Raw genomic sequence first — 230967 nt, forward strand, 5'->3', positions numbered from 1 at the left:
AAATAATAAAAATAATATAAAAATAATGGGCTATTCTTTACATTTTATTATATAAATGACAATATATCACTTTGTTTTGTTTTTCATACTTGTTGCTTTTTGTGTGTGGTTTTCGCTGCAATGGGTTCGAGTGTGTCCAAGTAAAACATTGACTGCACATTCATACAACTGAGATGGTGCTAAAAAAATGACCCAAACATGAAAGAACGCAGGTCAAGTAACTTGAAGACAAGTTGTAATCTAACTTAGTTACTTTTGAATTCAAGTAATCATAAAGTAACTACGTTACTTTTTGAGGGAGTAATAAGTAATCGGATTACTTTTTCAACTGTGGCAACACTGGCGATGACGTCATTTTGGACTTTTAGCGCGGCCAGTAGCAACTTTCTTGACTGAGGAACTGGCGACACTCTTTGCTCTCTCTTCAACAACTGCAGTGAAGCAAACCATGGAGCACTGGGTCTCTGACTTCAACCGGGGACCTCAGCTCCTGTTTGACACTGTAATCTGAGGACAGGTCTGAATGGTCACCATGTCTTGCACACATACACGAGTCCAGCCTCTGGCTCACAGGTGAGTGTTTACAGCGAGTCTCCGGGCGCTGGTGTCTGGGTTACGTGTCGTTGCTGCTAATTTCCCAGCTCCCTCTGAGATCCTCAGACGAGCCGCCATGTCCCTGCCTTAACTGGCCTTAAGTGGGATTTGGGAGGGTGTGAAAAGCACGGCGACGCCTCACAGTAGGCAGCTGTAACAGGAGACAAGCGCGGCCTAACGCCAGCACCCGGCACCAGGGACCATCAAAGCCGCGGCTGTGTTTTCATGCAGACCTGTTAATAGGCCGAAGACTTTACGTGGATTTAGACTTATGGTGGCAACTAGACGGAGGCAGCGCTTGGACAATACTGCGTATTGTTACGCAATGTGTGCCAGCTCATACTCACCTGTGTTCTCCTGTGTTCACTGCACTTTAGATCAAACATATCAATTCTGAGTCACTATTAGAAGAAATACATTTATGATCTGATGTATGAATCTTCTGGTTTGTTGGATTAGAACTAAGAGAAGAGCCGCAAGAAGGTCATAGGTCATTTCCAGAATTGACCTTTCTGTGTGGAGTTTGTATGTTTGATATGTGCTCTCGTGGGTTTCCCCCCAGCACTCCGATTTCCTCCCAGAGTTCAAAAAATGTGCAGCTGTGTACGTGGATTGTCTATGTGCCTTGTGACAGGCCGACGACCTGTTCAAGGTCTCCCTGAGGACTTGAGTCAGATCTGTATGTGGCAAATAGGTTTCCAAAGGGGCCACAATATATAAAGGAGAGCGGCTGTCAAGCCAAAACACAAGGCCCCAAGGACAAGAATCGTAAATATGACTTGAAATTTGTTACTTAAACATTGTAACTGGGAAAAAATATCACTAGGACCAGACGTTTTATGCTTAAAAATGGTAGATTTGATTCATTTTATGCACATTTTTTTTTCAGTTATTCAAAGGTATCTTAAGACAAACCTTCTTTTTCAGTGTATTTTATTTATTTTGGGGGACAAAAATACTGTTAAAATGAGTATCACTCATAAAAGTATGTAATTCAAAAACACTATGAGGGTGAAAGAGGGAAAAAATAGTCATATTTAGAATTCAATTGATACTGCAAATGTTTTTTGTATCAGGCGAAGAGCCGCATGTGGGCTACAGTGATGCTTAAATGCTAGTGTCGGTGAAAAAGATTCCATTCAAGCAGGGCTCAGTCGCATGTAGCTGCAGTGGTACGACGGCTTGAAGCTTCACAGGAAGAACATTTGAATCTTCTTCTTTTAATCTTTGTGCAGCACTGTCTGCCAAGCTGGAAGGAAATGGAGTGTTTTGTTTCTGCACTCTCTCCTTGTCTTCTCCCTGGCCCTCACTCTCGGGGGCCCCTCACCTCCCTCATGTGCTCTTCTCTTCTCTCCGCCATCATGTAATTACCTCTCACCTCTCTGGCAGGGAAAGGGTGACGGTGACAGCGGACGATGGAGACTGCAGTTTTGGCAGTCCATCATCTCTGCTTCTGGGGGGTTTCTCTGTGTGCTCTATGTTGTTCTCAACTCTCAGATGTATTTCTTCATCTGGCCTGAGAGTGTTTTTCGCTGGTGGCGCATCACTCCTGTCCTCCTCCTTCCTGCTGCTCCATCACTGCGGTTTCTAAAGCAGGAACAAATCCTATTTCCTCTCCGAGCAATGATATGGACGTTTAGCCTGCATGCAAAACACCACACTCCCCACTCACCATATAGAAGAGAACACAGAGATGTGTGTCTGTGTGGTAACTGGAACCAAGTCCAGCTGCAGTCTACAAAGCAAACAGTGCCATCTAGTGAAAGGAGCCTCACTGTTTTTCTCGCACGTCTCCAGCTCCAGCATCTTGTGAGTTAAAAATCCACTCTTTCAAAGACATGTTTTTAGAGTGTTTTTAAAAGATGCACATAATGGCTGGTGAGAATCTCCTCATCTATGTTTAACCTGCTGCTTTCACAACTTCCTCCACCTCTTCAAGACACTTCATTAAACCCCTTTTCTTGGGAGCTTTAGACCAAGTGGATGGACGTCTCACGCAGGAGGAGTCGACCAACAAGCACTTTAATACAGTGTGTGAAGGATTTTTTTCCCCCCCTTAGACATTAATGGGGTTAGCTTGCAAGCTTTTACAAGTTTCCTGACTTATCAACGCTCGGCGTCTTCACAGGAAAAATGTTATTTCTTCCATAAAACAGACCACCTCCTACATCCTCGTGTCTTCTGGAGCAACGCCATCTAACTCTGTCACACAATTTTTTGCCATTTGCTGGATCCAAACACAGTGTGACGTCAGTCTCTTGTCATTCTAAGAGGCAAACGTGAGCATAAAGCATGTCACCACTGGCCTCACAAGATGCACTGACTCACCATCCCATTCGTCCACCTGGATTCTGGAATTTTCCAGGTTAGATATTTACAATCTCATCTCTAGAGCAGGCGGCTGGAACTGTGGCGTCTTTGTTGGTCACTATATTAACTTGCATTGGAGGTGATCTAGTTTCAGGTGTTTCAATATAGAAATGGAATTTTGGGTCAACTAAATGGAGTTGCATAAAACTTTTTGGTGGCCTGGATTTGGTCTTCAGTTTGACACTTGATGGATGTTTTTAGCTTCTTAGCTTCTTAGCGTCTTTCACTCAAACCTGCTGGTTTGATCACCTTAAGTCTGGTTGTCTCATTCCCAACCACTTCTCTTTCATGAATGCATGACATTCCCAAATCAGAGTCGGATGTGATCTCTGTGTTTCATCCTTCCTTGTGTTCTGGACCAGCTGGACTTTTAGTGGTGCCTCCGGTTGTCTTCTTCTTAAATTCTCATCACGCTAAAGACCAACCTTTTGATCTTACTTGCGAAGTCAGGACAGTCTTACTGATGCATATCAGAATACTGAGGGTGAAGCATCTGCGTATGCAGTGCTCAGGACTCAGTATTGTTGAGGTGTGGGTGCCTCGACTGCAGCTTCACGACTGTGTGTACGTGTGTGTGTGCTGAACCTTGACTCAGTATGTCGACTGACAGGGAGAACGGAGACCTGCCTCGGGGGTAAGCTGAGCTCCAGCAGGGTGAATGGCTCCTGTGTAGGACGACTCTGTCACAATCCCGGCCCGTTGCTCTTTGAATAAAGCCGGTCAAACAATGCTGACTCCTCCACTGTGGGCCTGCCTGCGGTCAACCTGTTCTTTATTCCCCTGACAGCAGCAATGGAATTGTTTACCGCCTGGCAAACCTAACACCGACAGAGTCCGATTTGATGGCTATTTTTCACTCACTCTTTCTTCGTCCGCCCTCATGAGCTTGAAGAATTATCGGTTGATAGAAACGTCACAGAACTCAACTTGACTCTCTTACCTTTATTGTGACAGAAATGACGGAACACTTGCGTTATCCGTGAAAGAAGATTTCTAGCTGAGAATACAGCCACTACCTTGAATTAGTGTCTGCTATAGATGACGGTATTCACCCTGCAGGGTCCACCAGCGCGCAGAAATCACCGCTTAAAGAGAGCGGAAAGTGCGGACTGAAAAAACTATGTACCAGTTTTTTTGAAATTTTTAACATTTGACATTTTTATATGTAAATGACAATATATCACTTTGTTTGGTTTTTCATACGTGTTGCTTTTTGTGTGTGATCTGCAATGGGTTGGAGTGTGTCCAAGTAAAACATTGCCTGTACATTCATATAACTGAGATTGTGCTAAAAAAATGACCCCAAACATGGAAGAACACTGAAAAACCCAAGAACTCCAACCTCAAAAGCTAAAAGATGTTGTTTAGGCAATGAGAGCTGTAGTCGACTGCCAAATGTAACTTGACAAGTCACTTGTAATGTAACTTAGTTACTTTTGAATTCAAGTAATCAGTAAAGTAACTAAGGTACTTTTTGAGGGAGTAATCAGTATTCAGCAGTCGGATTACTTTTTTAAAGTTACCAAATAAAGAGACATTACGGTTTCTGTCTGCTGTGAGAGTCGGACTTTCACATAGCACCTGTTTGCCACCTATTGTGATCGACTTGCCAAGGTTTGGGACTTAGTCGAGTGACCTGCAAGCTTCAATGGTCTCATTCAATGACTATTATTTACAAAATAAAATATATAATAGGATCTGACTTGGGCTCCTATACAGCGGAAAAGCTGCTGCTTAGTCATCTGTTAGTTTTCGGCGTCGCTCTAGAAACCTAAGGTGCTCACCAGTGAGGCTGGTATTGGAGTTGGAGGGCTGGTGGGAGATCGGACCGGACCAGCCAGGCCATCACTTCCAGGTGTCAAAAAAACTAAATTGTAAACACAAATATCTGGAATTATTTAATGTTGCCTGGCCTTAAAGAATGTAGCTGTTTTTGGTTTATTTGTTTGTTTTGTGTTAAGAATGAATTTGTCCCGATACTCTGTCCCAAAAAGAGCCAGGGCCGGCAACCATAAATGCCAAAAGTCTTCGGTATTTATGATCCAAATTTCTTTGTGTGGGGACAGGTAACCGCTCCCGGCTTCAACTGTGACATGTGAAACCAGGACACATGGGGTGAAGTGTTGACACTTATTCAATGGATGGCAATAAAAACACTTTTAATTCTGAGGCATAAATCCCACCCCGACTGCACCATGTGCGACTTTTACTTTCGTAGCGGTTGTGTTCATGTCCTGTTCACATGTTGTTTTCCTCTTCTTGGTTTTACTGACAACTTTCTAACTTAACTCTGTGAGGTGGTGGAGCGGAATCTTGCTGCGTGCTGTGTTGTGCTACACCACAGACATCAGGATCATCAACCAACTTTTTCTCTTGATGTGTGAGGTCTCAGGAGAATTAGAAGATCGTGATGTAGCACGCTTTAGTTCGGATACCTCCCCATTGTGGTGTTGCTGGTTGAAATCCTGAGAAACCTGAGAGCCAGCAGGCACAGCAGCTCAGGTGAAGGGATGGCAGTGAAGAGACTCTGCACCGCGCAGAGAAAGCAAACGTGAAAAGACTTTTTATGGTTTGGTGAGAGTTGTGTTACTTGGTGGGTTCCAAGAGTGGGATGAAGGCCGGCCAGGCCATACTGGATCAGCCTGGGGCCAAAGGGGAGCAGGCTGAGGGGCCCAAGCCTGCACAGACGCCAGTCCCACCACAATGAGCCACTTTAGGTCCTTGTGGTTTGGCCTTAGGGGCCGGCCGCCAGCGACTTGGAGCTCTTCCACATCTTTTCCTTGTTCTCTCCGTTTCCCTTTTTCACCGTCATCCCACTGCTTCTTCTCTTATTTCACCGAATGTTTTGTCAGCTCGCCCCTTCCTGCTCTTTCTGCTCATCAGTCCCCTGCGTGACAGAGCCGGTCAGGAACGTTGATGCAAATGAAGTTTGAGAGGCTGATGGAGATGTGAAAGTTTGGACAGATGTTGAAACTCGTACAACATTCCCTCACATGCTCAACATAACGGCCCTCCCGGGGGGTCAGGGGGTCATGCCCCAGCTGACCTCAGTGAGAAGAGTAGCCCATTCATATCACTGCGCTGCACCTGTCGGCTGAACCATCAAACATTTGTGATGCAGATATGTTCAGTTATCAAGGACACTTTTTCAGTCTTGGACATTTCACTGCAGGTGTCTGAAAACAGTTACGCAGACAGTTGTTGTTTGGCTTTTCATCATGAGTTCTGAATCTGAAGTCACAATTGTATTGTCTTTCTAACATCTATCTATCCATCCATCCATCCATCCATCCATCTTCATATATACAAGTAACATCTGACTTACGACCGGGATTGGTTCCGGTCATAAGTCAGATCGGACGTAAGTTGAATGCCATTCAAAATAGCCGACGCTAGGGTTATAGTTGCTATTGTAGTGGTGGGATACTGTGCTGCCGTAACTGCCGTACGCGATGCGGTGCTGCGGTGCCAGACACTGGATAAAAAAAAAACCCGCTGGACATGGTCGTAAGTACGGGTGAACGTACATATATATATATATATATACACACACACACAAAAAATAACAATGTCCACATATGCAGCTGTACAGAGGAGCATATTATGCTGTAAGATAATCATTTTAACCGCGTATATCTGATTGTTGAAACAATGTGAAAGATCATTTCACATGATTTTTTTCCCATATTTTGTATTGTGTTATGCACATCAGACACATCAGGCAGTAGTACTAATCTTTCAGCAATACTCCACATAACCATGTTGCCTTAGGCTCGTGAGGTAGAACTGAAAACAGAGGAGCTAAGCTACGTAGCATACTAAGCGTTTCAAAGATAAAGGCAATGTTGGCAATGTTTTGTAAAATCAAATGAACCCAGTTAACTTAAGTGTCTTCAACATACCTGTGGAACAGAAATATCATAAACATCATATTGTCTTCAGAGTTCCCTCTTTTCAGTTAGCGCTAAATAAGTGTAAAGCTAACGCTAAGTCAATACAAATCGGAAACAAACCTTTGTGACGTCACTGGAAGTAGGTCCAGTCCAGTTCAGTATCAGAGCGGAAATGCCGAACCATTGCACGACAGCTGGATGTGCTACTGGTGCCAGTGAGCATCTTCACCAAAAAAGTGAGGGGCAAGTTTAAAGGATGAGATTGTCAACCACCTGCATCTCACTGGATTAGTTTGCCCTCAAAGTTTGCCTCAAACAAGTGTTGAAACTGAAAGCAAATGCCCACGGTTTTCAAACGTAAACAAGCGGCAAGCCATGACACCAACACTATCGAAGCAGCGGCGAGGACACATCAATACTTGTCTGCAGAAAACAGAGTTAGTCCCACTGTTTACACATCATAAGTTCTTCTTCTGACCCTCTTTCAGCAAGTTGTACATTCCATGTACTTTGCCGTTCAGTTCTGCCGTCCATCTCTGAGCCGTTGAGACACTTCATCCTCTCACAGTAGTCCAAGTCGTTCCATCGACAACGTGTCGTTTACATGAACCTGCTCTTCTTCCTCGAAAACCGGTGATGAATCCCTCATTATTTCCGGACATTGCCGCTACTTCTGCCACTTTAGCGCACAGCGCATCATAATCGCAGTGTATTTCATGGTAGTATATGTGGTACAATATTCTATTGATTTATTTTTTGGGATGAATGGATTGAAAAATCCTTGTGTTTTTTTGGGAAATAGGGGTGAATTAATGGCATTTCCATTGATAATATTTCTGTGTTGCATTGAAGCTTGCTGATGTCAACCGTAACTTTGGTGACTCCGGCGAGGAGAAGTATAAGAATACAGATAAGGGAGCTGAAAGGAGTATGGCGTGGACATGAGGGCGGTGTGAGTTCACCTCTCTGCTGACCTGCCTCTTTTGAAGTGATTACCTGCTGTCTGGAGACTTTCAGGACTGGAACAATGAGCGCCACATGCGAGGCCACATACCTTTATGCCTGTGTCACAAAGTGCCGATGCGGCACGTCTGGATCTCTACACACTCACAAAACACTGGGAATTTAGGAGGGCACCCAAGAAGCAAACACGCCGAGGAAAAGGTGCACACACACACACACACACACACACACAAGCAGCTTGTCTGGGGGGAAAAAGGGGGGTATTGTCTCCTGGTCTGCATTGTCCGTTCTCTGAAGGACAAAATCAAACGATAGCAGGGCCTTTTAAAAAAAAAAAAATCTTAGGATTTTGATTGACAGCAGCCGACTCCCAAGAGGAAGCTCAAATGCTTGAATTTCTGTGGGAAACACAATAGCCATCAGGACAAGAAAGGCCTGGCAGACGGAGGGAGACAGGTCCGGCTCCAGGTGGAGGGCCAGACAGGTAGACTGGCTACCGCGCTGTCGTTATGTAACTTAAGTTGAAATACCTTCGCTGAGGGGAAAAACTGCAGAGGGAAGAATGTGGAGTAACTTTCTCGGTGTGACACTGGGAACGCCCATGTGAAGGAAAGTGCGTTTGTGCCGTCGTAAAGTGTCTAAACACGTCGGAAGAAAAGTGTTTCACAAGCTTCTCATTTGATGTGGCTGGAGGGGATTGTGTGGTTTAGAGGTGACTCTCCCTCGGACATGAACAAGTATCAGAAAGTACTGCAGTATTGGAGCTGATGTGAGTCTGGATTGAAGGTCCAAGATGCTTCATGCCACTGGGCAGGTCTTCCTGCTGACCCTGCTTTGATCCTCCAGAGTCATACTTCTTATTATGGGCCAAAAAAAATGACAAACACAAAATGTAACATACCGTAAATTCCGGACTATAGAGCGCACCCACTAAATTTAAGAAGGAAGACTGATCATGTTCATCCATAAGCCTCATCAGTCTATAAGCCGCGGGTGCAGTGGTGCTGTCTGCCCTGTGGACAGGTCAGTGGTGCACCAGCTTAAAAACGCTTTTCAAAACTAGTTTTGCAAACGGGGTCCAGCATCGAGAGTGAGGAAATAGCAGAAACAAGCAGCGTAATACGCAGCGTCTTGATTTAGCGTAGCGGCTTATTGTCCAGATATTACGGTATATCTCTCCACAATGTTCCAACACAAACATGACGGTGATAAAAAGTCTGATCCCACATCATCTGTGTGAGACTCAGACAACACCTTGCTATCTAGATGAAGGTACATTGTGACCACTCTGGTCTAAAATAGTCAAGTTTCATAGAGTGATAGATGAGAATAATAGAATCTCTCATCCCTTCACCTACCTTTGACTTGTAACCCAGATCTGTTTGTAGCTTCCATGCTAGTTATCCGGCCTCATGATGGTCTCCTTAAGAACGTGCTTCTTGCGTGCAGGATGTGCCCGACACCACATCAGTGGATTTCATTAGTGTGCGGCGCCACTTGCGTGGTCACACACATGCGGCAGGAAGTGTGTGAGCGGTGAACCTATGTACATACATACATGCGTGTGTGTGTGTGTGTGGACGAGCGCGAGGACCACACACACCTCTTTTTTTTTCCTAATAAACTCATCATTTCCCAATGATAGGGCTCGGCCCGCAGCTACTGGGTGTGTCCCCACAAAACCCATGACGTGCAGCGTAAGCCCCCGTGCTAGCATGGACGCCGACGCACATGTGCATGCTAATTAGAGATTCAAGGACTTTTCAGTGTCGCTCAGGTTTATTGGTGAAAACAACACGTGACACCAGCAGTTGACCAAGTGTCTGGTGAAACGCCTGGCGGCACCTCGACCGTTGGACACGGCTGAAATGGCTCGTGTGAGAGGCACAGTGCCTGAAAAGGAGGATGAAAATCCTGTGTGTTCCAACACATGAAACAAATGAACTTGAATCAGTGGAACAGTGTGACCACTCCCTTTGCTCTGGAGCCACAGCAGGGTTTGCACTGCCTATTTTATTTTATTTTCCTCTTTCATTCTTCAAGGCTAAAGTTGTTATTCATCTGATTTTCAAATGCCAAGTTATGCTGACCTTGTTTGTGCACCATAAATGTGTATTTTTAACATTATTTTTTCTACAACCCACAACTCAAAAATACAGAACCTATGAGTACGTTGCTCTAATGTCATTTTACTTATCGTCTGTGCGTCTTTATGACTTTTCTCTGCTAATATTATGTATTATCAGGCTGGGGCCCTGGTCCCCCTACTGGTGCTCAAGCACCTGCCCATTTTCCCGGTGTGAGAAATGTGTCTTTTTCGCTCTGACCAATGGGTGGGAGCCCCGGGGAGAGTTCTCTTTTCTTCATGGAGGTCATGGCGCCCTGGAATGGGTTGGCCCCGAGAGAGGGACCCGCCACCCTGGAAAGCATCGTGGTTATGGCGGCGCCAAGTGAACTCTCGATGGCCCTTTAAAATCTCGTGCCTGTACATTCTTTTCTTCATACATAAATTTATTAGAGGAACAAAAGTTACAGTATTGTAAACGTGTATTGGTATGTGACAGTGTACTTATCAAAATACTCGGCCCCAAAGACTGAGTTCATGCAAGTTGACCGCAGTAGCCCCACTGAAGACAAAGCTGCCCTCGGTCGGACGTTACGAAGTCTTCACCTGCCAATATAAAAGCACCATACAGTTAAAAAAAAGTTCGCTAGCTTATGAATACTACAGGCTAGCAGTAAAATGCACTACATTTAAAAGCCAGTCACCAGTCATGAACCAGGAAACTCCTACACTTCTGGACAGTACTCTAATCTTGCATGGTTTATAAAGCGTCCTTGTTTGAAGCCACTGCTGATCATGTGCCCGGAAGTAATAGAAATGAATGGGGAAATCTTTAGTACGTCTGAAACTCCAAACAAACTGATCCAACAACAACAATAATAATAATAATCACAAACTATACTTAGGTACAGTAACAAGATATTTGTACTCTGTATCTATCCAAATCAGGAATTCAGCTCTTCTGACAGCTGGACAGAGGTGGAGCTGTTGAGGAGCAGGAGTAGATGTTTTGTTTGGAGATCAGACATGAAAGTGTAGTTTACTGTGTACACACATCACACACACAAACATGTGCACCAACTCCAGGAGATTGACAGGAGAGGCGACCTGAGACTCCCCTCCATGTCTGCTGGGTCTCCCTCCCTCCCTCATCTTGGGTTGTGATCTGTCAGGGGCTTTAAATAAACACACACATGAAGGCAGCCATACCTCAGCTGCTCTGCTGTGTATCCATCACCTCAGCGTGTTCGACCACAAACAAAATCTTTTCCACTAAAAATCTTTGGGAGCTTCAAGAGAGGGAATTCCCATCAATGTGTGTGTGGAGAGATTTACAACACACGAAGAACTTGGCTCGCGCCTCCACCGTGCGTCCGCTGCAGCAGACAGCTCCAGTCTCGGCTCATGAAAGAAGCTCTTTCACTCCAGACTCTTTCAACCCCACCACTCGGTTGAAGACGGTTCGGATATATAAGTCATGATAAGTTGGAACTCCACTTTGCGGTCTTGAAAATATTTAAGTAACAATAAATTCACCGCACGGAGTATTAAGAGTGTGATTCACTTCATTTTAGTATGCAGAGTTGGACACCCCATTATCATAAGACAAATCGCAAATCGGAACCGATCCGGGTCTTATGTCGGATGTTACTTGTATTTTAAACCCAGTCCAAGCCACCAACCGAATAAAATATCTAGATATATTGAAGTCTCGGTTTGAATTCCCACTTCAGCTTAAAGTTGTGTTTTTCATCATGCAGTTTTCTGGATGAAAAGCAGCAGCCGTCCCTATTGTCATTCACTATTTTTACAGTATGTAGCCTCCTCCTACTCCACTGAAGGTTTACTGAGACACACTGAAGATGGCGCCCGTCTCTGTGAACCACAGGTGAGACTGGTAAACAGACGAAGCGTGTCACCACCTCACAACTGTGAGCGCTCCCACCTCTTCTAAACTCAGTGTCAGTATAAACTGATGCACACTGGGTATGTGAATATATATATATATATATATATATAGTGCAACAATGTGCGGTGCGTGAAGAAGGGGAGCGGCGAGAAGAGCTGAGAGGATAAATGTCCAAAAAAAGGAGTGTAGATGGATGGATTTTTCCTCTTTCCCTCTGTGAGTCGTCGTGACAGCTCCTTTCATCCCGGCTGAGGCCCCGGTGTTAGTGCTGGCACCGCGCTCTGCCTTCCACTTTATCTCACACACGCGCACGCGCTCACTCACACACACACACACACGGAACAAGAAATCTGTTTATATCATCTGGGGGCTGTGAAAGTGTCGGTTTGGACCCCAGGCTCGGCAGCCGGAGAGGAGCAGGACAGTGTGTTTCCATCACCGTCCATTTTCTAGCCGCTACGCTGAGCGGGGTCAAGAGGGGCAGGGAGGGTGACACAGCAAGTTTTAATAGGATTTACATTTGCTCTTCGTCGTGATGAGTCAGGTGTTTACAAATTCAGGCCTTGAAGTCCTTTTTTTTTTGAGTAATGTCTTGAGACAAACAGTAGGTTAATCCGACTTAAAGTAGTATTCTTTTAGTTACTAGTTGCACGCAAGTTAAAGTTGTGTTCAGAAGAATACAAATGTATTGCTTGCTTCAGCTGTCGACGTGTATTTCAACACAGTACACTGTCTATCTATTTTGCTCGCTCTTGTTGAATGTCCCATTCGGCAAAAACACATTTCTGAGACATGATCTCACACTTTTTAAAGCTCAAAATATGTGTATTTTATCTTTGGCTCTCATTTCACGAATTTGCATTCTGGTTATAAAACACAAATACACAACTATTCAGTCCGCTAGTATTTTCTTTTCATATTAAGACTGACCAATTTTTCGAAGAACAATGTTTCATTTTTCCCTTTTATCAAATTATTAATTTTTGAAAAAAAACCTCGCAACAATCTCAGCCACTAAAATGAATTTTAGCCAAGAATTAATTTATAAATATAGCATTATTTTCCCTTGTTCTCAACAAAGTGTGTCAGTCCAGAAGAGAGATCTGGGTGGAGGGCGGTTTCAGTGGGATGCGCCTCACTAAAGCGACTGTAGCACCCGCTGAATTAGCACCTATGTTCCCCCTATTAACCCGTGTAGAAGGTCAAAACACCATTGAGCTTTACAGTAGGCTTCTATTTAATAGGCGACATAGAGAGCAGGGAGTCTGCGAAGGTGAGTTTGTTTTATTTTGGCGGGGGATTGAGGAGGGTGAATAGCTGACGTGCCTGTGTGTGCGTGTGAGGGGGGGGTTCACACTCCCCACACACCCTCACAGGACTTGTGTTCCCATGGATCACCTTGCCTTGTCATTACCTGGGACTCGCCGGAGAGCGGCCGACGCCGTCACGCCATAATCACAACCCGGTCTTCTCACACTCGTCCTGTTTTCTCCGTTGTCGTCCCACCCACCGCCACCGTGTCATTTCACAGGCATTTCTTACGCTGTGTAATGTTCATGATTGAGTCGCACATAAGTCAAATCTGGGGACTCCCAAGGATTAGTTGCCCTCTGTGTTGGCGTCTTCTTCCTCCGTGAATATTTAAAGAGAATCATGAGCCTCCAGTTTGATCATATGTTTGTGTTTCTACTATTCATTCCTCTCATCTGTTGTTGCACTTCTTTCACCCTGTCTAGTGTCCAGTAGCCTCTTGACTGAGGACCCCACCTCTGTCAGGTCAGGGTCCAGGTCAGAGAAACGCTGCCCGTCATGTGGTGCGGCGGTGCTGGCGGAGTCAGGACTGCAGACTCACCCGCTGCCCCTCCAATTCCTGCTCGCTCAAGTTCAGCCCCATTCATTCATGTGTCGCTGTGTGTGCGTTTTCAAAATACGACTCGACGATGAGTTCCACTGGTTTAGTGACTTTTATCTCCGTCTGATCCCATTGATGCGAGTCATGCGTCTTCTGAGAACCAACACGAGTGGAGTGGAGCTTAATCTCTCTCCGGTCAAACCTCTACACAGTCCGACCTCCATGGATATTTACTGTACAACTGTACTGCTGTGCTACACACGGTCAGCTTCATGGGTCAGAATACTGACATTTGCAGTTGCACTTTTACTCAGAGGTACATTTGATTTTTGAACATGATAAATTATATGAAAAAACAATGTTGTTCTGTGTACTTCAGACACTCCAGCCTGATATTTCACAACATATATAGAATTCCAACTTAAATATGATTATTCTGGAGTTAAACGTAAAAATGTCATCATTATATATATATATAAAAAAAAAAAAATTAAATCCCATTTGTAATTTAAAGCTACACAGGTGTAAATCCAGGTGCTCCAGTTTACTCGTAGGTACGTGGTGCTGGTTTTCTCATAGTAGTCAGTGGCATTCTGAGTGCTCTGTGATGGTCTGGCTTCCTCTCCAGGGTGTCCCCTGCCCCTCCCCCCACTACCCTCTGAAGGGAGCAACTTTGAAACAAAGTCATCTCCGTGACAAGAGTCTGCCGTCTAAATGCTTTAACCATGTGTTTCCTCTTGTTACCCGGGCAACAAAGGCATGGGGACGAGGTTCACCTCAGGTTTACAGTTAGCAGCTACCCCTTCTGGTTAAAGGCAAAAGCCCCAGCGACGAGTCAGAACCAGTCCTCCAGTCGACTTTACAGGAAGACGGTCGGAGAGAGACAGAGATGATCCCCGCAGGGTCTGTGTGTGTGTGAGAGATGAAGACAAACTGCTGACACACTTGATAGCATCATCTCTTCCAGGAGCTCTCTGCTGTCTTTGTTTTCAACCAGGGTGCTGAAACAGCACTTTTGTGAGTGAGAGTGCAAACAACGTCGCAGTTAAAGAGAAGGAGAGCAACAGCGTGAGTTAGAGGGAGCCGCGATCGAAGCGAGCGACAATCAAATACCGCTCAGTCGCCATAACATCATGTCTTCATGATCTTGTGGATCCCTCACTTTGAATGCAAGGCCGGCTTTTGGTGGCCGAGCCAGTGATTCTTAACCACAGGTCCGGGGCCCATGGTTGGGCCGGGAGCGCCTCCTAGAGGGCCGCTAGAACTTTTTTTTGTTTTACACCTTTGGGCCACATGTGGTGGCAGCAATGCGTCACTGAATTGACTTGACAGCAGCAAATCTGTCACAGTTAACAACTGTGGACGAGTTCTTGAAAAGAAAGTGATGTAGATGAGTAATGAGAACATTTTATGGTGATACTTTCATTTACACTGAACTTGTATCTTATTTGGAGTTCAAACATAATATGTTATTTTTATTTTATGATATTTAAACATGGTTTTATAATATTTATTTTATTCAGAATTTTATTCAGTATTTTCCAATTTTCTCAACAGTTTGCTTCAAGTGTATTTGTTTTCTTTTTTCTTTAGTGAATTTGATGAATATGACCTGCACCTGGTTCTGCTGCTGGTTGGACTTTTCGATGACACATAAATATCTTTGCAGTGATGCAGTGATGGTTTCATGCCATTTCACAAGGTTTTCGTAGATCAAATATGGTTATTGATCACAAATGAAATCAAGAGTAATGATTCAATTGAAAGGGCCCCGGGGCCCATTTGTTCTGTTTAAAAAGGTGAAGAACCCCTGGCCAAGACGACTGGCGTGAATCAAATTCAGGTGAGGAACGACCATTTAGGAATTTTCGTGGCGCATTGCATATTTATTTTTTAATATTTAAGAATTTATAGACGATAACGTCTTCTGTTCTTCTATTCTTTTTGTGCCAACAACAAGAGCCAGTCCAGTGTTACTTGTCAGAGGGAGAAACGCTGCTCTGTGCTGTGGACAACTAACAGACAAGTCAAAATAAAATAACATTTTAAATGTGTGTTAAAGTAAAGTATAATGAACAATGACTTTTTGCCTTCAGTGAACTGGAAAGTCAAGATGTTTTGACGTGAGAGGAACAAGCTGCTTTTCATCTGGAAATCACGAGGGGAACTGCTGTGTCGGCGGCGCCGGCGACTGGATGAGCACGTTAGGGGTGACACGGTGTCGCATGTCTAATTAAATTAAAGGAATTAGCCCCAAAGGAGGTCAGCAGGAGAGACGGAGTCTCAATCAACAGAGGAAATGTCAACATCTCACCTGCGGCTCCTGCCAAACGCCTTGATTTGGATCAAAACAGGACAATAAAAAGCATTAAAAATCAGAAGTCAAGGATCTCCCGAGTCAAGTCCCACTTCCTGTGTGTCTCTCAACGTCGCGCAGTTGAAACTTTAAAAACGAATGTTATATTTGCAGACTCATATCAGTTGTCAGTTGCTGAAACTCTGCCGCACCAGAGGGCGTTTCCCGGCCTATAGCGGCTTCTCTTTCATGTGCCTTGTATACAATGATGACGCCACCTGACAGCGCGCGTGTAAATCTTCTGCTTCCATAAAGCGGCTTGTAAAAGTCGGCGGAGCCTCCTCTGGTCTTGTTTACCTGCCGACCTGTCTGACTTGTGCACTCGTCTTCACGACCTGATGTTTGGAGTGTCTCCGCTCAATTGTCTGGGAGCCTTCTGTGCTACCTTGTGCAGGTCTGGGGACGTGCACGAGGAGACACACACACACACACACAGAGAGAGAGAAGCAGCAGAGTGAGAGGAGACGCGCTCCTGCCTGCCAGCCCCAGACCGGCTGGCTCCGGCCCGGCCCGCACAGAGCCGCCATTGTCAGGTCATTATCCTGATGCAGGTTGAAGGCCGACACTCTAGCGCCACCAGTTGCTGAGGCTGCTGGGTTGTTTTTTTTTTGCGTCAATAATACAATTCAATATTATAGTTATATATAGTTTTCTGACTCAGTATTTGGTTCGATGGTATTCAAATTCCAAAATATTTTATTTCTCTAGAATCATTTTTCTTTTTACCTGCAGACCATTATTTCAATCATATTTGATTGTAAATGTGATTAAAGTTATCACAGGTTCAAAAGGATCATTTCTTGAATATCTCAAACAGAAAACTGGACGAATATGGACTGATGTCAAGTGATGCTTCTTATATGCAGCTGTATATACAAGATGGACATTGGACTTCAAGTGAACAAACGATTGTTATTTACCGTTTTTGTTTTTTTTATTTTATTTTAATTCTGTATTTTCTTTTATTTTTCTACTTTTTATCCACTCTGGGTTTTTTTCTTCTAAAAAATTTATATAAATAATGTTTTTTTTTCACACAGCTGAGATCTTGATTGTGTATGTGCATTTATATGATTATTATTGTGGCTGATATAAATGAATAAAAACATGGGGGAAAAAATAAAATTATCACAGGTTTTAACAGAATTGATCCCTAATAAAAAGAAAGATTTATTGTTTTTACTGTAGAATCATCTTTTCTTTCCTTTCCCTGCTAATATTGACTTGTTCCTCACTTTATGACTTTTCTTACCAACTACTGTATTTTGGTGGAGCACCTTTTGTGTCATTTGTCACTTAGTGACGTCCTTTCACTGCTTTTTAACATAAATATAAGAAGTATTACAAGTCAAATTGACTCTTCTCCTTTGGGCGACTTCGCCCAATGATGGATCTCAGTGCCGCTCTGCTTGTTGCTGCGATAGAATGTGAAAGATTCAGCAGAAATTCCAGCAGAGAATAAGAAACAGAGGACGTTCCCAAAGAATGCTACAGCTAAGCGTTAGCGGTCAGACGCTTGCCTCTGTGTGTGTGTGTGTGTGTGAGAGCCAAGACAATTATCCCGTCACAGTTAAACGAAGGCTGTCCATGACAGCGACACCCTGTCCAGCTATTTAACCGTCTTCCGTGGCTCGGTCAGATATGTGGCAGCAGGCCAGCAGGTTTGATGTTGAACAGGAAACCTGAGACTCTTGATGACACATGCTAGTTTTAGGTGGCCCCCGTGAGACCTGGCCGTTTCTCCCGCTCAGATTGGACTTCTGTCTTGGGGACTTTTTCCACAGTTTGCTTCTCCCACACTCGCTGTGACAGATGTGAGGCTGAACTGGTGGACAGGTGTGGCGCCAAGAGTGGATTCATGACGGCTGATGGTAGAACTGGGCAAGATTGCATAAAAACAATATCACGATTAGCGGTGGGATTCGATTAAAAAAATGAATCTAGTTAATTCAAGAATTTGTGATGAATTCATCTCAATAAAACACAGTTTAATGGTATAAGAACATTTGCCACAAGAAGCCACATTTTTCAATTTGAATGAATTTGGTGTATTACTGAACCAAATGATGGACCCATACATACATTTAAACAACAAAATATTGTTTTGCATCAGTTTGACAATAGCACAATAAATCACAATGGTGGCTACATTCAAGTTTTTATATCACCTTATTTAAACTAAAGCTCTTTCACTGTCTTGAAAATATTTCAAAAGAAAATATTTCAAAGAATTTCAATTTTTTTAAGAATTTCAAGTCCATTCAGAGCAGTGGAAACCCTGGCCATTATGTAGTGAAAAACATCCCTGAACCAAAGCAAACAGATGCTTTTGTTTGCTTTTGTTCAGGGATTCCTCCATGGTTGTTGTTGTTGTTATCATCCTCGCTGCCACGTGTCTTGTGCATCAGTGGACCAGGAACTCCTGCAATGACAAAGGTTCCCTGTTGTCCGGTGAGAATTAAATTAAATATATATTTTTTGTAATTATTAATCGTAATAATGTAGTAATTAATTAATCATAATTAGTTAAAGTCCCACCACTAATCACAACATATTATTTCACATCGCTCAATATTGATTATTATTGATTTATTTTATTTATTTATTTATTTTTTTAGGAAAACTGATGAAAGTAGAGTTATTTTAACATTTTATTGACATTAAAAAAACCGACAAAGCAAGAGCAGCAGGTAGTTTTGGCATCTATTGAAGTGATGACAATAAAAATGCTATTTTTTAATCATGAATCATAAATCTCACTCCAGCCTGCAGCCATCCTGACTCGGTTTGCTCCTTTAGACGTCTGGCCACGACTGTGTTCAGAGTTGTTGTTACTTAATGTAATGGACGAAATTTACCCAACTAAATGTCTTCACACTCCTTCCACCACAGTATGCCTCACTTAGTCTTCATCGTCATCACTCAGAACTCAGGAACCTCTCTGTTGGTGGAGGGATGAACAGGCCGATAATCGGCATCAACCAGAAATTTTCCACGATAATTAACCGCCCAGCCCTAGTTGACAGTATTAGTTTTTGATATGTGAAAGCACCGCGTGTCATGTTTTATTCTCTCTCATCTAATTTGAACATAAACAGCCCTCAACTAACAGTCAGCTATCAACTTTTGAAGTTCACCCATCTGCGGCAAACTTCGCTGCTGTTCTTTAGCATTATTCAGGATGACGCCACAATTCCTGGCTTCTCTTAACGTAAATTCTCATGCGTAATCCTTAATGTACGTTCAAGTCTGTCACGCTACGATATTGGGAGCATGTTGGGCGACGGGGTCACGGCTTCAACGCACATCAAGTGACACGTTTCAGGCGACATTTGTCACATCAAACGCTTGAAAAGTCTGAACTCAAGTCGTGGCACATTCATCAGTCTTTTTGGTGAAGTTTGTAGTGAGGGGAAATTCATGACAAAGAAGTGAATTGAAAGAGAAGCTGGTTTTAGTAGTAGAGAGAATTCATGACACACAAGCTGATCTAGCATCTATGAGGACCCGAGAGTCGGCGCCTGTCCTTCCATGTTGACTCTCTACTACCTTTAGAGCCGTCCCCAGCAGACTGGCCAACTTCCGTCACGTGACTTTAGAGGCGGGGTTAAGTCGATGGTGACCAGCAACCACGCATGGCTAGTGCTACACAGTTACGCTTGCTGCGAATGTACCTTCACACGGCTTGACAAAGGCACATTCCTGGCCGTCCCCGACTGTTGTTTACTTGCTGATGTCACACACTAATCCGCAGAGTCGCTGCACCTTATGGTGCATTACAGTTCTTGACTACTTTTTTAAACAACAGACCGGCAAATCCGACACACCTGTGTCCCACTTCAGATCCAGCTGCCCCAACAAATCGGAATGTTCCACGTCATTTTCATTATGAGCTACAACTGTCGGGAGCACAAAGTTGTTCACTTGTTGCTCACAAAATGGCCAGATAAGCTGCTCTTTTATTCCACAGAAACATGTGATGCGAAGGGCATGTTCCCACATCCCATACAAAGCTCTACCTGACTTCTAAGCCATCAGTCGCATGACTGACTCAGGATGTGGCTTGTTTATTTAACGTGCTAGTTGTGAGCCCTGCAGAGTTTTTTGTTGATGTGGTGGAGATTTGCTTTTATATCTACAGCTTTAAAAAAAATACATGGCAGTGAGGATCAAAGTGTCGTGTTCCAGGAGTCTCCCTCAAATAGTCGACTGTCCACGACGTACTGCAGCCAAATGTCTGTTTAAAAATGGTTCCGCTTGTGATTTTGTTTGTGTCTTTCAAGTTCCGTGATTCCGGTTTGTGACTGAGGGTGATGAACGTCAGCGTCGAGTACTTCTGACTGTGTGTTGTGTGATTCAGGAACGAGGGAATCAATCAAGTTCGAAGTGGCACAAACAGACTGGTGTTTGTGTTCGGTGCATTTCCACTCCTGCAGTGTGTCTGCTGGGCTCCAGCACGCGGATACAAAAAGTGATATTGTCCATCAGTAAGAGGCAGATGCAAAAGTGACACACACAGCCTGGACCTCCACCTGGGCTCCGTGTCTCTGGAGGCAGCGATGGCTTCTGCTTTGGAAGCCGGAGAGAGAGCTCTGACCACAGGCTCCACGCTGGTGGCTGCTAATGACAGCGCTGCTCCCCGACTGGGGACTTGGGTTGGAAGCGGCTCAAATCCCTGCCAACTAGGGCGACAGGGAACCGTTTCCTTGCTTGACTGCTGCACACGCAGATGCATGAAGAATTCCTCGCTCCTTCTGTTCATACTTCACTCATGTTCACCCTGAAAGAATGTTAATGCTAAATTTCTGATACAGTCTGAGTAAAAAAAACCTGCACCATATGTATGTTGTATGTTGGATCCTCTAGCACTCTCTATCTGAACATGGAAATCTCATAAATCTGGCCTTGTGTGTGTGTTTTTCTCTCTCTCCCTCGCCACAATTCTGGCAGCCGCAGCCTGCTGTCTCCCAACTGCAAGTCCTTCCATGACTTCTCTCATTCCGCTTTCACTTTGACACTTTTATCTGTCCTCCTTCGCATTTATTTATCAGGGTTTTCCAGCCTCAGGCAATTGGTGTTTTAAAGTCGGCGCAGGAAATTGAATTACCCGCTCGGTTTGCTACCCATTACTTGGCCTTACAGGACTCAAGTCTGTGGACAACGCTTGGCGACCTCTGAGAACGATGCCGTAGAGTCTTGTCAAGCTCTGGCTTGGACGTGGGGGTTATCGTCTCCTCTGTCGCCGGCTTGTCTCATGACTATCTGTTGAAATATGCTTTTTCCGACCGTAGTTTCAGAGCCGAAGAATGCTGATCAGACCTTCATGCTCTTTGAACACTCCACTTTAGTCCAGTTTACTTTGTGATTACTTCTCAGAAGAATCGATTCTGTCAGCATGATATTTAAAACCAAAGAGAAATCTGGGGTCTAAAACAAATTCTGGTGTTCAGTCTGATTGTCAAAGGAACTAAACCAGATTCCTAAACGAATGATCCGGCGTTACGAGGGGTCAACTTACTATCTGTGTCAATATTCATATATATATATATATTTTTTTTTTTTTCAGTTTGAAAAAAAAGATGATAATAACCAAGTGTTGTGGTCCACATCAGTAAATTGAACAGTATATAGGTGTTTGAAAGAGAAACAAAACAAAACAAAACAAAATAAAATAAAATAAAATAAAATAAAATAAAATAAAATAAAACAAAACAAAAATAAAAAAATAATAAAATAAAATAAACGCACAAATACAGTCAATGGGCCGCATTTGACCCAGGTCTGAAGTATACAGAGACGGACAGTGACCGTTTACCGACATGGTTCTTTGCAAAATGATGATGATGATGTGTGTGCTCGCTGTGTAGCTACGTAGCTTCTCATAACTGTGGAAGAGCAGGATCTAGGAGATAATGTTTATGCGTGAGTGACACATAAACATTCATAGTTAGATAGTTGTTCTGTGAAAATGAAAGAAACAATGGTTGACCCCAGACTATACAACCCTCATTTTTGGTGAAGCAACTCGACAAGGATCATGCCTCCAAAACAGACCTGTCCGAGGTGTCTTCCTGGCTCTTGCCCTGAATAGCTGGGACATGCTCCAAGTCGAGCTGGGCTGGCTGACACTTGACTTGTTATTCCTCTATGCATGAGCTGAAGCCTCTGAATGTATCGATCCTCTCGTCCAGAGCCGAATCCAAGCACGTGGAGGGTTTTGTGCTCTTGAAACACAGGTCAAACATTTCCTGCCCTCTGCTCGGTGCAGGTGGTCAGTCTCCGCCGTCGTCTGCCTCGGCGCGACTTGATCAGACGCGCTGAATAGCTCGTTAAAACGAGAAGTGAGAGTAAATCGTCGAGAGGGCAGTTGATGGTAATAGCCAAGTCGTCGATGATTGAGCCTATTCATGCCTGAAGTGGAACGGAGTGAGGAGGGGGGGAGCAGTCACTGCCTTCAGCCCGCCAGTCAGCAGGCCACGGTGTGCAATGCTCTCATTACCCGCCATTGTCTGGAGCTTTCAGCCGGAGCTGAGGAGAGTGGGAGCCAGAGGGGAGAGGAAGAAAAGAGGGAATAATGGCGCGGCTGGGGGTATGGATTGGTTGCCGCTGAAGTGATAGGAACCAGCCCCACTGGTGTGTGGTGTTTGCATGCGGACGACTTGTAGCGGAGACGGTCAATATTCGAGATGAGGTGTTTTTAAAAGGGGAACAAAGAAGGAGACCGCGCTAATCAGATGTGGATTCAATGACTCTGCAGGTCTGAATCTGTCTATGATGGCAGAGGACAACAAATGTCCCGACGGAACAACTTTGGAGGAACCGGCTCTTGAACTCACCTCAGGAAGCCAAGCCTCTGCGGGGACCCAGTCGGAGGCAGAACGCGCGGCTGGACCTCCAACAGCTGCAGAGGCCTCAGTCAGCGCAGCACTTTTCAAACTCAAAAGGGTTGACTTTGGGTGGTTTTCTGTCCAGATCAGTGAAATTAAAATGTAAAAATGTTTCTTATTAAAATCGTATTACATTTTTTTTTGGATACAGAGGTGCTCATACTAAATTTATGGTGCGTTTCTATCACGAAACTTGGGGCCGTGAAGAAAAGTGCGCTTCAGGCAGCAGCATCTAGTCTGCTCCGTTGCGTCGTCCCTATTACTTCATAGTTTTCTTTAGACAAAATTGTCACAACACTGGCTACAGGCCTGTTTAATGTTATGTGTCTGGGGAGGAGAAAGTATGGGCCTCTTTGCTCCAGCTGCTGCCCCCGCGACTCGACCTGTTTTTCAAGGTTGGTGATGTAATGATGATCACTTGTGATGCAACTACCACCCTCTGCAGAACTGAACTAACACCAGGCAAAAGTGACATTTTGCATTCAAAATATCGTTTTGTATGATTCTGAAAACACTAGAGTTGGAGCAAGGCTTTGGGGTGAAATGAGGATCGCTGCTTCCCCATTGGTTGAACACACGATTCCATTTCATTTTTAAAATATCAAAAGAATAACAAGTTGATAATGACAATTTTCACGTCACCATGGGGGCCGCTGGGTTTTTATTCTCGCCCTAGTTTTGAGAAAACAGCAACAAAGAGCTCCAGCAGGACTGTTGCCGCTCACGTCAGCCCTGTGACTGACAGCCGTCACCTTATGAAACTCCAGCTCCATCTTATGAAAGTTCTCGGGTTGCTTCTGAAACTGAATCATGTCGGTGCAAATGTTCCTGCTCTCTTCTGTTTCATGTCTGGGTGCTTTTTCATGTTGCTGCCTGGTGAAATGAGACGCAGATCCAGCAAATATTCTCTGCGGTTTGGAGGAGAACTGCTCGCCTCTGCTGTCCATGCTGCCGTGAAATCAATGAGGGTTTTGATTTAGTTCCCCTTCGATGGAAAATTACAAACTATTCAAACAGTTTATGTCTGTGGTGAAGAGTTTAATTTAATATTAACACTCCGTTATTAAATCAGCCCCATAAACCTGCCCTGTTTGTTTTCCTTTATCCTCACCTTCCTTCACCTCCTCCTCGCGTCTCACCGCGTTCCTCTTTCTCCATCTCTCGGCGGCTCGGAGCTCGCTGCTGGAAGCCACCTGGCTTGGCGCCCAGTTGCAAGTCTCGGATCGGTCTGCCGGCGCCCCAAAAAACCGACCGCATCGGAGGCTTCAGGTTCACTGGGGCCACGTCTGGACTCCTACTCTGTTGCACAGCGGTGTTGTCATGTTTGAGGAGCGTCAGAAATGTTCCCATTTAAACGGTGGTGGAGTAACACACTCACAAGTTTGTCATGTAGTGGGTTACGTCCGCAAAACACAAACAATAAAATGGCAGTGTCCATGTCATAGTAAAAGAAGTAGTTTAGAAGTAATTTCCAAAATACAAGAATCTCGAAAACATGCTCTTCGGCCTGCTTTCCCACCTTGAAGTGATGCTCTTCAAAATGAGGTTCTGTCTGGAGATATTTTCGCGAGACACATTCGATCACTGTAGCTTTATTAGCAAAAAGCAGGTATAACACCAGGCTCCGTGTGACAGCATACGTCCTCACTCAGACGCAGGCGCTCACCCGCCATGTCGGACACATGTTAGCATGATAAACTCACAGTTATGAGTGCCATACCTTTTGATGCATGCAGGGATCACGGGGAGGTTAACACAAAGGCCGATCAGAGGAGACCCTGGATCATTGTAGTGCAAAGCATTGGTACAGTACACATCGTAATAAGGCTGGAGAACACCGTCATATATACTGCAGACTTGAAAAAGGTGGACCACGTGACGTTCAACAAGTTAGAAGCCTCTCACCCAGAAGGTGCACGTACAGAAGAGGAAATGCCAAAATACAATAAAGCACACCAGAACTGGACGACAAAGTATGAGCAGGTGAGAAGAGTGAAGAGCGAATGCTACAGTTGACACCAGTAGAAGCGCACAAGGCATTTTTAGAACCCCTTAACTTTGGTCCGGGTCTTCTATGAAGGCAGCTCCACTGGCACATCCTCCTCATTGTCGGAGCGGTTGGTCCGTATGTCTGCCAGCGTCTGGTTGAAGCGCGGCCAGTCGTCACTGTGTGCCGCTGATAGCTAGAGGAAGAGGACAAAAAAAAAAACAAAAAAACAGCTGGTCGACACTTTTGACTGGTATCAGGTGCAATGAAATGGTATTAGCCATTTTGTTTCTTAGCTAGAAAAGCACTCAGAGAGAGCGGAACTGCAGAGTTACACCTGTTACTATTGCTACAAAGATTTTATCAATATAATTAGATACGTTTTAGAATTTGAAGTATTAGTTATAACACTCAAAATTCAATACAAATGAGCAGATTTGGACTGTAGGTGGCACCAGCGTTTCGGGCCTCGGGTTGGGCAACACCGCCAAAAAACTAAGCCAAAAAATAGCAGCGCTTGTGCCGCTACTCTGTTCATGGATCCAGCTGGTAATCTGGTCACTAAACATGAGTCATCTGCTCCTTGAAACATCACAACCATTTCCTGAAAAAAAAAAATATATATATATATATATGTTCATCCATTTTTGGTTAGTTTCTGTAGAGAGAAGAGAAGCACTGATACATGCTTCCTGAATGTTTTAGAAATGTTGAAAAAGTCATGATTAAGATGCATGTATAAATGCATATATATATATATATATATATATGTATATATATATATATATATATATAATATTGATGGACCTGTAGCATTTCAAATTAAAATGACTTTCATAATGACTTTGCTTTCATTAAAAAAAAAAAAAATCATCAGGTGATATAGGCAATAGAGAGTTCTTTTTTTTCCAAATTTTACGAGCACATTTAAACTGCAGGTTGAGTGCCAGTAACTATAGGGAGTGCACTCAAACAAAGGCACACTGACTCTTATTCCCTTGGCTCCTTTTATTGACAAGTCTTTGTAGCGATCAGTCCAGCGCAGAGAGCCACCAGCTCAGCTCAACCGCACAACAAGAGAGATGCTAAAATTAGACGGGCGGCCGGGTGAGCGTTGCCCTCACATGAGGTTCCTCCAACTGCCCTCCTCCCTACGTTATAGGACACGGTGTGGTTGGCCGCCGCGCGGTGATGGCGGAGTCATGTGGAGGCCGTTCAAGTGGGAGAAAAATCAAACACATTCATCCACGACGCTGCTGACAGTTGGGTAAACATACAGGACTAAAAGACCTAAAATTGTTGGTTGCGGTGTTCGTGGAGGTTTTACAGTCAAAAAGAAAACTGCCTCATATTTCTGGTCTGTCATACTTGTCTTTCATTAAAGCTGGTGAGGCAATTAGACAGAACTGCTCTGAAACCTCTGCGAGTGGACTCCTGCAAAATCATGATTTATATACTTTGAAGTTTGTACTGACAAGAAGCAATAGAGAAGATTTGTACATGATGTTTTATTTAGTGTCATTAACCAAAAGTCCCTGCCAACTCTGCTACAGTAGCATATTATGGAGAACGTAGCTCACTGTGCTGCTTTTAAACCTGCGTTTTACAGAACGGCCAGCAACACAAAATCTGCCAGAAATATTACCGCTCCGTTAGAAATGTCACTGCCGCTGCCAAAACCACATTTAATCTTTTCCTGCGTGTAAAACTGGGGAGGAAACGTAAAATCTCATTCATTCATAGATCAATGCCTCCTTCTCTGTGGCTGCCACTGAAAGATAAGTCATTAGCTTTGACTTATTCAATTCAAGGATTGTGAAATTCCGCCTCATAAATAAATTCTTATGACAGTAAATTCAGAAAAAATAAAAATTGAAATATTCCCCAACTTGTCAGGCTATTGTTTGTGAGTTAGATGACCTCCATTCCAGCTGCCCCGGAGTTCTCTAGCAAATTTTTATGTTTCCATGTTAAGGGGACAAAGATTGAACTGGTACCTCTCCTGCATCGTAAATCCAGACCCTCCCCTCCGAGTCCCCGACGGCGACCTCTTTGGCTCCAGAGGACCAGCGTACTTTGTTCAATGCCGGGGCACCTTCAACAACCACACTGGCAGTCGGTACCTGAAAATACAAATTTAGATGCATCTCCTTCTGGAACTACAAAAAAGAGCTGGTAAACAGTCAATGAGGAAATAACTGCGGCACTGTTATATATTTTATTCTACAAAAGGCTTCAGAAGTCACTCCAAAATTGACATTGTTAACTGTAAAAACGCAGCACCTGGTACTTCCATGTCTAATGTCGTTTATCCAACATGTTTCCTGTCTCTTTCTACACGTTCTCCTGACTTTGTTTCCAAACTCTTCGACATGTCACAGATCACCTCTGACAGTCGTCTCCACCAGTTCCACCCTGCCTGCACTCTCCTCTTCACCTCCATCAAACTCAGTCCATCACACTCTGACTTATTCCAAATCTGATTTCATTGCTCAACTTCGCCAACCTCTCTCTCATTTTACACACATATTGGTTCGAATGACATATATTCCTCTTTATTCCCCTGAAGGAGGTGAGCAAAAAAATGGACAATAAGAGATGCTGCCTGGGAAAAGACAATGCAAAAAAGTGGGCAGAAATGACAATACATGTTCTTCTCCAGCACTCTCCGATCCCCTTTTCGATGATGATAAAATAATTCAATAAAATAAAGTCCACCACTCCAGCTTCTCCTGCAACTCATCTGTACTCACAATAGATCATTATACCATCAGCAAACAAATGACTTATTTACTTGCCAATGTTTTTTTTTTAAATCACCGATTCATGTGATCGACTTCTTGCTCGTGGTAATGGTGCGGCAGCCTGCCACTTTCCTTGACATTTCCACTAAGACTTCATTTAGTTTTATTCAATGACCTCACTGCACTTTACAGAGACTCTTTAACACCTTTATTAGAAAAAGGAAGCCGTATACACCTTCATTGTCCAGTCAACAGAGCAAATAAAGTCGAGGTGTTGTGCGCAGCAGTTCTCACAGGAGGCTGGATCAAGGAGCAGTACAACCTGCTTCCAATGTGGACACACAAGGATACCTACTGTATATTAAATGGGCCCGTGTTTGCTTTTGTGGGCACGCTGGAGCACTTTTTAGTAAACAGCCGTGGTTGTGTAGCACCTTTAAAAAGGCTAAAAAACATCTGCAGTGTTTCCATAAAGTGTTCCTGACATGTGGCAGGCGAGGCTGACACATGTCACCAGTGGAGACAGAGGCCTTGCCATCTTGTCGCCTCTCACAACAAACTTCTGCGTATTTAAAGCAGTGCTAACCACAGAGCGGCTGCCATTAGCCTGCTAGCTCCCAGTGCTGCGCCCGAGTGGATCCAAACAGCACACTCTCAATTGACTGTATACAGTATGTGTGTGTGTGTGTGTGTGTCGGTACGCATGCATGCCCGGTAAATGAAAACCAGGCGCTGTTAATGTTGTTATGACTGTGTGTTTTTAATATGACGGTAACAATGGCGGTCTGTTGCTGTGAGGCGACTCGTGTGGAAGAGAGTGAGAGCCAGTGCGTGTTCTCTGCACATCCGCTTGTGTGTGTGAGAGCAAATGTTTCTCATAAAGAACATTGTTACGGCCCTCAATAATGAACTCTTCCTCCGTGAGTGAAAAGGTCCCTGTTGAAGCAAGCATGGGAAACTTGTGTGTTCCTGCTGCACAGGGAAACAACATCACGAGTTTGAACAGGCTGAAGATTAAAGCAGTGACGTTGTAGCTGCAGTGACTTTGGATGCATCGTATGAAGGCAGCCAGGCTGTGACCCCCATAAGAGGGAGGCGGACGTCAAACTAGCATTGAAATTCAACTAAATTGACATTTTTAAGTAACATCCGACTCACGACCTGCTCGACTTACATCCACCCGTACTTACGACCACGGCCAGCAGATTTTCTTTTTTCATTCAATGTCTGGCACCGCAGCACGTAGCAACACAGCAACGCGTACGACAGTTACTGCAGCACAGTATCCCAGCATCTCACTCTCACACAGCCATCTACCGCTACAGTAGTACCTATAACCCTCGCCTCTGCTATTTTGAATGGCAATCCACTTAGGTCCAATCTGACTTACGACCGGCTTTTCGGAACCTGTTACTTGTACAATCCATTGTTCATCTATAGGTTTATGCAACATTCAATGGTGTGCACAAACTCAAACTCCCTGTCAATCATCCACTCCACCACGTGCACTGTCCTATTCACCTCCCACACTCTCAGTCTATGATCTGAGGTCCTGAAGCTCATCTGTTTTCACGACATGATCCGACTAATCTGTCTTTCCTGTTCTTCCTCCATCTCTCCCATTTACACATGACTCCTATATCTCTTCATCTGACTTTCACTCCACTTCTCCCCACGTCACGCTGCCTTACTCTCAAAACAAACCTATAAATGTTCAGCGAACATCACCCTAAACCTCTTAGACCTGTCTATAACCACAGAAGGAGCTGAGAGCTAAATCCTGATGTAATCCTCCTCTCACTTTGAATCCCTCTCTCACTCACACCTCTCACAAGAGATCAGTAAGGTACACCTCCAAATGAATGTTTTACAATAATGTATGCTGACAATCTTTTCGCTACAATGTTACTGTTATTTTTCTAGCAAAATTAAATGAAAGTTGAATTGAACGAAAATTCAATAGCGCAACAAATGCACAATTATTACACTCAACAAAAAGAATCCATAATTTTTGACATATCCTGACGACTTTTATAGTTTTTCTTTTGACATTTAAGGGTCACATGAGCACCATTAACCAAGGTAGTGGAAACTTTGGTTTGTTAGCGCCACTAACTGATGATTCACCCCAGGACTGTGCTTTTTTTTAATCTCTCCTAACTACATACCATCAGTTAATGTTGTAAAAGCAACACTTCGAACACATTGTTAGGCCTTAAAACTTAAGTGGGTATCTCCAAAGTTTCCATTGCCGTCGTCATTAAAAAAAAAAAACCCAACTGGTCCAAGTTTGCCAAAAACGCTAAAACATGTACGTTGATAATAAAGGCAATAGATTAATAATAGACCATTGGTGGATTTATTCTGATCCTCTGCAGACGTGGGCAGAAACAAGTCTCTGATGAAAACTATTTGATGCATATGTTTAGAACCACATTCATTCTCCTGCAAAATGTCAGTCATGTCATTATGGTGAGGAGCCCTGCACCTTTTATCTTAGAAAGCGGCAGACACAACTGTTGTGTAATGACACCGATACAGATTGAGACAGTGGGGGTTACAGGAATGTTTGGTTATCTGTGTTTAATGTGAGGTTCTGTTTGGTGCAGCACCACACGACGCATAGTCACGCCCCTTATGTCCCGGCATCACCCCTGCAGAAACACACCTCCGTGTCGTTATTGAGATTCCACAGGTCCAAGTGGCCATTTCCGTCCACTGCAGCGAAAACCGCAGGGTGCACTGGCGACCACATGACGTCATACACGTACTCGCCGTTGTCCTCGAAAGTGCACAGGGGTTTGTTGTGCTGAAAAAGAGGATGAGGTGAGTGAGTGTGCGAAACAGCTGTGAAGGAAGGCATTACAGTGGATGACACACGGAACGTCGGGGAAGAGAGAGGGAGTGTGCAGAGTTCAGACAGAGCGGCGCTGCCTCAGCCTTGGGGCCTGTCTGGATGCGGAGCCTAATTAAAAAGGCTCGCACATTCACAGAGCGCCATAAAACCGCTGGGAGAGATGAAAGAGAGGGAAACGCACAAGGTGTACTGTAACCTCAACACAACAGCTGTCACAGAGATGGATGGGAAGAGTTGGGAAGTGGGCGGGAACAGAAGAGGAAGAGGCTCTGGAAATACCTGTGAGGGAAGATGCATCGATCTCTCATGGCCACACAAATCACCGTGGAATTTGGGTCAAAAGCAAGTACAGGAAGTTGTGCGTGTGCGACCCAAATGACGTGAACAAAAAGAAAAACTCACGCCTTAAAAATTCCCAACGAATGAATCAATTTGTTCACCATCACAAAGAGAAACCTGGCACATTACCAGATTATAATTGCTTTTTCGGCATAAAAGCAGTTGGGGGGACGTCATATTCATAAAACATTATTATAAGGTAGGCCATCCTTGTTTTTTTGTAACACTGTTGGAAGTGGTTTTATCAAGGACCAGTGATGAAATTCCACACACCAGGTCATGCAACTACTTCATTCAGTAGTACTTTAGTATAGTGAAGACAGAAAAACATCATGCAGCATTTGAACTGGTACTAACTTCCTGATGTCTGTGTGGCCCAAGTAACGTCCAGTTCAAATATGCAGCTGATTTTTATAGTTACATTTCTGAACACATTCAGTTTAAATAAGAATGTTGCAGGGGTTGCAGCAGGAACCATTGTTTTCTGTGGGGTAAATATTTCTGGTGTCTCTAAGCAGCAGTTGCCTGGATTCTGAGCATCATAAATGTCAAACAGGAAGAGTGGGAGCAGTTGAGGTGAGGAGACATGTTGGCTAAGACGTGTGCACATAGGGAGAGATTTCAACACAATTTCAGCTCAGCGAATCATGTTTATGTTTTCTTAATTTGTCTAATCCCTATCTCTTCTTTTGTCAGAATTCTCTATTTTTCTCTTCATCTGCCACCCCGGATGATAGCTCAGCATAATCCCCTGCCTCTCCTCTCCTGAAATTAAAGTAACACATCATGAAAGAAGAAGACATCCTGCCTGCTGAACAGAAACTAGAATTTCACTGTTGCGTACGATCTACACACAGCGTTTGCTCTTAATGATCAGCAGCAGTGAGTCTTAAAGCTAATCTCAAAATGAAGCTTAATCCTTGTGGCGCCGCACGTGAAGTAAATGTTTGTCATTATCTTTCCTGCTTGGAGTAACAGAGGGTCTTTTAAAACAATGCCTTCTCGCTCCTGTACGAATGTGCGTTTCTTCCACACTGCTTAACACGTAAAGATCTTCATCCGATGATGAGATATTGTTAATGACAGAAAATGGGTTCTAGTTTAGGAAAAGAAAAGGAGCTAAAACAGCATGTTGTGCAGACGTGCGAGGGGTTACTTCAAGCCATCGTAGTACTTCAATTGTCCTCGGGGCACGTTCCTTTCAGATTGGTTAAATGGCAGACACTGCATCTGATTCCTTCTTCATCCAGCAGTCACCAAGACAAGCACCTTGATCTTCCTCCCACATCACACCTATCCTTGTTACACATCCGTGGACCTCGTCCTCCCTTTTCCCTAGTGTCCATTTCTAATGTTCTTTGAGTCCAAACCATGTGGCCTCCATAACTTTGTCTCCAAAGTTCTCCACTTTCCCTTTCTCCCTCCGAGCCACTTTCATTAAAGACTTGAGGATCCAAAACGCTGACTTAATTTTCCCAGCATTATCATCAGAAAACACAGGCATCTTTCCATCCACTCCGGCTAATGCCATATTTCTGCAGTAGCAAGTGATGAGGGAAACATTTTTCCAACATGCTCCTGAAGGGCCAGCAAGGCATCAGCATCCTTTTCAGTTATTCTACAGTGCATCATATATGTTACCTCCTAACTACCTCCCAAACACATAATGCCATATTTCATCAAAACAGAGCGTAAATCTCGACTCAAAAATGAATTGTAACAACAAAAATAAACAAGGCAAGTCGCACTTTGTTTTCAATCCTCCTTCAGTTGCAATCCCTCTTACTTACTGTACTTGCAAGATCACATGCAGATAAAAAAGGGTCCATCAGAGATGGCAACAAGGCTATGCATAAAGCAATGCATGTTGCAAGGAAATAGTCAAGGACAAACATCTATTAAAACACCACACTGGGAGTGAGGCTTTTGCTATTAAATTGTATTCTTTTCAGTGGATAATAATTAAATATGATACTTTGCAAGCCTTATAAATAAATGATTCACTGGGTGTTGGCTTCCCCCAGAGAGAAAATAATAATCAGTATGAAATTATGCAGGAAACAGAGAGCAAGGTCTTCTGTTATTTAATAAAGGACTGTTGCTACATGAATTAATCTTAAATTACACAGCACTTTTCAAACCGTAATGAAGCAAGATAATAGTAACAGATGAGCATATTTTCTGAATTTTATTTAATGAAAAGATTAAAAAGAAAATCAGGTTAAGAACTCACATGGTCTTAGATCCATAAACTCTTGGACAAACACAGTTATATCTCACAGAATTCAGAGGACATGGGGAAGCGCCCTCATGGGACTGTCCATGTCAACAGCCTGGTCAGGGGCCGTGGTGTGCTGGCGGAAAGTTAGTGCTGACCATTAAAGGCCGCAGATTGAGTCCCAGGTTGGGTGGTCCGGTACAGGAACCCACCAGAGATAATTGAAAAAGACAGGGGAAAGGCAGCGGAAAAAAGGGTTGAAAAACCAGTTCAAAAGAAAGTTCATGCGATGGGACATTTTGGGATTTAAAAAAGCTCTGTCATAGATCATAATGTAAACATCCTGAAATAAAATCAAAAAATAGAAAATAAATTATATACACATAGATTATATAATAGGGACATGGAAAAGATGGGTTTTTAGCTCCTGTTAATATATATTAAAACAGTTCAGCAGATATGGGCCTTAATATCTAAAAAAGGCTTCTTGTTTTTAAGCGCATCCTATAGGTGGAACAGTGCTGAAGAGATCAGCTATCAAATATGTGGTCATGAGTACAGAAGTGGAATAATCATGCTCCCCAAATCACTTAGTTCAGGCTGGTTTTGGGGTGGAGAGAGGAAAACGGTTCAAGTTATGCGCGATCATAAGTCCACTCCCGGCTGTCGTGGCTTCTTCAAGCTCGGGCTGACTTGAAATGTTTTCACTAACCACAATATTTGCACCGCTGAGTGTAAAAACATCAGTGGAGTTGGGTTTGCCGGCCCTTTTGAACCTTGAGAGGGAAACGTGTGACTGTGAAGAGAATTCAAAAGTGTGTGAAAGCTTTGATTGGTGAGTGGAAGACAAACCTCCGCTGGGAGTTTGGGTAAGCAAAGTCGGCTCAGTCAAGTTGTTCGTCAGACCGGTGTGGTGCGTCTATGTTTGCACTCGCGCTCACACACACTCAGGTATTGCTCTTGCCCTAACACAAATATGGGTTATGAGGGATGAGAGACAGACACATTCCTGCGGTGGTCCGCAAAGGACAGGGATTTCCCAAATCCTGAGGAAAAACAACACATTCTAATGATGATAATACACAGACATGAGTCGCAGTACTCCTCACACAGAACCCGTCTGCATGCAAATAGGAGTTCAAGTTCACTGCTGCAATTTCAAACCTGTCATAGTCGGACAACTGCAACTAGATCGCTCAAGGTGGTGGAAGAATTATGCAAATCGCTTAATGTTTTCCCGTCGATGTAGATGTCAGTTTGGCTCCACAAACTTTGTGAGCCATATGATTATTCCTGAGTAATATTTCAATTGATGACAATGCCGAAACAATCTCTCTGCTACGAACCATATGACTACACGTTACTTTTAATGTTTGAATATATTTGCTCAATTAATCAACTTCACTCTAAAATACACTTCTTACTGTAAACTGAAATGGTGAAAAAGAGAGGAATAAATTAGGACACAACAGCCAAAAGCTCACGTGGGGTATCCCACATTGGAATTACGTTTTTGGAGCATGTTTAGGCAGAATCATTCCAGGAAAACAGATCCAAGAAGCATGCAGGGGTAAGTGTCATGGCTGCAGATACTGTGGTTCCGCAGAGTCCAACAAAGTTCTACTGTGTTTCAGACAAATAAAATAATAATAATAATGATAATAATAATATAAAAACTCAGCTAAGTGTGGAGCATGACAATTTTGTCCATAAGGTTAACTCACAGTTAAGTATTGAATGACTTTTCACACTCCGCCTCACAAGATGCTTTCGCATTGTAGCTGAAACCAAAACAATGCAGTGTGGAAAGCGTTCAGAGAACTTCTGTTCATGAGGATAGTTTTGTACATACTTTTAATACAGGAAACTTACAGTAATTACACTACTGAGGTTCAGAGTTTGTTATGGTTTTACTGGATCCATGCAGCTGAGATAACAAGTGATGTGATCCTGTCGTTTTACAAGACCATATCAGTGATCAAAATAGTATCTAAATTTGTAAGTTCAATGTGTCATGCTGTATGAAGAGGTAAATAACAATCTTCCCATATTACACGACCTCACACTTAATATGAAAGCTCACCTTGGTGCTCCACAGTTTCACCGTCAGGTCAAAGGACGACGTGACAAAGAGGTGGGAGAAGTCCAGTGTGCCCACTGCACTGTGACAGCTGACCCCTGTCACTGGTCCGTAATGGCCTTCGAACATCTCAAAGATACCCACTTTACTGCAGAGCAGAGATAAGTGTTTTCAGTAGCTAAACACGCTTTTAAAATTTGAAACCTTCTGCGTCTAAAATAAATGTATGCGCTGGGAACTGTGTGTGACATCGCTCACCTGCCATGTCTGGAGGAGGTGTACACGATCCCTTCCTCGCTACCTACTACAAAATTATTGACGTCTCCAACAGGGAAGGCCATGCTCATCACTGCCACAGGTTTGGATTTGTTATACACGAGCTCCATACTTTCCTTCAAACACAAATATACAACACTAATCAGTTCTTTTGCACAATAAAAACCTAACAGTGTTGATGCTCGGTCTAAAACTACAGTGACTCACACACAGTATCACAGTAAATCACAGTAACTACAGTGATTTGGGAGCATTTTTCTCCCACAAAAAAACAAAACTCTTAAAGCAAAATGTTTTCTATTCTTTATGGTTAAGCGAATATATGAAAACATTACGTTTTTGAGGAACATCATAAAAGATACTCAGCTGTTCAATTGTTGTTCAATTGCTAATTGTAAAAAATAATACAATTCCCACAACCAAATTCGTACTTCCATTTGGTAAAAAAGACATAAACATAAACAGCATGTTGAAATGTAAAAAAAAGACACCCTTCCGCAGTAATACAAATTCACATCACAGGTAAAAAGATCGCCTATGACTTAGGGTTATCAGCTACCCATCACAAACCCCACGGTAGACTCAGGTACCTGAGGCTGTGAGAGCATATCGAGACTCCATGAGCACATCTTGCCATCTGAAGAAACAGTGATGAGGTTGTTTGCGTTCTGGGTGCCAACCACGTTTACACAGTAGACTGGATGCTGCGTACAAACAAAATAAAATATATTTAATTAAATACAGTTTTGGAATATACATTACAAATAACAACATGTGCGTGATGCTGAGATTATCATTCTTTTTTATTTAAAATTGTCTACATGGCTACAGTGTACCGTACAGTGGCTATGAAATTCAGAACCCAAAATGTGTTTAGGGCAGTTAAAGTAGTAGTAACACAGTACATGACATAAAATCCAATTACTAAGACGATCCTTCAAAAAAAAAACAAAAAAAAAACTAGCATTACAAACTTGCTTTTAAACCTCCTTATACAAGAACAATAGTTTTCTGACTATACAATGCAAACCAACAGGGATGTGAGGGATTCAGGGATTCATGACAGTCCTCAGTGGACGATGACTCAGAAAGGGAAGCTTTCTGTTTCTTCAGTTCATGTTTTCTTGAGCTGAGTTAACATTCTATTTATTTATTTGATTCAAAACATCACTGATGGCAGTGTTTTGGCCAGAGATACCTATGTCTACCAGTACTGAAAGTCAGTTGAAGACGAGTCCCAGTTCAGCCTTTTCAAAACACCATCAGAGAAACGGCTGTTCTCTTTTCCATCAAACATAGACAGTTTTATCATTGACAGGCTCGGAAGCATCTGCATTCCAACATGGAACGGGTCCTATCACCCGTGGGCTCATGACATCATCAAATGCTTCACACAGATGCTAACAGACGGCTCACATGCCCGTGTGCAGCCGCCGCTCCCCTGACTCCACGTACGGGACCCGAGCTGCAGTGCCAATCCGCAGGAGTGTGTGAAACCATTATGTCATTACCGAGCAGTAATTGATTTGTGTACTGGGCCACACAAAGACTCCTTTGAGTAATCAGCACCATGCTAAGTCCACTGGACTCGCTGGCGGGTGAGGACAAGAGCAGGTGGCCTTATTATTGGAAGCCGCAGTCACTTGAAACCTCCTGCTCACACTGTGGCGGCTGCATGTATCAGTGACTGGTCGCCGCTCAGGAGACATCGTCCACATATGTCGGGTCAGTCATTTGTTCTGGATCAACGGAGAGATTTAGTGAGCTGTGAGGCCTTGTTGCCTGCAGGGGCCAGACGCTTTCATTAATCGTTACGATGCTTAACGTTCATTGAATCCACATCTCTAATAAAACAGTTGTTCAATAACAGATACATACGTTTATTTTCACAACACTGCACTGCATCGCCTCAAATGGCCAATTATCTAAATCCACACTGAACTTCAAGCAGCACAAGAACCTCAGAACCACTGAGCAGAGCAGTCTGTTGGTAAAAACTTCATTTGTTGAAATGAAGATTAAGAATAAAGTAAAATAATAAATGAATGAAATGAAAATGAATAAAGTCTCAATGATAATGAATACTCTTTTGAGGTCAGTGAACTCTGTTTTGGCACCATAGCCGTTGACGGTATTTACAAAATGCTCATGAAAAGGTTGGACCTTTGAGTTGTGTTAACAACGATAGTATCTATTCAGTGTCATAAATCATTGCATCACTCCATTATTCTAAAGTCTAAAAACAATTTAAATCAATGGAAGACTGAAGACGGGGCAGCAGTGCCACTAAGTACACAAACAAGATAGTAGGGGATGATCTTGACTAGGAAAGAACAAAGGTCATTGCTACAGTTTAAAGTAATGCACAGTTATCAATAAAGCAGGCTTTTCTTCAGCACCACTGTATGCCATAAAATGACACTACAAATAGATGTCTGAAAAAAGCAGTTGGCCGTGCAGTAACAGTATGGTCGATGCATCTTTGGATGTTCCTGTACTGAGCTAAATAGTTTGATAACAAAAGGTAGAACATTCAAGGTCGAGTTATCCCATCACCATGGAGAAAGAAGAATGACAAAAAGTGAGTTTTCTCGTGCCGGGTTCAGTAGGGTGACAGCCAAAGAAAAAACCCGTAGAATAGGACGGAAATCTTGAAAGTGTTTTGATCTAAAGATTATATGTATTACTTCGATGTAACATTGCGACTTACAGAGTCTATGAACCCTATTTGTGAGTCCAGACATGAAATCAAAAGACGTGCTTTACTTTGCAATGAACATCTATTATCCTAAGTTATTTGAGTGATTTGAGTAACTTTTATTTATATATTATTTGATATATCATATTATAATAGGTCCTGCAAGTAGACATGTGGACATAATAAGGATGCCAGCCTACAGTGTGAGCAGCAGCAGACAGAGGGGTCCTCTGGACAGGGGTCCGGCGGTGACTGCGGTTGTCCCACAAGACGATCTGCCCTGAATATGTGCCCCCTACCACCAGGTTGGGATGAAACTTGGCAAAGCAGACTGAAACCAGGGAGGACTGAGGAGAGAAGGGAAGAGAAGAGGGAGCAAGGTTAGCCGTGTTTACTCTGGTGTGAGGATATTACTCATCGTATCTGATCGAGATGCATCTGAAAGAGAAGATAAAGAGAGAAGAAAGACTGGTCAGATAAAATCTGCCGATAAAACGGCCGACGGTGAGAAAAGGGCAACAACAAAGATAGATACGAGCTAAAATGGGTAACGCTAGACAGAGCATGAGTGAGAGCGAGTGATCAAGGCTTCATGTTGGGTGGCACACACAAGGAGATAGACGTTGAGCAAAATGATGAGTTTGGCAATGTTGAGGGTCTGCCAAGGAGAAGAGAGAGGGGTGACGCTGGGGCGGGGACCAGACAAAGAGGGGAATTGTAGTCTTTTTTTCCCCCCAGCCGTTTCGCATTACAGCATCAAAACCCCGGCAGCCAGCGGAGCGCTCACTGTAGCCTCCATCATGACAAGCACACTCTTGAACTCTCCAATCCCATGTTTATTGAGTTTTGGTTCCTCTTCAGTGCCCGGCTCATATGGGCTCCTGCGTGAAACAGCAAGCATTCCCAGACCACTGAGGCATCTGGTCTGAGAAACTATTCAGAATATTGTACGGGAGTCCAAGCTAGGGATTGTGCTGTTTTAGTTGATGATGTTCCTATTCCATGTCAATTTAATGAAGGTGCGCAAATATCTGCGGTCGCAACCCAAAATTCTTGATCTTGAATGGCTTTAAATCATTCTTGCCTTACAAGACAAAACTGCCTCCTCATTAGGGATGATACTCTTATCGATTGCTGTATCAATTGGGGGAAAAAAGGAAGAGAAACTGGTCAATTCGTATCAATAGGGTATCGTTTTAGATTATAGCAATTGCCCATCCCTACTTCTCATGAGTAAGTAAGAAATGACTTTAAGTATTGCACCTCAAACCAAAGCCATTGACCTAATTTAACATATCAGGACGATGAGATATGACCTCTTTACACTGAGCCGTTCAGCGAAGCGCAGTACGTTTCAGTGTGGAACCACAAGCACTGACCTCACTTCTATTTTCACTGGCTACGACAGACATAGTTGGTACGTGTGGTGAATGCTGGATGCAATAGGCAACTGTCAACAGTGTTATTTTGGCAAGTCAGAACGATAATGTTTGGTGCCAAGTTTGACAGCCAGGTAAGTGGGACAATTTTCTGTGGCATGTTTTTGTACTAGCCAAAATAAACAGGACAAGAAAGTAGCATGATATGACACTAACAAAGACTCATAAACTCATAGTAGTCGCAGTAAATATTTACTTCAGATGTGTCGCTGAACAAAAAAAAGTTTTTGGTGGGAAGATTGGCAAGCTGACAGTGGATGAGTGGATCATGTTCAAGCGACACCCACTGGGGATTATCGTTGCTGGTCAGTGTCAAGTGACATCTGCGATTTTAATCGAAAAATGTTTTACAAACAGAACAGATGTGAAATAAGGTAATAAAGTTTACATTTATAGCAGCAATAAAAAGCAAATTGATCGTGAATTGTAAAACAAGTTGGACATGTGTAACGCAAATGAAGAAAGTGCCTCTGGGCAAGTTTTATTTTTTATTTCTTTGAGCATTTCTCTCTCCTAACCATTTCTCTCTCTCCACCACAACACGACGTGCAAAACTCCAAACCCAAGTTCATTTTGAAAGGCGAGTGGAAAACAAATCGGTGGGAAAGAAAACAGCACACTCATTCACCCGATTTCTGGTTTCTTCTGAGGGGGAATGGCTCTGGAGTTGCTTTAGATGTCAGGACTCAAAATAAACTGAACTCCGGTGGTAAAAATAAAGTTTCTTGCGAGCTAAAGCGGAGGCCCACTCTCAAAAGTTTGTTTACACAGCGGCATTTAAAGGAGATGGTGGAATATTAAGAGGCAGAGCGATTTGATATATGACAGGCTATTAATACTGAGTTTCCCTAAGCATGGGATGCTAGATCAGATTAAAGGATGAAAAGCAAAACCAGGTCTGAAAAAAAACATATGTGGCTCATTGCATGGTCACTGATCCTTATGCAACACTCTCACTAAGCGCATGATGTATTAGTCCCTATAATATAGTAATACCTGACTTACTCATGAGCACCCGGAATCACTTGGCCTTCCAGAAAGGACGTGTGAATGTTAAGGATCCCTGCTCGATTAAAATAATCGGAACTTGAAATGTCCTGTGAATGACTAACCTCGATGTTCCGTGATGTATTTCAGACTTTCAAAGCAGGAAAGAATAATGCAGTGACACAACACTAGGAAACATCACTTTGTTGCTGTTACTCTTCCAGAACTTAGCTAATGCTAAATAAACATTTCCACCCCACGTAAGAAGCGACAACGACAAGATAAATGAGGTCAAGATCCTCCTCTATTCACTCCATATGTCAACTCAGCTCCTCAGCCATATCAGTGTCCAAATCTTAAGAGGGAAAATCCTGACTAAACTCTTTGAGGAACCACAGTTTATGCCATCATCCCGTCAGACTCTCTGCGAGTGCTACTGAAAATTATTCCACTTTGTCCTTATGGCACTTGGAGGCATCTCCGTCTGGAGAATAGTATTTAACATAAAAGTGGTCGCTCACAAAGCTTCAACTCAAATCTGACATAAACACATGTGTTTCGGGGGATGTTTGAGGTTTCACTGCGAAGCATTAGTTCTTGAAACTGGACCAATTTGTCCCACAATGGAAGGAAGTTTGTCATTTACACTTTCAGGAACTCAGTGGACCAACGCTCCGGAAATTAAATGACTGACTTCAGAGTGTAATTTTGCCATTGTTTGGTAACATGGAACATCAACCTCAACATCTCCCCACTCACGTCCTGCTCATCCTTCAGCAGATCCATCAAATTTCCCCTTCCGACTCAAATTCTTCCCAGTCATTCACATTATTTTAAAATGATCGTTTAAAAATGGGCCATCTGCACTTGAGACTTCACATGAAACTGTTCATGAATGCTAGGAGAATGATTTATGTACAGTGAGCACAGTAGACGACTCCAATTTTGCTGCAAAAGATCAATTTGTCATCATTTGATTATTGGACATAACACCATAGGAAGTCTTATCTGCAGTCACACTGTCGATTTGTGTGATTGAAGCTGCTGACAAGTGATTCTGATCATTCTGGTTACATTCAGCAGGATGTATTTTTTTGGGAAAATTAGCATTATTATAACTTCTTGTCTTAGTGTCGTTGAATGGATACTTATGAGTGTATGAATACATTCATTTTATCGTTATTCATATAATAAAATCAGGGCACAAGAAGCAGGGAACAGCCTGGGCCAGTAATCATCCGAGGTCTATCGCAGGACACATATAGACACAAGCCTCGCGCGAGAATGGAACATGCAGTCTTCTAGCAAAGCCACCTTCGTCTGTAATAGACCACCACACTGGCACAGTGGTGTAAGTGATGAAGCCCATCTGGATGTCTTACGGGAAATAAAGGCAACCTATCCTGCTCATTTCAGGGGCTTTTTAAAGCACAGTGTATCCCACGTTTCAGTTAATAAAATCATCCATATACTTGAATAATGCATATTATTATTGATATTTTATTGTATTAAAATACCATGCAAAATATTGAACTGAAGTCCGTCAGATTGTGGCCACAAAATGAGCAGCGGTTACCACGTACCAGTGCTCAGAAAGTTGCCACACTACTTAACAAGATACGATACCGTCTGGTGGAAGTTCTCCCACCTGGCCTACCCAGTGATATAAAAATGAAAAGAGGGATAAAGTACAAACACACTTCACTGTAAAGGATGAGGCCCCATTGAGAACGCCTCAGGACTCCTGCCTTTGGTTTACAGTTCACCCATTGTCTTTTCTCAAATCCAGAATGCGAACTTGCTAGACTAGTATTCCAAATGCTGCAATGGCCAGAAGTGATGGGGAGTGAGGGTTTCATAGGTCAAAAGAGGGAAAATAATCAGTACATTCTAACCTTAAGTCGGAGAAGTTTTGAATGTCCTTTCACAGAGTGTATTCCCTTCCTTCCCTCAGGACAGTGAGTGTGTGTGTGTGTCAAGTATCATCTAGCTTCATAAGGCTAAGTGCTTCTGGCAGCCTCTATTATACCTAGGGGAAGTGTTCTGTAAAAGATAATACACATACAGTAGAAGGCCATGATGAAAGATGGCAGTGAGGGATTAGTGAGGTTGAAGAAGTGATAGAGGGAGATAGAGACACTCTTTGTTGCCATCTCCTCTGCTTTCTTTACCAGGGCAGTCAAATGTTTCCAAATTGAAGCGTGACTTAAAGTGCTCTTCCACGGAGGGCTATCGGAGTGAGTTTACACTCTACAGCCCGCTACCCCCTTTTTTTCCTCAGTTACCGCACTCATCTGTTTTCCACTCGGCCTTATCAGGACCAGATGGAGACGACTGTCTTCTTTTGCATCTCTCCTCCTCCAAACCACCTTTCTCTTCCCTTTCTCCCCCTGGCTTCGCTCATTTATGACACCCCACAGATTTTGTCACTCTGCGGTTTCTGGCGAGGAAGGAGTAATACCAAGAAGAGTCTCCATTTCACCAGGCAAAAAATGAGGTCTTGACACAGCAAGACACAGCAGAGATGAGGCTTTGACAACGAATGAAGACTGTTTTTTTCCCCCTGATTTATGCTCCCTTAGACTCTACCTCACTGTTTTACAGACAAAACTTGTTTGTGCAAGTACCTACTGTAGCATTTAAGAGTCTGCAATGACTACAAAGACATGGCAGCCAGCTGCTGGATCAATTCATGGTTGATGAGGAAGAGGCACGTTTTATGACTCAAAACCTGGAAAGACAGATGGATCATCATTTTTTCATCATCATCATTTTGATCGTTTGTACTCAAAAGAAGATTGGAGGTTGTGATCCGTTGGTTTTAGGAGTCGACACCACCACCACGCTAGCAACTGTTAGCATTGTTGACTAGTTAGTCAGGGCTCAAGAGCGCTACTCTGTTCTTTAGTTAGATGACATATTTCATCCTTGAAATACAACGACAACAGAGTCTCCTGAATATTTTGTTTTGTTCAGAAACTAGCAAGTCCAGAAATCTTCCGACGGAAACATGTTGATGATGACAGCTCCATGACAGCGACGGCAGTCACAGTTATTGGTCATTTGTTCTTAGATTAAATATCGAGTTTATATAGGGATGGGATTATCATGTTTATTCTACCGTGCGCAGTAAGGCCGGCAGTTTGAACCAGAATTTCAACATTACCATTTTTAATAATGTGCCCAAAGAAAGGTTCTTCTACTAGTTACAGTGTTGATTCTCTGAGAAGCACTTTCATATTCAAGCAGAATTGGTGTAAATTGACTGAAATGTACCAAAATAATTTGAAATAGAATTATATTGTGAACCGAATCAGCCCACGTGAACCGATATCTGGCGTCGCCACAACATGGTGACAGAGAGTCGGACCGACGGCCTCTGGCATGTACAGTGAAGGACTTGACTTGAAACCGGGAAATGTAATCGAGCCAGCTGTCATGAAACTTTCCCTAGTTACTAGATCAGAGTCCGGACTAACAAAAAAAAATCATGCATTATAATGATGAAAATGATCGTGCAGCTGCGGAGAAACGCACCTGCCATGAAACACCCAAACCCTGGTTTCAATAAGCGTGTCCAGCACTTTGCACCTTTCTTAAATTGTGAGGACAATCTTTGTAAACCACCCCAAATCTGTGGTTCAGCCACACCAGCAAAATTCTAGACTGCATGCTCTGTTTGGTATGGGGATCTTATCAATCTTTCAGATTGACTTTTAAAAATAATAATTAAAAAATAAATACAAATAATTTAAAATGGACTAAGCAGTAGTTTAAGTGTATTACTTTTACCATACATACAAACTTTTCTCCTTTCAGTTAAAAAGAAAGCCACTTTGGATAATTGGGAACACAGCAAGGGAAATTTGGTGCAGGAGATGAAAATCTGCTCAACAGATGTCAAATTGTTATCTGTTGTGGCGAACCCTAGAGTGGTAAAGACACGGCAGTAGTTAGAAGTAGAAGAAGGAAGCTTTAGGTAAAAAGAAAAATCTGACTGTTAGCCAAGACGGAATCATTTTTTTCTAGAATCGAATTCACTTAAATCATGCAGGTTGGATCACAATTTCTTCAGCATGAATATCTCTGCGGGCATTCAGTTTCTTTGTGGAGACATCTGAGCCATGGGAAGCCTTCTGTTTAATTTCAAAATTTTAAAAAAGAGCTGTGAATAGCTGTTTTGAAAGGCTGAATTTGCTGTCAAACTGTTCTGGTTTCTCAAGTCTTTCTAACACAGTTTCTACCACAGCTGTTGCTTCCTGATCTTTGCACAAGTGACAAATTCATACAGACAGTAAAGTTGGCCAGATAGGTATTAATAAAAATATGAATGAGTTGAACGAGATATGACAGTAGCAGCAGGAGTTGTAACAGGAAGGCATTCAAGTTTGGGGGTTCAGTGCAGAGCCAATGTCAAACTGTTCTCTTTAATGTGGTTTGACTTTGCCCACTTGAGAGGCTGATGTGAGGCTACATGATTGGACCCAACTGGGACGGGGCGATGATGGGTCCCACTGCTGGGACGCACATATTGAGGCGTATCAAGGGTGAGAATCTAAGGCAGCCGCCTCTAGCTCCTTGAAAATTACACACTTTGAGGAGATATATTTTCCAGTTAAGTGACATCCTTATAATAATATAAGAGTCTCTGGCTGATGAATTATGGATATAACAAACAAAGAATGTTATATATCTAATATAATTTGATATTTTTCATCTGTTGATTCACACCATGCGACTTCTTGAAGAAGTGTTGAATTAATCAGTTAACTAAACACACTTGCCATCTTTCTGAAATAGAGTCTGAGTCCAGTTCCTGCTGAATCACCTCCCTGTTGTGCTCGCGAGAACATTCATACATTTGTAAATGACTGACTGGAGTAAACTAGCCTCCCAAAGGAATCCACTCAAGGTTGTCTCAGGGACGAGACGCGCGGACTGACACAAACAAAAATGTGAATTCCAGTTTTGTTCATACAGACACAGAAACAAACCAACCACAAATGTCACTTGCTACTTGGTGTGTTTGGGTGGTCCCACACGTGTGCATTTGCATATCATTAGCTCCATTCTACTCCATTGAAATGAAATAGGAATGCAACGCTGGGGATTATTATAAAAAAAAGTGATTTATGAGGAAGGTTTTTTATCTCTGCGTTTTGAAGAAAGTCACAAAACATACCCAAAATAGAATGTCATAATGGAGCTGGGCATCACAGTGGCGCAATGGTTGCCAACTGTTGCTACTCAGCAAGAAGGTTCAGGGTTCAAATCCAGCTCTGGACTTTTCTGGTGGAGTTTGCATGTTCTTTCTGTGTCTGCGTGGGTTTTATCCAGATAATTGGACACTCTAAAGTTGCCCCAAGCTGTGAATGGTGTGTGTCCCCTGCGATGGACAGGCGCCCTGTCCAAGGTGTCGCCTCCAGCCCAATGACCACCGGCATATGTTCTACCTCTCCCTGCAACCCTGACCGGGACTAAGCACTGGTTATCTGATGATGTATGCACAGTAGAATGCAGCCCAGTACCTGGCAGTTGAAGACGTATTCGGGTGTTGCCTTCTTGAACTTGATGTTCCAAACAAGAGCAACGCCGTCGGGTTCATGATGGGAATTTTCATTGCTGTTGTACGCAGCAACAAGCAACTCTGGATACTGTAACACAGGAACACACGAAGCAAAGGAGCTGAGAAGAGAATTAAAGAGCAAATACCAGTCATCATAAATGAATACCACGCAAACAGTAAAAAAAAGCCTTGATGTATACTGTTAAAACCCATGTATTTTCACCTGAATTAAGTGTAATATTATATTAGATTTGATGGCCTTTATTAGTCCCAATTGCAAGGAAAGGTACATTCTAATGACACTGAAAACATGAATGGACGACAAACCTGAGGGGACCAGTCCAGAGAGGTGACGACACGATGCTTTGACCAGTGTTCATCATAGAAAACTCGACTGACAGACAGACTGGATCTGTTTGTTCTAGAAAGAAGACGTGTGAGGGAGAAGAAAACTGGTCATTGACATTCTGACAAGCGGCAACAAAACAAAATAACATTCATGCATGTTTCTGGATTCACTTTTCACCGTCGATTTATTGCAGGCCCCTTTAGATACTGTGCATTGTAATGGTTTTGGTTCTATCATCATAGAAGTCATGTCACAAGTATGTCTTACAGTAACTGTAACGTGGTATCTGAACCCAGGTCATCAGATTTCAGGAGCTTGCAGCTCAGTGATGATCGCTGTGATGATCGACTGTGTTTACACTCACATTCCAACTTTTCTTCCTCACTTCCTTCCTGCTTACCCCTCCTTGTCCTCCAGGTCTCGTCCGCTGTAGTCGAAGAGGATGTCGCTGTTCTCAGCCAGAGCTCTCTCCATCACCCGGATGCTGCTGTCAAAGAAGGTCTGAAACTCTGCTGAGTGAAGTGCATGCTGCCTTTCCTCCTCAGTCAGCTCCCGCAGCACAGGCAGAGTAGCTGTGTAGGATGGTGAAGGACAGCAAATACAATCTTGAGTTCTATATGTGGGTCACTACAGGACAAATTACCCACTCACACAACAAGTGTATTGCTATGCCTGACACACATTTGGCACATATACAAACAAAACCACAGCTTATGTATTAATGTTGCATCACTTTCAATGACAATGAAGTTTTTATTCAAGACTTTTTCCAGACTTCCAGAATTTGTTGGAATTAATTCCCTGTTGACTTGCTTGCTAGCAAAAACATTCCATCAAAACTATAGTTAAGGTCTCATCTACGTACAGAAAAGTATTGGTAAATTCATAAGATATGTATGTATAACACTTCAGTTAAACGGTTCTGATTGTTTACAATCATGAGCAACAATTTATGACAAGATTTATGAACTATTATGAGCAGTGGACCTGAATTCATGTGCTGTAAACAGTGCTGATATGCCAAAATATTACTTCAGTAGTCCCTTAGTGCCCTTCCTATTTTACTTTGTGGTGAAAATCTTTAAAATGTTGCATTACTTATTCTATTTTATATTATTCTAATTATTGATTATTTTGAAAATATTCTTTTTTGTAATAACTTGAGTATTTATAAGTAGGTAATAAGTAAGTATAAATTCTGTACTGAGTTATGTAATCCATGAAACACATGGAATTATAAAGTATGATGAATATTATAATAATGCTATTATACAATACATGACTATAAACCGCCAGAACATCCATAGCTTTATACAATGCCTAATGAATGTATTATAATGTATTAAAACATATTACTAATACATTATAGATGAGACCTTAAGCTCACTTTGTTGAAACATTTGAAAAAAATCGGCCACTTATCACAGTATTTCACCCAGTTATTGGTTTTATAGAATGTTATAAACAAATGTGTTTTTGAGCAGCATCTTGTATAAATTATCTACACCATTTATAAGTAATTTACAATTTTGGCTATTTACGGAAATATTTACGTATTTGTTTCCATCAAATCGAAACTTATTTGAGTCCAAATAAAAATAATAAAGCTACAATAACATTGCACAAGTGGTTCAGTCACATTGACAACTATGAAGTTCCCACAACTGTACATCATGTGCTTCCGGTGTGTGGTCAACATTCACTTCATCTCGATCAAAACCAGAATGCAGGACCTAATAAACTACAAACAGCGTCTAATGCACGTTTTCAAATGAAACACTACAGTATGAACTTCATAAACAAAGCCCTCTGAGCAGCCCGCCTTGCTTTGAACGTAATGGCTGCACAGCGTGGCATCCACTTTTTGAAGTCACTGTCCCCGAGCGCACACGCCGTTTACACGCACAGACACACAAGTCGACCTTTAGCCTGGCTCCTGACTTTGATCCCGCTCCATCTCTTTGTGCTTCTTATGAGTTGTCAGGAAAGAGCCAGTCAATGGAGTGGCACAGATCAAAGGGCAAAGCTTCTAATAGGCCCAGATAGAGCCGCCCGATGACTGTGCTCGGGAGTGCACGTGTTTGTGTGTATCTGTTGATATATGTCTGAGTCGCATTAAATAAAGTAACTTTTTTGTGTATATCAAAACACAACCATATCTCCTCTGCTGAACATCCTTTTACAATCGTTTTATTATGCACTACACAAGCACTGTTGGCATACACACACACTCCATTACTCAGCACTTTGAAGTATGATCATGGGGTCAGAAGTCGGCTTTTTAATCAGTCTTGACCTCCACATGCCATTGAGCTGATAAGTTGGGCACGCCTTAAACCCTAACCTACCCCCACCCGTCCATCAGATACACCCGCACCCTGGAGTAAAGGGTCAAACGCAACTGAGCATATTCCGTGACAGGAACATGTGAATGAGGAGACTGGCATTCTCAGTGGTGAGCATCAAGCTGTGGTTAACGTCAATAAAAATAATAGTGTTTTGTTTCATGCAACCATGCCGTACCTTCCTTGGCTTCTTCGTTGTCATCTCCGTTCTCAAGGGCAGCCTCTGGCCTTGGCATCGTCTCCATCATGTCTTCATCAGCCTCTTCCTCCTCCACTGAGCGTTGAGAAAGAGAGAAGGAGCGCGCTCATGTTAATCGACAGCTGTTGCAATTTTCTTTGAGCCTCCTGCTGCGTGCCTCCTTCCACCTCTTACCAAAATAATCGCTGCCAGACATCCACCAGACAGTACACCTGGCTAACTCAAATAGCATGCTAATGGCTTGACTTCACCAAAACACTCTCTCAAAGCACATTCACAACAAACAACGAAAGCAGCATGAATAACAGCTCAGTAGGGTGAAGAACTTCAACACTAATTTTGTCAATCTTCATAGTGAGATATTACGTTACGAAGAATTGTTTGTGCGATTACGGCAACAGTGATAATCCCGATTATTTTGATTCATATCATAATCACGATTATTCGACGATTTAAGATTTTGCTTTGAACAATGAACTAATAATCATTTAACAGTTATAGTTAACCTTCATCATGTAGTTTACAGTGGAAAGAAGAGACACTGTTTCTAGCTGAGCAGGCACTTGGCCGGGACGCAAAGATTTTTCTGTGGTTCTGCTGCTGTGATTTCACGTTCTTTGGCATTTTTCATGAGATCATGAGAGATGAAGTCACTCTTTTGATTTAAAATGTTCTATATTTGAGCGCTCTTCCTGCGTCTCTGCAGTGGGATGAATGACAAGGAGCGCTTGGTTTTATCACCCCTGTCTCAGGTTGAGCGCGAGCGATTGTTCTTATGCATTTATCCGCTTCCAAATAATCACCGCTTTTCTCCAATAAGACAGATCGAGGAGGTAGTTAACAGTGGGTGACATTAGCGCCCCCCACGCCGTGTAAACAGAGGCTCAAGCTTTCTCGCTGACTGGCAGAGCTTCGTGCTGAGGGGCTCACTCTGTGTAGCGCGCTCACTGTGCCTTCCAGAGTTGCTTCCCACTGGGCAATTTTCATGGGTGTGAGGCGTGGTGAAGCGTTTGGGTGCATCGGGACAGAATGACAGCAGATGGGGAAATGGGAAACAATTGTTTCATGACGATTATCACGTCTTCATAATCATAATCCTGATAAAAAAAATTTAATTGACCACACCAAAGTTATGACTTAAAAAATGCACCGCTCTTGGGCTTGTCACTTTTCTCACTTCGTTGCAGTGCTACGTAATGTTACGTCTTTCAGTGATGCGCCTGGTATGATACAGCCTCTTGTACTATGGCACAGAATGAAATGATTCCACACACCATACAATGGAAATATTAATACACAACTCCTGTGTTGCTGGTTATAATCTCCAACCCCATTAATGTGAGAAGATGAACGAATGTTCATGTCTTGTTTCCAGGCTATAGATAGTCACAGCTGACGTCAAGTTTGTGGGGTGGGAGTGGGGTAGAGGCAGAACTCAGTCTGCAGCTTCTTCAACTATCAAGGTCAGTCTTAACTCAATTCAGTTTCCATAATACAATATCATAAGTAGTAGTGGGGAAACAAACTTGGATATTGCATTTAACTCTCTGCCTAATAAAAAATATAACATCACAAAAACAATAAATAAATGGACCAAATCTTACAACGAAAATATGTGTGCAATAATGCTGTGAATGTATAAGGAACTGCGGATAGCAGCTAATGCCCCTTTACAAAATCTCTAGACTTCAACCACCTTTGGCCCAAAGTTTAAGTGGGGAATGGGGGATTCCCTCTTTCCATCTCCCCAATTAGAATCCACCATTACTTGTGCTGATCGAACGATTTGTATAAACGTGTCCAGTTTGAGGGTTCAAGCATAAAAGGTTACTGTCAGTACAACCACCTGCTTGTCAGCGATTGACCCCCCAAAAAGCCCCGAAACGGCCCTCGGGGTCTGTGATGGTAACCTTCACCATCCTCCCCTCCTTTTTTTTTTTCCTCTCGCCCACTCCACTTCTTAAACAGATGCTAAGAGTCAGGGGCCCCTGGAGATAGCTTTACACGCCGACACAGCGACCGGACACCTGCAGTCTGACAGCACACGCTATACACACACATACAATCTATCTTTCACTCTGGATCTGCAAAACACACACCCCAGGCCCTCACCCACAGTGCCAGAGGTGGCAAGGGGTTAACTGGCGCTAGGTCAGGCTGACAACAGCCGCTTAGTCCAGCGGGAGGAAGTGACTACATAATACTCTCAGACTAGTCATGTCTCTCTTTCACACACAAACACACGCACACAGTCACACACACACACACAAGTGTGTTTAAGTCAGCTGGAGTTCGGCCTCTGGCGCAATTGAACCCAGATGAACTGTCCATTCATCACTTGCCTTAATAAAATGAAAAGCTGAAGGTTTCATTGTGATCAGTAACAACAATTCCCGTACACTGACTTCCTCTTCCACCATCATCTGCTTTTTGCTGTTTTCCTATTGGGTTCAAAGACATCATTTTAATATATTACTTTCATTTTCATACTGTGTACGTAATAAATGACTGAGCTAAATCAAACACACTGTGGTTTCGCTCGGGTCCAAGTCGTGGTTAGCTTCTGGCTGTAGTGATCCAAACAGCAGTGATCCAGACAGGCAGACTGCCAGACCAGCGCCGGTTCTGAGCCGCGAAAACAAAAATGCTGCAAGGAAAAATGCAAAAGACTTCACCCTGTGTGTCTCTTCAGAATCTTGCAGTTTTCTCTGGTGTCAAACCTCCAGTCCAGGTTAATCAAACCTCAAAAAAATAACCCAGTTGATGAAGGTTCTCACCGAAGGCAAGAAGAGGAAATGAAAAGAACAAGACGAGACTTATGTAATTGTATGAGCTCATGTCAAATGAAGGACTGTTTCTGTTTGGTGTACTGTTTTCCTTTTGTAATTATTGTGTTGCGGCCAAATCCCAGATGTGTATGAGCGCAAAAATAAACACATTTGTTATAAATTTGTCCACAACTTTTGGCATCTGTACACGCTTATTAATTCCAGTGTAACCTTTAATGAAAGCAAGAAGTGGAAATGACAAGACTCTGGTTTTCAGAGCCAAAATTGAAAGAAAATAATTTTGCTGCCAGTTCAAGGCGATGCAGAACATGGAAGGCGTCAATCAAATCTGTTATCATCAAGAACTCAGTGTAACATATAATAATGTTGTGATAAATGTAAAAGAATAATAAGAGATGCCTTACTAGCTTTGGTTTAACTGAACATTTAGTGTTATTTCTCAATTTTCACCTGTCACTGTTAAGACCTTAGTGATCACGCAACAGTTTTTACCAGAAAAGACTTTCACTGATACTAAAATGATGCCTTCCCTACCTAGCTATGATGCAAAACTATCTCAGCAAAGGCACGCAGAAACACAATAGGAAAACTGGGAGAGTGCCTCCAGCGTGCATGTAATAATTACAGTGATGTTGTTGTTGGTTTGAGCCAAACTTGGTTCCACTAATAATGCAGCTTGACGTCACAAACACAGCTCCCATCTGGGTCACTTATGTTGGCTGACAACATGGAGCTAAAGCCTCATTCCTTATGCACAGGAACATATCAGCAGTTGAAGTGAGAAGTAAAGGAGATGGAAGTAAATTGCAGAAAGTAAGGCGAGGCAGGAAGAGGAGACGAACTTCATGTTGGGGATAAAAGAACAGGCCTGAGTGACTCATTTGGATGATGGCGTTGCTGCCAGTGGCCGAGCAGCAGTCTAGCACTGAAAATACTTGAGCGAAGGAACATTTGCAGAAAGTCCAGGCTCATGCGTGGTGTTGATTTTAAAAGTTTGTAAAAGCGTCACGTGGCTGGCACTGATTTATCGCAAGAGACAATCTTGCACAGTTTGACGGCTACCGTCTGTTCTTGCCACTGTGCAAGAATATGCACTTTCTCATTTTCACCACATTCCAGTCAGGATGCTTTTTCCTTCCACCTGCCGTTTAATATCGCTTCTCCCGGCAGGACGGCAGGTTAAACCGTATCCTCCACTTCGAGGCAGAAGGGGGTCTACATTGATGAAACTCTGCTTTGGGGGTCCAGCTTGGCCCGGCTGCACTTGGTGTAATGATATCCTCTGTGGTCCAGAACGGCTGCATCTGGCTGCTTCAATCTTCCCCTCGCTGCTTACTCATGCTGACCAGACCCAGTCAATTCAGCAGAGCTCAGCAGGTGTGTAGACAGTGCATACACACATGCACGTGTGTGAGTAAAAAGTGGCCTCAGAGTTGCAGAAGAAACATTCTTTATACATGATAATATCTCAATATGGCAGAAAAAAGCATTTACATTTTCACAATTCACACATTTCAGAAATTGTAATTCTGAGAAGAGCTGAGCTGCTTGTTGGCCTTGAGGAGTTCTGAGATGTGAAGTAAGAGTGAGGATAGGATTGAAAAACAAATATAAAATGCCTGAATGTAAGTCTATGTCTACAGATTTTTACTTAAGTAGATGCTAGATGCTCTGCTTTCTATGTCTGAGCTTTAACCTGAGAACTGAAAGGCAGGTTGGGCATGTAAATCTGTTGTTCAACAACTCATTGAAAATACAGGCTCCGTACTAGCTCCAATATACATATATGTATATACATATATATATATGTAAACACACATATATATGCATGATGTTATGACAAGTCACCTCCTATATGTATATATATATATATATATATATATATATATATATATATATATATATAGGAGGTGACTTGTCATAACAGCATGCAACATATTTAAAAAATTGGTCACAGCAATTTGTTAACGCTAAAAAAGAAGGCTGCGCCTATTGAAAACCAAAAATGTAAGACTACAATAACAACTTTATTCAGAATGAATTATTTTTAAACACTAATGACACTACAAACTACAAACATTCCATTACAGTTTGTAAGTAATATCAAAAATACCGTGAAGCAGGAGAAATTGAAGTAATCTGGTTGACATTTTTGCCGCACAGACAAGAATACGTGAAGATAAGTCTTTGTTCTTCTAAAGTAATGAGACTTGTTACGTAGCTTGGTGCTGATTCATGCTTTTCAAAGGCTTCATGACGAATATTAAAGGCACAATTGACAGGAAAGAAACATGATTTCACAAAGATAAATTCATAAGAAACTGAAAGAAGGGTTCACCAACTACATGGACAACAACATCCCAACCTAATCTCAGAGGCAGTATAATAATTCCTAGAGTGCTGCAGTCTACACTCGTGCAGTCCAAACCTAAAATCCAATGTAAGTCAGAGAATGAGTTGGCGGTTGTCACACAGGAAGGAAGTAAAACGTGTGACATATATTGGTGTTTAAGCATGGAGGAGGGGGAATTTAGAGGGAGATCCCAAGCACTGGGAATAACCCTGGAACATTATATATGTATTCATATAGATGCACATCTTTTTGTGAGGGTCTTCAGAGGTTGACTGTTGCAGCAGACCACAACACACAGACTATGCAGCGGAGTAGGAGGCGGCCGAGGCAACTTGAAAGGCTTCTCTAATGTGGCACTGGCACGGCACACACACACATGCACACACACACGCGCGCGCGCGGTTAAAGAGAGACGCATACACATCATGTTCACCCCTGCATATGTTACAAATGACCTGAGGCATCAGGGGATTTCTCTCATTTCCAAGTCTTCCACCTCCAGAAATATAATCCTTGTAATCCAACCACCAAAAAAGTGAATATAACCACCTTTTTTTTTCCTTTTTCACACATATTTTGTTGGCTGTTTTAAATATGTATTTGTGTGTCAATGTGCTGTCAATAGTGTTAACACAAAACTACCCTTTCATGAACTTAATGAAACACAGTATATCACATAAAACTCTGTAAGACATAAGTAGGACGCAGCATGATCGGCGATCCCTTCACACGTTTTATTTCACGTTACATCATGACAAATAAACTGACCCTCTCTTTGAGCGGAGGAGCTAACACTTTTGGGCGTCTCTTAAAAAAACAAGTATCAGGGCCGTTACCAAGTTGAGCAGAAAATTGAAGGGTCGGAGGCAGTCAAGCAGCAGTTTCACATATTTTTCAGAGGTTAGGAGTCAATCCCACCTGCTAGCTGATCTCCAAGCAGACCACTTCACAGCTTAGGAAAGACATTGCTACAGAATAAAGACTTCATTCTCTGTTTTAATCTTCATATTTCAACCTTTATTCAAGCATATGTCCTTCAAAACTAAATCAGAAACTTGGTAAAATAGCAGGAGAAAGAAATGTGACTGTGGGATATTGACAATAGAATTCATAAATTGAGTTCAAACCCCCCCCCACCATACAAAAAAAAAACATAAACCCCATGTTGAAGCAAGAGGTTGAGCCCTCAACTGTATTCATGAGACAGTTTATCGTGATTAATCACATATCAGGCTGAATTACAATGAATACAAAAATTCATCACAAATCACCCTTCATTATTGTAACAGTTAAATGTCCCCACGATACAAACACTTTATTTGAACAGCACAGCTCAGTTCATTAACACTTCCCAAATAATCAGGTTTCCCGCGTTGCGGCTGTTATCTGCTCTCGCGAATGCAGATTATTTCGTATTTTAGGGGAACCGCAGGCTACGTTGTTCAGTTTTCTCTCTCAGTCCTGTCTTTTTTTTTCCAGCAGTGCCACCCAGACTTGGCCCGGGCCCAGACCCACATCTTTAAAACTGAGCCATCATGCCACGCCATGCCAAACTCTGCGCCCAACCGCAAGGCCCTGATTAAAACTCATGACTTCAAGTTTTCCAAACTGTCAAAAACCCAGTCACAGTGGGAGAAAGAGAGCAACTGAACGGTCTTACATAAAATCTCTGCTGTGGCAATTTTTAACGCATCACTGACAACAGTGTGTGTGTAAGTCAGTGTTTGCAAGTTGGATGACGATAGTGTTTCATTTTATTTAAATATTTGCAAACAGTCATTACAGTGCAGCAGCGCAGGCTTATTCCAGGGTATGTCTTTCACTGACGGCTTTATAGACTCAGGCAAACTACAGCTACACCACCGACAGTCTATTCAGCCATTTTTTTTTGTTAATTCACTTGGACGTCAACACATATTTGAGATCAATCAAACTATCCAGAATTCAATTTATTCTATGATCTATGGCTTGTAAAATCTGAAAATGACATCTGGGGCTCCTTCAGGATTCTCAATGTATCAAGAGTGCCCCCTACTGGTAATGTGAAGACAAGCTCGCGCAGGAGAAGCACAAATGAAAGCAGTACTGCTTCACTTAAGGACATCATTTCTTTCAAACCAGATTTATAAAATTATTAATTTCAGATAAAGACGATTATTTAAAATTTGTAGAACGAACAGAAAATGCAATCTATGAACCTCTGCTGCTATTCAATCAAATTATATCTGCAACTGCATCCAATGTTTATTGCTTTTATTCAGGTAACAAAAATGAATGTTTAGGACCACATGAAGAAACCAGAGCTCTCAAGGGAAAAAGGAAAAAAACAAGGGGAAAATGCACAAAACGAACCCCTAAGTGTAACATTAAGACCAGCCAATACAGTATGCTTACGCCTGCAGAAACATGAACTTAAGAACAAAATGAATTTCAATTGTTTGAAATGATGAGAAGCCATTCCGCACCATTAGTGCAGTACAGTATGTACATTAATAGACAGTGCTGAAACAAACGATAAGTCAGTTGGATGTCAACAGTCAGCGTTACACTGCAGCGAAAAAGGTGTAGCACTCATCGTCATGTCAAAAAGTAAAATAAATAAAAATAGCACACATGAGCACACATTTTAGGACAAAAGAGACACGGAAATGACAAAATAGAAAACACACTCAAGTAAATGGCTCACAGCAGTTGTCAATTCCACATAAGACAGACAGGCACAGAACAGCTTTGGCACAACCACACCATCATCGTGTGACCAAATGGACCAAAAAGTGAATGGCAGCAGCATCAAACAACGACCTGAGCCTGTTGTTGCTCAGTTTTGGGAAGAAAAACCTTCTTGAAGCAAATCAAACTTTAAACAAGACTTTTCTTTAAATCAAAATACAAGTGACTTGAAAATAAGTAAAGTGACATATTTATTGTTTGCAATATTGAATAGCTGGTCAAACCAATGTATCACCAGACAATACAGGACCTTTTTTAAATAAACATTTTTGGTTCTTCATTTCCTTTTGACCATCTGTGTAGCTTTAAGTTTTTTGCCTTACAACATTGACTGTAGTCTTTTTTCGTATTGATCTTAATGGGCTTATGGTGTCCATATTCACCGATGATTGATGTTTTTGTTGTTTTCCACTTGTGATTGTGATGAGGACATTTCTCACAGAGACTGTATCTTCTCAGCACTTATATTTAACAAACAGGACTAGTGGGAGCAGTGGCACCATTTTGTTAAGCAAAAACAAAGGATGCAATATGATGCAATATTGAATATAGCATGATCAAATAAAGCTTATATTTAAGAGTAGGAGATATTCAGGAGAGGGAGTTTAAGGAAATACTGTTGAGATTTAAAAAAATATTCAAGTTTGGTGTATGAAATGTTGTCTTACAAGTTCCAAGCAGTACAAAAAATACATTTTCTGGACTCTATTGTCAAAAAGTTTCCCTCAGAGGCGATCGGTTGGCAAATTGAGATTCACCTGATGAGCCAAATATTTACAGAAAGTAGGTGGATTTAGCAACACGTCGAATCTAAGTCCATCTCTCACTTCAAGATAACACGTAACTCAGCGTTACAGAGAAATAGATTCCTAGATAGTTTCAAAATAGTAAAATCTTTTCAGAGCGAGATACAACGGTCTATAACGTGACAAATTAAATGAATGAATAAAGAGTTAAGAAGATCAAACTGGAGAAATCAAGGCGCTGTAAGCTGCAGGCGAGTTGCGGCAGTGAACCACGAACCCTCTCAAATGAAATCCCCTGGAGAGGCAAAGAGATCTTGTAGTTAAAGGGAGACCACCCAGGCAAAGGCGTATGACCCACTGCTGTTTTACACACTAATATAAAATTCAAAAAAGGGGGAGTAGGGCGGTGCTGATATGTCAGAAACGAGTTTAACGAAACGCAACAGAAAAGAGAAAGACGAGCAAACATTAAATATATACTACTCAGAAATCAAAAAGAAAATACTATTTTGGAAGAGGGATACTTTGAAGAGAAAGGAGTTGGAAAAGAGATCAGGTATCTTAGATTCAGAGCTCACATGGAAAACTGCAATCATCTGACAATCTGAAGGAAAACCCCAATATTGTCTGAGATAAAGCAAAGACCAAAAAAATAATTTCTTTCCATCTGGGTTAAAAATAATGAACATTATGACGACATCACAGGTAAACACTTTTTTTTTTTAAAAAATGCTCTCATGAGGAAAAATGTCACTATTTAGTTTGAGCTTTTTAATACAAACTTTTAGCAAAAAGCTTTCTGTTACACTGTAATTATTGTATTGTTTTCAAACAGTTCAGTGACAGTCACACTTCCAGGTCACATTCCTACTGAAGTTTTATACTTAAGAATAAGACTTAAGAAAAGTTTTATACTTACTTAAGAATATTATTTACTTCTTTTACTTTCCATCAGTTGACCACCTACAGTGACTACGCATTTATATCTATGCATCTCTTAATAGTCTGGCTACTTGTTCTACGAATACAAACCTATTTGATTTAAAAAATGACTTGCTAATGTGATACAGAGACATTTTCATGCACTTATAGTGGAATCAATTTCAGTGTGCTCCATTCCTCTGCCTGAACATTGCCTTCATAATATGTATACTTCATAGAAGTGCACCCCCCGAACCCACACACTGGTTTGTTCAGCCTGTTGTAGCAGCCTGGCTGGAACAACAACAATGTAGGAGACAAGTACTTCCATATGTCTCTCTACAAACACACACAGACACACACATATATGCAGACACACTGAACTGCAAGTATCTCACCATGATGTCTGCACACAGACACACACACACACACACACACACACACACACACAAAATAAAACCACAATTCTCCCTGTAAGACCTTGAGATCTGCCCACAAACCCCTCGGTCATGTAGTTTCATTTAGGCCAGGAGTGTGCTGCCCAGACGAACTGGGCAGCCTCTCTGGACTGCAGAGAAAGAACAGACCATGGAGACTATGATGTGTGGAGTCAGAAGTTGGAGTGAATCAGATGAAAACAGGCTTGACTGTGTGAATAATATTTTAGCTTGGAAACAACGAACAGGGCTGCTTTTTAGTGGCACGACTTGTCTGTTCCTCTCTGTGTTTAGTGACTTGACAACAGAAAATCCTGTATGAACCAGTTGAGCTCTGAGTTGGGCTCAGTTATCTTCTATAATAGCCATCATCTATAATACATGTATATTCAATCCAATGATTAAACTCAGATTGCACCCCCCAAACAACTGCCCTTTGACCGACCACAAAAATGAGGTTCACCGCGACACGTCGATGCAGCATCCTCAAAATGTGATACTCATACGTCCCTTTGAGTTAAAGGTTACAAGCTACCAAAAGGACAGAGACATCAAATTAATTTCTAGTCTTCTCCAAGGCCTATATTATCAACTTCACCATGACCAGAAGATTCTATTCATCGGTCCTGATCTCTGCTTCTTCCATTTTTGAATTAATTCTGGCGATTTCCCCATCAATCTCTTGCATTTGTGTTATACTGTCTCGGCTGAAGTCTCTTATTACTTTCAAAATCATTGTCAGGTCCACTGGCTCATCCTATGAGCCACATTAGGTAACTCCTTGCAAGTAGCCTGTGAGCCAATCCCTCCTCATGAGGGGTTTCTCTTTCAGTTACCGGAGTAGACTTCTTGATTTTTTTTGTTCTGGCATCATTCTCGCCCCTTTGAACTTTAAATTAAGTCATTGTAATCTTCTCTGTAACCAGAAGCTCTTAGTTTCCATGTCTTATATTCACAAGCAGTATGGGGAATCGTACCAGCAACCTGAAGACCACTGATTCCCAGTGAACTACACAATGTAGAAAGCATTTACATAATATATTAAATTAATACATGAGGAGTAATGTTAATACTCCTGTAAATTATACGTCGTGATGTAACAACGACAAAACAAAACGGCAGTTCCCTGTAAAATCACACGAATTGTGATGCTGCAGACCCACCTAAGAGCAGTAACACGATGGTGGTCATTTGTCAACACTTCTTCACCACGGAAAATGACAATCGAACTGCAGTTTGCAACATACGCACCCACAAAGTCTGCCTCAGAGTGAAAACAACAAAAAGCTTCAACAACACAAATTTGTTGAGACTCATGGCCTCAAATCACCGCACCAAATTTGAATCAAGAGGCTAACCGAACGTTGCCGGAGACAGAGCTGTCAGTGGCTGAACCACAGGTACTAATTCCCCGGTCGTGTTGTCAATGAAGAGAGGACCGGTGTGTTAGGTAATAATTCCAATATTTAAGAAGTGATGACCGAAGTTTACACTGTTTGATCATTGTTCATTGAAAAAGGAATAAAGTTAGATAATTTATATTTAACACTTTTTATTATTTTATTATTATTGCTTTACAAGCTGCAATGTCTTTTTAAACAGTGTTGTCCAGTAGCTCAACAACATCCCCACTTGCAAACAAATGGAAATGCCAAACATACACAATAACTACATTGACACCAGCCTACTGTAGATCAACCATCCATCAACCACCAAAATCAAGTAGCATAGCTTGGATTTGTCCTTACTGACCTAAATCTCCGTTGAAGCACATGTTGATGTGCTCGTGTGAAAAGCTTTAACAAGCACCAAAACCCTTGTGTGGAGAAAAGGTTGACAAGAAATGAGAAATCAAAATCTTCTTTATTGGATTAAGTAGCAATCACAGATGTAGGTCACTGGCTCTCATTCTCTTTATAGGTTATCTACATTCACCACTCACCGATTTTTATGTCTATATAAAGTGTGTCTTTTGCTACGAAAAAAGGGTTTTTCACTTGTCATTAGGGGCAGTTACCTGCCCACCACGTGTCAAAAGCCTCTTATTGCAGTAAATATACTTAAGGAGCAAATTACTGGCCAAAAGCTGTTCAGACCCCGAAAACTAATGGAGCAGAAAAGGCTGAGGGCAGAGGGGTGGGGTCAGGCTCATGCGGGCCAAGCAATCATACTTTTAAATTCAGATGCATGCAGAACTGACACACGCTCATGACCCTTTGAACTTTTAAAAATAGTGGATTTTCAGCGTGTGGACCATCAATTCCAGAAAGAGTGGCTGTGATTTGTTAGTTCCAATTCATCCGCTGCTTCTCACGAATACGATTTACAGCAGCGCCCCTCTACAACCATTTCAATTTCATCTGTCTCACCTTTCCTTTGTGCATGAATAGACTACATTTATGACTAAGCATCTGTAATTTGTTCACATAAACCCAAATTGACCTGAACACGCAAGAGAAATACCTGATGTCTGCATGACCTGTGGTGAGCTAAGACTGGAATTAGCAGATTACCGATATGAAGTCTTTTCATGGGCCAGCAGGCCTGCTACCTGCAGGAAATGGTTGAGGTGGAGTAAGAATGTGGAGCAGAATCTCGGCCCAAATTCTGCTGAAATGATCTGGTATGACAGAGCCATTGAATGCGACATAAAATGTGGAGTCAAGCTTAGAAATTATTCTCAAAATAACTTCAATTACACATATCATTTACATTGATATAATGTCTTGCGTTCAGATCAAAATGTGGGAACAAACAAATACGATTCACTTCAGAAGTTCTTGGTATTTTTGTGAAGTGGTGAACACACGACGACTATCTGCTGCTGATTTTTTTCCCCCGATTTTGCCTCTTTCCAACCGAAAATAGCAAACACCTGATTATCTTTTTTTCGTCCTACAGACCATATGATATTCCAAAAGGACAGCCAGAAAACTCCTGCAACCTGCAAAATATCACTCGTTCTTAGTAACCATCACAAGTAACAATAATATTATTGATTACTGTCAATGTTAATTCTGGTTGTAAAACGTATTGCCAAAAGTTGACATCTAGTACACTAGTGGTTGTCAACTGTTTGAAAAAAGAAGATACATGCAAAGTTGGAGAGCAGTTAAAAGTTTGCAGGCCAGATTTGACATGTATGCATTTAAATCACTCACAGTTTGGACCCTGCAGCGGATGGAGATGAGTTTTAAGCATGAACAAAGCATGCTACTGTAATACTGTAATTTCCAAGAAGCACTAACCATAGAAGCAATATTCTACTCCAACATGTCATCAAACAGAGACACTAGGCATCTGATATTTGAAAAAGGGGTCATAATGTCTGTCTGATACTGATACTACATCGGGTAAATTACTCACGCAATGTAGCAAAGGGGATTTCTTTTGTCCCCCACAAGTTTGATAAACATGACCCGCTGTCCCTGCAACCTCAGATGCCAGCCACAATCCACATGACAGCCTTGAATCGAATTAAAATGTTGTAACGTTCCTCTTTGTACATCCGAACTAGACAGTAGATCGCGTAGGAATAACTCAATTCTGACATGACAGTAAGCAATCGACATAACCGTTTCTATCAGCAGGTCTCTTAGAACCACACAGCACTACAGATGTCGAATCTGCAGGAAAACCATGTGGTACACACTCTGTTTGTCACTTACTGGCTTTGGTTAGAATCACAACATCTCTTGAGACCTCAGTTTATTTCATTGCAGAGCTCTAAGGCAACAAGTAAGCCCATTCAAACACATTAAAAACCCAGTAAGAGGCTGGAGCCAACCGTGACTAGAGCTAATCAGATTGCCTCCTGCACAATGGGTCCTCTGGACAGTCAGAACACAGAGGGAGCAATGGGAACACAGACATACACATTATGAGTGTAGACAGGCAAAGTGGCGCAGGGAAATGAAAAGTCCTATTACTAAATGTGTTTAATCTGAGACATGCTACCAAAACTCATGGGAGTCCCCAAATTGGGCCTTTGTATCAATGAAATTAGGGCAGAGACTGACCACAAGATAACTGACCAAAGGTCAGAAGTTCAATGTCAGAAAGTAAGTTGTGAGACAGTCATTCACAAAGAGTCACTGCCAGTGAGACAACAATGTTTCCTTTCCATTAAACCAAACCAGCATGAACAAACTGCTGTGTTTGGACAATAACAACTACATGTCAACTTCTGTTAAGTATATTTGGAGTATTTACATCACAATGTAGCATATACCTCAGCATTTATGCAGTAATATTCCGTGGAGACAGTATCAATTAGGGACGAAACTCTACTAAACACATTTACATTTACAAAAATGTCAACATGCTTGTGGGTCAGGGGACACTGTATAGCAAAATACGTAAAACTATTTGTTTCTGAATGCAGTATCATACTTGTTTTAATGTGCTTCACTTCAGTTTCATAGGTGTAAAAAATGAAAACAAATGCAAAAAGATTGTGGCCTGAAAAAACATGTCGCCAGACTCTCAGGCAGGTGCTACCATCAACCCCTGCTTGTGTCTCTACACAGACACTTTGTAGTTGTCTGCAAAGGCAGGGTCTCGTGAGGCCAGGGTCACCTCCCTCTAGACCACAGCCGCACAGCTCTGGCTCCCAGATGTTCTCACAACCACATAGGCACAAAGAGAGCTCCAGAAGTGACTCTTGAAAGCTTTAAACAAACAAACCAAAATTGACAATCAACGTTCAGTATGTCTGCAGGCAACGAAGCTTCCACTGTACGGCGCTTCCTTCGCTCTTCAAAGCACTTCACCTCCCACTGATCTCGCTCACCAAATCAAGCTATAACTTACATCGATGGTTTCGCTGATACTGCACACAAAAAAGTTGCTTGTTCGGCAACACTGAGATTTAACGTTAAGTAGTGAAAGCAGTAGTGGTCTATGTTTGGGTCCCACCAACAAACTGACCCAAACCAATTCAACTTTGATTAAATATAGATTATAGACAAAAATACACTGTTGGAACCTCAGAAACAACAGTAAATGTTTGTTCAATAAAATAAAATCTGACATTTTGCTACGGAATCTACTACCAGTTACATTTTATACCAGCCTTCGAAACACAACAGACCACTTTTCATTAGTCCCTGCGTGAGGAGACAACCAATGACTGACACCGTACAGCCGCCTTAGATTGTCACACAACAATATCAATGATTACAAATTAGATTAACAAATCTGCTCCAGAAAAATAATCATTTCTCTAACTTGACAGCAAACCTTAGCTGTCAAGTCCAGACGTGAACCAAACTGAAACACTGAATGCATCAATATTTCAAGTTATGTGTAAATAATAAATCATAATTTTGAATTTCTACCATCTTCATTTACACTACCCACCACCTTTGGTTCCATTACTATCATGCACCCTTTTTAGACAAATATTGGCCATAAACATGTATGATTGATGAGTAATTCTACAACATAGCAAAATATTTATAGTCAGTGCTCTATTAGTTAAAGAATCAATAATTTACTTTTCAAACTATGTTCTAATTTCTAAATGAAATGGTACCTTATACCTTTATCATTTAAGACACCCCTAAGCTAAACATTTTCTCATGGAGCTTTTAGACCATAGTCACCAACTGATGGGCCCATTTTTTTTTATTGTCAGAGTAAATAAGGTAGAACTAACAAAACATCTGCCTATTGTGCAAAAATGTAGAATTCTCTCGGCTTTGTGGCGGTTTGTTCAGTCAGTGCTGGTGCACTTGTTGAATAAACAATCTATTCTGAGATCTTTCAAGGAAATAGGAGGGGCCAAGGCGGGTATCTTGGATGCTGATCGGGGCAGATGTGTGTGTACGTACGTGACGGTTGCTAGTGGTGGGGGGAGCTGGAATCTGCACCAGACCATCTATTATAATGACAGGAAGCAGGAAGTGCAGCCCTTTTAGTCACATGGCTGCCAGCTGTCTTGGCAACAAGCGGGAGAAATAGAGAAGATAACATGGAGTTTGCGTGCATATGTGTGTGGGTGTACGTACGTGCATGACATTTATCCATATACGTACCAAAATCAATATTTTTCAGCTGACATGGACTTCATCTAAAGTAAAATCTGGTCTTTAAACATATGGTTGTGTTTATCTACTGAGGCTCAGCACACACCCAAGAAGCAAAGGTGCACATTGTCATGCATATTCACACGTACGCTCGTGTTACCTCTAAGTTCTAAAGTGCTAATCACATTTACAAATTGCAAAACGCATGTTATATGATGCAATCACAGATATTTCATCATTTAGAACATGTTAACATTTGAAGGTAGTTGGACTCGACATGCATGTCCATCATGAGGGGTGACATGAAGACGCATATAAAACTACAGTGTAGTTTCATCAAACTGTGCTACATTTTAAGACGACTACAGTGTTCTTTACATTGAAACACAACACACAACTTATTAAGACAAGCATGGAAAACTGAAAAATGCTGCCTGTGTTTGCACACAAGAATTCTAAACTATTATGCCTCCTAAAGTTTACGGACGGATAGATAGATAGATAGATAGATAGATAGATACAGACAGACAGACAGACAGACAGACAGACAGACAGATAGATAGATAGATAGATAGATAGATAGATAGACAGATAGATAGACAGACAGATAGATAGATAGATACAGACAGACAGACAGACAGACAGACAGACAGACAGATAGATAGATAGATAGATAGATAGATAGATAGATAGATAGACAGATAGACAGACAGATAGATAGATAGATACAGACAGACAGACAGACAGACAGATAGATAGATAGACAGACAGACAGATAGATAGATAGATAGATAGATAGATAGATAGATAGATAGATAGATAGATAGACAGATAGATAGATAGATACAGACAGATAGATAGATAGATACAGACAGACAGACAGACAGACAGACAGACAGATAGATAGATAGATAGATAGATAGATAGATAGATAGATAGATAGATAGATAGATAGATAGACAGATGATAGATAGATAGATAGATAGATAGATAGATAGATAGATAGATAGATAGATAGATAGATAGATAGATAGATAGATAGATAGATAGATAACTCACAAACTCGTAACTCACACATGGCGTCCATGACATATCCATGTGAAGAATCATTTCTCAGATATGACAGAACCTCTTGGCTGACTTTCATCAGTCAACCTGGTTCCACTTATGCCCAGGAGTCAAAAACATTAGCTATTACAATTGAAGACAAAACAATTGACAGGCTGACACCGTCCTCCTGCCCTGCACTCTCCCCTCTCTCATTCTTCATTCGCTCCATAAATCGCTCCAGGTTTACAGTCTGTGAATTGACTAACCAAAGCAGTATCAAATTCAGCCACCCAAAGACTACATTTACTGCAATGTGAAACCTTCGGTTGCTCTGTGTGAACTTCGATGCTTCAAAATATCCAAATTGTGGGGAGATTGTTTGACTGGACGGCCGTAATTGTTTGGTATGTCAGTCGAATGGTTCTAAAGTTGCTCATACATAAAGACACACACACACACTTACCTTCAGATAAGTGGGCAGTGAGTGGCGTTTGTGTCTCCTTGCTGTATGAGACCACCTCTTTGGGGAGGAAGTCCACTTGTGTGATTTTGGAGGCCCCCAGCTTCTGCATCTTCCGTCTATGTTGGACAAATATTCATCGGAATATTGAGTTCATTGTTTGGCATTCATTCATTTCTTCAAGAATGCAAGAACTCTCGTTATATTTCATCTTATAACAGAGACATTACAGATCAATGGAAAAGAGGAAGACGTACCCCAGTTCAGAATCAGCGTGCAGCTGCAGGACTGACGGGTCTGTGTCCCACTGCAGGGTCCTGACATCACCAACAGAGGTAAAGAGGACATGCGTGTTTATAAACTGAGAAACAAACATGCATCACGGAAAAACACTGAAATATCAAACTAAAAGCCATGCAGGTAAAGCGTTCATTATTAATTTGTAAGAGTAACTTTGAAGTGTTTAATTCAAATAAAACAAGCTTCACAAAGAAACTCCAGAACTTAACTGCATTACTCAGCGTGCTGCTCTAACTGCTGAGTATGTTAAGTAAATTAACTTAAGTGAGTTGACATGAAGGACACATAGAACAGACCCAAGTATTTACCCCATGAACTGCACTCTCCTGTGCTCGGGATGCGTTTAGTTTCTCTAGTTTCCATTGTCCACCTGCACTTTGATTGGCTATAAGGCAGCTCTGTCACAATGCCTTAACAATTTCATATAAACCCAAACACACTTGATCCACTTCTCTATACTGTAAGACACTGCTGGGGGAAAAAAATTCCCAGGGGTCAAATTTTATACTGTGAGGGGCCAAAGACTGAAGGACAGAAGAAAAAGATTCTTTAAATTTTGTTAGGTGCAAATAGGGGAAAAAATGATATAAAAGAATTTATTTGATTAGACATTTTCTTTCAGTTTATATTCATTGTATTCCCAACAAAGATCCTAAAAACTTGAGGATACTTTGAAGTATCTTTGTAGCCAAACTTTGGGGTAAAACAAAAATAAAGACACATAGGAACCTTATTACGAGGTATTTCATATTATTATCCAAATTATTAGAGACAAGAAATACTGTTAATGAGTATTGTTCATTAAAATAATCTAATTAGTTTGAAATGTTAATATAACTCGAAGAACAACATAAAAATATGAGTTATTTTAGGTCTTTATTTCCAATGACCTAAACATTAAGTGCAAAAAAGTCCGATATATTTTGCCCTGTTTTCGCTTTGACCTCATGAGGGCCGCATAAATGTTTTGAGTTTTTTTTATTGTCTACAAACTCATCAACCTTACCATAATGAGGTTGACTTATCTAAATAATGTTCATGCCGTTGACAACACGTTCATCCCTGCATCAAAATTTCCGATCCTTCCTGGATCCATCATGACTCAATTTCCTCAAATGTTTTCAAATGAGATGTCCTCTATTACTGTTTGTCCAACTTAAAAACAACAGTAAATTAACTCAAAAGGCAAAAAGAAAAACCCTTCAATTTAAACACATAATTTTGCATGAAAAGATGTGCAAAGACTTAAGATGGCAGGGTTAATGCAACATAAAGCAGCCTAAAGTTTAGCGCCATGCAGAGAATGATGTTGTTGATATCTACCATCTCAGGGGGGAAAAAGACACACTTTTCCGAACACACTTTTATTTTTTGATGATACCTTTTAGTGCCTCTGAATGCACCGTTTACCACAAATTCTCAAGCAGCAGTGCACCAGGTAAGAGAAGCACACCATTTCTTTAACCTGACACGCTGGCTGTTTTACTGTAATCAAAATGACACCTGAAACATTAACCTGTCAAGTGTCTGACAACCCAAAATGTGAGTGGAAATCTGGGGAGCTGGTATTAAGGAAGACAGCAAGGCCTTGCCGTGGAAATCGGTCCAATAGGGAATGAATGGGTGAAGGAAGAGCTGCACTGAGCATATCAGCTGGACCATGGCATCATAAGAGGCAATTCTACTTGTTTACAAGTGGGAAAGTCTGGACTTCAAAGGGTGCAAAGGTCTCTAGGGTTGTCTTGAAAATACTTACCTTACGGTGTGAGGCTGTGACTTGTTTTTAGAGAAACCTGACCTATGAAGAAACACATGTACATGCACGGATGGAGGAGCTGAACATGGACTGCACTCAAGATGGATTTGGAAGGGGCAACACATTCAACTCATGAGAAAAAATGAAAGTATGTTAGCCCAAATGCCACCTTGTAATGTAGCGAAGCAACAACTTGAGCCCAACAACACGAATTGAACATTGTCCACATTCATTCTTTCACCACACACTGCTGATGGATAGCGAGTGAAGCAAAGTGCTTGATGACCATTGACCTTCCAGTTAAATGATGTTTAAAAGGTGTTAAACTAGCTGACTTTATGTTTTGTTACAATCACAATATTAGTTCATTGAACTATTAAATCAGTAACAAAGTGGTGTACAGTTAAATATAGAGGAGAGACATGCTTTAATTTAACATGTAAAATCTAAATTAAATATGCATATATTTATATATATATTTTATTCTTTTTTACTTTAAAATTAATTTTAAAAAAGCATCTATCTACACTTTCTGAGGGGGACACTAAATGAAAGTTATAAAAGTCAAGTTGGTGTCTTTGGGGTCAACTTTGTTATCAACTCAAAAGATTCAGTTTTCGTTTGTTTATTTTTAAACAAAATATACCTGCTATTTTGTGTTTCTTTTCTTCCTCTCTCACACTTTCATTACCACCTCTTCATGTTATTTGCATGACTTCGGTGCATATTATATATTCGCGATATATATTGAAAAAGTCACTCATGTGGTCATCAAAACACTGGGTGTGATGGAAATTGACAAAAACCACATTAAAAGCCAACAAGGCATAAAAAACTCAGACCACTGACACAGGTTCTTACCTAAGCCTGCCACACCAATGTCAAGAAAAGAGACAAATGAAGCAAATGAGAATCAAGTAAAGAGCCAGTGAAAGTTATTTTAGCTTCCAACAAAATGTTTTTTAAAGAATGTGATTCAGGTTTTTATGAAATATTGAAATCAAGAGAGAATGGAGTAGCATCACTGAATCACAAATGTGCATGAAATGTCACTTTTGACATTACTAATGCCGGCCCTACCTTCCTGCAGCTCCTCCATCCACCGAATCCTGACTTCCTGTCTCGCTGGGGGTGCTCACAGATTTGGATGGTGACATTGGAGTCGGAACTAAATAATAAAAAATAAAACAAAAAACGTTTTGAAAACAGAGCGTTTTGCTACTTTTGGAGATCATATTATAAACATAAATCAGTGATCGGTTGGGTATACTATTGGGTATAGCTGTCCAATGTTTAACAAAACTGGAGGACTGGTAGAGAGCTAGGTACAAATGTTTTTTCTTGCAAGGATTACTAGTTTTGGATAGGAGGCATACTTGGTGTAAAACACTACTCTGATAGTAAGCATATAATTATTTCATATTTTAAGTCAAAGATAATCATCATAAGTGTAAAAAATGCATTATTTCAATAAGATACATCTGTGTTTTTGAGATAATAATGGTCTAAATGTTAATAATAACTGAAATCAATTTCCACAAAACTTGTTTTTTTTATGTTTATCCAACAGCAGATAGTAGTCGAACACTGTTGACGTTTATGTTGTGATCAAATGATAAATCCAGTCAGACCTGCCAGCTACAGAGATAACCCAAAGTTTGTATTTACCTAATGATGGTTCAGGTGAAATGCCAATACTCTGCAGCAGAGCTTCAGTCTCTCTGCGTTTCCGGTCCAAGTCTGAATCCTCTGGAATCACCTCTGCTTTTTGGCTCTCTATCTGCACACCAGAATTTCAAAGTTCATTTGTGGAAAAACACTCGAAATACATCAATAATGAATTACATTTAAAAGTTACGGATGTCTGTTTGCATGCATGGTGTCACATTGACAAGACAACCCAAACTCTTGCAGCGTGGGATGAGCGATATGAGTGGCAGGTGGATGACTTTACTCACTTTCTTTCTTACCTCTTTCTTCTTCCTCTCCTCCTCTTTCCTCTTTTTCTCCTCTCTGATCTGAGCCAAGCGCTGCTTCTTGCGCTCCAGCTCTGCTTTTAGGTCACTTTTGTCCGACATGGTCGCTTAGAGGGCTATTTGATATGTTGCTGACAGGTAAACTGTGTGGGGATTGATAGATCAGACAGCAAATCACAAACACGATGAATCCGATCAGCTCCAACAGTTAACACCGCGGACACAGTAGTAGTGAACAACAATAGAATAGTTTCAGTGAGAACAGTGAGAAAACGTGTTATTGAAACAAAAAGAATGACAAACTCAGACAAGCATGATCTGATTTTTTTCAATACAAAGTTGTAAATGATGTGTTATTTTTGTAATGTAACTGTGATTTACTCATATCCATGACAGTCGAGCTATTGTTGACTTTCAAAGGCCTATTCCTGGACATGAATATACTCCAATAATAATGTGTTTACCTACTTAATATCCCCCTTAAATGATATTCATTCTTTCTTGTTAAGTGTTTTAGTAAAGATTTTATCTGTCTGAGTGTAATGTGCCTTTGTATTCAGTTCTTTTGATATCTATTTTTCTGCCTCACTCCCTGTGATGTTATTTTGGTCATATTTCACATCTTTCATAATTAGAAGCAGACTGGAAGCCATGAAACAATACAAACCTACATATGATCTATGCTTCATGACCAGCAGGATAAGATCACAGGTCCCATGGAGAGAGTGAGGAAGTGTGTCAAACATCAGGCAGGTAGTGTGCAGCTGCTGCTTCTCAGCATTGAGAATGGCCAGGAAATGGGGTTGGAAATCTTTACTATGCTGTTTTTACCTTCTATTGGAGGTTAGTGGGACAAAACTAAAGGGCAGACCCAGGAAAAAGTGAAGACATTAGACATCCACGCTTCTTTGGGTGGCCGTTGGTCAGACTAAGCTTGAGTAGATGCAGATGTTTGGAAACCACAAAGTGAAATGTTGTTGACCAGATCTGAGTCACAAAGCAGTACCTGGATCAATGAGCCATTCTATACACAGAGAGTTGTTAGACTGAATGATAATGCGATGACTTCGTCTTATCACTTCTCGCATATATAAATACAGCCAACACACTTGGTCTGCAGTCGTTTCATGTAGGTCATGAAAACATCTGTGCAACTTTGGGCCTCTTGTAATGTCGCCTGTTAAGATTATTAGCTGCTAGCTTAACACTTTACTGCCTTATTGCTCCATTAAAACGCGTCTGAGGCCAAAGTCGGAGCTCCAAAATTAAATTAGGGAGGCGAACTAGCAACATCGTGCTTTCAACGTCAGAAATGACCGTTTTATTGGGACGTTACCTTGAGGAAGTGTTGAGGATGATGTGTCACCGGGCGAAGATGCTGTCTCACGGCTACACGCCCGACCACAAACGCACCATCCTGCAGGCTACATGACAGCCACCATTTTCAATGAATCTCAACGTCTCTTGAGCGTTACTGGTGGAGGTCGGTATCAGAAGGCATTTTAGGGAATGATGACCCAAATGCAAATGAGGTGCACCACACGCCGACACATCCCTGTCTGGAGGAGAGATGCTGCTGAGGAGGGAAAGGAAGTCCCGCCTTCCGCTTCATCGGTTGGTCAACACTGCCATCCGCTGGACAATCATGGTACAGCCATGTGCATGGTTTACAGGCATGAAGTAAAATGTTTGGTTATATATCACGCTCATGTTGCGCACGAAATCAAGACAAAACCTAGAAAACATACTGTCTTCATTCATGGCTTTATTATCACCCCAGCTAGTGAGAACTAGGTCTTCACTAGGTCATCATCATCATTGTAGTTATTGTGATCACTATTGTTATTATTACAACTATAATATAATATAATATTATTAGATGTGGCAGTAGTAGTTGCAGTCCTTAGTAGTTAGTTACCATCATGCCATGCTGACGTAGGTTTGTTGATGTTGGTTCTGTAATTATTATGAACTAAAATATGCTTATTGAAATGAATGAATATAGACAAACCTTTAAAGAGGAATATGCATGTCCTGGGAATTATGCTTCATATAATACAGGTACTAAAGCACGTTGTTCTCAGGTCCATTGTATTTGTCCTGAAGTCAAATCTAAGTTGGTTGTTGATTGAAAATATATTCTGGAATTTAAACAAAATAGTAATAAATAAATAAATAAATATGCACGCTAGAGTTTCCTCTAAACGGTTGATTTAAAAAATCCTCACCTTTCTATAGTTCTACTCTTGGGCACTACAATAAGAGGAAGACGAATCCCATTTTAATATATAAATTCCAGTCATTTGAAGTCATAGTCATCGAGCTTTACTGTGAAATACATCATTTGATGCCAGATATGAGACACCCATGGTATCTCCATCATTGGTGAAAATGTAACAGAAATTATTAAAGTTAATTGTCCCGTCACAGACGCCGTGTTTATCGGCCACATACGCGGGTGATTTGATGTCGTGTAATCGTGTGTACGTTTAGCTGTCAAATGTGTAGTTCAACAGCTGATCGAGGAGGGGCGCTACAACATTTCTCAACGTTATGAATTGGGAGAATATGCTCCGAATATTTTTCCAGAATGTATCGTGATCTATCAGTAACACAACCCATCCACATAAAAGGCACTTTCTGAGTGTATTTCTTTTTCTTTAACACGCTCAATATATTGCTAAAAATGCATATTGAAACTGAACACTGGCGCAAAGACAACAAGGCTGTTCATTGGCCAGTAGCAGTGTCAATCACAGTGCGGTTCCGCCCAGCAGCCACACAACTAAACAAACCGCCTCACACTAGAGCGAGTCACAGTGAAGGCGCCTCAACTAGAAACGATGGTTTGTTCGTGATAAACACACCATACAAAACGGTGAACGTTCATGCGTGGCGCCGGGATTCTTCCAAAGACCAAGCGCTGGGGCGTTTTGCGGAGAAGACCCGTCGGCTGAGCAAGTTTTGAGGACGAGAGGCCAACATGAAGTTCGCCCAGTTTCTGCTGAAGAACAGCAAAGCTGCAGGAATCCCCAAACAAGTGGAGAGGTTTTCAAAGTTCTCGCCGTCTCCTCTGTCGATGAAGCAGTTCATCGACTTTGGTGAGTTTCCGATCCTACTTTCTTAGTTATGCAATAGATGTACACGTAGCAGTTGAAAAAGATGGTTTCAGTGATGAATATGGAGTTAAAAAACGCAGCTTTTAACGGTGTGCACCGTCCTAAACAAGACGAGGCTCAGCGTTGCATGCAAGCTCAGCGATGTTGTTTCCCCTCGTCTCTGACACTCGTGATTTCAGGCTCGGCGAACGCCTGTGAGAAGACCTCCTTTGTGTTCCTGCGACAGGAGCTTCCTGTGCGAATGGCCAACATCATGAAGGAAATCGATTTTCTCCCTGACAAACTCCTCGGCACCCCTTCACTGAAGCTCCTCACCAGCTGGTACGGACCTGCCCTCTCTCTCAAACAGTGCAGCATCTTTTATTAAAGGATCGCCTGGTGACACTGTCCGCATGTTCTGAAGCAACCAATACATTCATTTAAATTACCCACCCCACAAAGTCTGATCCTGTCGGTTGTTATGTCCACGTTATGGGCTGTGTTGGCATCTCAATCATGACTTCATTGCTTCCATGAGATAAGATAAATTCCAGCCCATAATTTAAAGCTCACCTGACATGACTGTGAACTGTGATCATACAACAGGCAACAACTATTGTTCTCCACCCTTAGTGTTGACACTGAGCACAAAAGCCCAGTTTATGCTTGCATGTGTGTTGACTAGCGTGAAACATTGCGTACCTTTTCTGCGACTTGAAAGGTCAAATGTACGGCCAGGGTCGAGAAAACTGTCTGGAGATACAGTTGAAGAAGTGAAAACTGTTCTATAAATCAACTGTTCTCTGTTACAGCGCTTTTCTTCTCCAAGTCACACCAGCCTCACGTATGCCATAGTCGACTATAAACCTTCTGCAGCTGCTCACATGCAAGCTCTGCATAACATAGATGGGTTAAAGGTCAAAGTTGCTGGATTAAAAAGGAAGGAATGGTTGTGTTTAGATCTTCAAGTTCAAGCTGTGGACAATGAAATAATGCGGTTCACCTTTCACCCACTTCTCTGCTGCATGTGGGAGAGTGACTTGAGTGCACACTAATTCTTTATCTGCTAGACTCAGCTTTGTGTTCAATGCGTTTTAACCAACTCATTTCACAATGGTGGCTATGATGTTCTTCAAATGTGACCACACAAATCTATTTTTCTTTATCATGCATTTTGTTTTCCGTCTCTCAGGTACTCCCAAAGTTTACTGGAGCTTGTGGAGTTCTTGGAGAAAGACCCGTATGATAAGAGTGTCCTGACAAAGTGAGTGTGCAATGATTTCTTTTTTTTCTCATTCATTGTCATATATCTTCATAAGATATTGGATTTGTTGATGCATCGTTTCTTGGTTGATTCAGGGAAGTTAGAAGTGTTGAAGTACTCGCATAATAATAAGGTGTGTTTTATTTGCTGTCACTGGCTGTGCATGACAGACCTTAGTTTTAAAACCTGGCCTGACCTTACTTCTGAACCACGTAGCCTTACTGCCAGGAGGTTTGCGTATTCTTGGAAGAAATATCTGCAGTGATATGAGTATGATTGTAATGGCATGTTTACACTATCATCTGGTACCTGAAACTATTCCTGGTGTTGCTGCACTTGGGACCAGTCTCGGCCTCAAGACGTTTTCAAGGTCATGGCCAGGAATGAACTGCTCGGATTTGTTTTTTTTCTGAAGACTAGTCAGATCAACTTTATTTACGTCATATTGACGAGGGGAAAACACGACGCTACACCTGTGAGCGTCAACCTAGCACAGACCAGGGTAAAGTGCCGGCCTTTGACTGTATTTGTGTGGCCCTCCTGGAGTCAGAGTAAAACTATAAAACTGATCACGTCGGAATGTTTCTGACATTTCTGCATTGTTTATTATGATGCAACTGAAACCTAACTTCCCTGTTTTATTCATTTACTTTTTATTTGTCTTTTCCGTTGACTATTTTAGGAGTATTTCTTGTCCCTTAAAATACATCAGAATTGAAAGTAGATTTTGAAATATATGAGACACATTGAGAGTTTTTAAATTTAATATGGTTTAGATTAAATAAAACACAACAAACCAACATTTCTGCGCATTTTTTAAAGTCTAATCACTTTTTTTTATTTTCATTTTTCACTTACCCTCCTTTCTTTGGGTTTGACAGCACCTCTCAACGATCACAGTACATAACCTGGGCCCTTAGGAAATGTAATTGCCCACCCCTGACCTAGCAGGTCTGTGTGTTCTTGAGCATTTGAGCGTTTTATTATATAGTAATAAAAACATTTTGCCGCTTCTACTCACTAAAGATTGTCCTTGAACATCTTACTTCATATCCATGACGAACAAACTCTGTTCCTTCCCTCTCCTGAGCTCCAGCTGGTGATGCTCATTGTAATGTTGAATAACTGATGTGAAAAAGGCCCTGTTTGTCCAGTCCCTCACTTTAGGTCTGCTACTCCTACTAACAGAGTATGTTGCTGACCTATGATGCACTTGGCTCCATGTCTGATCAGCAACCGCAGGTTCTTCCCTGCTAGAGAGATAATTGAATACTCAAATGGTATCCAGAAATCCGATACGATTTCCAGGTGATGAAGTCAGGCTGTAAATTTAGGTATCGGCAGCTGTCATAGGCAGCGTAGAACCATTAGCATTTATACAGCTGTCTCTGCCAGGGAGGTTATGCATGACGTCGTCAGTTTGTGAACCGACTGCCTCCAAAATGGTTGCATCTCAGTGAAAACCTCAGGGTTGGTCAGATAAGAGCTCACTAAAAAGTGACGGGAAAAAGCTTAAGTAACGTGGACGGAGTGAGCCATTAGTTATTCAGTGCAAGCAAGGATATTAAGAAGTGTAAATATGGCATGAAACCTATAAAAAAAAATGTTTTACATGCATCTTATCTGAATATAAATCATCATAAAACTATGGATAAACATCTAAGTGTTATATATTTACATATATATTTGTATAAAATGTATTTATTTCAAAATATATTTTTAATTTTCTTTCAACAAATTTTAGGAAAATACTAATTGATAAACTTAAATACGAAAAATAATTTTAGTCATGAATATGTTGTATTTACTGTTGAACCAGTACCAAAATGATGGCTTATCGTTTTTTTGTCTGACCGCAGGAGGGCCACAAAAACACAGGCAAAGGGCCGCATGTGGCCCCTGGGCCGATCTGTACTATAGCATCAATGAAATAAACCAAGTTTCGTGTTACTACGACGAAAAAATAATTTTAACAGAGTCTCTTAGGGAGCCTAAGTCCCGCCCATCTACTTCCACCCCCTAAGAAAAAACATGAACGGGAGTCAATATTTTCTGATCTAGCTTGAAATGTGCAATAGATCTCACATGTGATGATAGTTTAGCATCTGCCTTTGTGCCGTAGCCGACGGATTCTGATGTGACATCATACATGCCACGTTTGATCTGCAATGAAAATAATTGCATATTTTCACAAGCAAATAAATCTTAAATTACACGCCAAAAGTAGTCAAAACTCACATCATTGTTTATCATTTAAATTGAGGTACAGCACACGTGTGATCCCGGGCATGAGTGGACCAGAAAATAACTTTGATCTCGCCATAGACTTCCACACATTTTCTTTACCGATCTCAGGTACCATGGACCGACTGAAAGTGGCAGAGACTTGGGCTCCCTATTTGACCTGCACTGTCACTGCTCTGTATTAAAAGAGCATCGTAATGCTACTGCTGTCTTCTGTCTGATTGACAGAACATTACAATATGAGTAACACTGATAAAATCTAAGAAAATGTCGATTTCCAACCGAAGCTTGTATGTAGATTGATGTCCACTGCCGTCGTCCGTCCATCATGTCTCTGCTCTCAGTTTCACAGAGACTCTGGTCAACATCCGTAACCGACACAACAACGTGGTGCCCACCATGGCCCAGGGCGTGGTGGAATACAAGGAGGCCTTTGGCGTGGACCCGGTCACCAACCAGAACGTCCAGTACTTTCTGGACCGCTTCTACATGAGCCGCATCTCCATACGAATGCTCATGAACCAGCACAGTCAGTATAGCACTTGACTATCAGTGAGTTAATCATCGCAGCTGCTCGCACATGAAGATGATGGCGCAACAGAGTCACTCATGGGTCAGAGTTCTCTCACTCTCACAACTGCACTGCTAATGCACAGGAATACTGTCAGCAGGAGTTAAACACCAACACAATGAATCAGCTGCTTTCACTTTTTGTGCATCGGCTTTGGCACCACTGCCAATGTCAAACGGTAATGGAGTCTGAATGACGAGTCTCAGTCATGCTTTATTTATTTTTTTCAGCCTTAATCTTCGACGGCAGCGTCAACCCGGCGCACCCCAAACACATCGGCAGCATCGACCCCAGCTGTGACGTCGTGGAAGTCGTGAAAGGTAGCGTTTTCATTCGCACCCATCAGGTTTGTTACAAAGAACTTGGTGTGAATGTGTTGTTGTTTCCAGATGCGTATGAGACGTCAAAAATGCTGTGCGAGCAGTACTACCTGACATCACCTGATATGGAAATCATAGAAGTCAACTGTAAGTGAATGTTTTTCCTGTTCTGTAGGTCACTTGTGGCTAAAAAACAGCTAACAATAACCATTTCATCGTTGACTGAAATTCTTCAAACGTGAAGTCCTCTGATTCATGTCTGAGCTTGAGCTTAGGGTGGTTACTATCATGTGAAGAATAACCCTTCTCTTATCTGTCACAGCCATCGCTTTCCAAGAGCTTCTGACGTGTTCCGACTCATTCTAAAACAGGGGTTCTGTCTGTGGGACCATCACCCATCAGTGACTAGTCATGACCCAAATCTATTTCAAAAAACTGTTTCATTTAAATCTACTGTATATTAAGAAAAAAACTATTTAGAATAGCACACAATACAACAGTTTAAACCAGGGGTCATAACCTCCTGCTGGAGCTCGACAAAGAGAGGCTCTCTGACGTCATTGGTCAAAATATGTTGACAACTAAGCACAGTTTCCCTGACTTCAGTCTACTTTATCCATCCTCTCCAGCCACTATAATAATGAGTAAGTGAGGCAGCATGTTAGATGCCATCACCCTCAACTACAAGCTCAGCAACAGTGACCTCCCATGATGCTCTGCAGCCCACTATGTCACTACAATGTGGAGTTTTTGCGGGTAAGCAAACTTCATGCTGCTAACATTGAGCCTCATCAGATTTGACTGATAAAATTACAGGCGGCTGTGGAGGCGGAGCCATGTTGTAGCGGTCAACCACTGTGGTTGACTGGACTGCAAAGCATCATGGGAACTGTTTAGGTCACCATAACTGAGTTTGTTATTACCAATCTGTACTGGTAGGTATCAGTAGACATCAAATGAATCGATCAACCTTGAGCTTGGAGAAGGTGACTTAGCCATAGAAGCCATTAAAAGCTAAAATCTCAGTCCTTTTTTACTCTACATTTGTTGGGCTTCACTTTCCATTTCCATCATTCCATCCAGTCAAGAAGGTTCCCGACCCCTGGTTTAAACCTTTAATCACCACACCAGAATTTCACTTTATTTATGTATTTTGTGTGTTTATTTCTTAAATAATTCAAAATGACACACGCGTCAACCAAACTGTTAAGATGGCACAACATTTGGGTGCAGTTCTGACCTCCTCGCTATGAGTTCAAAGGTCTAAACATTTGCTTTACTGCAGTTAAATTACTTTTATCCCGAGAAAAGGAACGTGACCCACCCAGAGCGGCTTCACAACCCACCTCTGGATCCCCACCTACCCATTGAGAAACACTGTTCTAAAATAATAATGGATTGGATGATTTGAAAAATAGTAATACATATGAAGTTAAAATCGCAGCCTGAAAACTTCACTATATATAAACTTCAAGAAATGTCAAAATAAATTAATAAAAGAAAATGTAAAGAAAATGTTTTGTGATTAAATGATGAATAGGAAATTCAAATGAATACAATAGTGGATGCTATTGCTACAGTCACATTCTTATGCCGTAACCACATGTTAAATTCTAAATGGCCCAAAAAAAATTAAAAAAGAAAAGTGCTGATGCTGAAATGAATTCATACAACTTTTTTATCTGATTATTTGAACTCTGCCCAACTCTATTTTTTTTAAGGAAAGTGCTGATGCAGTGACTATATGAAGTTTAGTTTGTAAGTTACTTATTATCTTGCGTTGTGTTTCAGCCAAAAGTCCCGGCCAGCTTCTTCACATCGTCTACGTCCCGTCGCACCTTTATCATATGCTGTTTGAACTTTTCAAGGTAAAGTTCCTCCTCGACAAGTGTTCTCCTAAAAACATTAGCAGCCAAACTCTCTTCTCTCCATCTCATCAGAATGCCATGCGTGCCACAGTGGAGACCCACGAGTCCAGCCCCACTCTGCCCCCGGTCAAAGTCAGAGTTTCTCTTGGCAACGAAGACCTCACCATCAAGGTAGACACATGTTGCTAGACAGGCTTGTGTCAGCGGAGGGTTCATGAGGAAATGTTTTACCGGGAAGCGGATAATAATACTCAACCCCGCAGACCCTGGAAGACAGTGTTGTTCAGATTCCAGTCAAATGGCAGAACCTTTAAGAACAAATGAGCTCACTGGACACCAGCCTGCCGACGGGACTCAACGCACGTCTGACATTCTTCTGTATTTTTAGATGTCTGACAGAGGAGGAGGCGTTCCGCTCAGGAAGATCGAGCATCTGTTCAGCTACATGTACTCCACTGCTCCCAGTCCCGTGCACGTTGACAACTCCCGTAATGCTCCTCTGGTGAGATTCACTGAACGTGATGAGATAGTCTGGCTGACAATATGGCGACTCCTACTGCACACGTGGTATTCTAAGACCCTGTTGAGGTTCAATATTACCGCCAGCAAAGCCTTCTCACAGAAGTGAGACACCATTTCTCTGATGGAAACCCATCAATTTAGGGAACTTTCCCTGTAAAAACCGACCGAAGAGTGTTTACTTCAACAAGGGAAGGGCTGTAGTCGGGAAGAACGTGCACACTCCAGTTTGTACTCACTTGAGCAAGCACATATTTTGGTCTGTAGCCAGAGGTTTAACATGATGATGTTTTCAAATGCCGACTCAGAACGATGTAGCCGGACCACATGGAAATATAACACGGATCTGTAAATAGACAATCGCTTGATAAAAAGTGGCTACGCTTCTCAACAAAGTATTATTCCATTTTGAATTTAAAATGGAATAATCGCAGCCTTTGTCTGTGTGGGAATGAACTGAAGAAAAACTTTAGATTATAGTGGAAAATATGAGTTAAGAAAAAGTTAAAACACATTTCATTTAAGATCTTTAAAGAATCGGTTCCTGAAGAACCGAAAGAAACTTGAATATGTTAAGTGACGTTATTTAGTGATGGGGGAAAAAAGTTGTCAGACATACTTAAAATTTGCCACAATCTCAAATATTATTATGAAAAATCCTAAAAGGTGTGGCTGCACTACACAGACACAGATGTATGCAGATTATGTATATATTTTTTCTGTCTATTGTTTACAAGAAAAAGAGCAAAACTAAATTCTTTACAGTTTCATTATGAATATGGCCAAAACTTGAACAACATCGAAACATGTAATTGATATTTACTAGCATACAGTACAATACACGGGGTGTCCAAAAACTACTCCTTTTTCCGCCGGTAATAAAATATATCTTCAAACTTCTGAATTACTTCTTTAAAAAATTGAGGTTACTTGGAGTGCTGTGTTCTGTCAATGGCTATGAAAGGAAAAGTGTAAAAAGAGGATAAACAGTTGGTTTGAATTCAAATAGTAATGAATGGAAAAACTACTATGTACTACTACCTCATAAGGGCCATGTAAGCACAGGCAAAGGGCCCCATGTGGCCCCCAGGCTGCATTGTGCCCATATGTACTGAAGATAAAAGTATTTGCTTAGTGATGTAACTTGAATTGACTCCAAAAGTTAAAAAAAAATGTTACAGAACTCAGCTTTGCTTCTCAAGAATGTAACGTTTGCTCTAATGCACTTTGTCAGTATTCGTAGCCTTTAACCTTTGCCCTCATCCCTCAGGCTGGTTTCGGCTACGGCCTTCCCATCTCCCGACTCTACGCCAAGTATTTCCAGGGAGACCTACAGCTGTACTCTATGGAAGGTTACGGCACATCAGCTGTCATATACCTAAAGGTGAGAACAACACGAGCCGAAAGTCGACTGCACACGCGACTGCCAAGTCAACGTGGGTGTTATTTTTAGCCTCTCAGTGACATTCACTTGAGTGAATCGTGACAGATGTTGAGATTGACAAAAGGCTATAAACTCCTGCCATCTAGAGGCAGCAGAAACCGTTGAATCCCAAATCCCATTGTTGTCGTGCGCTGCTTGATTAGCCTCAGTCAGCACTGAGTAGAAAGTGACTAATGTTCGAGAAGATCATTTAGTAAAGTAAATACAAGAAAATATTTTTAAATATGTTTTTGTTTCAAAGTATTTCGAGGGCTGGTACTTTATTGCCAATAAACTTTCTTTCGCTAGCACCAAATCACATACACTGTGATTTCATAACTAAAGCATCCATGATGAAGGAAACTAAATAGGTTTGAAAAGTGAAAAAATAAATTAATAATTAATAATGGTGTCATGTATTAGAATTATTTGTTCTTTATTAGTTACATATATATATATATATATATATATATATATATATATATATATATATATATATATATATATATATATATATATATATATATATATATATATATATATATATATATATTCTGCTCTCCATTTTGGCAGATTTGTTTTTTTTAATTATGTGAAAGTTATGACCATTTATGCGTTTTACCTTGTAAAAAAAAACTAGTGTCAGTTTTTCGCCAAAACAAAAGGACTTGGTTGCAATGATTTTAACAAAATTATGCTGTATTTGCAAAAAGCAATGAGTGTTTCAAGTCCAAAACACACACACAATAGATGAATAAATACATAAATGTACTGTCTAAATTTAAAAATGACAATAAAATATTTACATCTTTTCCATTTTGATATTCTGTGAGTAGTTGCCGTGGTGACAGCGTACGCTCATTGTTTTATTACTGCCATGTCAGCCATGTTTGATGACAGCGTGCTTCACGAGTGAGTTTGGTCTATTACACATTTAAATCATCGGAATTTTGACATCTAAGAATCCTTCACGCCCGAATCGTGAGCCTTAACAGCAATATTTGTGGGCGAATGTGAGAGTTTTGCGTCACACATGACTTCATCTCAACAAGGTGGGAGTGAATATGAGGGGCGGGCTGAAGGAGACCAAAGTGATTGGTCAAATCTGTGGCCAAAACGCGGGTTGTTTGTGTTCACACCTCGGACTTTTGAGCCTAGTGGACATGGTCTTGAGACAAGAGTCCCTGGTGTGGAAGCCCCCCTCAGAACTACAGGCATCGACAAGAAGTGTTTTTCTGTTTGACCCCGATTCCAGTGAATGGCTTCTTACGTCGAGACTATTTTATTAGAAAAAAAAAAAACTCACGATTGTTATTCCTATCTGTGACGTGTGACAGGCGCTGTCGTCCGAGTCCGTGGAGAGACTTCCTGTTTTCAACAAGTCGGCCCTTCGGCATTACCAGTCCACCACCGAAGCGGACGACTGGTGCATGCCCAGCAGGGAGCCCAAGAACCTGGGTAAGCAGGAATGGACTCAGTGATGGCAAGAGCGCAGCAAAGTCTCTACGCGACATTCATAGCTGAACTATTGTGAGACGGTTGAGATGAATGTAACGTACAGTGGGCCAGTTTAAACCCTGTTGGTGACTCCTGTGATGTCATTCAAAGAAGCGAACAAGAGTGTTGTGAATTTTTCCCTTTTTTTAAATCAGCTCCTGCTGAAGATATGCTAACAGACCCGCGTTATTATTGTACATCTTGTACTTTTCCTCCAAAAAAAAAAAAAAAAAAATCATCATGTAGTTGTTACTTTGCCAAGGTGGTTCCCAAATGAAGGGAGAAATGTTGAACAAAATATGAGCAAGAACTAATCTACCAACGTAACCGTATGTTTTTCCCTGCTTTAATTATTGTTTTCACTAAACAAATTAAAAATAATTCTTAGGCTAATTGTGAATTTAAATCATCATTTCTGTCTGGAAATTCATGTTGGCGGAATGAGTGAAATAAAAAAGGCTAATGGCGAGGGTTGCTAATTTAGCTAGCAACACAAATACTTCCCGACGTAACTGTTCATTGTTCATTTATTGTGGTAAAGTATCGCGAAAGTGCCTTTAACATGGCTGCTGCTACCGTTAGCTAATGTCCACGACTACACTCCACTAGTCGTTTCTACTCACTAGTGATATAGTTAAAATATATAAGTACAGCGATATAAACTGTTGTTGAACACTCTGTAATATTGTTTCATGCTTTCACATTTTTTTTGGTGACACTTCAGATCGGAAAACGCATATGAACCATGAATACATTATTTACTGTAAATGAACAGGAATTAAGCTACCAATTTACAGGCAACTGTCAGTGACCATTCCAGAATAAAAAAAAACAGTGTGGCGTAACCCTTTTAGCGCCAGTTATTTCAATGAAATATTCGACTACAGTCCGGTTTTCGATCTTTGTTTGCTCCAAACGTCTACAGAAATGTGCTCTAAATATCACAGATCGAAGTGAAAGGCTCCATCTGCTTGTGTATAATAGTAACTACAACAGCGTGAGCCACTGGATGTGTTAAAATGTCGAGTCACATTCTTGCGACTTGGTGCCAAAAGGGTTAGCAAGATGCTATTCACTGCTTTATATGGAGATTATTTATAGTATTGTATGTTCCCTAATCTAAAGTTTTCTTTCAATACCACACTTTTTATTCATTATGACATTGTGAAAAAGTCACACAAGTTTAAATATACTTCAATACAGTGAAAAACGTTTCTTAATAGAATCCACGTATAAAGTAAAAATATTTTGGATACTTAAAAAAATGTTTGTACCCAAGTGTTGGAGTTTTTTTTATTATTATTATTACACAAGAGATCATTTAATAATTTTTAAAAAATGAATCACTGTTGTGTGCTGAAGTGTTTCCTCTATATTCATTTCACCAAGTGCCTTGTCTGGATTCCACAACACTGTTCTTAATATAAAGAATAACAGAATTCAGGATTTTTAGGTTTTTAGTGGGTACTTCATTTCCAGATATGCAAACGATCATTTCTTTTTTATAGATATATACACAGATTTTCAGGATTATTTTTGTGCAATCGTGAGTGCTGAACTTGTTGACCTTGTTATATGACTTGGCGTTTGATACACAGTCGTGCATTCTAACTCACAGACTTTGACCTGTTGGTTGAACATGAACTCAGATTTACTGTCACGGAATTACGACTGAATGGGATTATCTGTTTCAATATGTATGTATCATGTCTTGCCATAATGATTGTGCTGTTGATCACAATGGAAATTGTTTTTACAGGTTCTTTGTAAATAAAAGTGTGATATTCGCATGTCACATGTTCTGATGTTTAGTCATTTATTCACAAGCGGATAGACAGTATGTCTGTGTACATTTTGAGCAGCTTTAAATAGTATGCATTAATGTAGTTATACATTTAAGATTGTTTTTAAAGGGCATGGATTTCATTAAATGTGTTGTTTAGTTCACTGAGGTTGTTTTTTTCCTTTCAATGAGTCACATTCAAATGAGAGTCAAACTGCTTTTTCGCTTCGAGCTCTTGTTGCTGTTGCAAACCCTGTTGTCATGATCCAGGCTTTTTCCACTACGTTTTTCCTTTTTTTTTTGGAAACTTGGCTCGGCCCGTGTCGCCGTCCCGACCCAGTGGCTGGTGGCCAGTTTATACTTGGAAGAGACATTGAGGCTCATTCAATGGTGTCCCGCATCCTTCACCACCTTTGGAACCTCTCTCTCTGGAGTTACTTTCAAAAGTGATCTGTGACTCATGAGTCAGCACAAAACATTAGATACACCCTGACAGTGATGTGTACTGCGCTAGTACTTCTCCAGTTCCAACTTTAAAGAACAAATACTACTCACAGATGAAACAGCTGTTAATCCAATGTTTTGATCGGGTTCAGCAAAAATAAACCTCCACACAGCAGCTTTTTATCGAGCCAAACTGTGATAAGACGTTAAGTTGCAGTGAGGCTCCTCAACTATTTGACATACCTGAAAAACATTTTGAAATGCTTTCGCTAAGCTAATAAGCTACTGTGCTTCAAGACGACCAACTCATTCAAAACAACAATAACTAAATGTGTAGTTTATTGTCATGTATGAGCTGCACAAAACATTTTATCGGTATATAAAAATGGAAACAGAAAAATAAGATAACAAAATCTTTGATTGTTGGGATAAAATAAAACAAATATGTATGTGTTATTTTTAAATTTGTGTCATAAACATTAGTCATTTAAGTCCAACTGGGCTGCTGTTTTCCTTCACTGTGTTTCTTCTACTGCAAACAACGCCGCAACTCACGCTTGGACTTTGCACTGGCATGAAAGTCCTTGAGAGCTGGACCATTGTGTCACATCAGGATTCTTGACAATTACGATGAATCTACACCACCTGCTGCACCTCCAGCAACGAGTGCGTGAAGCTGATCAAGTTTGCGGATGACACCACCATCATCGGGCTCATCTCAGATGGAGATGAGTCGGCTTACAGGAGGGAGGTGGAGCGGCTGGTGTCCTGGTGCAGCCACAACAACCTGGAGCTCAACGCCCAGAAGACAGTGGAGATGGTTATAGACTTCAGGAGAGTCACAGCTCCTCTGTCCCCTCTCATGTTGGCTGGTTTACCCATTCCTATTGTAGACTCCTTCTGCTTCCTAGGAACCACCATCACTGAGGACCTCAAATGAGAGCCAACCATCAGGTCCCTCATCAGGAAGGCCCAGCAAAGAATGTTCTTCCTGAGGCAGCTACGAAAACTACGACTGCAGACGAAGTTGCTGGTGGAGTTCTACAGGCCATCATCCAGTCCATCCTCACCTCCTCTATCACCGTCTGGTACAACAGCGCCACCTCCAGGGATGCAGCGCATCGTACGTTCTGCTGAGAAGGTGATCGGTTGCAGCCTGCCACCTCTTCAGGACCTGTATGTCTCCAGGACCCAGAGACGTGCAGGTCAGATCAGAGCCGACCCCTCTCACCCTGGTCATGGACTGTTTGTTCCTCTTCCCTCTGGCAGGAGGCTACGGTCCATCCAGACCAGAACCTCCCGTCACAGGAACAGCTTCTTCCCCTCGGCCCTCAGACTGTTGAATTTGTGATCAGTCCTTGTTTTATTTTATTTTATTTTATTTTATTTAACAGCGGTGGTGGAACCCTCACTGTCCATGGCTATTCTACATACATGGCATACTATGTTGTGTTATATGCAAAATAAAGTGACATAAGTTTCCAGTTTAAAACAGCAAGATGAGTGTTTCTTTTCACACATTCTTATCAAAGCTTTTATTTGAGCTCTTTTTATGTTTAAAAATCTGCTAAAAAAATTAAATAGCGATCAGCACAGAATACCTTCAGGATAGAGCAACACATATCTCTTCATGGCGGACGGCAGAGGAAGCTGCGGGACGCTATTTTGGCAGAAGCCTCCTAAGCTGGCTCTGATGGCACATCTGGCCAGGTGCTGCAAGCTGCGAGGCCTTTTCGAGCAGACAGCAAACATGGAGTCATAGAACGCTCTGTGTCGCTGAAAAGGAAAAACAGTTTCAGATGAACATTCTGCTACCAGAGCAACAACAGCACCACTTTATATCGACCTGGTAGCTGTCGTCAGGAACTGCAGGTCTCCAGCGCTTCGTGGGCAGCAGAAGCGGATAGGAGTTCACCAGGGTTTCTATCACTTTGGGGAATCTATGGCAGTGATACAAGACCTGGACAGGAGGAGACACTGTCACCTGACCTCCCAGGATTCATGTGTATCAGTGTCTGGTGGAAGCACCATGTGAAACTGCGGCGGGTAGATCCTCGCTGCGTTGTAGTTGAGCAGAAGCATGAAGCAGAGCTCCGGTTCAGGCACTAGTTCCCTGTCGGTGACTTTGAGAAGGTACTGCAGAGGAGCGCAGGCGTCGGCGTCCATGGCTCGAGTGTCTGATCCGGCTTCCAGCAGCATTTGCATCACCACCTGGTCCAAGTTCCAGGCGGCTCTGTGTAGGGCCGTTTTATGAGTTTCATCCTGGACGTTTGGGTCTGCAGGCCAAAACAGGAAATCTTTCAGATAGAAAACAAGCAGTGACTACCACGAGCGCCTCACCTGCTCCCCAGTCCAGCAGAATTCTGCAGACCAGCTGGTGCTCTGGACTGTAGACCTGAGCTTTAGCGTCCAAAGATGAGAAAGCTGCTTTCATCAGTGGCGTCTCCTGGGCTGAGTTGAGGGCATCAACTGAAGCTCCGTGTTGCAGATACAGAGTCACCAGCTGAGGCAGTCCACACTGAGCCGCCCGGTGCAGTGGTGTGTTCTGGTCACTAGTGTTGTCAGCTTTATTGACATCAGCACCTCCACACAGAAAACCCCAGTTATGGTTTCCATTCCTGTGGTTGATACATCTACAGCCGACATCCTCTTCACCTCTCTGTCAGAACATCAGGGCTGTGTCCCATTTCTCACCCTAACACTAGCACTTGGTTCTGAGCGCCCTCCACTATGAAGTGCCCTCCAAAGATAAAGAGAAGTGTCTGACGTCCCTAAGAATTAGGACAACATCTCATGACGTCACACGTCAAGACAACATGTCATTGGCTGCCGTGCTGTGTATTGTTTCCTGCATATGGAGTGTTGGAGATGTTTGCCAGCTCCAACGTTTTTGCAACCTCTTGGTGGTTTGGTGAACCAACAAAGAAGAGGTGGGCGGAGCCAAAGCCGGCTTCGCTTGGGTTGCCGAGTGAGTGACGTCTCTCCAGAAGTGAAGAGGTGCCCGGTGCGTGTCCAGCTCTGAATGTGCGCTTCTGGCTGTGACAAAGTCATAAACCAAGTAACGCTCTGTCCCAGACTCGCCTCATCCCTGTCTGAGCTCCAGCCCACAACAGGACATCAAACCCTGGAGTGAGCGCTCCAGCACCTCCCCTGTGACACTCTACCACGGTCCAGTGTGGAGACTGGAAAGGTTTTACACCTCAATATGAAGAAAAAACAGTCAGTAAATGTAGCTAACGGGACACGTCTGCATACAGAGGCTGCGTTATACACAATAACAAAACACGTCGTGGGTCAGCTGATCGGTCCACGCACGTTATGTTTTTTCCGTCTTTTTTCGCGGCATTCGAGTTCTGGATTTTCGTTCGAAATCTGAAGCGAAAAAATCTCCAAATTTTTGTTTGAACTCCGATTTGTGCGGGACGTTCGAAAACCGAGGTACCACTGTACTTTGGTATCCTGGAAATCTATCCACACTTCATATTCCCACTTGGTTTCAAGTCAGCTCGGGAGCTCCCTGGGTTTGAAGGGATCATTTCAAGCGGTGAACGACTGCCCTCGTCTGAGGAGTATCGGTACACACTACACTTACACATGAAAACCGTGAAAACCGAGTTTTGGGGTGAGAAATGGGACGCAGCCTAGAAGTAAATCGGCTGGTAATTCAGAGATAAAAAGTTGCTAATGTGCTTAATACGCCATCTGTTCACCCTCAGCTCTACACAATAATAAAACCACAGCTCATTGAAGTACTCCTGTATGTTCACTCTGATCATCTTCTTGACAGAGCATGTGAGTTTCCTTCACCGTATCTCCTGCATCCTCAAGTCACTCCTCCCCTCTTCACGTCTTCTCTGCTGACAGTACACCTACCTGTACTGACTATTTTACCCATAAAGATTTACTTACAATAAAGTGGTGTGTGACAGCAGTCGGCGTCTTATATTTGTGAAGTGACGGGACAATAATTTCAGGGTATATTTATACTGCGACAGCCATGGTAGGTGGATCCCCTCCACCACCCTGTGACCACACTCCTTCTTCCAGTCATAATAACAAAAGTGTGAGATTTTTTCAGTCCATCTAAATGTCTTGTTTTTTTTGGAAACCGATTAAAGCAGCCATTTATTTCCGGCTCACCTTTGCATAGGAGCAGTCGGGCGCAGTCTATTGACTCTTTGGTGGCGCAGTGGTGCAGAGGTGTGTGTCCACTCAACGATAGGATGTTTATTTTTGACCAGGAGGCCAGAAGCAGGGTCACAAAGTCGCTGTTGGCAGTTTGACAGGCGACGTGCAGCGGGGTTTTCCCGTTTGGCATTTTGTTGGTGGCCGCTCCGTTCTCCAGGAGCACCATCGCCGCGTCCAGAGCGTTGTACACCACGCACAGATGGAGCCCCATGGCCCAGGACTTCTCCAGTTTGTAGTCCGGCAACCAATATCCTGTCAATGCAAAACATATAGACGAACAACGGTGAAAAGGTGCTTGATTCTCACGGTTCTTTATCGCGATGATATTATAGCTTTGGGATTAGCTTTAGCCCCATTTACAGTTGCTGTCGATACAAAAATATCTGCAGTGGAAGTGACTCTAGATAAGCAAGTGAACGTGTGTTTGAAACAAGGGATCTCACCGCCAAATATGTTTGGTTGTTGTTGTACCCATGGATTGACGTTCTACTGAATCCTCGATGATATTCTCTGACCTCTCACTGGTGTTCTATGAATCTGGGATCCCTTTTCTCAGCAGTCAGAGTGAGTTTTTGCAGGGGAAATGTGTGATCTTCAGTTGGTAGCCCTGACAAACAAATGCTCCCCGCCATTGTTTCGTATTTAAAAAGTGCACTCGCCCATTCAGATGCTACCACAGTGTACCAGTACACAGTAGTGCAAAGCCTGGGCCTTGTATGCTTACAAGGTGCTTTGATAACTGGTCAACAGTTTAGACTTTAGAAATCCACCTTATGGTTGTGTCAACCTTCGATTGAGTTCTGGTTAAAACACTGCCTTGTTGCACACTTCAAAAAAAGGTAGAGAAATCACTATGGTGTACACTTTTTAAAAGGCAGGAAGGCTTCATGTCTGTCCTTTGATCTTTCTCTGCTGTTACAAATAGACCTGTGAGACAGACTTTATGGCTCAGCCAATAGTAGTAGAGGCATTTCCCCTCCATGTTTCCCTTTCAGACAGTATATCGAATCAAACCTCGTGCAAGAAAGAGTGTGCGGAAAGGCTCAAGGGCCTAGACAAGAGAGAGAGAGGAGTACTAGTGAAGCTCACCTTGTTTGTATGAGGCCAGGACCATACCAGGGTCCTCCACCTCAAGTACTGTATCAACATCTAGTCTGCCGGTGCGAAGAATCCGGTGAACCTCTGGGGCGTCGTTGGCCTGTATAGCCTCCAGGTACTTCTGTTTCCACTGCTCTAGATCGGCTTTGCGGACATGAACCTCCTCCATGCCGAAAGAGCCGCCTTCACCACGAAAAGGTTTGGCTACATCAGCCGACTGGGGCCGTGAAGTCATCCATGCAGCACAAAGCAAAGTTGCGAGTACAGCGCAAATGAAGCTGAGACACAGGTCGACCATACCGTCATGGTGTTGCCTCCATAGTCCCAGTGTAAAGTTTGGGGTGGAAGATAAGGGAATTAAAAGAGGAAGAAGGCGAGCAAGGCAGCCCTGGGTGACCTAAATAGCAGGGGCATGGACACGTTATAAATAGAAAAGTGTGGCGAGCGGAGCTGCTGCTCGGTCTAGCCGAGTCTAGGTCAGAGAGTCTACTGGCTGGGCCACACCACTCCACACAGGATCGCAGGGTATGAATGAAAGTCCCACCAGGGCCTTGCAAATACACTTGGGCTCAGTTTCTACGGTGGTGGTCCAGTGGTTTTCAAGGAAGAAAGAAAAATGGAAGGAGGTTTTAAGATATTGAAGTTGTTAAGTTGTTAAAGGGAGTGTTGTTCTATTTTATAAAATCTTTTAAGTAATATGATGCTTGTGTCGACCAAACATATTCTAGTGTATAGGTTTCTCTGCCATTCTTATTTTGTCCTTTCATCATGATGATTCATTTTACTTTTTTTTCCATTCCTCTTCTTTTCATTTTAATTTACTACTGAACCCAGTCTGTTAGTAGAGAATACCTTCAGGATAGAGCAATACATATCTCTTAATGGCGGACGGCAGAGGAAGCTGCGGGACGCTATTTTGGCAGAAGCCTCCTAAACTGGCTCTGATGGCACATCTGGCCAGGTGCTGCAAGCTGCGAGGCCTGTTCGAGCAGACAGCAAACATGGAGTCATAGAACGCTCTGTGTCGCTGCAAAGGAAAAACAACATATAAATATATACGATAAAGGAGTGATCTGTGCAGCGGACATGCGCTCCGCTTTAAAGTGATAGCTACCGTGTAGCAGTCGTCAGGAATAGCAGGTCTCCATCGGCTCGTGCGCATCAGGTGAGGATAGCAGTTCACCAAGATTTCAACCACTTTGGGGAAGTAGTGGCAGTACTGCAGGACCTGCACGGAGCCACGAACCGTCAGCTGACATCACACGGTGCTCTCCTGGTGTCAAGTACCATGTGAAACTGCGGCGGGTAGATTCTGGCGGCGTTGTAGTTGAGCAGCAGCAGATAGCAGACTTCCGGATCCACCGTCAGTCTCCTGTCCGTCATCCTGAGAAGGTACTGAAGGGGCACGCAGGCGTTGATGTCCATGGCTCGAGTGTCTGATCCGGCCTCCAGCAGCATCTGCATCACCACCTGGTCGAAGTTCCAGGCGGCTCTGTGTAGGGCCGTTTTATGGTCTATGTCTCGGAGGAGTGGGTCTGCACACCAGGACAAGGAATTATCCGGAGAAGTGCTTCAAGTGTGGCCAACATCTCACCTGCTCCATGGTCCAACAGGATACGACAGACTAGTCGATGGTCCTCGCTGTAGACCTGATCTTTTTGGTCGAAAGCCCAAAAAGCTGCCGTCATTAGCGGCGTCTTCAGCGTGGAGTTGACAGCGTTTACTGAAGCTCCGTGTTCCAGGTAGAGAGAAACCAGTTCAGGAAGGCCAAATCTTGCTACTCTGTGAAGAGGCGTCTCTTTATCATCTGTATCAGCTGCTTTGTTGACTCTTGCACCTTGAAGAGGAAATGGATCGTCGGACACTCTGCTGATTCTAGGGCTTCAAGTGTGGTCTGCTTCCTGTCACACTACTGTAAACCTTCATCTAAGACACTTTCTGGTAGGATAAAATCCAGACACATAAATCACAGTCCATAATATACGGGCTAAACTTTATATAAATACAACCATGCCACCTAAAATAGTCTTTGCAACCCAGGTCAGGTCAAGAGGTCAATTCACAGAGCCACAAAACAGGCTTTGGAAATCTCTAAAAACCACCTTCAATGCAGCTCAGAAATGCTATTTTCTTCCTCAAACTAGACAAAATAAAACCTGGGAGGATCAACACTTCAGTTCACCAAATATGGGGAACCCTCTCTATTACTCTTGTTTTCTTTGCATAACTTTGATAGACAAGTTTTATTGAGGCCAGGTCGGGTGGGAGTTGTTTTTTTTTGTTCTTTTTTTAAATATAGTAAACAAAAAAAAGACAATATGTTGCATATTATAATGTCATGTGTAATACTCAAATCGGTGGTGACTTAATGTGTGTAAGTACCATGTGGTACATGAAGCCGTTTGGCTGTGCTAAAGCATTGCCGCTATATTTAGCATCACTAGCATGGGTCATAAATAAATTGATAAATAATAATAACAAAAAATTAAGGGTGGGATTCGATGAAACAAAATCTAGTTAATTAGAGAATTTGTGATGAATTAATCTCAATTGAGCGCAGTTTAATGGTATAAGAATATTTGCCTCAAGAAGCCACATTTTTCAATTTGAATGAATTTGGTATGTTACTGAATCAAATGATGGACCCAAACATACATTTAAACAACAAAATATTGTTTATTTTGCATCAGTTTGACAATAGCACAATAAGTCACAATGGTGGCTATATTCAAGTTTTTATATCTCCTTATTTACACTAAAGCTCTTTTCATGTCTTGAAAATATTTGTATATGAATTTCAGTTTTATAGGAATTTCAAGTCCATTCAGAGTAGTGGAAACCCTGGTCATTGTGTATTGTGTTTGTTTGCTTTTGTTCAGGGATTCCTCCATGTTTGTTGTTGTTGTTCTCATCCTAGCTGCCACGTGTCTTGTGCATCAGTAGGATCAGTGGACCAGGAACTGCTGCACTGACAAAGGTTCCCTGTTGTCTGGAGAGCAAACTCTTAAATAATTTTTTTTTTTCTTTTGTTGTTAATCATAATAATGTTGTAATTAATTAATCGCAATGAACTCATTAAAGCCCCACCACTACTAAAACTAAATAAAAGAGTGGATTACTTCCCTCACCTTTAAGAAGGAGCAGCTTGGCGCACTCCACCGACTCTTTGGTGACGCAGCGATGAAGAGGTGTGTGGCCACTCACGGACAGGATGTTGACCCTGGCCCCGTAAGCCAGCAGCAGGGCCACAAAGTCACTGTTGGAAGTGTCACATGCTACGTGCAGGGCCGTCTTCCCATCGGGCATCGCGTTTATGGCGGTGCCGTGTTCCAGCAGGACCATGGCTGCATCCAGAGCATTATACAGCACACACAGGTGGATCCCCATGGCCCAGGACTTCTCCAGCTTATAGTCCGGCAACCAGTGTCCTGATGGCAAGTACAAGCCGGACGTCATTCCAGTGGTTTGTCACATCCAAACATGTCCCGAGTAGAGGTTGCACTCAGTGATGGACAGCAGTTCTGAACCCTCTCTGGTGTCTTCTGTCTCTAAAAGCGTCTGTACTCACAGGTTGGACATGGTCAAGGCACCAAAACAGTCCTGAGCCGTGAGCATTACCGGAGACTCACAAGCGTCAAAGACAAGCCCTCAACAGCTCACCTTGCTTGTATGAGGCCAGCACCATCCCGGGGTCGTCCACCTCCAGCACATTGTCGATGTGAAGCCCGCTGGTTTGGAGAATCCACAGAACCTCCTGGGCGTCATTGGCCTGAATAGCTTTCAGGTACTTTTGTTTCCACTGCTTCACGTCTAGATTGGTGGGAGTCTTCTCCTCCAGGTCCATCTCATGCTCCCTCACTGTCTGGCCTGCATCATACCGCAGTGCAGTTGGGCCAAAACACAGGTTGGATTTAAATCAGCGCTGCAATAAGCATATGGCCTAGATAGCTGCGGCGTCACTATATTAAAAATAGAGAGGGGCGATCTGGGCACTGCTGGGTTACAACGGTGTGACCAGGGGGCTTCCAATGCATGACGTGTTCACTGAGGAGCAAAGTGAAGGTGGAGTTATTTCGTCTTTAGAGTCAAGGTTTGATGAAATGAATGTGACTCAGATCATTTATAAGTGTAGGGTATGTCATGGCTCCCCCACACGGGGCAGCGTTTGATCGTGTTGGGGTGGATAAACACGCCAGTTGTGTTCTGTATGTTGTTCAGGTAAGATGCCTGAATGTTCACTGCGTAATAGTGGTGTCCAGTAGGTCTTGTCTAGTTCGTCTGTGGTGTAATATGTGTCACATTATGATCTGTTGTCAATTGTTTCCTTCTTTGGCAGCATGAAAACATGTTGTCCACGTGTTTGAGCTTGTAAGTTGGTTTTGTTGTCATGGTGGCATACGAGTCGTGTTTAGAATGTTGTTCAGAGTAACGGTCCATCCACAACTGAGGAACCGCAGCCACTCGTCCCCTTGTCTCTCCATCCAGCACATCAGACCAACTATCAGTACCGGTGGGTGAAGAGTCATGGGTGCGGCAGTAGAAGATCGGGCTACACATATGCAAAATAACAAAAACATTTTTAAAAAGTTATGAATTTCTAGATGGGAAAACTGGTTCTGATCTGGCCCACTACACTTCATCGGTCACATCGTTGTTGCATACAGGTTGCAAAAGTATTCACATGCTTGAACAAAACACAATTTCTCAGGACAAATCTTAAGCAAGTTCCACTCGTTTACATGACCGGAAATGGAACAAACATCAACAATCCAACACTGTTGCTGGTCCTCACTCTTTACTATGAATAGACTGCACAAGTCTGTATTTCACTGTCGCAAACATATTCACAGTCTTGCACTGAAGATGTTATTTTGAGGCGAAAATGATGCAGCTCTGCAGCACAGTCTCACAGGACAGAACAAATCGTAGCCAACATTCACCAGTCCACAGTCATCTGGCACTAGTCAGCAGACGGAAGGCATGAAGTCTGAGGAGCTGTCAGATGACCTCAGAAAGAGATGGGCAAAGCTGTGTTAACCATCAATCTGGTACAGAAGGGAAAGGTCATGGTGGAGAACCTGTGAAGAGCAGGGCGTCCCTCCGAGACCACGGCAAAGGACAAGATGAAACTGCTGAGCAAAGCCAGAGCAAACTGTTGAGGACCTAAAAAAGTCTCTCAGTGACGTACAAGTCACAAGCGACAGGCTACTGTCCTGAGACGCTGTGATGCAGTAGTTCATAGTGTGCGACCATAGACTCAAAACAAAATCTTCAGTGCGAGGTTTGGACTGTTGCGTTTGTGCTATTCCCTTCCAAATAAACTCACTTTTGCTTTGTTATGTTCTGAGAACTTGTGTTTGGGTCATGGGTGCGAATACTTACCACTGTAAGTATACTGTAAGAACACCCACTGTACCGATGTCTTCGATGTAATCGCCATCTACTGTACGTCCCCTGAACATCAAACGTTACACGCTCAATTGTGGGGTGAAAACAAATCCTCCTTTTCCGTCCTCCTTTTCAGAAGATTGGTGCGACTACCACTTCGTGTGTGATGCACCAGCTACAGCATCTGCTGCATCACTGGGCTCATTGCCACCAATGACATTTTAAGTGCCCAAAAAAGGTATCTACTTATTTAGCTCAAATCAATGCGATAAAATATAAAATATATAAAAAAATCAAATACTTCAAATACTTGTTTGAATTATGTATTTCACTGGTGAGTTTGCATATCAAGGGTTTGTAAAACAGCGACTGAACTTTTGTGGAAGGGCAGGAGGTTTGAGCTTGGTGGGACTTTGAGGAGTTCATTATGATCAATTAATTACAACATTATTACGATTGATTCATTACAACAAAAAAATAATTTAGTTGAATTGAATTGAATTGAACAGTTTGCTCTCCAGAGAACAGGGAACCTTTGTAAGTGCAGGAGTTCCTGGTCCACTGATGCACAAGACACGTGGCAGCGAGGATGATGACAACAACAACAAACATGGAGGAATCCCTGAACAAAAGCAAACAAAAGCATCTGCATGTTTTTTGCTACACAATGTCCGGAGTTTCCACTACTCTGAATGGACTTGAAATTTTTATAAAACTGAAATTCTTATCCAAATATTTTCAAGACAGTGAAAGAGCTTTAGTTTAAACAAGGTGATATAAAAACTTGAATATAGTCACCATTGTGATTTATTGTGCTATTGTCAAACTGATGCAAAACAAACAATGTTTTGTTGTTTACATGTATGTATGGGTCCATCATTTGATTCAGTGATATACCACATTCATTCAAATTGAAAAATGTGGCTTCTTGTGGCAAATATTCTTATACCATTAAAGAGCGATTAATTGAGATTAATTCATCACAAATTCTTTATCGAATCCCACCCCTCCTATGCTAAATGTAAGGAAGTATAAGAACAAGGGGAACCCAATGAAAAGTAAAGAAGAACGGTCCCTACAGCATAACAACCCAGAGTGAGGCTGGCGAGGAAACTGCTGAGCTGCATGAAGAAAGGGCCACCACCAAACACTGCATGGACTGCAACAGCACATTTTATTCATTGCGACAGGTAGCTAACAGTTCCGACTGTCGAGAAAGAAACTAAAAAGGAGACGCTAAAACAGCAGGGTGAAATCAAAAGAAAGCTCCTGCGTCATGGTGATTATCCTAGCTTTCTTTGTACATCAATAACAAAGGTGGAAAAAAGCCCTTCCAGACTGAAACAGCTGTGTTCGAGCCTGCTGAGGAGCACCACGGGCTCAGAAGTCATCGTGCCGCCATCGGATTTCAATCCCCGAGCAACTTCCGAAATCAGGGTCGGGCGCGGGCGTCGGGCTCCAGCTGTGAACAAACACACTGACACGATAGAAAACAAGGCGCCGTCTCCATGTTCGCAGTGCTGGTACATAAAAAAGAGAGCAGCCTGCTGAGGGGCGGGGCGGGGGGGGGCTACTGTATATACACCAGTGATAAAAATATTCCGTAAGAATACAGCAAGACAGTGCGGGAGCAGCTGGTGGAGTCCGGGAAGCTAACACACCATGGAGAACCCGGTTTTAAAGCAACACAGTGGTGACCAACAGATACTGTGATGTATCGCAGATTCATGATTTCCAAAATACAATCTGTCACTGTTCAACTACTTGAGATGTCTGAACAATGTTGTGGCGTATTGCTTAATGTCGACGACTATTTATGTGTTCAGCCAGCTATGTATCGATACCACATGTTTGAAGAACAATTGTCAGGGGATTGAGGTACAAAACATCCGTGTTTATTTTTAGCTTCATTGTCCAGGAAATAACTAGCCGACTCACTTCCTCCTGACTTGACGTGTCAATGTGTAAATAGTCAAATACTATCAAAATGGTCAGTGCGTATTTAAAGTGGATCATTTGACACGTCTTTATCCATCTATATTTGTAGAGTTTGGGAAGAGGTTAGCCTGCAGCTGCGCTAGCCTGCGTCAATGCAGCTGCTAAATTTGACTCACCTTGGTTTGTTAGCATTTTTAGCATTCGTTTTTTCCCGCCAAAATCATTCCAACTAACACTGAAGTCGATTTCATACGCTAAGCCTGACCGTGGAAGATAAACTGCTAAGCTACATTGGCTAGCTAGAGACAGCTAGATGAATTGTGTTGCTCCTATTGGTCTGTTAGCGTTTTCTCTTCACTAACCAGATTGCTAGCATGCTGTCAGCTAGCATGATATTTTGACCGTCAATATGGAATGCTAACTGATCAAACGCTTCCAACACTAGCTAGTCGTGAATACGTTCATATGGGATTAAAAAAATACATGAAAACAACAAAAGGGAAAAGAAAAATCCTTCACAGTTCATCAGAGCACATTTTTAAAATCAACATTTTCATAATGTTTTGGCAAAAATAATCCAGGATAATCATTATTAGGTGTTATTACTGTACCTACTCTGTGCACATGATCATAAACAACGGATAGATTCTTTGTTAAATACATATATAAATAAATATAAACATGAATAAATCACTGTTACCTGCAGTACACGACGGTTGAATCGACCCCAGTTTCGTCGGTGAGATCGGAACTCAAGCTGCCTTAACTCCTATCACGGTGTCGACAGTCTATAACGTACGATTATACAGTGCAACAGAAGCTAAACCGTCACTTTATAATGCAAATGTATCTCATCGTAACTAAAGTACAAACAATTCTCTTGTAAGGAAATGTGAATTGCATCTTCCAGTGTCACACACCCATCGACAACAAGGACCGTCATTATGGCGTCTGTATTCCTAAAATGTTCAGTATTGCAAAGATGGACAGGAGGGGAGGAAGAGAAAGCTCACTCACTGCGTCGGCGACGACAACTTTGGAAAAAACAAACACTACTGGTCTCTAAAGGCAACGGCTGGGTCGTACTTTCTTTGAGAGAGAATATAAAAAAAAGCAGGTTACAAGCATGTACGCATACAGGTTCATTAGTGGTGATGGTTGAGGGTTATTTTAAATGAAAAACATTGTACCTGAAGTCTGGATCACACCCATTCCAGTGTTTTTACATGTCATTACTTACAGCAGTGTAGAGTTTGCGTATTAAATAATGGTGGTTTCTGAGGTCTGACTTCACTTCTGCAGCCAGTTCCAGCAGCATGACGACTCCAGTTATAAATATATATATATATATCCGTGTTGGAGGATCCGCGTCTCTCGCCGGCTGTGAGAGCGGAGAGGGATGAGGTGAAGAGCTCACAGCCCAAATAAATAAACCTGATTTACTGAATTCATATGAAAATAAAAGGTGATGGATTCCAGTGTGTAAACTGAGGCCAAAGGAAGGGAAGCACCCAAGTAGCCAAACTTGATGTTTTGGTTGTCTGAAGTTTGGAAGGAGAACCTCAGCTGGATCGCCGGGAGGTGGTCGCGCAGCGTCCGTTTGGATGCAGCCGGTGCTACTGGCTGAAGTTCGCAGACTGAAACGGGAAGCTCTCACTGCTCCAGCTCTCTCTTTCGTAGTTTCTCGCGCTGCTTCTCAAACTTCTCCTGGTTCTTCTTGGCCTTTTCCAGTAGAACCTTCAGCTCCTTGATCTTCTTCTTCATCAGGGCACGATCCTGAGCGGACGACACGCCGAGGGACTGGAACACAGAAATTGGTTTGAGCAGCTCATCTCCGCGGGCGGCCTCATGACAGAGCGCTAACCTTGAGCTCCTCGCTTTCCAACTGCAGCAGCTTCTGGCCATCGACGTCCTTGGCAGTGAATTCTGGGATATGGTGATCTAAATTCAGCCCCGTGAGCCAGCGCGCCACCTGCTGAGGAGTCCAGTCGGTGATGCCGCTGCTCTGCCACTGTTTCGAGAGCGGACCCTCGTCGAAGATCTGAGGGCGACAGAGACACGTGATGGAAACTGTCGCCACCTCTTCAATAGACGTGTCGGGAACAGGTGCGACAGTTGAGCAAGCGTCACCATCAGAAGAGTGGATGAAGCACGACAGGAAGTTAGGAGATTGATCTCACCTCATCATCCACCATATCCAGACTCTGAGGGCAGCAGCATGAGGAAGACAGTGGGAGACTCAGCGGTTAGAAACCAACAGACCAAACAATCTTACACCCAAAAATGAGGAAACACTTTGACATGATTCTTTGAATCACACACTGCAAAGGAGTGGTTAGTGAATTTTCAACTAAATTAATATATATGTCAAACAATGCAAAGACTTTTAATTCAAAATATTATGGGAATTAATTTTAGATTTCTAAAACAAAGAAGGCAAATACATAATTAACATATATAAATATGTCTAAGCATGGAAAAGATCCGTCTGTCAGTGTTCTCCAAAACTACATTCCACCATGTCTGGGGTTCTTTCATTTCATTCTTTCAGTCTTTGACATCCACTTTGAATATTTCATGACTTTTTTTTGGTTTGCACTTTTTCTTCTTTGGTTTTACTGGGTTTAATTTTTTACATTTGACTTGATAACATCTACAAGAGCTCCATATTGTGGTGTGCATAGTTTTAAGGCGGCTGGCGTGGAAAGGGGTGGGTCATGGGTTGGTTTGTTTATTTCATTGATTTATTTTGGGGGGGATTCTATTATTTTTTTATTTTTAGTTTATTATTATTACAATTACCTCAACTTGTACACTCAATATTGCTTTTTGTAACCTTTTGTATGAGAAAATCAATAAAAACATTTTGATTAAAAAAATATTAAAAAAATAAAAAAAATAAATAAATAAATAAAGTACATTATTTGTAAAAATGAATGTTTGTAATACCATTTTGATTTTCTTTATTTTACGAATAGCTAACAAAGAAAAACAAAACTATATAAGAAAAAAAAGATTGATAACAATAAAAAGGTAAATATATGAAAAGTTATACTAATATGAATTGATAACAGACAATAATAAATAATGGTTTTATAAAGGGATATGCGAGCGGCGAGGTTACAAAAAGTGCATGATAAAAACCAATAATAACACAGGAAAGACGTAGCCACTTATTTCACATTGGTTGGTCTCGTGCTGAACACACCTCATCTGAAGACAGCAGCAGGTTGTGAGAACGTCCCATGATCTTTGCCTCACCCAGCTGACCACTGAGCTCCACCGAGCTGCTGCTGCTGCTGCCGCTGCCGCTCGCGTCCTCCGTCACAGGCGGTCCCTGAAAATCATCATGACATGAGTCCATGCCTCGACGGGAGATCTGGGCTTTTGATGGAGGATGAGTCAGCAAATCACTTATGATAAGAAGCATGAATCAAAAACCTTTGCTTTTCAAATCACACAAAAAGTTTAATGAATTCATTGATTTTGTGCAGAAATCTGGGACGCCATCTTTCATAATGTGCTATAAAAAATAAAAAATAATTTAAAAAATGCCACTCTCCCAAAACACATCGTCAAAAACAAAGATCTTCACTGCACCTATAATTCTAAAATCATGGATTCAAATGACAAACTACGACCATTGATTCTGCCAGCAGATTCCCTCCCAGTCACTCTCACATCTCCATGGCAACGGAGCACCACACCAGATACACAAAATACTATACCAAATAATAGGAATAGGAGAAGAAGTGGGGCCATGTAAGGTCTCTCTGTCCAACACAAGTTAGAAAAGAGTTTACAATGACAACGTCAGCTGGAATGAAGTATAGTAATGTTTGGAAAATCGTGAGAATGTCATCACTTACCTTGAACTTTGTTTTCTCAGGGCTGCCCTCTGCTGACCGCTCTGAGGAACTGACAACGGAGCAGGTCAACTCAGAAGGTTTAGAAGAACCATTGCTTCAACTTCATGCTTATTTACCTGTTAGCAGGTGAAGCTCTATAATCTTTGTCCTTCATGATGCTTTTCCTGAGACATGACCTGATCAGAACAAAAGATCAACATGATCAAACTTCATTTATTATTAAAGCTCATTTGGTTAAGCTTCCTGTTTGTTCTGACCACTGCGGAGGAGCTGCACCTCTGGCTGAGAAAGGGAACTCAAACTCACCCGGACTCCTGGACTCTCTGCTCCTCCAGACTGGGAGAAGGGCTGGACTTGGCAGGGGAACCTGAGAGCAAAGTTCCCGGATGAAAACCAGCCTGCTGAACAGTTCAATCGTTGTTTGCATCCACTGACCGTCTTGGCCGTCTCTTGAAGTGGACCTGGAATACAGCACTCGTCTTGGAGAGCTCTCTGCGCTGCCCGGGGCCCTGAACGCTGCTGCTGCTGCATCGCATGACGTCACGCTGCGAAGGGAACCGCAGCGACGGTGGCTGGGACTGCCGTGACCCTCCAGGACCTGCCGAGCAGACATACAGACAGTCAGCAAACTTCAGATTCCTCCTTAAATTTCTCTTTGCTGCTTCTAAAAATGCTAATAAATAAAGAACTAGCTTTTGCTAGTCTGAATAACTATTAAGATGAATTACACACACCATAAAGATATTAAACTTCTGCTTCGTAGTATATAATGTCTTTCAACTGAGACATTGATAGACAGTATGAATGTTATTGCTGCATTTCAGTCTTAAAAAAAGTGCTCACAACAAGTCAGAAATCATCCGCATATTCTAGGAATCGTCTCTTGTGATTCAGAAAAAAATTTAAAATAAAAAATCCAAGCTATTATTTTGTCTGTGACTGATGTGACCTCAACACTGAAAAAAATATGCACTCCAATTGGAAGATAAATAATGTGTAATCTGGGATCATTGCAGATTCATTTCCTCTAAGAAAGCATTCAAAAAGCAGTTTAATATTAGCAGACATGATTAGGTTTTCTTGATTTCATTTTTGCCACAGACACATCGTGGTTAACATGCCGTCTGATTAAAGGAGTGTTATCTGTGCCGTGAGCAGGGTCTATTTTCGTTGACAGGGAGGAGGCTGCGGGGCATAAATCAAGTGGGAACATTACCCTAAAACAAGGATGTGTGTGTTTTGTGTACAAACCTCTCCCTCTGTGGAGCTGATGCTGTCACGGCTGACGTTTCTGTAGCTCATTGTTTTGCTGGGAGAGTAGCTGGAGCCATCTGACACACACACACACACATGCAGCAGCTTTATAAATTCCATTTCAAACTTTCACATTTTCAAAAACAAGCACCAAATTAAGAAAGGCATTTGTCTAGATAGAGCCCTACATAACTGGAGCTGCCGCTGAGTGGAATACAAATGTTATTACGCAGCCGATTCCCAGACAGGTCGATCTGAGAAACACTATTTACGGCAACTGTGCGTGATGCCGACAACTTTCAGTGATCAGATGTGACATCCTCGTCTCAACGGAGCAATTAAAAAAAAAAGATTTCTATGGTAAACAAAGCATCAACAAGTGCACCGAATAGGACCTTGCACTTGGAGTGGAACTATATGATCAGTCTGTATGGAAAGGTGGAGTTACTAACATCAGTACTACTTTGAAGCTACATGCGGTTCCTCAAAATTCACTATGAATATTATAGAGGTGATGCTGCCGCTGCCGCAGTCCAGTCGCAGCGCTGTCTATTTGAAGAGGAAAGTCTATTCTTCCTATTTTGATAGTTTGAATTCAGCATTTCTGACTTCTGACCTTTCCACCTGGAGAACTACCAGCAGGTTCCATAGAGAAATGAGCGCTGTTATTTAGCTTCAACAGTTCCCTATATTACTGTAACAAAGCCTCGTGCTATTATCGTAGCCGCCCTGGAACGATACCACGCAGAGAATATTTGTAAAATCGGCAGCTGTTCATGTGTGCCTTCATGCACGTCTCATCAAAAACAAACAATAAATGAAAAAGTACAACTATCGCATATCACCTAATAAAAAACAGTTTGATGGACAGCTGCGGTGAACTTCCCCAGGACTCAATTGAAATATATCAGAACACTTCTGGAGCACTTTATGTTTGCTTTAGCACAAACATTGCTAAATTCATCACCACTATATCATTTATATTTTCATTGTATTACACTTATTCAGTGGCTTTACAGATGAAAACAAACGGACCTCGGGTCGGCGCCGCAGCTCTGCTTGGGCTGTGCTGCAAGGAAGCGCCACTGTTGTTGCTGTTGTTGTTGTTGTTGACCTGGATGCCATTCTGCTTCATCAGCTGCATCAGCTCCGACTCCAGTGTTGCAATCTGGAGAGCAGTTTTGGTTAAAGCGGCTCACCAGCAACTGGAAAGCTTTAACACTGACAGTTAACATCGAGATCACGATAACTCTGGCATCATTTGAGCTCTGCATGTCACTGGACTGTGGGAGGAAAGCGGAGCTCCTGATTGAAACCCATACAAGCATGAGACGAACATACAAACTCCACACAAAAATCCAATCTTTGACTACAAAAGTTCTTCAAATAACTAGCTTATTTCTAGTAAACACAACTGCATTCACCGCAAGGCCTTATGGTCTTAGCCAAACTTATTAAGAAACTAGTGAGCATTTGTGAGAATGTTTTGTACTTAGAAAGATTTGTTAGTTTGTCTTGAAATAAAAAGGCGAACACAATACAATAGAAACAAAAGTCTTGGATTCAACATCTTAAATGATGGCTGCCACAGAGCAGCCGCCACTTCCTGGAAGAGTCACAGGGGACTTAGACGTCTTACTCTGACTTGCAGGCCCTGGATCTCGGCCAGATGAGCTTTCTCTGCCTCCTCCAGCCGCTTTCTCTCGGCATCCTCCTTCTGCATGAACTCCACCTCTCTGGAGGAGAAGAGCAGTTCAGTGATCAGCTCATGACCTCAGACCATGAGCTTAATTCATGACGACAACTCATTGATGGGACACACAAACACAAGGTCAGGGTGACCTTGGGGAGTTAGCAATACAAAATATGAATGTGTTGACTCGTAATACATATATATTTTAGCACAAAAGAATAAATCTAGCTAGGCAAAGCGGGAACAAAAAAGTCGGATTTCAGTTTCTGATCATCTCTACAAAGGGCCCCCTCTGACCACTCTAGGGCCACATTGAAGAAGCACGTTGTTCTGGTTTCAACAGCTCAGTGGGATCAATAATAACACGTTAAAACAATGAGTCGCATCCCCGTCTGAATTAGTCAATATGAAAAATAGATTTTCACAGGGTGACAGAGGAGTGGCAGCGAGGTTGAGAGGGACAGTAGTGAGACCCGCCATGATGTACGGTTTAGAGAGAGTAGCTCAGGTGCTAAGGCAGAAAGCAGAGTAGCTGAAGATGCTCTCCTTGGGTGGGACAGAGTGGGACAAGATTAGGAGCCAGTATCTCAGAGGGACTGCTCTAGTGGAGAAGACTGGGGACGAAGTTTGAGCGACTCAGTTGGCTGGGACATGTAGGTAAGTGAAAGAGAGGAAGACACCGATGAGCTGCAGGCTGACTTGCGGTGGCAACTTATTCACATGCTAGTGTGCTTATGAGAAAAAGGGAGGTTGGTGAGGAGCCAGAGAAATGAAAGAATGAGCTGCGTGACATTACTGAGGCAGCAGAGTGAATGTCAGAAACGACCTCATTTATGATGAGGGAGTGTAGGAGTTGTGCAGTGAAGATGATGACTCAGACGTGAAAGGATTAGATGATACATTTCCTTATCACAGCAGCAGCAACTTTGGAGGCTCAGTGTGGACTCAAAAAGTTAAAGGAAGCAAAGATGGGGGGAGATGAAGCCAGACAGTTACAGTGTGAAATCCCAGTTGCACTGAAACACTGAATTCAAAACAGGCTGAAAAATCTCAACAAAGACACTTCAGCAACTGGACATGGGTAGCAATGCAGGAGTATTATTGAACTTCACAGCACTCTAACATGTTTTTGTTTTACTCTCTGTACTCATTTAGCTTTGACTTTAACTCAAGTATAATATATAATATTATACTATTATAAAATACTAATAACGCCTGTAATATATACTATTAGATGCGTTATTACCTATTATAATATTACCCTTTATAATAGTAGGTAATAACACCAACCATGACCTTTATTCTGCTTGACTTTCTGGAAGTCACATTTTACTTTTGACTTTAATACCACCCTAATATGGAGTAGGCCCCTCTTGTATGATTTACCATACTGTAGAGACATACATATGATGTGGTTTACGTTCACTCATAGGAAAAAAATGGATATGAAACATTCTTTCAGAGGTTGTGTTGAGTTAAGTTAGTGTTTCCCCCATGTGATACTACTGTTACTACGATCAACAAACTAATGTCATTTGACCTCTAATTATTATTATCATATTAAATTATTATATTGAAATTTAAATTATATAATGCACCTCACGTACCCACAAGATCTTGAAAATTGGATTATGAAGATTGGATTATTTTGTTTAATTCAATAAGATTTATCATAAATAAATTATAATACATTTATTATAAAAAAATAATATCACATACATTTCATAAATATGTAATTAAAAAAAATCTAAATTGAAAATGATTTAAAATGCTATACCCATGTGATATTTAAGACCCATGAGAAATAATTTGATAGTTAAAGGTAATTAAATGAGAGAATAAATGAGAAATAATAGTGATATCTGTGTGTCTGGACTCACTTCTGCTGGAAGTCCTTGATGAGCTTCTTGGCCTTGTTGTACTTCTTCTCCAGGGACTGGTACTGAGCCTGGGCCTCCTTCAGGTGCTCGTTGACCGTGTGGCAGAGGGTCTGAGCCTCGATCCAGTAGCTCTCCAGCTTCATCATCCTCTCCTTGTTCTCCTCGATGCTCGCCTTCAGCTGGCTCTTCTCCTTCTCCCAGCGCTGCTTCTCTCTCTCCACTGTTGCCAACTGCAGAGCACAAACCCCATGATTGTATCGGCGACCAGCAGAGCCGAGAGTTTCCAACCAGTTCATGCAACCAGAATGAAGCTGCAAACAGCAAGTGAACCAACAGCACTAACCTTGTTCTTCAGCTTCTGGATCTCGGCCTCGGTGACTGTGTGTTTGAGCTGGAGCTTTTTAGAAAGGAGAAGAGAGACGAGTTAGAGTCTGAAGCGCGCAGTTGCGCATGCTCTCTGGGCTGTCGATCCTCTGCGATAGATGGAAGCAGTCAACCCTGACAGCGTCCCGGCTCATGCACCAAAACACTCCCAGAGACAGAGAGCACTTGCAGACAGGAACACCAGCCTGAACCTTTCTATGTTAATGGCTTCCATCCCGCGCACATTAACATTTCCAAAGGATCCCTCTTGATTCTGCTGAGGTGCTTTATCAAATATTATTATGTCCTTCGAACAAAGATCTTCTAGCATATTCAGCTTATAAAAGATTTATTACAGCTTACGCTCCTCAGAGAACAGAGGAACGGCCAAGGTGAGGATTAGCAAAAAGCAGGAGATAAAGAGTTTGACAGGAGGATCATGGAAGTTCTAAACTGATCACATTATTGTTTCCCTCTATACGTCTGGAGGACTCTGCAGCGGCGCAGAAGTCATTAATCACAAGAGTCAGCCCAATTCCAGACGTCACACTGGGAACAACACACACCAAAGATGAGGTGGACCATCACCATCAGCACACACTCTAGATCCGACTCAGGTAAAGTGTGGCCTGGGACCACATCCAGCCCTCTGGCTCCACTGAGGTCAGAGAAACTAAGCAGGCAGAAGTCTTTCTGGAAGCTATTTTCTACTTTTTTCCAATTCCTCACTAGTTGAACTGTTAAATACAAGTTGTTACAGCTACTTCATTTTTCTTTTTTTTCTTCTTTTCATTTGTCTTTTTGGTGAGTTTTTCATGTCCAATAAATGAATGGTTTTTTTTCTCATTTTAATTGAAATTGCATATTTAATTTTATAAGCTACATGTCAATAAAATCAATCAAAAATACAGTTTTTACAAAAGAAAAAAACAATATATATTTATATTTATATTTATTTATTTATATATTTTTTAGCATGAACCTAAAGTCAACACTCATAGTCAACACTTCCTCACCTGCTGTTATCAGTAGCGACAATTCTGATGAATTGATTTTCCTGTAACAGTTTTGCACAGGTGTTGAGTGACGGTGAAATTATAATTCTAAAGGCAATCTAACAATAGCAAGCAAATGATCAGAAACATGACTGTGAAGCAGTGAGTCTGTGTGTGGCAGGTTGTTTATATGCTGGACGTGTGTCGCCGGATGTGTTAGGTGAAATAACTGGACACACATTCTCATAGCCATTCTATCACCACCAAACTGTAGAGGGAACCAGAGAGCAAGTAAAAGCACATAAAGCACTATAATCCAACTCAGATACAAAAGAACCGATGCCCATACAGTAGAACAATGCTGGGATCAAGAGTTGAACGTTTGTATTCCCAGTCTGAGTGAAGATTGGCCAAGAACTGTGAGGAAATTGATTTCACAAATGTAATGTGTTGCAGCTCTTTGTCCTCCTCGGCGGATTTTCCCCGAAACACGGGTAATTACAGATGTAACAGGTCTTACACACGTCTATTGTGTGCAGGCTGCTAATCGTCCAGATTAGGAATTACAGCGAATAAGCGGATCTCAGATCTTAACTATAAGTCTTTGGAGTGCAGCAGTGGTGTGAGACTTTATTGTGTTTTTTTTTGTTGTTCTCCATGGAATTCCAGGAAGGAGACGATGGCAGCAGCATTTCAGTTGAGTGACTGTCAAGTGGAGCGTGTGAGTTTTACCTCTCTGAACTTCTGGTAGAGTTTTGTGGCGTCCAACTCAGACGGGGACAAGATGTCCTCCGAGTCTGGAAGGTCAAACACCTCGATGCTCTTGTCGCCGCTGGCCGCCGCCGTGCCCGTTTCCTCATCATCTGTGGCATATTCTCCTGTCTGCTTTAAGATAAGAGTGGAAAAGTTACATTAATTTAATGTGGAATATTTAGCTTTTTATGAGAGGTTCCAGTCTCATAACAATGGAGAGGAAAAGCACTTTTGCCTCAGCTCAGCAATAGCATAGCACAGCTATAATATAAATGTGTGATTTTCTTTTCTTTACAAACATGTCAAATCACACCAAATGTAAAGGAGCTTCATAATTTAATGCAGGTTTAATAGCTCAATTTGATTTTGTTTTTTTCGAACTATGCGTGGACGCGTCCCCATTTCATCGTATTTTGTACTTCCAATTTCTCATCTTCTGAAACCCAGATGTAAGGAAATGATTTGTTATCGTGCTGAAAACAAAAGGTACCATTTATGTATTATTATGTGACCTTTGTTTACTTGAACCCTGTTTACTCACTGAAAGTGTACAACTTAATAAGGAGGTTTAGGTTAGATTCAGGTTGACGCAGGTTAGATTCCTGTTTCATCTTGCTGTTTCTGACCGCAACATTCTTTAGTGAGATACCACTCACAGAATAATACACACATTCAATCGAAGCAAGACTGGTGTCATTTCCTCAAGTGATTCACAAGAAAAATCTTTCACAAGCACCACAGTCTGCCGCCAAACTAATGACAAACTTTGCTAGAAACCCAAAGAGAGGAGGAAAAACGTCTCCTGGAGAAGGCAGGATGGGGTCTAAAAGACAGCACCACTAACACACTAATAGTGTTGTGTTCTCCATCAGCAGTGTTGCTTTCAGTCAGCAACAATAGCTCTCATGAAAGTAACACTTGATGCCTCTCTCGTGACTGACTTCTGCATGGATGTCTCGCTGGCGTGTCCTCTGCTCCGTCGGTCTCATCTAACCTCTCATCATCTTGGCCTACATTCTCTCTCCTCCATCCATCCATCTCTCGCTCAGATAACAGCTCCACTTTCTCTCACGCATCATTGACGCCAAGTTCCTTTTTACATTTTTCTTGTTGCTATGGTACCAGCATCAGACTCAACAGCTTTGTCGGCTATAGGATGGCACGTTTTAGGGCAATAGAAAACACTGATTTACATGCGTTCAGTGTCGCTACAGAGGTTCTGCTTTCTCTGACGTGTGCTCAGACTGGTGCAGACGGAAAAGACAAAAGGTTTCTCTAAGACAGGAGCACAGAGTCAAAAGTTTACGACTACAACAAACACCAAAACAAATAAATAATGTAAACAAAAGCAGCATTGTAGGAGGCGGTGGACAGTGAAGCCATATAATACATCACGACTGGAGGATGAAGAATTTCTGCCATTCTTCGTGTTTCATTAGAGCTTCGTATCGGCTAGTAACAACAACACCGCTTCCACGGTTTCCAGTGGTACTGGTCCGATTGGTCAGAGCATAGACAGAAGGCTCCATCTGGATCCAGAAACGTGTGTAAACATTGAGCATAAATGGGCCTTTATACAGAGTGAAGTGAAAACAAATGATATATTTTTGGCTTATTGTTGTGATATGTCATGTGACTATGGTGAAAATATAAAAAATAGAAATGTTTCACAGGTGCTCTCACTCATTTCAGTCAGTGGGTGTGTTATGAGCGCTACACAGAGCGACTGCCATCTGCAGTCCGTTTCACTGTTCTCATAATATGACTTTTACAAATGACACTCGCTAAAATACGTGAAGGGCAATAGTAGAGGGTTAAAACAAGGACAGTCCGAGTGCCTTTCAAGTTCATTTTGCCTTTCTGGCAGACATCTGTCCAACTTCCTGTCACAAATGCCAGTCCTTCTGGGGGGTTTACGTTTGTTTAAAATCCATCTACATGAGTAAGAAGACACAAATCCAGGCTGATAAGTGCGACTTTGATTGCCAAGTGATGTCCAAAGTGCCATCTGTCACGTCTAACCAGCTGCCTCAGAGTGAGAATTCCTCCAACTAACCACCCGGGGAGAACTTATCGAATATTTATAGGCCTATAAATATGGATGAGAGCCTTCATTGCCCTATGGATCTTCAGAACGGCCGTTCTAATGCTTCATCTGATGCCATTTGTTGCTTCTGTTTTGACGCTGGGAGGAGGCGTCTTATTAAATATGATGTCCCAGAGAATAACATGACTTCAAGTTATTGCACATAATAGTTAAGGTAGACACAAATTAAAGTTAGTTAAGTGAAGGAAAAGCGGTTGATATCTGAGCTGAAGCAGAGACCAGAGTCCGGCAGCGTTTCCCTGCAGCACTCCAACAAGAAGAGACAGTGTTCCATGCGAGCGTCTGACTGACCACGGCGTGTGTTGGGAGCAATTTCTCATGCATCACGACTTCACCCTGGACCGGTGCAGTCTATATAGCAGCCCTCTGAGTGTTTGGCTGCCTCCTCTGTTGTTATGATGCTGTGTTTTGATGAGAGCAGCACGTGCTCCAGGCCCACATGTTCACGCTTGGCTGGAGTTCATGACCTCAGAGTCTCAGGGATTAATTAAAGAGCGGGTGAAAATGAATTGCTTTCGAGGCACAGAATCTCTGTGGTAGAGATTTTTTTGAGTTAGTAGTTCCTTCCTTCCTTCCTTGTTGATCTTCTCATGTGTTTCAGGCCAACACTGGTGGTGTTATATGAGGAAATACATTTTGACCTCTACATGGAGATGTCACTCAGTTGTTGAAGATGGCTTCAAAATATTCCAATTTTTAAACAAGCTAAAAGGATATTGGGCGTTGCAGGACTTGAAATGAGAAAACGTTTTGACATAGTTGCTGTCCACTGGCTGAAGTGTGCGTGCTCTTATTACCTCATCATCGTCCGCGTCATAGTGACCGTACTGCTGCTCCAGCAACTCTCTCTGCCTCCTCTCCTGCTCCAGGGTCTGCTGGATGAGCGACGCCACCTCGCTCTGCTGACCCGGACGCTCTCGGCCAATCAGGAACCTGCGACCACACGCACACAGCTTGAGTGACGACAACACACAGTAATAGATATCATTGGAATGTATATGTTAAATATGAAATATTACTTCTGCAAGAATCACGTTCTCCTGTTCACTACTTTGAAGACACACGTGCAGACGTGCTTGTTGAAAAAATATATCACATAAAATACATATTCATAAAGTCATAGCAACATCATAAAAAATGTTGGTAACGCTGTAACAATAACCTTTAGTGGATATTTTTGGAAGTATACAGGAGACTAAAAAAACGAAATAAAGGCAGCAATAAAATAGATTAACCCAAAAACAATAAATTATTATTTTTTAAATTCATATCTTTTTTATTGAAATTTTCCAGTTTGACAAAGTGCTGTCATGACGGGACAATTGTTCAATGATTCAAAACAAAAAAAAGGATAACCAAGAGTTGTGGTCCACATTAGAAACCTGTACAGTATAGAGGTGTTTTTGAAAGAGAAACAAAATAATAAATAAAATACAACAATCCCAAACATACAAAAAAAAACGTTCAAAAAGGGACCCCATATTCGGCCAAACTTCCCAGGTGATTGTTGGAGTGAGTATCTCATACAATAAATTAAATTTGAACTGACTCTATTGTCAAACACTTCAGGCAGTAGCTGTGCCAGTGTTAAGCAGACGATTGTCTCCGTGTCCGTGCTGCACTGTCCCAGAAGCACAACGTGATGACAGCAATAACTGCTGACGTATCAATGTACCAGCGCACGGACGTGACACAAATAATAATGATGTGGGAAGACAGACAGAGAGCATGCTGTTAGCCGTGCATGGCTCGAGATGTAGCACTCATTGCTTGACAATCTCCAACTGTAGCGCGCTTGAAAGCTGAGGAGGGTAAAGTGTGGTCCGGGGGCCACATAGGACCCGCTGCCTAGATTCAGGTGGCCCTCACGATGTTAGAGCATAAAAAAAACAAAACAATTTGAACACAAAATAAAACTAGTTTTTGAGAGGGTTACATAATTTTTCCTCTTGAAAAATCTTGAATTAGATTCCTTTAATGACTGAAGCTCATTTTAACAGTACCGTTTGTCGCTCAGAATAAATTTATAATAGATGTTATGTAAGACAGTGCCTTTTTAAATCATACGTACATGCACCCAGCATTATAACAGCAAGACTTCAAAAGATCTTACATGATGTCTTATTATTGTTGAGAATATTGAGGAATAAAACTTAATATTAAATGAAATAACATTTTAATGTCATGGTGGAATTGATCGTACCTGTTTTACAGTGTTTAAGTTACGAAATCTAAGTTTTATTGAGTAGCTAAGTAGCTTGTCGGCTGCAAACGGTCAGAGGAAAGAATTGAGCTTCAGAGCGAATAAAAAGAAAACCAAAGGATTGATCAAAAATGTTTAAATTATGACATCACAAACTATAAAATTTACATATTGTAAGTAAAACAGACATAAGAAATTAAAAAAAAAAAACTTAATATATTTACTCAGATTTATTACCACTAATAAGACATTTATAAAAAATTAACATATTCTATAAAACATATTACATATTACACCTCTGTATTCAATGTTGCATTGAACGGCTATAATACGCAACAAACTCAATCAGACAGCAAGTGGCAGTAGCACCATGATGCAGAAAGAGATCTTGTGCAGTAGCACAGTGGAAGTATGGCTCTCTTCGAGGGCAAACATTGAGGCTAGTTTTTGGTCTTTTGGTGGTTCCCGCGTCTCATTTCTGAGACGCCTGCGTGACCTGGTAGAGTCAAAACTCACAAAACCCACACACTTGAACAAAAAGAAGAAATCTGCAGACGCTAATTCTGGAACACTTGGGTCATAAAAAATAAAAACTTCAATTCAAACTGGATTTTGGAGAAATGAAAGAAGGCTCCTGACCTACTTGGGGAAATCCCTGACCCAGCAGGGAGTGTGTTAGTGTGCTAAAGGGAGCCGAGACGACAGCGAGACAGTAACTGCGGCCCGATCGAGTCCAATCATGTGAATTCAGAACCGGCCTCTACATGGGAGTTTGAAGTGGAACAGGCTCCAACAGAGAGACTTGATCTACATGAGAAGCAACAACTGAAGAGTGTGAAAGTGAAAGAAGAGAAGCGAGCGGGCGAGTTAATAGTGGGACAAGCCTGTGGACATCATGGAGGTCTGAGGAGCAGCTGACCTGGAAACATCTCTTCTCACGCATGGGGAGTCTGTCTCTGATCCGGCCTGCACCAAACACTTCCTGTGAAAATACTTGTTCTGGACCGCAACAATTTGGAAATAATATTAGGAGTGTCACTGGAATGACGAAGGCGATCAGAAAATTCTGTCTCGCAAAGTAACCTGGATTAAATAATGTCATTTATTTGTCAATGTAGCAGATGTCTACGCACCTAATAAAGATATTGCGTTGCCCTGCTTATGGAGTCTTTTTTGGAGATTTTTCTGGCATCTTGTTTTATTTACTTGTTTACTTTTGTTCGCATTAAGCCACATATGTTCCAAATGAAAAATGTTTTCCATGAATAAACACATTCAGTCATGTTTGACATACAGATATTTTCAAGATGTTTTGATAGTCACCACATTTTCAACAATAACATCCCTTTGGGACAAATAGCTTCCCATGCTTCAGCGCATATTGGCATTTCCAAAAATCCCCAAAACAAGTTATGAAATGCTAGCGAACACCACTGGCATATTCAGGTTCAACTCACTGTGTGGTATTTATTGTTCCCCAGGTCGTATTTGCAGGAAGACCATTGATTTAAGTCCCATAACATCAGGCTTTATTCTGCTAGAACAACCCGTCTGAAGTCATGTGACTGCAGGAAAGGAGTGAACAGGAAGTTGTCACTTCAAAATAATGATGAAATTTAACGTTCTTTTAAGGTCACTTGACGTGTAACGGTTAGGTCACATGGAGAGAGACAGTGGACATGTTGGCCGGAGGACGAAATGAAATGAAAGTATTGGTTGAAAGAAGACAAGGAAGACAACCAAGGAGGTTCATGGAGTGAGTAAAGGAGGACATGAAGAAGACCGGTGTGACCAGGAAGGAAGATCAAGATACTGTAGGTGAAGGAGAAGGATGGCTTACTCAGATAAACACTTTTAACCACTTAAGTATAGGTAATTTAGTAGATATAAACAGCAAATTTTAACATTAATATCACACAGTTGAACATTTAAATTGGCATTTTGTCTTAAATAGTTTAAAAAGTACAAAATTCATTCACTTTCCTCCACTCACACCCCTGGACTAGTTACTAGTTAATCTATGCGTGGACCTGGGGAGGAAACCTTAAAAAAGCTTGAATGTGAAACTGCACGACAGAAAGGTGCCTGGTCAGGCTGCAGCACACTCTAATATTTATATGTTTATATTCTCATTTGTTAAAAGAATGATGTTTATTAGTTGTACTTGCACTGTATCTGAGCAGGGGGGGCATTAATAATTGATATATAGACAGTAAATAGTACAGCATGACTCCTTGTTTTGGCAATAAAGCTCCTTGAATAACTCCTTAATAAAAAAAAAGAATGCTGCATTAACGGTAGAAGATAAAATGCTGCACAGCAATTTGTCATTTGGCCACATCTTTCACTTCCAGTGAAGATCACATCTGTCTCACCCACTGGAGTGTTGGCCGAAGTGCGCGCACTTCTTCCTCGTTGAAAGGGCAACAAGGTGAACTCAAAGTGAAACCTGGATGGTTTGAAGTGGAGGTTAAATATAGCAGAAATGGCAAATGTAGGACAGTTGGCCAGGAAACCTCTGGTGATCAGCCCGAGACGACGGAGGATTATCGGAGGAGGAGGTAGCGAAGTGAGTGGGTGACATGATGGAGGAAGATTGAAACGCTGACGAGGATGAGAAGTAGAGCAAGTAGGGAATAAGGGCTGCTGTTTGAAGCAGAAATGGGATTCATGAGACTGTAAACTCAGATGCTTTTCAGCAGGAAACCCCGAAAGGAAGGTGTGATGGATTCCACTGAATATTGTGAGGGAGAGTTGAAGCGGGTCTTTTGCGACTGTTCGACTTGATATTCTGTTCGGTTTGCAGTTAGCACAAGCACTCAATCAGAAGAAAGAGACACAGCATGCTACTACAAGTCTGCAGACAACATGATTTCAGAACGATTATTCATGACCAGATTTCTTTCTTTTTTTTACAGTAGCATAACATTCCCATCCTTAGATATTTAGAACAAATTCAGGGCAGGAGTTCTGCCAGATGTAAACACAGCCACGGCTTAAATGAGAGCCGCCACGCTTTCAGAAAAATGATCTCCTTTTACCGTGATTAAACATATTAGAACGAAGTGGAAACATCCAAACAACTGGCTGACACATACAGCATCATGAAGGTGGATATGAATATGGTGTTTTTAACGGAAAAATCCCTAAAGAAAGAATGATCCAAGTCGCACATTCCAGTTGGGCAAATGAGGAGAAGGACTGCATGAGGACGGATTGGAGAGAGATTTACTTCTCATCATAAAAACTAGCGTTTTTATTGTAGCCAATTCAGTAAATGTCGAAACTTTGCCCTCTGATTCCATGTTTCTCTGTTGCTTCTTTAATGGCTGCCTTCCTGTTTTTTTCTTTATTTTATTCATTTCTTTTTTTGGGAGGGAAAAAAACCTGGCCAAAACCCTGAAATATTTTTTCTTCAAATAGCTTGTCAAATAGAAGAGACGTAAGTATATGAGGGGAATCTGTACAGTACACGGATGATTCCTTCATTCCAGCCAACTTATTAAACTTCACATGTTTAGTTCATGATCTTAGCCGATCTTCTCACAACCAGAAGTTTATGATTTCTGCTGAGAGAGTGCAGGAAGACAAGGAGGAAAGAGTGAAGCAAACAAGCAAGTAGAACTATATTGTGAATTGACTGTTTATAATCATGACCAAAGTCTGGCTTGGGGACCCCCCCCGGTCAGATTTCATGTGGCCCTCTGTCTTTGTCATCTGCTTCATTTGTGGCCCAGAATCACCGAATTAACCGATTCGTTCTAAGGTGTGTAACTAAAAATGTTTACTTTTATGATGCAATATATTACAAGTTGGTCCTGTGATGTGAAGTTTTGTGTGTTGATGCCAGTTTAAGGTAAACTTCTGAATACAATAAATCTAACCATGATGTTCATGTGTGTTCAAATTAAAGTGCACTTATTTAACAAGATTAACTACGATGATATCAACACTCAAACACAACACTGCATTAGCATCAGGTACCTTTGTTTAGTCCTCACTGTTCTTTGGAATCATGTGTCTTTAATAAGCAATTCCTTTATTTCTCATTTATTAATTGCACGACTCCGCTCACTGAGAAAACCCTTGGTTTCAAGGGCATCCAAGTATATTGATTACCGTCCAGGATATTACCAGCTGGGACACTTGAGAAAATGTGACGCAGAAAAACTACTTTACGGATCAAAATCCGTGAGAGTCAGACTCATCACTCATTGTTAAGTGAGAGTACATCCCTTTCAGAATGGCCAATGAGCTTCATAGGATTCTAGCTTCTGACAAAAACTGACATCTTGAATGAATGTATGGAAGAATTTGCAAATCCCAGGATGCTAGGGGAAGGTACAGTAGTGCCAACAGCAAAATAAGTCAATTTGAAATTGGTTAGGCTTATGGGGAGGTGAGGCATTCTAGCCAATCGGAAGTGAGGTGAGGTGGTACCTTCACCTACTAACCTGGGATTTGCAAACACATGTGCGGGAGGTATCTGTTAGCTTAGTAAAGTAAAATCACAATAATACGATGGAAGGTGAATCTTGACAGTGAGTCTGTGGTTGAAAAAATGCGAGCACAACGTTTCAGAAATCCCTTTTTTGAGTGTATGTGTAGCGTTACGTTTCATTAGAATGAATGTTTCACAGGAACCAATGTTATTAGCACTTTCCAACATCCGGATCCACTCATCTGTGGTAACTTGTGCAGCACTAAAATATTGTTCTGGCACTGAAACATCCCAGTAGATGCCACTTTGCGATCAGGTTTCCTTGGTGGGAAGTGATGGCTTCAACATGAATATATATTCATATATAAAGAATGAATATGATTTACTAAAGATTGATCTGCTGTGACCTTAGAGGTCATTGTTTAGATGATAAGGGCTTGACAGGGACGGTAAATAAAAGATTCCAGAGGATGCTTCAGTGTAAACAGTGTAAACAATATGAAAAGTGTATTTTCAGCACGATTAACATTTCATTGGAGCATGGACTGATCTATCACAAACTGGCATCTTGTGTAAAATCTCCTGGTCAATATGAGGAATAGCAAACGCCATCTGTCCAGCTGACAATGCCAGTAGTTATTCCCTGCACACCTCCTGTCCACACATCCGTCTATCATCCTGCGGAACGTCGAGCCCTCATAAAGGCAAGGCACACAAATCCGAGGAAGGTTTCTGGAGAATGTTTAACAAGATCTTTGTGAGTCCGTGCCAACAGTCGCTCAGCACTCGTAACACGACGTGCTTTCACATCTCCTCAGAAATGGTAATGAAGCTCAAAAGCCAAACAAAATCTCAGTGTGCCGCAGCACTGTCGCCTTTATGATCCTGTTTTGTAACTTTTGCACCATGACAACAGGACTGAAGGCATCCAACACGCAGTGCTGGTGAAAGGCTTTACTTTCTCACCAGGCTGGAGCGTCACACAGTTTATTGTTGCTGCTGGAGGAGAATTCTAATAACTTGTGTTCTGCTATCTCTTTTGAGTCTGCTGACCCAAGAGCGCGGAGCAAAACTTGAATCTTACCGAACCACTCCTGATGTGTTCCGGAGGACCGAGGCAGCAAAGCTCTGAGTGACTCCCACCAGACTGGTCCCGTCCACCTCCACTATCTGGTCGTTCACCTTAATCCTGATTCACACAGACAGAGGGGCAGAGTGTTAGATGTGGATATATTTTCGTTCTGACAACATGAGACCTGTCATATTTGACAAACTTTGTAAAGGGCAGCACATACAGGAGGCACACGATGAACTGTTCTGCTGACTATAGTAAACATTGCTGGGTCCTGAACAGTGGGCTGATTCCGTTATAACTCCTTTTCTCGCTGCATGTATAACAGTGCTCGGACCAAAGACCATGCCAACTACCTGATGCTGTAAAGGTGGTGGACACCAGCATGGAGAAAAGAAGCCGAAGTTGGTCAGGTGACCAATGCTTTCCCAACCAACTCCCTAAGGTTTATTGAAACACATTTGTCTGTTTTAGAGCCATTCTGTCAAGCAACCAAAGAACAAACAGATTTAGTGTATAACAAAAGCAGTAACTGCTTGATATCGAAAATGTGACTAGGGGAAAATGCACTCACTATTAGCACCAAGTCCAAATAAACCCAGGCCACCAATACGTAACTGTAGTAGTTTCAGAGTTGATGTCGGTTACCCGACTTGTGGTTGCAAGAGTCGATGCAGGGGAGGGAAATACAATTTCCCAACACGTCTGAAGAACCAAGAAACTAAATAAAAACATATAAGGGGAAAACTGAAAATAAATAACAAGTAAGAATAACAAAGCAAACAAGCATGCAGATGCAACATAACAATGGAAACAAGGGCATAATAACACCACAATAATACATTCTATTTCTAACAAAGGACTGTAGTCATGTCCATCTGACTTTTTCTGCCAGTGAGACCCTTTCATTAAGAAGATATGGAGCAAAAAGGATGACAGATTTCATCATGCAGGGGAAATGTTCCTACAGTAATGTAGGTGAAAATGTTGTCGGGGGTCAAGTAATAGCCAACACAGACATTAGAAAAATAAATAAAAAATAAAAAAAGAGAGTGAAATGAACCAATGTTTCCTCCCAGAAGGCAACAGAATCCAGATGAGGGAAACCATATAACATCACAGCTGTATAGTAGCCGGATTAAATGAGTGTCAGTACATTCAGAAATGAGCTGCACCAGTCTCAGTTGTGTATCCACATTAGCCTGTAAGTCAGTGTCGTCCACAGCCTTTTAAGCAGCAGCTCTGTCTGTATTCTGCCACCGGCAGCATCTTCAATTGGATTTGGAAGTCGGTCGGTTTAACCAGGGACAAAGAGACAACAAAAAGAATGACACTGTGTGAAAGCCCTATATAAATGCAAGCAGACGCAACAAAACTAAACCTTCGTCATCACAATAGGAAGTCAGTGTTTGGTGTCATGTTTGTAGAGGTATTTGGTTGGAATCTCTGTCAGCAAATATCACTGAACACAATAAGCCATAAAAACCTACAATTCAACTCTGAAAAAAACACAATGAAGGATTCTTCTTGAACTGCATTTTCTTGCACATTGTTCACATGGTTTTCTTTTTAATTTATTGTGATAAAATACAGAGCATGTTACGAACATAATTTCCCTTGGGATTAATAAAGTTTTCTGAGTTTGATTCTGATTCAAGACAGGGAAGCCGGAATTATTAGGATCTGGTAGACACTGCTCAAAGGCATCGAAGCAGACAGCGAGCGCAAATGAGGTCAAAATAGTAGGTGCACTTTTGTCTCAACTTCCTATTGTTTTGTGCCAAAGAAGTTCAGTTACCAATCACCACATGAACTCTTTGAAATCATTTCATTCAACATTCCTCCACTGTTAAACAGTCTAGGATTTTGCGCTTCACGTTTATGGAAGCGATTTGGAGGTGCAGTCATGAGGAAGCTGATTCATGACTCTCTCCTCTCACACTGCTTGTCGTCTGACAGGGAAGTGATGACGTCCTGTTTCAGTCAGTGCATGGGCAGCGAATGTTTCTGTGAGGACACTAGATGGTTGTTTTGAGGTTTTCCACAGGTATATCACGAAGACGAAGAACAGTGCAGTGGCAAATCCTAGACAATAGATTGGATTTTCTCCACTCCATTCTAATTGATGCAATAATGTTTCAGTGTTCAGTTTTTCTATAACTGCAACTTCGACACAGTGACACGACTGCAACATTCCACAACTCATTAATAAACCAGCCGTAAAACATGAGGGCTTAAACAAATGAAACAGGCAAACAGTGCGTGGAAGAATAAATCATCCGCCGCTCACTTGTTAATGAATAACAGAAGCAGGATGTGGCGATCAACTACAAGATTTATGAAAGTAAGTCTGAGTTTTGAGGAATTTCAGAACCAGCTTCTCAGTTCAGGATCAACTTTTCGCCCACCGCTCCAAGACTCGCCCCAAGTTACAGCGCAACTAATCTCCCTCACATGGTTCAACCATAATCTCAGATGGAAAAACACTGAAAATATGCTTCATGTCGACTTCACAGGACTTCATTTCTTCAATGAATAAAGTTCCCAAACAACACAGAGGGAGGCAGGAGTCAGCAGCTTGAGGCGTGTTGAGAACCTGTCATGCTCTCTAACACACTTGGCTGAGTGCAGACACACATGCACAAAAACACACACACAGTTATACTCAGATGTGAAATATGCGTTTTGTTTCCTGTAATTTCTACACAAAAGGCATAACACTATTTAATGTGATGACTCTGTCCCATGACATTTGTAAAGCCTCACACACACACACACTCAGTTGCCATGGACATAAAGCACACAAACGCAAAAGTTCAGTGCGGCTCCCTAGACTGTGCCTCTTTCAGCAAATCTAATCCGAGCCCCTGCTGCTAAATCTGACAGGGACAGTGTGTGGCTGTGTTCGGGGGGAAAGAGAGAGTGACTTTGCGACGCGTCGGCATATTGCCGTAGATGTTTCCTGACTGTAGAGTGTCTTCATCCATCACACTTCCTCCCAAGAAGGACACTGACCTGCCATCTCTCTCAGCGGCTCCGCCTTCGATGACCGTTTTGACAAAGATGCCAAGCTTCTCCAGACCTGCATCCGCACCAACACCCATGCCGATGATGCTGATCCCCAGACCGTCATCATCTGGAACATAAAACGTGTGCACCATGAGACACAAATAATACTCAGCCTGAAATCAACTGAGGAATGAAGGAGGGATGGCTCATTGTGTATTTCAGCTTTTATTACATTTATTTCCACATTTACTCCTGAATGACGGCACTGATATTCCATACAACAGACAGGTTTTTGACAGCCACTTGCACACTGGACAGTTAAAAGGTTATCAAGAGTGACCCTATCAGTTACCAGCACCGGGTGGTTTTCATGAATCCCTGAATCCAAACTAAGATTTCGGAAGGGTAGAGGCACATGTGGGGTATCTTGGGAATCATTTTCACACACAGCTATTTATTTATTCATGGGAAAAGAAGAAACGATATTCAGAAAACCCTCGGTGACCTTCACACAAATGGGTGGCACACTGTTTGGGAAATTCCTTTCTGTCCGGCATTAATAATTCATCCCTCGTTCAGGTTACACAACAGTGACGGGATGAGAGAACCTGCAAGATGAAGTTGTTCTATTCTATTTTTGGTCTCGTGTGTTCATAAAGAAGCAAGTCCTCAAAAAAAAAAAAAAAAAAAAGTTATGATCGCTCTCACTTTTGAACAAGACAAACAGCCAGAAGGTGAATAAAACTAGAACACACTGCTCACATATACAGACAAAACCAACACAACAACCTCCACTATTTCAAGAATATATTGTTATACAGTGCGAATGACATCTGGATAGTCACATCTGCTCCACTGTCTTTAAGACCAACATCAAACATTCTTACCCACCTTTCTCAAGCTCCACAGGGAAGAGTTCAAGTTTCTCCACTCGCTTCTCGAGTTCATACTCTGCAGATGAGGCCACGGGATCCACCTCTTCGTTACGTCTGTCGTAATCCTCATTAGAGTATGTGTTGAACACCTGTAAACAAACACAGGACATGGTTAAAAACCTGGAGTCTATTTTAGCCTCCCATTAAAATCAAGGAAAAAGGAAAATATGTGTGAATTTAAACCCAGAGGCCCTCAAAAATAACAATAATGTGATCCATCACATGTCAAGTTCAAGACAAGGAGTTAAAAACCAGCACACCAAGTCATTTCAGAGATCAAAATGCGTATTGCAGGTTGATAAAAATGAAGACTAAAGTGCACCAAAAATGAGTATCCACAATGACAAAGTGTTTAATATTTGCCATTCAACAAGATGTTTTGTGGGATTATCAAATGGCAATACAGCGACAGACAGACGGAAGGAATTGGATTAAATATGAGAAAGTGATCCCAAACATGCTTTAAGGAGAAAAAAAACAGGGTGTGTTTTGTGTTATTGTTTTGTGTTATTTGGCCATTAATGGTGATGACGGAGAAGAACTGTGTATCAAAACACTGAGATGAAGAAGCTACAATAAATGTACTGTAGCTTCACAGAATGTAAAGAAAGACTGATACCACTAGTCTGCTAAAAATACATTTTGTAAGGTCCCTCTGTTTAAAATACATTACTAGCAGTGATACTCAAAGTGACAATAATGCTCAGCCTCATGAAGAGAGGCAGAATAAGTGTAGTAAATCACTAAATGTGTTCCCCAGAATGCACGCGCACGTTGTTGGCACCTCATAGCTCATGAAAACCACACATATTTCCACCCATAAATTTACTTGCAGGTAGTAGGTCATCAGATACAGACTCCTTCTGCCTCCCCCCTCCCTTGATTGTAAAAGACAAGACAGCTGTCACCTCTGCATTTCCTGGTCAGACAGACAACGTTTCTCGACTTCCGACAACGGACACAACGTTGGGCTTTGATCTTAATTCCTGTCCTGATTGTGTGTGAAGATTGCGATCCATCTTATTTGCTGTCTGCCACGAGTCAGAGCTCTACAAACCAATCGTTACTCTTCTTCTTATAACCGGCTAGATAGATATTCCCCTCGGAGTCTGGACACAACGTGCTATTCATCAGAGTTGGACGAAGTCTCTCCTATGCTTGTTTCAATTGAAAACTGTTTTGACTGTGTGTGAAAACCTGCAAGGGCCGAGTAGCACGTGTGTAAACTACAACCTAGACATTACATTTTGAACCAATATGCCATCCTTATGTGAGGCAAGTTCACGTCCAGACCAGGAGATGACTGAACTATAATTACTACGTGTGCTCCAGAGGATTTATTTTGGAGACATAATGAATATTTCCGACAAGGACAAAGAAAACATTTAGGCAGAGTAACGAACCAATGAATAATAACCACTGCTTTACAAATTTGACAAGACAGCTGTTCCGCTCTTTAGAGAAAATACAAGGTTTTTAGAAGAGAGTTAAGAGAAAAATTATCCAAATTCTAATTCCACAATCCTGAGCATTACTACCGGCTGCAGAGCCCAAGAGAAGCCTCTGCACTGCTGCAAGACTCAGCTGTCACTACACATTTCATCCCAGCCAGACTTTGCTCCCTGCTCTGAGGACAGAAAAAAAGGGAAGCCGAAAAAAGACGTGCTGCCTTGTCAGTTATGCAAAAAGAGCTCGGCAGAACACCAGCTTCCTCAAACGCATGGCAACATGAGGAATCTTGTATGTAGAACATGTTAAACTGATTCAGAACGTAGTGGATAATTTTGCTCAGAGAACAAAATGCGAGCGAATATGATATTGTAGACTGCAATTGAGATTATAGAACGTAACTAGAGGCATTTAAAAAGGCACCCCAAAGTGACGTAGAATGAGGTACAAGCAAACGCAGGCTTAAGAATCTATAACCAGTGTCTCCAAGGACAGTTGTAGCAACTTCTTTTCATAAAAAATATGAGTTATGAGGTAACCCATCCACACTCCTGTCCACCACCATTGAATAAAAACAGGCACCAGTCATTCAATCTGCTGTGTCATATAGTTAACAGTTACACAAATACATTAATATACCGAGCGGGCGAATTACAACACAAATGAAACTAAGTCAGAGACATGGACTTCAAGAAGGGATGTGACCTGTGGTCAGAGGCGTTAGCAAGACAGCGTGCAGGTACTTCCTGCAACATCAAGAGGAACATTACAGTTTTCTTCCGCCTGTCACACAGATGTTTTTCACAGAGCGGCCCAATGCAAACAAAAATAAAATCATGAATGAAAGAAGTCGACAAAGACTGATGCCACAATTTCTGTCCCCTGCTTTCATCTAAACTAGCAAGTTCATTTAGCGTCAAATTTTGTAGGAAGTTTACAAAAAGACCAAACTGGCTTTTAATTTTCTCTTTCTGAATGTAGAATTTTACTTTCTTTTAAAGATAATTTTTTTTGAAATTGTGTAATTTTGTAAATTGAAGGGTTTTTTTTTATTAGCAGCATTGTATTAACAACAAAAAGGCATGAACATTCCAAACAGCAAAAATAAAAAAATAAAAAAATCTTGAAGTCATTGAAGCTGTAAAAGCCTCAGTCGGTTAGTTTTATGAAGCATATTAGAACATCTATCTACTGTACTCAATCCAAGTTACTGTAATGCTACGCTCCCAGAGTCAGTCTAGCACTTCTGTACATGAATAATGTCAATAATGCAGAATTAAAGATATTTGTTAAAGCTCTTAAATCTGAATTCATATTCACAACTTGTTGAAAATGTGCTCGAATTGACAGTGATGTTGCGTATGAAATAAATCTGGAGCTGTTAAACATGCTATAAAGTTTATCCATTCGTGATCCAGGAAACGGAATCTAAGAGGACAATAACTCTGCAGGAGGTCATCTCCGTGTCCTCTGTTCAATATACTGTGTTTGCCCACAGAGCCTGGGAACATTGACGTAGCGTGAGCCTGACAAGGGTGGATTCAGCTGCGCACGCTCTATCCATGACCCGCGTGTCATCAATCATTCAGCGTGACCAACCGCCCTGCATTATTAATGCTCATGTCTGCCAACATTTAACCTCACTTTTTAATATCATAACAGCCATCTATTTAAAGTTGGAATTCAGTTGGATTTCTAAAAGCAGTCTTGCACTTTTCCAGACTCGCCACTATCAGCAGACACTGTAATCGCCTCGCTTTGTCACGATCTACAAACACATTAGCGTGTGGCCGGACACTTGAGGGAGCAGAAGAATGTGACGGAGAAGAGGTCACCAGCACAGAGAATATGGGAGGCTGGAGAACAAAGGATAGAAGGAGACGACGAAGGGTGGAGGTGAGAGAGCTGTTGGCAGATAAACAAGCAGAGAGCAATAAACTTTGAAATATGAACCGCTGAGTGTAATGAGTGTAAAATGGATCGGAGTGACAGCAGAAAGATCACATCATCCCAACAAAATTATTATTAGGAGAACACCTTTTGTAATGGCATTTTGTAATGAAAAAATCATGACCAATTTAAAGCAGATGACACCATTGACAGGCCTCCTATTGAGAATCATAAGCTCAAACATATGTTAGAAAGGTTAAAAGAAAAACGGAACCAAAAGTCAAACATTCGACTAACAGAAATTACAGTGCAATGGCTGTAACCTAGATTCACATGACATAATGTACCTCTTACCTGTTTGAGCTTAATATCATCGGCCACTTCACACTGCATCACAATTCTATATTCATTTCTGGAACCCGACATGAAGAACTTCACAAAAAAAGAGCAATTAAGTTCTCGTTTCATTCCTCAATCTTGCATGAAATTGTGTCCTTCTAGACTGAGCTCCAATAAGTATATGAAAATGCAAACACAAAAGTCTTTTCTGTAATCTTGAGTGCACCAGAAAGAGAGTTCTGCCATCTTGACACCTGTTTTTTCTTCCATTACACAGATCTCAGAACCTAGAGGTGAGAAAGAAACTTACACCTTCAATACAATGCCCTCATTTTTTATTTTTTATTTTAATAAAAAAGTACTTATTTCTATGTTGTCCATAATTAAGAGCACATGTGTCAAACTTGATGCACCGCATTATTTAAATGTATATGTGTCAGACTTCATATGACTGTCAGCATTTAAAATAAATAATAATTTGAATAAATAGTTAAATAGGAAAATGTGTTTTAAATTTTGTCCTTTCAATTTTGAGTATTTGTTTATACCCAGTTGCAAACACTGTAGCACATCAAAAAATATTATAGCATTATTATATACTGTGACACCATTGCATTGTGACACTATTGCACTGATCTGTGACATTCTTGCCAATATACAATAATACTCACCCCTAATCTGTATATACTTGGTCTTATTTCTTCCCTTCTTGTCGGTAGATCTGACCCAAATAAGGTTCGTGTTATGTACTGTGCACTGACTAAGCTAGTGGTAGTTTAAAGAGACCCCATCATGTATTTCTTTATTAACCAAATCTCAGCTATCCACAGAGCAGCTTCACATCAAAACATTATTTAAAATAAAGTGTTCATCAGCTAATGTTAAATTATTTTTTTACAAATATGCCGGCTTTGTAGAAACAGACACGACATGGGAGAGGTGACGAAAACCCTTCGTGTTCCCAACAATCCCATGAGCGTTTTGTAGCAACTCCAGTCTTCTTCCAACTGATCAATAAATGAATGATCGAAGCATTTCTTAATAAAAAAACAACTGCAGCATACATAATATCGGCCTTGTCTGTACAGTATTTGTTCATTAAGCAAACACAAAACCAAGTGACATCATCAATTCCAGCTGTTTGCAGTTGTACAACTAGGACCTTTTAAAGAAGAGAGAATTACAGCCAATGTGCTGGTTCACAAAAGGCTACAACAGGGAAACTAAAAAGCCAAGCACTGATGCCCACAGTAACAATGACAGGGCTGGGCGTGAGCAGGAAGAAGATGAAACGTGTGTGCGCAAACTCTGCAGCGAGAAGTGGGATGACTCATGATCTATCGTATGCATCAGGCAGTGGAATAACAGCAAGGCATTGGAGGAGACTAAAAGATGCAGAGGGGAAGTAGACGATTTAGCTGATTTGTGTCTGGCTTGTTGAGGCCAAGTCAGGGCAAGTTGCCCAGACCCAGCTTTCATGTCTCTTGGTATTAAAACCAGACATTTAGTGTCCATGCCACTTATGTCCAGCACCTCAAGGATGGCAGCGCCACAGTGAGTAGGCTGCAAAAGTAGCATGCAAAGTTCATACAGCAGTGGCTGGAACTCAAAAGAGCCATTCAGCAGATAAACAACAGCTCAACACACACACACAGGCTGCAACAGCTCAGCACTTGTACCTGTGGCCGCACAGACACACACTCAGAGGCATGTCAGAAAGCTGACAAGTGCTGAATCTCCGGATGTTCTGTGGACCAGGCGCATGCTGATGATGGAAATGAATTCATGACTTGCAGGAGCAGAAATTCAGTGACAAGTATGAAGAGACGGCGAGGAGCAGGGATTAAAGCGAAGGGAATCATACAAAGCTCGACCCATGAGCAAAGATAAGCAGCCCACAAGAATGTTAAGTCGGTTCCAACTGTCTGTCATCTAGTCTGCATTGCTCCTCCACTGAGGGATTCATGCTGACATCAGACAAGTTGGGGATTCCTCTCACAGGGTCAGCATTTCCTTGCTGAAGACTCCTGACAGCAACTTATATCGACTCAAAGAATATACAGATTCATCATCTGTGACTGTTTACAGCTTTATAATGAAATTGTATTAACATAATTTCCATTTTTCACAGCATGTAAACAATGATCCACTTTATTTCAGTTGTTTTATCCATAACACTCACAAGTGATTAGTCGTGCTAGAGCCCTGTAACAAAGGTTACCATTTAACTGTACTGACAATACACAGCACACAAGAGATGATCAATGCGGCATGACTGCAAACCAGCAACGTTCCCAGCAAGATCCGGAGGGCTCCCGCTGCTCCGACTGCCGTGCTTCAGCAGGAAGCAGGAACAAGTCTCCCTCAAGTCAAATTGGGACCAGTTTTTCAAGTCTTCACTGCAGTGATTGGAAGTAAACTGGGGGAACTTCTACAATGTCGTGGCCAGAACTGGTTGGACCAGTGGAATCCCTGCTTAACATGGGCAGTTTGTATGCGTTCTCCTGAGTGCCTTTCTAGTTTTAAATACAGTGGTACCTCTCGAACGTCCTGGAATTCAAACAAATCGGACTTCGAACAAAAATGTCGAGATTTTTTTGCTACGGATTTCGAAGGAAAATCAAGAACTCAAACGCGCCCAAAAAAAGCCGGAAAAAACATAACGTGCGCGGACCGACCAGCTGACCCACGACGCGCTTTGTTATTGTGTATAACGCAGCCTCTGTATGCAGACGTGTCCCGTTAGCTACATTTACTGACTGTTTTTTCTTCATATTGAGGGGTAAAACCTTTCCTGTCTCCGCACTGGATCGTGGTAGAGTGTCACAGGGGAGGTGCTGGAGCGCTCACTCCAGGGTTTGATGTCCTGTTGTGGGCTGGAGCTGGGACAGGGATGAGGCGAGTCTGGGACAGAGCGTTACTTGGTTTATGACTTTGTCACAGCCAAACTGCACAGAAGCGCACATTCAGAGCTGGACACGCACCGGGCACCTCTTCACTTCTGGAGAGACCTCACTCACTCGGCAACCCCTCCCACATGCAGCGGCCACACACATAGAGGAACAGCGCACCTGCAGCAGACACTCTACATTCACTCCTACAAAAGCCTATTTTAAGGCTTGCAACGCATTATTGCTTTTTCCATTAATGTAATGGGAAAAACCGATTCAGATTTCGAAAAAAACACTACTCGAACGGCCATCTGGAACGGATTGTGGACCGAGGTGCCACTGTATCATAAAATTAAAAGCCAAACTTGCTGTCCCATATACAACTTAATGATGAGACAAGCAGGGTCCAGCCGCCTTGTTTGTCCCCCAGTTACCCCATTGAGGTCACTATTAATGGCACAATACCAATGGGTGCCATGGCTCCCACCAGAAAACCCGCCAGAACTGGACACAAAGGGAGAGGGGCCGGAGTATAACCAAGGGGAGAATAGTAAACAACTACAATAACAAGGCGGCAGACAATGCCCTTCTTTATGTTCCGCCTCGGTAATTTACAGTGAGTGGGAAGCTCAACTACAACGAGACTACAAAAAGGCTGATTGTTACATTATAATCTAACTGATGCAATAGACAGCAGTAATGACTTGGCACCTTTGTTGCATCACAACACAGAATAACAGCCAGTCTGTTTGACGTGGTCGTCTCTGTTCGAACGCAGTGGCAATAGATGACAGCGGGCGTGGTTTCAATTCAGACAGACTGGTTTAATCGTCTGCCTGAGTCACTGCGAGCAAGGACACGGCGCTGCAGCCTCAGCTCTCAGCTAAATCCCGGCGATACACTATCACTATGTGCGCCACACTATTCGTAACCGCCATAAAGACTGTCAGTGCTCCGATGACATCATTAGCCGAGGCCAGGAGACTCTTCATGGGGTTAGCTGGAAGGAAAAGGTGGTCAGCGGTTTATGACACAGCCTCGGTGCGGCCGCAAAAACCACAGAGCCGGTCTTGTCTTTCTGTGCCCTTTAATTATGCATCACTGTACCGCGATTGTGTGTCACAGAAACAAGAAAACAAAAACACACCCACATTAAAAATGCAGCGGGGAGTCGGCACACGTGAACAGCAGCGCGTGCATTAAACGAGAACGGAAAGGTCACAGAATTATGGAAAGGCCGATCAAAGGAACCTCAAATTATACAGCGGGAAACCACATTTACTGACAATAATAGAGCAAAATCTGAGAAATGCACTCATGTAAGGTACAGGGAAACACACTACCTAGTTATCCACCTAAGACCCGCCCTCAAAAGGACACTAGATTTCTGCCTTCCAGCACCATGATTCACGTTTTACTTTGGCCATATTTAGGTTCACTACATGCTCCATCTAGTCATCACCACACTTATCAGTAAAACTCAAATGGATGGCATATTAGCACAGGAGTTGTTACAGTACAGGTTTTTATCCCAGATAGCAGAGAGAAATAAAAATAAAAAACATTCCAGACAAAAGCATCTCGAAAGGCTATCCCCGGCCTGCCATGACTTCAAACGAAAATCAGTGACGGACAAACAAAAATCAATTAATTTAAAAGCATTTTCTTTGCAAAGATCTCCCACAGTGCATGTTTATTTAGAGACCTGTCAAGTGATGGCCTCCTGCCACTTGATGACTCACCAGTTATTGAGAGGCGGCAAATGGCAAATGTCAGCAACTGGGCCCAAACAGAAAAAAACTGTCATCTTTTGTCATATGAGACCGCACTAATGGTGATGGCAAGGTAAGTATTTTGACCACAAACACCGAGATAAACATGTTGAAATTAGTCTCCAAGCTCAACAACTCATCTATGAATCGGTATGTTTCATGCTACAATATTGAGGTTGATACCCCCAAAACAATACATGTACAAATTCTGCTTGCTCAAAACAATTGTTTTTTTTAACAAAAATTTTATTAATCTTCCAAAATTTAGCTGGTAAACCAGTGATCCAGAAACATTTAATCTACTCACAATAATCCTCACTAGGAATATAATTTACCCAAGGATGACACCCACAAGTTATTTTCTTTTACTGCCTCAATTTGTGATGATTATTTTCTATAACTTCTTCAGCATTTGCTAGCTGTCCTCTTCTCTCATTGTACAGTACAATCTGACATGAAACTGTCCACAGTTGTCTACAGTTTACTTGGTTATTTCAATTAGCATTTTTATTTGTATTTTGTTTAGTGTAACTCCTTTTGCACCAGTTTATTCTTCTCTGCACTACAGTTTGGAAAACAGATGTATGAATCTATCTACATTTATCCTATGATTATTTATATGGGTGCACTGATAACCAACATTGTGTATAGTAGCTGATCCAAAAAAAAAACAAATATAGTTTGAGGAATCAGATGTCAAATAAACTTTGCACAACGGCAAATATTTACAAGACTAATAACACAATTGTAATCGTAAAGTGCCCTGAATTTTTGGTTTCGCGACAGACCAAAAAAAGCCCCAAAAATTGAAATGTTAAAATATGAATCTAACAGTTTACAGGAGAAAAGTAGTTCTAGAGTGTGTCATTTTCAGAGCAGGAAGAGAATAGTGTGAGATTTTCAGACCTTCACAAAGGTATACAAGATCTGTTTCACTTGAAAGAATCAGCAATTACCTAAAAAAGTAAGGAAATCTATGTTAACCGATCGCTGCACCTTTTGTAAATAAAATAGAATAGAATAAAACTGATTTATACAGTACATAGGTTAGAAGTTGGAGACGATACAATGCTATACACAGCAAAAATCCCCACACAAGAGAAAACAACTCACATTGCAGAGTGACCGTAAAAGAGGTTCCTTGAACACATTTTACATTGTGCACACCCTCTGCCAAGACTGGTCTCAGACCATTGACTTTATACTTTAAAATCCCTGGCGGAACCCAAAAAGTCCTGGCCTATTCCATGACGTGTGAGAAGACTGTTAGTGAAGATTTTTCAATTTGGCCGTACGAAAAGAAGCTTAGCCGAAATGCTGTTAATGCCAACTGTCATTCAGACTCAGCTGCTGTTTTTGCTGTTTTCCCAAAAAGTCACTCTGACACAGCTGTTGTCGTTACACAGTCATTAACACAGGGATATACGCGCCATTGACTAGACGTGAACATATTTTCTGGATTTTAATTGTGCCATGTAACTGACTGCATTTCTCGTGTTCAGATCAGTCATGCAACTGTAGTTACCAAAAACATTTAGGTTAAGCCAACGCAATGCAGCTGTTAGTTCACGCTACATCCACGACACCATTCCACATATATCATGAGCCAAAGAGACAGATCGTCGTAAAGTAGAGTAATCCTTTCTGCCAGAAAACACGGTCAAAATGAAAGCAAAGTCGCTGGCTGGAGGCCATCTCATTTCAGCTTAGCACCAGACTGAATTAAGAGATGCTCCAGATAGCGGTGCTCGTCTTGACTCCTGATAGATGTAAACAAGAAATCGGCTGCGTTTATTTGACTCTCACGAAGCGCAAATGGTGACCACATCGGAGGCTAGTTTAGTAGACACTAAAACTGGAAGTGTCATGTCAAGTCTTTGGCTACCACCTAAATAATGAAGACAAAGTGTGTGTAAGTCTACTTCCTTATTTTTGGCATCAGTGGCTTCGTCCAAGATGCATTGGAAATTTCTTTTGCAAATGAGATTTACTCCTGTAGCATAAACAAATCTGACAAATTGAATGCAAAGATTGCTAAGCATATCTATAATATTGTGTCATTTTGCCACTGCAACAGCAAAAACGTATGCCATATCTCTGTTAACAGTATTTTTTGATCATCATCATTTGATCGTGCTATTAACCATCTTCAGGAAGATTATCTGTTCCACAGTCTCACAAGAACACTGGCTCAGTGGTTCTATACAAATCAAATCACTCTACGTTTGAAATAAAACCACTTATCATCGATAAACAAATAAAAACAAATTGCTTCAGGGAAAATGGGTGTTCGTTTCTTATTGATTTCGGCATGAGGCGACATCTGTGTCTTTCAGTGCCGCACAGACGGCGGAGCATTTAAATAGGAGGCATCAAACGTCAGCCTCTTGGTGCTGCCACAGACAGAGCTGAGTGGGGAGGAGGAGAACACAGACGCTCTAGTGGCCGCTCAAGTGGTGCTCCACTTCTCAAATCTTTTCATGTGCAATAACAAAGGAGAGAATTTTTGTCATTTAATTTCCCTTTATCAGGTTTGAAGTGAGGCGACACCTTCCATTGAGGAACACCGCCAACCCTCAAAGGCACCAAAAAGACAAAAACAAAATGCAACACCTGTTGTAAGATTTATGGACTGTGATCAAATACCTTTTTGTTAATGGATTCAATTGATATCAGATGAAGACAATGAGAGATTTTCATTGGTAGCAACAACATATATTCAAGATCTGGCTAAGAAAGCTGACCTGTGTACTATATTAACCCCTGACTTTGTTCTCCTGATATTATTGCCCCCTGCCAGTCCTTGACTAATAGACTAGTGGAAGCTCTGAAACCCATATAAACAAGATGGACAACCACGAAATATATTTATTTTTAACATGTTTTTGTCATTGTTTACTAATAGAAATGATGCAGTACGTGTAAAAGGTCACTTGAATGTGCACTGTTTAAAAGAGAGAGACTTTTAAACAGAAGAAAGAGAAGCCATGAAAAGAGTATTGTTGAGTTTCGTATCAAAATGCTTTTAAGTTCTTGATTGAATGCACAAAACAAAAACAGAACGTCTTGATCATTTGTGATGAAGTTGTAAAAACGAATCAATATGTACGTCTGTACCTTTTAAAAATAATGTTAATTGTGAATTCTGGAATACTGCACTGATCAACAAGTGAAGTGGCGAGGTGACTTGTCGAATGTCGTACAAGAAACACGTCAAATTATATTTACAACATGTACAGAATTCTCCCTAAACTTCTCCTAGCGTAATGACCAACCCCTTAAACTCCGGAAACAATTCCGACAAGAACACAGATAAACACAACTTTTGAGATTTGATCTTTTTCATTCCTAAGTAGTAGAGCATTTAAGTCATTGACCAGAGGCTGCAGCTTCTGTTCATAACTCCATTGAGTCCCTTCAAGAGCGCTGTTGAGACAAAGTACAAGACAAAAATGCTGCTTTTACCGCAGGATTAGAAGACGTAAATGTGATTTAAATCCAAGACCTCTCTGTTAGACAGACTCGTGTCTGAGACACAGCCGTGTATATACATACGAACAAAAGGAGGAGCCCCAGTTGTTCCTCGTGTGCCGAGGGGAGGGGCCGTGTGACAAGTGGGAGGGGTGTATATGTCAGTGGGCATGAGGGTCTTTGTGTTAGGGGGAGGTTCCTTTCGTGAATATTCTATATGATGAATGAGAAATGCTTTTTGATGAGAATGAAAGGAGTGATAACAATGCAGCATATTTGAATACTCCTCAACCTGAAGAGGTTCCAAGTGCTCAGATTTCTACCCAAACGACAAGGCCCTTGGGTTATTTTGTTGATCTGCTTCCCACTGCATTGTGCCCAGCCTTTGTATAGGTTTTCAGCCACATGGGACGAGTCCTGACTGTGAGAAGTGAATAGCTGGCAGTGCAGGATAATTAGCAGGTGAAAGTCACGTTTTCGCTCCCGAACTAACTGGGCTAATTGTTCTGGTTCACGACATCATGTTAATAGAAATCATCCCAAAATACAGCACCTTCCGTTCTCACATTCAAGACTGTGAGAGCCGTGAAAAACACAAATGAACACCAAGACAAAACAAGCAGAAGTGAACAGCCTTCTTGTTTGCAACTTAAAGAGTATAATCGGTTTCATTCTGAATGCTTGTGGATTAAGACTGGAATTTCTTTTTGCTTTTTTTTCCCTGTAATCTTTTAAATCCAACTCCGCAATTTGCAAACTACACTAACATGTTTTTGTCCGACCACAGCATCAGGACTGTACAGGGACGAATGATGCAACAAAACACATGTCAGGGGTAAACACAGCCGTCAAATACACCAAAGAATGTCCAAGAAGAAAAGCCTTATTACGAGTGACATAAAACACAAAGGGCTTGCTGTTTACCTCCGTTTCAAGGGAGAAATACTATTTAAATGTTGTATTAAGATGTGGCCAAAACAACTTACCTTATATTTATGCTTCAAACAGAACAAAGAACCCAGTAGTGAGGGGAGATCTGCTATATTGTATTACAAGTAATACAAGTCATTTCAAAAAGAAACTAACTTTTTTATATAAGGGGTCAAATAGTGATGCCAGCATCTTAAATCAGCCATTTGGTAAAAAACTAAGCAGTTAATGGCCTTGAATAAGCCATAACTATTCTTTTTTTATTTGAAATCTGGCATCAATTGTGAGAAATCACTTCTCATCACGTTCCCGCCAGACATTATTTGTTGGCAGTCTAGAAATAAATATTTACTTCCCTCTCTTTTCCCTTTCCCATCCTCCGTTCTGCTTGGATTTTCTTTAACCCTAAATCTGTACCTGTGCCAAGCCAACTGTTCCATGTGAAATAACTTGCCTGTCTTCCAAATAAAGACTGTATTTGGTTGCTATATTTACACAAGCATGGTAGCCTCCTCCAGTGTTGGAGGAGGCTACCATGGACCTGGAAAGGTGAAGTTATTATGCTACGAAGATACACTCATGATGCAAAAAAAATAGAACACAACCTAAAAAGGTTGTGGGTGCAGAACCAGCAGGATTGTATGAGCTCCAGTGGTACGGCAATAAGAAATATAACGTCAAACTCACTGTGATGGGAGCAGTGCTGAAACAAATCTTCCGCTTTGCAGGGATGTCCTCTTTCTTTTCTTCTGGTAGACCTGGTATCTGTGTTAGATCAGAGCCCGGGTCATAGACAATGTCTTCCTCATCATCGTCATATAGGTCGTCCTCAGGGTCAGTGCAACTCTCGCCCCAGCCTTGGTAGCAAGCATCCCCATCCGCGTTAAATATCACTCTCTCGTTCCCAGTGTACTCCTCACTTGGTTCGTCCACCTGGTCCTTGGGAGACTCACAGGTTGGATGGTCCGTTGTGGCATCTTCTTCTTGGGTGTCTTTAGCTCTAGGAGTTGGCTCAGGAGTTTTATTGGCTGTTGCAGCTTTACCTGAAGGTTTACCAGTTTCAGAGTCTTCAAAATCTTCGATGTATTTCCTTTTTTCAGAGGGTTTCTCCTCTTCGTGGCAAGAGCCGTTGACCTGGCCTCCGTTAGTTTGGGCACTTGGTTGGGTCTTCTCTGCTGCAGTACTTTTGTCCGGGGCATTATCTTTGTTCGTTTCACATTTCAGATCTGCAGTCACAGGACCTGAACCCAAGAGGTCCTCAGATGACAAAGATGAAGGGAATTTCCCTCCCATCTTATTTCGGTAATTACCACGAATTGGAGATTGTCTTGAGTCATCCTCACTGAGATCCCCTCCTTGGCGGTGGTATCCATCTGGCGAGTACAAGGCCCGTCTGCTGACACCTCTGTAGGGAACACTTTGGTTCTGTTGGTCTGCATTTTCGAAAACAGCGCTGAGTTGACTGACTGTCGGAGAGGAGGCTTCTGTTCTTGAGCAAAGAGAGTCTAATGAATCGGTACTGCCTCGATTGGATCTGGCACCTCTCCAATCATCGAGGTGCTCGTGGGAGCCCCTTTTGTCGCGCCCATAGGGAAAGACCGGTGATTGGGATTGATCACGAGACTGCTGTTCGAACAGCTTCCGTGTTTCGGAAAACTTTGCTCCAGCGCTACCAATCCTGTCAGCCGACGACGAATGTTGCAGTCTTATCACAGTACCATCCGACTTGTTGATAAAGTTGGTGGGTTTGACCAACTTTTGAGGAGAGCACTCTTCGCGATCCTTTGCCTTAGCTGCTGTATTTTCAGAGCCCATCTGCATGAACATGTCCTTGATGCGACTAACGTGAGCCCCATACTGTCGGCCCCTCGGTTGCTTCGCCCGATCTAGGTCTTTGGGTTTGGAATCTCCGTCAATCCGGGGCTGGTCAAAGGCCTTCTTGAGCGCCTGAAACTCCGCCCGGTAGGCATTGCGGTGAGGGGAGGCACTCCGGAGACAGGTCCTCTCCCCCGAGGCCTCCGTCTTCAGCATGATGATGTCTTTGGATTTTTCAAAGAGAATGTCAGCATCGCCATGGCCTCATTAGAAGTGTAGTGTAAGTCCTCTGGAACTGATCCACTTGACGTGACTGTGCAGTCCTCTCAGCTGTGAAGTGATCAAACCTGTAACGGAAAAACACATTAGTTCACCAAGTGGAGCAACAAAGAGGAACACAAAGGGCAACTTGGCGATGCATTATTTAAAGAATGCATGTTCTAGACTTTGGCATTTATGCTGAGAGCAGGTATGATGGATCCACCTCGAACCCATTTTACTTCAGCTGTTACATTCAGAAAGGCTTAGTTTAGAACACTACATAATGGAAGGCTTCAAGTCCACGATTTGCTCGACTGATCACCAGCTGAAGGAATTTCATGGACGACTACCAAGAGTATGGATATCCTTTTTAACCCCGGGTGTTAGAGCCCTGCTCGATAAACACGCGAAAGGTTGAAGAACACGTGTTTTATCCCAATGTACGGAAATAATCTGCTTTTCTACATTAACAGTCTTTTACCAAGAATCGGAGGAAACACTTTGATTGGAGACATGAAGGCTTTCTTTTCTGTGGCAAGTCATCATCAGTCAGGACGCGCAAGTCTGAATGGACTGACACCAATATGTTCCTCCCTTGATCCAGCCTGAAACAACCTCCAAAAGAAGCAACCTGACCCGCTGTTTTCCTTCGGGCGTCCCGACTATCAAAGGCGAAGCCTAGCACCCTGCTCAGGCAGCCCTTTTGACTTATATATCCTCAGAAAGAAGGAAAAAATGTTGTAAGTCGGCTTTTTGGCCATAAAACAAAAGAAAAGTAGCATTTCACAGGGCTTGTTGAAAGGGATATCATCAAAGATTTGAAGCTTCGCTGTCAACCGACATCATAAAAAACAATGAAATAATGTGATGAAAGCGATCGTGACAAAAACAGCAGCACTCGACATGAACACTCCTCTGTAGTGCAGCCCGATTGGACTCTTAGAACACTCAGACAGAGCTGTTGATTCAGCAAACCCGCTCTGATTACCACTTGTAACAAAGCCTATTGTAGGCATCACCGGATTCTCCTGTTTCCTCCGGACAGTCTTCCATCAACTTTGACCTTTGTACACGATTTCAACTGTCAACCTGACATTATGGCAGTCTCCATGACATATCAGCTGAACTGTCATCTCCTAACTGATGCATGTGTAAAAATTGGAGCAGCAAGAATGTTACTTAACACAGCATTAATGGTATTGAATACCTCTAAAACAACAAAACAATAAATGCCTGACCTGACCTGCTTTTTGGGTGCTAATAATTTAGGGCAGGCTGAGCATAGTGTGGCCCTGGGGCCACATGCACGGCACTTCTACAATTCTCTGTCAAAGCACATGTCTAGGTTGAATTCAGGCTGTTTTTTTAATCATTAACTAATCCTTTTTTTGTATAATATCTACTTTATCCAGCTTCCATCATTAAGTTTGTTATTCTGCATATTAATACTCTTTATAAGACAGTTCGCCAACTACAAAAAAAAAATTGTATTCAGATTTCTTTCTGAATATTTCACAGGAATACTATTTTTCAGTCGATAAATATAGACATGATCTCTCCAGGGCAATTGCACTCAACAATTTCACATAACTTTGAAACATAATGTTCTTCTCATGCTTTAATTTTTCATCGCCTTAGATTGCACAATGAAGTAGAAGAATGATGAGGAGATGGATGGATGCAACATTATGTAGGATACTGGACGATGTTGGTGCATCAAGAGCATTGGCTGAAATCTAAATGTCCCGTTACCATATTCATTATTCACCACGCTGGACTCTCACCTATATGGAATCTAGTGCAAAATTCATATGAGGCCATGAATGAGTAAAACCTGCTTCTGGGAGAGCGAGAAGGAAAGTAAAAGTTATGGGAATAAAAGCGAGCTGATGAGGCGCACATCACCCACATGATGACAGCTCAGGTTTACCTTCTTTCTCGCTCTCTTATTTACTCACAAGCATCGACGCATGCGACCCATCCGACTGAGATAAAAACCACCGAGCGACGTTCAACGTAAGTTAGCACGCGATGTTGCTCCAGCGATATAAAAACAAAAGACTCACATTCATGGCTTGTTTTGAGTCGAAATAGCACTGTTTTCTACTCCAGGTTTGAGAGCATCTCGGTCCTGTCGTGGGGAAAGCGGTCGACGGAGACATTGCTCAGGCTCGTGTCTCAGACTTGGGAAGAGTCCGGGGACGGAGCGGTCAGTCAACAGCGGAGCCGCTCCAGCGCCATTGCAGGCAGCCGCGGCGGATGATGCTGGCGGACGCACAATAGGGGCGCAGCTGCGATCCGGCTGCAACTCCCACTGACGCGCGGCCGCAAGCAGCGCCGCTCTGTTGACGCCGTCCGATATCCCTCCGCAGGACGGGGAAGTGGGCGCGTGTTTCTGCGCCCAAACTCGCCGATTCGCGCGTGTCGAGTCGCATGTGGCAGGTGCCTGGACCTCAACTCCTGTAATGGTTCGGTCCGCTAAGCTGCAGCTGAGTTGAGGGAGGGAGCGGGGGAGGGTGGGGAGAGGGGAGGGGTGGAGGATGCAGAAATACCAGCACACGCTGTCTGCTGCCTCTCACCTACTGCTTCACACGCTTCCATGTACCGGGCCAAGTTGGGGTGGACCGGGGTCAAAGGACGAGTCACCCGACGGTCTGATGAAGCACAGACTCAATGCTTGTCTTGTTTTGCACAAAGGGAGTAACTTCAACTACAAGAGTCTCGAAAATGAAGACATTTTGGTCAAGTAACAAACATTTTGTGAAAAATAATGTACCTTTTCTGTTATTACACTCATTGCTGTGAAAATAAAAACGTATATTCACCTAATTTCTTTATTATTATATGTTTATGTTGTGGTTTTTGTAAGTAAAAAGAAAAAGTATATATTTAGTGTTGTTAAAGCTCATGTCTAGTCTTTTATTTAAGGCATAACATTTACTTTTGACTGCTTTTGACTTTTGAGTTGAAATGTGAATTTAAAAATACATGGGACGTATAAGAAAAGTTATGAAATCCATATTGTTATGTAACAGTGAGTCACACTCATCTGATATTAGTACATTCTTTATGGTAATACAGTAAGACTCTGTTTTTCTACGCTAAATTTGCTTCCAATTCAAGCTGCCCTTGTCTGATCATATTAAACTCACAGAGCCGAAATGTGATACAAAATGTTATTTACTGCCCCTGGCGACAAACTAGTAGAAACAAAGCAGCAGTGGCTGTGAACTCCACTGCTGAGGAAGGCACATGACAAGCCTTGGATCCCGGCTCCCAGTTCCGAACCTGGATAAATGGGCGTAAATTGTGTCTGTATTGGAGTGAAAAAAACACTGCAGCTGATGTTCAGTGCTGCATCGCCGCTGTGTTTCTTTCAAATAATAAAGACGGGTCAATTGCTGCTGTGATGAACAGCCTACGACTTGGTTGTATGAGGTGGTTGCCATGGTAACTTAAAAATAATCTTGCAGGGATTATATGAGGCGAAAAACAACACATGGCACCGTCGACTCGCAAAATGCCAAGAATCTGAACATTTCTGAGATGAAGAAGGAACATGGCACCACTTTTAATTGATCCTGTTTCTCACCTGCTTTGTGTCTTTTAAAAACAGCGTCTTGCTTTTGAATGAATGCTATTATGCGCTATGCCGTGATACTCTCTTAGAACGAGTGTGTCCTGTCATGACGGGTGAGTTATGGCCTCCACAGTCCTCCGTACAGCCCTGACCAAAAGCCAAAGGGCTCCGAAGAGGACCATCTGTCTGCTAAGACCCTGCCGGCAGGAGGTCCACACCAATCCAATATTGCCGTCCCCCTGCAGCTGGAGAGCGAAGATCAAGAGCTGGGAATTGAATTCTGGAGCCTCCAATTTAGCACAGTAATTGCACTTAAAAAGTCATCCTTTAAGCAGCATTCTAAATGGATGCCAAAAAGGCCACCAAAGAATCAGAAGACTTAATGGGAACAGTACATCTTTGTAGTCCACATACACCAGCACAAAATGTGATAGATTTTCTTTCTTTTTTTTAAGCGACTGACTGTATATAATGCAAGTCTGAGTTCATTGCGCTTCCGATTGTACTGACATGAAACAAAAGTCATTCCCTGAAGTTGCCTCTTAACTTCCAACAGACTGGGCAAACAAAAACCTACAATACAAATACAAATGTACTGTCACTCTAGGACACACTGTAAATAGAATGTGGTTTCAGTCAATTGGAGGTTGGTTTTATGTCATGTGAATCCATGGTAACAACCCGATGCTTTCGCTCTTCAATATAAATATCACGTTACTCACTCCACATTATCGTCCCCGCTGGTTGGATTTCCGAGACAACCATCTTTTTCCATCCAGATGTGGAGCCAATGAGGCAGCTCTCTCTCTCTCTCTCTCCCAAGGAGGAGGCGGAGGAAGGAATGCTGCAGGATGCTCGCCGTCATGGCTGTCAAACCCAGCGGCGATTAGACACCAAAACAACGTTATTCGAGAGGTATTCCTCGAAATGAGCGGGTCCATGTCGGTAGCGGCCGTGGCGCTGTGGCTGGGTTCAGGTACGTTTCGATAAACTTCAAGTGTTGTGTTCCTGACAGCGCATCCTTGACAGCTAGCTAACTGGCTAGCTAGCCTGCTACTGTTTAGCTGCTCATTTTTTCCAGCCGCAGGGAGAAGTGGAAATATGTTCCTCGGAAACAGTCTTAGCAGAGCGAGAGACTCTTTAATATGTTTCACAATGTACCTTAAGTGTTGTCAGTGAGTGGCTATTCAGTTTTATGAGTGCTGATAGTGAATATTGATGTGCTCCAACAGCTGTATATCGATTTGCCTCAGAAGTTCGTTCCTACTGTACAGTGTGTCTTCAAACATGGAACTGTGCCTTAGGTAGCTCGCATTTGCCTTGAATATTACACGTTTACATCATCACATTTATACTATATGTGTGTTTATATCATATGTATCCAATGTTCTTGCATCCTCTAGTTCATTTACATTGACAATTATTATTTTCTTGTAGATATCTTGCAATGAATGTTTTATTTAGCGTGTATTAGGATTGAACGATTTGGGAAAAAAAGGGTTAAATTAAATGTGAATTATTCAGTCAGTCGAGTTTCTTGTTTTCTACATTATTTACTAAACACGGGCAATACATCATAATATTGTATAACCTACAGGAAATCCGATACAGTCAATAAAATAATTAGCTACACCGTAAACCAGGCCTATTATGAAGTAATGAAATGACTTGATATGAATAATATATCTTTATTTCACTAGTGAAGCATAAAGCGCTTTGTTTTTTTTAAATTTTTTTTCGGAAATCGCTTTCAATTACATCCTGACGTTGATATGAATAAAAATTGTTCAGGCCTAGTATTTAGGTTTTTAATTTTACCTGACTGGTCTGAGACGTTACAAATATCTAGTTTTGTATTTTTTTACATAAGGAAAGATGGGGGGGAAATATCTATATTTTATTTATGAATAACTATCTTTTTTTATTGTTATATTTTAGAAATATTCATCTTTTTGTGCAAGAGTCAGTAAAATATTGAAGGTTATCTGGGTTTATCACTTTAAATCTATAAAATAATGTTTAAATTAATTAATTGAAATTGAAGACTTTTTTTATTTAAACCTATATGGTAATAGTATAAAATATTCTGCCTTGCTTATTATTGTTTCTTAATAAAGTCTGAGATATCAGCCATCAGTTTACACTAGATAATTTGACTTGAAATTTAAAATTTGATCCAGTATTTTGATGCCGTTGGGGATTCAAAAACCATTACTCATATCGCTCTCTGCCAAATAAGATTAAAGTTGCTGCTGTTTAAGCCATGTGTAGTTAATCCCTTAGAGATGTAATCCAAAGCATCCTAGAATATATATTTGTTGGACTCATGCTTCCATTCATTGATCCAATAGTTCACATTCTGCATGCATGTGAAGCCCAACACTTGGTTTTGCATGAGAGAAACGTCCTAATCCAGCGATCCAAGGGCTTGAAGCCGAGAACAGCCTTGAACAGAGATGGTGAGTGGGTGTGTGCTGTAATACACTTTATGTGTTGACCTGCTGTCCCCCCTCCCTCCCACCATAACACTGTGGTGCTAACAGCCAGCCAGGAGACGTTCAGAAACAGCTACACTTGACTCAATTCATAGTAATCTTGCCAAATGATAAACTAATAAGCACAGAGGAGCGTTGATTCAACGATACCACCAGCCTGGACCTCTCAAAATAGCTGCATCAGGTTTCTGGATCACAGTGAACTCACAAGTTTCGGTTGTACGTACTAGTTGTACACACACTTGATTTCATGATTTCACGAATGTATAATATGCTATTACATTGTCTTTGCTTCTTTCTGACCAGGTCACACGTTAATGTTTATGAATGTGCCACAGCGGAAGTTAAGGTGCAGATCACCTGGTCTGATCTTAGTCAAGCTAAACATGCAGCGTAATTCTGAACTAGTTAGGTAGCTTAGTCCAATGATCTCGCTCCTATAATGGGACTATTCTGTCAATAGTCCTTTCTTCCCTCGTCTCAAGCAGTAGGTTATTGTCATGCTCAACCAATTCCCCTTTTAATACCACCGTTGTTACATTTTATTGCTCCAATTTTTGACACATTTTCTGTTTGAGTTCTTGTAAATGCAATGTTGTTTGCTCATTAACTATCAACAATGCGTTCTAGCTTTGTTGATCATGACAAAGACAGGTCGGTCACGTACCTTTTTAAAAAAAAATTCCGGGGGTCGATCAGGCTCTCTTGGGTCTGCTTTCGTTCTGTGCTGAAGCTTTCTGCGCGCCAGCTACTTTCACTTCCAGGTTTAGAACAGCAAGGCTTAAAGTCGCAGCAGAAAGAACACACAACGCCTCGATTCAGACAGTAGTGAGCCTTGTTGTCGATGTTTCCCAGCACAAACACCACAGAAGAACATGCGTTCCTCCTGACTGTGAACAAATGAAGTTGATTTGACAAAAGTAAGATATCTGTAGGGACAAGGACAGTTTATTCTCTCCAGGTTGCCAACTGCATTTCATCACTTCTGGGGATAAACTTGGCTCTGAGTCAGTTGGGAAGGAGTCACCCCCCCTGCAGAACAATACTGTCAATGTCAGTCCCAACCCCTTTAGTTTTGGGACATTTCTGTGACAGGCTCTATTTCTAGAAAGTCCTCTTTGAGTGTGTCGTCCCTGCCGCAGGATCACCATCCATTCAGTATTAACCTTTAATCGGTGATCTATTGTGTACAGTGTGACTTCCAGAGCTCATCGTCTCAAGATGGCACGGCAACATTAGGGTGTCACAAATATACAGATTTGATGTCATTAACCGAACCCCCCGTGTTCCTAAGACAATGATATTCAGTCACATTGGAAGCTCCTTAAATGAATATCAGTATCAAAACCTTCCCCCTGGAAAGTCTACGCCTACTTCCTCCCCGCAGGGTCATGGAGGCAAAATGGGTTCAAGTAAAACATTTACTACTTTGTGTGTCATACCTTCTGTTACTGATGCTTTAGCAAATGGGCTGAAGGTGTAGAACATTACCTCTCCAGTTAGCATTTGTGGCATCAAATGAGCCACGCTTTTTTTGAACACAGTGAATTGAATATTACCAACTATGCTGAACACTTTGGTTGGCGCTTTTGATTTCCTATCCTAATTTTAAACAGAACCAATTCATTCGTTCAGATTGTAGTTTGGACTTCCAGCCTGGCCCTCTCAAAACGCTATTTTTGTTCACATAATATGCTGTACGTATTCAGGAAGGTCACTGCTGGAACAATAATTGTTGCTGTTGCTGTTTTCTGGTGAGCTACTAGCTAAGTATATTGGCGCTACTATAGCTAGCCCCATGTAGCTTCCCTCTACCGTAGCTATCTGTGACTGATTTTAAACACAATTCACTTACTGAGCAATTACTTATTTACTGGCACTCCTTTAACTGGAAATGAAAGTTGAAACTGAATGTGATGTCGATGTCTTGAGGCTAACATTAGAATAAAACACCCCTGTGTTAGGCATGAAAATGCTTAAGATAGGTGTCCGAGATTCTGCTTATCCAGCGTTCATGGAATTCTCTTCTGTGTTATTTTTTTGTTTTTTTGTAGGCTTTCAGATCAACTTAAAACAGCCTGCCAAACACTGTGGTCTCCATAGGTCACGATAGCAACATGGATTTTCCGGAAACTGTAGGGTTGTGGGCTGCATAACATGACACAGCGAGTGGGATTTGACCCCCCAGAGCTTGAGCTGGACATGTGCTGTAGGAGGGCCAGGCCTTCACCTGCTGAAATGACTGAGATCATCTGGCGTAGGCAGAGGGTTTTTATCAAGGAGGACAGAAGGCTGTTGTCCAGGCTTACGTCCCTTGTGGACTTCACGACCAGATCTCTGCTCCCTTGATGCAGAACATCGGATTCTCCACCTCCAATCACTATTTTGTATCATTATCTATGCATTTCATTTTGTAGAGCTTGTTTTGTCAGGTTTTCCCCCCTACGTTTCACTCGTTCCTCCACTTAGTATTTTGTAGGCCCATATACTTCTTGGAGCAATATGAGCTCAGTCAATTACTGGTGGCCAAACTGCAGGCAAAAACAGACTTAATGGTCGTAAAAGCTTTTTACGGGCTTTGCCAAAAACATGCTACTCCCATTCTCTTATGGATGACTTTATGTATTGAGTCATTTCCCTGCCAGGAAGTAATTACATTTTAGTGTATACTCCATCATTTCTCATAGAGACTGGAGAGCAAGTATCCCCATACGGACACGGTGAGCCGTTTGTGACTTGTTTTGGTAATAACGGTGATGGGTGGGGAAGCCAGGGTCATCTGAAATTATGCACGGCTGGTGCTGTTGAATCGATTCCCCATGCTGATAGGCTCAAGCACATTTCAAATCCCAATGGTCATTTCTTATTCTTCAGACTATTAGATGGATGGTGTCGACCATCTGGCTTCACTTGCATGTCCCGCCCGTCTGGTGTGGGGATGTGTCACCCACATTTAAACCACATCATATTGGACTATGAGGGGAGCAGAGCAGCGGTGCTTGACCTTGAGTGTGCGGCCACTAGTCCTTTGTGTGACGGAGAATTGATGAGGCCCAGCGTGGTGGGTAATAGAATCTGTGTGTGTGTGTGTGTGTTGTGCTTAGAGAGGGATTTGTGGGCAGACTGGAGTTGCCACTGAGTGCAGCTACGCTGAATACCCTTTTATATTGAACAGTGAGTGAAATATATTGAGCTGTAATAATGGGTTTTGATGCATGCATCATCATGCTCAGGTGAGTTTTTTTGGGGGGGGCTGCCCCTGAATTGATATGCACCTCTGGTTGTTGTGGTCGCTGACTGTTATTGATTTAAATGTTTGTGGCCAAGTCCCCGCGGAGCCCCTTTCTGCCTTCTGCGCAGATGTAAACCTGCCACTCCTATTAACATATCAACTTAAAGATGTGTGTTGTGCTGTGTACAGTGTTGCAGTTCTCCTTAATCTGTTGTCACTTAATCTGCTTTAACCCTTTTGTTCACCCGACCAGATAACAACAACTGAAGATCAAATGATGACTTCCTCTTTCATGATCAGGGATTAGGATGTAAATCCTGCTCTAATACTGGCACCGGTGCAGATTGACCAGAAGATAGTCAAGAGCTGCCGCTGCATGCATGACATTGAAATGTACTCCTTCGATGGGGAGTGAATGAGTATCTCAAGCTTAAATTTAAAGTGACTTCAGAAGAGAGCAGAGGGGAAGTTTCTTGAGGTCATGTGGTAGTTCTCTCTCAGTCGTTCTCCCTCTGGTGCTGTTTCTTCTACCTCAGCAAGCCCACCCACTGAGAGAGATGGAATGAAACTGGTGTGAAAAGAGGAGTGCTGCTGGAGATGCTGAGAGGTTGACGAAACATGTTGGGAACCAAACAAAGAAGCCAATGTTGGAGGCACGAACCTGCATCCTGTTGTTGACCGAGCATAGCTCTCTTACTGATGCGTTGTTGTTTTAGTTAAGTCGTGGCTTGGTCTGCTGCTAGCGTACTAATAACTAGGGACACAGAGGTTCTTAGAGAGCCGTCCAGTGGTCAGAAGCTCATTTCCTTTTTGGTTTCAGTGGTGACCATCTTGTCAAGGTCACACGCTGACCGTAACGTCTACCCTTCTGCGGGAGTACTCTTTGTCCACGTCCTTGAAAGGGAGTACTTCAAAGGAGAGTTTCCACCTTATCCAAAATCAGGTATTGCCCCGTGCAGATTGCGATGTGTACTGCTGGTCTTGTTTTGTTTTGAATGAAAGGTTTTTGTTTACAGGTGACGCCAGCAATGATCCCATCACTTTTAACACCAACCTCATGGGCTACCCCGACAGGCCTGGCTGGTTGCGCTACATTCAGAGGACCCCTCACAGTGACGGGGTGCTCTATGGGTCCCCTACTGCGGAGCATGTCGGCAACCCCACTGTCATAGAGGTACGGAATTGTTCTTTCCCCCTTCACATCCTGTCATGTCACCACGAGCCGTGAAATGGCAGCAGATGGTGAGAGCTCGGCTATATTACTTATACAGCACTTATGTGGCCCGTGCGGGGGAGGGGATGTCTATTGAGCCGGAAAGCAGTTGTGAAAAGTGAAAGTACCTAAATTTCTTTTTGTTCATGTTCTAGGTTTGTGAAGTAGGTGGAGGATCTTTGTTGTTATCGCAAAACATTCCATAATACAAGTAACATCCGGCTTACGACCTGCTCAACTTTCGTCCACATGTACTTCCGACCACAGTCAACAGATGCTTTTTTTTTTTTTTTTTTTTTTTTTTTTTTTTTTTATTCAATGCCTGGCACCGCAGCATGTAGCAGCCCGGTAACGCGTACGACAGTTACTGCAGCACAGTATCCCAGCATCTCACTCTCACACAGTGATCTACCACTACAGTAGCAACTATAACCCTCGCATCGGCATTCGACTTACGTCCAATCTGACTTACGACCGGTTGGTTGGAACTGATCCCGGACAATTTAATATTATTCATTTCCAAGGTTACACTTTAGATACGGCAACAAGTATGAACTTATTAACTTATTATATGCAGTTTTGGTACTATTCCGGGGTGAATTATACTCTCTTGCTTATCATGTTTATGCTAACATGTTTCACAATCTAAATTGTTATCATTTATATATATGTAGTGCCCGTTCATTTCTGGAAAAACAACAGAAAATTAACAGGGTACTAGCAATAGTGTAGTAGATACTCAACAGAGAATACTTATAAAAAGCACATGGGATAGACGAGAGAGACACAGTGCAACTTTGTTTGACACACATCAGTGAAATATCAAGGATAAGTAGGTCAACGCAGTAATTTTGTGCTGTATGATGGGGTCACCCGGGTATTTGGACGTGGCATTAACATGGGTATTTATTAGCGTCAACCCCGCTCCCCCATGGCGTGACAGCTCATCCGATTTTCACCAGTTAATGTCCCCGATGTCTCCTTTGTTGAGCGTGTCTGTCCACAGCTAAACCGCCCTGTGTTCAAAACACTAGGGGCCATCCCGGTTTTTACACAAGGAATAAGGTATTTGTGCAGGAATTAATATCAAAAGTCTGTTCCAACACTGTTTTTTGGAGAGACTCATTTGAATGGGGAAGGGATTTCAGGAGGTGCAGAACAATAATGCATAAATATTTGCCCTCCGGTTAAAGATAGTGAAGGTGATCTTGAAAAACAGTTTGAAACCTCACCTTCAGAGCTGTGCTGTGTTGATTCTCAGAGATGGGAGGGGCGGGACTAATGGCAGAGGAACTTGACAGATGATGTTTTTACGTTGCACAGCTAACTATCATACTTTATTTTTGTGATAGAGTTCTACTAATCATCAATAAATCGGGAGTTAAAGGGGGTTTAAGTAGTATGATAAAATCTCCCTGACTGACCTTTCATGATAAATTTGATACGTATACAGACGTTCAATCGTCTGCCTTGGTTCATATCAACAGATGCAGGTTTCCAGCTGTGCTGGCGCCTCGGCGAAACACCGTGGTGAAAATAGTTGGATATTGGACGGAGCACCGCTCCAGTATTGGAGGCAGCGTCCTCTTCCACATCCCCATTAGGGTTCACTGATCGCAGACACACTCTCACAGGCAGCGCTAATGCTACGACCCGGCATCAGTTAGGGACTGTCAACAAATTCTAAAGCGGCTGAAGTATTGGTGGAATCTTTAATAAGGCAATAAAAAACAACCATTTCAAAAGAGAGAATTGTGAAAAGGTTTTTCATCACACAAGACAAAGGACTGACAGTTTGTATCATGATTTTGAGAATAGAATACGATGATCATTTATTCACATGATTTCTAATATTTCTTCAATAGCATCTAGGAACTGTGTCCAGACTGGTCCATAGTTCAAGTCAACTGTTAAGAGACATGAGACACGGCAGACAGAAGACTCAATTGAACCCCGAAATAATTCTGTCAGAGCAGTCTGTCAGACACCAGCGGCTTCTACCAGAGACGTGGAACATTGAGTTTCTCTTCTCTACACTTAGTTAACTATTATATTTAAACATAAACAAATCATGATGTTGGAGACAAACTCCAATTTCATCATAAAACAGTTATAAGAGAGAATGTAGTGTCCAACACATGGAATAGAATGAAAATGTATTTTTGTTGGAGCACCATTAAAGTGACCAATGCAGATGTCATCCAGCTCTCACAGTCCCTCGGCTGCTCGCCCTCGAATGAATAGAAATTGCTTATTACTCTGCTGAATATATCCACTTACAGACAGATGTGCTCACAGCCAGAGGATTAGTGTTTCAACTCGGCCGCCGGTGGTCCTACAGTAATGTTGTGGCGAGCCTGGAGAAGAAAAAGCCCACGCTCTTTAGAAGTGGAACTACATTCAAGAAGCCACAGAGACCTTAACACAGACCAGGTCATGACTAAATTCAGTTAAGAAAATCCCAAATATATTTTGAAATAAATTTCCTTTTCGTCTGCAATGTTTGGGCCATTGTTTTATTATGATTTCTATTCAAATAAAATGCATGTAAAATGATTTTTTTATAGGGTTCATGCCACATTTACACTTTTTAATATACTTGCTTCCATTGAACCCTTTATGGTTCATTTTGTCCTTGATACTTAGAATATTTTACATCACATTTCACAGTCATCGCCGCCTTTCTTTTGGCATGATGGCCCCTCACAACAGTCTATAATGTGGCCCTTTAGAAAATGTAACTGCCCACCTCTGCATGAGATGGAAGTTTAAATAAGACCTCAGGGAGAACGTGAGCCGTAGAGCAATGAACAGCTTTGAGTTGTGGTAGTGAACACCCTTCTCTTCTGTCGGGTTCATCAGCAGGTGTTCAGTTTCTTTATGATTTATCTGCAATTGACATCACCAGTTGAGAGCAGGAAATAAGTGAATTAATAACAGGAATGCTATGATAGCATCACGCACGGTGGTGGAATGCACAAATAGGATTTGAGTGAGCTGATTTCTGTGCTTTTAAGCGTTAGCTCGGCCCGAAGCGGAGCTGTTCAAGTCCTCCTGGTCAGCAGTAAACCGCTGTAGAAATTCTTTCTTCCCCGAAAGGCTTACGTTGAGTTAAATATCTGTGATTGACATGGAGCTGTGGCATGAGGTGCAGCCTTGTCCAGAGAGGTGCTGCCTTATAATCTGGACTGATCTGGATTTAAACTTTCCCCCGCTCATGTGTGTTGCAGATTACTGCCTATAACAGACGCACATTTGAGACGGCACGGCACAACCTGGTCATAAACATCATGGCTACGGAAGGTAAGGGGCGCCAGCGCCGCGGCTCATAGCGTACTGTATAGTCAGGAGCTCAAGCTTGAACTCCCTGTGGCTCACGGTTTCAGGCCAGTGCCTGGGTTGGGAAGATTATAGATTGAATTTTATTTAAGAAAAGAACTGCAGAGAAGTGCCGGTTTTATCCTTTTAAACAAATACTGCACCAGTCAGCCCAAGTTTCAGCCTCAGAACAGTCCAGGATATGTGAATAATTCATACGTTTTACCTGCAGTAGAACAATACAAGATCCTGACGCCATCTTATGTTGTCATGGTGATATCTACCATGTAGAAACTAGTTCTTCATCCATGTGTAGCAGCACGATTTGATTCTAATTTGGGATATGAATCTGGGGTGTTGATGTCGGTGTTATCCCTGATATTTGTTCTTCACCGCTGACCTACACTTCACATCTGGGCGCCCATATGTTCGCGCTCCAACACCAACTGAGCTGTTCAAGCAGCGAGCAGATGTTTGCGACGTCAGCCCGACACCATCTGGTGCGACTTGCGGGACCAGTGCAGTTGACCTAGCAACTTGTGTCGTACCGCCGTCACACAACATGCTTACGTTTGGCCTCGCCTCATTTGTCAGAGTTCCCGCTGCCTTACCAGGCTGAGTTTTACATCAAGAACATGAACGTGGAGGAAATGCTGGCCAGCGAGGTGCTCGGCGACTTCCTTGGCGCGGTCAAGAACGTGTGGCAGCCGGAACGCCTCAACGCCATCAACATCACCTCGGCTCTGGACCGAGGAGGCCGAGTGCCGTTGCCCATCAACAACCTGAAGGAAGGGTGAGGAGTTACGCTCTGTGAATAAGTAGAAATGACATCTGCAGAGACTTTCAGTTCCAATTCTAGAGCGCGTGAATTCGCTAGTTGTTTAGTACGGAGCCCCTAAGACTTAGACTTGGACTCAGACTTTCTTTATTGTCATTGCACAAAAACAAATCACTATATTATGGCAGCGAAATTTCGGTCTGAAGCCTCCGGTTTGCAAAAACGAAAACTATATGTCCAAAAATGAATAAATATCAGATACTAAGATATTAAGGAGATACAGATACAGATACTAAGAGGACATGACCAAAAATTAAAGAGAAGTTTTGCGAGATATCGCAAAAATAGTATTGCAATATTATTTTTGCGATATCTCGCAGTACTAGTTTGAACTGACGTCGTAACTACTTCCGGATCAAACAACCATAATGATGGCGAGTCAGCAGAAGCGAGAAGAGAGCGAGTGGCTCTGTTGATGATGTTTTCAGCAGTTAAGGAAGCAAAGAGCTGAGACGTTTATATTTTCACGTTTTGACTCCTGAGTGACATTTTATTTAATGAGGTCTGAGGGGATTCGCAGTCCTCTGCAGACACGTCTGTGGGCTTCATCAGTAGATGATTCATTCAGCTCAGTGGGGAGCGGGAAGAGTGCGGGCATCAAAGATGAGAGCCAGTGTTCGGGAAGCTGGGCTCCTCACAGGAAAAGTGTTGAAGATGACTTGTGTCTCCAGAGTGTACGTGATGGTCGGCGCCGACGTCCCCTTCTCCTCCTGCCTACGAGAAGTGGAGAGCCCACACAACCAGCTGCGCTGCAGTCAGGAGATGGAGCCTGCCATCAGCTGTGACAAGAAGTTCAGAGCTCAGTTTCACATCGACTGGTGCAAAATCTCTCTGGTGAGGATCCTTCATTTCAGACACCTTTTCACCCACGTGAGCGCTGCGCACTGAACGCTCCGCATCCCACTCAGATCAGCTCCCCTGAGGCACCACTGTGCTGCCTCCTCGCTGCTTCTGTGGTGTGTGAAGATGCGCGGTTCCCACATGACAGCCGTATTCTGCTTCCCCCCTCCCCCTCAGGTTGACATCAACAAGGTGGTCCCGGTCTACATTACTCGCCCGGACCCAGGCGCCGGGATCCTGCCGGAGTTCGGGGAGTACGACCCCCCGTCTGTGTCGCTCAAGAGCAGGGACTACTTCTCCGATTTCCTGGTCACCTTGGCCGTACCGTCCGCCGTGGCCGTCGTCCTCCTCTTCGTCCTGGGCTACTCCATGTGCTGCAGGCGGGAGGGAGTGTAAGTGCTGGATCTTTACACTTGTGCTTGAACACAGCGTCGCCGCGAGGAAGCTAGCAGCCAAACAGCAGCGAGCGCTGAGCTAGTGCAGGGTCGCAGCAGAACAGGCTAGCTAGCAGACGGTGATGCCGCCACGAGGCTCACACCTGTCCGTCAAGACCAGCTCTGATGTTTGTCACAGAACACATCACTGAGACCCCCGGAAAACTGCTGACCTCAGTGGAACAGTCACATCAGGATCTGACCCAGCAGCTCGCCATCTGCATCCATGTGAATGTACCGTCCACACGTGTGTGTTCCCATGACATCGATGACCAGTCATGCACATGAGACGACCCCCCAACCCACCCGAACCCAGTCAATAACCCCATCAGCGCATCCATCCTGTCTTCAGCCACTCATCCGTTCACTTGTGTGTTCATGTCTGTCTGTGTTATTGGCATTTAATTCATCCATTTTGTTTTGTTCCTAGGGAAAAAAGAAACATGCAAACACCCGAGTAAGTGTTTCACCTCTCGTGTTCTTTTCTCCTCTCCCTCTCTTCTGTCATCATTATTATTTGGAGTTTTTTAACATGAAAGGCTGCTGCGCCGTCATTCATGTTGTCATGTTCTCATCAAGACTTGCTGCTTCAAATTTACAAGAGAAACGAAAACAACCCAACTATCTATGAACAAGGTCACCACTGTGGAAATTGTGAACACAGTGGTGGTGGTGGTGGGGGGGGTGTAGAGAACATGTTCAATATTGAGGGGCAACAGTGGAAACTGTGGGGAACAGGATTCCGCAGTCATTGACATCACATTGAGAAATAATGGAGCAAAGAAGTCTGGAGAAATGGTCATGTTAAATGAGGGAGGTCAAAAAATGTACCACAAACAGGATGCAATGCCACAGAAAAGCTAAATACAGTGGGACCTCGGTTTTCGAACGTCTCGGACTTCAAACAAATCAAAAAAGTTCGAGCAAATATATCGAGATTTTTTTGCTTTGGATTTCGAACGAAATGCGCGGACCGATCATCTGACCCACGACGCGCTTTGTTATTGTGTATAACGCAGCCTCTGTATGCAGACGTGTCCCGTTAGCTACATTTACTGACTGTTGTTTCTTCATATTGAGGTGTAAAACCTTTCCAGTCTCCACACTGGACCGTGGTAGAGTGTCACAGGGGAGGTGCTGGAGCGCTCACTCCAGGGTTTGATGTCCTGTTGTGGGCTGTAGCTCTGACAGGGATGAGGCGAGTCTGGGACAGAGCGTGACTTGGTTTATGACTTTGTCACAGCCAAACTGCACAGAAGCGCACATTCAGAGCTGGACACGCACCGGGCACCTCTTCACTTCTAGAGAGACGTCACTCACTCGCCAACCCCTCCCACATGCAGCGGCCACACACATAGAGGAACAGCCACCTGCAGCAGACACTCTACATTCACTCCTACAAAAGACTAGTTTAAGGCTCGCAACGCATTATTTCTTTTTCCATTCATTGTAATGGGAAAAATCGCTTCAGATTTCGAACAATTCGCTTCTCGAACGGCCGTCTAGAACGGATTGTGGTGGAGAACCGAGGTACCACTGTAATAATCTTCAAAAATATGAGAAAAGGAATTTTCATTCATTTATAAACGCTTAAACGGAATTAAAAATGTTTAAGCGTTCATAAACCTATTGAAGAGGATGTTGAAAATATGACACAACTAGGAAGAGAAAACATTTAGTGAAAATGAACTTATGAATAAAGGGAAGTAAAATATATATATTTTTTTTTATGTAGATATGATGGGATGATGGGATAGAAACAATTGGAGAGTTTTGGTAAAAACAAAATAAATTGGTGAAGTTCAGCCTTTTATTTTACTTTACAATACTTGGCTTTACAATGTGCGAATGAAAAAGGACCAAGTGGAGCGCCACATGTGAAGTGTATGTGGTTGAGAAGGTCAAGGTTGTGTAAAAGTGTGGGCAACCTAACAGGACCCTGGTGTGTCTCCGCTTGACTTCCTCAGCATCCAGCTGGTTCACCACAGCTCCATCCAGAAGTCCACCAAGGAGCTGAGGAGCATGTCCAAGAACCGCGAGATCTCCTGGCCGCTCTCCACGCTGCCCGTCTTCCACCCGGTCAGCGGCGAGGTCATCCCGCCGCTCCACCCGGACAGCTACGAGACCACCAGCATGCCGCTGATGCAGACCCAGACGTGAGTGGCGCGCGGAGGCAGGGAGCTCGCGGAGCCTTGTCGGGGCCTCGTGAGCAGTGAAGGCGTGTTTTGTCTTTTCAGGAACCTTCAAAACCAGATCACGATCCCGCAGCAGAGGCCGTCAGGTGAGTGTCCTCCTGCATGAGGCGCAGCTTGCTGCCAAAACTGAGGGCGTCAGAATCGTGTTTCATGGCCCTCCATTCTTCTCACACTAAACAAACGTCTCTTTAGACCGGCTTGCTCAACAAGGGCGAGGTGTTTGAGGCAGATCAGTTATGTCACAAGCTCCCCAGGAATTTTCAGACGCATAATCTCACATCGGAAAAAACAAGCTTTTGTTCGCCTCGTGGAAACACGATTCTGCCACCGGTCTTCCGCGGCGCTGGCGTGGCAACGGCCTCTAGCGGACGCCGCCCTGCATGACGCCTCTAACCTGCTTCTCTCTGTCCTCTGCTAACAAAAGGAGAGCATTATGTCATGTCGACATTCAGACGGTTGGAGGTAGGCTCACATTTCTGGACACGCCGAGTGTGACCCAGTCAAACCGGGCGCCTCCTGTCGTGTCTTTCAGGTAAATGGTATTCCTGAGGAGCGGAAAGTGGCCGAGGCTCTCAACTTGTGAGCGCGAGGAGGAGTCACCTTCTCCTATAATCCAAGCCAATCTGCATGTCCCGCACAGAGATGAACCATCTGTCTGCGTTGAGAAGGCAGCGTTCGGTTTAATACCTGTCAAATAATTCCTTTGTACTTTGCACATCAAGCCTCCTGGCGGAAAAAGGGAGTTGAACAGTTGTCATGGTAACCGTGTTGTCACATGATAACCAATAAAAATGTGTCCTTTTGTGTCCTCAAAGTCACGACAGGACTTTTTCTTTTTCCTTCTTTTTATTATGATCAACAACAGACACCCGAGTAAAGGCATTTATAAATTATGGTCGGTACATTTCACACTCTGAAGACATCACAGAAATGTAACACAGCTGATATAAATATTTGTTGTTGCTTTTTACACAAACAAAAATCGCCAATAACAAAACCTACCAGTGGATACACGTGAAATAAAGTGGTTATAGCAACGGAATTAAATAACCCTGACAGGAGGACATTTTTGATCACGTGTAAAAGGTGCTGCAACAGGCATTAGAAACATTGTCACCTCAATATTATCCCAAATTTCATACAAATACTCTTTTTTTTTTTCTTCTTCGGTTCCACCAAACTTCAAATATCGTCCACTCGTGTGAGCAAAAACAGAATCCCAGGCTGCGATGAAGTGAAGAAGTTCAGTCAAATTTGGAATTAATACATGAACATTGGCAACACGCACAGAGGACAAATACTTTTGGACAATTTTAAGAAGCATGAGCCAGGAACCTGCTTCCAAACAATTTTTTCATTTGCTTCCTTTTTTTTCTTGGTTTCGCTCCACTCAAAAAAAAATGGATTGAATATGATTATGTTCAATAAAACGTAGTAAGAAGAAAATCCGAGTTAGAAATTGAAGGATTAAAAGATTCCCATCTATCCCAAATATAGTCTCAACATGATTTGGCTTTCACTTTCATTTCTTGGTTCTTTTTGCCATTACTTTCCTTTTTAGGAAAAAATGTAAAACTTGAGACTGGTTATCTTTATAACACTTGTTTTTTTAAGTTTAAGTATTTCAATTCATTTGAACAATAACAAGAATGACTGATCTTTTATCCAAATGAATGCTTCATTGACACTCTACTAAATAATGGCTAACTGAGGAGTTTATTCAGTTCAGTAGCGAGAAATCAAAGTTGTGTTTTGGCAAAAATTAGCAGGGAGGTCCAACATACACACACACACACACACATTCATGTCAGTTCAGAGTTTAGAGTGGTGGATGGTTCAGGTGGGACGGTGTTCTCAGGAAGGTTTAGACCTTCAGCACTGCCCACCACGGTGACTCTAAACCGCCGTCACTAACAGCAGTTATTGGTGCGTAATATACAAAATAAAAGCCCAAGAGAAAAAGTAAAAAATAAAAGCTTCATTTAAATATTTAAATACTGTACAAATCACAATTTCATAGCTACAGCAGGTGACAGTGGTACCGCCCAGCACAAAGCAACGCCTCCCAAAAATCGGAGGGAAGTCGGTACCGATTGCGCTCCCATGTGGTCCTCGCAGTCCGGCCAAGCGCTTGGTCCTCAGCTTTGCATGTTTCACCCTCCAGGACTGGCTTCACAGTTGCCATGGTGACAAAGTGTGTTTTTTGTTTTCCTTTCTTTCATACAAAAATTGGGAACATGGTTGACCAGTGGAAGTGCCTGGACGGAGCCAAATCCTTCTTTAGATGATGAAACGCTGCGACAGCTCCACGGTTTACAACCCTCCACCTGGTGCCCGGCTACTTGATCCAGAAATTTCAAAGCTAAAAATCATAAAATCCCTGTTGCAGGTGGTGAGTCATCCGTTTCCACTGGCTGAGACGCAGGGACGACTCCAGCGTGGCGCGTTGATTCAAGGCATGGCGGTGCAGCTGGTGACCAGAACAGCCGTCGCCATGTCTGCATGTCACATTGCCGACTCAAGTCAAAGCTTTACCGTGATGCCTTGAATCACTGGGACCACAAAGTCAAACACCACCACACTCACGCCAAATGAAAGACACAAGCGTCGTGCGCCGATTATTTCAGTTAGTCACCGTAAATAAAGGGCTGTAAAAACCTGGGAAAACGTTTCTCCACCGTTAAGGCGGCTGCACTCACATCACCTGTGATGCTGGGCGTCCAAAGGTCTCTCTTCAGTGTGCGACTACCAGGACTCTCACAGTTTCGCCAGCGCAGCGTGCGAGTCCAGACGTCCGTCCTCCTCGGCTCAGGGGGGCGCTGCTTTGTTCAGCAGCAGCAGAGCCAGGGTGCAGAGGGCCACGGCCCCGAGTCTCTTCAGCAGAGCCACGTTGTCTTTGGGGATGACGCACTGGGCCAGGTCGTTGGTGATGGTGGAAATCTCATGAGCCACGCACACGAAGATGAAGGTGCTGACCACCATGTTGATGAAAGGGCTGCCCGGGATCAGGACCAGGATCCCTTTGGTGTCCGCCGCCAGCCAGATGTGGTACTGGCAGATGAACAGCTGGGGGGAGGAGTGGGCAGCAGGTCATGAATCTGTGGGACTTAGACTTTCTTCATTGTCATTGCACAAAAATATATCACTATATTATGGCAACGAAATTTCGGTCTGAGGCCTCCGGTTTCCAAAAACAAAAACTCTACGTCCAAAAAAAAAAAAAAAAACAACTTACAAGGCTAACTAATATATTTTCATTCAACTTCATAGGAAAAATGACGTGAAACTAAGGGTATAGTTTATTTTAAAGACATTATCAAAGATAATGTGGTAGTTTCCTCAGCAAAAAATTCAATCTTCCCCGAACACATTTTTTTAAGATACCAAGCAAGACACCATGTCCTCTCTCAAATATCGGCTCACACAGTGAAAGAAAGGAAAACACTGGATGAGATTCGGTCGATGAACCCAAGTGAAAAAGGAACCGTTTCACAGTTATATGTTAACTATACATTTTCATTTCCTTAAATGAAAACATTTGGAACTCCACATGAAAATTGGTGAATAAAACATGGTTTTGTGCACACCACAGTTTCATTCAGTCTAAAGTTGTAGATAGAGCCCACATGTCCAAAGTCCAGCTGTCGTGTTTCTACCAGGAAACTAGTCCTCTCTGTAGAGCCATGGAAGGCACCTTAGACCATGTGTTTGGGACGTGTCCACGACTGAACACTTTCTGGACTGACGTTTTTGCTTCCCTCTCAAACAATTCTTCCTATCAAGACAACACCGCGTCCACTCCTCGCCTTATTTGGTTCTACTGGGCAGATTGGAAGTGTGACCTCAGGCAGCCGGCGACTGTGTTTTTGTCACTCTTGCTCAGGTGGAAGGACACTGGCCCACCTACACACCCATCATGTCTGGAGAAAATCAGTTAATCTGTCACTAAATCCCAGAAAACCTTCCATGACCTTTGGGACAGCTTTCTGGAACTGTTTAAGACCCTTTAGATATTACTATTATTATCATTATTATTATTATTAGTGAGGAAACAGGTGAAAACTTTCATGATGGACAGACCAGCAGTGCAGGGGTTGATTTTTATTTATTTAATTTTGTAGCTGTATTTTTATCTATTGTTATTATTATTAGATTGTATTTATTATGAGTTGTGGAAAAAGAAAGGAAAAAAGCATTACTTCCAGATTGTACTTTGCAAGTCATCCCTCTGACAAGGGCACCTGCCTTTTTGTACAATGTCCACACAAAATGATGGCGTCTTGTCTCTCATTAATTTGTGTCTTTTGAATTCAAATGACTATTAATACCCAATAAAAATATCTTGAATGAGGAAAAAAAATGACGTGAAGCAGAAAGAACAGAAAGCATGACTGTGGCCCACGGACTGCAGCACCAGTTTAAAGTGGGCGAACACAACAACAACTTCACCATGAAAACTGAAGGTGTTATCTGTTCGGCACAAAAACGTCACTCCACGACGTGTGTCGGTGGCAGTGAGGGGTGCCATCCAGCCCATGAGCCTTTGCAGGCTCATGAAGTAGCTTTTGTGACATCCGCATGAATGATGTGATCCTAACTGTGGGCTGGAGGAATCGGCGAAACTGAGCATCAAGTCTGTTTCTCACTTCAGTCTACAGGGCCAGGCAGACCACACACTAGGACCCCTTTGACCTCGCTCCGCCGCTGCCGGGTGCCTCTTACCTCCAGGGAAATCTTCCCAAACCAGGCAAAGAAGGAGCTGTACACGGAGCGTGCGTATCCCGGGATGTTCCTGATCAGGATGAAGGCCAGGATCTGCGGAGGGAAGACAAACACCATGACAGTCTGCCCTGCACGGACTCCTCAGACTCCCTCAGCAGGGAGCCTCACTCACCTGAAAAACGGAGATATAAGGATGCAGCTCGTTGCATTCAGTTTTGGTTTTGCAGCTGCTGGCCCAGAATGAATATATCTGGAGGAGAACAGAGGGAGGGTTTGAGTCACCAGCAGAAGATGGGACTGATGAAACCAAGTGTTTGGATCAATACTTGACACTACACTCAGAGATGCAGGACTATCTTCTGCCAGAGGGGGGCGGTATAGCTTCAAGCTTGAAATCTACCGCAGGATTCCAACATGAACCTTCAGAACAATCTGGCATTCTCTAGTCGAGGTCAACCCTCCATACCGTCCTCCAGTACCAGTGAATCTAGCAGAGCTTTACACCCTGGGACGCCGTCATATTAAAGCCCGTTTCACACTGGATTGCTAATGGAAGTGGAACTGGCCCAAGTGGGAGTGGTCCCTCTCACACCACTGTCTTCTGGCTGCGTGTGGAGCACTGGGTGTTGCTTCACGTGAGCCTCTCCCCACCCATATATCTGTCCAACACTGTCACAAACAAACTAAAAATACCAGTCTGTGCGCATGTTTCTGGCCATAGATTAGGTTGGACTTGACTTAGTATCGCCATCAGAATCTGCATCGCAACTCCCAGCGCTTGTTTTGAATAATTCCAGAGCTTGTTCATTTGGGTTACTCCGAGTGGGAGAAGCATCATATTTGGGTCGTGCCACTGATGAGTTTGAGGAAGACCGACTTCAACAGGGTACAAAGAAGAGCACGGTTCCTTCGCTCCATTTAGTAATATCTGCTAACGTTTTATGTCTTATTTCTGTTTGTGGGAAACAGTTCAGTGCCACATTTCACAGACACAGAAACCCTACACACATTTACCGGTCCTTTCTCAATAGATCACGGTTACCAGAGGTCATTTTTCGGGACCCTTTTACTGAAAAAAATAAATGTTCCAGTAGTCTTCTATGACATCACAGCTTTACCCAACATCCCTGGGTGAAACTAATCCAACTGGAGTAAACTGTTGAATCACAACATGGACGTGGCAACAGTCCATAAACAAATCTTGGAAACGAACAGGTCTATCAAGAACTCAGGGTGCGGAGGTTGTGTTGTTAAAAATACCTCACAGTGTCGTGGTCAGTCGTACGTATGGGCAGAAACATGCTTGTCGTTGTTGAAACCACAGTTGCATTGGCATAGAGGGTGAGACGGACTTACAAAGAAAGCCAGGATGGAGATGAAGAGCAGGATGTTGGAAATCCTGGGGGAAAACAGAGCCTCTCCTTTTCCTTCCATGAGCACCTGACGCTTCTGGAGCGCCAGGTAGATGAAGGCGAACACCATTCCGTGCAGCACGGCCTGCGACACAACACAACCACGTTTGTTTTGGCCCCTGCCACTCTTGCGTGAGACAGAATTTCCCGCTTACAAATCTGTCCAGCTTCCACCTGAACCACCACTCGTGGACGCTGCCGTTCAGCTCGAAGAGTTTAGACACCGGCCACGTGGAGAAGACGGTTTCAAACAAGCCCTGTGAGGACAAGACGGGGTCAGTGAGGAGCCTCTGTCTCTACAGCACAGTCAAAGCTTCCCTGGGGCAGAATAAAACTGCTTGCATTACATACAAAACATAAGTTCTATTCAAATGTGAAGGATCAAATAGGCAAACCTGCAGCAAAACCCAGCCACCCAAAAGATACATGCAAACACCCATATTCAAACACACACCCTCACAACCACACACACACACACACACACACACAAGGAGACTGGTGACAGAGAGAGGAAGAAAGGCCTGAAGGTCCCTATCAACAGTGTCCCCTGGAAGACCTCAGTGACACCCACTTTACATGAGAACCTTCCAAATGAAAGTCAATAAATTAATATCGGCGCTCATCACCAAATCATTTACATCTATGTGACAAAAAAATGGATGAGAAGTAGCTTGTAACATCCAAACACACCTTGACATAACAAGGGGATACAAACACGGGTGTCATCTACCAGATCTGGAGCAATAGCTCTTACAAACGTGGTTTGTTCTGCAGATTGTCAAGGTGAGAGCAAAGAGGAATCTGTGCACTAAAGTTTCCAGCTGACAAAAGAATGCAGGCCCACAAGCCAAACCCCGTGGTCTTAATCATTAAAAGAGGATGCTGTTGAAGCTGAAGTGCCATCACAAGGGTCGCCATCTTATGATGCAGCCCATAACAGACATGAGTGGTTCTGCACAACGATTTGCTGGAGTGTGAAAGACCCACTTACTTGTGAATAAGCAAAGCAGCCGATGATGGTCAGAAGGATGAGGAACTTGGCCAAGACACCCAAGTGCCACATGTTGTTCGCTGCTCGCCAGAAAGAAAGCAGAAGATTAGCAATTCATTCCAGACACAGAAGTGTAAATCTGAGTTTGTCTCAGCAACGTTTTGCAGGCTCATTAATTGGAAGTTATTTTATTGTCATGTGACGAGCTAAATAAAGCATGTCATGCACGTGTTGTGAGATACATTTGCCAACCGCATTTTGAGCAATTCAAATTGAAATACTATGTTTCAAATGAGTACCAACTAGCCAAGTGCCCAATGTTATTTTTCCATCCTTGTCAAGACTTTCAAGTCGTGCGCAAGGATCCTGCTAACCTATACAGTACCTCACAAAACTGAGTACACACCTCACATTTCTGCAAATATTTAATCATAGCTTTCCATGGGACGACACTTTGATACCATGTATAGTGGACAGTGTGCAGCTGGCGTAACTGTGCGAATTTACTGTCCCCTCAAAATAACACACAGCCATTGATGTCTGACCCAGGCAACAAAAGTGAGTACTGGTCTCAGTCTCTCATACTGGTCACTGGAAGTTTGACACGCCCCTCACGCCAAAGATCTCTCTGAGGATCTGAGAAAAAGAAAAGAATTGTTGCCCTTCTTAAAGATGGCCCAGGCTATAAGAAGATAGGACTGGGGAGCACCAGTTCCTGGACACAACCATGAATGCCAACGTGCATTGTGATAAACTGGGCTGCAGGGCAGTATTCCAACATGATAACACCAAACACACCTCTAACCAAACACACCCTTACTAAGAAGCAGAGGCTAAAGGTGATGGAGCGTGTCTCAAAACTAAACCTCCTCAAATGAAGGTGGAGGAGCGAAAGGTCCTGTAATTGCGTCATGGAAGAGGATTCTAGTGGCAACCTGTGACGCGCTGGTGAACTCCATGCCCAGGAGGGTTATGGCAGTGCTAGAAAATAATGGTGGCTGCACAAAGTATTGACACTTGGGGTCAATTTGGACATTTTCTTTTAGGTGTACTCATTCCCAGACTCAATGGCTGAGTGTTGAGTGACTTTCAGCTGGTGCACTGTTACACAGGCTGGACACTGAATACTTTTACAAGGTATCAGAGTGTCATTTCTTCAGTCCCATGAAAAGATATGATTAAATATTTGCAGAAATGTGAGGGGTGTATCCACTAATGCGAGACTGTAGCACTACAACAATGTTCTGAGGCAGACTCCTGGTATTGTTCATGTGCTTGAGGTTAGTATGACACTCCACTTGTCTTTCCTCCTCATTTCCTGCCATTTTAAACTGTAGCCGCAGACTAAAACATCACGCTAATAGCTTTATGCAAACACTGTCTGTCTTTCCAGAGACAGGAGGAGGAGAAGGACAAGGTGTCAATCCACGTCTTCACAGCCATGTATATTTGTACTAGTACCGATGAACACACACGGTTATTCAAACGTGGCATGTGTGCTCACACGGATATGCAAACTCTGGGATGGATCCGCCTCTCTTTAGTTTACTGAAGGTGAGAATGGAACACCTACTGTTCACGCTCTTCTGCAGAATCTGAGGCCACACGGCCATCGCCCCGTAGATCAGGACGAACCAGAATGTTACCAGTGGCACAAAGTAGTAGAACTGGTACGGCCTGTCCATCACCATGCACAGAACCACCACCAAGAAGTTCAGGCGGAAAAGCACCTGGAGGCAATGGTGTGGTGTTATTCAAGGTTTGAGGGGACAAACAGAGACATGAAAGAAAAGACCAATCTTATCAAAGCTTTTATCATAAACAAATATACCGTAAAAATAGTTTCCTTATCAATTTAATAGTAAGAATAATCCTTGTTGATCAGCAACTATCATTGCCCTCACCTGGCAAACTCTGTAAAGTCCAAAGTCTCCTTTGAGCCAAAAAAACGAGAAGTGTCCATAGCCAGTCTGGAACAGGTACGCTGCCACCAGCACGCGCACGTGCATGTACACCGGAATAAACTAGACCCGAGGAGAAAGGCAATCATTATTGGTCAGATAATCCTCATCTCACACCTGAATCCTTTTAAATAAAATCAAACCAATGTTTAGCTTTTATAATAACAGACTTGAAATCAATCGTCAATATTCATCTCTTGAACTGAAATCGAATGTGCATGGATCACATCTTTTTGTCTGGAGATGTCCCCAACCTTTGACCCCGAGCTGGAGTCCGGTTCAGAGTATCAAGATTAAACCCAAGCAGGAATGCTGAACTCACCGCGCTGGCTCCAGATATGTGATAGATGAGGATAACAAGCTGCATCCAGCCTTTCCACTCGTCCGTTTGCTCCCGGTTCAGTAATTTGGTCTGTCAAGGAAAGAAAAAAAAAATTACCATCAAAGAAGATTTGAATTTTCTAGGGCTGACAAAACAAAAATATTGTTGAAACAGGAAAACAAGTCAAATTTTGACTTTTTAAATACAGTTTAATGCATTACAGTGGAAAATAGGCTGAGAACTGTCCTTAAACAGAGAAAAAAATGTAAAAAATGTGTATATATATATATTTGGTGTCCATAATGTTGCTTGACATTTAAGGTATAAGAGCCAAAGCAATCCTCCAGGAAGAGAGCTAGAACTGAGATAGATCTAGCCTGTTAGCAAGTCACCTGACGCCACTGAAGTGAGCCGAGATGGGAAGGAATAACCTCTCATCTTAATAATCAATGGAAATGTAAACAAAATTGTTCAACTGTGAAATCACAGCTTACTACTACAACATCACCTGGAAGTATCCGTGGCCAATTACCAACTGGTTCCCATTGAGCTCAATGAGCAACGCCTCGAATGACACCTCAGCAATTGCTTTTGAAATATGTGTTTATAGACACCATGTGCATCATCTAAAATTGTAAAGAGAATATAGATAGTGATACATGTAACCACACAATTACAAGAAGTACTTGCAATACAATTTGTGAACAAGACACCTAAACACGAAAAAAGACATTATTTCTTATAAGGCGTAAAAACGAAACAAAAGCTGCATGGAAAGTTAATACATAGTGTACAATGCTATTTTCTATGGTAATCTTATCTTAAAAAAGTGACTCAATCGAACGAGCAATATAAATATGACATCATACACTCAACCTTTGCAGCATGTCACTCCAAAATCTGGAGGACTCTTGGGTCATGATCGCTGTTTGAAATGTATCTATTACTGCAATACAAGAAAGTCTCAAAACTGAGATCAGTAGTTACTGAGAGTCAGTGTTGGTTTTATTGGATCAAGGCTGTGATCACCACGTGAGCAGTTTGCAGCATTATGATCATAGTTAAGTTTGTGCCATGTATTTTGTGCATTATTCACAGTCACAGCCATCATCATTCAGTAGTGTTGAGAACATAGCACTACAGCAGCTGCTCCGCTCCACTACTGGTGGGAATGAGCCCGGCGCAATCCGGGCTGCTCTGTGTTTGGTGAAGTAGAAATCTGACTCACTCTAAATACAGAAATCTCTGCGCATGTAAAACTAAGGCAATACAATATAATTAACATTGCAAACATCTTCAAAAAAAATTAAAATTCTAAAGGTGTGGTGGCTCAGATTTGGCCATGGCAGTGCGCCACCATCATTTACATGTAGCGAAAACCTGAAGGCGCTGTGGTTCTCCACAAAACCTGTAAAGCAGCTGGTCATGTCTGTGTATCTGTCTGCTGCATATGGAGACAACAGGGTAGCATCCAGCAGATACGTAAATAACCTTTCAACACCACTCATTCAAGCCAGAAAACGATGAAGGAGCAGCTGCCTGACTCACCTCTTTGGTGTTCTCATTGTAGAAGAAGCCCAGCACAAACACATAGACCAGCGGAATGAAGAAGGTGGCATGGGAGTAGAGCTTCTGCCCTTTCATGAACACATCTGCCCGGTCACAAAGGTAGAAGTAGGCCATGATGAGCCCCATCTTACAGAGGGCCTGGAATGGTGCCTTCATCCCAATAGGGGAGACCACAGTCGCTGGTTTCTTCTCCTCCAGACTCTCCACATCTGGAGGTGACGGTCGCCGGTGGTGGCTGTTGCCAACAATATGGAGGAAAACGAGGACCAGCAGAGAGGCCAGAAAGAAACCTGCAGTGAGCTTCTGCAGCAAGTTTGGGGGTGGCACCTCCTGGCAGCAGGAACCGTCGATTGGCTTCAGAATCTTGTTACATTCCGAGTTCATGAGCACCATACCCCCCTGCAGGAGAGACAATGCTGAAACCTGTGCAGCCTGAAAGCAGCAGAGACCATTCTTGAGAGCTGAGACCGGCCCTACCATGTTTTGCGTGCTCTTGGGGTGGTGCAGGCCGTCCACTGACTTGGAGATGGTTTCCAGAGCAGCCTGGCGAGATGCTGCTAAGATCTTAATCTTGGATTTACTGGAGCGCTTACTCCCATTGAACACTTCCAGCGCTGCTTCGTTGTAGAGCTCCAACTGCCTGTTGGTGATCATTTTCCTGTCGTCCCTCAGCACCTCCTCATTTACAGGGTCTGGAAAGATACGAGAGCATTCAGCAATTACACGCTTGAGTTTTGAGATAGAAGAACCTTGAATGATTGGAGGTGACGAAAAGAAAACTATGAATGGAGAAGTCAGTATATTCCTAAACTATTTACAACAGAAAAGTCCTGAAGACTTCTGAATGCACAGAAAAACTGTTTATAATCTTCAGCCTTTACAAGCAAAATAAGTAAATAAACATTCAGTTCAAGTTAATAACATTCAAGTTATTGTGAAAGAGAACCCACGACCGAAGGGCATGGAAAACGGCTGTTCTAATATTTAAACAAACATACTGATGAAAGACTGAGTCACTCACTGCTTCTTCTAACATTAAGCCCCATGCAACCACACAAGCTGCAGCTCACACCCAGATATCTAACAAAACTATCCAGCCTTGAATGACAATTCCACTCGGCCACTTCAACAACACTGGAACCGGACTATATCAGTGAATGGTGGGTGAGGCCCATGAATAAATAACTGCCAGAACTGGACTCCACCCTCCAGCACATCAGACTCTCAACTGAAGTTTACATCAGAGTCACAACGGTGAGATTTGTCACATCATTTTGTCGGATTTGAGACAGCTTCAGAGTCAGCTGTAGAAATTTGAAAGGCAAGTGCAGTAGGGAAAAGATTGTAAGGGCAGTGAGATCTGGCTTGGATAATATTATGAGGAAGTAGTTGCACTGTATTTCTCAAAAACACGGTGAGCTCACCATAACTTCAGATCTGACCACCGCGCCTGAAAACTCATGTTCAGACGCCTAGTCTGATCTAATAAAACCAAAGAAGGACACGGCGCATCACATCTAATGTCATCTATTGTTCTAAAAATATAAATAAATAAAATGAGAATGAAGACAAGGGAGTGGTGTACTCAGTTTTGTGAGATACAGTACGTAGTTTCATACAACCGTCAACAATTACCAACTTCAGGAAGAGGACACATTTGATCACAACACAACAAGTTCATCTCAGTCGATAAACTCCAGTGTTGAAACACCAGGAAGTGGTGTCGTACCTTGCAGCACCCAGTAGACCTGGGTTTCCTCAGCCATACTCTCCAGAGTCACAGCAATGGTCGTCAGGTTGTTCTTGTATTGTTGCAGAGTTTCTCCACTGCCCTTGTTCAGCTTGATCGACCACTGCAATTAGATTGTACACGGACGATGACAGTCGATGTAGCATGCAACCAACACCTTGTTTTTGTATTTGAAATGTGTGTAGACATTACTTAATGTCGACTGACACTCACCGTGGCGGCTCCGAGAACAATGACGGCAGGTGTGGCTGAGGATTTCTGTAATTATGAGCCCATGTTAATGCACACACCCCTGTCTTCTAGTTCAGCAACATCACAAATGGAGATATCCATTTTAACCTCATGCTCCCACACTAAAAATAGCAACACAATTAGTGTGTCCAGACCAGTGAGAAAAGAGTTCTTATAGATGTGAATCTGTCTGAATAATGAACAACCTTTCATTCAACATTTGCATCCAACTATTTGTTCAACTTCACATAATTCTGACCAGCTTTCAGTTAAGTGCCCTACTTGAAATCAGCAAATACGTTACTATCTTTGCAAGTTTGTTCTCAGCAATAGCTGTTTCAACAAATAAATCTCTACATCACAAGACCTTGCATATATCTATACTCACTTGACTCCATGGTGCCAAGCGATCCTTCATGGAATTGTTTGCCTCTGGATACCACAGAAAGTCCTGAATATAAACAACAATACCATTGAGATAAGTCACGCAGGGGAGAGGAGAGATTACAAATGAAAACTCACCACATTGACAGAGGAGCTTTTGTGTTCATACGTGATGTCCTTGTGCTTTCAGTGTCAAAAACAGAGATGGACTGTTAGCACAAATAACACCACCATATCTGCGTTCCGTTACTAAATCAGTAGGATAATTGAGGTCGCAAAGGGTTAGAAACTCTCCAGGATTTCTTTGTGGACTTGATGAAAAAAAAAAAACACTTTGAATCTCAGACATAATCAATTAAAATCTGTGAATATTCCAATCTAAACATCATAAAAACTATCTAAATAAAACGTCCAGCTTTAGCATCAGTATATGACTGGATAGAAACTATTTTTTTATACCATTTTGTGTAAGCTTCAGTTGTGATATTGGGTAAATAGGAGGTATTTTTGCTGAAGAGCATGAGCTTTAAAGTTGAAACGATTAAGCAAGCCATCATTGCTCAGTGCCGGTCCACAAACACATGGTTCTTTCAGAATATTATCGGAAGGAAGGAAGGAATAGCTGTAGATTTGAAATTACAGTTTCCACTATTGTACCTTAATTCCTTCTTCAGCCTTTTCAGGGTTGATAATCTTGATGAAAGAATAATAGAGGTTGCGAATCCTGGAGTCGCCCAGAAAGACCACGCGCCTGTTGGCGAGGCATGTCTTGGCTTCACTGAGAGAAAAACACAAGAGAATTGATCTGCAGGCACTCAGCAGCATCTATAAATGTTTCAAGCAGCTGTAACAGGGGGATGACAAACTATGAAAACTATCTTCATGTCATGTGCGCACAAACAACAGGCAGTATTGTGTTACGATGCAATATCAAACCAAAAGCTTGGAAGTTGTAATAGTCCGGTCATTAAAGAGCTACGTGGCATACTTAACAGGAATAACTGCTTTGTGTCACTCGGCACACGGTTCAGTGCTACTCACATGCTTTTGTATTTGTGCATCATGCAGCCATAGGGCTGCCATACTTCCTCCCCCAAGTAACTTCCTCTGGTGAGCAGCCATTCACACGAGTCTCCGCCTGAAGACAAGGCACAGAATATCAGCGTACAGGCTCCTCCATCCTTCTATTGTAGCTTCCTGCACTCTGACACCGACACAGAAACTGAGCAGCTGAACACAGGGAGTAGACCTCTCAGTGTTGCAAGTACAAGGGAATTCGATGCATGTGGGTTATCAGCATTACAAAAAAACACACACACACACTTGATCATACTATATGCATGTACTAACCACCATTAAAAAAAGGTTGTTAACTGCTATAGTTGCCCAAAAGTGAAGGTAAGTGTTGGAGTTGTTGTCTCCAGGCAACTGTCCCAGGGTGTCCCCTCTCAAGTAGCTTCTCCAGCTCCATGGTCCCAGTTAAGGGAGCAAGAGGAAGGAAATGAGCGATAGATAGCAAACAGTGATTGTGTTGTTGCTCCATGTATGTTTTTTAATGTCTCCAACACTGCCGTAACAAGCAAAACTTCCCCATTTTGGGAAGAATAAAAGCGAATCTAAGAGGAAGAAACAGTTTTCACAACGTCATCTTTGCACTTAGTGTACAGTCAAGCCAATTCGTGACAGTACTGTCTTTGTTGGGACCCCAGGTAAGGAATCTTGGACTGGGTTTCACTTGTTGCCACTGGGTTGCCAGTCTAACCAAGTGCAGCCTAACCACTACACACAATAAAGATCTTAGTAGTATCAAAGCTAGTATTCCTGAGGTTTAAAACACGCTCCTTCAGGGGCTGTACTTTTAAATGTCAATGTATCGGTGGAGTATGTACATCGAGGATGACAATAACAGAGCCAGAACAAAATTGTTGACCTTCAGTAGAACTCAAGACTTTTCTCTTAGGAACACAGTAGGTCAGGCTCATGTTCTACCGCATGAAGGTGCTGCAGTCAACCATCAAACGCCTAATCTTTGACGGGATTATTCAGGGCAGCACCGGGAGTGTTTGCTTCTTAGCCAGGGGCAACGGGTCAGAACTCCTGATAAGGTACTGACCCCTGCACAGTGTACTACATGTTGACTTAGTCGGCGTCTGATGCCAACTGAAACAACGGCTTTATAGCCCGGTGCCGCTGACGTGGGTTCAGTGCCAAGCATGTACAGCTCGTAGTCAACCGTCCATACGCGTGACAGCTTTGACAGAACATGTTACGCCTCACAACCAAGAGAAGAGAGCGGAGCCCCGGTTCTACTCACCGATGCCAGTGATTTACCAACCCACGACACACTTTGACAGTCTGCTGGGAAACTCACAATGAAGCACTTCAATGGTGATTTGCGTTAATCCCACCGCTCTCTCCCGCAGGTAAACATGTGTCACCAGCTTCGTTTAACCACACCGCCTAATGGAAGCCACTCACAGCCTTCTTTAGTCGACATTCACGTTCCTACATTTACGAACGATGCGCCTCGGCAGCAGCGCACACACCTGCACGCGCATCCAGCTAGCGAGCGTTAGCATTAGCTGGTAGCTCCCCGCAGCAGGCGTTAACTTCCCCGGTAAACTCACCTTTGTAGTAGCGCAGGCCTGTGTGGAAAACGACCAGGGACACCACGGCCACTAGGGACAATAGCTTGGCGTTTTTAATGTTGAAGTGTTGATTTAATTCACGTTTGCCTAGGCTGTAGGCCAGGCCCGCCATCTTTGCTCCTCCATGACAACAAGCAGCTGTGGGCTGTGCGGGCTGGGGCGCTTCACGCGACGCCTCCTCCTCCTCCTCCTCCTCCTCCTCCTCCTTCTTCTCCACCTCTTCCTCCTCCTCTTCACTACAGCAGGTGCACGCGCTCCAGCCACTCTAGGTGCTTCGTGTGTGTGTATTAATGGTGTCGCGCTGCTGCAGCAACAGTTAAAATCTCATCTGTTCCATCCACTCTATTACGCCATCCACTCACTTGCCTATGAAGTGGTTCCGTCGTGCTTTTATTTCACTTTATTGACTGTATTTCTCCTTTAATCTCGTGTTATCTTCCCATTTCCCCCGATGCAACGATCTTTCACTTTCATATTTCTACTCAATTATCCCCATATTCATCGCGGAATCTCAAGGCTTTAGACGTTTTCTTGATTCAATTGTTATATGACCACTTCATGTTTTAACTTCTTCAGTCCTAGCTTTTTTTCAAATTCAGGAATAACATAGAATGAGTAATAACTATCATTCATCTCTGCTATTTGCGGACGATGTTGTTCTGCTGGCCTCATCGGACCGCGACCTTCATGCACTGGTCGCGGTCCGATGAGGCCCGGAGGTGCCGGGATGAGGATCAGCACCTCCAAGTCTGAGGCCATGGTGCTCGACTGGAATAAGGTGGTTTGCTCTCTCCGGGTCGGTGGAGAGTTCTTAGACGGGTTGGTGCTCCTCCACATTGAGAAGAACCAGCTGAGGTGTTCCGGGCATGTCCTACCTGGAGGAGACCCCAGGGAAGACCCAGGACTCGCTGGAGAGATGATGTCTCCAGTCTGGCCTGGGAACGCCTCGGGATCCCCCAGGAGGAGCTGGAGGAGGTTTGTGTGGATCGGGAAGTTTGGCCGTCCTTGCTCCGAATGCTGCCTCCGCGACCCGACCCCAGATAAGCGGCAGAAGAAGGTGAAGGTGAAGGAGTAATAACTATTATTTCTAACAATTAGATTTATATTTGATACTAATGCTGTTTCAATATGCTAAAATATGTCAGCGTGCCACATCAAATGAAGCTGGAGACTTTCTTCTACATGTACAGTGTATTAATTCCAAACAAAAAATGAATAGAATGTTCTATCCCGCTTTATTTTCCTGTGCGTTTATATTCTCTATTGTGTTCTCACTGAAGTAGCTGCCATGACGGTGCAGTAGTGTCCCTAAATGTGGCGAGTAGATCAATGTTTAAAATAAAAAAAAAGTCATCTACATAAGTGAATGAGCGTTTTGTTAAAATACGACATGAAAAAGAAGGAAATCTTGCTGCTTTTGGTAATTCTGACCAGCAGTCAGTATCTATATTTGACCTCCGGTTTGCACCTTACACAATATTTGCCGTGGATCTACTGCAGGGCAAACTAAACAGGGGCGTTGATAAGTGCACATTGACTCCTGCATACCAGCCTCATTGCATGAGTTTATTGGAGAAAATGCTTGCATCATTATTATCATAATATTATCATAATATACCAGTGGATCTACGACAGCTCAGTTTTCTGTGGGTTGCTCCAGAGAAGAAGACAGAAGTTGAGACTCCTGGAGAAGGTCCCAGTGAGTCTTGTCCAGTTGCCTTCTGGGCGAATCATCCGTGAGGTATTCTGAGCAGAGTACGTCTCTCAGATGACGTCAGAGAAGCTGGACTTGGTGGTGACAGGGACGTATGGCTCTCACTCAAAGAAATGGGATGGACGCTTATTACAATATGGTTTTCCTATAAGTTATCTGTGTTTTACAAAAATATGAAGACAATGAACCATAAATATCCCTAACACGAGAACAGCTAAAACTATATTCATAAAAGTGTGTTACTGTGTATGAAGAATGATTTGAATTTGTTGGAAATACACCTCCTGTGTACCTCCGCGCGTTTGTTTACTCGTGAGCAGAACTCTGGGTCAGCAACTACACCGGATTAGCCTTAGCAGAAGTCCGGTAGAGCGACAAAAAACTATCTGAGGTCTTGACCCTTTATACACAAAGGTTTCTCTACGTGGGCTCCGTCCTCGTCCGATTGGTCCTCCACTGTTGACGCCAGTCCTGGTCGCTGGCTCCCTCGTAACCATGGCAACGAACACAAGGCATGCGCCCCCATTCCGGACCCAGGTGGCTCTTATCAGGACCAGCTCCTTCCACCTCTGGAGAAGATGGTACTTCCCAGCCTCCTCCGTCTGACCTTGGACCCTCTAGTTCCAATGTTTGTTCCTCCAGTGTGGTTCACTCCTGTCTTTGAACTCCACCTGCAACTTCAAATTCTCACTCACACTCAGCCACATTCCTGCATCTGAAAATAACTTCTTTGTTAGTAGCACAAACAATGAATTATATTAATACTGTATAATAAATGCACAATTCCCATTAAATTACATTATTTTGATCGAACGGTCATTACATGATGATGTGGGATCAAAAACAAAATAGTTTAGGTGAAACAGTGAATGATAAAAATGGTAACTTAACAAACAGTAAATAAGCAAACATTTATGATAATGAGGAAATAAAGTAACAATAAATGACTGTATGAAATAAGAAAGCAATTCATGGTTGACTATATAATGTTGTCATGTACTGGTTGGCATACTATACAGTGAATAAACTGTGACAAGGGAAAATCCGTTGAAGAAAAAAGAATTTCTAATGCAATACGTTTGACTGGTTAAAATCCCGTGGAAGCTCCATGCCATGAGCAGATTTTCACCAGTGGAGGAGCAGAATGTGGCCGGAGCAGTTGGTTGACAAAGGAAAGAGCCACTTCCTTAGAGTCAGGAACAAAGCGATGATCCTTGAAGGCACGTCATGACTCAGTGGAACCAGATCTGCAGGTTTCAAACGTCCTCGGACAAAGGCACGAGAATAGAAAGCAACAAAAGGCGTTTGCAGATATTCATGATTCAAGTCAGACTGGAAAATTGGGGGGTTGGTTCTGCGTAATGAGACATGGCTTGGGGCCACTTAAACAGGTGATGAGATCCCTTCTTCAGCTTGACTTTCTTTCACTGGTGCCGATGAATGGAGGCTGACATCAGGGATCTTTGGACCAAATGTACTGTTCAACTTAATGGATAGTAACACAACTGTACCAGGAAATCATATCTTGCTTTGAACCACATTCATACCTCTGCTAGTCCTGGTCAGGTTCCCAATATCAATTCCTATTAGGATTTAAAGAGATCTCCTCACCTGCTTTTATTTATCTTCAACCCTTGGAAACCTTTTCATGAGATCAGTCGACATTTGCAAAGTTTTTGGATGATAGTAATTAGACATGTGAAGAAGTAAAACAGCCTCTCAACTGTTGACAGTAAAACTGTCAACAGTTGAGAGGCTGCTGTTAAAGATTAAAGGTCGTGGACGGAGGTGTAAGGCGTCACGGATGGAAATTCTGATTTACGATCTTTATCTTTATTGACAGATGTCACATGGCTCATATTTTTTATTGTACTTTCGATGTTTAACGACCGCGGGTGTGGTGGTTTGCGCCCAAACCATTTGGCATCTATAAATCTTGTCGTCTGATTCATCAGTTTTCCATTATCGGCCTTTTATTAAAAAACAAAATATTAAAATAAATTATTAAAATACTATTATTTTATTTTATATTTATTATATATATTTTTATATAATATATCTAACTTACTATTAAAAAGAAAAGATTAAGCTCTCATATTTTCAACGGTTATTCATGAAACGAACTGTAATGTAATTCCGCTGCCCCCTTCCGTTCAAAAGCGATACTGCAGCGGAAAGGACGAATCGAAAGGACGAGTTACAGGACTGTGTGCAAAACTCCAGATTTTACCTCGTCTGTTGTGAAACCCCCAAAAGACCTCTGCTGCCCTCTAAAGGCAGGTGAAAGTATTACAATTCCGCCTGAAAGCGTTCGGTCAAAACAGAGCGGGAGGAAAAGCATGGTCAATGATCATTTTTAAATTAAATAATAATCATTAAAATAAATAATTGAAATATATTCGTTTTACTTCAGTAGCTCTTTGAGCTCGCACGCTTTTTTTTTAATAACTTTTATCTTGTGTGTTCTATTAGTTGTAGTAGTATTCTGAATACTTTTTTTCCATTTTTTATATTGACAACATGTCAATGTCACGACATGATTTTGAAGCGATTACACGTTCATTCATTCATTTTAAAAAAATCATTTTTAGCTGAGTTAGAACAAAATGAGCCTTTTTTTTACTTGAATTAATTAATCTCACTTTTATTGGCTTTAACATTATAAGAATAATATTCTAAAACGTTTGATGTTAAATCTGTTAAACGTATTTGTACTTTTGAAATTCAGTTGCATGTAAAGCGATTAAAGAGGTAATATGCCGTTTACATAAGGAATATAAGCCTCGATCCAAATCACAGAAATTTATTTGGATGCAAAAGCTGTAATACGCGACAAGCAAAACGAGAGGATGCATATTTACAAGAAACAAAGCACTTTAGTAATCACACATTGGCATGGACATAGTGAACAGAATTTACTGTACATTCAAACCAGGATGTACTGTTGTCAGGGGAAGGGAGGGGGCTGCGAAACAAGACCAAATTCCACCGCATGAAGATGCACAGAGACATCGCCATTGAAACCAAAACTCTACTGACACATGTCAGCTGGTGTCGTTCATTCAGGAAAAGCACTTAAATCACCGAGTAGTGGGTTTTGGAACATTGGACATGCTTTATTTCAGAACTTTTCACAATTTATTTAAACATCTCACATATACAAAATAGGTACAATAGACTTTGTGGTGTCATTTTTTTGAGAGAAAGAGACAGAGGCCGTCTAAGAACCATTGTGAATTTGGGGAAGGGTGCGCTGCCAGTATGAACACTGTATGTGAGAAAACTGCAGAAAAAAAAAAAAAAAAAAACTAAACAAAAAAAGAGAACCAAATAAAGTAGGACAGAAGAAAAACCAGACATGAGATTTAAGAACATTCCACCTGCTTAAAGTGGGAGCGCATCAGGAGACGAGTGTACGACTCTTCGACTGTCAATGCAAAGTAATACAGTAAAAAGAGTGGTTTTGCTCCACAGCTGCATGTTAGCACCATAAAATCACCGCTTCAAGCAAATGAGCACCTTCCGATACGACGGGACTAAACTCGAAGCGTTTGAAGTCTGAACATCTCGGTTGTGGACCCAATAGCACTAGAAGTCGTGGCATGAGGTAGTTTAAACCTTATTTTCATGGAAATTGTGGTTTTAAACCTCCTCTTTGGAAGATATACAAAGACCACAAAGTGATGCATACTTTCAGCGTTTTTATTACACTTCTTTTATTTTTTACAAAAAGGATGACATGATGTCCTACAACAAGGTGTTTCCCCGCGTCCCTTTGGGTGTCTGTATTAATTTGCATTGCACAAATGCTTTGCTCAGTCCATTCAGTCCTCTCCGATTGGTGCCCATCTTAAGCAAGTGGATGCGCAGAGAGAAATCAGCATTAAAAAAACAGATAGAAGGGCAGAGATTTTTCATTTTTTCGTTCTTTCTCTCTTTTTTGGTGTTAATTTATCATGAGTCTATTTGAAACAGACTGGGCCAATGTCCAAACCAAACTCCTGATCAGCTCCACCAATGTCCATAGGTGCAATGTCGAGGATGGGAAGGCGAGATGGTTTATTTGTTCTGTACTCGATCACTGTCTTGCTCCATTGACCAGTGTGACTCTGCGGAGGGGTGAAGGAGAGCGTTAGGGTTGGTTTGCTCAAACTTATTTGACACTTCAACAGACGTCAAAATGACCCTGTAGTAACAAGAGCGGCCAGTTTTTCAGCTTCAATTCCACCTTTATAATAAGATAGGTTTGAAACCTTGACAGTCATTTAAGTATTTCTTTGTACATAGAAATGACCTCCAGTTCCTGAAATGTGCCACCTGGAATTCATGTTGAATTAGCAGCGTATGGGATTTACATTCCTGTGCACTGCAATATCTGGTTGAAAAAATGTTCAATTTAGACTTTAAAAAATCTTAATGCTTTTCTAAGAATCGACCAAAACATACAGTAGAAGGAGATATGGAGACACACTTGTATCGACTGTTATAATCCCAGGACTGACTCTTGTCCCGTTCCTGACTGACTGAAACCGAGACTATTGAGGGGGAAGTCAGCGAACACTCACAGTGCAGCCATCCTCCAGGACGGTGTAGGTGAAGCGGCTGTTGCCCTCAGCCCTCAGCTCAACATCGTTGGAGCCCAGGAGAGCCACCGCCTTCTTCATGGTGCCGCTGTTGGCATCCACGTAGGCGACGCTGTTCTTGCAGTGGTAGGTGATGTTCTGGCTGGCCTGGTTGGACAGGAGGCGCATGAAAGCCAGCTGAGTGGCCATGCTCTGGGGGCTGAGTGTGGCGTCGTTGTAGGTAAACTGTAAAAAAAAAAAAAAAAAAAAATGATGCAAGAAATATGAATATTGCGCACATGAAACCTACACTTTTTGTGAAGTTGTAAAGTTGTCTCTGGGCAATTCAACAGAGGAAGATGCCCATGAATGACCAAGCTGCTTGCACTCTACTAAGTCAAACTTACAAGTAAACATTTGATGCCTAAGGTGTCTTTTCTCCACGAAGAGCAGCGTGATGAGCAGCTTACTGGTCTCTCTAAACACTCACCTCGGTTCCACCATTGATGGTCTCTCCGAACCAGACGTGCCTCTTGTCCTCTGTGCTTCTGTACCAGTTCTTCTTGGCAATGCTGGCAGGGTGGGCGAAGACGCAGGTCTCACGGGTGTCAAAGTTGCAGAAGACCTTGATGGCATCATTGATGCATCCCTGGTTGGGGTCGATGTAGTAGTATCCTGCAGGACACAACAAGCTTGACCGCTGCTCGGCCTCTCTGACAATCTGACAGAAACGTTTGCTTTGACTCCTTCCACCTACCGCTGCTCCACTCGGGGTGGCTGAGCTTGATGTCACGGCATGTGCGAGCAGGGTTCTTCCTGGATCCCTCGGGGGTAAGCAGGTTCTCAATCTGGGTGTTGAGGGACTTGATGGTGGCATCAACCTCAAAGTCCTTGGCTCTCAGGGCAGGCTGGTCAGCTCTGTACTCATCATATCCAGACACATCGTATCCACCACCAGCGGGGCCGGGAGGTCCAGGGAGACCAGGAGATCCAGGGGGACCCTGAGTCGAAAGAAAGCGGCAATGCTCTTGTAAACTTTGAGCTTTTCTTTACAAAAAACGATTAGAATGTTTTCTGACGTTTCTTTACTTACAGAAGGTCCAACTTGTCCAGGGGGACCACGAGCACCAGGGCTACCGATAGGTCCGTGGGAACCAGCTCTACCATCCTTACCAGGAGGTCCGTGAGGTCCAGCAGGGCCCTGAGGATGACATCCAGACATAAGGTTTAGAGCCATCATAAAACAGGACGTGTCGGTGTCGTGTACTCACTCTAGGTCCAGCAGGTCCGTTTTGGCCAGCAGGTCCAGTATCACCAGAGGGACCCTAAGTGGGGTAAGTTTCAGTCGTAAGTTTCAGGCTCAAATTATACTGTGTCTCAGTACGTATGTAGCTACTTACAGAAGGTCCTGGCATTCCCTGGAGACCAGGATGTCCACGGAGACCCTTCATTCCTCTCTCTCCCTTCTCTCCAGCAACTCCCTTCTCACCACGGCCTCCAGCGGGTCCCTGAGAAAAAGGAATCACACGTGTTCATATTTGAGAATCTATTGAAAAAAGAAAAGAGTTCTAAATGATACTCACAGCAGCACCTCTGGCTCCAGCGGGTCCAACAGGTCCAGAAGGTCCACCAGCACCCTACAATGATATTTGGAATGGAAGTTGAGCCGTCATCTATCTCACAAAGGAAAGATGGAGTTGCGTCTCCGTCAAACTTACAGACTCTCCACGGTTTCCGGGTCTGCCAGCCTGTCCGCTGGGTCCAGCAGGGCCGGGGGATCCAGCAACTCCCATGGAACCAGCGGGTCCAGGCTCACCACGGTCTCCCTAAACATGACAAGTTACCGGTTACTAATCTGACCCCAACAATGTCAGATCCATTCAGTGTGAGACTGGCTGTACCTTGAATCCAGCAATACCGGGACGGCCAGGGGGTCCATCGTTGCCAGGGCTACCCTGTGTATGAGAAGCAACATGGTGATGTTTTTGCAGCTGTTTGAAATAAATATAGTGTAGAGTTCACAATAAAACCAGCATGAACTTTTGTTCTGATTCATGACTGTACATTTTAGATGATAATGTACAATATTAGACATAATAAAACATGTCACATCAGCATCATCATCAAATATATATTTATTTATCTTAGAAATGGAAGAACTAGCATTGAAATTCATTATATTGTTAGTTTCTTTGCAAACTGATTATTTAAAAAATAAGAAATAAAAAAAAAATCTGCTGTAAACACTACCAACTGACACCCCTATGTAACTAATGTCTTTTTAATCTCTATACTTTTCCTTGTAAATGGAGATTTCAGGATTTTCGGCATACTAAAATACAGTATAGTAATGTCAGGACGTATATTTTGGGTTTGGGGTATAAAAATGTTCAAAGATGAAATAGGCTTTGTACTGCACAATAGTATGAACCTCTTTCAAATATAATAATTGTTCAGTTGACAACAAGATGTGGTGCCTTGGTCTGTAAACATTCTCGGATTTAATATTCATCTAAAAAAAAAAAACGCTTCAAAATAAATGGTTATAAAAAAGGTACAACAGCTTTATCAGTGATAGCTTACCTCACGTCCAGCCTCACCCTGAGGTCCGGTCATACCAGGCAGACCGATGTTGCCCGGAGGACCACGGGCTCCAGGGGCACCAGTAGGTCCAACTCTACCAGTCTCTCCCTGTCACGAAAGAGAACAACTGTCAGTGACAAGTGACTTGATGAGAACGACAAGATGGGAGTCGGTGCAAACCAGGCTTCCTACACACTCACTTAAGCCAGTAAACACATCAATGGGACTTAGTGGTCAAGTCTTATGCTAGATATTTTTCAAAACATCTCAGTAATGTTCAAGTCATTTTCTGTGGTAGTGACTTTTAGAATTGCTCAGTACTTACAGATGCACCAGCACCACCAGGGATACCGCGATCTCCTCGAGCACCAGGCAGACCAACGTATCCTTGAAGACCGAGAGGGCCAGAAGAGCCAGGAGCACCAGGAGGTCCCTAAATGCAGACACAGAAGACATGAAAAAAAATCTATGTATTTAAACCATACTCAGTGATAACAGTGGTCCAAACTTACAGCAGGTCCAGATTCACCAGAGGGTCCCTTGTCTCCAGGTGCACCAGGAGGTCCAGAGATACCCTGCTCTCCAGGAGGGCCGGCGACACCGGCATCACCACGAGCACCACGAGGACCGTCCTTACCAGCGGGACCAGCTGGTCCAGGAGGACCAACGATACCCTTGGTTGAAAAGAGATCAGTAGTCAGATATACACGATGGGATGCATGTCACACTGCACTGCCATGTGCTCATCTCCTCATTATACTAACCACACTACCAGAGACAAACGATTCCATAAAATGCTATGAGAAAAAGGTGAAATAAGTAAATAACTATTAAATACTATAACTATTTATTAGGCTTTTCTAGTGAGTAATTTCGATAAGGTTTATTTAGTTACAATAAACACAATAATTAAACTGACATGATGAATTCAAAACACTCAATTTAAATAGAGAGGAGTTGCATCTACCCGACTTATATCTCCAAATACCATTTCAGTGATGCTGATTTTTTAAAATCCACTCAAGCATGCTGTCACAAACACTTGAGCCAACGGTAATAAGGCTTCAGGAGGAATGTCTCAGAAGGTCTGCTTTTAACTGCAGTGTGAGAACACTTTTGAGAAGCGTTTGTTTTTTGCGTTCAACAAAATGCCTTGATTCGATTGGCACTATCTACATTTTGGCTTGTTTAGAACAGACAGTTGAGTCCAGCTCAGTGCAACACAAATGGGGTCACTACTCCAAATAAAAAACTCCATCCTGTAAACTTTATAACAAAAAATAACCGGACACTCTGGTGCAGTTAATATGGGGGGAAAAAAGGGATGTACTCACAGCGGGACCAGCGGTGCCCATCCTGCCAGCAGAGCCAGGGAAACCAGTCAGACCCTGACATCAGACAGAAGTGGTTACAGTCAAACCCAGCATGAGAAGAGCAGCCAGAGAGGTGAGAAATACATAACTAACTGGGGGTTATGGTGGTTGCTTATTATTATCCTTTCTCCACACACATTAAGAATTGATTTATTTACTGAAAAGCTACCTTCACATCACATTATCAGGCTCGAAATTCGGATCAGGCTTTTGCCTTCATTCAAGAGTTAAGACGTTTAGCATCAAGCTTGAGCCTCTAAAGTATTTCGACAGGATAAACATGGCTTTACTTACAGGAGGACCATTTTCTCCACGGCCACCAGCGGGTCCAGCAGGGCCAGCGGGTCCCTGTGCAAAATTCAAAATGGATGCATTTTAGCATTATAGCATTTTTCACTGATTCACAGACTGCTTCATGTTTTCATATTTAATATGCTGTTGAAGCGATGAAGTACTCACAGCGGGTCCAGATTGTCCAGCGGGTCCAGCAGGGCCACTGGGTCCAACTTCTCCCTTGACTCCAGCAGGTCCACGCTCTCCTCTAGCGCCGGGCTGACCATCGGCACCCTGTGGTAGCACAACAGGCCGGGATCAATATGTGGCTGATGTGCACCTGTCGTGCTCAGCAACATGAGAAAGATTTGCTCACAGGGGGTCCAGCGAATCCGGCAGGTCCGGCGGGTCCGACCTCTCCACGCTCTCCCTGTAGGGGAGGTAATTCATTCACATTAGTGACATCACGCTCACCAAAACTTGGCGTCTTAGATGTACCACTGCTTACAGAAGATCCACGGGGTCCAGCGGGTCCGGGAGGTCCGAATGATCCACTCTCACCCTAGATAGAAATGACTGGTCACTTGATGGATCTCAGAAAATATTTTCAACCTTGTGCTAAATGGAATATTGATGCTGAAAAATATAATATTACAGGGTAACAGAGGTTGTGTAGTAGATATATGCTCCTGTTGGTGGGAATTCTGCAGCAGATACCTTATCTCCGTTGGCTCCAGTTGGTCCTGGGGGTCCGGCGGGTCCAGGCAGACCCTAAAAATCACAAGATCGTTAGAAAACACCTATTCTTGTTTTTGCCACTCTAGCATGTATCTAATGAAAAACCTACACGGGCACCATCTCTGCCAGCGTTGCCGTCAGGGCCTTTGTGTCCAACCTCTCCCTGTAAGATGGGGAGAACGTTACAAGACAGGAAGGTGCTGTTAATGCACCACTTTCACATATACAAAATATAGATCTTTTTAGAGGAAGCCACTCGCCTTCTCTCCCTTGGGTCCTGGGGTACCAGCAGCTCCACGCTCTCCGGGCATTCCACCGGGTCCCTGATGTCCAGCAGCACCAGCAGCTCCAGCAGGTCCGGGTTCTCCCTGAGGTCAGACAACAATCCCGCTGATGAGAAGCTTGAGAGAACCATCACACAAGATGCAAATGATACTAATGCTCATCCAGAAATAGAAAAAACTATATTAAATATCCAAATCGAGCATGTGTATTTATTTTACCAAGACATTTATCACTGATCAAGAATGGTATTGTTGAGTCAGTATCTCTATATCACATTATTCTAACATCACACAGCATCACAGCAGCAAGCACATCTACGTTTTAGACAGAGCACAGTGCGACTGGTTGCAATGTAGTATCTGCTACACAGCAAGAAAATACGTCTAATGTGCAGCTGTAAGGGTCAGTAGATTAATCCAGTGTATGTCTCCCACATAACCAAAAATAACTAAAAATAACACTTTAGCTTAGTTATCTCAATAAATATGTCCCAGCATTTTTAATGTTTCAGGGATGAATTGTCCCCCTCTCATTATATTTTATCAAGGTCTTTAAAAATATATATTAAATAATTCATTTAGTGAACAAATAATTTCTGTAAGACACACAAGTTCTGCAGATTAGTTCTGCAAAAAACGTTTTTGCATTTTTATGTTTCTTTCACACACTGTTTAAGAAAGGGAAGACAAATAAAATACTCATCTTCACTTTTCTGACAAAGCACTGATGTAACAATTCTCATGTAATATTCATTGCTGTTTAGTGTCCTCATTTTGTCACAAACTATGAGTTGAATGCCTAATGCTCCAATTTATACTTATGTTCACAGCGTGATAATTAAAAATGCAAAGTTTTCTGGGAAAAAAACATTAGCAAAGAGATTATTGTGATGTCAAAAATGTATAGGAAAAAAGGGCAGCATAAACGAAGAGGTCTGTCGCATATAAATTTTTTTTTGGTTGTACACCATCTAATAAGTATTTATCTGATATTTATTCATTTTTGGACATATAGTTTTTGTTTTTGGAAACCGAAGGCCTCAGACCGAAGTGCCGTTGCCATAATATAGTGATATGTTTTTGTGCAATGGCAATAAAGAAAGTCTGAGTCTAAATATGAAAGAACAGCCACTTGCAGACACACAAAATACAATAATTTATATATATATATATATATATAAAATTACATTATAGAATTCTAAGCAGAAATACAAATAAAGATGACATTTTTAACCCCACAAATAATCATACTTAAATGATCATTTTTTTAGTCAGATAGCATTTATTCTGCTTCTGTTTTATATTTATTGTGCTTTACGCCGTCTTTTAATCTGTGTCATGTTTAATTGTTTTAATTTTGTTAAGCAATTTGTGACATGGTATTAAGGGTGTTATACAGCATTATTTATTATTATTGTTTAGTTATTTATTTTACAGTCACAAACGGATGACCATTTCCATCGTACTATTCATAACAATAAACACCAGGGAGTGGGGGTAGGCTAAATGCTAATGCTAGCTTGCATCTTGTGTGTAGTTCAGCCCACTCTGATGGTTCCAGTCCATCTTTAACTGTTTCTCGCTAGTTTCAGTTATGCAATAGAAGAGAGTTTGGACAATCATGTCAGTTTCAGTGTACCTTGCCACCATCGGTACCCGCAGGTCCAGCGGGTCCACGAGATCCCATTGGTCCCTGAGGTCCAGCAGGACCGGCAGAACCGGGGTTACCACGCTCTCCCTGTCAGAAGATAAAGATCCAGTCAGCCAAAGATAACTGTGTCCTGCACACTGCTGATTTCATGAATTTAATGTGTAAGTTCTTATTAAAAATAGAAAGAGAAACCTACCTTAACTCCAGCAGGGCCAGCGACTCCCTGGTCTCCAGGGATACCCTGTAGAACAAAATAGGAAATGGTCAGTGGATGGCCGGCAAGGAAACAGGTGTCAGAAAAAACTCTAAATAATAACAATAATAATAATAATAATAATAATAAATATGCAGGATCCATTAAGTGTAAAAGTCTTACTTTAACAGAAAAAAAACAACAAAAACAAAAAAAGGAAAATTATTAGTATAGAATGAGCATTTAAATAAGAGGATAAACAAAAGAAACCTCCCTAATTCCAATACAGGTTCCAAATTAAATTAATATAAAGAGCAAATTCATGACCTGCAAACACAATATGCAATGCAAGACACAAAGGCGAAGAAGACAAACAGAACAGGCTTAATGCAGTCAAAATAACCTCTCCAAAATTCAAGCAACACTTCTAAACAATTAAGACTAAACTAAAAAAAAAAAAATTGACATTCGATTCTGTGCTAAAATATACAGGATCTCAAATTAGATTTTATTTATAGTTTACCAGAAAAACAAAAACACATCAACAAAACAATCAAATGCACAGCAAATGCAAAAATGCACATACAAATAAACATGCATTTATAGGTAAACAAACACTCTTTACATGACATTTCTACTAAAAATATTGATATAAAATATACTTAGCATGGCACTAATATAATCTGTGTGCTGTAAGACTTACTCTCTCTCCAGGCTTGCCGGCCTCTCCAGCGCCTCCAGCGGGTCCAGGCAGACCCTAAAAACACCAATGATCTACATTTTATTCCATGAAAACAAGAGCTAAATCCAAGTCATCCCACATTCATTGAATACAAGGTGGAACGTGCATCTTTGCTGCCACTAATTTTCAGTGCTGACGTTATCTGTCAAATGTCTTTAGGGTTTGCTCAATATAAGCGAATAAGAAAGATAATTTTTAATCAATGAAAAACAAGTTTACAGTATACGCAATTGAGAAGAGGTGCCCTAAACATAAACCTGAACTTCACGTAGGTCTCAGAACAATTGTTTGTGACTTGTGTCAAAGGTTTTGGTTCAATCAATAAAAAGAGAAAATGCCAAAGTTGAATAACAATACAGGCATCATAGTTCTAATACTACTGAAAAAGGCAGATTTACTATTCAAAAAAACAAATCCATGATTGGTAAGATTTATTTTTCATGACCATAATTCAATATAAACAAACTAAACTACCAGATATGCAACACCCTTAGCAGCGTATTAAACTCCGGGGACTTATTTATTACATTTATTATTATTATACTCATTTTGATGAACTTGTGTATTTAATACCTGGAAGCCAGGAGCTCCAGAGGGTCCTTGCTCTCCCTTATCACCAGGACCACCCTGTGATACAAAAGCAGAGAGACGTTTGGTCAAGTAAAATCTCATTGCTGGTATTTGTGCACATACAAAACACACTCACGCTTGGTCCAACAGGTCCGGCAGGTCCGTTGTTGCCGTCAGGTCCAGGTGGTCCCTACACACAGAACCATTAGATACCCTGCAGTCGACCCGATATTCAAGCGTGCAGTTGACTTACTCTCAGTCCAGTGGGGCCAGTGCCTCCCTTCTCACCAGGCTTGCCTGCCTCGCCCTAGTTTAGGGTCAGATTAGGATCATCACTTCCAAATAACACGCCGAAGGAGTGCTTTTCTTTGGACTTACAGAAGGTCCTTTAGGTCCGGGGAAGCCAATGTTTCCAGGCTGACCTCTGGGTCCAGTTGGGCCAGGAGGACCGGTGCGTCCGTCTTGTCCGGCGGCGCCCTGGAGCAGGGGGCGGATGAGGCCAATGTGAAAGTGCACATTTCACAGACACTGTTACAGATGTATTTTACTTACAGCAGGTCCCTCCTTTCCTGGGGGTCCAGTGCTTCCGGGGCTTCCTGGCATACCCTGAAATATGGGAATGGATCAATAATGACACCATTGTAAATCATATTGCATCACAAACGTTCCCTTTTTTGAGTGATTGTAGGTATATAATAATTAAAACAGATTTATTTCTGCGTCATTGGTCAGGAGTCATTCTCAGGTTGTTTTTTCTTCTCTATTTCAAGATGGAGTGGCCAGAGAAAAACAAGGCAAGTGCAGTGGGATCAAACTCTAAGCGGGAAAACATCGATAATAAATGCATTTTATGATGATCACATTTTGTTTCTCAGCAACAAAAATACCAAAGTTGTGTTACCAAACTGATTCAATTCAGAAACTAATACTTGAAATCAATTTTTATATTTGATAAGAAATTATAGGAAGCCGGTTCATGTCTTTGTTTTGGATTTATTTATGTTTGTATTTTTATTTTGTCTTTAATTTTGAAGGAAAAAGTACTAAGTAACTTAGGGGGGGTCAGGTATTCATTCACAACATTCAGAACGTGCCATAAAATATCCAGTATTACACACAGGTGATTTACTTTGATCTGAATGTAGTGTTTCCATAATGGACATTTATATTGTCTGTATATTGTTTTTGTTGATTCATAATATTGTGTCAGAAAATATGAGTGTTTTCCATACTGCTGCATACTTTTAGTCAAAATTGCCTTATAGCAAATGTCAAATCAGGTTTTAATCCAATTCTAAAGTAGCCTTTCATTTCATGAAAAAAAAAACCAGTTTGGTCACATGTCTATATTCGATGGCTATTCATCATAATCAAAAAGCATGTATATTTATAATATACAGAATTCGGTGTACATGTCACACTCAGCTCCTCTGGCCATTCCTCTCCTCCTGCACACATCTCATATTTTCAACACAAACTAGACCTGATGACATCATCACAAAGAGCCAGAAAGCTCCTGCAGAAACACGAGGTTGATCCAGCCTTGTTTTCTTTTCATCTCTTACATGTCCATCTATAAAGGCAGGTGCACTTTTGCGTCTGGATTGTAGCTGACAGCATCTGATGGATTAGCCTTCTGAATTCTCATGACTTCTTTCATTTTTTGTACTTTTGACAAGGCTTGGGTCATAACTAGCAAGCTATTGAATGGCAGGTGTGGAGGGGACGTCCACGGAGCAGGAAGGAGTCACTGAGTGTGTTTCTTCCTGAGTTTGGATCTGTTCTGCTATTGTTGCGACTTGTACAGTGAATCAGAAGTTGCATTACAGAAGGGTTCTGCTTATACGTAGTCACAGTAACTCACCCTAAGACCAGCAGGACCGGGCTCACCAGCACGACCAGCATCTCCAGGGGGTCCACGGGGTCCACCAGAGCCAGTGGCACCACGGGCGCCAGGCATGCCCTGTGTGATGTAAACAAGACAGGATCAGCAAGTCGCCTTTGATTTGAAGCTCATACATAAGTTCATACATATCCCAAGAAAACACTTACAATAGGTCCGGTTCTTCCCTCAGAACCAGGCATTCCACGGCTGCCAGGAGCGCCCTGCAGGTGACATGAGTCAGTTAAAAACTCCCGAATTATAGCCGAGGCCTGGGATTATTGACCAGCACTCACTCTTGCTCCACGGTTTCCAGCTGGGCCAGTGGCACCGGGCTCACCAGAATTTCCACGTTTGCCCTCCTCACCCTGAGGTCCGGGGGGTCCAGCAGGTCCAGAGTTACCCTGAAGAAGAAAGAGGATTTTAAACTACACTTATCCACAAGAAAACCAGACTCTTAGTCAGCGAAAGTATCATAGAATCTTACGGGCTCTCCCTTGGGTCCGGTATCTCCCTTCACTCCCTGAATGCCAGGATCTCCCTAAAAACACAGAGCGATGGCGTCAGTAAATAGAAGAGGATTTCCACCAGGGAAATGTGAGTACATCGAGGTGAACTTACAGACAGGCCTCTGGGACCAGCAGCACCCTGAGGTCCCTGAGGTCCAGGACCTCCTCTTGGTCCGGGGAAACCAGGAGCACCAGCAATTCCAGGAACACCCTACAGCGGAGAAACACGACCAGGTAAGCTTGTGTGAGCAAATGACCATCGCATGATGCCATAGACAATATTGAGGTCGACTTGAGATTAGAAATTGGGGAACATTTTTATTTCAGATATATCTAGTTACACATTGATGTGCAATTTGTGCTTTAAAACAGGTTTTATGTTTAAGAATATTAGCAGAAATGAAGTTGAATGACTGAACAATTGCAAGTACTTACAGCAGCTCCCTTGGCTCCGTTCAGACCATTGGCACCAGGGTTACCCTAAAAAGGTAGTTAACACAGTCACCATGAGAATACATGTAGTACATCGCTAGTGGCGCTTGGAAAAGATGGAAACAGATAACTTTTCTTTAATGCTAATAATCTTGCTCCTATTTTTGAAGGTTTGTTTCTACTTACAGGGGGACCAACGGGACCGACAGCACCATTGGGACCAGGCTCTCCTCTAGCTCCCTGAGGTCCAGATGGGCCAGTAGCACCAGCAGGTCCAATCTCTCCCTGGAAAAGAGCAAAGACATTTTGTGGATGGTTGACAGGAAGAATCATTGATGAGAATGTAAACAAACAAGTCATTCATTTTGTTTAAGTTCAATTCGATTTGTAAATGTTGCACCCATGGAATTATTATTATTGTTTTTGTTCAACGCAATATATAGCAACTTCAGACTTACCTTGGGTCCAGGACCGCCTGGGAAGCCAGGGGGACCAGCAGCACCATTGGGACCCTGTGAAGAGTTGCCAAGTTAGCATACATTCAAAAAGACAAAGACAAATGTGAAAAAAATTCAATGTTTTGTTATAGACGTTCTGAGTTCAACATACAGCAGGGCCAGCAGGTCCAGTATTGCCATCAGCACCACGGGCACCAGCAGGGCCAGCAGGGCCAGCACGACCTCTCTCACCGGGCATACCGCGAGCTCCCTATGTGGAAAAACCAGAGGCTAAGTCCACTTCAAGTCAGATACTTATACAACTTGACAAATCGAATCGGAGACTTACAGCGAGTCCAGGACTTCCAGCAGCGCCATGAGCACCAGTTTCACCCTGGTTGTTTTAAAACACAACATATCATTGAATATATATTTGATAACTTATATTCAATTTTTCTGAGTGAAAAAGATGAATCCACTTTACCTTGACACCAGCACCGCCAGGCTCTCCCTTACGTCCATCGATACCATTGTAACCCTGAAATAGAGAAGTGATGTCAGGAGAGAGATAATGGCAGTGAACACAGACCCATATAAAACTATTATATAAAAGGAAGCTCTGTTCATGTTCAATCTCTTGCTGGTACTTACTCTGTGTCCCTTCATTCCTGGAAGTCCAGGGGTTCCGGGGAATCCACGAGCTCCCTGCAACGGGAAAGATATCGTTTAATTTTCCGGTCTTTTTTGAGTTATTTGGTTGTAAACTTCCAGGCTGGAAACACACCTGAACGCCAGGGGTTCCTCTGTCTCCAGGCTTGCCAGGTCTGCCATTGTTGCCCTGTAGCAGAACACAACAGCCTCACAAAACTGCACAAACAATGAGCCCAAGTAACTTGTGTTCACCCAAGACACATAAGTAGAATCAAAAATAAATGAATCGGCTCATATACTTACATCGTCGCCAGATTTGCCAGGAGGTCCAGGGGGTCCACGGGGACCGAGAGGGCCCTAAGTGACAGAAAGCACGTATATTTGTAACTTTATTTGTAAAAAATATTTAAATAAATGAATAAAAAAGAGTGATCTTACGGTCTGACCAGGCTCTCCGGGCTCACCAGGGTGTCCAGTGTGGCCTTGAGCACCCTGTAGAGGAAAACAATAATTGGTAAAGCTGCATTTGGCTAAAACATATTCAACACTGAATATAAACAAAAACTTACAGGGGGTCCGGGAGGTCCAGGAGGTCCTCTTGGGCCCATCAGACCCTGAAAAGAAGAATAAGGTCACCTCAGACATCAAAATCAGACAATAAAAAAAGCTATAACAATTTATAAATCTTCAATCTATTAATGTCCATATATTACCCTAACTATGTGTGACATGCCGGGGGCTTACCGCGGGTCCAGGGCCGGGATCGGGAGCTTTGGCACCATCATACTGAGCAGCGAAGTTCTGTTACACAAGAAAAGGTCTTAATCTACTGAATATACCCACACAGACACTTATCTGGAACCACACATAACAGCGACAGCACATTTCACCAAGCACTGCAGAAGCACAAGCTAGCATGCTAGCCATTTAGCCTTGCACTAGCTTCGAAAAATACACTGAATTTGAGGATTTTAAAGCACTGTATAATACATACAATGAGACAGAGAAAGAGAGTAAATCATAAAAGTAAGACATTGTAAACAGGACTGTCATTTACGTTTGTAGCATGTTAGCAGCAGCAGGTGGAGACGTCATGGAGCTTTTTGTTATTATTAGTCAGTTTGATTGAGTTTAGGAAAAAATAATAGGTTTACTCACTCCTCCAAGTCCTGGGGCACCAGGTGGGCCAGGGGGTCCAGGGAGTCCGGGACTGCCATCCTTTCCGTCTGGGCCTTTGGGACCCTGCGTCGGACAGGTGTATAAGTTAACTATCACCGGTTGCTTTCATGATGTTCAGTTAGAGGTGCATATTTAACAATATAATCCATGTATTTGTAGTCAACACAACATGCACTAGAAGATAAATCAAATAATTTTTTTTGCAATCCTGAAAGCGTGGTTTTGCTAGTTAAAGGGGATCATAAGTTGCTAACGTAAACAAAGGGGTGGGGCTTATTAAGGTTCAAAGGTCAGGCCGAGTAAACAAACATGACACTGAATAATCATCCATGATATCAGAGCTTTTTTTAAATAAATATATAAATAAAACAGGACTGTAAATTACTATGTAAAAACGGTTCAAGAGATTTCCTGCTTACCCTGTCACCTCGAGGTCCTTTGGGTCCCTGTGAAAAGCAGCGCATCGTCAGCAGAAAGCATAAATCTAAGCATCAAGATCAAACCTAATGCTGGTTACTCTGAAATAATTACTCTTAGAACATAACTATTTGAACTCACACATGCTGAGCCACGTCATATATTCTCACTTATACTAATAATAATCATATTTAGCATTCAAGTTCACTCAGAAAAACATACACAAGGTGTCGCCACATTGGAACGCTCATGCAAAGGAAACAAAGTCATAGACAGTGGAAAGGATGCTTTTAAAACCTTCCTCCGAAGATGTCTGGAAAGTTGAAATGAAATACAACTATTGTAAAGTACTTAAAGAGTAATATTGAACGACAACTTCACCAAAGTGATTTGTTCATCTTCATTTGTTCATATTTGTCAAATTTAAACGTTATCTTTCAACTGCTGATTCCAGACCAGACCTCAGTTGCTTGACGTTAGTGTGAGGGGTTTCAATCTGACCCTGAGTCAGCTGCCCCTCTCTGCTATCCTCAGAATACATCCTTTGTGTCATGCCCCAAGAGTGCCCCAGCTCTGGAGGTTTTACCTTTCATTCACACATTTTTTAGCCAATGGCACACACTTTAGTTCGGGGACAGGAAGGAAGAAGGGTCTGAGAAATAACTTGGGAGCAAAAGGAACTCTGCCATCGTCGCTCATTCCTGCTAGAGTCTGCTCCAGAGGACTTTAAAAGAAGAAGGACAGAGGAGGAATGGACCAGGTAAAAGTAACATGACTGCATGCATGTGTACTAACCGCGTCTGTTGGATTGAGCAGATGGAGGAGAGACAGTCGAGGAAGGTTGGGGGGAGAAAAGGGAAAACTCCATTAGAACACAGTGGCATCAGCTTTACAGTGTTGGTACAATGATGTGAAGATGCAACTGGTTGCTCATCATAGACTGTGCTGTTGTCCCTGATCCCCTCAGGCCAGAGCTGGTGTCACGACGTCCTTTACAATGCATCAATTGCATGCCACTTAGAGGGAAAGTATTTGCATTGAAAAATCGATGATTTGGAACACAAAGTTAACTTCAATAAAAACTTCCAAATGCTTCAACTATGGTTGGTCATCAGGCCTTCCAGCAAACATCTACCAGATTTTCCTCCATGGCTAATCCTGGGCATGCAAGTTTTGATATGAACCATTGAATAAGTAATTATATTTTGGTTATTTATATGAGTTCAGTGATGCATTTAATTTCTGTTGCAGGCCCAAGTTCAAGGCAAATATTGTGAGGTTGGCTCTGACTCCTTACTTGCAATGTCAACTTTTAACCACGCAGCGACGCTCTTGAGCACAGCATGTGACGTTGAAGTTTTGATCCCATCGTTTGAGGTAATACACAGGAATATTTACGAACCGATTGGTGACTTGTTGAATGGATATTTAGCAATCTATTGGACATAACAGTATACGTTCAAATAATATATTAATTTTGTTGAATTCATTTGCTAAAATGTATTTGCTAAAATCAAGAACGCATGTTAAACTTTGCATTTATTCCACTCTTATAGTACTTAAAAAATGAGAAATGTTTGTTGTTGTGCCAAAAAAGGTCGTTCGCAACTACAGCCAGCAGGTGGCGCACTTGTCGGCTCTTGAACCGCACGCAACAGTCTGGATGCGCGAATGGAACAATGTGTCCAACGCCCCACAAACATTTATAAACGACCCTCGCGAGAAGCTCTAAATTCCCCTGCTTTATTGACTATATCTCCTCATATTCGTTTGCTAGACTTAATAATGACTACGCTCTAAACGGAAAACAAACTTTTTTTCGTAAAAAGTGAAAAAAAAAACTCTGAAAATCCTTGGAAAATGGAAGTGAAAAAATCCTTCTGCACGAGCTAAAATCCCAGTGAGGATGTAGGGTCCAGAGCTCCTCAAGCAGCGCGGGGGGAAATATCCATCAGAGCAGCCAAAGACAAAGAGCAGAGGCGAGAACTTACATTGACATGATGCTAGGTATGAAGTCACTGCAAGCAGCAACAGAATCCGGGTATCCACAAAGCTGAGCATGTCTACGCAGACATGCAGACTCCTTGTGCTGCTGTGCCCCTCTTTTCAAACCACCTTCAGGCAGGCATACAGTTGTGGTGACGCGAGTAACTCCAAACTGAGCAGAAGCCTGCAGCCGTGATGCTGGAACAATCAAGTCGCACCGGGCCTATTTATACGGCAGGAGGGTCTCTGGTCTGCGTGTCAGAAGTCGGCCCCCCGACCAATGAGGAGGCGGCTCTCCAGTCGCTCTGCTGCTCGCATCCAGTCATGTGCGCCCGCATCTCCACCAGAGCAGCGCGTTTGGCACAAAACTTTGGCGACGATGACGAGTGCAGCGTTTAATTAGATCCATTCTTCTGTGGACGTGGACAGAGGAGAGTCTTAAAGGAGGGAAGAAGAGACGCTCTCGTCTTTCCCTGCTCTCCCTCGAGCCGAACGCGCCACACTGTCAGCGCGTCTGTGGGAGACGTGAGATCCGGACCTTCCCCCGTTTGGATTTTGCTTTTAGGAGCAGAGTCAGACCTGGATTTGTTTCCCTTAACGTTTGTCGTTTCGACTTTCAGACCTTTTCGTTTGACTTATCACTTATTATTCATCAAAATCCGAACTCTGAATCTACAATCCTGCACTCGCTACTCTGTATTTCACTTGACTTTATTTGGGATTCTGTCTTCCTCAGCAAAACACTGAAATGTGGCAGCTGAATTTTTAGCAAATTCATAAATGTGTTTCGACAAATTTCAGTTCAAAAAGACGGATTTGAGGATATTTTAGCTCCAAAAATGGATGGAAAGTCTACATATGAATTTTATTTTATTTTTGTTAAATGACTGAATGGATGTTTATTTCTTATTATTATCTCTGCTAATACAATGTAAACGTTTATTCCCACTGAAATACTTCAGCTTCAGTTCTGATCATATCCAGCAGACATCAAAGAATTATAATGATTTCACACCTGATACTTATGACTGTCTTCCATTTGTGCTAAAGCTATTCCTCAAAACAAAACAAAACAAAACAAAACAATCACCTATTATATTCCCCTCACAAAAAGGTAAACTCCACTGTCTTTGGAGTAACAAAAAATAAGAACACAAAAGGTCAACATTTACAATGGGAGCTCAGTGATCTGGCAGTGACTTGGGGTATAGCGACTGCTTTTTCATGCAAGTGACTAGCAAGATTGCACAGCGGTCAATAGAAAATATCCCAGTTTTTATGTGTCTACTCAGACCTATGACAGTTTGGGGTAAGAAACGTAATGATTAAAAAACTCGGTTGGCAGACTCTGTGCCAGGACAGTAGCAAAAGATTATGGTTAATTCATAGTTTTCAGGGGAAACAAAAGTTTGGAAATAGCTGAATAAAACTGAGTAGCATTAGCTAAGGCGCTAAACCTGTTCAAAGAGAAACACTGTATTAGCATCAGAGCTAATGCATCAGATTATGAGCGATTTAAAATAGTCAGATTATAAAACGTCCAGCTGTTTTTTATTACATTATGCTCATGTTCATTTTTTTCCTTTATGTTAAAGAAAGCCAGGTCGGTCGGTGACCTGCTGTGTAAACAAACCCTGTTCACGAACAACTACTAGCACAGATAAACAAATGCTGCCTCAAAGTTTAGAGCGTAATAAAGAATCTTCAGGCAAGTTTGACCCGGGGATCCAATTTCTACTATTCCTTTCTCCCCCCTCACTCACCTGTGCACATGACCAGGCATGTCGTGCGCAGTGCTATCACTCAGCGTCGCCCTCCTTCTGCTGCGTTCACTGTGTTCCCCTTGGCTACGTCACAATACACATGCACCATATTTCATAGGGGCAATAGTTTGGCCTCTGGTAGATATTTATTTCCATTACATTCAACAATAAATGTTATTATGTGTTAGCGCAACCTATTTATAAAGAGTAGCATCACAACGCTAACAAGCATAGCATGTAACTTGTGCTGAACATGTTTGTGGGCATGGTTTGACAAGATTACTGTGTTGTGTCAGAGTTTTTATAAACTATTGCTGAAATAATACTGTTAAACACAAGCGTTGCCCAGAGTTAGTAAACAGCGATGATGTTTGAATGGGTGCATGTGCATTTTGGCTACAGAAGTATGGCGCAGTACACTAGCTAGTCAAGCTACGTGAGAGGGCTACCCACAAAATATTGTGACTTTTATCTGCTAAAACACAAACTGACAGATGGAAAGAAGACTCCCAGACCCGTAGAACACCAGTTTACCAGATTTTTACAATTTATGTTTACTTAAAAAAAAGTTTGAGAACTTGAAGAAGTTGAAAAGTTTACTGAACTTAAGTCCGCAGTTAGAGTAGCGGTTCTGACAACCGAGCACCAATAACCAGGCGTACTAACATAACTGAAAGCAAACTTTCACCTATATGTCTTTGTGGATGAGCTACCTTCGTCGGCAATACGCATATATTTTGTCGACTAAATATGTCTGTAAATAAAGACACTTTTGCTGAGGTAACACCCATTCAGTTTGCACACATTGAACTGTGAATCTACTTGTGTGTACATTTAAGCAAAATATACGTCGAATTATCTGAGAAATATATACAATAAATTGATAAATCATGTACGTCCTGCCTGGTTTTGGCCTCCGTTTTTGTCATCTGTGTGTTCCACTTTCTTTTATCATTAACCACGTCCACTAACCGATATCCCACATAGAGTTATGCTCAGTAGCTCTGTGTGCAACTGAATAAATCTCTACATGGTTTTATTTGAACTCTGGTACTAGGATTCTTTCTCACCTTTCTGCCTCTCTCTGAAGTGGAAGAGAAACTTCCATCTTTCTCCTTCTTTCCCCCTGAGGAGTGAGAGAGAGAGAGTGAGAGAGAGGAGGCGGAGCCAGTGAGATGAAATGTGATTTAAATATGGCACGTGTCCCACCCGCTTAGATTCTCATATTTGCCGAGGAGTTAAAGTAACGGGGAGGACCAGACAGTAGGAATCAAAGATGGCTGCGAAGCTCCACATCAGCAGCATTTTTTTTCTCCCTTTGACGCGACCACACTCTCCAGTACGCTACTCTTCTTGACCAGCTTTTGATACTTGTGCTCACATGTCAATATTTTAATGAGAGTTTTAAGAACACTTAGAAGCATGAAAACATCAGAGCAACATCTAGTCAGCATAATATTAGTTTAGCTGCACGGATTGAATGCGTTCTCCTGAAGAATGTGGGGGTCACTGTGGGTCAAGTCAGACACTTTCAGTGGCTGATCACTACCACTCTGTGTTGTTACAGAATCCTTCAAGCATCGAAAGGAAACCATTAAAAATATCTCAGTGTGTAGGTTAACATGCAGAGAGGAGCCACGTTATTTGCATAGAAACTTTGAAGTGAAGGAGAGAAGATTCTGACTTGAGCGGGATCTAACACCCAGCAGTGTCTCCTCTCCTGCAGCCAGCTGAGTCCTCCAGATGTGCTGCGCCCTGATTGGCTCGCCGTGTAGCGTCCGTCCAGATCGTGGCCAAAGCCTCTCAAATTTCCACCCTGAGGATCATGGGTAGCCATGTTGCCACTTGTTACTGCTTCCATTTAAAGCTGAACTGGAGTATCGTGTATATGAGATGTGAGTCGAGGTGCTGAAGAGAAAAACCCAAACCAGAGTGGCGTTTTTCTCTCCTGAATCTGGCTTGATTTCAGGAAGTCAAAAGTCTCAGACACACTGTGACAGTGACTATTATAGAAGAAGCCATGTGCACACACACACACACATAGAGTAGACACACAAGGGCGGTTGTGGTTTTCAAATTGCAGTCTATATTCAAACACTCCTTTTCCTCTGCAGCGATCAGATGAACTTTCAACACTGGGATCCACTCGTATGAAAAAATGCATTTGTCGCTCCAGCGGACGCAACACGGCTGCCTCTAACTCAGTGTTGAAGATCTATCCAGAGGACAAGCCGAGTCAAAGAATTCGGCTCGGGAGCTAGTCGACAGGTCCAAGCGTATATCAGCATGCTGAGGCCAACAGCAGACTCGAGCGCGGCTCCCAGGAAGGAAGGAACTGCAGCCCCCATTTACTTTATGTGCCGCCACACTCATCTCTAATGTGCTCATGTGGCATCCAATGCTTCCTTTCTCTGTCATTCCTTTAGATGTGGGGTTGTTCTGTCAGCCACCAGCTGGACATGCAGTCACCACGTGGAACTACAGGCTAAAATAGACCATGTTAAATGTATAAAATAACAGTCTATGCCTATCTTTTTTTGCATATGGGTCAGAAAAGGCAAAATCTACTCAGCAAAATTGAAATTATAACAAAAAAATAAGAAAGTTTCCATGTGGTGGGAATTAAAATGGTGTCCATTAAGGGTTTTGGTGACATTGTCTTTAAAAAGTCATAGTTTTTGAAGATATCAAAGTCCTTCTGAGCAACTGGCAGGTTTTTCTTCCAGTCATATGCTATTCAGTTTCCAAAGTGGAACAGCATCCCAGCCGCTAACTAAAAATGTGAATTTTGACAAAAAATAAAGTGAGATTTTTCATGTTTTTACTAGAATACTAACAATTATACTGAGGCATTTGAGCCCAAATAAGCAACATACAAGTACAAAAAGAGGTACAGTCGAATGATAGCTATCTGTGTGCGTCACAGAGTGAGTTTGTTGGTCTCAGTGAGTAAGGATTTGCTTTTTTAGCTTCATTCAGGAGGAGAAAATGCCGATTAATTATTCAGCTGAACACACCTCTTCTTTTGTTTTGCCCCACGTGAAAGAGTTTAGCTTGTCTTTGAATTCAGCTGTAGCTCACAGGTCACATTAATGGCGTAGATTTTATCTGAAACTAGTGTTGGTGTTGCGGGCAAGACCAACTAAACCAGGACAAAGTCAAAACCACGACTTCAAGGGGGTGAGTTGAGACCATGACCAAGGAGGGTCGAGACTGAGTCCAAGACAGGGGACCAGAAGAGAATTCTCTTCTCAGTCAGCACATGTCCAACCAACCCTGGAAGTTTTATTGAAGGCTTCTTCGGTTTACAAATGGACAGATGAAGACCTCCACTACACAGATAATTATTGAATACATTCATGTTGCATCTGGTGGGTTTTTTTTAAAAAACAAATGTCTTATTTGGCCAAGAATATAACACTTTAGAGATGTTTAACTCTTCACAGCTGCTGTGGTCTTGACCCATCCTGACAAAAAAACCCCCAGTGGCACCGAGGTGAGGCCGAGTCTAAACACAGTCGATTCTGAGACAAGCACAAGTCCTTGAAAATGTGGGGATGAGACTAAAATACTATTACACTAATGGACTCATGTTTTTATATCCCAAAACCTGGTCTTTTTAACAAGGCTTCCTGGGCTTCTAGATCACTGTCAGCAGGATTTATATACAAGAATTTGACAGCCAGGAAAAAACTCCAAATACAAAACTGAATAAAGTATTCAGTCTTCATTTTGACTCTGAATGTGAATCCCTTCCTTGGTATTTTTCAGCTAAAAATGCTCACCGCCTTTTGCTTTCAGAAACATCAATACTGAATCAGCTGTGAAATATAAACAATATGCTTTCAGTATGTTTTGTTTTCTCCACTTCACACTTTCATTTCTCCTTGCGCAGCCGCCGGACATGGTCACAAATGACTCAATAGAAAGTGCATCAGAAATCATGAGAAGCAGTTGCACGGCGATGGACGGAGGAGCTCAGTGTGATGAGACGCAGAGAAGAGAAGAGGGCGAGAGGGTGGAAATCAAAGTCAGGGAACCTCCCTTGGCCTGGGCCTAACACATGGTTAGATTTGCCTGTGTGTCCACATGACTCACAGTCTGGTCAGCAAAGGCATAATAAACCCGACTAAAATATCCACTCACAATGTCGCTGCAGTCCAAGGAAGCCAGCTAATTGCTAGATAGTCTCTGACCGTGGTTAGAGAGAAGAAGAGAAGTCCGGCGACGTTCTCTCGCCGCGTTAAAATAAATGCAAAGCCGGTGGAGGTCATGAGTTCATTCTGACTTTTCCTGAGCAGTTTCTCTTCCATTTAATTTAGTAGCAGATTTTTGAAGGTAGCAATTGTTTGATAATACAAAGTACTGTTGGGAAAGCTGATGAAAGTCCACCAGAATGAATCGGATGTTTTGGGGAAGAGTGCAGGGCCAATGGAGAGATTTAGGATTTGATGTCTTCAGATGGACTTTGGCCAAATGATGCAGGTGAAAATACATTAGCAAGTTGGGACACTTGTAACTATAACTTGATATAATGCACATAAATAATTTAAGAGCAAGTCCCAAACACACTTTGGGAGTCGGAACGATCTTCTTAGATGTCTACAAATACAAACACAAAATTAGCACTTCAAACTTGTTCTGTAATGACAAGGCCACGCTCTTTGTTCTTTTTTATTTACAATTCATTTTTAATTGCACACATTCCCCCTTTCTCTGCTCATATTTATATAATTATTCTTCAATAATATTATTTTTTTCTTTTCATTTTTTAATGTTATTCTATTTATTTATTTTATTTTTAAAGCAAATTCAGCTATTTCCTGCAGTGACTGCCACAATATTCCATTTTCAATTCAATATGAAGATTTTAGTTGATCATTTTTATGACATTTTGTTGAATACAAATTTTGGACTTGGATACACAATGGTTTTTGACTCCTGGACGCACTTGATGTAGCCCGAAAATTGTTCCATTTGTCCCACCCACATTAGATGATAACTCAGTTCTATGAAAGTCCAACGCAACAACTGAGGCATTCACCATCAGACTGGAGTTATGAGTCAGCAGTGAAGGACCACGAGGTGCGAGGAGGAACACAGGATTAGGTGACGGCTGTTAAAGAGTTAAGGTGAACTCAGTTAGTGAGTGGAGGGGCTGAAATCTTTTCCATATTACACATGAGGAACACATTTAACTGGGTTCAGCTGTCTGGAGTCAGTCTCTCTCTCTCTCTCTCGCTCGCTCCCTCCCTCTCTCCTGATCTGAGGGTGAGCTAAACACAGCCGTATATCATTACACATCTGGGAAAATGAACCTCGAGCAGCTCCACAAAGACAATCTTAAGTAAATGAATCGAAGTCGAATGAGTCGCCGCACTTTATAAATGACAACAACAACTGAAAAATGATAGTGAAAGTCACCCATCTTTGCTTCACAACTCCAACAGCACAGCGAGGATGTAAACAGAGCCAACTGAGAGCATTACATTAATAGTAATCTGACACCTCAGGAGGGGGCAGAGCTCCTCCCATGACGTCTCCCCAATAAGTCCAACCCCTCAAAATTGCTCTGGTTCCTGCAGTTTTATTTTGGGTTGAGGGATGTTGCGGGGCCAGGCGCTCAAGAGGCAGGAATTCGCACCGTTGCAGGGTGGAAATTCTTGCAAGTTTCTGTATTGCTAGGAAATCGTTACATTCGTGCTGATCCAACCTCTGTTTTTCCTCCGTCACATGAGCTGGGGGTCCTCACAGTGACCACCAAAGTTATAGAGGCGAGGTCAAAGTTGACGACACATCAGTTCAAGGTGCACAGATGTCCCCTCTTGCCATGTCCGACCACAAACTCACCACGCCTTGTAAAAGCAGCGAAGACTCTCAAGGTGCCTTGACATGAAATATACACATTTAACCGATATTATCATTGAACCGATACATTTTCACACATTGTTCGTGTGAAGACTGATACCGCTATGATCAAACCTATAGTTTCTTCCTCATTTAACAGTCACATGCAGTGAGCTGCTGTCAGGAGCTTCAGCTGAGTGACAACAAAGAAGTAAGCCGACTCCTCCAGACGTCCTCCACGTCTCTGAGTGATTCCACAGATGGAGGGGGAAAATGAGTTGCCTCCACACAAGAAAAAAAGGTCCCTCACCTTTTTTTTCTTTGCTAGGGTTATGAGTCACAAAAACACCTACATCAGAGCACATTTTGAATTAAAAAATGATGCTCTGATGATGATGAATTCAATGTAATTATTTGATTTTGAAATAGATGTTTTAGAATCCAAGCACATTCCTCGCTCAGAACATTCACCTCTTCTTGTATTTGAAAAGAAAGCTAAAAATGCTAAGTTGACTGGCTAACTTAACGGAGCACTTTAAGACACACATTTTAATGAACTTGTTATGTGATCTAATTCAAATGTTATATTAGCATTTAATGAACCAAACATCTATAACCGAAGCAAAACATGCTTCTGACAGCTGGTTAGCTAGCTAACTGCTTCATAAGCTAGCGTGGCTCGGGGCTTAAAGTGCTATTCAGCATTCTTACAAATGCAGAATCATTTGTCATTGGTTAGGTGATGTTTCGCTCTTTCATTTGGTGAGCGCTTTGCTGCAGCCATAAAGAAAGAGTGAAGCAGTTTGAGGCGCCACATACAGAAACTGTTCCTTCTGCTCTGAGACACTGAAACTTCCGGGTGAATGATCAAGTTCATAGAGATGGTACTTCTCTCAAAAATAATAATAAAAAACCCCTTGTAGATTCACATGAACACAGTTTTTTTTCTTTTCTCTGAAGGGGTTGTCTTCCTCTCAGTGTTTCTGCAACAAAGCCCCTCCTCCCCCCACTGCAGCGAAGGGTGGAAAAAGTGACACAGCAGCAAACCACCTAAATGTTAGCGGCAACTTCTCCCAGACAAGACTGTAAAATCTGTATCAAGATTCAGTCCGGTGGGTGAGTGCAGCTGTGGGTTCTGGTAACCAAGCGCAAGAGCCCAGTTTGTGAGCACTAAATAGCCGACATGTTTTTGGCGTCAGATGGAGGGGGAAACGCGTATGGCTTATGAAGTGACGTTAAAAATATAGAGTTGAAGACACGACTACGTCAGCAGCCTTGTTTTCAAGGTTGTCTTAGTACTCACAAATCCTTAATCTGTTCCTTAAAGCAATGTTTTCTATTGCAAACATGTAGCATAGCTTAAATTGTGCTAAAAATATTATAGTTATAACTAGCTACTGTCGTCGTCATCGGTTTTTATCATTAAAAAACTACCACAAAATCGCATAAATTAGCTGGTAGGAAGACATTCAAGAGGAGCGGCTTACTCAATTTGACATCGGCATTGAAGTACATTTGTATAGATTTGGTAACTGTCGCCCCAGTGATGTTACTAGTGGTAGCTAGCTGTCTTCATATTTACGGTGCGTTCCATTTGTGTTCTAAACTAATAAATTCTTAGTTCCGTCCTCAGTGACATCACCCTATGTCGGAGTTCCAGGTCGGAAAGTCGGAGACTCCACACCAACCCAAGTACACAATCCAAGATGGCTTCCCTGAATGTAAACAAGACGTAGATGCTTTGAATCAATGGGTTTTCTAGTTGCAAATCGAACACATATTTTTCAAGAAGCTGTTCATATCAAGGCACACGTGCGCTGCGCGCAATTGTGACATGATTCCAAGCTCCAAATTCCAACTTCCGAAGGTAACTGGAACGCAAAGTCCATGATCAACAATGAAACCAACACTTAAGAAGAGGCTGATTTCTCTCATACTCATCAGGAAAGGTAGTGTAGAAAAGCCTGACCTCGGTCAGAAACCCCCAACATGGGCTCAGTGGTGACAAAAGTGCAGTCTTTGCCTCCAGGCCGCAGGAGTTGACCACAAGTCCAAGGAAGTTTACACGTCTGATTGCTCTCAGCAGGCGTGCTCCAGGTGTTTCATGTGGCAGGTGGAGGCTTAAATGTTAGCAGGTGAGCGACGACTCAGCACCTATTCATGGCCAAAGCAGGAGGCCAAGCAAAGAAAGAGCAGAACAAGTATATCTGCAGTTTTCATCAATTATTCTGACTCAGCAATTAGTGAATGGATGAAACAGGTGGATTATGGGCCATTGTTTCACACTAGTAGGGAGCCTTGGTGTCAAGACACCACATCGTGATGGACCCTTGTGCAACTTTTTGTGTGCAAAGATTCTAACAAAGTCATTTCATGTGGTGAGAAAATTGTCTTATGACTAGTGTCGGTCAATCACAGGTTGTTTTCTTTGCAAAGACTGGAAAATTTATTTTATTTTCTAAATGCGCCAAGACGTTGGTGATTTATATTGCGGTTCTGATCTATCAGGTTCCCTACTGGTGAGAATCGATAGTATTGATTATTGCGATTTTACTTTCCGTTTCTAAAGACAAAAGGTGAATCATATACAAAACACAATATAAGAGTGAAAAAAAAAAAGTAAAATGTAAGGGCATACCTTGGATGTCTTGAAGGATCTGTTCACAAATCAGAGTCATACATGATCAAAATTTTTTTGGTAGATGTAAAGAAGGCTATCACAAGAAAATGGCTCCAACCTGCCACACCGGACAATGGATTGACATTGTTCAACAAATGTTAATTATGAAGAAAGTCACATTTAAGTTGAAAAACAAAGAAGAACTATTTGACCGGAGCTGGGAAAAATGGTTGAAATACAAAAATAAAAACAAAAAACAAGTAATGTAATGTGAAATATTACATTATAATATTATTCCCCAGAGACGGTGTAATTATACTTTATTTTCTCTTTTTTATTTCTCTGTCTTTCTGTATCTATCTTTTAATTTTATATATAAGTATGTATATATATTTTTCTTTTTTCTTTCTATTATTATTATTATTTTTTTTTAAATATTGTTACATGTGTGCAATCAAAGTTTTCTATTGTGTGCTTCACAGAAGTTTGTAATACAATAACTGAATTAAAAAGTTAATTCAACAGTTGTGTCACAGTTGCAGGCCGATATTTAGGATTGCCATTTGTGATATGTTTATGACAAAAATATAAGCAATTTGAAATGTGTCTCTCTTCGTTGACTAGTGTCAAACTTAGCTATGCTCACTGAGCCTGAGTTAGAATGATAACCTTTGAAAAGTAGGACGATGGTATGATCCTTCTCTCTATCACCAACATTACACCTATTAAAATGTAGAGGGGTGGGAGGGAGTGACTGAAGAAAGGCCACACTCGAATTGCACAGTGTGCAACACATTAGGTCACAATTGGTGAAAACGTGTCGCTGCCAGCCGAGCAAAAGTCGGGACGCCTGCCAACTTTGTTTTCCGTCGTCACCCCAGACGTGTATGCCTGTAAGTGCTAGGAAAGATTCCCCTGTTGATGTAAACATGAGTAAAGCACGCAAATTACAAGGGAGTGCGAAGAGCTGAGCCCTTTATCGCATCCCTCCTGACCTTCCAGACACCTGACGCTTCTCATGAACGATTCCGTCCGTTCACAGCAAGAGCACTGCAGCGAGGGATCGGGTTTAATGTTGGATACTAACAAGTAAATTGCTTTAAGTTAACACATGTTCAGTTACAGAGTGGAGCGAAGCTCTGGGCTCAGCATGAGCTGCTTTATGTTTCCTGCATAATGAGCTACAGTAAGAGATGTTGCCGGGCGCCATGGAGCTAATTTGACAATGTAGGGATCATGTGACCACTGCAGAGGACCTAGAAACACACATTCAAAAATCTGATCAAAAGCAATCGGAACACGTGCATGAGAGATTGTCACCTTAATGTGTGTGAGAGGTTTTCACTTTACTCTGTTGAGTATTTCTTTACATACTTCATCATACAGTACAAATATGACAAATAATGACGTCTGTGTTTCGGGCTGAATCATGCAAACATAGTTGGACGTTACTTTCGGATGTTGTTTTTCAGTGATGCGGGCGTGTGTGTTTGTCTCTGTGGACGTCTGAGGTTGAGCCCCTCCGTCACCACCTGGAAGTCATTACACACTGAGGGAGCCATGTGGCGGGCACAAGTCTCTTAAAGTGGCAGGGGCTGCCTTTCCCACATTAAAGTCATTAGTAAAGTCGGAGCCCCTGCTAGCGCATCCACTGGGACGCTCCAGGTGACATCACCGCATGAGCAGCAGCAAGATTTCAGATTCTATTCTGAACGTCACCTGATGTTGAGCCATTCATCTGTTGACAGGTCAGACTTCTATCCTCCAGCTGCCAGGTTATGAACGGGCTCTGCTCTGAGTGGCTGATGAATCCTGAGCTGGGAAAAAGTTGCAAAACATTTGCAACATGATTGTTGTGAAGGCATTGACTGTGGAAGTGATATCGGAAAATAAGGAGCATTGATGGGAACTAATGTCACTTTAGGTAGAGGACGCTCACCTAGGTGCCATGTTGACTTTGCTTTTTACTGTAAGCCATCTCTAAATGTTCTCTAACTGGATGTATATCATTGTCCTGAATGCTGAACCGTATTTGGAAGCGACTATAGTAGTTGTGATACATCCTGCTGGGTTGTGGTGACTAAAGCTTGTATCAAACTCAATCATGCAGGGGACCAAACAAATCTGCATCCACACGGAGACACACTTTATCCGATCCTCTCTCTTTCCCTTCCGCTTTGAAAAATGTGCTCAAACAGAATGTAGCCGTCCACATCAGTCCGATGAACACAACATCAAATAATGTAGTACATTTACCAGTGAGAGCTGCAGTGCTCTAACAACAAATGAAGAAGACAGTATGGTGCATGTGCATAGGAAGCTTGCGCGAGTGTAGTCGCATAATAAGCCATCGTGGAAAGAGACGTTGGCGTGTAGTGAAAGCTGTAATGTTGTAGCGAGTCATGCTAAACTACGAATCAACAAGGAGGGAGTGTTCAGAGATTAGTATTTTTAGCAGGATGGAGTCCACCTGCTACGCCCTCCAAAAAGTTGTGGATCACCCATGAAGAATATAACTCAGAATTTTCAAGTTTACTTAGTAACAAGTAACAATTGATCGGAGACATACCAGAGTGTATACCACCAACCCAGACTCTGTGTGGACAGGACTGGGTCTCTCTTTTTCTTGGAGGGTTATTTTTTTCATGTTTTCAGTGGGTCTTAAATTATGATTCAGTAGAGTTTTAAACTTGACTAAGCTCTCGCAGGCCACACAAAATAACTTGGCCGGCCGGGTTTAGCCCCGGGCCTTGAGTTTGACAAGGATTATGAGTTGGGATGCAGATGCGTCTACTGTATACCCTTAGTAAAAGTGCTCGGCTTGCATGCTAAGTTGCATTTTGTGCGATGAAATGTGTAAATGTGGACAAATTGAGCAGCGCTACGAAAGCGAGCGGTGACGTGTAACCTCAGTGTTGGACCTGGACCACTGATGCGTTCAAGTGTGTTCAGTATTTGCAGATCATGAACCAGATAACTGCGAATATCAACCTCCTCTTCTGGACTTGTTTGGCAAATGATGGAAGAAATTCCATTTGAGAATACAGATGTTTTTTTTTCCCCCTTCTTTTGTCAAGTCCCTCCCTCTTTTCTTCGTTTTCTCTCTCTCCGTCTCTGTAGTTCTAGACGACTCAATGGAAAATCACCATCATGGCAACGACTCGCCTCCGAAACTGCTCCACTCTCATCAAACTATTCGTAACTACCTCCATGAAACTTGAAGCAGTATGACAACGTGGTTTGTATGTCTGACCATATCTACCTTCCCAGGTTTGGTTATGCACTAAGGAAAAGATCAGACAAGAGAAGGAGGAGAGGATTTAAGGATTTGAACACGTTAAAAAAAGAGGGGGATGTGTGTGAGAGGCTGAGAGTTTAAGAAGGGGAGGAGGATTTAGGAGAGCGCAGGCAGCCCGTGACATAGCTAAAGCATGAGTACATGCCTTTTGGCTGACGTCCACTGTGAAAGCTCTGCATCTGGTGCAGCTCTACCTCTGAACTTCTCTACTTCTCTAACTTCCCTGTCTCCACTTCTACTTCCTCTTCCTGTTGATATCAGGACCATGACTAGGTTTTCACTACTCAGTCACTGTCTGGTCTTCCTTGTCGATTCTACATTATGACCAGGAGAGGTAAATGTGCTGTCATATTTAGATGAATAGAAGAGTGGAATGACCATAAAAGTCCATGACAAAAATGATAAACCTGGTCACAACTGACATAAAATTTAACGTATAAACATTTAGTGTACATCATTGATACATTTGTGTTATTTTCTTTGAGCTCTATTACTTTGTTGTTCACATTTCCTCCATTTTTGTATAATCCTGGCCAGTTTCTAGACATTTTTTATGTTCTCTTGTATCATGGAAATATCATCATATATTAAAATATTTTAGCTTATACTATTGGCTTTATGTTTTGTACTGTTGCTTCCCACTGTAAAAGTTATTGAATGAGACATTTAAAACATTTAATGTTTCCTTCTTGGTAATAAATGTTGTTATGACCAAAATCCAGTCATGTTTTGTTAAGGATTTTGGTTCCAAATGAAAGGCAAATGAGAATCACAACAGAAAAGTGCTACTACAAACATGTACACCTTCGCAAAAACAAGACCTCAACGACATTAATGGGATTAATTCATTGAATGTGTTTTGAATTAAAGTGGGGGAAGGGGTGCAATGAAATACATGTCTTTTAAATTATTTATGTTTACTATTATTATATTTATTATTTAAACTGTGCTTTTATGTGATATAGTACAAGTGCTCCTCTCAGTTGAAGCTTTTTTTTTTTTTATAAATCCAGCACCATTTCACTTAGACAAACCTTTTGAATGAAACTGTAGCAGCATGGAGACTGTGGACTTATAGGGCAACAGGGTTTTTCAGAAATATGGCCCTACATATTGTTTTAAAATCAGTTTATGTTACATTAATATTTCAGTTTTATTGTTATATTTGCTGTCATCTTAAAATGATGAAATGAGTCAGGGACTAGTTGGTTAGCTCTCAGAGCTCCGGCTGCAGCTGAGCTGAGTTTATAATGTCAATAAAGTTTAACGGATGAGCCCATGTGTTAAAACTCTCTGGTGGTCTCAGGGCTACTGAAGTGTCTCCCAGTCATTCCTCTGTTTATACAGGGCAGTGAGACAGGTACAGGCCTGTCGCTATCCCTACCAGCACACACGTATGCACGCATTCACTCTTTTGGTGTCTAGTTGTCCTCTTTTTTGGTAACTCTTTTTTTTTTGCAGGGAGAGTATCATGTAAACAGGCGTTCCGAGGCTTCAGGAAACACCCACACGTCCACTCCTCTTCCAGTTGTGAGCCAGATGAGCCACACAAAACTGAGGAGGAGCTTAAACTACACGTTTGAAAAAAGGGATTTCTTCTTTTTCCTAGTCGTCTTTTTTTCTCTTTCCCAGTTGAACTCAAAACTCCTTGATGACCGAAAATTCTTCCACGTGTCCTGTGCTGGATTGAGGTGGTGGAGGGAGGACCAGAACACGTCTGGCTTCCCTGCAACACTCCGTTCTACTGACAGAATCCTCGAACAATCTTTATCAGCTGTACAAACTTAAACGAAAAGAGTAACGTAACTGTTCATGAGCTGAGTGCCCTTTGATAGCATGCTACCATATAACTGTTATTATTTATCAAAGGCTGTAGCTGCCTGTAATCTGACTGAGCTGCAGCTGTATTTCTTTCTCTTTGCTTTTTAATCCAGAGGAGAGACGTCGGAGCCCAGTGTTTTCTCATGAAACAGACATTAATACCAGAGGAACAGATTGAGAGAGACTGATTGTTATTTTACATGTATTTTGGACGTCCTGACTTTGAGCCACATTCTGGCTTCCATGTCTGGCTCAGTGGGGTGCAGTGATTTCCTAAAGTCACCTCTCAGGTAGGCTTGCCAGATTCAAGGCCTGTGACACACCAACACTTCAAAACTCATGCAGATACACACACAAGACATGACAACTGATGCTGAGCATCATTTGCTTTGAACAACCAGAGTTTCTGTGAGATTCCAGTGGAACTAGATTACTCTTCTTATTTCTAGATTAAAGCCACCTAACAACTTCTCAATTTAAGAACTGCTTTCTGGATTATAGACAAGCACAATCTGGTTACTCATATAATGTTTCAAATCCAGGAAACGTACAATATTAGAGAATGTTCGGTTAATTCCTGAGTACCTTGTGGTCTTGTTCGCGCGTGATGGGAACAACACAGTTGTGAGAAAAAGTGAGCTGAGCCAAAAGGCAAAGCGCTACATTTGTCCAGACCCTCAGCTGCGGTCACAGACATTGGCTGAAGACAGAGTAGAGCTGCTGCTTCCCCATGCTTTAAGGAGTCAGAGGAAGTGGTTTGGGTCTCCTATGAGGATGCAACCTGGGTCTTGCCCTTTGGAGGTGTCAGCTGGGAGGAGTCCGGGGGGTCGACCCAGGACCAGGTGGAGAGACTATATCTCTATACTGGTGTGAGAGCATGTCTGGATCCCCCCCGTCAGAGCAGGCGGAAGGATGTTTGCTACCACTGTACCCCACGAATGATAAGTGGGATGGATGGATGGATGGATTCTTGTCAAATTGTGTGTTACAAGTCCCCGTAATACACTGCAACAATCAAAACACTTGACAGGTGATATTATTACCATCATCGGACAGATCTGACAGAGACATTTGTTCATCTGAACGTGGGGTCCTGGCTCAAAAATCACACACTCACCACACACTTGTCATGTAGACAATGACTCAACAAGAAAACCCATTGTATATTACAGCAGTAATACTGTATTTTAAAACCACCACCGATCAGATCAGACTCGAATCGAGTGGTGAAAAGGTCTTATTCACTCATTAAATGCATTTTATGACCAAAACAGAGTTGTCAGCATGTTGAATGGTTTGGAGCTGTTCTGCAGGACGGTTTGATTTGTTCTAAAACAGGATGCAATGAATGTAAATAAAGCTTTTGGGACCAGATATGAATAAGAAAATATCTGTCTTTGAATATCAATTATGAATAAGTATAAGTTAGTGGTTAACATGCCGAATCTTAGTCAGTGGTTATAAGAAGTTGACTGAATTCCAGGCTGTATTATGAGGCAACAAATATCCTGCCATTAACAGCTACTTGGCGAGAATATTTGTTTCTGATTTTTATGTTTTATTTACCCTCAAACCACGAGCAAATACTTAGAGTGACACTGAACATCCCACACCAGTGGCATTGACTCATTAGCTGTGTATTTTGGAGTCGACCTGTCGAAGGTAAACATTGGCTTCACTTGGCCCCCGTGTAACTGCAGAGTTCACACACGAGTGTGGCCAAACACACACTCAGGTGAGCACGGTGAGAGAGGCTTGTCGCCGTATTATCTTAGCCGCTGTCCGACAGGATGACCACACTGGGTAGAATTCGGGGGTGTTTCCTTAAACAGCTCCCTGGTGTGCTCAGCGTCAACACACACACATGCAATCTGAGCACTGGAATAACTGAAGTGGAGCAGCTAAATTCTTTTTATATGGAGCTATTACTGCTGCTTTTGGGTCTGTATGTCGAAGGAATGTATGAAGAAAATACATTAGCTACAACTACATCATTCTGCATACCTCTACGTGGATGCTAAGGTTAGCTGAACGCTGCTGCTCTTTGCTCTTCACTATGGGAATCGTCTTCTCTGGGAGATGACTTTCCTACATGCAGTCCTGCAGATGACGTGGCTGGGCAGGGCTCTCATCTGCTGCCTGTGGCTCACACAGATCTCCAAAAGAGAGAAGGAAAAAAAAAAGTCCTTTAATGACAAACTTGAGCAGCCAAGAACGATTCAGCCTTTGCCCACGTCTGCCCTCTGATTGTGGAAAACAGTCATTGTCGGCGAGTCACATCGTACAATTTACAATACCCAGAGTTTACACTCAGCTACTCGCTACCGGGCTTATTACTGAAGAACATTTATGAAGATAATTTCCCTTCAGCTTTTCAAATCCTCTGGCTCCATGACTTTCCCTCTCTGCCAGATGTGCTTCTCCTCTGGATCTCCCCCTGTGGAGGCCTCCGTGATTCATTTTCCACAGACATCTTAAAACTCTCTCCCCTCCCCCACGCTTCTCTCCTCCTCGTCTCCCTCTCCGAACCCAGACTCCTGCTGCTGGTTTGTCTCAGCCTGCAGTTGTCACTAACTCCACGGAGAGCAGGAATGAAGCTCATGTGGAATCTCCATAGCCAAGGGCTTGTTTTCAGCCGAGCCCCACCGACTCTCTCCCCCAAAGGTGCGCGGAGGGAGGGGCAGGAAGAGTGTGGCCAGGTGCTGTCGGGGGCGTTGGTGGGTGGCTCAACTTGATGACGCCCTCAGGGAGGTAGCCACGCCTCCACTAACAGGGGACATAAACCAGGTAACTTTGTTGGACTTTCACTGGCAGGGGAATCCACTCTCTCTTTTGCCCTGAACTGATGTCTGCAAAGACTTTGAAATGAAGCACCTTTGTCTTTGTTTGACTGGGGCTCTGTGCAGAGGTGTTGTTCAGTCCATGAATGACCTAAAGATGAAATGAACCAGGGACGACAGAGCCAAAAAACACACAATCCTCAGTAAGCAAAAGTACAAAACCAGCCCTCCTACATGTCAACAGTTTTCAGAGAAACCCTTTACAATACTGTATCCACAAACCCGACAGACTCTGGGAATATGGGCCACGGTAAAGTTATTTGGCATGTCAATTTTGAAGAAAAAATGGATGCATCAACAACATGTTTCTGGACTGACATGAACGGACTGATGACAACTGCTGGGTCCAGTATCCAGAGGGATGTTTCCCCGGCTAAGCAGTGATGGGTTGATGGGTTTCATGAAACAGTGTCCATATTGTCAGAAGCCACCAGATGGCACTGTCTGCTATAAAATGTTGTAAACTGTTTCACTGAAACCTTGCATCATTTCTAAATCAAGAGCGCCATCTAGTGGCCTTTGAAAATTAGGACACCGTTTCATCAACCATGTCATACTGTTTCATGATACCTCATTTACACATCAGTAAACGCAAAGGCATATAACACATTATCAATCCTAAGGCGCCATGTTGACGGTTGTCAAGCGGAGCTTCTCGTCCCAGAGTGTCACTGAAGTCAGACTTCCATGTTGCATGTTGACACGTTAGGCTTTCAATGAATGAAACGTTTCCTGATGCAGTAAGGTTGTGCTTCACTGGACTGTGCAACACACTAAAAAAGAAATGCTGCCAAAAATGTGTAGTATTTCGGAGGTCTTGATGGTGCTTTGTTACTGAGATACGTTCATGTAATGAATATATCATCGATGGAGCTTTCAAGCCATTCCTTCTTATCGGGTTTGCGACCCTTTGATGCATCTACAAGCAGGTCAGGGCCACTGAGGCTACAAAATGAAAGCAACATCCGCAGACCTTCCATAACGTCATTTCCCCTTTGTTAAAGATTAAGTGTGTTCCAGCTGATTCTGTGTGGGTTCAATCACTACACAGCACTGGACCAGGGGGAGCCAGCGCTGACTTGGCTCCACATGCCCAGCGCTAAGGGACATTTTGGCCGGCTTTACAGTGGTTAGTGCTGACCATAGACAGCACATCTTTATTTGAGTGTGGACTTCAATATAGAGAGATTCAGGCTGAGGAGCTTTCCTTCTCTTGATGGTGATCTGTGGGCAGCAGTGTGCTCCTGAGGGACAAACAATACGCCATAAACCTCACACACTTCATCTGCATAATGATCTGAAACAACTTCACTTTCCCTCCACAAAAGGAAAAGCGGTTTTAAACCCACCTGCACAGCCTAACTTCACAGTAAAGAGTGTCTCTGTGCGTGCATGAGTCTGCTCTTTAAAGAGTCCAGTGATTGCACGTTGAGAGACGGACTATCCCCAATTCACTAGTAATAAAGTGCTAAATTGAAAGGTGGGCTGAGACAAGGTAGAAACCCTCCATTACCTGGCGGCTGCTGCGCAGGATGTTTGTGCTCCTGACACGCTGGAGCTCTAAAGGTGGCCTTTTTCAGGGCAGCTAGCCAGTGGCTCCAACGTATATAACATAACATGTCAGTGATACAGTCGCGCTTCGACTTACCAGCTAATAGTGGTGGAGGCCTTTACTCGAAAGGCTTGAGTGTCAAATCAGTTTTCACCATTGGAATGAATTGGAATATCACCAAACTGCTCCTGACCCCCAGAGCACGAGGAAATGCAAAAAAATTTAATCTCAATTAATCGCATTATAAGCAGAGTTAACTCACGATTAATGGCAAATGTCTTACACATTTTGCATCTGTTCTGAGTAACTTAAAGGAAGAGTTTATCAAACACAAGACTGGTCAATAATAGATGCTTCATGTAAAACATTTGTTTACAACTACAAGCCAACACAACAGATGCTCTTGGGAACATTATTCAGAATAACCTCAGAGGCACTGAAACATGAAAAAAAAAAACATGTGTTGATTAAATCTCCCTTTATGTTACATTTTAAACACATACCAAATTTGTGATCATTTTGCCATTAATTGTGAGTTAACTCGGCTTTAGTGCAATTAATTGAGATTAAAAATTTGAATCTATTGAGAGCCCTAATAAAAATGTATTATTAATAATAATTGTACTGTTTTTAATGACAGTCTCCTAAGTCCCAACATTTCCTGTCACTTCCTATTCATCCTTTGAAAAGCAAAGCAAAACAAAACACACAATAAATCAATGAATAAATAAAGAAACAAGTAACTAAGGATTCATCTTGTACCTTAAAAGGCCAAGTGCCCTTGATAATCATCTGTTTAACTTGAGAACTAATGCTGTATTCCAGTTACTTTGGAAGTGGGAAGTCGGAGCTAGGAATATGTCACGGCTCAGTTCACTGTGTTCCAGTCATCGAGGTCGGAAAACAAGACGAAAGCGAGCCTCACGCGTGCTATTATATATAAGCAGCTTCTTGACAAATAGGCTCTGCCACTGAAATCATGGACTATTGAGCTAATGGTGGACATACACTACTAGCTTCCCCTGTCAATGACATTACATGGTTCTGAGCAGTTCAGAAACAGTCTGTTTATTTACCCCATACAGGAAGTTCCACGTTAATTGGGTCATTCTGATCTTTGTGATAAAGACTGGAGGAAAATGAGAAGATTCCGGTCTGAAGTCGCAACAGAGATCTTAAGATGTGGCACCTGTTTTCATCTGTGGCATCGACCTCAGAGTGAAACTGGAATTAAACACACGAGGGCTGCAGGTGAGCAAACAACATTTAGTGTCAGTGGAAAGATAATGACTGTTTAGCTGCTGCCATTGCTGCCGTTTCCTCTTTCTCTCATTCTCACTTCAGAATTTTATCTTCGCATTCAGTTTACATCTGACGAAACCTCCTGCCACGTTGTCCCTCCCTTCTTCAACGTTGCTCTCTCTCTCTCTCTCTCTCTCCAGCTCTTCCTCATTCTCTTGTTTCACATTTTGCACCACAAGTTCAAAACCTTTTCTCCTCTTCTCTGACTCCCTGCTCTCCATTTTCCTTCTACTCTGCATGTCATTTATTGGGTCAAACAAAGTCACATGACCAATATATTACTCTTTTGACCTTTTCAATTCTCCTCAGGTGGAGCATGTCTGCTATTCTGGTCTGATATCACAGACTGGGCCATGTGACCCTGGACGGCTGGGACTGAGCTGAGCTTTGAGGAAAAATGTTAACAAAGCAAGGTGAAAAGTCTAAATGGGTTTGAGAACTTCAAAGGGAATTGCTGGATATATTCAGCGAGAAAGAATGGCCCTCATCCCAACTATTTACAACCCAAAAAGTTTCACGTCAGAACCAACATACGCTGTCACTAGGGCTCCATCTGAGCCCCAGTAAGGCGCAAAGAATGACCTGTCCAAACCTTGGAAGAGGGACATGTCTGATGCCATGAGGGTTTGTGGGGCAACAGTTTTTATTTATAGTGTTTAAACCACATAAATTAATATTCAATTGCAATAGATGGAGACTCAACTGACGCTCAGGGCAGGGTAGGAAGGCATCAGTTTATGCAGTTTGAAAGGGGGCGCTAGGGTTTGAGTAGTAACAGAACACTGTTAAATCACACCATTAAACAAGCGGGAACAACACAAATACAGCATGTGCAACAACCTGGTAGATAAAAGCACACAGGGAGTGCTGAAGTGTGCGTGACTGTCATCGCTAGAAGAAGCCTGGGTGGAGAAAACTTTCCTTGGTTTGAACAAACAGGTTTCAGGAGACAGGTAGATAACCAGGATGGATTTGGGCAAACCAGGTCCAAACAGATGTTAAATTGAAAACATAACACAGATGAATCAAGCTATTTTATATGCAGCATTTACTGCTTTTGATGAATGATGTACGTCACAGTATTAATCTGGATTCATATTTCCTCATCTGTGCACTGCAGCACGGCAACCAAAATCTTCTCTCTTAAACCAAAAGTTTGTAGAATTCTTATTTATCTTGATTCAACTGCAGTTGAAGAGAACTCCTTCCATACATGACCACAAGGCCAAAAATAATGAAGTCACAACAAAGTACTGTGTTTAAATTAAAAAAAAAACAAAAAACCTCACTCATTAAACATGTACTAAACACATTACAATCGAACTCATCTCAATATACGGTGACGTGAGGTGCGACTTACTTGTCACTTAACTGTCTATTCATGTTAACCAATAAACAATCAGGAGCCATCTTTGTTGACCAATATAGTCTCTCAGCTTCAGTGTGCTTGCAGGGAACATGAATAATAATATGCTGCGGAACAAGAGAAATGAACAGTGAGGGAATACGTTGCATGCGCAGGACAGGGTTTGAAGAAGAGGTCGCCTAGGAGTGGAAGCTAATTTAGCCTTAAGTGTGGTGTTGTTTGTTGTTGTACTGACCACTGCACACAATGGAAGAACAGTGGCAAAGAAGAGTGTGTCAATATTATGAGTCATTAATTGCTTTATTTTGAGTCACTGATGAGATGTTAGCATTTTGTTGTTTTGACCCATCTTTGCTGCCTAATTCGAGTATTCTGGCGCATAGAATATATTGTTATAAATAATAGCACGGATGTTACTCACACAACAAAAGTGTAAGTAACTTGGTTTAATTTTCCTCGCATAAACAGAGTCCTATCTTAAATAAATAAATTACAAAAACAAACAAACAAAAGAAAAACAACATAAAATCGATCCCTTGTAATATTCCAATGGAGTTTTTTCGAGTCCAGCAAAGCAAACTCTGCTAAATCATTTGACCCCAAACACGTGAAGAACAGAAACACCTCCCACAATCCCTTCTCAGCACCTCCCCAGCCATTATTAGACACAAAGGCAGCTATAAAAGTCAACAGATGCAGAGAGTTTGAGGCCTGACGTTTTACACCCACATGAGGTTATAATGGAAGCACAGGTCCATTTCATGTGAAATAAAAGTGCAAAAACATATAACCAAACAAGTGGCCGATTCAAAGGTCATTTCTCTGCTCTTAAACACCGGAATCACAAACACGGAAACTGTTGTCAGTGGTCTGCCTTGTTGCTCGGTTTTCATCTCAGTCAGACCAAGTCTGAAGTTTTTTTTTTTTATTAGACGCTCTGAGAAGCGTTTAAGTATGTATCTCATACGTGAGTGAGCAGCGCCCTCTTTTGGCTTCTTGAAGAAATTGTCGGTAACACATGAAATACTGCGTTGTCCACAGGGGGGCGCTCGTGTACTTGCTGAAATTGCCACGGAAAAAAATGGAACTAATCATTTTGTCTTCTGGTGAAATAACAAATGTATTCAGGAGGAGGCTGCGGGTGTATCTGAAGGACAAGCATCCACGTTTTAAACCTAACAATTAAGTTTGAAAAAAAAATACCATTGTTTGTCCATTGATACGGACAAATAGAGATGCTTTATCTCACCACTGCAAACCCACCGAGGCCCTTGAGAGTCACTCCAACAAAACAAAGCCTGTGATCCGTTTACGCTTGTGTTTATGTCTGTTTACTTTTGATTTAATTAAGATTGTGATTTTGACCTCAGATCACAAACTAGGAGAGTTGAATGAATCACTAACATAGTCTTTTAATACTCATTAGTGTAAATGAACACGGATGACCTACATGGATGACCTTCAGATGACCTAACTTTCTCTTTCACTGCGATCTAATGAACGGGATCTTAACCTTCTTTATCTCGAGGCTCACTTTCCCCAGAACAAATGGACCCGGGGCCCATTCAATGGAACTGATTCACTACCCTTAAGTTCATCAACAACCATATTTAATCTACTAACAACTAAGGAAACCAAAACCTTGTGAAATGACATGAAACCTGTGATCATCGCAAAGGTATTCATTTGTCATTGAAAAGTCCGACCAGCAGCAGAACCAGGTGCGAGTCATATTCAACAAATTTACTAAAGAAAAAAATGACTGTTGAGAAAAATTGGAAAAGCTGTATGAAATTCTGAATAAAACAATATATAATAAAACAATGTCTAAATATCATAAAATAAAAATAATACATTTGATTTCAACTCCAAAGAAGATATAAGTAAAGTATAAATGAAAGTATTGCCAGTTCTTACTGTTGGCATCACTTTCTTTATTGTTTTTTAATGTTCAAGAACTCCTCCATAGTTGGTAACTCTCACAGATTTGCAGCTATCAAGTCAATTCAGTGACTCACTACTGTCACCATACGTGGCTAATGTAATAAAACTGAGCATCTCCCTGCCCAAAGGTGTAAAACTAAAAAACTTTTAGCGACCCTCTAGGAGGCGCTCCCGGCCCAACCATGGGCCCCGGCCCTGTGGTTAAGAATCACTGGTGTAATGCACATTTAAGCTCATTTCTTCATAAAGAAAAAAATAACATTTTCCAATCACAGATAGCCAACAATTCAAACAGCTAAGACCCCACTAAAATCCCACATTTCCTTCAAGGTGCTGGCAACAAGTGAAGCAGCCACTTCATTTCAATCTACTCTCCTGCCCCGAGTGTAAATAAACGTGTCCTTAAGAAGCTTAAGTGTGGTACCAAGTCTCACCTGCTCAACATCTTGTCGTTGTCACTCAGCCCAGTTCTGCCTCCTAGTGTTTACTAAACGTCCAGCGGTGTCATTCAGTCGCCACCTGGGAGACAGAGCCGGCAGATTAAAGCTGGATCTGCATGTATTAAAATTGGAAATGTGATCAGATCCTCTCCACGGCAGATATACATAAAAGATTAGATTCGTAAGGTGTTGGAGGTTCAGTCACATGCTCATCAGGGAGGAGACATCACGGAGCCGCAGACCACCAGGACTCCGAGATAATGACATGCGTATGATAATTGACCTCAATGTGTCCTCGAGGAGGTGAGTTTGGAAGCTTCAGTTGGTTTTACAAAACACAGATAAGTGGCTTATTTGAAATGAAATGTTTGTGATGCCACTGAACAAAGACACCCTGCTCATGAAGAAGTGATCATATACTGCTGAAGTCAGCAGGTTTGACATCCATTTACGCTCTGGAGCTAAGAGGCTAATGTAAAGGCGCATGATGGGTGCATTTCGACTCGCCTTTAAATGAGGTGATTCATCTCAGGAGGATCTCCATTTTTATAGTCTGATATCTCCTACTCCACTCACATGAGCTTCACTGTTGTATGACATCAAGGAACATTGCAGACTGCTAGTGTGAGGCCAACATCAAAAGTCTCGCTGGATCAAGTTGCTCAGTGTTCAGGAGACAGAGGAGATGATCCAGCTGCCGAGCACATCACTATCTCATCCACTACCGTACGGTATTGTGCTGCAAAAGTTCCAGAGCACAGTGGAGAAACAGATCGGCCGCTCTCTTGATCCTCGCTTCAAAATGGAAGCTAGTGAGGGACCATCAGCAGCAGCAGCAGCAGCAGCTTGTAAAACACAGACGCGCAGCATGAGCGAGTCTGCCAGCTGAAAGAACAAATCTCATCTCAACTGCAACTCAAGTGCCCTTATTTATTTACGTCTGGAAAACATCGCCATGTCTGGTGACGCCCCAAACCCCGCTGCAGAACGCCACTGAGACGCTACTTATTTGAATAGAAATGTAAATAGGACGCAGAGAGCGGTGGGTTCCCCCTGCTGAGAGTCTCCGGCTCCGTTCCAACAATACATCTAATCATCCGACTGCGTCGTCTACATGTGACCCTCAGAGGATGTTTGCAAACGCTGATTAGTTCACCGTGAGTCCATGTCTCCAGACTACCCCGTCTGATTAGCTCCGATTTGACATGAAGGCTGCGTGTTCCTTGACACAGTGTGAGGTGAGACGACGCAGCCTTCGGTAAACTCACATTTGCTGTCGATGCTAAACTCCCTGGGGAGCCTGGAGGCGTCTGACACGAAACGTTCAGCTCCACTTTCTGTTGCTCACTCCTGACAAAGGGCATTTCAGGCGCTGCGGTGAAACTTCTAGCTTCTAGCTTCTAACTTCTATACATTTGATCCGGAGCGTCTGGAAACACCACTCATAACATCTAACATGAACATGTATTTATCATAAGAGCGACATTTGTGTCTGTTCTTCCTGAGGCAGCTACGAAAACTTCGACTGCCGACGAAGTTGCTGGTGGAGTTCTACACTGCCATCATCCAGTCCAGCCTCACCTCCTCTATCACTGTCTGGTACAACAGCGCCACCTCCAGGGACAAGAGCAGACTGCAGTGTGTTCTGCTGAGAAGGTGATCGGTTGCAACCTGCCACCTCTTCAGGACCTGTACACCTCCAGGACCCAGAGACGTGCAGGTGGGATCAGAGCCGACCCTTCTCACCCTGGACATGGACTGTTTGTCCCTCTTCCCTCTGGCAGGAGGCTACGGTCCATCCAGACCAGAACCTCCCGTCACAGGAACAGCTTCTTCCCCTCGGCCCTCAGCCTTGTTGTTATTTATTTATTTATTTTTGTCAGCACTTTATTCCAAAACACTTTCCTAGTTGGTGGGCTCCCCACTGACCATGGCAATAAATTAAATTCTGATTCTGTAAAAACAACTAATCTCTTTATTTTTAAATTGATCTGTAGGAAGAGAAATTTCGATTATAGGTCATGAAACAGATTTCATTTTACAGCTCTGAATCACCATCAGGATCCAGGAAACATTTGAAGTTTTTTCTGCTAAAGTCTTGTTTGGGAAAAAGACTTTTTCCAAAGCATAATAATATGCGGCAGAGGAGCCCAAATGCCATGGAGCTGAAGAAGAGGCGTGTCAACTTTCTGAACACCACTTGAACACAGCAGTGTTCCAGAACCATCTGAAGACTGAGCTTGTAAGGCTTTGTTTAGCATTGGACCACATCATGGGTGGAAATTAATGAAGTTTGTCTGAGGTCAGTTCTGTCTGGTCAAAATAGATTTGGAGCTACTTACAATCTCAATTGAGCAATTTATCAGAAAAGCAAAAGCAAGTCACAAGTCACTGAACCAGTTCTTTTTTATAAAGCTGGTTTTTCCTGGATGCTGCCATCAACCTCCAGCTAACGTCTTTGACAATCCTACCAGGAAGAGAACATCATCCTGTGCTATATTTAGACATGAACTGCTGTTCTTCAGGGCTTAAGTGACTGTGCCTCCACAGATCCAAGTTCTCTACTTCTAACATGTTGTGACAGGAATCCGCTCAGCAAAAAAGGACTTTTTACCTGCGAGGTTAAAACCATAAAAACTTAAAAAAAAAATTCAATCCTGCTCTTGAATCACTTCCAGATAGAAGCCGTTTTCTCGCATAGGATGCAGGCTGCACTTCCCTCGAACTAGGCTAGAATGCAAACCAGCTTGGAAGGAGCAGCTGAGAAGTTGACAGGGCAACACAGGGCAGAACCACAGACTAATTCCAGTTTGACAGTCTAAATGAAGCACCTTTTATTTTGTTTTAAACGTCAAGCAACCTTTAGTCAAGTCAAAGACAATTTGATTTCTAAGACTGTTTTATTTTCTTAAATGAAGAGCTACAAACTGTGATCTCTGGGTGTTCATACGCTTCACTCACACTCCCAGATTGCTAAACCGATACATAGAGAGTCACCTCACCTGTGGCCATTTCCCTGAACAAAGTTTCTTCTTATGCTCACGCCCACATTTTACTATTTAAAAAAAAAATCCAGTCTAGAGTGACAGAATTGAAAGTGGATCTGAGACATGATAGATGACTCAAATTTGAGCTCGAACGATTGTATTGATCCCTCATGCAGCAAGGGTGGACAAGTCCTTCTCCCTCTGTTGCAGGACTAGTGCTGCTAGCTCCCCCATCATCTGGCTGTTGCTGGGAGGGGGGACCGCAAAGTTATGGACGGAGTCGCGTTGAAGCAGAGCGCAGTGAAAAGGGTATGATGACACAGACCCTCCTTACTTGGCGCCCAGGCTCCAGTGCGACTCCCAGCTCAGCTATGGGGGGACACCAGCTAGCTCACCTCACCACCATCGAGTTATAATGCTAACTGTGATCTAGAGCGCGGGTGGCACGGAAGCAGTCTCCAGACGCAAGAGTATCACGGTCAACGTTGGGTCCGGCATAGCCACACAAAAGCAAGACAAAAATACAACAGCAGACTAAACAAAAAGCTCCGAAAGAGAATGTATTTGACACAGTAGATGTAGACAAAGCATCGTGAAGAACTGAGGATTGAAGTTTGTCTTAATACTTCACTACAGAAACAAACGTCCTGCCATTTTCCATTGGTTTTCAAGTTAGTCAGTACCAGAGGTTTGTACACATGCTGTGAAACTACTTTTCCACTAAGCCTCGTGACATCTCGGTGTGACTCAGCAGCCATTCTCCAAGCTCAAGAGAGATACCGGTCCGGACAAAACCCTTTCAGTCGCTTGTATTATTGCTCTCAAGGTCATGGCCGCTGAGTGAATGCTCAACATCAAGCAGACAAAAATCACTTTCCTGCTGTAATCACTTTTCATAGCCCCTCAGCGATTAATGAAACTTGCTCTGTCACTAGAGCGGAATTTTCTGCCACTCATTACAATCCTTTTTCATTCTTCTTAAGGTAAAATACTGCCTCCCGAACATCCACCCTGAAACCAGTGCTGGATGAAAAGCAATTCCGTTTCGGTGCACGGAGATGATGTGTTCATTTTTCCTGCTGACTCATTGGGCAAAGTAATTGAATTAAAGCGGCTCAGTGCGAACACGACATTGTCTGCTCCTATAGATGTAAACAAGACAAGCGGCTGTCTTAGCATCTGCTTCACCACTTAACACTCATTGTTATTGTTACATACGCTGCAACCTCACCTCATTTTATACCGTCTCTCTTTTCACTCACACCAGTCCCTCTTCTTCCTACCCGTAGACGCAAACTAGGTTCACCAGTATTTTGGATTTCATGATTTGATAAATCGTTCGCTTTGGAATAAAACAACACACTAGTCTTTTTTTATTCAGTCAAACACTCCGCCCACGGAGCTCTGTTAAAGTGGCTGCCGATATGCTAATGCATCACCATGATTTTTATCCCTTCACAGGGGGGCGCAATTGTTTCTGTGGGTGTTTCATATTCATAAAAAAAAGCTACTGAAGACACAGTTTTGGGAAACCATTCTCGGAACAAACTAAACTGATATCCTGAACCTGAAGAAGTACACACACAAAACAGTTGTTGCACAGTTCTGAATTCAGTAATTGTGCTCACTTGCTGAACTGATATTTTTCTAATAATATCTGCTGAGCTTTCAATGGGTGGCTAACGTTCTCACTTAGAGATGGGGTTCACAGTTCGCCATTCAGGAGTGGTTGAGTAGAAACGCTGCAGGTCTGCGTTGAGATGAGCGAGACAAAAAACGGATCTTGTCAGGGTGTTTCCTGGATCACCAGAGGTGGTCCTGGTATGTCAAACAGGGAGGAAGTCTTGTTTATGCTGAGGGGAAGTGATGAGGTTTCACGATACTGTGCTCACAATTTCAGAGGTCGCTAGAACGTTTAGATCAGGGGTTCTTAACCTTTTTGATCTCCCAGAACAAATGGGCGCACGGCCCATTCAATATAGCTGATTCATAACTCTTGTGATCAACAACCGTATTGAATCTACTTACACATAAACAAACCAAAACCTTGTGAAATGACATGAAACCATGTGATCATCGCAAAGATATTTATTGGTCATGGAAAACTCCAACTGGCAGCAGAACTGGGTGCAAGTCATATTCATCAAGTTTTCTAAAGAAAAAAAGAAGAAAAAAAAAAACTGTTGTGAAAATTGGAATAAGTGAATAAATATAAGACCATGTCTAAATATCAGAAAAGAAAAAAAAAAATTTTAGCGCCAAAGAAGACATAAGTATAAGCATAGGTGTAAATGAACCATAAAATGAACAGTTGGGGGAGATTTGCAGCTGTCAAGTCAATTCAGTGACTCACTACTGCCACCATATGTGGCTCATGTATAAAACTGAGTGTCTCGCAGGTGTAAAAAGGTGTAAAAATGGGCCCCGGCCCAATGGTTAAGAATCACTGGTTTAGATAATGTCTCTTAGACTGATGAGAAATGACTAACTGAAGCTCCTTCTTTTCATTTGCTTCTAGTGTTTGGTCTGTATTGTTCTCATTTCTCGCCTATGGTGATTCTGCGTAGCACTTTAAACAAAACACCACGCAGCCCCATGATAAAGCGACCGAATCCTAATTTGCATTCACAACTGATGTGGCAGTTCACAGCGAATCTCCCTCGGAGGGAAAAAGTAGCAGAATGTTAAAGCTGTGAAAATCCAAATGGAAGTGCCCGAGTTTATTATCCTGATAACCTGGTGACGAGCCTTTCATTTGCTCTTTTTTCGGAAAGCTCTCCCCCTCTACAGACTGCTGTGGCATTTATAATCAGATTAAGTTTTATTCCACGGAATGCTACACCGCGAGGTAGAAAATTGGTTAAGGGTATGAAAAGATTATGCACCCGAGAGGTGTTCTCTATCTTCAGTTTGGTTCAAGACACTTTTATTTTTAGGTCACCAGCTCAGCTTTTTCCAAAATATGGTGAACTCAACCATAATCTGTGCACATCATGTGACCCTACAGAACGACTAAGGTGGAGTTAAACATGGAGGTTCCAAACCAACAACCTGAAGGAACAAAAACCAGCACAGACAGCGGTGGATCAGTTTCAGACAACAGACCTAAACAGAAAAGATGCTGGTTGAAACATTGGATGCAGTTCAGGAGCAGAGAACGCAGGACAGATTGGTCCGTAGAGAGACTGCACATCCCTCATGATCTGAAAACCTGATTGATATAAAGTGGTCATCCGCTCATGAGTAAGAGCTGAGAGAGCTGAGATGTCCTCCGCCAGTCGAATCTCCAAAACACTTTCACCTCAATATACTGAGTGAAGAAATGACCACATGAAGGACCCCATTTGCTGCAGGTCCTATTCTGCCAAAACGTCTTTTCAGCTCTGAAGATCTATGGAGCCATTGAAGCTTCCAGGCGGCTGGACACGACAAATAAGCCCTCAGGAGTTTGTAGACGACATAAATACCGTGCAGCTGCTACAGAACATGAAGTTTGACATTAAAATAATCCCCTGAGGGCTGAATAGCGTGAGTTCATTTACAGCACTATGCAGGCATCACTTGCCATGCAGAGCATGGCAGAGCATGGAATTAAGCCTCGCTGATACTCAATTACAGCCGGACAAAAGCTGACAAGACGGTGGGAAGAGGGGACGAGCAGGCCGCCGCCGCGCTGACACGAGGGACGCGGTGGAGCGTGCCACAGAGGTGACTGTTGCTAAGCCATTGAAATGGATTTTGCATCAGGGTGGGATTTGTCTGACCACCTGTGTATGCATTAAATGTGAACGTATGAATCCATCATAGGCGATGATCCAATGTATCTAAAGTCCCATCAGGGATGACAAGGGTCCTGACTGCTGGATATTTGACTGTCTTTCTTCGACTTTTGCCCCTCACTTGCTTTTGAAGTGTAAACACATAAGTTGCTGCGGGGAGTTTCATTTCCACCGAAACATTCTCTCTGACACTCAAGAGCCTCAGAGCCACTTCTACTCGAAACATGAAAGTTGTCATAAAGTGTAGTTTTGCAACCATCATGTTGTCCCGATGGGGAGTAACTTGGACAAAACATGATGTCGGGTTCTCCATTGCAAGTGTATGATACGGCACAGAAGCCGTTTTCTGTTTTCTCCCATTGATTGCTTTACAGGACTAATGTAGTATAACTAAAGTATAGTACAACAACACTAATGGCGTCACATATTCATGACACAAATTGTGATTCAGTGATATTGTTGGAGTTGAGACCAAGACCACACAGGGGGTAAGATCAAGACCGAATTGAATACTGAAGTCGTTTGGACACACATGTTTATTTCTCACCGCAAAATAAACATAGCCATTTTTTCCAAATGAATCAAGAACTGAAATGCTTTCATTGAAATACTTTATTATTTGTTCTCTATTCACTTATGTATCGGTCATGTCTGCCACCCTTCATTGGTCTTGGTACATGGTCTAGAACACTAGCAACTGCATCCTGTAACACCTACTGTTCCAATATGAAGTAATTGAAATACAGTTGTTGAAATAATGGGTCATTTGGCAGTATTTTCTATGTAAAAGTATGTTCACACCAAAGGTGACCTGACAAAACTTTGCGCTTCTCACATCTGAGAGGTTCCTGCAGCAACTTACCCTGCCTCGCAAGTTTCAAGAAGCAGGTCAATTTTCTGGGGAGCAGCATAAATAGGCCTTAGAGGTCGATAGCGGCTGAATTGGACCTCTTCATATTCCATAGTGGTCTATCGAAAACGAAACTGTGTTGCAAAGACTATGTGCATTTTCCCACTCAGCAACCATCGCAGTAAAATCTGTGCTTTAAAAGGTTAACGTGCCGCAAAGTGTTGCCAGAGTTCAGCCTTTTTAACTTAACAATTTGATGTGACCATGACACAACAAACATGTTGCCGTCTCTGTCGCATGTAATCGTGCCACTAAAGGACATGCACGTGACTTTTGACTTGTCCATGTGAAGTGAGAGGCAGGGGACGTCGCTTCGGCTACTACAATCTCAGTGTGGGTTTGAAAGAGGCAGGTTATGGCACATCAAAATCACCAAACAGACAGAGTCGAAGGTTTGCTTTAGCAGCACTTGAAGGTGAGATCCAAAGTCGGATCAAAAGTCGGATTTAAGGGTGCTCTGAGAATCCAGCTGCACTCCGTGCACCTGCTGGAGTGATGGGCGCTTCAAACGGAGCAAATCGAGAAGTTTCAACATAATTGCTTTAATGCAGCAGATGCAGATCCACTTTCTTTGTGTTGCATCATGCAAACATCGTGCACAAGAGGGAATCTCACTCCATCTGTAAAGTTAATGGGCAGCACGGACACGCTCACAGATAATGGGCAGGAAGAGTATTGCTTACAGATAATCATCTTCATGCCTAACTGGGGGCCAAATACATACGCAGTGACTCGACGTTGTAAGTGGAGGAGCCTTTATCGATTACCTATTTGTAGCTAATGAGCTTTTACACTCTCTCGTGTGCTTATAGACACACTGCTAAACCCAGGACTGAATGAGCTCTTTTATATTTACTTCTCTGCTTCTGGAGTCACGATGGTACTGTAAGGCAGCCTGAAGTCTTTAGATGCTGAAATAAGTTATGAACTATCGTACGCAGCAGGGGCCATTTAAGATACCACTATCAGTGCCGTTATTCATTTTGCAAAGGGAGAGAAAGTTTCCTGTCAAGTGAGATAAACGTCTTCCAGTAGTATACTTACAAGCCATCAGGCAGTTAGATAGCAAAGCATAGCTCCCAGAGAGCTGGAGCTAGTTTTGTTTTGGTTGTCACAGGTGCACGTTTTTAAGAAAGTCCTCTACAAAGTCAGCGCTGCCTCAGGTGGCCATTTCCAGGAATAATCACAATGTCACAAGATGATGCAGTGAGGTACTCTGTTCACTGAAAGACAGCTTGATCCATGATTGCAACATACTACATGCTTCAAGGAAGCGTTGACATGCTTATCTTGAATCATGCGATGCCCGACAACCACTCACAAGTCAGTGAAGTGACAGCATGCCAGTTCACGACTGAAACGATGGCCAACAAATATCTTTTGACAGAACACTATAACAGTCATCAGTAGATGGCCAACAAAGTCGCTCAATGACAATGATAAATCATGAAATATGAGATAAAGATGAGCATAGAAAAATACTCCTGAGAAGGCAGAAAGCTTTAATACCCCCCCCTTGCCTTTGGTACAGTACTGACATCCACCCACAGAGACGACAATACTCATGGAGGTGTTCATTCTGGATTGACTGGGATCTGTCTTTTGAGTGAGCTAACAAACTGTTAACGCGCTGTCATGTGGAGCCTGCATAAAGGTGCCCATACCACTTGGCATCGCTTCGAGGCAGTGATATTTTATATCTTTCGTTGCACTAAACATATTAGGGAATTTGATGCTCTGATAGGCAATGATCAGGTGCACCTCCAAAACTGGACAAATAGGTGTCCGGACTAAGGCTTCAGCGGAAGCTGGAAGACAATGAATAAAAAATAAAAACAAAAACAAAAACAAAAACGTAAAACACAGCAACATTAAAAGTATTACAAGTAACATCTACGTCCACCCTTAGTTACAACCAGCAGATGCTTTTAAAAAAAAATTTTATTAAATGTCTGGCACCGCAGCACGTAGCAGCCCGACAACGTGTACGACAGTAACAGCAGCACAGTATCCCAGCATCTCACTCTCACACAGAGATCTACCACTACAGTAGTACCTCTAACCCTTGCTTCAGCTATTTTGAATGGCATTCCACTTACGTCAACCTTCAACATTGCAACTTCAACTGAAAATATACTTGTTATGCACCTGAAGCCATGCACTGAATTCTTGGACAAAAATGCTGCTATACTGCTTTTGATTCTGCCTGAGGATGCTGAGACCCCCCACCCCACACCCCCCGTCATGCTCCACCCCACCAGAGAGATAAGTCACTTCAAGCCATGACAAATTAAACCGTTTATCTTTCAATGTTAGTCCAAATCAATAAGCACTTGGTGCGGTGAAGAATCTGCAGCAGCATTACTATTAATACACTGCTCACGTCGCTTCACATTGTCTCTGAGTTGGTGTTGTTTTCCATTGGTGTTTGCAATGGGACAGATGCAACGTCTCTTTCCAAGGTCAACGTTAGCGCATGGTTTCATTACAAACAATCCAAAGCACTTTTCGCGGCATCCATTGATTAAAAGCCATTCCTGTCAATGCCCGAGCAGCGGCGTGTGCGTCGTGATCGTTCTGAAAACAAGGCCACTCAAGAAAAGTTCCCAGTGAGGAGACGAACGCTGTGGTGAATCAATATTTCAATTCAATTTTAAATGCTTCTGCATCTCCTCCGTCGAGGGAGTCGGTGTCAGTGTCAGCTCATGAATCAATCTGAACAAGAGAAAAGAGAACATTTTCTCCTTTTTCACCCCCCCAACTGCGGGGGTCCCCGGCTTGCAAGACGCCGGCAAACAACGCAGACGCGCCGATGAGACGAGTGAATAATAAAGTGGATGCAGTGAGGTGACATCTTATTTTAGTTTGAGTTATAGTCTTGCTCATCAGCAGTGACTGGGGGAGCTCTGAAGGCATTCAAGAGAATGAATGAGGCTTGAAGCTAAAATGTGAGCTCTTAAAAAGATGAATTTGAAAAAACATCCGCCGGGTCTTCCTCTCTCTGCTTCGGAGCCAGTACACAATTGTGTCTTGTGCACATGGCTGACTTGTATTAGCTACAAAAACGTAACTTTTGTCAGAGAAATACACGCGTCTCTATTAGCTTCACTTGTTTTCATTTTCTGGACACGCAAGTGGCTCAGCTGCTGAATATTTCCCCCTCTGATGGACTCCTCCAAGCAGGTCCCCATTTACTCCAGATCCCAGGTTCTGCTGGGCCTCTCGCACCTTCTGATGTCTTTACATTTACGTTTCACAGAGAAATGTGTCCTTAAAAGTAGAACCCCCCTATTTCTCAGCATGTCTGGATGCCTGCTGGTCATCTCACTGGGGAGGCTGCATGTCATGAAGCATTCAAACATCCTTTTCAAAATATTGTCATGACTCCTAGGTTCGGTGAGAGACTGTTCGTTTGAATATAATTTCCCTCCACTGTTGCCTTCATATGCAGCTGAAATGAAGATCAAATATAAAAAGATGTGTGGGCATCAATGCATCTCTAACAGAATAAAACACTAAACACCAATGACTAGACAAATTATAGAAGAATTACTGCTGATGACAAGTCAAAATATGGCTAAAGACACACATGAATGCCTTCAAAATATGACAAAACTAATAGTACATTTCAATGTAATTGAAAGAGATGAGAAAAATGTATACAAAACCATAGAAAACAAACAGCAGGAACAGAAAGTAACCAAGGAAAACGTGACATAATGCATGTTTGCACTTGCACAAGAATATGGCCAAAATAATTTGAACGATTATATTGATCAATATTTTTAACCACAATTATTTATCACAGTTTTTCATGATGCCACATAAAGGTTCTATATTGTTATTTCTACACAACTTCCAATTCAAAATGAAACCGGTGCTAATGAATGAAAATTAAAAAAAAATGAAATACTGTATAAAAAAAAAATAAGTCAAGAGAACCACCCAAGTACTAACAGAATAAACATGTTATAACAGAGTGAAATCAGGAAGTGCAACTCTAGCATACAGCGCTAGCATGACTGATAAGCATGTGAATTTGCTAGCATGAATGTGGCTAACGTGTCGCGAAGGTAGCGCAGGTGCGTTTGGTGCTCTTGTGGGTCAGAATTGTTATTTACTGCCTCCCAGCTGCCCTTCATTGAAACAGCAACTTTCTGACACTACTGCGTCCAATACACTGTCTTCAGACAGGGGGCGGGTCACAGGAGCCGCAGCGGCATATTTCTGTTTACTCCGGAACTGTACTGCCACAAAGATCAGGTGGGCGAGAAGTTTGAAATTTGCTTGTGCCGTCTCAAACAATATCAATCGTAAAAATGCGAGTGGGAAATTGGGATTGCGATGTAACTGCGATTACTTCACACAAATAAAGGTGTAAGTACGAAACAGCAAATGTGATGAAAGACTTAAACTAGAGAAACGGAAAACATAGTTTCGCTACATCACAAGAGCTCACCAGGAACCAACACGAGATTCAAACAAGGTCGTCTTCAAGCTGTCTCTCTCTCTCTGACTCTCCCTCACCTCAAAATACTTTATTCCTCAATAAATACCATTAAAAGCCATTTCCTGCCACAATGAAAGCTTCAGGCCGCTGCTGTCATCAGCTGAGGGTCATCTTCATCACCA

At 42.3% G+C, this 230967-nt stretch overlaps 8 protein-coding genes across 20 annotated transcripts; 2 read left to right on the plus strand and 6 right to left on the minus strand.

The window, feature by feature from the left end:
* Positions 1 to 24465: 24465 nt before the first annotated feature.
* LOC128757245 (cytoplasmic dynein 1 intermediate chain 1) lies at positions 24466 to 72098 on the minus strand. 6 transcript variants are annotated; one of them, XM_053862374.1, is made up of 18 exons: positions 71857 to 72098; positions 70515 to 70663; positions 70213 to 70324; positions 69625 to 69712; positions 68545 to 68586; positions 66746 to 66805; positions 66492 to 66607; positions 48953 to 49048; positions 46830 to 47001; positions 46408 to 46501; positions 46043 to 46168; positions 38289 to 38435; positions 35981 to 36094; positions 35373 to 35506; positions 35118 to 35262; positions 30289 to 30429; positions 26874 to 26999; positions 24466 to 25072 (listed from the first exon to the last, which is right to left on the minus strand). In XM_053862374.1, the coding sequence occupies exons 2-18, from the start codon at positions 70620 to 70622 to the stop codon at positions 24962 to 24964; spliced, it is 1932 nt and encodes a 643-aa protein (XP_053718349.1). In that variant the 5' UTR covers positions 70623 to 70663; positions 71857 to 72098; the 3' UTR covers positions 24466 to 24961. The 6 variants fall into 6 exon arrangements, with proteins under 6 accessions (XP_053718349.1, XP_053718348.1, XP_053718351.1 ...); XM_053862373.1 differs by having other exon boundaries at positions 70503 to 70663; XM_053862376.1 differs by lacking the exon at positions 68545 to 68586.
* A 1211-nt stretch (positions 72099 to 73309) lies between these two features.
* Positions 73310 to 85462, plus strand: pdk4 (pyruvate dehydrogenase kinase, isozyme 4). The gene is made up of 11 exons (XM_053863687.1): positions 73310 to 73621; positions 73819 to 73960; positions 74811 to 74882; positions 77471 to 77655; positions 77928 to 78017; positions 78087 to 78164; positions 79809 to 79885; positions 79958 to 80056; positions 80274 to 80387; positions 81675 to 81788; positions 83165 to 85462. Exons 1-11 carry the CDS (start codon positions 73504 to 73506, stop codon positions 83306 to 83308), a joined length of 1233 nt encoding a protein of 410 aa, XP_053719662.1. The 5' UTR covers positions 73310 to 73503; the 3' UTR covers positions 83309 to 85462.
* Positions 85463 to 87023: 1561 nt separating this feature from the next.
* LOC128757774 (ankyrin repeat and SOCS box protein 4-like) lies at positions 87024 to 91135 on the minus strand. Its single transcript, XM_053863296.1, has 6 exons — positions 90829 to 91135; positions 89692 to 89991; positions 87892 to 88134; positions 87580 to 87827; positions 87398 to 87511; positions 87024 to 87327 (listed from the first exon to the last, which is right to left on the minus strand). Exons 1-6 carry the CDS (start codon positions 91133 to 91135, stop codon positions 87139 to 87141), a joined length of 1401 nt encoding a protein of 466 aa, XP_053719271.1. The 3' UTR covers positions 87024 to 87138.
* A 518-nt stretch (positions 91136 to 91653) lies between these two features.
* On the minus strand, positions 91654 to 94681 carry LOC128757184 (ankyrin repeat and SOCS box protein 4-like). The gene is made up of 6 exons (XM_053862289.1): positions 94498 to 94681; positions 93966 to 94265; positions 92432 to 92674; positions 92125 to 92372; positions 91952 to 92065; positions 91654 to 91864 (listed from the first exon to the last, which is right to left on the minus strand). Exons 1-6 carry the CDS (start codon positions 94679 to 94681, stop codon positions 91676 to 91678), a joined length of 1278 nt encoding a protein of 425 aa, XP_053718264.1. The 3' UTR covers positions 91654 to 91675.
* Positions 94682 to 97012: 2331 nt separating this feature from the next.
* ppp1r9a (protein phosphatase 1, regulatory subunit 9A) lies at positions 97013 to 144357 on the minus strand. Of its 6 annotated transcripts, none has more exons than XM_053863749.1 (21): positions 144298 to 144357; positions 136167 to 137641; positions 122694 to 122826; positions 121809 to 121929; positions 118806 to 118910; positions 111875 to 112010; positions 108950 to 109102; positions 107203 to 107256; positions 106860 to 107089; positions 104926 to 105022; positions 104322 to 104454; positions 103284 to 103363; positions 102468 to 102630; positions 102339 to 102399; positions 102149 to 102208; positions 102033 to 102081; positions 101892 to 101936; positions 101372 to 101500; positions 100344 to 100367; positions 100028 to 100204; positions 97013 to 99963 (listed from the first exon to the last, which is right to left on the minus strand). In XM_053863749.1, the coding sequence occupies exons 2-21, from the start codon at positions 137508 to 137510 to the stop codon at positions 99817 to 99819; spliced, it is 3441 nt and encodes a 1146-aa protein (XP_053719724.1). In that variant the 5' UTR covers positions 137511 to 137641; positions 144298 to 144357; the 3' UTR covers positions 97013 to 99816. The 6 variants fall into 6 exon arrangements, with proteins under 6 accessions (XP_053719724.1, XP_053719725.1, XP_053719723.1 ...); XM_053863750.1 differs by lacking the exon at positions 144298 to 144357 and adding an exon at positions 139622 to 140021 and having other exon boundaries at positions 108950 to 109099; XM_053863748.1 differs by lacking the exon at positions 144298 to 144357 and adding an exon at positions 139622 to 140021.
* On the plus strand, positions 141919 to 156530 carry sgce (sarcoglycan, epsilon). Of its 3 annotated transcripts, XM_053863756.1 has the most exons (12): positions 141919 to 142111; positions 147683 to 147805; positions 147879 to 148036; positions 151306 to 151378; positions 151988 to 152186; positions 152903 to 153065; positions 153249 to 153463; positions 153936 to 153962; positions 155473 to 155661; positions 155743 to 155786; positions 156125 to 156162; positions 156233 to 156530. In XM_053863756.1, exons 1-12 carry the CDS (start codon positions 142063 to 142065, stop codon positions 156281 to 156283), a joined length of 1329 nt encoding a protein of 442 aa, XP_053719731.1. In that variant the 5' UTR covers positions 141919 to 142062; the 3' UTR covers positions 156284 to 156530. The 3 variants fall into 3 exon arrangements, with proteins under 3 accessions (XP_053719731.1, XP_053719733.1, XP_053719732.1); XM_053863758.1 differs by lacking the exon at positions 156125 to 156162; XM_053863757.1 differs by lacking the exon at positions 153936 to 153962 and having other exon boundaries at positions 141920 to 142111.
* On the minus strand, positions 156515 to 171915 carry casd1 (CAS1 domain containing 1). The gene is made up of 18 exons (XM_053863755.1): positions 171670 to 171915; positions 170084 to 170180; positions 169700 to 169820; positions 169181 to 169225; positions 169047 to 169109; positions 168641 to 168685; positions 168407 to 168530; positions 167155 to 167369; positions 166657 to 167076; positions 165109 to 165198; positions 164730 to 164849; positions 164399 to 164555; positions 162826 to 162905; positions 161990 to 162091; positions 161779 to 161919; positions 160595 to 160672; positions 160423 to 160515; positions 156515 to 158766 (listed from the first exon to the last, which is right to left on the minus strand). The coding sequence occupies exons 1-18, from the start codon at positions 171800 to 171802 to the stop codon at positions 158509 to 158511; spliced, it is 2382 nt and encodes a 793-aa protein (XP_053719730.1). The 5' UTR covers positions 171803 to 171915; the 3' UTR covers positions 156515 to 158508.
* Positions 171916 to 177092: 5177 nt separating this feature from the next.
* Positions 177093 to 194075, minus strand: col1a2 (collagen, type I, alpha 2). Its single transcript, XM_053863759.1, has 50 exons — positions 193872 to 194075; positions 192676 to 192680; positions 191883 to 191909; positions 191443 to 191526; positions 191029 to 191085; positions 190854 to 190898; positions 190723 to 190776; positions 190588 to 190641; positions 190418 to 190471; positions 190285 to 190338; positions 190118 to 190171; positions 189983 to 190027; positions 189806 to 189904; positions 189655 to 189708; positions 189383 to 189481; positions 189200 to 189244; positions 188877 to 188975; positions 188743 to 188796; positions 188552 to 188659; positions 188426 to 188479; positions 188238 to 188336; positions 186926 to 186979; positions 186752 to 186850; positions 186627 to 186680; positions 186510 to 186563; positions 186377 to 186430; positions 185765 to 185818; positions 185065 to 185109; positions 184857 to 184955; positions 183194 to 183301; positions 183043 to 183096; positions 182913 to 182966; positions 182704 to 182757; positions 182572 to 182625; positions 182382 to 182489; positions 182217 to 182270; positions 181884 to 181937; positions 181062 to 181223; positions 180875 to 180982; positions 180550 to 180657; positions 179868 to 179921; positions 179685 to 179792; positions 179550 to 179603; positions 179367 to 179474; positions 179238 to 179291; positions 179060 to 179167; positions 178724 to 178967; positions 178457 to 178641; positions 177970 to 178212; positions 177093 to 177513 (listed from the first exon to the last, which is right to left on the minus strand). The coding sequence occupies exons 1-50, from the start codon at positions 193939 to 193941 to the stop codon at positions 177367 to 177369; spliced, it is 4050 nt and encodes a 1349-aa protein (XP_053719734.1). The 5' UTR covers positions 193942 to 194075; the 3' UTR covers positions 177093 to 177366.
* Between the last annotated feature and the right edge of the window lie 36892 nt (positions 194076 to 230967).

This window comes from Synchiropus splendidus, chromosome 4 (genome assembly GCF_027744825.2).
Source record: "Synchiropus splendidus isolate RoL2022-P1 chromosome 4, RoL_Sspl_1.0, whole genome shotgun sequence".
NCBI classification, from domain to species: Eukaryota; Metazoa; Chordata; class Actinopteri; order Syngnathiformes; family Callionymidae; genus Synchiropus; species Synchiropus splendidus.

What these genes read in the sequence shown, in the direction of transcription:
- LOC128757245 (XM_053862373.1), bottom strand. Translation starts at nt 70,622, where the DNA reads ATGTCGGACAAAAGTGACCTAAAAGCAGAGCTGGAGCGCAAGAAGCAG. An exon ending in TTCACCTGAACCATCATTAG is followed by an intron (nt 69,713 to 70,212) that starts GTAAATACAAAC and finishes TTTATTATTTAG; the next exon opens with TTCCGACTCCAATGTCACCA. An exon ending in CACTGCCCACTTATCTGAAG is followed by an intron (nt 49,049 to 66,491) that starts GTAAGTGTGTGT and finishes CTCAACGCTCAG; the next exon opens with TGGAGGAGGAAGAGGCTGAT.
- pdk4 (XM_053863687.1), top strand. Translation starts at nt 73,504, where the DNA reads ATGAAGTTCGCCCAGTTTCTGCTGAAGAACAGCAAAGCTGCAGGAATC. An exon ending in GAAGCAGTTCATCGACTTTG is followed by an intron (nt 73,622 to 73,818) that starts GTGAGTTTCCGA and finishes TCGTGATTTCAG; the next exon opens with GCTCGGCGAACGCCTGTGAG. An exon ending in GGAAATCATAGAAGTCAACT is followed by an intron (nt 78,165 to 79,808) that starts GTAAGTGAATGT and finishes GTTGTGTTTCAG; the next exon opens with CCAAAAGTCCCGGCCAGCTT.
- LOC128757774 (XM_053863296.1), bottom strand. Translation starts at nt 91,135, where the DNA reads ATGGTCGACCTGTGTCTCAGCTTCATTTGCGCTGTACTCGCAACTTTG. An exon ending in CCGACTGCTCCTATGCAAAG is followed by an intron (nt 88,135 to 89,691) that starts GTGAGCCGGAAA and finishes TTCTGTGTGGAG; the next exon opens with GTGCTGATGTCAATAAAGCT. An exon ending in TTCCTGACGACAGCTACCAG is followed by an intron (nt 87,328 to 87,397) that starts GTCGATATAAAG and finishes TTTCCTTTTCAG; the next exon opens with CGACACAGAGCGTTCTATGA.
- LOC128757184 (XM_053862289.1), bottom strand. Translation starts at nt 94,681, where the DNA reads ATGGACCTGGAGGAGAAGACTCCCACCAATCTAGACGTGAAGCAGTGG. An exon ending in GCTGGCCTCATACAAGCAAG is followed by an intron (nt 94,266 to 94,497) that starts GTGAGCTGTTGA and finishes ACTTGCCATCAG; the next exon opens with GACACTGGTTGCCGGACTAT. An exon ending in TTCCTGACGACTGCTACACG is followed by an intron (nt 91,865 to 91,951) that starts GTAGCTATCACT and finishes TTTCCTTTGCAG; the next exon opens with CGACACAGAGCGTTCTATGA.
- ppp1r9a (XM_053863749.1), bottom strand. Translation starts at nt 137,510, where the DNA reads ATGCTGAAGACGGAGGCCTCGGGGGAGAGGACCTGTCTCCGGAGTGCC. An exon ending in ATCAAGGACTTCCAGCAGAA is followed by an intron (nt 105,023 to 106,859) that starts GTGAGTCCAGAC and finishes CTTCTCCTCCAG; the next exon opens with AGAGGTGGAGTTCATGCAGA. An exon ending in TGGATATGGTGGATGATGAG is followed by an intron (nt 100,205 to 100,343) that starts GTGAGATCAATC and finishes TGTCGCCCTCAG; the next exon opens with ATCTTCGACGAGGGTCCGCT.
- sgce (XM_053863756.1), top strand. Translation starts at nt 142,063, where the DNA reads ATGAGCGGGTCCATGTCGGTAGCGGCCGTGGCGCTGTGGCTGGGTTCA. An exon ending in GGCGCTGTGGCTGGGTTCAG is followed by an intron (nt 142,112 to 147,682) that starts GTACGTTTCGAT and finishes TTTTGGTTTCAG; the next exon opens with TGGTGACCATCTTGTCAAGG. An exon ending in ATCAACAACCTGAAGGAAGG is followed by an intron (nt 152,187 to 152,902) that starts GTGAGGAGTTAC and finishes TTGTGTCTCCAG; the next exon opens with AGTGTACGTGATGGTCGGCG.
- casd1 (XM_053863755.1), bottom strand. Translation starts at nt 171,802, where the DNA reads ATGGCGGGCCTGGCCTACAGCCTAGGCAAACGTGAATTAAATCAACAC. An exon ending in ATGCACAAATACAAAAGCAT is followed by an intron (nt 169,821 to 170,083) that starts GTGAGTAGCACT and finishes TTTTTCTCTCAG; the next exon opens with TGAAGCCAAGACATGCCTCG. An exon ending in AAAGCTCCTCTGTCAATGTG is followed by an intron (nt 169,110 to 169,180) that starts GTGAGTTTTCAT and finishes GTTTATATTCAG; the next exon opens with GACTTTCTGTGGTATCCAGA.
- col1a2 (XM_053863759.1), bottom strand. Translation starts at nt 193,941, where the DNA reads ATGCTCAGCTTTGTGGATACCCGGATTCTGTTGCTGCTTGCAGTGACT. An exon ending in CTGGAGCCAGAGGTGCTGCT is followed by an intron (nt 179,475 to 179,549) that starts GTGAGTATCATT and finishes CCTTTTTCTCAG; the next exon opens with GGACCCGCTGGAGGCCGTGG. An exon ending in CCATCAATGGTGGAACCGAG is followed by an intron (nt 178,213 to 178,456) that starts GTGAGTGTTTAG and finishes TTTTTTTTACAG; the next exon opens with TTTACCTACAACGACGCCAC.